We start from the raw sequence: 288,358 nt of genomic DNA on the forward strand, positions 1-288,358 counted from the left end.
GAAAGTCCCTTACCTGTCCTCGAAGGATGTTCGTGGGCGGGGGAGGCGCTTCGCTGCTCCCCCCGTGAAGTTCAGGCCGGGGGGGAGGCTTCCCGCCTCGACCCGGCTGAAATTCAGGCTGGGGAGGAGGCTTCCCACCTCGCCCGGCCGCGAACGCGAAAGATTTTTTTTTTTTTTTTAAACGCCCCCTGATAGGCTAAGTGACGATTAACGTAGCCTATCACAGCTAGATCTGCAAAGTCAGCCATGATAGGCTACGTCAATCATCACGTAGCCTATCACGGGTGACTTAAAAAAAAAAAAGCATGTACGCTAATGGCGGCCCCCATAGGGAGCCACCATTCACGTTCCTTATTTGGTCACTGTAGTCTACGTAAATCTTTACGTAGACTACAGCGACCAAATAAGGAATGGGAATGGCGGCTCCCTATGGGGGCCGCCATTATCCGTACGCACTTTTTTTTTTTTTAAGTCACCCGTGATAGGCTACGTGACGATTGATGTAGCCTATCACAGCTGACTTTGCAGATCTAGCCATGATAGGCTACGTTAATCGTCACGTAGCCTATCAGGGGGCGTTTGTTTTTGTGTTTTTTTATTGCAATGGCGGTGGCGGCAGCCGCTCAAAAGACCGGCTGCCGCTCCCGCCCCGCTCGAACACCCGCTGAACCACTGGCCGGACCCGCCGCCAGGAGAGACATTCGGCAAAGGTAAGTCCCATCCCAGAAGGGGGCGGGGGGGTCCGGAGGATTTCTCCCTGAAACATGTTCGGGGGCCCGAACACGTTGGCGCTTGGCCCCCCGAAGTTTCGGGGAGAAATCCTCCACCATCCCTAGGCAGGGGCGGCGGCCGGTCTCCCGACCGGCTGCCACCACCGCCATTGCAAAAAAAGAAAGTAAAGTAAAAAAAAAACCACACACCCGTGATAGGCTACGTAACGATTTACGTAGCCTATCATGGCTAGATTTCCAAAGTTAGCCGTGATAGGCTACGTAAATCGTCACGTAGCCTATCACGGGTGACTTTGAAAAAAAAAAAGCGCGTACGCAAATGGCGGCGCCCACGGGGCGCCGCCATTTGCGTTCCTTATTTTGGCACGTGTAGTCTATCTAAACATTTACGTAGACTATGGCAAAAATAAGGGAACGCTATTTGCGTTGCCTTATTTTCGCCATAGTCTACCTAAATCTTTACGTAGGCTACCCGGGCCCAAATAAGGAACATTATAGACTACCCGGGCCCATGGGCACCGCCATTTGCGTATGCGCTTTTTTTTTTTTCAAAGTCACCCGTGATAGGCTACATAACGATTTACGTAGCCTATCACGGCTGACTTTGGAAATCTAGCCATGATAGGCTACGTAAATTGTTACGTAGCCTATCACGGGTTTGTGGGGTTTTTTTTTAATTCACTTTGTAATGGCGGTGGCGGCAGCAGCCGGTCAGAAGACCGGCCACCACCCCTGTCCCCGCCAAACCGCCACCGAACCGCCACCGGGACTCGCCGCCGAGAGGGACATTCGAGGGAGGTAAGTCCCATCCCGGGGAGGGCGGGGGGAGCGGAGAATTTCACCACCAATTTCGGGGGCCGAATGCATTGGCATTCAGCCTCCCCGAGATTCGTGGAGAAATTCTCTGCCATCCCTAATTCCCGGGGCTTGAGAACAACAAGACGGAACACTGGCCACAAACTGCAGAAGTCAAGAGGCACAGAAGGTACACAATTCGTACATCCCTAGATCAACATTCAGAAAATGAGTTCATGCTTAGTATATATGAAGGTGATGATGGTGATGATGATGGTGACAACTTCCTACTTCTGGTGGTAAGTTGGAGTCATTGTCTTTTATTCTTGAAATTGACTAGGTGGTGCCTGCAGATAGGCATGGACGAAAGTCACTTACCTGGTCCCACAGCTTGGTTTGCGGTGGGGGGGAGGCGCCCCGTCCCTCTGGCCAAAATTCTGGCCGGGGGGGAGGCACCCCGTCCCTCTGGCCGTGAATCCTCCTGGCCGGCCGGGACGCAAATTGCAGCAGCCGTAGCCACCGCCGTTTGCATCCCTGCAGTCAGCCATGATAGGCTACATAAATCCTTATGTAGCCTATCACAGCTGACTTTGGGGGGAAAAAAAAGTGCATACGCAAATGGCAGCACCCATGGGCGCCGCCATTTGCGTACGCGCTTCCGCCCCCCAAAGTCAGCCGTGATACGCTACATAAGGATTTACGTAGCCTATCACGGTGTTTTTTTAAAAAATCTAGCCATGATAGGCTACGTAAATCTTTACGTAGCCTATCACGTTTGCTTGTGTTTTTTTTCTTTTTTTAACTTGGAAATGGCGGCGGCAGCAGCCGTTTGGAAGACCGGCTGCCGAACCGCCGCCGAACCGCCGCCGGGAGCCGACAGCACCAGGGACATTCGGCAATGGTAAGTCCCATTCCGGGGGGGTGGCGTGGGGGTGGCGGACCGTTTCTCCACCAATTTCGGGGGGCTGAATGCATTGGCATTCGGCCTCCTGGAGATTCGTGGATAAATTCTCCGACATCCGTACCTGCAGACATCTCAGAAACCAGAGAAGTGATGGGCTTGGGATGGAGATGCAGCACCCAGCTGCATACCCTCCTTCTGCGTGGGAGAACCAGTAAAAATTATACAAAATAAGGAACATATTCAAGTTTGGTCATTTGCATAACCCATACAGGTTTCAGAATTTAGGTTTTCTCAATGCAGAACAGATTGCCTGGGAGCAGCATTTTAATTTTTCTAGGGCAGAGTCCACACAGACCTGATATGATGTCACTATATAGCTAGATGAGTGGCAACTATTTAGTGGTCCTCTGCCAATCCCTGTTTAGCTCCATGTTCCTGAATTGTTCAAGGAAAGATGAGAAAGAGAGAGAAAGAGAGAGAGAGTTAACCACTAAGTTCCAGAAATTCAGTTGCTAACAAGGAGAAGAGAGCTAAATGGTGTGCAATTGTAAATAACAGACCACAAGAAAAAGTGAACTCAGCAATATGTTTCCCTAGAAGGTAAGGAGAATTAAATTGCAATAAATCCCTGTAAACTAGCTGTACAAAGCTCTGTATTATAAAGAAAAGAAAAGAAAAGAAAAGAAAAGAAAAGAAAAGAAAAGAAAAGAAAAGAAAAGAAAAGAAAAGAAAAGAACACCTGTGCGATTAATACAATTCAAATTCCAAGAGGGAATAATGCCAAAAAGAGGGGAAGAAAAAATGCAGCCTCAGTAGCAATAGGAATCTCTTGACAGCATTACGCAAAATAAAGGCAAGTAGTTTACTCTGTTAAGACCAAATATTTAGTAAGTTTTAGTTAGGACATCTGTTATTACATCTTATGTAGGTAAGGATGTATGGATTGTGAAAAATCAGTTCTGTCCATGTTTCACAGATTGTTAGGCATCTTTCATTCCATCCTTGGCCCATGGATGGAATCAGATTTTTTTCTGTTTCCAAATTTGTGCAAATTCTAGGGATATCAGGGAATTCCACCAAGGACTCCAGTGAGGCCGGATTCTTTGGAATCAGGCCCCCTGGAGTCCATGACGGAACGGCCTCCCCCGCTGCCACCCCGCGGAATCCCCCCGGGATGGATCTACCTGGTGGCAGATGCAGCGGCGGCTGAAGTGGCAGCTGGTCTCCGGCCATTGCCAGGCTGCTGTGGCTGCAAATGGCGTAGGGGATGGCTAAAGCGGGGACACAAATGACATAGGGGAAGCCATTTGCATCCCTGCTTTACCCATGATAGGCTATGTAAATATATATGTAGCCTATTACGGGCTAGCGTAGGGGTGCAGATGGCATCCCCTACGCAGGATGCCATTTGTGTCCACAGCAGCCCGGCAGCAGCTGAAGGCCGTGCTGTGGATCGGCCTGGCCGGCAGCTCCATTGACTGGCCACAGAGCGGAGCCGGCCTGGCAGGATTCTGGGGGGGAGGAACAGATCCCCTCCCCCCCATCGAGGATTCCGGGTGGAGGGACGGAGCGCCTCCCCCCACCGCGGATGCCCCTCAACGGAGCCAGGTAGGAGTTTCGTACATCCCTAGCAAATTCACATTTGCACAAATGTGCCTTTTCTCAAAATTGCATGTGCAAAAAGCTCAAATTCCCCCAAATGTGCATTCTCACACTAATGGCCTATGGGGGAAATGTACATTTGGGGCTGTTTTTTTTTTTTAATTGCATATTTTTCTATGACAAAATTTGTGCAAAATTCAGGAAAGTTAGAAAACCAGTCTGCAACTCTGTGGAATCTGCCAGACAAGGGAAAAGCTGGTCCACTACGGAATCCTTGAGTCAGATTCATGAACATCTGCATTTTCTCCATCATCCCTATCTGTAGGGCAGAACTGCATGTCTGCAGACCCTGTGAATCTCCTAAACAAGTATACTTCGCATTTATATGCTATGTTCTGGACAGTGAGTGTTCAGGTTTAATTATCATGCATTGACGTTGTTTCCATCTTGGCTACCTTTATCTACTTACTGGTTTCCCCTTCTTCTGGCATGTATAAAATGGCCTCCCAGGATGATGGTTCAGATAGTCTGGTAGAGCTAGCTTGGTTGGTTGGATAGATGGACAGGAAGTTCATTTTCCCTAATGGACCATCTGATCTCAACATCTGCAGGTGATTGCACTGGTTCCTGACTTTCAGTTGGCTGTATGCTGATTTCAGCTGCTTGCTCAGCCAGTCCTTCCTCAGAGATTCTATCTTTGTCATGGTGTTCTTCGTCTCCTAGTTCTCGTAAAGACATTAGGTCCTCATCTGCATCTTCTTCAAAAGTCACGCTGTTGCTGACAGTCACTTTGTCTGTGTGTGGATTAAAGATTCTGTAACCTCTGGAATTTTTCTTGGGCTCCAAGATCACCACAGACGGTGACTGTAACCATGAAATTAAAAGATCCTTGCTCCTTGGGAGGAAAGCTATGGCAAACCTAGACAGCATAGTAAGAAGCAGAAAAATCACCGTACCGACAAAGGTCCGCATAATCAAAGCTATGGTTTTCCCAGTAGCAACGTATGGCTGTGAGAGCTGGACTATAAGGAAGGCTGAGCACCGAAGAATTGATGCTTTCGAACTGTGGTGCTGGAGAAGACTCTTATGAGTCCCCTAGAGTGCAAGGAGATCAAATCAGTCAATCCTAAAGGAAATCAACCCTGAGTGCTCATTGGAAGGATACATTCTGAAGCTGAAGCTCAAATATTTAGGCCACCTAATGCGAAGAGAAAACTCCCTGGAAAAGACCCTGATGCTGGGAAAGATTGAAGATGAAAGGAGAAGGGGATGGCAGAGGATGAGATGGCTAGATAGCATCACTGATGCAATGAAGAATGGACTTGAGCGCACTCTGAGAGAGAGCAGAGGACAGGATGGCCTGGCATGCTGTGGTCCATGGGGTCATGAAGAGTCGGGAATGACTTAACGACTGAACAACAACAACAACAACAACAACAACAACCTTTGGAATGCTCACTGAACCCAACAAGAGTCCCTTCACTGCTCTGTTTTGTAATTTGTTGCATTTCTCATCTGGGATATATTAATCTACCTTGTAGTCAAACACTGTGATGTGACCTACACTGGGTTTTTCTCCATGTCATAGTTCATATGGAGTTTTCTTCACTGTGCTGGAATTAGGGATGTATGAAAGTCACTTACCTTTTCGCAGTGGTGCTTCGCGGTGGGGGGGAGGAGCTTCGCTTCTCCCCCCAAAGGTCAGGCGAGGGGGGGAGGCATCCCGCCTCGCCCGGCTGAAATTCAGGACGGGGGGAGGCGCTACACCTCACCCGGCCGAAATTCAGGCCGGGGAGAAGCGCCCCGTCTCCCCGGCCGTGAAACAAAAAGTTAAAAAAAAAAACTGTGATAGGCTACGAAACGACTAACGTAGCCTATCACGGCTAGATTTCCAAAGTCAGCTGTGATAGGCTATGTTAATCGTTATGTAGCCTATCACGGGTGACTTTGAAAAAAAAAGCGCGTACACAAATGGCAGCGCCCTATGGGCGCCGCCATTTGCGTTCCTTATTTGGTCCCGGTAGTCTACATAAAGATTTACGTAGACTACGGAGAAAATAAGGGCATGCTATTTGCGTTGCCCTTATTTTTGCCATAGTCTAAGTAAATCTTTACGTAGACTAGACGTGCCAAAATAAGGAACGCAAATGGCAGCACCCATGGGCCTCCGCCATTTACGTACGCGCTTTTTTTTCCCCCCCAAAGTCACCTGTGATAGGCTACGTGACAATTAACGTATCCTATCACGGCTGACTTTGGAAATCTAGCCGTGATAGGCTACGTAAATCGTCACGTAGCCTATCATGGGGCTTTTTTTTTTTTTTACTTTTTGTTTCATGGCCGGGGAGACGGGGCGCTTCTCCCCGGCCTGAATTTCAGCCGGGCGAGGCGGGAAGCCTCCCCCCCTTCACCTGAACTTCGGGGGGAAAAGCGAAGTGCCTCTCCCCCACCGCGAAGCCAAGCTGCAAAAAGGTAAGGGACTTTCATACATCCCTAGCTCTATCCCATGGGTTCTTGAGAAGTCCTCAACTATCTAGGGATGTCAGAGAATTCTGCCATGGACTCCAGTGAGGCCAGATTCTTTAGAATCCAGTCCCCCAGAGTCCATGGCGGAATGGACTCCCCACCCCGCCACCCTGCAGAATCCCCCCGGGATGGACCTACCTGGTGGCGGATGCAGCGGCGGTGGCGGCTCCGGCAGCAGCAGCGGTGGACAAAGCAGTGGCAGCAGTGGCTCTGGCTGCTGCAGCCACAAATGGCAGACATCATAGCGGCCAACATTTGCATCCCTACGCTTGCCCATGATAGGCTATGGAAATATTTACATAGCCTATGACGGCTAAAGCAGGGATGCAAATGGCACCTCCCACACAGGATGCCATTTGCGTTCACAGCAGCCCAGAAGCAGGTGGAGGCCCCACTGCAGATCGGCCCAGTTGGAGGCTCCACAGACTGGCCATGGAGCAGAGCTGGCTGGGCAGGATTCTGGGGGAGAGGAACGGATTGCCTCCCCCACCCGAGGACCCCAGCGAAGCCAGGTAAGTGGGGTTTCGTATACCCTACAACTATCTTCCCTGAAAACTCTCATCCATTGTCAGTTTGTAGGTGTGTGTTGACATTACAACTGTGCACATATGACCTCTCAAAATTATCCACCCTTTTTGTAGGCAGAGAAAAGGGGGGGAATTTCACCACATTTCTCCAGGGGGAGGAGAAATTCTGAACAGTTTCTCACAGGTAGGGCTCAGCATTGGCAGGGGTTGTAGTGCACTACCATTTTTTGTATGGGGTCCAGTTTGTTTTTTTGGTTTTTTTTTAATCTTGCCACTGCAAATGGCAACAGAACCAACTATGTTGGCAGGCTGGCCCCCATTTTGCATCCATCACAATGCAGATGTGAGTGTTGTGTGTAGCACCAGGGAAGAGGTGGAGCTAGTTCTGAGCCAAAATTTGTTCTCCACTTTCTTAGATCGTCATCGCTCCCGCCCCCATGAACAAGGTTTCTATCATTCTGCCTCATTCTCAGGGTGCTTTACAATTTATTTTTGAGCTCACCTAATCCTGTAAAGTGGTGATGGTGCTGTTTCTGTGTCTTCTTTCTATTACACATCTCTCCATTACTCTGCAGCCTCCTAGGCTGTCTGCACTTTCTGATCCAATAAAAGCCCCATGGGAGGAATGATTTCATAATGTCTTCCCCTGGGCTTTAATTGAAGTATGGGAAGCCAAGGAGGCTACAGGCTTCCTGAGAGATAATTGTACAATGAAAACCAATATACTTGGGCACCCTGCTCAGCTACCTCCTATGTAAAGTAAACACAAACCCCCCAACTCCATGTAATGAGAATTTACCTGGAATTTTCTTCACCTTTTAATTTAATTAGAAAGCAATTTCTTTTCTATCAAACTGAATGAGAATGGTTGAAAAAAGTGTGGGAGAAATTTTCGGCACAGCATTAGTTGGTATCTGTTGCTTGTCATAGCTACATAATTCTGTACCTACTCCAGCACTTCATCCTTATTTTTCATGAGATACATTTAATTTCATTTATTATATTTCTATTCTGCCCAATAGCTGAAACTGTCGGGGCAGTTTACAAAGATTAAAACCTTAAAAACACATTATGAAAACCATTTACATATAAACAGGCAGCACACACAGACACACACATATAACTAAAACAAATTTAAACTATCAACAATAAGGCAAATCTAGAACCTGATTAAACCCTCATCATTTGCTGCCAAATGCCTGAGAGAAGAGGAAGTTCTTAGCCTGGCAGTGAAATGATAACAATGTTGGTGCTAGGTGGGCCTCGTCAGGGAGATCATTCCATAATTCAGGGGCCACCACTGTAAAGGCTATCTCCCTTGTTGCTGCCTTCTGAGCCTCTATTGGAGGAGGCACCTGGAGGAGGTCTTAGATGATGAACATAGTGTACAGGTAGGTTGATGCCACTGGTTCATGACCATATATCTTGAGTAGTCATCTATGAAAGTCACTATGTACTTGTTGCCTCCTGGTGTGCGTACTTTCATTGGCTATACATGGTACTGCGAACAAGGTGAAGTGGTTTTGAGGCTCTAGTTTAGCTTGATTTGGGGAGAGATAAATTAGGGATGTACGAAAGTCACTTACCTTTTACGAAAGTTGATTTGCGGTGGGGGGAGGTGCTCCGTCCCTCCTCCCGAAATTCTGGCTGGGGGGAGGTGTCCCATCCCACCCCACTGAAATTCTAGCTGGGGGGAGGCGCCCCGTCCCTCCCGCCGCGAATCCTGGCTGGCCAGGTCTGCAAATGGCGGCGGCCGTAGCCGCTGCCGTTTGCGTCCCTGCAGTCAGCCGTGATAGGCTACATAAATGTTTACGTAGCCTATCATGGCTGAGTTAAAAAAACACACGCATGTACGCAAATGGCGGCGCCCATGGGCGCCGCCATTTGCGTTCCTTATTTTGGCACATCTAGTCTACGTAAACATTTACGTAGACTACGGCGAAAATAAGGGGAACGCAAATAGCGTAGATGCTACGCTATTTGCATTCCCCTTATTTTTGCCATAGTCTACCTAAATGTTTACATAGACTAGATGTGCCAAAATAAGGAACGCAAATGGCAGCACCCATGGGCGCCGCCATTTGCGTAAGCGTGGGGGGATTTTGTTTTTTTTTACTCAGCCATGATAGGCTACGTAAACATTTACCTAGCCTATCACGGTATTTTTTTTTTTAATCTAGTCATGATAGGCTATGTAAATCTTTACATAGCCTATCACTTTTTTTTTTTTTAACTTGGAAATGGCAGCGGCGGCCACCGGTCGGAAGACCGGCCACCGCCACCGCCGCCAAACCATCACCGGAGCCGCCACCGCCGCCGCCGCCAGGGAGATTCTCCCAAGGTAAGTCCTGTCCCGGGGGGGCGGGGGGGCAGACCATTTTGCCACCAATTTCAGGGGGCCGAATGCACTGGCATTCGGCTTCCCTGAGATTCGTGGCAAAATTCTCTGACATCCCTAGAGATGCTCCTGTAACTTTGTCTCTGATACAGCAGTCACATCTCATAAGTATCTACATAAATAGAGATGTGTAGCCTATCGCGAGAAGAAATAGGGATGCAAATGGCATAGTGGATGCTATTTATGTCCCTGGTTTTTCACATGATAGGCTATGAAACTATGTAAATAAAGATGCGTAGCCTATCGCAAGAAGAAATGGGGACACAAACGGTGTAGTGGATGCCATTTGCATCCCTGGTTTTTCATGCAATTGGCTAATTAAGTATCTATGTAAATAGAGATGGGGAGCCTATCGCGAGCCAGGGCCTGCAGGAGAAGCCACCACCACCAGGGAAGAGGCGTGCTTGCCGCCACTGGGCCTGCTGCTGCCGCCGCTGCCACCACCACCAGGCCTTCCCTGTGGACTTCTGCCTGGCAGACCGCCAGTCCCTGCAGGACCAGGCCCCCAGGTACCAAGCCAGCTGTGCTGCTCCACCTGCCCCTCCCTGGAGGGGCTACATAAGCTGGCTGGCTGAGGTGGCCTGGGAGAGCCAGGGCCTGCAGGAGAAGCCACCACCACCACCACTGGGGAAGAGGCGTGCTTGCTGCTGCTGGGCCTGCTGCCGCCGCCACCAAGCCTTCCCTGTGGACTCCTGCCTGGCATTTTTAAGGGGATTTTAATTGTTTTGTTTGTTTGTTTTATTTTGTTGGGGGGGATTTTGTTGTGTTTTTAGGGGTGGGTAGCCTGCCTGATAGGCGGGAGCGAGGGGGCATGTGTCCACCTGATGGAGGCAGTGGGGGGAGTGTTGGGGGCCAGAACATACCGAGGCTGGGCGGCAGGCGCTGGCGGAGCGCTAGGGACAGGCCATGCCAGGTAAGGGGAACAAGGGAGAGATGTGTAGTATCTGTCCCCTGCTCCGGGCCTGTCCAGAGCCAAAGGATGGCTGGGGGAGGCGTGACCCCATCTTCTGGCCTTCGTTTGCTGTTCTGCAATGCCAGGTCTGTTACCCAGAAAACCTCCCTCATGAATGACATGATCCTGGATGAGGGTGCAGACTTGGCATGTATTACGGAGACCTGGCTGGCCGAGGCTGCTGCTCCAACCCTTGCAGCCATGTGTCCAGCTGGATTTTCGTATGCACAGCAGCCGAGGGCTGGGGATCGGGGAGGGGGAGTGGCTGTTATCTACCGAGAGTCCTTGGTCTTCACCAGACCCCCTCTCCGGGAGACCAAGGTTGCTGAGTGCATGTACTGGAGGTTGGGCCCGAAGGGCAGTCTGGGGATTCTGCTCGTGTACCGTCCACCCCGCTGCACGACTGACTCCCTGGCCGAGGTGCTTGAGGTGGTCTCTGATGTGCGTGTACAGTCCCCTAACTTACTGGTGTTGGGGGACTTCAACGTACATTCGGAGGCCATCCTCACAGGAGCACCTCGGAACTTCATGGAGACCATGGCCTCCTGGGAGCTGCACCATATTCTAACTGGGCCCACCCATGTAGCAAGCCGGTCATGAACTAGACCTTGTGTTTGTTTCTGGAGAAGCGGGGAGTGATCTGGAAGTCGGGGGTATATCCACCACCCCCTTGTCATGGTCAGATCACTATCTGGTGATGTTGGACTTCTCGGTTCCACAACCCCTCCGCAGGGGTGGAGGACCCATTAAAATGGTCCGCCCCAGGCGTCTTATGGATCCAAATGGATTCCTGAATGTGCTTGGGGATTCTCTGGGGCATGCCAACGGCCACTCAGTCGAGACCCTGGTGGGTGGCTGGAATGCCGCAATCACTGGGGCATTAGATCGGGTGGCTCCGAAACGCCCTCTCCCCCTGAACAGGGCTCGGACTGCACCATGGTTCAATCCGCGATTACGAGCTCTGAAACAGGTGGTGAGACGGCTAGAGCGCCGGTGGCGGAAGTCTCGCTCCAAAGACGATCAGACACGGGCTAGAGCTGTATCTTCAGCCTATCACATGGTGGTGAAGGCAGCAAAAAAGGAATATTATGCTGCCTCCATCGCATCTGCAGAGTGCTGCCCCAGGAGGCTGTTCCAAGTGGTCCGGAGCCTGGTCGGTCCTGTGGCTCCGGAACCACTGGAGCATTCTAAGGCCTCCTGTGAGGCTTTGGCAAGGCACTTTGCAGATAAAATTGATCAGATTAGGTGTGTTACTCTGCACACTGTGGATACAGTTAGTGAGCAAGAGGCGGCCTGTGGCAAACCGGTTTTGTGGGATCGGTTCCAGCTTCTTCCTCCTGATGAAGTGGACAAGGTGCTTTCATTTGTAAGGCCGACCACCTGCTTACTTGATCCTTGCCCATCTTGGCTCATTATGAGCTGCAGACAGAGACTGGGTGAGGGGATCAAGGCGGTGGTGAACACCTCCCTTGAGGAGGGAGTAATGCCATCAGCCCTCAAGGAGGCAGTGATAAGACCGCTCTTAAAGAAGCCCTCCTTGGATCCTCAAGTTCTGAACAACTTTCGCCCAGTCTCAAATCTGCCATTTTTGGGCAAGGTGATTGAGCAGGTGGTGGTGGTGCAGTTGAAGGCACACTTGGAAGAAACTGATTATCTAGACCCATTTCAGTCGGTCTTCAGCCCTGGGCATGGGACAGAAACGGCCTTGGTCGCCTTGGTGGATGATATGAGGAGGGCTCTGGATAGGGGTGAATGCTCCTTCCTTGTTCTCCTCGACCTCTCAGCGGCTTTTGATACCATTGACCATGGTATCCTCCTGGACCGCCTGGAGGGGTTGGGCATTGGAGACACTGTATTGCGGTGGTTCCGGTCCTTCCTCTCTGGCAGGTACCAGAGGGTAGCACTGGGAGAGGAGGTTTCGGACCCGTGGCCACTTACTTGTGGGGTGCCACAGGGTTCCATCCTCTCCCCGATGCTATTTAACATCTATGTGAAGCCACTGGGGGCTATCATCAGGAGGTTTGGGGTGCAGTGTCATCAATATGCAGATGACACACAGCTCTACCTCTCATTCAAATCTTCACCAAGGTTGGCCGTAGAATCCCTGTCCAAATGTCTGGAGACGGTGAGTGGCTGGATGGGGAGGAATAAGCTGAAGCTGAACCCTGACAAGACCGAGGTACTTTTGGTGGGAGACAAGAGGAGGCTGGGGGATGTTGACCTGGTGTTGAATGGGGTACGGCTACCCTTGAAAGACCAGGTCCGCAGCCTAGGGGTCATTTTGGACTCCCAGCTGTCCATGGAGGCTCAGGTGTCAGCTGTGAGCCGGACAGCGCTGTATCAACTCCATCTGATACGGCGGCTGCACCCCTTCCTTCCCGACCATCTGCTCCCATCGGTAATACATGCCCTGGTCTCCTCTCGTTTAGACTACTGTAATGCGCTCTACGTGGGGTTACCCTTGAAGACGGTTCGGAAGCTGCAGCTGGTACAGAACGCGGCGGCTCGCCTGATTAAAGGCAGCCGCCGGCAAGATCACATCACTCCAGTGCTGAAGGAGTTGCACTGGTTACCAGTTGTTTTCTGGGCCAAATTCAAGGTGTTGGTTTTGACCTTTAAAACCCTATATGGTTCCAGCCCAGCCTATCTTAAGGAGCGCCTCCAGCAACACCAGACAGGCCGCTTAACAAGATCAGCCTCAGATGGCCTTCTCTCTGTCCCATCAGCCAGGACAGCTAGACTGGTGGGGACGATGGAGAGGGCCTTCTCTGTGGTGGCCCCCACTCTGTGGAACTCCCTCCCTAGGGAACTCTGTCATGCCCCCTCTTTAATGAGCTTCCGTCGTGCATTAAAAACGTGGTTGTTCAGGCAGGCATTTGGGGTGGGTTAGGGTATTTTTTAAAAAAAAAATATGGTAAAATTTTATTGTTTTAAATTGTTTTATGGTGGGTTGTACATCGCCCAGAGTGGCTGGGTGACCAGTCAGATGGGCGATTAATAAATTTAATAAATAAAATAAAATAAATCGCGAGAAGAAATCGGGACGCAAACGGCGTAGTGGATGCCATTTGCATCCCTGGTTTTTCACGCGATAGGCTACGTATGTATCTACGTAAATAGAGATGGGTAGCCTATCACAAAAAGAAATCGGGACGCAAACGGCATAGCGGATGCCATTTGCGTCCCTGGTTATTCAAACAATAGGCTACGTAAGTATCTACATAAATAGAAACACATAGCCTATCGTGAGAAGAAATGGGAATGCAAATGGCGTAGTGGACTCCATTGGCATCCGGAGAGCACTGTAGGAGCCGGGACAGAGCCGGCAGGTGGCTCTGCAGAGTGGAGCTAGCGAGGGATGTCGGAGAATTTCTCCACGAATCTCCAGGAGGCCAAATGCCAACGCATTCGGCCCCCCGAAATTGGTGGAGAAACAGTCCGCCCCCCCCACCTCCCCAGAATGGGACTTACCTTTGTCGAATGTCCCTGGCACTGGCGGCTCCTGGCGGCGGTGCGGTGGCGGAGCGGCGGCGGGGCGGCGGCTGGTCTTCCGACCGGCCGCCGCCGCCGCCATTTCCAGGTAAAAAAACAAACAAACAAACATGATAGGCTACATAAAGATTTACGTAGCCTATCACGGCTAGATTTTCAAAAAACACCATGATAGGCTACGTAAGGATTTACATAGCCTATCATGGCTGACTGCAGGGACGCAAACGGCAGCGGCTACGGCTGCCGCCATTTGCGTCCCGGCAGGAGACGGGATTCGCAGCTGGAGGGACGGGGCGCCTCCCCCCCGGCCAGAATTTTGTCTGGAGGGATGGGGCGCCTACCCCCCGGCCAGAATTTCGGCGGGGAGGGATGGGGCACCCCCCATCCCACCCAGAATTTCGGGGGGAGGGGCGGAGTGCCTCCCCCCCACCCCGAAGCAAGCTGCGGGACCAGGTAAGGAACTTTTATCCATCCCTAGAGCTAGCCAGCTCAGATTCCGGGGGGGGAGGAATGGATTGCCTCCCCCATGATGCCCCCCCCGGACACGAGCTAAGGGGATCCATACATCCCTAACTAGAGGTCACTTATACTAGAATTATGTCAATTGTTTCCATCAGCTTTGACCCTCAGCTGCCTTGTGACCTCTGCAAAGCTGGGGAACCAAGTCTGATGGTCCACCCCGCAGGCTGATGAATCTGGATGGATTTTTGAGGTCTCTTGGGGATTTTCCTGCAGGCTTAGTGAGCAGTCCTGCCAAGGTCCTGGTCACCACTTGGAATGAGGGGATGAGCTGAGCTATTGACATGATCACTCCCAAATGTCCTCATCCTAGTTGTAGAATTTTGTAAGTTTCTAAGGGATGGCAGAGAATTCCACCTCAGATTTCAGTGAGGCCGAATACACTGGCATTTGGCCCATTGAAACCCATGGCGGAACGAAGCTCCCCGCCCCCCTGCCCCATGAAAGGCGCGCAAAACTGAGGACTTACCTGCTGCCGTTCACGCTGCTTTGCGAACTCCGTGGCGGGATGGCTTGCCACCCCCCACCCCCCCACGGATCACCCCCAGGATGAGACTTAGCTGGGGCGGATCTTCCAGGAAGTGGCGGCGGCTCTGGTGGAGGTGGCTCTGGGGGTGGCTGTGGCGGCTGGTCTTCCGACCGGCTGCCGCCACCGCCATTTGCAGTCTTGTAAAAAAACCCCAACAACAACGATGTGATAGACTACGTAAAGATTTACGTAGCCTATCATGGCTGGGTTTAAAAAAAACAAAAAAAACGCGTACGCAAATGGCGGCGGCTATGGCTGCCACCATTTGCGTTCCATATTTTTGGCCATCTTAGTCTACGTAAATATTTACGTAGACTATGACTATGAAAATAAAGGCGAATGAAAATAGCATAGCGGGCGCTAATTGTGTCCCTTTTTGATTCGTCGTAAATACATAAATTTAATGTATTTAAATATTTTTAAATATTTAAAAATAAATATTTACATAGGCTAAAACAGTGAATCAAAAAGGGACGCAAATAGCACCTGCTACGCTATTTGCATTCCCCTTTATTTTCGCCATCATAGTCTACATAAATATTTACGTAGATTAAGACGGCCAAAAATAAGGAACACAAATGGCGGTGGCTGTAGCCGCTGCCATTTGCGTACGCATTTTTTTGGTTGTTGATTTTTCCCCAGAGCCCTCCGCGGCCAGAAATCCGGCTGTGGACGGCTCTGCCCTGGCTGGGCCTGGCCGGGCCTGGCCAGCTGCTCCACGAAGCTGCCGTGGAGCACAGCTGGCCATGGAGGATTCAACATAATCCGCGGAAAGGTAAGTGACTTTCGTATATCCCTAATTTTGACAGAGTCTGAGGTGGATGGGGCTAGTGTATTATTTAGTCATGTTATGGATACCTTTCACTTGTGCAGCTTGAGAATGTGGACAAACTACTTGGAGAACTGAGGCTTAATTACTACTTGTTCTTTAGTGCCTTGTCCAATCTGGCTTGTGAAATCTGCCACAGTTGGACCTAGGGATGTACAAAAGGCACTTACCTGGTCCCGCAGCTTGCTTCGCGGTGGGGGTGAGGCGCTTCGGTTCTCCCCCCAAAGTTCAGGCCGGGGGGGGAGGCGCCCCGCCTCACCCGGCCGAAATTCAGGCCGGGGAGAAGTGCCCTGTCTCCCCAGCCGTGAAATAAAAAAGTGAAAAAAAAAACACACCCATGATAGGCTATGTAACGATTTATGGAGCCTATCATGGCTAGATTTCCAAAGTCAGCCATGACAGGCTATGTAAATCATTACGTAGCCTATCATGGGTGACTTTGGGGGAAAAAAAAGCACGTACGCAATCGTTGTTTTTTTCCAAAGTCACCTGTGATAGGCTACGTAACGATTTAAGTAGCCCATCACAGCTGACTTTGGAAATCTAGCCGTGATAGTCTACGTCAATCATTACGTAGGATATCATGGGTGTTTGTTTGTTTTTTTACTTTATTTTGTAATGGCGGCAGCGGCAGCTGGTCAGAAGACCGTCCGCCGCCCCCGCCCCCGATGAACCGCCGCCGAACTCCTACCGGGACCCGCCGCCGAGAGGGACATTTGAGGGAGGTAAGTCCCATCCTGGGTGGGGGGTGGGGGGTGGAGAATTTCACCAACAATTTTGGGGGGCCGAATGCGTTGGCATTCGGCCTCCCCAAGATTCATGGAGAAATTCTCCGTTGTCACAACCTGGACCTCCAAGTAGGGATGGCAGAGAATTCCACCACAGATCTTGGGGAGGCCGAATGCCAGTGCATTTGGCCCCCTGAAATCTGTGGTGGAACAGCCTGCCCCCCGCGCCCCCCCTGCAGATCCCCCCGGGATAAGACTTACCTGGGGTGGATCTTCCAGGTGGCGGCGGCGGCTGGTCTTCCAACCGCCTGCCGCTGCCGCCATTTGCAGTTTGTTTGTTTTTTTACACAGACGTGATAGGCTATAAGTTTTTATGTAGCTTAAAACGTCTGGGTCAAAAAAAAAAAGGCGTACGCAAATGGTGGTGGCTATGGCCGCCGCCATTTGGGTCCCTTATTTCGGGCCGTCTTAGTCTACATAAATAATTATGTAGACTAAGACGGCGAAAATAAGGGGAACACAATAGCGTCCACTACGCTATTTGCATTCCCCTTATTTTCGCCATCTTAGTCTACGTAAATATTTACGTAGATTAAGACGTCAAAAATAAGGAACGCAAATGGCGGCAGCCATAGCCGCCGCCATTTGCATACGCGTTTCCCCCCCCCCCCGAGCCCTCTGCGGACGGAAATCCAGCTGCGGACGGCTCTGGCCTGGCTGGGGCTGGCCGGCTGCTCTGTGGAGTTGCCGTGGAGCACATCCGGCTGCAGAGGATGCCGGGGGGGGAGGAACGAAGCACCTCCCCCCTGTCCAAGATTCTGGGGGGAGGGACGGAACGCCTCCCCCCCACCATAAACATAATCTGCGAACAGGTAAGTGATTTTCGTACATCCCTACCTCCAAGGTGGTTAATGTCTCCTTGAGGAATGGTGAGGTTTCCACAGCTTTGAAAGAAGCAGTGATGAGGCCCTTGTTGAAGAAACCAAGTCTAGATTCTATGATTTTGAATAACTACATCACTGTGTCAAATTTGCAAGGTGTTGGAGCATTTGATGGCCTCACAACTCCAAATAGCATTGGATGGTATTGATTATTTAGATCCATTCCAACCTGGTTATGGGGCAAAGACAGCCTCAGTCATCCTGGTTGATGACTTATGTCAGGGAATGAATGGGGGGAGTGCAACCCTGTTGGTTCTTCTGGACCTCTCAGTAGCTTTCATCTGGGTTGTGTGAAACCATGATTAGGAGGCATGATTTTAAAGTGATTCCAATCTTTCCTGGAGGAGAGGTTTCAGAAGGTAGTGCTGGGGGACTTATGGTCCACACCATGGTCATTAGCCTGCAGGATGCCACATGGTTCCATCCTGTCCCCCATGCTTTTTAACATCCAGTCTTTGCTTCACTGGGTGAGGCTGACTCTTGGTACAATAGCACTGGCTGATATCATTAACAGTTCACACAGGGCCAGCCCTAGCATTAGGCAGAGTGAGGCTGAAGGATGGGGAGTAGCTGGGTGGCAGGGTGTTGGAGCACAGACCTGCATGTACCATGATGCCTGCCCCTGCATCCCCTAAACTACAGTCAGGGCCAGAAATATTGGAACAAGGATAATTGTTTTGGCAGCTGGCCTCTGTACATCACCACATTGAAGTTGAAAGGAAACACACCCAGATGGGAGCAAAGTCAGGACTTCCAGCTGTAATCCAAGGGGTTTGACAAAGTGGGGCACTAACCATTCAGGAAGGACAGCCAGTGGCATACACACACACACATCGTTGGGGGCTCATAAGTAATGGAACGAATGGCTGACAAGCAGCTGCATGGCCAGGTGTGGCCTGTTTCCTGGGTGCCCCATGACCAATCAAGCAGATAAAAGGCCTGGAGGTGGTTCTGAGTGTTACATTTGCATTGGGTAGCTGTTCACTGGAACTCCCAACATGAGGTCCAAGGAGGTGTCCATGCGAGTGAAGGAGGCCATCATTAGGCTGAGGAAACAACATAAACCCATCAGAGAGATAGCAAAAACAGTGGGAGTGGCCGATACAACAGTATGGAACATCCTGAAAAAGAAGGAATTAACTGGCAAGCTCAGCAACAGCAAAAGGCCTGGAAGACCACGGAAGACAACAAAAGTGGATGACCGCAGAATTCTGTTCATGGTGAAGAGGAACCCTTTCACAACTTCTAGCCAGGTCAAGAATGCTCTTGAGGAGATAGGCATATCATTGTCAACATCTACAGTCAAGAGACAGCTTTATGAATGTAAATACAGAGGCTTCACAACAAGGTGCAAACTACCGGTAACTCTCAAGAATAGACAGGCCAGAGTAGCCTTTGCCAGCAAACACCTAAAAAAGCCTGCCCAATTCTGGAATAAGATTCTTTGGACTGATGAAACCAAGATTAACTTGTACGAGAATGATGGGAAGAGAAAAGTATGGAGAAGGAAAGGAACAGCTCACGATCGAAAGCATACCACAGCATCCGTCAAACATGGTGGAGGCAGTGTTATGGCATGGGCATGTATGGCTGCCAATGGAACCGGATCACTGATGTTTATTGATGACCTGACTGCTGATAAAAGCAGCAGGATGAATTCTGAAGTGTATAGGGCTATACTTTCTGCTCAGATTCAGCCGAATGCTGCCAAATTGATAGGATGCTGCTTCATATTGCAGATGGATAATGACCCAAAACATACAGCAAAAGCTACCCAAGAGTTTCTCCAGGCAAAGAAGTGGGATGTTCTTCAATGGCCAAGTCAGTCACCTGATCTCAACCCAATAGAGCATGCTTTTCACTTATTGAAGACAAGATTGAAGGCAGAAAGACCCATAAACAAGCAGCAGCTGAAGGCAGCTGCAGTAAAGGCCTGGCAAAGCATCTTGAGGGAGAAAACTCAGCATTGGGTCATGTCGATGGGTTCCAGACTTCAGGTAGTCATTGATTGCAAACAATTTTCATCCAGGTATTAAAGGCAATCCTTAAGTTTGAAATGATGTTGGTTTGTTCCATTACTTATGAGCCCCCGATGATGTGTGTGTGTGTATGCCACTGGCTGTCCTTCCTGAACGGTTAGTGCCCCACTTTTGTCAAACCCCTTGAATTACAGCTGAAAGTCCTAACTTCACTCCCATCTGGGTGTGTTTCCTTTCAACTTCAATGTAGTGGTGTACAGAGGCCAACTGCCAAAACAATTATCCTTGTTCCAATATTTCTAGCCCTGACTGTAATTTGTTGCCCTCAGGTGCAGTGGAGGATGCTATTCCATCACCAGCGTTGAAGTAAAATTCAACTGCTAGGTCATTCAGTTTCTCTGCAGGGAGTATAGGGTGTGCCATCTTGCCCTTTTCCTCAAGTGCAAATTATTTTGAGCCTGCCCTGAACTCACATCATGCCTGGTAGGCTAGGCAGAGTTTGCTAGGTACAGGAATAAAATTGTGGTCATAGAAGCCCTCAGATATAGGATAAAAGCAGTGCTGTGCCAAAAAAATTCTTCCATATGTTTTTCGACCATTCTCATTCAGTTTGATAGAAGAGAAATTGCTCTCAAAAAGAAATTCAATGGTGAAGAAACTTTGGAGAAATTCTCATGGGTTGGGTTTGGGTTTCTTGGGCTTACCTTACTTAGGACGTGGCTGAGGAGTGGGTACAAGTGTCCTGTTTTTCACTGTACGATCATCACTTTTGCAGCCTGTAGCCTCTTCAGCTTCCTACACTTCAATTAAAGCTCAGTTTAAGGCACAATGAAGTAATTCCTCCCATAGTACTTTTGTTCATTTCAGGACATGCAGGCAGCCTAGGAGACCAGCCATGATTGGGTAAGCTCAAAAACTCCACAGAGATAAATTATAAAATATCCTGAGTAAGGCAGAACAATGGAAGCCTCATTCATGGGGGGAGAAAACCTTCAGGAAATTCGAAGACAGGTTTTGGCAGAGTACCCTGGAGCTGGACACAACATTGTCCCCACCTCCATTGGGGTGGATGCAAACTGGAGGCCAGCCTGCCAGGGCAGTTGATGCTGTTGCAGCATGAAACCCCTTACCAAAAAAGAAAGAAGCTGTGCTCCAAGCCCTGCCAATGGGGAGCCCTACCTGGCAGAAACTGTTGAGAATTTCTCCTCCCCCTGGAGAAATTCAGTGAAATTGTCTCCCAAATTCCTCAGCCCACAAGTCAGCTGGAGAATTTCAAGAGGCCATTTGTACACAGCTCTAGCTAGAAGAGGCCATTATTTTATCAATTGTACTGACTGTGTATGTGCTTCTTCTTCCATGTGATCCCATGCCCCCTACCTGCCCCCAGTTCACTGACAATCAAAGTTATGCAATTAAGATACAGGCCTAATGCAAATATATATTTTCTCTGTCTCTGAAGTTAAAAGGGTAGTATGTCTCTTTGGCTCAACTGTGTTTTCTTCCCTACAATAAAGAAGAATTACAATGAGCAGCCTTCGGTATTTCCTGTTCCAGAAAGTGCTCTGAAAGTAATTTGTCTTCTGAGGCTTATGACTAACAACTTAAACATGACAACAATCTCAAGTATATATTTCTATTTTACAGTTTTATAAGGAAACTAAATCTATTCTCCCTAACTTATGCAAAATGAAACTCATGATTATGAGCCATGTGTAAAAGTGAAGCAGGGAGTAATAAACCTGGGTGTGAACCAGGGGAATCTGGAATTATGCATAATATCTGAAGCTTAAAAGCTGCTCATCAGACTACTGCAGAATCCCATGTGACACATTGAGTCTTCAGTTATTTCTAAACTCTACCATACTTTTTTTTTAAGATTGCTCTTTCTGCACTCCCTCCCCCAGCCCATGTGAAAGTACTCTGTGGCTTCTTTATAGTGGTGTCATTTAGAGTGGTGTCCCCCTCCCCCTCTTTCAAACCACACATGATTTGTCATACCAGTCAGGATGCTAGACAAGAACTGCATGGTCTCCCAAGAAGAGAACTGCAACAGGAAACTTCTGATTTCCCCAAGACAGAACTAAGTGCACTGCCCCCTAGTGACTAAACTTATCAAGACACTATCCACACATGGTAGCCCCTCAGGAGCACTTGCATCTTTGTCTAGCTTACTAGCTTTTCAGGCTGTGTATCAAGACTTAAAGCTACTGAGGCCTGAGACAGGGCATGTCTGGGGAGGAGTAATACCTTGGTGAACTTTTTTTTTTCCCCATGCAGAAGGTTCCAGGTTCATTCCCTGATGTCATCACTTAAAAAGATCAAATAGATGAAGGAATAATAATAATGGCAATGACAACAGTTTCAAGAACTGGCCACATCTGTGGACAACCATACTGAATACCAGGCCTGGAAAATGTGTCCTCCAACGCAGGTCTCTGCAGTCAGCAGCTGGTGTTGGGAAGTGGGGGTGAGGGGAACTGGGGGTTCAAGTGAAGTGTAACAGACAGGAAGGCAGAAGGAAACCCCACAGCATTTATTTCAGGCCTTGACAATTCATTTTCAATGTCCTATGAGCCTGAAGGAGACTCTCTGGACATACACAGCTTTGTTATTTTACTAGGTTAGGCCCCAGCACAGGCTATGAGGATCCCTATTCAAATCCTAGAGCTCCCAACACTGGCTTCCTTCATGTCGTGTTATGCTGGCCTTGGCCAAAGGAGTCCTTCTCCTTAGATAAGGACTCAGACCTCCCAGAGCATGAGGACCCAGGGAGGCAGACTGAGCCCCTCAACTCCATCACTGACCAGGAAGATTCCAGTATCCAGGGAGAGACCTCACTAGGACTGTATCAAGAGGATGCCCTGGAAGGTTCACTGCGGTGGGTCCCCAGCTCATCTCTGTAAGAAGAACCCCTTTCTGAGTCAGGGGGCGGGGAGCAGAACCAACTCCCAGCCCCAGAGAGCATAGACACCAGGAAGCACATGCTCAGACAGGCACCTGATGAAGGAACACATGCCTGACAGCCTGAAGTGAGAAGGTTATTGGGAGTAAAGGGTCCTTTTAGAGCAGAAATAAGTACTTGCAGCTAGGGATGTACGAAAGTCACTTATCTTTTTGAAGGGTGACATTCGCGGTGGTGGGGAGGCGCTCCGTCCCTCCCCCCGAAATTCTCTCCGGCCAGCTTCGCTCCACAGAGATTCTGTGGAGCCACCGACCAGGGCCACCCGCAGCTGGACATCCGGCACTGGGCAGCCTGCAGGGATGCAAATGGCAGGGATGCAAATGCCGCCATTTGCGCCCCTGTATTTTGCCATGATAGGCTACGTAAATATTTATGTAGCCTATCACGGAAAACAAAAACAAAAAAACAGCGAACGCAAATGGCGGCCGCCGTAGTCACCGCCATTTGCGTTCCCTTAGTTTTGCCGGGATAGGCTATGTAAATACTTATGTAGCCTATTACGGCTTCCACAGGGATGCAAATGGCATCCCTGCATTATCCGTGATAGGCTACATAAGTATTTACATAGCCTATCACTGCTATATGGAAGAAACGAATGGCGGCCGCAGATGCAGACGCCATTCGCAAGTCAGCGAGGACAGCAGCAGGTAGGTGCTCCACTCCGGGTCCATTTCATGGGGTGGGGGGGCAGGGAGCTTCGTTCCACCATGGATTTTGGGGGGCTGAATGCGCTGGCATTCAGCCTCACCAAGATCATGGTGGAATTCTCTGACATCCCTATGCAGCTGGACCTGGCTCCAGTCCAAGGGGCCAGACTCTATAAACCAGGGATGGGGAACTTGTGGCCCTCCAGGTGTTATTGGATTGCAACTCCCATCATCCCTCACCATTGGCTATTCTGGCTAGGGCTGATGGGAATTACAGTGCAACAGCATCTGGTGTGGGCAGCTTTGGGAGGTCCAGGGGCCATGCTTGCCCTCTGGACCCTCCCATGAGCTGCACTGCCCCCATCCCCACCCCAGTGCTAAAAAACAAAAACAAACTTTTCTTTTAAAAAAAAAGTGTCTGGAGTGGGTACAGAACTCCAAAAGGGTCACAATTAGTTTTTTTGCAAGATAATTCTAACCATCGGGATGCTTTATAGTGGCTATGGAGCACTAAAAGGGTTGTAATTTCTTGCAAACAAGCTAATTTTGACACCTTGGGGGCTCCATAGCCACTCTGGACTCTGCTTTCCCCCCATTTTTTTACACAACTCTGTAGGATGGCAGAGGCTTCAGTGGGGGCAGCAGGGGTGCATGTTGCCTACAGGCCACGGGTTGCCCACCCCTGAAATTGGTCAGGGACTAACATTGGATACAACCCTTTGAATGTAGCTAAGGTTAGGACTCCAGAATGTTGCATCTTCTCTGTGAATTATCTCTCCCACTTCTGAAGTTGCACCCACATTTGTGTGTGTTCACCTTCCTAAAGAAAGCTGTCCAGTGATGCATAGCTTGATTCACCATCATTCTTTAAACCCTCTGAAGTCTCCTGAAATAGCCCTTTCTGTTGAAATATTAAAGAGCACACACCCAAGTAGCTATTCAGAATATGTATAGACAAAGGGTGTTCTACTTCTGCCGACACGGGGAAAATTCAAGGTAAAACTAGCCATTCCGGGCAATAACCCTGACCAAGTGCCATTAGACTAAGCTCTGAAGGGAGCTATTCGGAGCTCATCATTGCATCACATATCTTCTCTGAGCAGGGCAAAAGGAAGAAAAATGAAAAGGAAGAGAGTGTTATATGAGCAATACCTAGGGCATCGCAATACCACCAAATCATTCTGGAGTCTAGATAAGTTTGGACTTAACAGAGAAGAAAGAGAATTAATGTGTGATTTCATGACCATATGAATCATCTGAAAGATCCCCAGCCTCCAAAGTTCACATTTTCATCTTGAACTTTGTGTCTTTGACTCCTTTCAGCATGTATACATCATGGGGCTTACTTTAGCATTACTTTAAAATTTCAGTTTCAAGTATATAAGATACATACCTGTAGGGATGGCGGAGAATTCCACCACGGATTTCAGTGAGGCTGAATGCACTGGCATTCGGCCCCCTGAAACACGTGGCAGAACAGCCTCCTGCCCCCCTCACGGAATCCCCCCCGGGTCGAAGCTTACCTGGGGTGGATGGTCCGGCTGCAGCGGCAGCTGGTCTCTCGGCCGGCTGCTGCGGACTCAAATGGTGGCCACCACGCCATTTGCGTAGCCGCCTTTGCTTTGATAGGCTACATAAATACTTACGTAGCCTATCATGGCAAGCAAAAAAAAAGAACCAAAACAATGTACGCAAATGGCAGTGGCTACGGTGGCCGCCATTTGCATTCCCTTTTTTTCGCTGTTTAGCCTATGTAAATATTTACATAAGCTATTATGGTGAAAAAAAGGGGAACACAAATAGCGTAGTGGGTGCTATCTGTGTTCCTTTTCCCCCCCCGCCGTAATAGCTTACATAAATATTTACGTAGGCTAAAACAGAGGGGGGGGGGAAGGAACGCAAATGGCGCCCACTATGCTATTTGCGTTCCCCTTTTTTTCGCCGTAATAGCTTACATAATTATTCACGTAGGCTAAAACAGCAAAAAAAAGGGAATGCAAATGGCAGCCGCCATAGCCGCTGCCATTTGCGTACGGTTTTTTTTTTTTTCTGGAAGGCTGCCAAGTGGCCGGATGTCCGGCTGTGGGCAACCCCGGCCAGCGTTTCCATGGAATCTTCATGGAGCGGAGCCAGCCGGATTAGGATTTTGGGGGGAGGTGCAGAGCGCCTCCCCCCCCCACGAATCACCCCATCGAAAAGGTACGTGACTTTCGTACATCCCTACATACATGAAACTTTCGACTTAGGAGCTCATTTGGGTCAGGAGTTTTGGAGGTTCATAAAGACTGCATCAAAAAGACAGATGAGCTTTTTGAGGCCCAAAATTCTACTCCAGCTCACCACACAGGGAGGGTCTTTCCTGAATGCCACCTCCATCTTTCCTGCATGCCACCTGCCACTGCCAGGCCTGGCATCAAGGGTAGGCATAGCTGGGCACCTGCCAAGGGCCCTCGCAGGGGCCCGCTGATAAAGGCCCATTGGATTTCTCCTTCTCTTCACCATTGCAACCAGCTTGTTCACCTGCCTCTCATTCTGGCCCAGAGAATAGTGGTGGTGAGGAGGAGCAATAACTGACACTGTCTGTCTGATCACTGGTGGTAGTAGCAATGAGGAGAAAGAGGATGAGGCACAAAAGACATTAGTGACAATGTAGGTGAGAGGGTGGATTCACTGAGGGAGGGGGGGCATTGAGGATGTCTTGCCTGGAGCTTGCCTGCCACTGCTGCTTATACTGCTTCTGCTAATTTCTTAATTAAAAAAAAAAACACCCTCTCCTTCTGTGTCAATATTAGTATAGTCTTAATGCACTTAAAATACCCATATTGAAAACATTTTAGAAAAGAAAACTGTCAAAATACTGCCTCCTTCTAAACTTAACTAACAAATGCAATTTCCTTAATTTGTTCTTTAACAGCAAATGTCACCAAAGCATGCCTGGGGGGTGGGGATGGGATACTTATACACCCTTTCTTTCATAATATTATTGTAATGTGTTAGCTGATGTATTCTTAAATTTACTTTTCATAGCCAACTATCTCTAGGTTTTATTTTCAAACCAAATTGCAAAATAATGAGGTTCTTTTGATGGGCCCATAAATATTGTTTTGGATTTAAATATCAGTATTTATATGTCTGTGCATGTGCAGTGTTAGTTAAAAAAAAACCAACCCACTATACTGTTCTGGGTAATGATATACTCTTCATCTCCAAATTGCTTTGCCTATGACTGAGCTATTACATTGGTAACTGTTGCAGAAATTGGAAGACTTATTTTCTTCATAATTGTGGAATATTAGAGATAGTCTGTTCTTTTTCCAGCTAAAATGGGCAAGTATCTTAACTTTTCAACTATATGAAAGCTGGAGCAAGTATACATTGTGATCCAAATTCCATCTGGTCACATTATTAACCAACACAGCTGTCAATGCCAGGGGGTTGCCCAGGTAAAAATAATATTAAGGATTCCAATGCTGGACTAGTTAGACCTTTGGTCTGGTTCAGCACAGCAATTCTCAAGTTCTTATGGCTCCTTCTTTCAAGTAGGTAACCTCAGAGGCCACAGAACAAGGATTGCCACCATCACCAAGCAGGGCAATGCTGGTGCTGGGAGAAGCTGCAGCATAGGTCCTCCAGTGTGGCCTGTGCCTTCTGGTGTTACCTTTGTAGCATGTGTTCCTTACTTGGGCAAGGTTCTTGAGCAGGTGGTTGCCAATGAACTCCAGTAGGGATGTACGAAAGTTCCGCCACGGATCTCGGGGAGGCCGAATGCCAGTGCATTCGGCCCCTCGAAATTGGTGGCGGAACGGCCCGCTCCCCCGGGATGGGACTTACCTTGGGCGGATCTTCCTGGCGGCGGCGGCGGGGCAGCGGCCAGTCTTCTGACTGGCTGCCGCCACTGTCATTTCCAGGTTAAAAAAAAAAAAAAAGTGATAGGCTACGTAAAGATTTACGTAGCCTATCACGGCTAGGTTTTAAAAAAAACACCATGATAGGCTACGTACAAATGTTTATGTAGCCTATCACGGCTGACTTAAAAAAACAAACAAACGTGCGTACACAAATGGCGGTGGCCATGGCCGCCGCCATTTGTGTTCCTTATTTTGGCACGTCTTAGTCTACATAAACATTTATGTAGACTAAGACAGAGAAAATAAGGAGAACACAAATAGCTAGACGCTACATTATTTGCGTTCCCCTTATTTTCGCCGTCTTAGTCTACGTAAATGTTTACGTAGACTGAGAGGTGCCAAAATAAGGAACGCAAATAGCAGCGGCCATCGCTGCCACCATTTGCGTATGCGCGTGGTTGGTGTTTTTTTTAAGTCAGCTGTGATAGGCTATGTAAACATTTACGTAGCCTATCACGGCTGACTGCAGAGACGCAAACGGCGGCAGCTATGGCCGCCGCCATTTGCGTCCCTGCTAGCCAGAGGCTGGATGTCCGGCTGCTGGCGGAGCCGGCTGGCAGCTCCGCAGAATCGCTGCGGAGCACAGCCGTCCAGCCAGGATTCCGGGGAGGAGGAATGGAGCGCCTCCCCCCCTGTCCAGGATTCTGGGGGGAGGGACGGAGCTCCTCCCCCCAACACCATCTGCATAATCCACGAAAGGTAAGTGATTTTCGTACATCCCTAAACTCCAGACACTCTTGGATGAGACCAATTATTTAATTCCATTTCAGTCAGGATTCAAGCCAGGTTTTGGCATGGAAACAGCCTTGGTCACCCTGTATGATGACTTATGTCAGGAAAGAGCCAGGGGGAGTGTGACCTCGTTGATTCTCCTTGATCTCTCGGCGGCTTTTGATACCGTCAACCATGGTATCCTTCTGGGACAATTGTCTGAGCTGGGAGTAGGAGGCACTGTATTGCAGTGGTTTAGCTCCTACTTGGATGGTTGGATCCAGAAGGTGGTGCTTGGGGAATATTGCTTGGGCCCATGTGTTCTCCAGTATGGGGTTCCACAGGGGTCAGTTCTGTCCCCCATGCTATTTAACATCTACATGTAACCGTCGAGTGTGGTCATCCAGAGTTTTGGGGCACATTGTCATCAGTATGCTGATGACATGCAGCTTTATTTCTCCTTTCCATTGTGATCAGGTGAAGCTGTGGATGTGCTAAATCAGTGCCTGGCTGCAACAATGGACTGGATGAGGGCTAACAAACTGAGACTCGATCTAAACAAGACTGAGATGCTGTTGGTGGGTGGTTCTTCTGACCAGATGGAGGATGCTCAACCTGTTCTGGATGGGGTTGCACTCCCTCTGATGGAGCAGGTTCCTAGCTTGGGGGGTTCTCCTTGAGTCTTCTTTGTCACTTGAGGCTCAGGTGGCCTCAGTGGCACGGAGTGCCTTCTACCAACTTTGGTTGCTGGCCCAGCTACGCCCCTACCTGGGCAGGGATAACCTGGCTTCACTTGTCTATGCTCTGGTAATCTCCAAATTAGATTACTGCAATGCACTCTATGTGGGGCTGCCTTTGAAGACAGTTCAGAAGCTGGAGCTCATGCAAAATGCGGTGGCCAGATTGATAATAGGGACCAGAAGGTCCGAACATATAAGACCAACTCTGTCCTACTTGCACTGGCTACCTATATGTTTCTGAGCCCGATTCAAGGTGCTGGTTTTAATCTATAAAGCCTTACACGGCTTGGGACCACAATACCTGGCGGACCGCCTCTCCCAACACGAACTTACCTGTATACTATGCACAACATCTCTCCTCCAGCTGCCTACACAGAGAGAAGCTCAGAAGACAGCGACAAGGGAGAGGGCCTTTTTGGTGGTGGCCCCCAAATTATGATCTCCCCAATGAGGCCTGCCTGGCACCAACATTGTTATCTTTTTGGCACCAGGTTAAGACCTTTCTCTTCTCCCAGGCATTTGGCAGCATATGATAAGTTTTAATTGATCCTGGAATGTCTCATGGTTATGGTTGTTTGCTTTTGAGATGGTTTGAAGTTGTTTTAGATAGATGTTTCTTTTGTGTGTATTGTCGTTCATGTTTTTTTTATGTAAATGGTTTTATCTCTGTATATTGTGTTTTTAATGTTTTAATCTTTGTAAATTTCCCAGAGAGCTTCGGCTATTGGGCAGTATAGAGATGATGATGATGATGACGATGATGATAAATGTGAAGGAGATGTGCAGGAGCAGGTCCCATTCTTCAAAAGTAGCATGACAACAAGTGTTACTAAAATAACATAGAATCAAAACGTTGGAAGGGTCTTGGAGATCATCTAGTCCAAACCTCACTCAGTGCAGGATCTAGCTGCAACTCCAGTATTCCTAACAGATGGTCATCCAGCCTGTGCTTAAATACTTCCAGGAAGGAGGAGCCCACACCTCACAAGGAGGTCTGTTCCACTGTTGAACAGCTCCTGCAATTAGGAAGTTCTCTCCTGATGTTTAGCAAAAATCTGTTTCCCTACAATTTCCAGCTGTTTCCAACCCTGCCCTCTGGAGTAACAGAAAACAAGTCTCCTATCTCTTCTGCATGACAGCCCTTCAGATATTTGAAAACAGTTGTCGTGTATCCCCTTAATGTGTTCTTCTCCATATTACACATACCCAGCTCTTCTGGTTGTTCCACATAAGACTTGATTTCCAGATTCCTTGCCATCCTGGTTGCCCTCCACTGGCCACAAAATGGTCTTTGCATTGGTTTTACATAGAGATCCAGGGGTCAGCACTACTAAATAGCCATATGCAGCTGAATCCCAATCCATGTTTACTCCAAATTAAGTCCACTGAGTTCAACGAGACTCACCCTCACATGTGTGCATAACCCTTGTCATTTCCATCTTTATTGCATTTGTACCCTGCTGTGTTTCCATTAGAACAGCATGCATAGGGTTTTCCCCCATTTTACCTCCCCTGCCCAATGATGGAAGGAATCTGTTGTGTGGTTTGTTTTCTTGAGTCATCAGAAAACCCTCTTCACTTTTTTGCAGGATGGGTCTGCTTTGGCACATTGTTAAAATAACACTTAATGTTTATATTCCTCCTTTTCTCTAAAGATATATGTGTCTCTAAAGTGTATGTGGTTCTCACACACCATATTATCATCCCCAAAACTCTGTGAAGTAGGTTAGGCTAAGACATAACCACTGTCCTGGAGTCACTCATTGAGCTGCATGGCTGAATGGGGACTTGAACCTGGGTCTTCCAGGTTGTAATCTGACACACTAACCACTATAGCATGCTGGCTCTGGGCCCAAATGAAGCTCTGGCCATCTTTCCCATGTTACTGAACAGTATAGATAACAGCAGCTATAATTGTTCACTATATACTACATATGAATATATTATCCAAGGTTTATCGAAGGATATCTCTGACTCCCAGTTATTAATAAAGGGCTAGCTATTTTTGGCAGGCCCAAACATTACAGCAAGAATTGGAAATTGCTTTCAGACTTAATAAAAATAAAAAAGGAGTTTTACAATACCAATGAAAACTGCTAAAATTAAGAGGGACAGTGAGGTTTATTTTCCCATCTTAGTGGCATGTTTTGAATCAGAAATATCCTGCATCTCCCTGGAAGATTGTAATTATGACTTGGGTTGCTATCAGTTCAGTGACTTTAATAATAGTGTGGGGACTTTAATGTGACAGTGCTGAACTGTATATGCTTTCATGGCATCTCTCGGAAGTCATGCTGGGCTTGGGCTCGAGTGTAAACTGTCTGTCAGGACTCGGAGTTCTCGTAAACACGTTCAGCAGATGTCCAGGTAATCACTTTGCTCCTCATACTTTCTCCAGCTTGCGAAGGAGGCCAAGAGTGTGTTAGTCAAATGTACAGTTCAGGACCGTCCTGGGTCCCTGCACAGGCAAGCAATCTCCATTGTTCTCCATGTTAAGAATGCGGAAAGCTGCTGTCTGTTAAGCATGGAAATGTCAAGGTTCCAGAAGGAGACTCCATATTAAAGAATAGGGATGGCATGGATGCCCAACTGGGTCTGGGACTTCACTGAGCTCCCCCCTGCCCATGCCCTCGGACTGCGCCTGCTGAGCCTCTGGCCTTGCTTGCCCCCACTCGCACCCTCCCGGACATTCCTCTCACTCAACCAGACCAGTCTGTGGGTACCTGCTATTTTGCTGTGCTTATTCTTATGGAAAAAAAGGTCATTAAAATGTACATATTTAAATGTGCACAAATTCGGGCTGGGAAAGGCTGATCTACACAATATTACAGGCATAAATGGCTCATTTATGCCTTTAATATTGAGTATATCAAGCTTTCCCATTACAAATGTGCACATATTTAAATATGCATGTTTTTAATGACCTTTTTTCCATAAAAATAAGCTCAACAAAGTGGTGGCGCTCATGGATGGGACCCAGGGTGAGTGCCGGTGGCTCGGTGACTCATGGGGGCTCAAGTGGGAGTCCGAGGGGTTCAAACGGCAGTAGTACTTCAGTGGGCACCCACCAATACCAAACGGGTGGGTTCGTCCATTCCTGTTAAAGAATATGGCAACTTTCTCCCCTGCTGCTCTTTGCTCTAACCCAAGAGTGCTGATTACTCCTTTAACCCAAGGGACAAATTCAATTTTGGAGAATCTTTTAGAAGGGGAGGGGCATGCAAAAGCTGGGAAACCATGAAATGATCAGCAGTTCAGGGAAAGGGGGTGGGGCCAGAGGAAGAGGATATGGCCCTATGGAGAACCCTGAAGGACCGGATTTGGTCTGCGAACCTAAGCTTCAACACCCCTGCTCAGCCTCTGACCATACTCCTTCCTTTGGGATGTGAGTGTGACTAGTGATTCTTCCCAGCACAAACAGGATGTCCTGAAAAAGGCAAACCATAGGGATGCATGAGAATTTTGTTCATGTTCACAAATCAGGTGAACATGTCCCATTTGCAACCCCAAATGTGAATGCAATCCTGAGGATTGGGGGGGGGGCAGTTTCTCAGGCTTGTGATTGCATTTGAAAGTGCACACTTTATCTATTTTATTACATTTATATCCCACCTTTTTTCCTCTTGCAAGGAACCAAATGTGGCTTACCCAAGGAGAGTCTTTCTCCCCTCCCCCTTTTATCCTCATAACAAGCTTGTGAGGTAGGTAAGGCTGAGAGTCAGTGTTTGGCCCAAAGTCACCCAGTGAGCTTCATAGCCAAGCATGGACTAGAACCCGGGTCTCCCGAGTAGGGATGTTAGAGAATTCCACCACGGACTCCAATGAGGCTGGATTCTAAAGAATCCAGGCCCTGGAGTCCATGGCGGAACAGACCACCCACCTCTGCCACCCATGAATTTGCCCCAGAACGGATCCTACCTTCCATCAGCCGGTCTGGTCTGTCTGCTGCCAACCTGTGGAAGAAAATGGCGTCCAGCATAGCAGCATAGCTCTTCACCATGATAGGCTACGTAAAGATTTACATAGCCTATCACGGCCAAAAGCAGGGATGCAAATAGCGTCTGCTATGCCAGATGCCATTTGTGTCCCACTGGCCGGAAGTCTGCCAGAGGCCAGAGCCAGCCAGCAGCTCCGTGGAGTCGCTGCAGAGCGGAGCCAGCTGGCGAGGATTCTGGGGGGAAGGGACGGATTGCCTCCCCCTGCGTGGACCCCCCATGGACTCCAGGTAAGGGGGTTTCATACATCCCTACTCCTGAGTCCTGGTCCAGCAATCTATCCACTACACCACACTGGCTCTCCTGCTATAGTGACTCTACTCCAGGTAGGGATGTACGAATCCCTTACCTGGCTCTGCAGTGGGGGATCCACGGTGGGGGGGAGGCACTCCATCCCTCCCCCCAAAATCCTCCCTGGCCAGCTCCGTGGAGCTGCCAGCCAGGGCCGTCCGCGGCCGGGGTTTTGGCTGAGGCCGGGCTGCTGCAGATGCAAATGGCAGCCGTCGTAGCGGCCACCATTTGCGTCCTGCTAGGCTGCCAAGATAGGCTATATAAGTATTTATGTAGCCTATCATGGCAAAGAGCAGGGACGCAAACGGCGTAGTAGCCGCCATTTGCGTCCCTGCATTTTGCCATAATAGGCTACATAAATACTTACGTAGCCTATCATGGCAGCCTGGCAGGACTCAAAAGGTAGCCACTACGACGGCCGCCATTTGCGGCCGCAGCAGCCAGCTGAGATACCAGCCGCCGCCGCCGGAGCCGCCACCACTGGAGCATCCGCCCCAGGTAAGCTTCGTCCCGGGGGGATTCTGCAGGGTGGCGGCGGGGGGGAGGCCGTACCATCATGGGTTTCGGGGGGCTGTATGCCAGTGCATTTGGCCTCACTGAAATCGATGGCGGAATTCTCCGCCATTTCTAACTCCAGGGCCATTGTGAGGGAATTTACCAGTGGTTGTACACCAGAGTTAGGGATGTACAAAAGTGACTTACCTGTTCATGGATGTGATTCGCATTTGGGGGTGGCACTCCATCCCCCCTGGAATCCTTGACGGGGAGGGAGGCAAACCAGTCCTCCCCCCCCCGGAATCCTGCCCGGCCGGCTGCGCTCCGCAGCAGCACTGTGGAGCAGCTGGCCATGGCCATCTGCAGCTGGAGTTCCGGCCACAGACAGGCTGCTGTGGACGCAAATGGTGGCCGCTGTAGTGGCCGCCATTTGCATCCAGCCAAGCAGCCATGACAGGCTATGTAAGTATTTACGTAGCCTATCATGGCTACCCCCAAAAAAAAAAACCCAGGGTACGCAAATGGCAGCAGCTATGGCAGCTGCCATTTGCATTCCCTATTTTTCGCCATTCTAGCCAATGTAAATATTTACGTAGGCTAATACGGCGAAAAAAAGGGAAATGAAAATAGCGCCCACTACGCTATTTGCGTTCCCTTTTTTTTTGCCGTAATAGCCTACGTAAATATTTACATTGGCTAGAACGGCGAAATAGGGAACATAAATGGCGGCCGCCATAGCCGCTGCCATTTACATACGCTGGTTTTTGCCGGGGGGGTTAGCCGTGATAGGCTACATAAATACTTACGTAGCCTATCACAGCTGCAAGGTCACCAATGGCGGCCGCAGCAGCCTGGCCACGGCCAGCCAGGAGACCAGCCGCCAGAGCCGCTGCCGCCGCCAGAACCACCACCGCCGAATCCGCTGTATCCGCCCCAGGTAAGTTCCGTCCTGGGGGGATTCTGCAGGGGGGTGGGGGCGGGGGGGCGTTCCGCCATGGATTCCGGGGGGGGCGGATTCTTTGGAATCCGGCCTCACTGGAATCCGTGGCAGAATTCTCTGCCATCCCTAACCAGAGTAGGGAGGCATTCAAGGGGCTGGGGCTCCAAGTAGTTTGGGTGGTGACAGCAGCGGAGCCTGTAGGAGCACTGGTCCTAGCCCTTACGGGAAAGTGCTTTGTGTTGCTGCTGCTAGGGATGGCATGAGCACCCAATCAGGTCTGGAAGTCCATCGGACACATACCCCCCGCCTGCTGCCCCAACCTGAGCCCACCAAGCCCCTTGCTCTGTTTGAGCTCCCCACGCACTCACCGAGCCACCCAAACTCACCACGGCTCCATCCAGCAAGCTCTGTGATTACCGTTTCGTGCAAAAATGATGAGCGCAGACATGCACGCCTTTGATCTTATGCAAAATGGCACAGCGAATGGGCGATGTGCATACGATTACAGGCATAAATGGCCCACTTACTACTGTAATCATGTGTATATAGGCCATTCATGTTACCGTTTTGCGTATATCTGCGATTGCCTTTTTCTTTTCTTTTTGCAAAATGGCAGTTGCCAAGCTCTCTGGACAGCCCCAGGGTGAGTGCAGGGGGCTTGGTGAGAGCGGGGCCTTGGTGCAAATCCAAGGGTGCACAAAAGGGGGAAGGGACTCAGTGGGAACCCAGAGAAGCTTGATGGGAGTGGAGGATGCCTGTCCATCTCTAGGCACTGCTGGTACTGCTCCCATCTCTGATTGTAGCACTCCATTCCCAGAGAAGGAAGCCAAAGAAACATACTTTCAAGCAAATGAAGGGAAAGGCAGAGGTGGCAGTAGGCCTTCCCACCTGAAATACCGTGTCTTTCCAGCCCCTCCTTGACAGAAAGAGCATGCACAGCTCTACTTTCCCACTGCAGATACTAGAGTGTATAGTTCCTGTCCTCAGAAAGAAAGAGCTAGTGCAGGGCCAAAATCCCCCCTCAGTTTCACAAAAATGCCCCGCACAAAGGGGTTGGTGGGTTTTTCCACTGCTTTCAGAGATGGGAGTGCAAATTTCTTTTTAAAAAAATGGGGTGGGTGGGGAGGTTTATTATTTGTTTAATGTTGACATTTATATACCTCCATATTTGTTAAAATGCCATCAGGGTATAAAACAATAACACATTTAAACACTGAAAATAATGGATTATTAATCCATTATTTAGAGTTGGATTTATCACATTTCTAAATAATGCTAAACATTATCTCCAATTGTGTTACCCAAGAAACATTTCTGACAATTCTGCTTTTAGGTAAAATAATTCCTAAATTCTGGTGAATTCTTCTTTTAGGAGAAATAAAAACCCCAATAGCTTAACCTATCTGCAGCAAAAAAAAAAAAAAATCAGCTTCTGTGCTTATCTTCTCCCTGACTTTCATTTGTCCTGCAACTTGAATAGCTCACAGGGATTAGATCCTGCACACATTAACTTTCATTTTACCCTTCTGCTGTTTTGCATGGGATTTGAATATGTCATTTAAGCTTCTTCCAGCCATTACTTTATAGCAGGGGGTCTCCAACCTTTTTGTACCCTTAGGCCCATTTGCAGATTTGAGAAACTGTTGCGGGCACCACCACAAAATGTCTCCCATGGAGAATGTGGATAGTCACATAAAGGCTGCCATGGAGGCCTGGATAGTCAAAAGACAAGGAATTCACTCAAGAAACTGAGTACAAGTACAGGAAGGGCCTGAAGACTAAAGCCAATCTACATACTTGACCCCACAGAAGCATAACAAAATACCCATTTAAGGTTGTAATTTTATGCATGCTTACTTACATGGAACTAAATAGACATTACTTCTGAGTATGCCTATGTAGGATTGTTCTGTTCATCCTATTCACACACAAGCACACACTTTTTCCCAGCCCCAAAGGACAAGAAAATGCCCTCCCAGTCCCAAAAGGAAAGAAAAAGTTTTCCCTCCCTTGACCCCAACCTCAGCCACTCCATTCCTCACCTACCTCCTCCTCTGCCATCACAGCCCCCAGCTGGGAAAGTGGTGTGTGTGTGTGTGTGTGTGTGAGAGAGAGAGGGGGGGGACAAGAGAAGGGGGTGGGAAGGGAGAAAAAAAGAGCAAGGCAAGCAACAGATTCTGGGAAGCCAGATTCCGGCCGAACATCAGGAAAAACAATGGAACCAATTCCCTAGGGAGGTAGTTGGTTTTCCCACACTGGAGGTGTTCAAGATGAGGCTGCACAGCCATCTGTCAGGGATGCTCTGACTTGGATTCCTGCATTGAGCAGGGGGTTGGACTCGATGGCCTTGTAGGCCCCTTCCAACCCTACTATTCTATGGTTCTATGATCGGGAGGAGGAAGAAAGAGCAAGAGAGTGGTAAGGAGGAAAATTCCAGGCTAGGGACTGGGATGGAAGGGGAAGGAGCAAGAGAGAGTGAGGCTACAGGCCAGGAATGGGGAGAAACAGGGAGGTAAAGAGGTGCAGGGAGAGAAATAGTGAGGCTGGAGAGAGGGCAAAATAGCAAGGCAAATGTCATGATGTACTTCCAGTCCAAGGGACATTTTCAGTCACAGTTTCAAGATGTGTGGTAGTGTTCCATATGTTGTAGCTTTCCAAAGTGGTTTGAAACTGTGAAGGAAAGGGGAGAAACCTAAAAGATAGCCTCCAAACCACATAATAAACTTATAAGTACTTAAAAAAAAGACTTGAAAATGGGATAGAGTAGACTTTCAATATGTCATGTATGAAATGAATGAAGACCGAATTAGGACCCATCTGCCCAGCCCTAGCCACAAGTAGATCACCACTTATAGGACTTGCACCTCCTCAAATGGCCGTAGCTCACAGACTGAAAATACACATGCTTTGCATGCAGAAGTAGGGATGTATGGACTGTGAACAATCCTTCTGTTCCATCGTCCGCTCACAGGTGGATGTGAGTTATTCTTTATTTTTTATGCAGAAAAATACACAGATAATTATGTAAGAGGTTTCATGACGATTTACATAATTTACCTTAGCATGTAACGTTTAGCGCACTGTCCCCCATTCCATTCAACTTCTCTTCAGCAGAAACTTGTGTATTTTCCTATGAAGAAATATGTGTAAAATATGGGAAAGTTAAATATATATATCCAAAAGTCCACGGACTCTGGGTGGCCTGAGGGGGTTGCTCTGCAGTGGATTCTGCATGGCGGATTCTTAGAAATCCAAGCTCATTTTAGTCCATCTCAAATTTCTCCAGCATCCCTATGCAGAAGGTTCCAGGTTCAATCTCTGCTGGCATCCTAGTCCTACACTCTAACTACTATTTATTATTTATTATTAAATTTATTAATTGCCAATCTGGCTGGTCACCCAACCACTCTGGGCAATGTACAGTGTATAATAAAACAGTTTAAAACAATAAAATTCTACAATAAAAATGTTTTCTAAAATACTCTAACCCACCCCAAGTGCCTGCCTGAACAACCACATTTTTAATGCACGACAGAAGCTCATTAAAGAGGGGGCATGGCGGAGTTCCCTAGGGAGGGAGTTCCACAGAGTGGGGGCCACCACAGAAAAGGCCCTCTCCTTGTCCCCACCAGTCTAGTTGTCCTGGCTAGATTACTACACTACACTGGGTTGTGTGTGCATGCATGTATCTGTGTGTGCCCATCCCAATTGGTACTTTCTTAGGGGTTAGGATGTTCTGTAAGCCAAGAATGAACGAGATATTTACAGCCCAAATGAAAACCACCTTGACAAATGTACACAATCAAGAAAGTGCAAGACTATGAAATTCCCCTTTTCCTTTAAAGCAAATCCTTTCATTCAAAATGCAAATGGGAATAGAAATGCCCATCGCTTTTCCTGGAAGAATTAGAAGTAGAGGCATGAATAGCTCCTTCAAGCATAATCACGAAATGGGCAGCCAGTACAGCACTTGCTATTTTAAGGCCAGAATTGTTGTCTTCTGTCTGAAAGACGAAAAGAACCAGAAAATATTCTGGCTGCCCTCCAAGAGAAAACCGTCACTGCTAAAGGTAGCCCGTGATCATCAATGTACCACTATATTGTTCTGCACATTCTATGTAGAAAAATGAAACGGATGAAGTTCTTTTGTTCTTCCAATCCTCCTCCAAGTAAGTCAGAATTCCTGGTTTAGAATCTCTGGCTACAAAAATAAACCTACATGCCAGTATCCCTTTTAAAATATTTACTGTAGTTGGTAGATTTAGCTGGGGCACTGGATTTTCTTTGCAAGAAAGTAAAATAGGCCCAGGTGTATGAGTCACTCAGGAAATTGTACAAAGCAGTCATTTTCTTCTCTGCTACCATCCCCAAGATAATTTAGAGAGGCAGTTCAGGTGCTGCAAAATCCTTCACATGGAGCAGCCTCATGGATACTGCATGAAAGAAGTAACATCTAAGGTTGCAAAGATTTCAACTGACCCCAGCTCCTGTGGCTTTAATAATGGCTTGCTCTGGTGACATCAGCAGGTGATAATGCTCATCTTCATACCATGAAAACCTTCACTTACTGATTTCTGAGAGTCCACATCTGCAGTACAGTTGACCTCCCACAAGCCCTGACTCTGAGGAAGGACCCCCTCAGAGCCAGGTATTTGGGTCTTGTATTGTAACTAGGGATGTCAGAGAATTCTGCCATGGATCTCAATGAGGCCGAATGCCAGGGCATTCGTTCCCCCGAAATCCATGGCGGAATGAAGCCCCCCCAACCCCGCACCCCAAAAAGGCACGCGAAATGGGACACCTACCTGCTGCCATTCACGCTGCTTTGCGATTGGTGGCCATGGCCGCCATTCGCTTCTTCACTATAGCCATGATAGGCTACGTAAATACCTACGTAGCCTATCATGGCTAACACAGGGATGCCATTTGCGTCCCTGAGGAAGTCGTGATAGGTTGCGTAAGTATTTACGTAGCCTATCACAGCAAAAAAAAAAGGAAATGCAAATGGTGGCTATGGCAGCCGCTATTTGTGTTCCCTTTTTTGGGGGGCCGTGATAGCCTAAGTAGATATTTATGGAGGCTGTTATGGCAAAAGAGAGGGGCACAAATGGCATAGTGGCTGCAATTTGCACCCATCTCTTTTGCCGTAATAGGCTACTTAAATATTTACGTAGCCTATCACAGCCAAAAAAAAAAAGGGAACACAAATGGCGGCCGCTGTAGCCGCCATTTGCGTTCGCTGTTTTGTTTTGTTTTTTGCCGTGATAGGCTACATAAATATTTATGTAGCCTATCATGGCAAAATACTGTGACACAAATGGCGGCGGCTACGGAAGCCACCATTTCCATCCCTGTAGGCTAGGGATGGCAGAGAATTTCTCCACGAATCTCCAGGAGGCCGAATGCCAACACATTCGGCCCCCCGAAATCGGTGGGGAAATTCTCCGCCACCCACCCCCCCGGGGATGGGACTTACCTCAGTCGAATGTCCCTCTCGGCGGCGGGTCCCGGCGGTGTTTCGGTGGCGTTTCGGCAGGGGCGGCAGCCAGTCTTCCGACTGGCTGCCGCTGCCGCCATTTCCCAGTAAAATAAAATAATAAAAAAGTGATAGGCTACGTAACAATTTACGTAGCCTATCACAACTAGATTTTCAAAGTCAGCCGTGATAGGCTACGTAAATCGTTACGTAGCCTATCACTGTTGACTTTGAAAAAAAAAGCGTGTAAACAAATGGCGGCGCCCATGGGCGCCGCCATTTGCCTTCCATATTTGGGCATGGGTAGTCTACATAAAGATTTATGTAGACTATGGCAAAAATAAGGGCAACGCTATTTGGGTTGCCCTTATTTTCGCCGTAATCTACGTAAATCTTTACGTAGACTACCCCTGCCCAAACAAGGAATGCAAATGGCGGCACCCATGGGCGCCGCCATTTGCATACGTGCTTTTTTTTTTCAAAGTCAGCAGTGATAGGCTACATAATGATTTACATAGCCTATCCTGGCTGACTTTGAAAATCTAGCCGTGATAGGCTACGTAAATCGTTCCATAGCCTATCACGTGTTTTTTTTTCCCATAACTTTTTTATTTCGCAGCCGAGGAGATGGGGCGCTTCCCCCCAGCCAGAATTTCGGTGGCGAGGGATGGGGTGCCCCCCCGGCCTGAATTTCAGCTGGGAGGGGCGGGGCGCCTCTCCCCCGCCAAGAATTTCGGGGGGAGAACCAAAGCGCCTCCCCCCCACCACGAAGCAAGCTGTGGGACCAGGTAAGGGACCTTCGTCCATCTATACTGCAGGCTGCCCAGCAGCCGGATGTCCGGCTGAGAGCGGCCCTGGCCGGTGGCTCTGCGGAATCGCAGCAGAGTGGAGCCGGCCGGAGAGAATTTCAAGTGGAGGGACAGAGCGCCTCCCCCCCACCGCAAATGTCACCCTTCAAAAAGGTAAGTGACTTTCGTACATCCCTACTTGTAACAATATGAGGGAACTACCGGGTTCAGCCTGAATGGGTTGTGCTTCCTCGGAGGAACCAGGAAGTAGTTAAGGGCAACATCAGCTGCTTCAGGCCTGGGCAGAGAGAAGCCACAGCCTAAGATAACTCTGTAGAAAAGCCTCTTATTTAAATAAAACTTAGGTTTGCTGGGAAGGCGGAATGAGTTTGTGTCTGTGGGATGCAGTCCACCAACTTTGAAACAGGGCTGGCTCTCTAAGGGTGCAGTCCTATGAGATCCACCCTAGGTATGCATAAGCCTTAAAACTTGAAAGCTTACATGTATCCAGTGTAAAGTGGGAGGCACACATTGTGCCTCTCACTCTGCATTTAAGCTAGATGGGCATATTTGCCCATCTAGCGGAGGCTTCGGGGAAGGGGAGGGAAGGAGGCTAGGGATACCTCAAAGGCCCATGTTCCCAGTCTCCTCTCCCCCCCTTTTTGTTTGCGAGCTCATAGCAGCAGCTGCTGCAGTTCTCTCTGCACTGGCTGTGAGGGGGAGGAGGCAGAGAGCATGGTTTCCTGGCTTTGAGCCTGGAACCCTGTCTCTGAGCTCAGATCCAGGAAACCAAACTATCCTGTCTAAGGGACATAGGATTGTTCCCTAAAGAGCTGAGCCAGCTGCTTTTTCCAGCACAAGCAGATCTTCAGAAAGACCACCTGCCCTTTGGCTTGTTCTGAGAGTGAGCCAAAGGACAAGCGGTAGTGGAGGGGAGGTAGGGGGTTATGGGCAATGTGGTGGGGGGAGGGGCTGATGGGCAGCACAGCATTGGCAATGGATAGTGATGTGGTGATGGCATGTTTGTGCTCTCCCACCTCAGGCAGCAGGAGAGCTTGTGCTGGCCAAGGAGCGCATCCATCCATGGGACGTCCCATTTTCACGATCAAAAAAGCCACTTGGTTGTCACTTAAACTGTGTGAATAAGCACCGTTACATGGAAGCAACTTCCATGATCAAAGAGACTGACTTCTGAGTAAATATGCAGAAGATTAGAATGTAAATTGCATTAAAAGGTGGTGTTATAGGACATTGCAGCCTCTGCTTCCAGAGGAGGAGAGGGCTCCTAGGCTTTTAATTGCTGTGAGGAAGAGTGAATTTTGGTAGGGGGGTGCTTCTCATCACAAAGGGGTGAGCAAAGCTGCCAAAAAAAAAAATATTTCTCTTGCATAACCTTTAAAGAAAGAGTTGTCCTAACTTCCTTTACATTTGGTTGTCCTAACCCAGTTGAGCCTCGATAAAGCCTTTTTTCTAACAGCATCATTATATGTATGTTTACGACTGGGGAAGGCAATGGCAAACCACCCCACTATAGTCTGCTATGAAAACGTCAGCATGAGCGGCATCCCTCTGGGGGTCAGTAACGACCCGGCACTTGCACCGGAGGAACCTTTCTTTCTTCTTACTCAGAAGTAAGTCCCACAGTCTTCAGTAGGGGTTACGCGCAGGCAGTTGTGCATAGGATAATTAAATTCTTCCTTCCCGCCTGCCCTCCCTGTGCTTCCAGAGTCTTTCCAAAATGTTAATTCTGTAATGTCTGGATATGGAAATGTGCCATGTAAGAGTTTGACATTGCTGCAGCCGTTTCACCAACTTGCAGAGCAGTTATGCTAATATGTTATTACTTTTGCATGCAAGTAGTTGAAATGAGTGCATAGGAGTGCAACCACTTAAACCATATATCCCCATTTCCAGTCCCCCCCCCCCTATTGTGGAATTTTCTTTCTTTCTCTTTTTTAATACTAGGCAAATAATCTAGTTTTCCTCTCTTTATGGAACTCAATTTTACTTGCATATCTTCATTTCCACTTGTCTGTTCAGCAGTAGTGATGGTTATGTGATAGTATAATTTCTTTTGCAAAGCCAAAGCAATTTGAAGAAACTGCCATGAAGTGCAATCCCAAAAGGCAATGCAAAAATGGCAGCTGCAGAATCACAGTCTGAAGAATCATAACATCCAGCTCTGTTTGAAGACATCCTCTATTTGAAGGGCTCTCCTGTCCAATCCTAGTTTAAAGATAAAGAACCTTGAAGACCGTTGGCTAGCAACAGTTAGCACCTGAAAAACAAACTGAACAGGTAGGCACTCAGTTCACCTGGTCATGATCTTCCACATTATGATGTGATGGACTGCATTTCCATTTCCATTTTCAATTATAATTATTTCTAAATTTCCATCCATACATATAAATTAGCAAACAAAAATTTCATGCAAATCCCTGTACTCTTTCTGGGTGATGCACCTCTTTTTTGGTGGTTCATAAGCGGCCACTCTGAGGAATTGGGGAGTCCATGAACAATTTCATACACAGCCCAAACAGCAAATTTCACAGCAAAAACTGAACCCAATGGAAATTTTGTGTACCACTGTGAAGATTTGAGGCCTACGGAGGCAAAGGGAGGGGGGAGGTCAGGCTTAGAGGTGTGGAGTTTTCTGTTGGGAGGGTGTAACCCTGAGAAGAGTAGTTTCATTTCTCCAGTTAAGTGTCAGTTTCATTTCTCCACTTAAATTTCATTTCTTCAGGTTTGAGGCAGTGCTTTCAGTAAAGAGTGGGGAGGGTATATAGAGAGAGCCAGTAAGAGTGGAGACAGCCAGAGCCTTAAGTGAGAGCACAGTCTGAAGAGTGAGCAGGAAGAAGCAGGCAAGAAAACTCTAAGGACAGCTAGGGTAAAGGTAGGGATGTACAAAATGTACTTACCTTTCTGTGGATTATGTTTATGTTTATGGTGGGGGGGAGTCGTTCCATCCCTTCCCCCCGGAATCCTCGATGGCCGGCTGTGCTGCACGACAGCTCCGCAGAGCAGCCGGCTAGGCCCAGGCCCAAGCCGTCCGCAGCCGGATTTCCGGCCACGGAGGGCTCTGGGTAAAACAAAAACAAAAAATTGCATACGCAAATGGTGGTGGCTACAGCCGCCGCCATTTGCGTTCCTTATTTTTGGCCATCTTAGTCTACGTAAATATTTACGTAGACTAAGACACCAAAAATAAGGAACGCAAATGGTGGCGGCTGTAGCCGCCGCCATTTGCGTACGCGTTTTTTTTTCCCAGCCATGATAGGCTACGTAAATCTTTACGTAGCCTATCACGCCTTGAGAAAAAAACCAAAACCCACAAGTCTGCAGATGGTGGTGGCAGCAGCCGGTTGGAAGACCAGCCGCCGCAGCCGCCGCAGCCACAGCCGCCACCAGAGCTGCCGCCACCAGAGCTGCCGCCACCTGGAAGATCCGCCATTTGCGTTCCCGCTTTAGCCGTGATAGGCTACGTAAATATTTATGTAGCCTATCACGGGCTACCATAGGGACGCAAATGGCGTCCCCTACTCAGGATGCCATTTGTGTCCACAGCAGCCTGGCAGTGGCTGGAGGACCCACTGCGGGTGGGCCCGGCTGGCGGCTCCCTGGCCTGGCCACAGAGCGGAGCCGGCCGATCAGGATTCCAGGGGGGAGGAACGGATCACCTCCCCCCCGTCGAGGATTTCAGGGTGAGGGACGGACAGAGCGCCTCCCCCCCACCACATCCCCACCCTGGACGAAACCAGGTAGGTGTTTTGTACATCCCTATGTATCACTCACCTCTATTGTGTAAATACCTTTAGTTTATTTGCTAGCTTCAAATCTACCATAAACTGTTGTGGTTAAACCTTGTGTCTAGAGTGTCAATCACCCCATGTCTACAGACTAAACCCCATGTTACTGGGAAGGGAAAATTTAAAAGCAGGAAGGTGGGACTCTTAAGGAGGCAAGTGATCCTTAAGGAGTTGCTCTGGGGGTCCAGGTCTTAAGGGGAACATTGACAACCCCCTATAATTTACTTAGGATGCAATCCTATGCATGTTAAGACAGAAAAAAAAAACTTCAACTCCCAGCATTCCCCAGCCAGCAGTTCCTTTATTTATTTTGTACACCTCTGTCATGTCTCCCCTTACTCGCCTTTTCTCCAAGCTAAACAATCCCAGCTGTTTTAACTTCCCTCAGGGGAGTTGCTCCAGCCACTTGATTATTTTAGTTGCCCGTTTCTGCACTTTTTCCAACTCTACAATATCATTTTTCAGGTGCAGTAACCAGACCTTTTGTGGTGCATTCCAAGTGTGGTTGCATCATAAATTTGTATAAGGGCAGTATTATACTGGCAGTTTTATTTTCAATTCCTTTTTCTAATGATGCCCTACATGGAATTGGCCCTCTTCACTGCAGCCACACACTGAGTCAACATTTTCATTGAGGTGTCCACCACAACCCCATGATCTCTTTCTTGGTCACTTACCACCAGATCAGATCATATCAGCATATATGTGAAGATTTTTCACCCCAAGTTGCACCACTTTACGCTTGCTTAACTTGAACTGCATTTGCCTTTTTAATGCTTAGTCTCCCAGTTTGGAGAGATCATTTTTGGAGTTCTTTGCAATTAGGGATGTACGAAAGTGACTTACCTTTCTGCGGATTATGCTGATGCTGGGGGGGGAGGCATTCCGTCCCTCCCCCCAGAATCCTGGCCGGGGGGGAGGCACTCCATTCCTCCCCCCCAAGAATCCAGGTCGGCCGGCTCCGCTCCGCAGGGATTTTGCGGAGCTGCCGTCCAGCTCCGCCAGCAGCTGGACATATGGGACATCCTGGCCATAGCCGCCGGCATTTGCGTCCCTGCAGTCAGCCATGATAGGCTACGTAAATGTTTACGTAGCCTATCACAGCTGATTTAAAAAAACAAAAACAAACGCGCGTACGCAAATAGCGGCGGCCATGGCCGCCGCCATTTGCATTCTTTATTTTGGCACGTCTTAGTCTATGTAAACATTTATGTAGACTAAGACAGCGAAAATAAGGGAACACAAATAGCGCAGATGCTACGCTATTTGCGTTCCCGTTATTTTCGCCTTCTTAGTCTACGTAAATGTTTACGTAGACTAAGACATGCCAAAATACGGAATGCAAATGGCGGTGGCCATGGCTGCCGCCATTTGCGTACGCGCGTGTGTTTTTTTTAAAGTCCGCCGTGATAGGCTATGTAAACATTTACGTAGCCTATCACGGTGTTTTTTTAAAATCTAGCCGTGATAGGCTACGTAAATCTTTACGTAGCCTATCACTTTTTTTGTTTTTTGTGTTTTTTTTTACTGGAAATGGCGGCGGCGGCAGCCGGTTGGAAGACCGGCTGCCACAGCCGCCGCCACCAAACCACCGCCAGAGCCGCTGCCGCCACCGCAGCCGCCACTGGAGCTGCCGCTGCCAGGAAGATCTGCCCAAGGTAAGTCCCGTCCTGGGGGGTGGGGGGGTGGCGGGCTGTTCCGCTACCAATTTCGGGGGGCCAAATGAGCTGACATTCGGCCTCCCCGAGATCCGTGGCAGAATTCTCTGCCATCCGTATTTGCAATCCTTTTTTGTTTTAACCATCCTAGAAAACATAGGAACATACTTTTTTTTATGAGTACCCTGTTGACTGTTTTCTTCCAAGATATTTAATAGTAAGATAAATAATATAAAACCAGATTCAAAGCATTCTGTCAACTTCTCAAGGAAACAAAAGGGATAGTATTTAATGCCTCTTGGGAGATACAACAAAGTTAACCAAAGGCTTTGGACTGTTTTTTCCTAATTACTTGGAGATTTCACTTGAGGCATATGATGTTGAACTTCTGCCATAGCTTTCTAGTGCAATTTTAACCCCCAGTTTGAAATATGAAAACCCAGAAACAACAAAATCCATTTTAAAGACTTATGCATGAGAGAAGCCTTTCAGAACTGTTAGGTTCAGCTAGATTATTTATTTATTTATTTATTTTGCTGTGCAACAAAGTAAATCCCAGATTTCAGGAACCGTAGAAACTGCTGAAGAGTATTCTCCACTGTTTACCATCCAGAAAAGCTGAACATATGAGGTGTGTTTTTGTGTAGGAATGGGGCAGAAATGTGTTTGGTTTGCATTTTTATGCAGTCTTACCAATTTGCATGACCCTAACTGGAACACAGTTAAATGTCAATAGTTGCACTGAAATTTGTAATAAAGTTCACACATCAAAAAAGTGTACAAATTATGTATAGTATAGAAAATGTGTACAAAAATGTGTAAATTACAGAGAAGTGCACAACTCCTGGTAGAAGAGAGGGACAAGTCCTCTCAAGAAGGCCTCACAAAACAGGCAAACACTCACATGCATGTATACTCTCTCTCACGCACGCATGCACGCACGCACGTACGCACACACACATCACGTCTCAAGCACTAACCCTTTGAAAAGAGGGCCACCACTGGCAAGAAAGGCTTCCTAGAGACAACTATAAAACTTGTGTTTGGGAGGCAGAGGAAACTCCATATCCCATGCTCCCTCAGAGAAACAGGACCATAATTCTTTGGCCTCTCCTATTTCTAGCAAGACCCTCCTGTCCTTAGTAATCCTTCTGTGCCTTCTCAAAGGTAACTACCCTACTTGCAAAGGAGGATGGGGGACTGGCTTCAGTGTGGGCAAACCTCATTGCAAGTGGGACGTGAAGGTCAAGGGATCTGGGCCTGATTTGCATTAAGAAGACACTTTTCAGGTGGTAGAGTTTCATCTTCCAAACTCCCCCAATCAGATCTTTGTCCTCAGCATCAGTATTGATGTGCATTCTGCTGTTTTCATGATTTGGAGGGGGCATGATGGTGCAGAACATGTTGCAGCCTCCTTCCCACTGACAGCAGTGGGAACTGAGAGCATAATTCTTCAGCCAAAGTTCAGCAAGTGGGAGGCCTGAGCTATGGGAATGGTTGAAAATCTCATAATTAGTCATTGGTGCAGGCTATAGTATTTCTGGGATGAAATCCTCTCAAGGAATGAACGTGAGCAATGTCAAATTGAGACTGCTGAGGACACTACATTATTTACTGTTGCATGCAAGAAAAGGAAACATCCATAGCAGAGACATTTTGGAATGTTGATGAAAATGGCAGAAGATATTTCATTGTGGTGCCAACTTGTTTTTCCCTGGGACTCTTTGATGTTTTCACAACCCATCTGCCTGAGGTGATGTTGTAGTGAAAGAAGAGACCATTCTGTACTGCTGTGTACTACTGCTGTTTTGGGCTTTTGCACAGGGCTGGCTCCACAGGGAGGTTAAGCTGAGTATTTGTCAGGACAGTGATGGCTTCAGAATTGGGGGAGCCTTTGGGCAAGATGCCCGCAAATGGCCCCCTACCTGAGTGGGTCCACCTTCCTCTGGCTTCTATCTCCACTGCCCATTCACATGCTTTCTCCCTCTGGACCCAAGTTGCACAACTGCCCAGAGGGAGGGCACAAGGCAAATGAAGGATGCTGCTCTGTCTTCTCATGCTAGCACTGGCTTACCTACTTGGAGAGGGCAGGGGAACAAGCAGTGACAGCAAGGAGGAGCACCAGCAAGGCCAGGAGGCTCCAAGGGTTGGCAGTGGGCTCCCTGCAGGAGGTGTAGGTCTCATCAGGTGCCCAACAGTGCCTACCTCTGATGCCAGTTCTGTGTCAGGACCCCAAACTGTGCCATCCTTTGCACTTTGTATGGAAGACTCATGGAAGTCAGAGGCAGTGAGAGAGAATTCTCCATTTGTATGCTTTGCTTATTCTGAGACTTGTGGACCCCTTGCGAGTGCTTTCCTAGAGGGCATCAGAAGCCCTATGTTTTCACCTAGGAAGGCTATGATGTAACAGATGGAAATTTACATCCCCCCCCCCTGAATTTCTCAGGAATTAGGTGCTACTCTTAGGGATGCCCATGGTTCTCCATTCATCCATGGGTATATGAGAGAAGGTATCTGCTTTCCTTCTCCTGTGAATTGGACTGGTGGCACAGGAATAGAGCTCCAGGGATTTAGCCAGGGTCAATAACAAAGGCAAGGTCAGTAGGCAGCCCAAAGGCTGGATAAGATCTAGGTTAATTATAGAAATATAAGGCAGGATTGTAGGAGCTGGTACACAATTGGTGTTCCAGCAGTCTGTGTCTAGAACTGAAGGCATTTAAGCCTGAGCCTTCAGAGCCCCACCTAGAGCACAGCTGCAGGCCATCAGTGCCATCTGAGGAATGGTCTACTCACAAGTTTACCTTTACTCATGAGGAGTCCTTATTCCTCGGGTGGACACTTCTGTGTCTGGTAGTGAGTCAAGCCTTCAGCTTTAGGCATCTGTGCACTGTGGGGCTAGGTGGCCGCTCGGCATCTTCCTCTGGGTCCAAGAGGGGGCTAAGTGTGTTCCGAGGGGAAGATATGATAACCATCTCCTCTGAGGGACCAAGATCCTCCTGATCTGTTTCAAGTTCCCTCAGCACAAGCAGCTCCTCTGAGATGTTTGGCTTGGGGACCCCAGATAATCCTACAAAGAGGAGTGCTCCAAAGGAAGCATAACATTTGGAGCCTTATCAAACCACGTGGGGTTATGCCTCAGGAGTAGGGCTGATCCAAATGTCCCCCCCCACTTGTGTAGAGCCTCTGTCCCCCACAACTATGGGGGATTTGGGTGGGGTGGGGTGGAACAAAAGTCAAATGACAGTGCTGTGCTGAAAATTTCAGCTCTTCCATTTTTGGCATTTTGTGTGGGGGGTGATGAAAACTCTGGAGAAAGAGGCTGGGAGGGGAGAGAATTTCAGAGAATTTTGGAGAGCGGGGCAGGATTTTCACATACCTCTTTTTAAGTGTAGGCAATTCTTGAGGGGTCTTCTTTCTACTTGTTTTTTTTTTTAACTCAGGACTCTTCTCCAGCCCTGCAGTTCTTCCTGAACTCCCAAGAAACCATGTGACTTCGCCCTCTCCAATAGGCATTCAGGAAAAACTCCCTGCTTCAGAAGAGGCCTGGGTTCCTGTCAGGGATGTACGAAAGTTCCGCCATGGATCTCGGGGAGGCTGAATGCCAGTGCATTCAGCCCCCTGAAATCGGTGGCAGAACAGCCGGCCCCCCCACGCCCCCCAGGATGGGACTTAGCCTGGGCAGATCTTCCTGGCGGTGGCGGCTCCGGCGGCAGATGCGGCAGCTAGTCTTCTGACCAGCTGCCACCGCCACCATTTCCAGGTTAAAAAAAAAAAAAGTGATAGGCTATGTAAAGATTTACGTAGCCTATCACGGCTAGATTTTAAAAAAAAACACTGTGATAGGCTGCGTAAATGTTTACATAGCGTATCACGGCTGACTTAAAAAAAAAACGCACGTTTTTCTACACTATTTGCGTTCCCCTTATTTTCGCCATCTTAGTCTACGTAAATGTTTATGTAGACCAAGACGTGCCAAAATAAGGAACGCAAATGGCGGCGCCCATGGCCGCCGCCAGTTGCGTATGCATGATTTTTTTTTTTTAATCAGCCGTGATAGGCTACGTAAACATTTATGTATCCTATCACGGCTGACTGCAGGGTCCCTGCTAGCCATTTGCGTCCCTGCTAGCCAGCGGCCAGATGTACGGCTGCTGGCGAAGCCGGCCGGCGGCTCCGCAGAATCGCTGTGGAGCACAGCCAGCCTACCAGGATTCCGGGGGGGGGAGGAATGGAGCGCCTCCCCCCCGGCGAGGATTCCTCCCCCCCCACCATCAGCATAATCCCCCAAAGGTAAGTGATTTTCGTACATCCCTAGTTCCTGCAAGTGCATGGTTGGTGGGTGTTTGTTTGTTTTTAATAAAAATAATAGAAAGAAGACCCCTGAAGAATCGCCTACACTTAAAGAACAACAACAGCATGTGGAAACCCTGTCCCCCTCCCCAAGAAGAAAATTCTCCCAAATTCTCCCCCTCCCTGCAAAAGAGGCAGAAAAACAATGCCTCTTTCACAGGGAGAAAAAAAGTCCCCCCAAATAGGTGGCAGGGTTCGGCACAGCACTACTTTCAAGTAAGGATGGGGAAGAAATTCACTTGGCTCACATTTTAATACCTAATTTCACATTTTCAAACAGATAGGTGAACCAGGGCTCAGTTATCCTTCGACATTCACATTTCTGTGAATTTGCAATGGAGTTCTCCAAAATGTGCCTACAAAAATGCACATATTAAATTCATATGCAGTTTGGTGTGCATTTCTACTACATGGATTTTATGCATTTTTTCCTAATATAAACATTTTTGCAAGTAGTTTTTCCTAATATAACATATTGTTCAGCATTATTTTTGTGTACATACGGATTTTTGTGTGCATGTTTCACTAACATACACATTTTTGGAGTGGAGAGCTCCATTGCAGAGAATGGAGAAAAGTGTTAATTTTGAATGATAACTATGATTAAGCTCACAGATTGGTCTGAAGATGCAAAATCAAGTGTTTCTCCCCAATGCCTACCTCTGAAAAGAGGTGGGATGGCAGGTCATCCCACCTCACCCCACCGTGAGTACTGAATGGGTCTAAGTATTTCTTTATTTTTTTTACAACATTTATATACTGCTCCACATCCAAACATATTCTGGAGCAGTGAACAATACAAGATAAAAAGAATAAAAACACCGTATTAAAACATATAAAGAATAAAACATATTAAAAATGTTTTGTTTTGTTTTTAAAAAAACAGAATACAGTAAAAACTGTGGCTAGTCAATCAAAGAAGGCTTCTTGAAACAAAGATGTTTTCAACAGGTGCCAAAAACACAATGTTGGTGCCTGCAAGACCTCCAGAGTAGGGATGGACAAAAGGGACTTACCTGATCCCACAGCTTGCTTCGCGGTGGGAGGGAGGCCCTTCGGTTCTCCCCCCGAAGTTCAGGCAAGGGGGGGAGGCGCCCCACCTCGCCTGGCCAAAATTCAGGCCGGGGGGGAGGCGCCCCATCCCTCGCTGCCAAAATTCAGGCCGGGGAGGAGCGCCCCGTCTACCCGGCCACGAAAAAAAAAAGTAAAGTAAAAAACAAGCAAACACACACCTGTGATAGGCTACGTAATGATTTATGTAGCCTATCACGGCTAGATTTCCAAAGTCAGCCATGATAGGCTATGTAAATCGTCACGTAGCCTATCACGGTTGACTTTGAAAAAAAAAAAAAGCACGTATGCAAATAGCGGCGCCCATGGGGAGCCACCATTTGCGTTCCTTAGTTTGGCACGTCTAGTCTACGTAAAGATTTACGTAGATTACAGCGAAAATAAGGGAACGCTATTTGCATTGCCCTTATTTTCTCTGTAGTCTACGTAAATCTTTACGTAGACTAGATGTGCCAAACTAAGGAACGCAAATGGCGGCGCCCCATGGGCGCCGCCATTTGCGTACGTGCTTCTTTTTTTTTTCAAAGTCACCCGTGATAGGCTACGTGACGATTTACCTAGCCTATCATGGCTGACTTTGGAAATCTAGCCATGATAGGCTACATAAATCGTTACGTAGCCTATCACGGGTGTGTGTTGTTGTTTTTTTACTTTACTTTTTTATTTTGCAATGGCGGCGGCGGCAGCCAGTCAGAAGACCGTCTGCCGCCGCCGCCGCCCCCGCCGAAATGCCGCCGAAACGCCGCCGGGACCCGCCGCCGAGAGGGACATTCGCATGAGGTAAGTCCCATCCCGGGGGGGGCGGGGGGCTGGCAGAGAATTTCACCACCAATTTCGGGGGGCAGAATGCATTGGCATTCAGCCTCCCTGAGATTCGTGGAGAAATTCTCCACCATCCCTACTCCAGAAGCAAAGAGTTCCACAGAAAAGGAGCCACCACACTCAAGGCTGTACTCCACATGGATTCCAATTAGGCTATAGGTCCATACAGAACCAACAGGAGTATCCCACCTGATGATCTCAGTGACAGGGCAGGTTTATAAAGGAGGAGGCGCCTTCCCAAGTATCCTAGTCCTAGGTTGTTTAGGGTTTTATATATTGGTAGCAAATGCCAATGCTTCCAAAATGCATGAATTTCTGGGTGGCTTAGTTACAGGAAAGAACAAACATGCTCTTGTCACCTGCCTGCCATTTTGTGGGTCTTTTTAAATTAGAGCACTGGGAAAATGAGAGACATGTATACATTTAGATCACATTTTTTAAAATGTAATGCAGGGAGTGGGGAGAAAAGCTTACCAAAGACTGTAAGTTAGTTGTAGTTAGAGATCTTCTGAGGAGATCTAACTATACCAACAAAGTGTTGCCAAGTAGGAGAAACATGTTCCAGAGGGATACATGTTGAAAGTTCTGGCAAGCCTTCAAACCTCTTAAATACATACTTGTTTACCCAGGGCTTTCCCTGACTTGTACTGGATTGTGACACTACTCCATTTTATGATCATTTATTTTGTTGTAATGCTTTTAAGTATTTATTGGTATTGTTCTTACACAGTTTTTATATTGGTTTTATAGTGCACGTGCACGCGTGTGTGTGTGTTGAACCTCTTAGAGATTTTAGGATATTAGGTGGCATAAAAGGAGTATAAATAAAAATGAATAAAATAGATAGTTGGACTATAAGGAAGAGAGCAGCATTTCTGATTTTGACCCCCACCCCCATTCCCATTACAGGATGTCAGGAGAGTTCCAACAGGAGTAGGCTGAGCACTTTGCAATATGGAACGTTCAGCCTCTTACAGTAAAAAATAAAATCGTTTTTAAAGTTTTAAAGTGTTTTCAAAACAGCGCACGAATACAAAGAGAGAGGCACCAGCAAATAGGTGCTCACTGACACGTAAACATAACTTCAGTCAACAAAACCTTCACAGTTGCAACAGAACCACCAGCTGTGGGAAAATTTGCATTTTTCCAGCAACAGAAAATGGTTTCATTTGAATGCTGAGGGGGGAAAAAATGTGATTTGCCTGCAGCTGAAACACTAGCTAGAGGGGAGGGGGAGAATTTAGCCTACCAAACAGTGGGGCAAGAATGTGGGAAGGAAGGGCAATGGATTTTTATTGATCATTTCAGGAAAAAAAATGCATTCAGAGGCCTTAAATATAATGACCTTTATTCAAAACTAATAGCAATTGGTATCTGTTCTTCTGCCTGTATTTATTGAGGGTTTGACCCCCTTGGCCCTGGCTTCCTCAGGATGAAAAGGGAGGTGGGTTTTTTTAAGTACCACCATTCAGCTAAATTACATTATCCTAACAGGTAATTGCGCAGATTTTAGTCAGTTATCCTTCCCTCATGTCAAAAAGTTATGGAGCTTTGTCATAGTCTACCAATCCTGGATAGCAAGTAATTTTACCACAAGCAAAAGGCAGATTATGTGGAGTGGAGAAGTGCCTCCCGTCCCAACTTAAAGAGACCTGTTGACATTTCCCATTACTGCAGCTTCCATTCCATCCACAAGCTTTTTCTACTTCTGAGTTGGTAATGAGTACATCACACATTCCTCTTCATGGATCACTGCCTTGTTGTGGCGAAGGGGCCTGTGTAACTCAGTGAAGCCATAAGCTATGCCGTGCAGGGCCACCCAAAATGGACAGGTCATGGTGGAGAGTTCTGTCAAAATGTGGTCCACTGGAGAAGGAAATGGCAACCCACTCCAGTATTCTTGCCAAGAAAACCCCATGGAATGTGTCACAAAGCTAAAAGATATGATGCCAGAAGATGAGCCCCTCAGGTCGGAAGGTGTCCAATATACTACTGGGGAAGAGCGGAGGGTATTTCCAAGTAGCGCCAGAAAAAGTGAAGCGGCTGGGCAAAAGCCGAAAGGACACTCAGCTGTGGATGTGTCTGGTAGTGAAAAGAAAGTCTGATGCTGTAAAGAATAATATTGTTTAGGAACCTGGAATGTAAGAAGGATGAATCAAGGTCAGCTGGAGGTGGTCAAACATGATGGCAAGATTGAACATCAACATCTTGGGAATCAGCAAACAAAAATGGACAGGCGTGGGCGAATTGAATTCAGGTGACCATCATATCTACTACTGTGGGCAAGAATCCCTGAGAAGAAATGGAGTAGCACTCATAGTCAACAAAAGGGTGGGAAAAAGAGTACTGGGATACAATCCCAAAAACGATAGAATGATCTCAGTACAAATCCAAGGCAAACCATTCAACATCACAGTAATTCAAGTCTATGCCCCAACCACTGAGGCCGAAGAAGCTGAGGTTGATCGGTTCTATGAAGACCTACAACACCTTCTAGAACTAACACCCAAAAAAGATGTCCTCTTCATCATAGGGGATTGGAATGCTAAAGTAGGAAGTCAAGAAATCACCAGGATAACAGGCAAGCATGGCCTTGGTGTACAAAATGAAGCAGGACAAAGGCTAAGAGAGTTTTGTAGGGATGTACGAAAGGGACTTACCTGGTCCCGCAGCTTGCTTCGCGGTGGCGGGGAGGCGCTTCGGTTCTCCCCCCAAAGGTCAGGCCAGGGGGGGAGGCACCCTGCCTCGCCCAGCCGAAATTCAGGCCGGGGGGGAGGTGCCCCGCCTCGCCTGGCCGAAATTCAGGCCAGGGAGAAGCGCCCCGTCTCCCCGGCCGCAAAATACAAAAGTGAAAAAAACAACAACACACACCCATGATAGGCTACATAACGATTAACATAGCCTATCACGGCTAGATTTCCAAAGTCACCCGTGATAGGCTATGTAAATCATTACGTAGCCTATCACAGGTGAGTTTGGAAAAAAAAAAAGCGCGTACGCAAATGGCGGCACCCATGGGCACCGCCATTTGCGTTCCTTATTTGGTCCCGGTAGTCTACGTAAAGATTTATGTGGACTACGGCGAAAATAAGGGCAACGCTATTTGCGTTGCCCTTATTTTCGCTGTAGTCTACTTAAATCTTTACATAAACTACTGGGATTTACGTAGCCTATCACGGCTGACTTTGGAAATCTAGCCGTGATAGGCTACGTTAATCGTTATGTAGCCTATCACGGGTGTGTGGGGTTTTTTTTACTTTATTTTGTAATGGCAGTGGCAGCAGACGGTCGGAAGACTGGCCGCCGCCCCCGCCCCCGACGAAATGCCCCTGAACTCCTGCCGGGACCCGCCACCAAGAGGGACATTCGAGGGAGGTAAGTCCCATCCTGGGGCGGGGGTGGGGGGGTGGCAGAGAATTTCACCAACTATTTCGGGGGGCCGAATGTGTTGGCAGATGGAGATTTGTGGAGAAATTCTCCGCCATCCCTAGAGTTTTGCCAAGAGAACACGCTGATCATAGCAAACACACTTTTCCAAAAGCGCAAGAGGCGACTCTACACATGGACATCACCAGATGGTCAATATCAAAATCAGATTGATTATGTACTTTGCAGCCAAAGATGGAGAAGCCCTATACAGACAGTAAAAACAAGACCTGGAGCTGACTGTGGCTCGGATTATGAGCTTCTTCTTGCAAAAGTTCGGCTTAAAGTGAAGAATGTTGGGAAAACAACTAAACCATTCAGGTTAGGGATGAATGAAAGGCACTTACCTTTCACGGATTATGTTTATGGTTGGGGGGGAGGCGTTCTGTCCCTCCCCCTGGAATCCTCACCGGGGGGGAGGTGCTCCGTTCCTCCCCCCCCCCCGGAATCCTGGCCGGCCGGCTGTGCTCCGCAGGGATTCTGTGGAGCCGCCGTCCAGCTCCGCCAGCAGCCGGATATCCAGCCACTGGCTAGCAGGGATGCAAATGGCGGCAGCTGTAGCCGCCACCGTTTGCGTCCCTGCAGTCAGCCGTGATAGGCTACGTAAATGTTTACGTAGCCTATCACGGCTGACTTAAAAACAACAACAACAACGCGCGTACGCAAATGACGGCAGCCACGGCCGCCGCCATTTAGGGGTGCACGAAAGCCACTTACCTGGTCTCACAGCTTGCTTCGCGGTGGGGGGGAGGCGCTTCACTGCTCCCCCCGAAGTTCAGGCCGGGGGGGGAAGCTTCCCTCCTCGCCCGGCCGAAATTCAGGCTGGGGGGTAGGCGCCTCGCCTCGCCCGGCTGCAAAATAAAAAGTAAAAAAAAAACGCCCCCGTGATAGGCTACGTGACGATTAACGTAGCCTATCACGGCTAGATCTGCAAAGTCAGCCGTGATAGGCTACGTTAATTGTCACGTAGCCTATCTTGGGTAACTTAAAAAAAAAAAAAGCGCGTACGCAAATGGCGGCCCCCATAGGGAGCCGCCATTCGCGTTCCTTATTTGGTCTCTGTAGTCTACGTAAATCTTTACGTAGACTACGGCGAAAATAAGGGCAATGCAAATAGCATTGCCCTTATTTTCGCCATAGTCTACATAATCTTTACGTAGACTACAGCGACCAAATAAGGAACGCGAATGGCGGCTCCCTATGGTGGCCGCCATCAGCCGTACGTGATTTTTTTTTTTTAAGTCACCCGTGATAGGCTACGTGACGATTAACGTATATAGCAGAGTATATAGCAGAGAATAGCATGGAGGGACAAGAAGACCTTCTAAAATGAACAATGCAAAGAAATTGAGGAAAACAATAGAATGGGAAAGACTAGAGATCTTTTCAAGAATATCGAAGATATCAAGGGAACGTTTTGTGCAAACATGGGTATGATAAAGGTAGGGATGTACGAAAGGCACTTACCTTTTGCAGATTATGTTTATGGTTGGGGGGGAGGCGCTCCGTTCCTCCCCCCCCCCGGAATCCTGGCCAGCCGGCTGTGCTCCGCAGAGATTCTGCAGATCCGCCAGCCGGCTCTGCCAGCAGCCGGACATCTGGCTGCTGTGTAGCAGGGATGCAAATGGCGGCGGCCAAATTCTTAAAGAGATGGGAGTATCAGACCACCTTACCTGTCTCCTGAGAAACCTGTACAAGGCTCAAGAAGCAACAGTAAGAACCAGACATGGAACAACCGATTGGTTCAAAATTGGGAAAGGAGCAGGACAAGGCTGCATATTGTCACCCTGCTTATTTAACTTATATGCAGAGTACATCATGAGAAATGCCGGGTTGGATGAATCACAGGTCGGAATTAAGATTGCTGGGAGAATTATCAACAACCTCAGATACGCAGATGATACCACCCTAATGGCAGAAAGCGAAGAGGATCTCAAGAGCCTCTTGTTCAGGGTGAAAGAGGAGAGTGCAAAAGCTGGTTTGAAACTCTACATTAAAAAAAAAAACTAAGATCATGGCATCTGGCCCCAACACTTCCTGGCATATAGAAGTGGAAGAAATGGAAGCAGTGACAGATGTTATTTTCTTGGGCTCCAAGATCACTGCAGACTGTGACTGTAGCCATGAAATTAAAAGATGCTTGCTCCTTGGGAGCAAAGCTATGGCACACCTAGACAGCATAGTAAGAAGCAGAGACATCACCTTGCCGACAAACGTTCGTATAATCAAAGCTATGGTTTTCCCAGTAGCAATGTATGGCTGTGAGAGCTGGACTATACGGAAGGCTGAGCGCCGAAGAATTGATGCTTTCGAACTGTGGTGCTGGAAAAGACTCTTACAAGTCCCTTGGACTACAAGGAGGTCAAATCAGTCAATCCTAAAGGAAATCAACCCTGACTGCTCATTGGAAGGACAGATACTGAAGCTGAAGCTCAATTATTTTGGCCACCTAATGTGAAGAGAAAAGTCCCTGGAAAAGACCCTGATGGTGGGAAAGATTGAAGGCAAAAGGAGAAGGGGACGGCAGAGGATGAGATGGCTAGATAGCATCACCAATTCAATGAATATGAACTTGAGCACACTCCAGGAGAGAGCGGAGGACAAGAACGCCTGGCGTGCTATGGTCCATGGGGTCATGAAGAGTCGGACACGACTTAACGACTGAACAACAACAACATCACACATTGCCCCAGTAACTGCCAGTTTGGACCTCAGGGCTGCCAGTTTCTGACCATTGCCTATAATAAACCTATATCTTAGCTTGGCATTAAACAGTGACTAATCTATTTATTTTGAATTCTGTAGCATAAAGAAAAGGAAAAATAACAACAACAACAACAACCCACACCATCTTGCCCTGCTAGTGCTGGTGGAAGGCTTTCTTTGTCTAGCTTTTTGATCACACACATTTTGACTGGATAAAATGAAAGTTCAGAGCCTGTTCAGCCCTTTAAAACCTTAATTTGCCATGACATTTCATAAGGAATAATCTACATATCTAAAGGCAGTGAATGATACAAGTTCTTTGTACCTCAGGATAAAAAAGGAATTATTTCTTGTCTGTTGTATATTACCATTATAAGGTGCTATTTTGTGAACACTGGATGTAGCAGTATGTCATAAACCCTGTGGATTTTCTTGAATATGTATGATTGTCTTGGTGAAAAGTAAGGCTATATCATTAGAATAATGACATTCAGATTTAATTAGCTAGTAAAGCTGTCTTTAATTAACTTGAAACTAGTTGTACAAGGGCTGATATTTATTAGGAATAACTGTTTATTTTTAAGGCTATGATTATTAAGGTCCATAAATTAAGACAGGAGGCTTAATAAAGTAGTTTTAAGCATTTGGGATTCTGAATTCTTCTAATACATTGCAATGATTTTTCCTCACTTCAGCTAGTAGGATGTTCAGGAACACACACTCAGCTATTCTGTAAATCCAAAAGTCACCTTTATATACCTTTCTTCTGAATTTTAAGTAGACACCTTGCTGTACTCATCAAGTAACCACAAGCGACCATTTTATGTTTCATGAACATAAGATTGTGCAGTCTCCATAAGGCACACACTGAGCGACCATCTGCTTGTTTACTTTAGCTTTCTAAATGAGAGGCCAAACTCTAAAAACTGATATTTTGCTTCTAAATGTTTGATGGCACACACTGTTGATTGCCAATATGGTGTTCATTTGAGGGTGTTAAAAAAGAAACGTTATTTGCAAATGAACTGCATGGGGCTTTAAAATGAAATGCTTCTAGTCCTCAAAGACTATATTTGTGTGTTTTTTTGTTAGTTTTTTAAAAAAGAAAAAAGACAGAAAGAAAAGAAGAACGATTGGCTTAATAATATCCTATCTAAATCTTTTTAATTGCCTGCAAACTTGGTGAAATATTCCTCATTCAAACACAGAAATTTAATGACAAAGAAAACAATGAAATGTCTAAGAGCAACTTTTCAACATCATAATTCACACTTTACCTCAAGGCAAGCCCCAGGTTGGTTTGCTGCATAAGAGAAAGGAGAAGATGGCACATGCACCCACCTCCATTCCACATACAGAAGATGAGTTGACTGGCCATTGAATTTTACTTCAGCACTGGCAATGGGACAGTGACCTCCATCTAGGGATGGTGTGGGTGCCAGCTCAGCCTTGGAGCCCGATGGACTCCCCCCACGCACTTGCATCTCCGTGTCATGCCCGCTGAGTATGTGTGCCACGTGGAGACATGTCTGCCACATGGCCTGTCCTGTACCCCTTAAACTAGCCTGCTGCCTTCAGGTGTGGTAGGGATGGAGGGACGCCCCCCCTGCCATCTGGGTCCTCTAGGCACCCACTGAGCTGCTGCCCCCACTTGCACCCCGCCATACTCACCAAGCCACCCATACCTTACAGCTACTATGTGTGGAATATTAAATTTACCGAAGACAGAGGTGAGTGCTCCATTCCGCCATGGATTCCGGAATAGGGATGGCGGAGAATTTCTCCCCGAATCTTCGGGAGGCCGAGCGCTGATGCATTCGGCCCCCCGAAGTTGGTTGGGAAATTCTCCGCCAGCCCCCCGCCCCCCCAGGACAGGACTTACCTTCGGCGAATCTCCCTCTCGGCGGCAGGTCCTGGCGGCAGTTCGGCGGCATTTCGTTGTGGGCAGGGGCGGCGGCCGGTCTCCCGACTGGCTGCCGCCGCCATTGCAAAAAAAAAAACCTAAAGTAAAAAAAAAAACCCACCCGTGATAGGCTACGTAACGATTTATGTAGCCTATGATGGCTAGATTTTCAAAGTCAGCCATGAGAGGCTACGTAAATCATCACGTAGCCTATCACGGGTGACTTTGACAAAAAAAAGTGCGTACGCAAATGGCGGCGGCCATGGGGCACTGCCATTTGTGTTCCTTATTTTGGCATGTCTAGTCTACATAAAGATTTACGTAGACTACGGCGAAAATAAGGGCACGCTATTTGCGTTGCCCTTATTTTCGCCGTAGTCTACGTAAATCTTTACATAGACTAGACGTGCCAAAATAAGGAATGCAAATGGCAGCCCCCCATTTGTGTACGCGCTTTTTTTTTTTCCAAAGTCACCCGTGATAGGCTATGTGACGATTTACGTAGCCTATCACGGCTGACTTTGGAAATCTAGCCGTGATAGTCTACGTAAATCATCACGTAACCTATCACGGGGTCTTTTTTTTTTTTTACTTTTTGTTTCGCAGCCAGGGAGACGGGGCGCTTCTCCCCGGCCTGAATTTTGGCCGGGCGAGGCGGGGCTCATCCCCCCCGGCCTGAATTTCGGCCGGGCGAGGCGGGATGCCTCCCCCCCTCACCTGAACTTCGGGGGGAGAAGCGAAGCGCCTCCCCCCCACCGCGAAGCCAAGCTGCGAAAAGGTAAGTGACTTTCGTACATCCCTACTCCGGAAGCCGGATTCTTTGGAATCTGGCCTCATTGGGGTCTGTGGCAGATTTCTGTAACATCCCTATGCACAGGTGTATGATACAGATGACACAAAATTGGGTGGGATAGCTAGTACTTTGGAAGACAGAAACAAAATTGAAAATGATCTTGAGAGACTGGAGTGCTGGGCAGAAAACAGAATGAAATTTAATTGGGATAAATGCCAAGTTCTGCACCTAGGATAAAGAAACCAAATGCACAGTTACAAGATGGGCAATACTTGGCTCAACAATACTACAAGAGAGAAGGATCTTGGAATTGTGGTAGATCACAAGCTGAATATGAACCAACAATGTGATGTGGCTGCAAAAAAAGGCAAATGCTATTTGGGACTGCATTAATAGAAGCATAGATTCCAAATCCTGTGAAGTACTAGTTCCCCTCTACTCAGCACTGGTTAGGCCTCATCTGGAGTACTGTGTCCAGTTCTGGGCACCACACTTTACGGAGGATGCATACAAACTAGAGATGGTACAGAGGAGGGCAACAAAGATGATCAGGGGATTGGAAACAAAGCCCTATGAGGAGAGACTGGAAGAACTGGGCATATTCAGCCTTGAGAAGAGAAGACTGAGGGGAGATATGATAGCACTCTTCAAGTACTTGAAAAGATGTCATAGAGAGGAAGGCCAGGATCTCTTTCCAGAGTGCAGGACACAGAATAATGAGCTCAAGTAACAGGAAGACAGATTCCAGCTGAACATCAGGAAAAACTTCCTGACTAGACCAGTACAACAATGGAACCAATTACCTAAGGAGGTAGTGGGCTGTCCCACACTGGAAGCATTCAAGATGAAGCTGGACAGCCATCTGTCAGGGATGCCTTGATGTAGATTCCTACATTGAGCAGGGGGTTGGACTCGATGGTCTTATAGGCCCCTTCCAACCCTACTATTCTATGATTCTATGGTTTTATACTGTTCCCATGTCTCAGAAGGAATATCATCCGTACACAGCCCCAGAGTGCTGCAAAAATCAGCCCTCCAACCACAAGGCTTGTGAACCGCCCAGAGAGCTTCAGCTATTGGGCGGTATAGAAATGAAATAAATAAATAAATAAATAAATAAGGCTGTTTGCAAAGTGAAACACTAGGGATTAACTTGTGTTTGCATGCATAAACTGTGGCATGTTGCTATAGATTAATATATTTTCCCCCCACAATAAACTAGATAATTGATCAGGCATGATGCTAAAGGCTTGTCACAGTTTTGATTCTCTTTGCTTGAGGTAATTTAATGAAATTGTCCATTTCCTGGAAAAAGTCCCTCTGAGCTGTTTCCAAGAATCCAATGGCCTGGTAACCTGTTTAGCAACTATTATAATGTTGTCAAGTGACCAGACGGAAAAAAAATAATACAAGAAGAAAACTTGGCCAGCCAGGTATTTACCTCTGGGTCACTTGCCAGATTTTTTTCCCCTTATACATGTCAGAAAGTGGGACTCCTTGACAGAATGTTTTTGAGAAAAGCTGGATAGGGATATAAGATAGATAGATAGATAGATAGATAGATAGATAGATAGATAGATAGATAGATAGATAGGCAGATAGGCAGATAGGCAGATAGGCAGATAGGCAGATAGGCAGATAGGTAGATTCAACAGCATCATTTTCACTTAATGTGTGTGGTTTACAGAGTTCACTGTGGAGCCAGGTCATTGAGCTCAGCTCTGTTGGGAATATTGCAACTTCATCTGCAAGTTACTGGAAGGAGGCTTTTAGTTAGATCATGGGGATTTTGACCACAGCTAGCCTTAAGATCTCTAGCCTACAATGTGGGTTCCTGTGATTTCTTCTTTTGCTGCCCCCCCCCCCCATTGCTGGGAGCATTTGTATTTGCTCTCTCACTTCTGCCTCTATAACAGAACATTTGTGATTAAAACCATCTTACCTTTTCTTCACCAAAGAAGGGTGCGGTCTCCTTTTATAGTCTTGTGCACATGTGCGACTGGTAAACACTCATTCTGTTTTGCTTTTGCTTGTTTGTTTTTTCTCTGCTGATTGCCTTTCTCAGAAGAGGCATTGTTACCAAATAATCCCATCAAATTCCATGAGCATCATTTTGTACACAGACATGTTTTCATGATCCCACTGACTGATTTTGCTAAGGGAGGGGAGGAGGGCTGGGTGGCAAAGCAACACATCTACTTGGCGGTGGCACGTGTGGGGGTTGCTCTCACACCTACTTCCTTGCACAGCTCCTTTGGACCACACAAGAAGGCTGTCAAGTGTGCAAATCTCTGTATCTGTCATCACCAGACACAACAGCAAAAAGGACACTTTTGTTACTCTGCCCCTCACTGGACTCAGCCCACTGCCCCCACGCAATTACTAAAATAATTTAAATTGAAAGTTGGTGACCTTACATTGCTAAGTTGCAGGAACCCTGCTCAGACATTACATTTGTCTGAACGCGGACTGGCTGAATCTGTGCTGGCAGCAGGGACACTCCTGAAAGCTCTGCCCCAAGCATCTCCAGACATACGGTCTCCTCTGCAGCCCATTATGTGTTTAGCACAGAGGGCAGGGGTGCACCTGCAAGCCCCATGCCCCAGTAGCTCTGGGCACATAATCTCCTCTACAGACCTTTGCATATTTTGTGCAGAGGGCAGGGATGCACCTGCAGGGTCTGCCCCCAGCATCTCTGGGCACATGACCTCCTCTACAGACCTTTGTGTATTTAGTGCAGAGGACAAGGGTGCACTTGCAAGCTCTTCCCCCACACAATCTGGGGGGATACAGGCTCCTGTACAGACCTTTGCATATTCACAGCAAATGCCTGAATAGGGCCAGGCTCTCTCCTGAATCAACGATTAATGGTACATGGCCTTTTCTCATCACAATATCCCCATCTTGCCCAGCCCTAGATATACAGCTCTCCTCCACTTGACATGTTGCTATGGTAATCTTCCTCTTGCACTCCAGGCCCTTGTTGTTACTGCAAAGGTCAACCACTGCCTTGGCAGCGCAAACCTATACAAATCTGCTCCAAAGCCAGCCCTGTTGACTTAAATGGGATTTACTCCCAGGTAAGTGGGTATAGGATAACAGCCTTAGCCTGCCTGGTTATTTCGCCAAGCACAGGGGAGTATGAGGGATGATGCTTGCAGCTGCCTGGTAAGTAACTGAAAACCTCCAAGCCGTTCACCATGTCATCTTAGAATAACAAGTTCAGTGCCTAGGCTGGAGCTGGGATGGTGACTGATAGGCTATAGCAAATAACTGCAGGAGCTGCTATGTCTGGCAGCTGGTAGCTTAGTGTCCTCTGCAGGACTGGTGCCAAGGACAAATGTCCTCTTTCATCCTGTGGGCAGGCAGCTTCAGATGTTGAAGGGGGAAAAAATTGGAAGCAAGCTCTTCCACCTGTGAACTGTCCATCACTTAGCTCTTGAGGCTCTAAACTTATGGTGTGTGTAAGCCTTTAAGGCCCTATTTGTCTTAGACAGATTGCAGTGAAAGAGCTCCTGTCAATGTCTCTCTCTCTCTGCCACCCCCCCTCCTTCTCCCTCTTCTGCTGGCAGATCTAAAGATTTACAAAAGGCACGGCAGGGACTACTGTGTGAAGCCCCACTGCTTCTTCGCACATCCATCCATCCTCAGGGTCTTTGTTCTTCATTAGCTCTCCTAGGAACTAATGAGTGACGGCCCGTGGACAGCACTAGGATGAACCATAAAACATCATTGCTATTAAATAATGGGCTCTGAGTACAGTCCATGAAAAGACGGTGACTCTACTATGGGGTCTGTGCAGTGGTGGGGATGGGGGAGAAGTGGAACTCTTACTACACCTCATTCCAATGATGAATGGAAATACCAAACCATTTCTCCAAGACAGTTGAGCATTTGGAGCTCACAAAAGCTTGTCTGGGTAAGGTGCATCAATAAAACCTGCCGTTACGAAGGATGACTGCAGAACCTTTCTGTATGGGTATTCATGATGCTTAAAATATATTCCTGAATATACACAACTGCTTACCAATAGAGATAGATATAAAATAGCATGCCATGCTCTGCGGCTCTTTTCCTTAACAAAGTGCAAATGGCTGCCAGAGTTCGGCTTCATAACTTCACTAATGTAAATGGGGAAGGGGGGGGGGAAGTCTCATGAAGGGTTTGGTTCTAGTTTGACAAATGCTCCCCTCTGCCTCTGAACCACAGTAATTTTTATCGAGAGATATGCCAAAGTACCTGTAAATAATCTGGGCATCTGGCAACGTGTAGCTTCCATTAGTTCCCCAGTAGAACTGTGGCTGATTGTCTGTGCTTCTTTCCACTCTGATAAATTTTGGCCAGCAAAATGTGATAGCAAATTCCTCGAATAGAGTTTTGGGTAGGTTTTTTTAGCTCAATATAGTGTCCTATTGTGAGATGTAGGATAACGCACATTAACACAGCAGAGACATGCACAATTGAATCCTGTACTGGTTCAAATAATCTCTTTATGTGATCAAACTGAATATTCATTAGTATTGAGTATTACCTTGAAAGTCATGGATCATAAACAAATTGCTTGGGATATCTTTGTCAACTGTCATTGAGGTTTTGAATGAAATGCCCTGCAGGTCAGGTGGTGATTTCCTATTCCTCATACCACTGGGCTTGCTGGTTGGAGGAGAAGACAGTTTAAGTAGGGATGGACGAGAATTTTGTTTAAGTTCATTTTTAGAAGAATTTATGAAAATTCACAAATCTCTTCACATTTGGGTCAGAAAGAATTTGAGATTTAAAAAAAAAAAATGAATGTGGGCGAAACTGAAACTGACATCCATCCAGGCCCAGGACTTTGAATGCTGAGCGCTTAAAAAGCTGGGTTTAAATCCCTGTGTATTAAACCAGGTTTCTGATGCTGAATTAAAGCTGCCACCTCTTTTTCTTTTCTTTTCTTTTCTTTTCTTTTCTGAAAGACTCCTCATCTTTAACTGCTACATGGCACACAAGTACTTCATGACCCTTCATGAGATCTAAAAAACAAAACACTGAATGTAGAAGGCAAAACTGACAGATCCACCCATCTAGGACACTAGGACCATAGCTCAGAGAACAAGCCTTCAGTTCCTTGGAATCATGTGATCCAAGACAGCTAATCACATCTCACTGCTTGCTATAAAAACCTCCCATATTTGCTGCACATCCTTGGTCTGGGCAGCTGCTTGTGGAGAGGCTACCAGGTTGTCTGTCCTTTCCTCCCTGTTCTGAGTGCACCAGATATTTGCCAGCACATGGGCCTGTGTGCCCGACAGTGTTTTTGCCATTTATTATTTACTGGTAAAATGTCCATCATTATGAGAGTGGAGGGGAGGGCCTCTCATGTCATAAAGATCTGAAGGCATGCAGTATGCACTCAGAGTGCCATGGGCTGACTCACTGAGTAGGGTGCAGGCCCCCAAAAGGAGGAGACACCATGCTGGATCCCAACATAGAATCTGGCAACCATGGAGGACTCTCAGCTGAGTCTAGAGAGAAACAATCTGGGACAGGGATGGGGCTGCATCTCCACTCTCCAGACAACAGTTGCCAGCCAGACCTTCCAAAGCCCTGGGAACTTCCAGGAGGTTGCCATTTTAAAAATGGCGACTCCCTGGAAGAAGACCAATCGAACTGCTTCCAGGCCTCAGGAGATGGCAGTGGTGGCAGAGAAGGAAGTGGCAGTGGCGGCACAGCAGTGGAGAAGGCAGAGAAGGTGGTGGTGAGGAGAATGCAGCGACAGCTCAGGTAAGGACCTGAAGGCTCGGGGGGGGGCAGAGCTCCAAAGTGCACCAAGTGCTTCGGTGAGCCCCCAACCCACTCCTCTGCTTTGCCTCAGAAGGGACACAAAGTGACCCAAAGCAGCCCTCTTCGACTTGGAGTTCAGGCCTTGGGCCAAAGTTGTGTACAGCCCTAGTTTATAAGAGTTTTGCCTCACTCTGATCATTATTTAACTCTGATCCTGCATTTCCACACACACACACACACACACACACCAAGCTGCTCAAGGCAGCTAACATAAGTATCCAGATTAACAAAATCTTAATTAAAATATAGCATAAAAACCAATACATTAAAATCACAGTTAAAATCATAACAATAAAAGAAATCAATAGCACCAACCAATTAACCTCCACCCCCCCTTCAGCAATGTAACAGTTTATATACCTAAGGCCTAACTGAATAAGAACTTGCTTGCATGGTAGCAGAAGGACTATATTAATTCAGAGTAGTTTTAATGTTGCATTACACCTATTATACAACACATTTGATTGTTGTGTGTGCTTTTAAATTGTTGTCTGCATTTTGTGAGCCATACTGAGAACTGCTTGTTAACTTTCAAAACAAAGTTAATGAGATTTTTTTCATTTTTTTTAACAGAAAAAAAGAAGCTTTGCTCTGCTTCAAGTGGTGTCTCAGCTATTCTCAACACCGTGGCAGTATTTCCTTTGTAATTTGGACATAATGCCTTATGGGAAGTATGTCATAATGCTGTTCACAGGGGCATTCTTGGGGAAGGGGAGAAGCTGGAGCCGCACCATTAGCCATCCCCCCCACCCAGAATTCCCCTGGGGGGATGCCACTACACCAGGCTGCAGCTAGGTATGCTGCTTGCCTGGGTCGGGTAAGTGCTGGGGGTTCAGCAAGCACTGTGCAGGGTGGCCACAGGGTAGTTCATTCATCCCTAGCTGTAGCATCATTCCCGTGATGTATTGTGTCCCATACAAAGGAAAACTGGTAGGCTGGTAAGCTGCTAAGGATGGCCAGGCCAGCGCATGAAGCCAGGGGTGGGCAATTTCAGATATTTTGCCATACAGCTTCCATCAGCTGTAGCCAGCATAGCCAAGGGTGAGAGATGATGGGAGTTATAGGCCAAAACATCTGGAAGGCTACAAATTGCCCACCCCAGCCTTAAGCGCTGGCAAAACATTTTCTTTCTTGAAAAACAAACAACAAAACCCACCTTGTCTTTAAGTGTAAGCCCACCCTCTGAAATTCCTTAGAATTAATCTGCTCTCCTGAAAGTTGCTGAATATCCCCCCTTCCAAACTTTCCAAGGGAACTAATAGTCTCACAAAAGTGGTGGTGGGGATATTCAGTTCAGCCTTAGCTGGAATTCTGAACTTACCCCTCTCCATGTCTGACTGGTTGTTACCATCCTGTTGATCTCATATGCACCCCCCCCCAAAAAAAAACATCAACACCCCAACTTCAGGGCTCCCACTTGTGGTCTGGATTGGACACTCTGACCCTCTTTGGTGATCCATCAATGAGGACCAGGCTGTTCAGTGTAAGGGGCTGGAGCCTGGAGGGCAGTTTTGCATACATAGCAACAGTGTTTCCAAGTGTGGTGATTTCATCTTTCTCTATGATTTTCACCCCATCGAAAAGGTAAGTGACTTTCGTACATCCCTACTGGGCTCCCCATGTATAGTTTGTCAATCGTCAGATAAATAATGCTGGTCTGCTGTCATAAGGATGTTGAGGTCAAAGAAGGGTGAAGGTCAAGGTGCTTCACTTTTGGTTCTGCACTCATTTGAAGCCCTTTGACCTCAACATCCTTATGACAATAATGCTGGTCTGCTGTCATAAAGATGTTGAGGTCAAAGAAGGGTTTCGATGAGTGCAGAACAAAAAGTGAATCACCTTTCATGAACATGTCTAGCTGTGTCCCCCCAAAACCTTTCCAGTATTGCTTCCAAAGTGGATGAAAACACCATCCCATTGAGAGTGAATACTATGCTGCTGATCATATGTTTCCTTCACTCTTGACTGGTTTTGTTTATTCTCAGTGATGTTATTTGATTGGATATATATTGATTGAAAACCTTGCTATTCTGCCTTTTTGCCTCCATATGAGGCACTCAGGGCCTCCAAACAATTAAAAAGAACAGAAAGCAATAAAAATATATGAACTAACTAGATGAAAGGAATGAAAATAGAAGATAATATAAATCTGATAATAATAACAGCAGATAATATAAATCAAGTAATAATGAGGGAACAGGAAAATGTGTCAGAAACAATATTAAAACATTGAAAAGGCAAAGGACCTGCTCGAACAAAGAGTTTTTCAGTATGAAACATTTTTGTGAACCACCCAGAGAGCTTCGGCTATTGGGCAGTATAGAAATAAAATAAACAAACAAACAAACATTGGGGTGGGAGCCAAATGAATCTCCTAGGCAGGCCATTCCAAACCTTAACATGGCAATATAGTCACAGTTTAGCATTACCTAGCATCATAATATAGTCATAGTCAATACATGATCCCCAATTGGCTACAATGCATCATGTGAATATTCCCATGATGAAGGTGCAGAAAGAAATGTCACTGAAACAAACAAACAGATTTGTATGATTGGGCCAAATCAAAGCTATGTCGGATGGGAAGAACTACATCAGTAAAGATGACTATATTTTATTTTATTTTAAAAATTGTTAACAAAGATACTACAGGAAAAGCTTAATCTAATCCAAGCTATCATAAACAACTTTATATGGAATAACAAAATCCAGGGTTAAAAGTAAGTAGAGACAGATAACATGACCTAGGCATTCCAAACATCACAAAATATTGCCATGACTAGAATATGTCAGTGGTGGAAGGCAAAGGATTATAATCTCTGTTTGAATGTGGAATAACTTGGAATATCAATAACTTTAAAAATAATTGGTCTTGGTTGACAGAACATAGTGTGAAGTCAAAACTTAAGACCATTCTCATATGGATTATCATGGTAAAAATCTGGGTTAAATATAGAAAGGGATTTAGCACCATCACTGTCTTCTGTTGTATAGATTCTTTATCTTTGTTACTAGATACATTAGTTATTTTCGTGAAGGAAAGGGAAAGAGCTACCCTGCATAGATACTATGATTTGCATATAGGTGACAGATTTATGCCGTAGAGCATCATAAGGAAAAAAAATATAAGATCATTTTCCTAATTGGTTTCAGTGTTTGTACAAAGTAAGAACTTGGTGTTGAAAATATATGGAGCTAGGGTAGTGACAAGGAATTCAATGAGTTTGAAAATAAAATTTTGCTATATTTGTAAACATAGAGGGTCTTTTATCAAATCTTTATGGTATTTTGATAGCTATTGCACCATTCACGTAAGAAATATTGGTGGCAAAGAAAGAAAGGCTAACAATGCAATCCTGTACATATCTGTTCAGAAGTAAGCCTCAATGAGTTCAATTAAACTTGTTCCAATGTAAGTATGTCTATGATTGCAGGTTTCTGAACAAATATACTTGTTATACTATGAAGGACAAGAAATAAATCATCAAATATAGAATCAAGAGAGCAATCCTATGCCCCCCAGGCAGTGTCTGGTGGACATAGGATTCTTCAGTTTCCTGGCTACAAGGTCAGAGACAGGGCTCTCACTTCATCACCAGGAATCACGCTGCCTGCCCCATCTCCCTTGTAGCCAGAGCAGAGAGCTACCTCTTCGCGCTCAGTAAACAGAATGTGGAGGTGGAGGAAAGGGGATGTTCCTGGGGGTAGGGAGGGGAGAAGACCAAGGCAGCTGGCTTATCCCTTTTCCTGTCACTGCCCCAACCTCCCCCACCCCAAGCCTCCGCTACACAGGTGAAATTGCCCATCTAGCTTAAATGTAGTGCGGGGGGCGCAAGGCGCCTCCCACTTTGTGTAGGATAGTCGTAAGCCTCTGAGTTCAGGGGCTTATGAGAAGGGATGGATGAGCCCATCTCCATCCAGGATCCAGAAGCTTGATGGACTGCCCCCCCCCCTTGCAGGTCACCCAGCACGAGCCTGCTCTGTGAACTTCCTTGCTCACCCTGCCTGCCCGTGAGCTGCGTGAGCTGCCCCTCTTTATCACACCAGCCGTCAAAGGCTGGCATGGGGAAGGAGGGCCTCAGCACAGCCATCCTCCAGCCTCTTGCCCTGGCCCTCTCTAGAGGAGGCCAGGGCGAGAGTGCTGGGGTGCTGCCATCGCCCTTCTTCCTCATGCTGGCTGTCAACGCCTCTTGCCCTGGCTCCAGCAGGTGGGGGAGAGGGGAGAAGAGGATAGGTGCTTCCTTCTTCCCTCTGTCCCCACCTGCTGCACCAGTGGTGACTAGGGACAAGCTGGTCATTTTCCGTAAGGCCAGGAAAATTTACAGAAAACGACCAGCCTTTCCCATGCCACTGCCACTGTAGCAAGGATGGGGGAAGGAGGAGAGGTGCTGCCTTCTTCCCCACTCCTTGATGAGGGAGCGGGCACCTGAGCTGTTGCCCAACTCAGTACGCCATGAGTCAGGCAAGAGCGCAGGTCCACAAACTGGTGTCTGGGGGGCAGAACTAGCAACTTCTCACCAGGCTTCAAGCCCCAACCGGATGCTCGCGACATCCCTACTTATGAGTACCCAGGGTGCAACCCATAGGATTGCACCCTAAGAGGAAAATGGAAAATGATACTGCAATGGTGTGGAATAATGGGATAAATGTATAGTGTATTGTAATTTTGAAAGTTCCCAGGAAAACCACATGTATAAGAGTTACTGTAAATGATGTATTAATTTCTGTTCATAACATTTGTTTTGTATTTATGTGAATGATGCTTGATATCCAACCAGTCTTTAAAACTGACTTAAATATTTGCAATGATATTACATACCTAGCAGGTTCCTTTTTTTCTTTTTTAATGGTACGAGTTCCAATCAGTGTTTCAGATGGTATGTTAAGTGCGCTGATTTTTTACATATTAGATGGAGGTGTCTTGTATTTCTTTAATAGATTTATATTCTGCCTCTCCAAAGTCCAATATGATCCATTGTGAACTAGCTAAATTATGCAATAGTATTTGAAGACATTTTAAGGTTATTAAAGAAATAACATGAGGTGCTCTTGAATGCATGCCACATGTAGTACTGTTGAACAATCCAAATTTGCTTTGTTTTGATCTATCCTGGGTCCAGCCTCTGAGCCAACAAGCTTTTTGTACCCTTTGCTTTGATCCTTGCAACCCTCAGAGTTCAGGCAGCAGCTGTTCATTCTTTCTGCCACACATTAGCTCTGAGAATAACCTGGGGTCCTATTGGCTTTACTCTCATTCCTCATAACTCTTTTCTAGCATGATCCTCTGCTCCACCTGGCACCTGTCTCATATTCCAGGGCCCGAATCCCCCACTTTCCTTATATTGCTGTAAGCCACCTTGGGAGGGCTTCTGCCCTGAAAGTTGGCCCAGAAATATTTTATATTTATAAAATAAAATAAGTACATTCACAATTGAACCACCTTATTGCTGAACTTTTCCCATGGAGATCCAGTTGCCTTGCATACCCAGAGAGAAAAGCTTTACCACCCCTGGTAAAGCACCCATTGATTCCCAATCTAGGTTCTATATGTGCAGGAACACAAATCAACCTGTGAGGTGATGCAGGCACTCTGTGAGTTGATATCTTCAAGTCCAAGAACTGAGCCTAGAGTATTGGTAAGTGGCTACCAAAACAACCTGAGCTGAAATAGGGATGTTGGAGAAATCTGTCTGGGAGGTGGAGTTTGACATGTTTTCCTAGGCTCGCCCCCCACCGCCAGCCTTCGTTTTGATTCCTGTTGCAGTATGTGACATGATCTGCATCAAGTCAGGCTAGTTCACTGATTTTCTGGGAATCATGGACGGTTTCAATATTTTTGGATGGTTCTGCAGTTTGTGCGAATTTCTGAGCAATCTGGGCTGAATTTGCACAAAATATGCAAATTACAACTGAATTTGCATAATTTGTGCAAATTGGAGATCCTGCCCAAAATAAATGCATGCAAAGGTCCCTGGAGTTTGGGGAACAGCTCACAGTCCAGCTCTCAGAGGCAAAGTAAGTTGTATCCTCCAGGGAATTCCGTCAAGGCAAAAAAAGAATCCAGATTTCCCATCCCCAAACTGAAAGCACAATTTCTGAATCTTATTGGAAACTCCAAAGAGAATGCCCACTGGCAAGGCTCTCCATCTAAATCTATTATTTAACAAAATTATGGGAGCTCCAGGGTCCCAAAGAATGGCTAAGTCTCTGTTAGGTCTTCCCATCATCATCCATCAAAAAGCCCTTTCTTTTGGATGCTTACAGTTAACATGGTGCAGCCCCTTATCTATAATCTGGTTTAATGCTTCTGTCCCATTTTGAATAAATAACCAAAGCTGAGAAACCCAGGGGTAGTCTGTACCTGCTGCATTTTTATAACTTTCTGCAACCAAAATATCCTTTGGGTTCTCCTTCCTCTGAAGCCAGGCAATTATGCTCTATTGCTTTGACTTTCCTCCTAAATCTGTCAATTTCTGCACCTGTAGCCCTGCTCTTTTTCTTTTTTCTTTTTGTGCTGCTCCACATCACCAAATTTCTGCAGCAAATTCAGCAGTGTGGTGGTCGTCTGGGGGCAGTGTGAGCCACATGAACTGTCGCCCACCACTAAGACAGAGCTTCAGCCTAACTACTGGGAACAACTGGCCAGTTTTCACTTCCAATATGTTGCCCTGGTGCATGCGCCTGTATGTCTGAACATAGAGCATAGAAAGAACGGGCACACAGCATTTCATAATTCACTTCCTGTTCTTACAAGGCAATGATTTGAGGTAGCTGTGATTTATAGTTTGGAATGCTGGTCAATGAGAGAAAATCAGCTATGATTGAAGAGTGGAGGCTTCTATGAATAAAGGCTGATTAGTTAATCAGCCAGTGCTATATGTAGATAGCCTCCTTGGGACTATTGAATGAGATGGCTAGGAGGTTGTAAAAGGAACAGGTGGTACTTTGGCCTGTCAATAAAATAGGAGAAAAAAGATGGTGAGAAAGCCATAATTCTTTGAGCTATATACAGGATAGCTAAGAAAAACTGATTCATATCATCTATCTTCTGGCTTACTTGTACAAAGCCCTGCACATGAAAATGTTCCACTCATCTGAGACGTATTACAGAGGATAAGCAATGTGCTCGAAGAGGTGTGGAGAAAATGAATACCGAGACATTTTTCTCACTCTCTCATAATACTAGAACCCGAAGGGGTCATCCGATGAATCTGATTGGTGTTAGAGTCAGGACAGATAAAAAGAAGTACTTCTTCACACAGCACGTAGTTAAACTATGGAATTCACTACCACAAGATGTAGGGCTTCATCACACAGAGCTTTTATCCTGCAATTGGGATTGCTCCTTCACGGAAGTTTGTGGGCTCTTTACATGACGCCATGACCCTACCGTGACCCTCCTGCACTAAATGCCGATTGTTCCATTTTTAAATAGATCACAGAGAATGAGCTATCAATTTACCCCATTGTGTTCCGCTTCAGTTTCCTCCATGAGAAGAGTTAAAGTGGCAAGAAGAGGAGCGAGATCAATCATAGAATCATAGAAATCATAGAATCATAGAGTTGGAAGAGGCCTACAAAATGAGTCCATCCCCCTGCTCAGTGTAGGAAGCCTGATTCCCTGGTGGTCTCCCGTCCAAGTACTAACCAGGGCTGACCCTGCTTAGCTTCCTCACCACAGAAGTCACTTTGGCTCTGAAACATAATCAAAGACTCAGATATGGGGAGAAAGCGAGGGGGGGGGAAGCACATGTAAAGGGAGTCAGTGGTCATTCTGCATTTAAAACAGAAGCAGAAAGCCCCGTTTTAAATGTAGAATTTTAGGGTGCCTATAGTGATAGCCACTGTGCCATTCCTCCCTAGGTTTCACCTTCTCCAGCTTCAGCCTGATGAAACTGAGAAGAAAACCCCCCCAGGATGTCTCCTCCCTCTGGGTAGTTGTCCTCACTGACACACAAGCTTCAGCCCCTTTTTCTCTCTTGGTTAAAGAGACACCCAATACGACTAATTGGTTCCCTCTGTCCAATACAGAAGTAACAAGGAAATATGTTTTCTAATGGTAGCTCAATAAGATAAACCAACATGTAGGATTTTGTAGTTAAAAACGTGTTGTTTGTTATTAAAATGTGTTTAATACAAGAAGAGTTATATTATTAGTAGTAATCAACCTATGCTTGGTCCTAACATACCTACCTACTCTACCCCTTCTAAATCTTAATCCCCAAACCCCACTCACTAGATGTAGCTTCCACAATCCTGAAGGCCCTATCTGACTTCTGTCAGTTCATTCCTTTTATAACCTCAGACTGCACACACACACACACACACACACACACACACGCACACCTCCCACCTTTCACCCACTCCCTAACACTCTATTAATCCTATCTTACCTAGGTCACATTTAGTAATGCAAATACAAACATTAATAGAACAGCATATGTTATAGGTATAGCCACCAATTTGGATGGCTTTAAAAGGGGATTACACAAATTCATGGAGGATAAGGCTGTCAATGGCTACTAGTCCTGGTGGCTATATGCTACCCCCCAGTATCAGAGGACACAAGTTGTTGGGGAACATGAATTGGGGGGGGAGGGGTGCTCTTGCACTCATGTCCTACTTGCGGGATTCCCACAGGCAGCTGATTGGGCACTATATGAATAGAACGCTGGACTATTCCAAGGGATCCATGCTGGATCAGACCAAGGGATCCAGAACATAAGAAAAGCATGGCTTTTCTTATGTTATTAACATCATGTAATGTTCTTAACATTATGTTCTTAAGATCATGTCAGAAAGCTTATGCAAGTGAGCTGTGTCCATGTGATTAGGAACCCTGGGAAAGCAGGAATCCGGTAACAAAACTCTTTCAGAAATTATGTTAACTACACCTAAGATTCTGGAGGTGACGGACTCGAACTTTGGGGGAGCTGGGGGTGGCGATGGCTGACAGGAAGCTCTGGTGTGGGCTGGTCCATGAAGTCACAAAGAGTCGGAAGTGACTGACTGAATAAACAACAAACATATAACAGGCAGGAACTATAAGAGCACATGTGATCCCTCACCCCCTCTATGTGCATTCATCATAATGTGTCAAGAGAAGCTGTCAGAGATAAACTCTAAATGCAGTAAAATCACACCTACAGGTGCGATCCTATGCTAAGTGTGGCTGCTTAATTCCCACTGACTTCAAGATAGGGATGTATGGACTGTGTAAAATCTGGTCCGTCTGTGTTTCACAGATTTTCAGGTGCCTTTTGTTCCATCGTCCGCCCACAGATGGATGCAAAAAATCTTTCCGTCATGTGGAAAATACACAAATAATTACATAATTATTTACATAATTTACCTCAGTACATAACATTTAGCATATATTCCCCCATTCCATTCAACATTTCCTCAGCAGTAACTTACTTATTTTCCTACGAATTTATACGCATAAAATTCGGGAAAGTTAAAGAATCATTTGGAAGTCCACGGACTCCATGTGGCCTGAAGGGGTTGCTCCACAGTGGATTCTTAGAAATCCGAGCTCATTTTAGTCTGTCCCAAATTCCTCCAGCATCCCTACTTCAAGAAGTTTAACTGCACAGGATGGCTGCTAAAGTTTGAACTGTAGGCAACAGTGCTAATCTATTAAAAGCATATATATCTATTTGATTCTTTTCTTAAAAAGAACCACACACACAACACTTTAATTTACTGGTGTTGATTCCATAGCTGTTTTTGCACTGACACTGAGTGTTTTATTTCCTTTCTGATGTTTGTATTGTGTGTGTGTGTGTGTGTGAGAGAGAGAGAGAGAGAGAGAGAGAGGGAGAGAGAGAGAGAGAGAGAGAGAGAGAGAGACACTTTGTATTAGTTCTATCAGCTGTAGGAACAAAGTGAAGGGGGAGGGATATTGGATGTCCTTGCTGATTTAATCTGCTGATTTAATCTGATCAGTTAGGGTGGGTTTTTTTAAATACAAAATCGAGTTTGCCAAAATAAAGTTTTAAATGAGCATCAAGGGTCCTTTACTGCACTTGTGTGATGACTAAACACAGATGGGAATTTAGTGTGGAGTATCTAAAACTAGAAAACCTGCTTCTGATAGGGATGTACGAAACTCACTTACCTTTACACGGAATATTTCGCTGTGGGGAAGGTTCTCCATCCCTCCCCCCAGAATCCTCGACGGGGGAGAGGTGATCCAGTCCTCCCCCCAGGAATCCTCGACGGCTGGCTCCAGGCCATCCACAGCCAGATTTCCGGCCACGGACGGGCTGCTGAGGACGCATGGCAGCCACCATTTGCATCCAGCCAGGCAGCCATGATAGGCTATGTAAGTATTTACATAGCCTATCATGGCTGGGCAAAAAAAAAAAAAAACAGCGTACGCAAATGGCAGCAGCTACGGTGGCCGCCATTTGCGTTCCCTATTTTTCACCGTTTTATCCTACATAAATATTTATGTAGGCAATTGTGTCAAAAAAATTATGGGAGGGCAGGAGGCTGTTCTGCCATGGATTACGGATTCTTTAGAATCTGACCTCACTGGAATCCGTGGCGGAATTCTCTGCCATCCCTACTTCTGCATAGGGATGGGGGAGAATTTCTCCCCAAAACTTCGGGGGGCCGAGTGCCAACGCATTCGATCCTCCAAAGGTTGTTCGGGGAGAAATTCTCCGCCCCCCGCCCCCCCCGGGATGGGACTTACCTTTCACGAATGTCCCTCCCGGCGGCGGGTCCCGGCGGCGGTTCAGCAGGTCTTCGTCAGGGGCGGGGGCGGCAGCCGGTCTTTCGACCGGCTGCCGCCACCGCCATTACAAGTAAAAAAAAAAAAAAACCCTGTGATAGGCTACGTAATGATTAACGTAGCCTATCACGGCTAGATTTGCAAAGTCAGCTGTGATAGGCTACGTTAATCGTCACGTAGCCTATCACGGGTGACTTAAAAAAAAAAAAAGCAGGTATAGCTAATGGCGGCCCCCATAGGGAGCCGCCATTCGCGGTCCTTATTTGGTCCCTGTAGTCTACATAAATCTTTACATAGACTACAGTGACCAAATAAGGAACGCGAATGGCAGCTCCCTATGGGGGCTGCCATTTGCGTACGTGCTTTTTTTTTTTTCAAAGTCACCCGTGATAGGCTACGTGACGATTAACGTAGCCTATCATGGCTGACTTTGCAGATCTAGCCGTGATAGGCTACGTGAATCGTTACGTAGCCTATCACAGGGGCGTTTTTGTTTTGCTTTTCCTTTTGAAGTTCACGGCCGGGGAGACGGGGCGCTATTCCCCGGCCTGAATTTCGGCTGGGCGAGGCGGGAAGCCTCCCCCCCGGCCTGAATTTCAGCCGGGCGAGGCAGGAAGCCTCCCCCCCCGGCCTGAACTTCAGGGGGAGCAGCAAAGCGCCTCCCCCCCACCGCGAAGCAAGCTGTGAGACCAGGTAAGTGACTTTCATGCATCCCTAATTTTGGAAGTAGGTTTCTTCCATGCCATGTAAATCCTAGATCGTGCTCACTCTCAGGTATTCCTAGGGATGTCAGAGAATTCCACCATGGATCTCAGTGAGTCTGAATGCCAATGCATTTGGCCCCCCGAAATCCGTGGTGGAACGAAGCCCCCCTCCCCACCATCCTGCGAAAGGCTTGTGAAATGGAGCACTTACCTGGTGCTGTGTGTGCTGCTTTGCGAATGGTGGCCGTGTCTGCGGCCGCCATTTACTTCCCCATTTAGGCCATGATAGGCTCCGTAAATACTTACGTAGCCTATTGCAGCTAACACAGGGACACCATTTGTGTCCCTGCGGAGGCCATGATAGGCTACATAAATATTTACGTTGCCTATCACGGCAAAAGAAGGGAACATAGTGGCCGCCATTTGCGCCCCTGTCTTTCGTCATGATAGGCTACATAAATATTTACATAGCCTATCATGGCCAAAAACATGAATGCAAATGGCGGCTGCCATAGCCGCTGCCATTTATGTCAGCATGCTCCACACACCTGTGAATGCACCTGGCCGGCGGCTCCGTGGAGTTGCCGCAGAGCAGAGCTGTCCGGGTTAGGATTTGGGGGGGAGGTGCAGAGCGCCTCCCCCTCACCGTGAATCACCCCTGCAAAAAGGTAAGTGACTTTCATACATCCCTAGGTATTCCTTTGTGAAGGGGAAAGGGTTGCTGGGGGTGCGTCGGTGGGTGACAATGATCTGCAGGAACATTAGGCAGGTTTGCAGCATCTCTTCTTGGTAAAAAAAGTCTGAATGAGCAATCATTTGGGTTTCAGATTAGCTCTTACTTCTGCCAAAACCCACCTTATCTATGAAGCTTTGGACTTAGCCTTTATTTATTAAAGTATTTCTAGCCTGGCCTATATTGATAGATCTCATGGTGGGATCCAATCAATAAAACAATTCAATAAAAACCATAAAACATAATCAATAAAACATAAATTGTAAAACAGTCTACAGTATATCACAAACTTTATTGGCATAAAATCAGCATTAATAACCCTAGCAAACAAATCTGAACTTGAGTGGCAGTCGGGGGTGGGGGTCCTAAATGGGATATCATAGCCTTCACCCCTTAGATACCTACCTAAGTAAGTTTTACCTGCATTCATGCATATTATTTCCTCTATATCTGAAGTTCAGGGAGACTGTTTAGCTTAGAGAAAAGACAAGTGAGAAGAGACAGGATAGAGGTGTATACAGTTATTCATGGTGTGGAGAAAATGAATAGGGAGACAATTTTTTCCCTCTCTCAAAATACTAGAACCTGGGGTCATCCCAGGAACCTGATTGGTGGGAGATTCAGGACAGATAAAAGGAAGGACTTCTTCACCCAGTGCATAGCTAAACAATGAAATGTACTACTACGGAATGTAGAAATGGCCACCAATATGGATGGTTTTAAAAGGGGATTGGACAAATTCAAGGAGGAGATGGCTCCTCCATGGCTACTAGTCCCGATGGCTATATGCTACCTCCAGTATCAGAGGCAGTATGCCTTTGTACACCAGTTGCTGGGGAACATGAGTGGGAGGATGCTATTGCACTCATGTCCAGCTTGTGGATTTCCCATCAACAGCTGGTCGGCCACTGTGTGAACAGAATGCTAGACTAGATGGACCCTTGGTCTGATCCAGCATGGCTCTTCTTATGTTATTAAGTTCTTATATGGCCAAAAGAGCACCATCCATGTTCCAGAAGTATTAGCAGGCTTGGGGCTAGGGATGTATGAATCCCACTCACTCGTCCATTCTGGGGCATCTGCGGTGGGGTGGAGACACTCCGTCCCTCCCCCCAGAATCCTCCCCGGCCAGCTCTGCTCCATGGCGACTCCACGGAGCCGCTGGCCAGGTCCGGCCGCAGCTGGAATTCCGGCTATGGCTGGGCTGCTGAGGCCGCAAATAGTGGCCACTACGCCAGCCACCATTTCTGTGGCTGCCAAGCCGTGATAGGCTATGTAAGTATTTACATAGCCTATCACAGCAAAAGGAAGCCACGCAAATGGTGGCCACTATGACAGCCGCCATTTGCAGCTGCAGCAACCCAGCAGTAGCCGGGAGACCAGCCGGAGCCGCTGCCCCGCATCCGCCTCCGCATCCGCCGCTGTATCCGCTGCCGCATCTGCCGCCGCATCTGCCGCCAGGTAAGCTCTGTTCCAGGGGGATTCTGCTGGGTGGGGGAGGGAGGCCGTTCTATCACTGATTCCGCGGGGCCAGATTCTAAAGAATCTGGCCTCACTGGAGTCCGTGGAGGAATTCTCTGACATCCCTACTAGGGACAAACATGAGGTTTCCAGAAGTATAAAAAAATATTTAGGGAACACCCACCCCTCCCAGACCAATGAGAAATTAGAAGACTCAGTGGCTAAGAATACTGACTAAGGGAGCAATCCTATGGTCCCTGGGCAAGCATCCCAGAGACCATAGGATTGTTTGGATTATCCCTTCTGAGATCAGAGTCAGTACTCCAACCTCCGAGTCAGAGATCCAACCCTCCTCTCCCCCCCACCCCAGCCAGTGTGAAAAGATCCATGCTGGTTGCTCTCCAAGGTCAGAAAACCAGCCTTGGAGGAGGAGGACAGGGGGCATTCTGGTGAGAAGGGAGGGAAGGAGGCTGGAGAGGGCAGGATATGAGTTATTCTAAGCCTCTTTGAGCCTCCTTCCCTCCCCCTCTGAGGGCTAAAATGCCCATGTAGTGAAATCTGCAGGGCAGGAGGACAGGGAGGTAAAGATCACTTCTACTGCTCCTCCCACCCTGCATTGGATGACTGGACGCCTCCTGACTGATCACTGAGAGCACAACTAAGAGGCAGAGATCGTGGCTAAGAAATTAGGATTCTGAACAGGAAAAATTTATACTGCAACATTTTCTTGTAGGCCCCATTTTTTATTTCCCTATTGCTTCAGTCTTCCCCTCCATGTCTCCCCGCTCTTTGTTATCTTCATCTCAAATTTGTTATTGCAAAATTTGCCCCAGTCTGTTCAGGACACGAATCTGTCTTTGGTTTATATTACTTTGTAATATGCCATATACATAAATGGTGCTACATTAAAGGGGAGGAGGAGGGGGAGGGGGAGGAGGAGAGGAATACATTATCTACAACAACAACAACAACAACAGAAATAGAGAGGCCTTGTGATTAAAACAAAAAAACCACAATGATGAACAGAAGGGAATCATAGGATGGAATAAATATTGGAGGGGTATGAGTAGCTAGTGATTAGAAAGTAAAGCATTCTGATCATATTTGATCAACTCTCTGCCCATTGATCCTAGACAATCAACCCTTGGTCCTGAGAGGCAGCCTGTGAAGGAGATGCCAACTCAAGCAATAGCATCATACAACTGACTGTTCTTATTGTTTATAGTGATGCATTATTTAACTAGCCTGAAGTCTGCAATTAAAAACAAAGTTGCAGAGAGAAAACAAATAGCACTAGGTTCAGTAGGTTGCATATCCATCAAGTAAGTAAGTTTAGACTTGGTGAGGTGTCCAAAGGGTTTAGCACATAATACGGTCATCCTGGGACTGTGCCACTTCAGATCGCAGGTGAGGTGATCACGTTAGAATACTTTTGTAAGCCGCCTTGTGTTTTTGTGAGCCACCTTGTATCCCAGTACTGGGGAAAGGTGGGGTATTAATAATAATAATAATAATAATAATAATAATAATAATAATAATTCCATGTACCAAAAGATTCTTGTAGATGGAAAGCATAACAGCAACTTGGCAAGGATCTCTAGCTTAGAATGTTCCCTTGTGGTAGTTTTTACCTTTTCATTGATGAATAAGGTTTGACATAATGAAATGCTCTAGCATGCAACCTCTTTCCTGAATTGTACAGTCCCCGGAGCAGTGTATTATGTGCTTTTTCTGGAAATTGCAATTGGCTTTCAATTGGGGGTTGAAGGGGTTCATGGGGAGGGGGTTCTTGGGGGCAAAAGGGCCCCCAGACCTCTCACAGTTGCCCATCCCTGCGACAGAGATGGTATTGCTACAGTTATCCATGTTTTAGTAACCTTCTGATTACTGTAATGCTTTGTAGAGGGGACTACCCTTGGAAATGGTTTAAAAACTCAGCTGATCCAAAATAAGATGGCAAGATAGTTGATTGGGACTGACTGATTCAATCATAACACCACTGCTTTTTCATTTGCAGAATTTTGGTAGGTGGCTACCAGAGAAAGGGGCTTTTTAGTGGTGGCACACTGATTATAGAATGCTCTCCCCAGAGGGGCTCACCTGAAGCCTATGTTGTGGTCCTTTCAGCATCAGGTGAAGACCAACTTATTATCTCGTGCATGTTGTGAGCATTTAAAGGTTTGTTATTGGATTGTTATTAAAATATTTTATAATCACTTGTGTTTAATTTTCTGTATGAGTATTTTTTTATTGTCACTGACTTTATTTTATTTATTTAGCTCTGGGGTACCCATCATGGTGCCCATGGGTGCCAATGTGCCCATGGACACCAGGCTCCCTGCCCCTCCTGATTTTTATATTATTAAGATCTTAAAAAATTCAAAGGTGTTTTTTTTTTTTAAGTAAGATGCTGGGAAAACAAAGTGCTGCCCCCTAATGCCATCTTCATTTAGGTTCAAGAGAGTAGCTTTCTGTTTTATTGTTCAGACCTCTATGCTCTGCTTTGTATTTCAGTTCTTGGGCAAGTACTTGTAGCCTCACCAGTTTGACTTCTGGGAAATGAGAGTACAGTGACCAGCCATGCCCACTGTTCCAGGTATTTTATAAATTGGCAAGGTGCCCCATGGCAGTCATTTTGTGAAAGTGCCCACAACACTCTCACAAAATTCCAAATATGCCCACTGAACCAAAAGGGTTAGGGATCCCTAATTAAAGTTGTACTGTCCTGAAGGTTTTAATTTTCCTGACATTTAGGTTCTGTAAACCCAGAGGACTATGTTGACTAGGTTGAGTAAAAGTGTTGGAAATAAATAAATAAACAGACACACACACGCACGCGTGCACACACACACACACACACAGTCTGTCTGTCTATCTATATCTATCTTCAAGCTATTTAAATGAAACAGGTTTTCGCCTTTGAGCATTTGAATTGGCTCTGAGTTAGGAGTCGAAATGAAATACTTATTAAACACTGTGTAGAAAACTCTCTCTTTCTCTTACACACACACCAATTCTTGTAAATGATAGTGTAGCAATCTTGGCACTAAATTATCTTCTGTTGTCTCTGTGTTTGCCCAATACAGTTTTTTGCTGGCAAGATAAGCAAACAAAGCTTAATCATTTTCCATGTGGTGAGAAAAGCCCACACAATTATCTAGACAATGATCATAATGAAACACCCATTGAAAAGAGGCTCAGGATTTTATGACTTCTCAATGTCCTTCGTCAGTCCAAAAATGAACAAAAAATAAATTTGTTCAGCATAAAAGGGGGGGGGGGAATCATACAAACCTTGGTCAAACTTGCATTCAGTTTACCCAATGGGATGCGAGGAAATTAGGAGTTTTTTGTTCAAAGCCAGTCTTTGAGCATTCGAAAACATGTGCAGGGAGGAAGGGAAGAGCAAAAGTAAGGGACATTACCTAATTGCTGGTGCTGAGGCTCTCACTAAGGGGACCCACTGGTTAACTGGAGAAATCTGAAGTTGATTAAGAGGATACATTTAGTGAAGGAATAATATTTACGTCCTTTTCCAGTTTCATGTTAATAGGCCTTTCTCAAGACTGAGTCAAGTCATCTTAGGGATGTACGAATGTTCCGCCACGGATCTTGGGGAGGCTGAATGCCAGTGCATTCAGCCCCCCGAAATCGGTGGCGGAATGGCCCCTCGCCCCCCAAGGACGTGACTTACCTTAGGCGGATCTTCCTGGTGGCGGCGGTTCCGGCGGCAGCAGCTGCGGTGGCCGGTCTTCTGACCAGCCGCCACCGCCACCATTTCCAGGTAAAAAAACAAACAAATAAGACGTGATAGGCTACGTAAAGATTTACGTAGTCTATCACGGCTAGATTTTTTAAAAACACCGTGATAGGCTACGTAAATGTTTACGTAGCCTATCACGGCTGATTAAAAAAAAAAAAAAGCACGCGCGTACGCAAATGGCAGCGGCCATGGCTGCCCCCATTTGCGTTCCTTATTTTGGCAAGTCTTAGTCTACGTAAACATTTACATAGACTAAGACGGCGAAAATAAGGGGAATGCAAATAGCGTAGACTGCCATTTGCGTACGTGCTTTTTTTTTTTTTTAATCAGCCGTGATAGGCTACATAAACATTTACATAGCCTATCACGGCTGACTGCAGGGATGCAAATGGTGATGGCTACAGCTCCCGCCATTTGCGTCCCTTCTAGCCAGCGGCCGGATGTCCGGCTGCTGGAGGAGCCGGCCGGCGGCTCCGCAGAATTGCTGCGGAGTGGAGCCAGCCGGCCAGGATCCCGGGGGGGAGGAACAGAGCGCCTCCCCCCCGGCCAGAATTCCAGGGGGAGGGACGGAACGCTTCCCCCCCAGCATCAGCATAATCCGCAGAAAGGTAAGTACCTTTTGTACATCCCTAAGTCATCTCAAGCAACCAACAAAGAAGGTTGTCTCTAAGTCTTCATTATTAGGAATGCTATATAAATCAGGCTTATAAATAGTAACTCGCCTGACATGTAGGGATAATTTTCAGATGACTAGGAGAGGAAGCTTTACAAAAAATAGTAATTTATTTTTATTTCCGCCTTAATTAAAGTAGGGATGGCGGAGAATTTCTCCCCGAAACTTCGGGGGGCCAAGCGCCAACGTGTTCGGCCCCCCGAACAAGTTTCGGGGAGAAATTCTCCGCCCCCCCCCGCACCCCACACACACCCCCCCGGGACGGGACTTACCTTCCCTGAATGTCCCTCCCGGCGGCGGGTCCGGCTGGCGGTTCGTCGCGTGTTCGAGCGGGGCGGGAGCGGCAGCCGGTCTTTCGACCGGCTGCCGCCCCTGCCATTGCAATAAAAGAAAGAAAAAAAAAAAAACGTCCCCCGATAGGCTACGTGACGATTCACGTAGCCTATCATGGCTAGATTTGCAAAGTCAGCCATGATAGGCTACGTGAATCGTCACGTAGCCTATCACGGGTGACTTAAAAAAAAAAAAAAAAAGTGTGTACGGATAATGGCGGCCCCCATAGGGAGCCGCCATTCACCTTCCTTATTTGGTCGCTGTAGTCTACGTAAATGTTTACATATACTACGGCGAAAATAAGGGCAACGCAAATAGCGTTGCCCTTATTTTCGCCCTAGTCTACGTAAACATTTAGGTAGACTACAGCAACTAAATAAGGAACACGAATGGCGGCTCCCTATGGGGGCCGCCATTCGCGTACGCGCTTTTTTTTTTTTAAAGTCACCCGTGATAGGCTACGTGACGATTCACATAGCCTATCACGGCTGACTTTGCAGATCTAGCCGTGATAGGCTACGTGAATCGTCACGTAGCCTATCAGGGGGCTTTTTTTTTTTTTACTTCCACGTTCGCGGCCGGGCGAGGCGAGGCGCCTCCTCCCCAGCCTGAATTTCGGCCGGGCGAGGCGGGAAGCCTCCTCCCCGGCCTGAACTTCGCGGGGGGAGCAGCGAAGCGCTCCCCCCCACCGCGAACAAGCTGTGAGAAAAGGTAAGTGACTTTCGTCCACCCCTAAATTAAAGTCACCATGATTCCCACGTACACATATGTTCAGTGGGGAAATGTGCACATTCCTTTTTCCCTCAGATGGACTCTGACTCTGGAAATGAGCCCAGCTGAGAGAGAAGTGCCTGGATTTATCATGAAGTAAGCCATGGAAGAGAAGTGTTCAGTTCCTCTGACCTGTGAACTCCTTGTGTTCTTTAGATGAGATCCTCTTGCCCCATCCAGCCACAACAGGTGGGTCAACAAAGGTGATTGGCAGTTAGAAGTTCCACAGGGAACGTGATTGGCCAGGAGATCTGAAAAAGATTTCAAAAACGTAGAGTCAGTTAGTGACTGGTGAGAAGAGTTGGTGGTTGTTGGCTGAAGGGAGAGATCTCAGAGCTAGAGAAAAAGGAAGCCTTCCAGCCTGAGGGGATCCCACTGGAAGATCTGAATACTGAAGCTGATAGCAGAAGGGTGCGGTGCTGTGGGATTATGGTGAAGCTTGAAGCAGGCAGCAAAGCCCAGCACCAGAGGGTTTCAGGCAGAGGTTAGGCGAGAAGGTATTACTTCATCATGTTGTCCCAGAAACAGAATAATGTTTCTAGAGCTGGAGGGAAAGGAAGATTGATGTACAACATCTGTTCCCGGTTATAAGGATGGATGAAAGTCCCTTACCTGGTCCTGCAGCTTGCTTTGCGGTGGGGGGGGAGGTGCTTCGGTTCTCCCCCCAAAGTCCTTGGCGGGGGGAGGTGCCCTGCCCCTCCCAGCTGAAATTCAGGCCGGGGGGGAGGCACCCCATCCCTCGCCGCCAAAATTCAGGCCAAGAGGGAGCGCCCCGTCTCCCCGGTCGCGAAATAAAAAAAGTAAATTGAAAAAAAAAAACCTGATAGGCTACGTAATGATTTACGTAGCCTATCACGGCTAGATTTCCAAAGTCAGCCATGATAGGCTACGTTAATCGTTACGTAGCCTATCACGGGTGACTTTGGAGAAAAAAAAAAGCATGTATGCAAATGGCGGCACCCATGGGCACCACCATTTGCGTTCCTTATTTGGGCACGGGTAGTCTACGTAAAGATTTACGTAGACTACCGTGAAAATAAGGGCAACGCTATTTAATAGGCAAAAATAAGGGCAACGCCGCCATTTGCGTACGCTTTTTTTTTTTTCAAAGTCAGCCGTGATAGGCTACGTAACGATTTACGTAGCCTATCATGGCTGACTTTTGAAATCTAGCCGTGATAGGCTACATTCATCGTTACGTAGCCTATCATGGGTTGTGTGGTGTTTTTTTTACTTTATTTTGTAATGGCGGCGGCAGCCGGTTGGAACACCGGCCGCCGCCCCCACCCCCGCTGAAATGCCGCCGAACTCCCGCCGGGACCCGCCGCCAAGTGGGACATTCGAGGGAGGTAAGTCCCATCCCGGGGGGGCGGGGGGGTGGAGAATTTCACCAACAATTTCCGGGGACCGAATGCGTTGGCATTTGGTCTCCCCGAGATTCGTGGAGAAATTCTCCGCCATCCCTAGATAGGCTACGTAAAGATTTACGTAGCCTATCACGGCTGACTTTGACAATCTAGTCGTGATAGGCTACGTAAATCATTACGTAGCCCATCACGTTTTTTGTTTTGTTTTTTAACTTTATGGGGAAATGGTGGCGGCAGCCGGTTGGAAGACTGGCCGCTGCCCCCGCCCCGCCGAAATGCCACCGAAACACCGCCAGGACCCGCCACCAAGAGGGACATTCGACAGAGGTAAGTTCCATCCCGGGGGGGGGGGCGGAGAATTTCCCCAACAACTCCGGAGATTCATGGAGAAATTCTCCGCCATCCCTACCTGGTTATAAGAGATTGGCTGGGATGGAATTCCACTGACCTACCCCTTTCCAGAAATGGTCATTTTCACTGGTTTCTGGTTGTCCCCAGAAGCACTTAAATCTCCATTCTGCGAGCGGTAGGTGCTGCTTGTGGAATGGAATTGGTTGGGCACAACAGAATCAGCGGGGAAGTAAGGACACTGCCTTGTGTTCCAGTCCCTGTTTTGGTCTGAGGGGTACAAACTGGGTAAGCCTGCATCAAAATGTGAACCCAATGAAATCAGAGATGTGTGACACTGTTTAAGCCTGACAGGATTTCACAGTGTTTCCATTCCATTCCAATAAGCAGTGGTGGGGTGTAGAGGATTTTTTGTTTTTCCCAATTCTGGGAATGTTCACATTTGGGGTTGCGAACAGGGTTTATTTGACTGTTTTGTGTGCACAAATGAAATTCTCATACTTCTCTAGACAACCCCCAGGTTGTTCACACATATAAGAGCATAATTGCTGGTCAGAAATGTTTATCTTAGCAGGACCAGGCTGAAAAACCATTTTCTCCACATATTAATCACTTCTGACATAAAAATAATTGTATAGTGATAGAAACGACTATATATATATATATATATATATATATACACACACACACACACACACACACATATTTGTACTACAAATTTAAACACACGAGTGTGTGTGTATTAGTAATGCAAATCAGATATTATGTACTCTCACTCTAACTGCCATTTTTCTGTCCTATTTCCACTCGTCAGATTCACCTCAGGACAGCATCAGAACATCCCTTTCATAACTGGGTGGCAGCAGCATGGCTAAATGAATGATATGGGCCTTTGAATGCAGCAGTTTCAAATATCTAAAAAACCAGTCTCAGCCCACCCACCACCTTTTGGCTATCATGACTATTTAATGGTGACCTCAATTTCAGGGGTTCTCGATACACTGTATTACACTAAGACCAAAGTAGCCACAATAACATATTATGAATGAAAACATAAAATGAAATTTCTTCCTTCCTTTGCATCTTTCCAAAGGAGTTGGGGCTGTTTCTTATGACCCAAAATGGTCTGGAGTGTAGGCCCATCCATTTGTTACCTCTCAGGCATGGGATACACTTCTCTTATCAAATTCTATGTTATATCTAGACAGAGGAAATTATGTGGATGAATGACTCAGGGGATGACACTGGGGAATTTAGGGGAATGGCCGTAGCTCTGTGGTACAGCACATTCCTTGCATGCAAACAGATCCATGTTCAGTCCTTGGCTTTTTCCAAGCAGGGCCCAGAAAGAATCCTCTGAAAGCCCAGAGAGCCACTGACAGTCAGTGTAGATAATACAGAGTTAGATGGACCAATAATCTGATTCAATATAAGGCAACTTCCTGTTTCCTCTCGTATGGACATCGTCCAGCTCCCAAGGAGGGTGATAGAGGGGAACCATGACATTCACCCCATTTACATGGTTCTTCTTACATGAGTAAATGAAGGGCACACACACATACACACACGAATTGTCTCCACCCCACCCCCTGACCCTTCTAAACTCTTTTGGCTTTCCTCAAAATTTCTCTGAAGATTTCTCTGAGCACAAGCCTCCAAATTGCTTCAAGTTTCACTTTTAGGTGACGTCTGGTGACAGCCTAGGGAAATGCAGACACACCCCCCCCAATAAACTTCATTGGTCTCCTATGCCTATTCCTAAAATTCCTCAGATGCTTTGCCAAATTCACTTAAAATTTCAACTCTAGTTGTGTATGCATTGGCAGCAGAAACAGCCCCAGGGAAATGATTGCCACACCACTATAGTAATGTGTTTAGGACTTGCATTAAAATAGCTGTGTGGCAAATGCACACTGGTGAGCTAACAGTTGTCAAATGTCACTATCTTTATGGTGTTTCATTAGAGAATCAAGGGCTCAAAAGTCCTTGAATAGTCCTGTATTCTATCAGTCACATAGACCAGCCTTCCCCAACTTGGCACACTCCAGATGTGTTGGACTATAAATCCCATCAGTCCTTAGCTGTGGTGGCTAAGGGTGATGGGAATTGTAGTCCAATACATCTGGAGGGCTCTAGGTTCATAAAGGCTGACCCAAGACAAACCTATTTTTGGTTTAATCTTTTATTGAAGACTACTGATATTTATTATGTCTATAAGAAGTAGAATTTGGGGTTCCCCTCCCCCTGTGTCATAATACTGTATAGGTTTGGGCTGTTTGGAAGATTTAAAGCCTCAGACTGTTTGAGACCAGGCTATCTGTGTCCACATTAACCAGCCTGAGCCTTAAGATTAGCATCTGAGGCTCTGTTCCATGGTCAACAGGTGATTGCTATCACGTCAAGGACAATGCCTTTTCTGTGGTGGCCCCACATGTCTGGCGTGCCCTCCCAAAGGAAATGTGTATGGTCCCTTCATTGTTGGCTTTTAAACTTAAAGGCTATTTTATTTCAGCCCACACTTGGGTATGGAACTGTGTTCTAGCAGATATTTATTTGCCACTATTTTAAAAGTTATTCTAATGCTGTTTTCTGCTACTTTGTTGTTGTCTTAAGCATTTCTAGTTTTCTTTTGTGTAAGTACGCCACCTTGTGAGGTTGGATACCCCTGGAAAGCATAAGAGAAATCTAACTGATAGTGATAATAGTTGAAAGAAGAAGAAACGTATTGGACAAAGCACCACCTTAAAGATTTCCTTTATATCTAGGTTCATGAGAAAGTGTGTGAGATTCCCCCTTCTCTTACTGTGCCATTCATCAGCGCACACCAATGGCTCAGAGCAATTTTGTTCTCTCCTCATGTCCCAAGGGTCTCAGTATAGATTTTCACTTCTGCCAGCTGGATGGAGCTTTGGAACACTGCATATACCTGACACTCTGTCTTGATGAGCTGCTCTTTATTGGCTATGCAAATACTCATATGCTCATTCTTATGCCAGTGATGTGGAGGAGAGTGTTGTCCTACACAATGACCCTTTCAGTAAGAGTAGAGCAGACAGATACTTAGTCCCATAGATACATGAGCTTTGCTTTGCCCATGAGTAGCATTTCTCCATCAAGTGTTCTCTTCAAGAATAGATTTCTCATGAAATGCGAAGTCCAGTTCTACAAGATACCTAAGACACACTCTGGGGATAGTAACAGCAAATAGGATGGGGCTAACCTGTCCCAAGATTGGGACAAGGGCCCAGTTCTAAATTGAGGGTCAGTTCAGATGTTTAGTGTGGTGGAAGAGCAGCGCACGCACCCCTCCCCTCTACTATGTACCTAAAGTAATGTACAATATGGGAGCTTTGTAACATTCACATAGATGCCCTAACAGACCCTCTAGGTCATTAGAAGCCCTCCAGCTGACTGTGATACCTATCACTTCTGACAGCTGCTACAGCCATTGGCAGTTAGTGGACTTCAAGCCCTCTCAGTACTGCCAGCAACTCTCCCATTCTCTTACACACCATCCAACATTGACCAGTTGATCTCGAAACAGCAGAGGGGAACAAGAATGTCCCTTTGTTTGGCTGCAACTTCTTTGTTCCTTCCAGCTGCCACTAGAATAAGACAAGTGTAGCAAGAGGAAACAGGCTAGTGGTTAGGCTGAGGTGCTCTCAGTAGTAGAAGGGAGCACGCTACCTGTGGCAGTAGCAGCTATCAGAACCACAAGCTCCTGCTGCCCCTGGAGTCTTCATGGAGAGCTCCTTTGTTGAACTAGGCCTTTGTCTAATATGGAGGCATGGCAAGAGGAAAAGTGTTCATTCTGCAACATTTGAATGATGGTGTATCTTGTTTGTATTTATCATGGGCACATGGAACAAAAAGCTGATGTATGTGAAGGCTTCCTGACACTTATAGGCACATTTTTGGATAGGACATATGTGTCATATATGCCATTTTTCCATTCTTCATGCTGGATATGGTTGCCCCTGTTCCATAACTGTCTATAAAGGAGCTTATAAAAGTGCAGGAGCCATGTTGGGATGTGAAAGCTGGCAACCTGACTGGGGAACAATTGGAATGACATTGAACATGGCTGGCAGTCATGCTGTAGGCCAAGGGTAGGCAACTTTGGGGGATCCAGGGGCCACTTTTCACCCCTTAGAGCCTCCTGTAAGCTCAACTCCTGCTGCCGTGGGCAGCACTTCTGCCAAAATTCAGCAGCATGGTGGAAAAACAGTCAGCAGCTTGTCACTGAGTTTCAGCAGCAAACCACTATGTGGGCTTGAAAAGGACAAATTCAGCTTGTTTTCTACCTGCATTGCTCCTTTTTATGCCTCCATAATGGTTAGCCACCAAACTGGCAGAAAACCACAGGGGGTGTTTTGCTGCCACCACTGCAAATTTTAGTGATCTGGTGACATGGTCGCAACAGTTGACAGGGGGTTGCACACATCCTGTCAGCCACATGTTGCCCATACTTACGGTAGGTCCTATAATTTAGGAATGGGTGAACAAGCTGTGTTCACAATTGCTAGGATTCTCCAAACATCATCTTGTCACTGCTTGCCCTGTGCAAATGGGAAAATTGCATAAATTGAGCAGCAATCGAATGTGAGGTTTCTGCAAATTTCCCCAAACTTGTGCAACTTTCCTCCATAGACTAAAGTGGGGGTGATTCAGTCTACATGGAAATTTGTGCAAATTCGGAAAACTGCAAAATAATTGAACTGGAAATGTAGTGCAAATTGAATACAAGCACATGTCCAGCAGTTTGTGAACATTTTTGGTGTAAACGTACTTGCAACCTAGGGATGTACGAAAGTCACTTACCTTTTCTGTTCATGTGGGGGAGGTGCTCCGGCCCTCCCACCAGAATCCTTGATGGGGGGGAGGCGATCCGGTCCTCCCCCCTGGAATCCTTGACAGCCGGCTCTGCTCCGCGGCAGCTCCGCGGAGCAGCTGGCCAAGGCCATCCACAGCTGGATTTCTGGCCACTGACTGGCTGGTGTGGATGCAAATGGCGGCCGCTGTAGCGGCTGCCATTTGTGTCCAGCCAGGCAGCCATGCGTCCAGCCAGGCAGTCTTTACGTAGCCTATCATGGCTGGGCAAAAAAACAACAATGGCGTACGCAAATGGCAGCGGCTACGGCGGCTGCCATTTGCGTTCCTTATTTTTCACCATTTTAGTCTACATAAATATTTACGTAAACTATTACAGCAAAATAAAGGGGAACGCAAATAGCATAGTGGGCGCTATTTGCGATCCTTTTTTATTCACCGTTTTAGCCTACATAAATATTTATGTAGGCCAGAACGGCAAAAAATAAAGGAACACAAATAGCACCCACTACGCTATTTGCATTCCCCTTTTTTTCACCGTTTTATCTTATGTAAATATTTATGTAAGATAAATCGGCGAAAAATAGGGAACACAAATGGCGGCCTCTGTAGCCGCCGCCATTTGCGTATGCTGGGGGGGCGGTTAGCCATGATAGGCTATGTAAATTCTTACGTAGCCTATCACGGCTGCAAGCCAAGGATGGGAATGGCAGCAGCAGCAGCCCGGGTGCGGCCGGCCAGGAGACCAGCTGCCGGAGCCGCTGCTGCTGAATCCGCCGCATCCGCCCCAGGTAAGTGCCGTCCCAAGGGGATTCCGCAGGGAGCAGGGGGCAGGAGGCCGTTCCGCCATGGATTTGGGGGGCCAGATTTTAAAGAATCTGGCCTCACTGGAATCCGTGGCAGAATTCTCTGCCATCCCTATTGCAATCATGTTCGGGGATTCGAACATGGCATGCTTACATGTTCTGTGAGAAATAAACAAAATTCTCATACATCCCTATTATACTCCCACCTTCGGTTAGGAATTAAGAATATCCTTGCTACTATCCCTACTGGAGAGGGATGCTTGCGGAGAAACAAGAGAGGCACAGGGACAGGACTGAGTAATGATCAGCAGTTGTTGCAACAGCCTCTGTACCTAGATGCCAGTAGGTATTTATGAGCCAGTGATTAAGAGAGCATTCTGCCTCCTAAGAGTACTTACCCAGCCTCCTTCTGCCTGCTGCGGAACAAGTGCAGTGACTGGGATGATCCTTACTTTTCTCCCGTGGAAAGTTGCAGTGGAACCTGTTGTGCGGTGTTGGTTGGTTCTTGTGTATATGGGCCATTCATGGTGCCATTTTGCAGAAGTCTAGATGTGTGCATATTTTGTGATCACCATTTTTTTCTCAAAAAGGTGATAGTGTCACTCATGGACAGATCCCTGCTGAGTGCGGGTGGCTTGGCAAGTGAGCCTGGGGGGGGTGTTCAGGGGTGTGCAAGTGGGGGCAGGGGCTTGATGGCACCCGAAGAACCTGGATGGTGATGTCAGGGTTGGAACTGAGCCACAGAGCCCCAAAGCAGCTCTGATTCTGAGGAAGAGCTACAACCCTTGGGAGAGGAGCCCGCTCATCTCTCAGAGGCACAGCTGCAGGGAGAGACCCCCCCCTGCTCACATTTCTGAGAGAGATAGTGACCCTGGCACGAAAGAGAGGGAGATCGGTTGTTGCTAGACACAAGGCGCTGGTGCAGAGAGAGAAACGAGGTGGAGGGCGCCGAGAGGAGGCAGTCAGCCCGCTTGGCGCTACAGCAACTGCAGCGCCCCAATCCCCCATGGGTAACGCGGGGAGCCTCCCCTCCTAGCTCAAACGTTTCAGAGCTTTCCTGCCCTTCTACTCCAAATGGGGACCAACTGCGTACATGGAGCTTACATTACCCTGCTAAGATACCCTTTGCAGTCCTTGCTTAGTCGCTGGCAATAAGCATCTGAAAGAGTCATTAAGTTGTAGAGGAATAAAGCCTTGGAAAGAATCCTTTTTGTCTGCGTCTTGTTTTGGCTACTGGAGGGGACTTTAAGAGGCAGCTAGGGTGCTCCTGACAGATGGGGGTATAGCCCGTCCACCCCATGTGTATTTGAGTTTTTGTGCATGCACAATATCAAGGTGGATCTTGGGAAATGTAGTTCAGAATCATATAGTGTGGCATGATGTCATGCAACTCCATGTTATGCCCCTTTTTGTGTTTTCACATGGCCTGCCTGTGTGATGATGATGTCATGTGATGTTTACTTACCATCGCTGTCATGAAGATGGACCCCACAGAGGAGTTCTCGTGGAGTCACAAGAACCTAAGTAGACTTCTTTAAGTACATTTTCAGTTGAGGGCAGGGGTTAGGTGGCACATCAACTGAAAATTTCTGGAGGATAATCTGTGTACTACTTTACTGTGCTTACCTTGCAATCAATTCTGAACTTATTAGCAAATTTGTAATGTATCGGTGCAGGCTTGCTAAAAAGAAAAAAAAGTGAACATTATGAATGGACAGGTTTTGACCAATGAGCTGACTAATTATGAAATCTGTGGCATCAACTAAGCTTAACTGTTTTTAATTCTATAGCATGCAAAGTATGGTAACAATGATATTTGCTTTTTTCATGCAACATTGAATCAATAATTCAATGTGCTCCAGCCTTCTGGAATTTGCAGATATGCGAGCAGAAGCTCACAGGGAAAGTTTAGCACTGCAGGTGTTTTCAGCATGGCTATTGCTGCTGAGTTATATTTGGAGAGAAACAATGTTTCTTTGACAACTGGTTTCTCCTCTTCAAAATGCTGCTGTTCAATTTGCAAATGTGATGGCTCTAAAACTATAAATGCAATGTAAGAGGTGTGATACCTTCTTCAGTACCCTGATACATTTATCGTCTTTTCTTTTCTTTTCTTGCTATGTCATTGAGTAAAAGGGTCACTTACATGGAAGGTGCTATATAAAAAAGAACATAAGAAGCGCTTTATGGACAAAAGAAGTGCTTCAAGACCCATCTAGTCCAGCATTATGTGTACAAGAGAAGCCAATCAGATGTCTCAGCAAATTCAGAAGCTGGATATGAAAATGGTAACAAGTTTCTACTGCATTTCACAATCATCAGAGATATACTGCCTCTGTATATGGAGATTTAGCTGTCATGGGGAATACCCATTGAAAGTCCCACTCTCCATGAATTTCTCCAATCTGCTTATTTATTTATTTATTTATTTATAGCATTTTTTAGCCCACACTTTATCCACAAAGGCTGTGAGAACAAGTTGATCAGATCTCTAGTAAGACAGTCCCTGCTGTCAGTCTTATAATCTAAACTAATGATACATAAGGAAAAGTGGATCAGGAGGGAGGAGGAAAAAAAAAAAAACAGCTCAGCCACCAGGTCTTAAAGTTACAGTTCTTATATACAGTTCATTTAAATAGATAGATAGATAGATAGATAGATAGATAGATAGATAGATAGATAGATAGATAGACAGACAGCCATCATCACATCTTCGATAGCAGTGGCTGCAGCAGGAGCAGCGGGCGGCAGCAAAGACAACAACAGCAGTGGTGAAGACGACAGCAGCGGCAGCAAAGATGACAGCAGCAGGGGTGATGGCGGTGCAGCAGTGGAGAAGCTGGCTCTGGTAAGGACCTGGAGGCACCAGGGGGGCTGGGCCAGGGGCCGAAGTTCCGGGTTGCTTCGTGCCCCCTGTGCTTTGCCTTGGAAAGGAAACAAAGTGACCCAAAGTGACCCTCTTTGACTCGGGGTTCAGGCCTTGGGCCAAAGTGGTGCACAGCCCTAGTTTTTATTATGTGGAGTGCTTTTATATGCATGCATTGAAACTGATATATTCAAATTTATGCCACTACATTTTCTTTTTCTCTTTTTCTTTTGTTTTGATGAAATTTTACAATAAAAATCAATTAAAAAAACCATGTAATTCTTTCAGAAGACCACTTTACTTTTTGAAACTTGGCAGGGCATGCTTTACCTTGTGCCACAAATAGCTGTGTGAACTGTCCCCGTGTTTATATGATGACGCATTACTGATAATGTGGGTTAGACGTGAATAGTTATAACCCCATGGGCTGTGCATTGGCTATACCAGCTTATCATTGCAATAGGCAATATGAAGGGTTGAACCAAAACTACTCAATGGTTTTCAGCAACATTTTCACGTGTGCCAAATATGCCTCCTCTTTTCATGATTTTTTCAGCATAGCCACCAAAAAATGTATTAATTTACATTGCCCTCTTTTTCTCAGTTGTCTTCATTTTCCTCAATGACATAATTCAACACATAGTCCAATCTGTTTAGCTGTCATAATGTCCTCCCATTCATACATGATTCCTGATTGGCTGAGATTGCCTATGTGACTAAAGGAAGGAAGAAGAAAGCAGCAGCAGTTGTGGAAGCAATGGCACTGAGCAGAACAAGAACAGCAGCAACAACAGATGAATATTCTAGGGATTTCAGAGAATTCCGCCACGGACTCCAGGGAGGCCAGATTCTTTAGAATCCGGCCCCCTGGAATCCATGGTGGAATGGCCTCCCCCCCGCCACCCCAAGGAATCCCCCCAGGATGGAGCGTACCTGGCGGCGGATGTGGCGGATGCGGCGGCAGATGCGGCAGCAGCTCCGGCTGGTCTCCCGGCTGCTGCCGGGCTGCTGTGGCCACAAATGGCGGCCGTCGTAGTGGCCACCATTTGCGTGGCTGCCTTTCTTCATGATAGGTTATGTAAATACTTATGTAGCCTATCACGGTAAACAGCAGGGGTGCAAATGGCTGCCGCTACACCATTTGCACCCCTGCTCTTTGCCTTAATGGTCTACGTATTTACGTAGCCTATCACGGCTTGGCAGCCACGCAAATGGCGGCCAGCATAGCAGCCTCCATTTGCGGCCGCAGTAGCCCAGCAGCGGCCGGAATTCCGGCTTTGGCCGGCCCTGGCTGGTGGCTCCTCAGAGTCACCATGGAGTGGAGCCAGACATGGAGGATTCCGGGGGGAGGAACGGAGCGCCTTCCCTCCACCGCGGATGCCCCGGAACTAGGGATGGATGAAATTGGCCTTACCTGGCTCCGCTGGGTTCCGCTGGAGGGGGGAGGCGCTCCGTCCCTCCCCCCGGAATCCTGGCCGGTCGGCTTCGCTCCGCGGGGATTCCGCAGAGCTGCCGGCCAGCTCTGCCAGCAGCCGGACATCCGGCCGCTGGCTAGCAGGGATGCAAATGGCGGCGGCCATAGCTGCCGCCGTTTGCGTCCCTGTAGTCAGCCATGATAGGCTACATAAATCTTTACGTAGCCTATCACGTCTGACTTTAAAACAAAAACAAAAACATGTGTATGCAAATGGCGGCGCCTATGGCCACCGCCATTTGCATTCCTTATTTTGGCCCGTCTTAGTCTATGTAAATATTTACGTAGACTAAGACGGCAAAAATAAGGGGAACACAAATAGCATAGCGGATGCTATTTGTGTTCCCCCTTATTTTTGCCATCTTAGTCTACATAAATATTTATGTAGACTAAGACAGGCCAAAAAAAGGAACGTAAATGGCGACAGCCGTAGCCACCACCATTTGCGTACGCGTGTTTTTTTTTAAAGTCAGATGTGATAGGCTACGTAAAGATTTACATAGCCTATCATGTTTTTTTTTTTAACCTAGCCATGATAGGCTACGTAAATCTTTACGTAGCCTATCACATTTTTTTTGTTTTTTTTAACACTGGAAATGGCGGTGGCGGCAGCTGGTTGGAAGACCGGCCGCCACTGCTGCCAGAGCCGCCGCCGAAGCCTCCGCTGCCCGGAAGATCCGCCCCAGGTAAGTTTTGTCCCGGGGGGGATCTACGGGGGGTGGGGGGGCAGGCCATTCTGCCACAGAGTTCAGGGGGCCGAATGCACTGGCATTCGGCCTCACCGAGATCCATGGCAGAATTCTCTGCTTTCCCTACCCGGAACGGAGCCAGGTAACTGTTTTGTACATCCCTAGAATATTCTCAATATTAAAGCATTTTGGGGAAAATATATCTTCCACCACCACCTGCCATTGCTATTTTGATCCAAAAATTGAAATAGGAGAAAATTTGTGCAGTGAATCTGGATTATTCATGCCTTTCTTCATAGTGAGATGCTATCTTTTCCTTGGCTCTAATATATTCCTTAGAAATGCAGTGAAATAGAGCTAGCAAAGACTATTTAATTTCAAAAGCTTCAGCTCAGTAAACCATACCAAATATTGAAATATACTTATGTAGATGAAGGGATATTTTAAATAGACTGGAGTTTAATCGGGTCATTCAATCTTTAACCGGGGTGTCATCCCTGCTTGATATGTGTTCTCCTCACTGAAGACACAAAGATGTTTAAACGAGACCTCTGCTATCCTTTTGAGATAGCCATGTGGCCAAAATGAGTAAAACTGAGATGTATGCTGAACATAATTATTCAGAAGAATGATAGAAATGTCTAATACGCTACATGATTTATCTTGTGCTTTGTTCCTAGGAAGGTATTTAGGGCTCATAGCTGGATTACTCTAGTTTAATCAAGTGGTAAAATGAAAGTTAATGGAAACTTTTCTGCAGAAAATTGCAAGGCATTATTTGACATGTTTCTGTCCTGAGGTACCCTCACCCTAATATAAAATAATGATGTCAGGGTGCATAATGATGTTACATTGGTATGGATAAACAGGCAATCTACTATCAGGAGACCCATGTAAGGATGTATGAGAAGTTTGTTTCATTTCATTTATGATCAGAATTTACCTGTTTGCACCTCCTGAACCTGAATGTGAACCTGAGTGCAATTCACAGTCAAAGCTCATACATTCCTGAGTGTGTGATGTTGTTTGAATACCTTATAAAGATTTGCATGGAAAATTCATACTTTTAAAACAGTGTACACAAACATGCTCTAATAAACAGGAGAAGATAGCGTATCTTCTTGCAGCTTATATCCCAGCAGCTCACACTATATACCAGGGATGGGCAACTGGGAGGTCCAAGGGCCATTTTTGCACCCCTGGTTGCATACCACCCCACCGGCAGGTGCCGAAAATTGGAGAGAAAATAAAAATAAATGAATAACCAATTGGCATCCAGAGCTGCTATGGAATGCTAAAAGGGTCAACGTTAGCATGTTTGCAAGCTAATTTTTATCCTTTTGGGATTCTGTAGAAACTATGGATACCATTTTCTTTGCCAAAAAAATTTTTTTTACACATTTTTTATGGATACCCCCAAATTTCAGGGGTCAGTGGGGGACTCCATTGGAGGCTGTGGGGACTGCATGCAGCCCATGGGCCACATGTCACGCCCCTGCTCTACACTTTGCTTTATGATAGCCTGGCAACCTTGGGCCAGTCACTACCTTTAGCCTAACCTACCTCACAGGAGTTGTGAGGATTAAAAAGTGGGAAACTGTACAACCCCCCTGAGTTCCTTGGAGGATTATCAGGAATTCATTCCTCTCCGATGCTTCATTCAGAAAGGCCATGCTTTCTTTGCAATAATAATTGCCTATATTAGAGCTCTGCACAAATGGCTTCTCAAAATTATCCAGCCTGTTTGTGGGCAGAGAAATGTGCACGGGGGGGGGGGGCAATTTCATGGAATTTCTCCTAGGTGAGTCGTTTCTCACAACACTTCCTCATGGATAGGGCTCACTGTTGGCAGGGGTTGTAGCACAGGTTCTTTCTTTTTTTCCTAAGGGTTTTCGGTTCATTGCACTGCTTCTGTAAGTGGCAAAGGCATCAAATGTGTTGAGGCTTTCACTTTTTTGAGGCAGCATTTTGAATGTCTTTGGGTGGCATTTCTGAGCTTACCTAATCATTGCGAGGTGGCTGAGGGTGCTGTGTGTAGGGATGTATGAAAGTCACTTACCTTTTGCGGATTATGTTGATGGGGGGGAGGAATTCTGTCCCTCCCCCTGGAATCCTGGATGGGGGGGAGGTGATCCGTTCCTCCCCCCCGGAATCCTCCATGGCCGTCTATGCTCCTAGGCAGCTCTGCGGAGCAGCCGGCCAGGCCCGCCCAGGCCAGAGTCATCTGCAGCTGGATTTCCGGCCACGAAGGGCTCTGGGGAAAAAACAAAACAAAACCGCATACGCAAATGGCGGCATGGCCACCGCCATTTGCGTTCCTTATTTTTGCTGTCTTAATCTACGTAAATATTTACGTAGACTAAGACGGCAAAAATAAGGGGAACAAAAATTGCGTAGTGGATGCTATTTGTGTTCCCCTTATTTTTGCCGTCTTAGTCTACATAATTATTTACGTAGACTAAGACAGCAAAAATAAGGAACGCAAATGGCAGCGCCTGTAGCTGCCGCCATTTGCGTACGCCTTTTTTTTTTTTTTTTACCCAGTCGTTTTAGGCTACATAAAAACTTATGTAGCCTAAAACATCTGGGTAAAAAAAAAACTGCATATGGTGGCAGCGGCAGCTGGTCGGAAGACCAGCCGCCGCCGCCGCCTGGAAGATCCGCCCAAGGTATGTCTCATCCTGGGGGGGATCCGCGGGGGGGTGGCAGGCCATTCCGCCACAGATTTCGGGGGGTCGAATGCACTGGCATTCGGCCTCACCGAGATCTGTGGCGGAATTCTCTGCCATCCCTAGCTGTGTGTGTTTTCTGTGTTACACATCTTTGCCTTGCTCTGTAGTCTCCCAGGCTACCTGCACTTTCTGAACTGAAAACGTCCCATGGGAGGAATTGCCTCATGATGTCTTCCTCACAATGGCTTCAACTGCAGTGAAGGAAACTGAGGAGGCTACCGGCTAGGGAGCCTCTTCCGACCGGCTGCCGCCACCACCATTTGCAGTGTGGTTTTGTTTTTTACAAACACGTGATAGGCTACGTAAGTTTTTACATAGCCTAAAACGTCTGGGTAAAAAAAAAAAAAGGCGTATGCAAATGGCGGCGGTTACGGCCACCGCCATTTCCATTCCTTATTTTGGGCCATCTTAGTCTATGTAAATAATTACGTAGACTAAGATGGCGAAAATAAGGGGAATGCAAATAGCGTCTGCTACGCTATTTGCGTTCCCCTTATTTTCACCGTATTAGTCTACGTAAATATTCACGAAGATTAAGACATCAAAAATAAGGAACACAAATGGCGGCAGCCATAGCCGCCACCATTTGCGTAAGCAATTTTGTTTTGTTTTTCCCCCAGAGGATTCCGGGGGGGAGGGACGGAACGCCTCCCCCCCCTACCATAAACATAATCTGTGAACAGGTAAGTGATTTTCGTGCATCCCTACTACTGGCTGCCACAGAGATTACTGTACAATGACAGAAAGGGCACATGCACACATTCCTTAGTCACCTCGTCAGTAAGGTAAACCCAAGAACCCCAAACCCAACCCATGAGAATTTCTCTGAAATTTCTTCTCCCTTGAATTTCTTTTCTAAAACTATTTCTTTTTTATCAAATCGAATGAGAATGGTAAAAAAAAAAGTGAGAAATTTTCTGCACAACACTACCCTACATGGGCATGAAGGGTAATCACAGAATCATAGAATATTAGAATAGTAGGGTTGGAAGGGGCCTACAAGGCCATCAAGTCCAACCCCCTGTTCAATGCAGGAATCCAAGTCAGAGTATCCCTGACAGATGGCTGTCCAGCCTCGTTTTGAATGCCTCCAGTGTGGGACACCCCACTGCCTCCCTAGTGAATTGGTTCTATTGTCGTATTGCTCTAACAGTCAGGACGTTTTTCCAGATGTTCAGCCAGAATCTGGCTTCCTGTAACTTCAGCCCATTATTCCATGTCCTGCACTCTGGGATGATCGAGAAGAGATCCTGGCCTTCCTCTCTGTGACAACCTTTCAAGTACTTGAAGAGCGCTATCATATCTCCCCTCAGTCTTCTCTTCTCAAGGCTAAACATGCCCAGTTCTTTCAGTCTCTCTTCATAGGGCTTTGTTTCCAGTCCCCTGATCATCTTTGTTGCCCTCCTCTGAACCCTCTCGAGTTTGTCTGCATCCTTCTTAAAATGTGGTGACCAGAACTGGACATAGTACTCCAGATGAGGCCTAACCAGTGCTGAGTAGAGAGGAACTACTACTTCCCAGGATTTGGAAGCTATCCTTCTATTAATGCCGCCCAAAATAGCATTAGCCTTTTTTTGCAGCCATATCACATTGTTGGCTCATATGCAGCTTGTGATCGACAACAATTCCAAGATCCTTCTCGCTTGTGGTGTTGTTGGGCCACGTATCCCCCATCTTGTAACTGTGCATTTGGTTTCTTTTTCCTAGGTACAGAACTTGGCATTTATCCCTATTAAATGTCATTCTGTGGTTTTCTGCCCAGTGCTCCAGTCTATCAAGATCACTTTGAATTTTTTTTCTGTCTTCCAAGGTATTAGCTATCCTGCCCAATTTTGTGCCATCTGCAAATCTGATCAGCATTCCCTGCACCTCCTCCTCCAAGTCATCAATAAAATGTTGAAGAGAATAGGCTCAGGACTGAGCCCTGCGGTCCCCCACTTGTTACCTCTCCCCAGTTTGAGAAGATCCCATTGCTAAGCACTCTTTGAGTATGATTCTGTAGCCAACTGTGGATCCACTGGATCGTTGTTTCATCTAGCTCACTTTCAGGTAGTTTCCTCATCAGGATATCATGGGGCACTTTGTGGAAAGCTTTGCTGAAGTTGAGGTATATTATGTCTACAGCTTTCCCACAGTCCACAAGGGAGGTTACTTGTTCAAAAAATGAGATCAGATTAGTCTGGCAGGATTTGTTCTTGACAATTCCATGTTGGCTTCGAGTAATCATGGCATTGTTTTCAAGGTGCTTCCAGATGGATTGCTTTATCATCTGCTCCAGAATTTTCCCAGGGATTGATATCAGACTGACTGGTCTGTAGTTCCCAGGTTCCTCCTTTTTATGCTTTTGGAAGATAGGGACAACATTAGCCCTCCTCCAGTCATCTGGCACTTCACCCGTCCTTAGGGATGTCAGAGAATTCCGCCACGGATCTCGGGGAGGCCGAATGCCAGCGCATTTGGCCCCCCAAAATCGGTGGTGGAACGGTCTGCCCCCCCGCCCCCCCGGAACGAGACTTACCTGGGGCGGATCTTCCTGGCGGCGGCGGCTCTGGCGGTGGCTCCGGCGGCGGTTCGGCGGCGGCGGCTCTGGCGGTGGCTCCGGCGGCGGTTCGGCGGCGGTGGCTACAGCGGCCGGTCTTCCGACCGGCTGCCGCCGCCACCATTTCCAGTTTAAAAAAAAAAAGACGTGATAGGCTATGTAAAGATTTATGTAGCCTATCACAGCTAGGTTTAAAAAAAATGCAATAGGCTACGTAAATCTTTACGTAGCCTATCATCTGACTTTAAAAAAAAAAACGCACATACACAAATGGCGGCGGCCACGGCCGCCGCCATTTGTCTTCCTTATTTTGGCACGTCTTAGTCTACGTCAAGATTTACATATACTAAGATGGCGAAAATAAGGGGAACATAAATAGTGTAGCGTCCGCTACGCTATTTGCGTTCCCCTTATATTCGCCGTCTTAGTCTACGTAAATGTTTACATAGACTAAGATGTGCCAAAATAAGGAACGCAAATGGTGGCGGCCGTGGCCGCCGCCATTTGCGTAGGCGCGTTGTTCTTTTTGTTTTTTAAGTCAGACATGATAGGCTACGTAAACATGTATGTAGCCTATCACGGCTGACTGCAGGGATGCAAATGGCGGCTGATACGGCCGCTGCCATTTGAGTCCCTGCTAGCCAGCGGCTGGATGTCCAGCTGCTGGCGGAGCCAGCCAGCGGCTGTGCAGAATTCCTGCGGAGCACAGCCAGCCGGCAAGAATTCTGGGGGGGAGGAATGGAGTGCCTCCCCCCCCATCAACATAATCTGCAAAAGGTAAGTGACTTTCGTACATCCCTACCTGTCCTCCATGTTTTCTCAAAGAGAGTAGACAGTGGTTCCGAGAGTTCTTCTGCTAGTTCCTTTATTACTCTAGGATGCAGTTCATCTCGCCCTGGAGATTTGAACTCATTCAAAGTAATTAGGTGTTCCTTGACCGTATGCCTATCGATGTCAAGCTGCAATCCTGCCCCTTCAGCCTGTATTTGGCCTTTGCCGGGGGGGGGGGTCATAGACCCTCTTTTGGGAAAAGACTGAGCCAAAGTAGGAATTAAGCACCTCTGCCTTTTCTTTGTCATCTGTTATCGTTTTGCCATCCTTATTTAATAGCTGAACCACCATTTCTTTCCCTTGTCTTTTACTGTGCATGTAGCTGAAGAAAGCCTTTTTGTTGCTTTTAGCATCCCTCGTTAACCTCAGCTCGTTCTCAGCTTTAGCCTTCCTGACGCCATCCCAGCAATTCTGTGCTACCTGCCTGTACTCTTCCTTTGTCGCTTGGCCTTCTTTCCACTTCCTATATGTGTCCTTTTTTGTTTTCAGGTAACCCCTAAACTTTTTTGTGAAGCCACATTGGCTTCTTCTGTTGTCTTCCACCTTTCCTTCTTGTTGGAATTGTTTGTAATTATGCCTTGAGAATTTCCTTTTTTAAAAGCTCCCACCCATCTTGGACTCCTTTTCTTGTTAGTAGGGATGTACAAATTGTGTACCTTCCATGCCGCTTGATTTCCACAGTTTACAGCCAGTGCTCCATACCGTCGTTCGCAAGCCCCTGGAATTCTCCTCTTTTTTTTCTGCTCCAAGAATTACGAAGATAAATCCATACCGACAGCCGTAATTCTGCATAACTTCTGTAAGAAAGGCTATTTTTCATAGATATTTACGTATTTTTCCCCTGCCCTGAGACGTGCAGTAATTACTTTCAGCCAAAACACTTCTTCCTCCTTGGGGCTTCCCAAAACAAGGCTGCCCTAGGTGTGCCTGAGTGATGCACTCTTTGTTTAAAGCAACACTGTTTTAAAGAAAGAAAAAACCTTTGAAAATGACCATGCTGGTCTGGAGCCCTGCATGAGGTATTATTCCCCCTCCTAGGCTTTCTATTTCCACATCGAGCCTTGTTGGTGACATGGTGAGGCTAAAATGGAGAGGAGAACCAACTCTGTGCATGTCTACTCAGAAGTAAGTCTTACTGAGTTCAGTGCAACTTACTCCTACGCATGTCAGCACCCCACTTGCCCCCAACTCAGCTTTGTATTTCCACATCCAGCCCATTAGCAAACCTGTAAGTTATCTCACTGGGTGACTTTGGGCTGGACTCTAACCACTACATCATACTTCTGTTATATGAAACTCATGAAGAAAAAGAGACAGTATAATGGAAAGTTCTTTCTGAAGCAGTCACACTTGTACAAATGCAGCATGAAGGGAAAGCTCAGCAACCTTCTCTTTGTTTGAATAAAAAGCACACTCTGCACATGCTCAGGGAATGGACAAAATGAGGAATAAACATACCAGGGAATATGAAGAACTATATTCTTCTAGTTTGTGTGTGTGTGTGTGTGTGTGTGTGTGTGTGTAATCTCCCTCCATCCAGCTGTTCCCTGGAAACCCCCCCCCCACTCATCCAAGGGTCTTCTGAGATAACTAACAGGAGGTTTGCTAATGAGCTGGATGTGGAAATATGAAGCTGAGCTGGGGGAAGTGGGGTGCTGACATGTGTAGGAGTAAGTTGCATTGAACTCAGTAAGACTTGCTTCTGAGTAGACATGCACAGAGTTGGTTCTCCTCTCTGCTCAGCTTTGTATTTCCACATCCAGCTCATTATCAAACCTCCTGTTAGTTATCTCAGAAGACCCTTGGGTGAATGGGGGGGGGGTTTCCAGGGAACAGCTGGATGGAGGGAGATTACACACACACACACACACACAAAGAATATAGTTCTTCATATTCCCTGGTATGTTTATTCCTCATTTTGTCCATTCCCTGAGCATGTGCAGAGTGTGTTTTTTATTCAAACAAAGAGAAGTTTGCTGAGCTTTCCCTTCATGCTGCATTTGTACAAGTGAAGTTTGACCGCTTCAGAAAGAACTTTCCATTATACCACAAAACAACCCCCTGTTTTAGCCTACGTAAATATTTATGTAAGCTATTATGGCAGGGGAAAAAAGGAACGCAAATAGCACCCACTACGCTATTTGCGGTCACCTTTTTTTTCGCCGTAATAGCTTACGTAAATATTTACATAGGCTAAAACAGTGAAAAAAAGGGAACGCAAATGGCGGCGGCCATAGCCGCCGCCATTTGCGTACACGGGGGGGGGGGGGTTGGCTTGCTGTGATAGGCTACGTAAATATTTACATAGCCTATCACGGCAAAGGGCAGATGGAAATGGTGGCTGCGGCCGAAAGACCAGCCACCGGAGCTGCCGCCGGAGCCACTGGAACATCCGCACCAGGTAAGCTTCGCCCCAGGGGGAATCCGTGGGCAGGGGGGTGGCAAGCCGTTCCACCACGGATTTTGGGGGGCCAAATGCCAGTGCATTCGGTCTCACTGAAATCTGTGGAGGAATTCTCTGCCATCCCTATACTTGTAGAAAGGTTCAACAGAATGTGCAGCCTTTGTATCAAGAAGTTCAGTCTAGACATTCATTTATTTATTTTTGCTGTAGCAGGCACATTAGTACCCAGGCAATTTGGCCTTCTTTGACATCATTTGAACTCCTCTTTGCAACAATACACGTCAGTTCAAGAGACCTATTATCAGCATTATACCAATTAACTGTACTGGTAATATTTCTGCACAGCTTCTCTACAGAAAGGTCTGGGAAGCAGAAAGCAGATTTAGGATGGATTTTGAAGAATGTACTTGAGAGGATACCTGGAATTCTACCTCTATGTTCTCTACATATGTCAATAACAAAGCAATTCTAATTCTGAGAAGAGTTAGGATGCAGCAGAGGCACCCCTCCACCAGACAGGTGGGCGGGCTTTCATTTGCACTGGAGGCCCCCATAATGCCCATGGAAAGCTTCATGGTCATAAATCTACAAGTGAGGTTCTCATCAGTGATAGGCCTCAAGATGGGGCATTATGGGACAGAGGTGGCTTTGGATCCACTGACTCCAAAGCCTCTACATACCCTCGAGAGAACCCCCAACTGGGCCTCTCCACTACAACCTAGAGCTGGCATAGCTAATTTCTCCCTCATTGCTTTCAATGGGGGGGATTCTGGGAGGAAAGAGGATCTGCCAGACAAACACACAAACAAAAACTTGATAAATTTCCATCCCCATTTGCCTCCCTAGCTGCCATGAGCCATCAGGGCTTTCTAAGTGGTGGAAGATACAACACTTCATTCCCTTCACCCACTTAGCAGTGCACTATCACAGAGGCTCAGTTTAAAGTTGTTAGTCATTGATATATTATATTTCACATTTTCCCAGTGAAGCTGCTACTCATTTAAAAAGCATTCCAGTCTTGTTTGCTGGAAGTAGCATGACCAAATTAGATCATCTTTTCAATGTTTGATGGCAATCCTCTATAATTGAAATGTTCTGATCCAATATCTGTGGAGAAAGTGCAAAAATTCAATTGTTTTGGTACCAAATATTATGCTTATTTGCCTTAGGAAACATGATTAGGTCAAGGGGGAGTCCTCTAACTTTTTAATTACTTTTTTACTTTATTTATTTTTTAAAATTATTTTTCCTGTAACACAGACTTCCATACCAATGGGACTCTGCTTTTAACCCCTAGTGAGTGGAGAAGCAGGCACAGGCTAGTCTAGAACAATCACAAAGCCAGACACAAAAAGGGTAAAGAGGCTATGGAAGGACAAGACTCTCCAATGGTGGTGACCTGTAAGGTCTGTGCAATGTTTGTTCTCTTGCCTGAGAACAACATGGCCTACACCTGCAACAAGTGCAAGTTGATCACGCTGCTGGAAGAAAAAGTAAGAGGACTGGACTGGCAACTGGCGACCTTTCGGGGAATAAGAGAACCCAAAGAGTTCTTAGACAGAATGGTGGAATTACAGCAGCAAAGTGAAGACCAGAAGCTTGAAGAGCAACATCAAGCTGAGGCAGAAGTGGGAAATGCTGAGGTGAGGAAAAAGGCAGTAGAGGATACTCCTTGGAAAAAGGTGACAGGAGAAGAAGAACTAGACACCACTCTACACCAGTGGAAGCAGTGGAGGTGTGGAACCTCCAGGTACCTGAGGATGAGAATGGAGGACAGCCTGCAGAGGAAGAACTACAGGGGAACCTACATGAGAGTGAGCAAGAGGCTGAAGATAAGTCAGGCAGTGGCAATGAAACCCAGGCCTACAACAACAAGAAGAGAAGAGTAGTAGTAGTGGGAGACTCCTTGCTGCATGGGATCAAGACCCAAGTATGTTGCGAAGACCCGTGGACTCACCAGGTATGTTGTCTCCCGGGAGGATGGATTAGAGACATGACTGAAATAGGGATGTCAGAGAATTCCACCGCGGATCTTGGTGAGGCCGAACTCCATGGCGGAATAGCCTGCCCCCCACCCCCCCGCGGATCCCTCTCGGGACGAGACTCACCTGGGGCGGATCTTCCAGGTGGCAGGGGCTCCAGCAGTGGCTCCGGCGGCAGCTTCAGCGGCAGCGGCAGACGGCCTTCCGACCGGCTGCCACCACTGCCATTTCCATTCTGGTGAAAAAAGAAAAAAGAAAGAAAAAAAAAGACATGATAGGCTACGTAAAGATTAAAGAAGACTACGTAGCCTATCATGACTAGGTTTAAAAAAAACCAAAATGACGTGATAGGCTACGTAAATCTTTACGTAGCCTATCATGGCTGGGTGGGTTAAAAAAAAAAAACCTGCGTGCGCCAATGGTGGCGGCTACAGCCGCCATTTGCGTTCCCTATTTTTGCCCGCTTAATCTATGTAAATATTTACGTAGACTATGATGGCAAAAATCAAGGGGAATGCAAATAGTGTAGCGGGCGCTACTTGCGTCCCTTTTTGATTCCCCATTTTAGCCTATGTAAATATTTACGTAGGCTAAAATGGGGAATCATAAAGGGACGCAAATAGCACCCGCTACACTATTTGCGTTCCCCTTGATTTTCGCCGTCATAGCCTACGTAAATATTTACGTAGATTAAGAGGGCAAAAATAAGGAACACAAATGGCAGCAGCCGTAGCCGCCGCCATTTGCGTATGTGGTTTGTTGTTGTTTTTACCCAGAGCCCTCTGCGGCTGGAAATCCGGCTGCGGACAGCTCTAGCCTGGCCGGGCCTGGCCGGCTGCTCCACGGAACTGCCGCGGAGCACAGCCGGCCTCTGAGGATTCCGGGGGGGAGGAATGGAGCGCCTCCTCCCCCCAGCGAGGATTCCGGGGGGAGGGATGGAACGCCCCCCCCATCAACATAATCCTTGAACAGGTAAGTGACTTTCGTACATCCCTAGACTGAAAGGTTACCTGCACTCATAAAGCCCACTGACAGGTATCCCTTTCTTCTCATCCATGTGGGAAGAAATGATACTGCCAAGCGGAGCTACGAAGAAATCATGTCAGACTTTGAAGCTTTGGGAAGGAAATTCAAGAACTTTGGGGTCCAGATAGTTTTCTCATCCATCCATCCAGTAGTTAGAAGAGGGATAGAAAGGGAAAGAAAAATAATCTGGGTGAATGACTGGCTACAAAGGTGGTGCCAGTGCAAGAGATTTGGATTCTGGGACCACGGGCTATACTTCCTGGAAGATGGGCTGTTGGCAAGGGATGGGTTGCACCTCACAAAGGCTGGGAAGAATGTCTTTGGCCACAGCATGAAGAACTTCATCAGGAGGGCTTTAAACTGAATCCTATGGGGAAGGGAGATGTAAAGTTGGGGGTAACAATGGATGAAGGCTCATGTACCGCAACGGAGAGAGCAGGTCTAATAGCGCCCAGTAATAGTCTTCAGACCCATGTAGGAAGAAAGCCAGAGTATGAAGCACATGGTCTTCAGTGTCTATATACTAATGCCCAGAGTATCGGAAACAAACAGAACGAGCTTGAACTCTTAATACAAGAGGGAAATTATGACTTGATAAGTATAACTGAGACTTCATGGGATGACTCTCATGACTGGAATACAGCAATTGAAGGATATAACTTGTTCAAAAACAATAGGAGGAACAGAAAGGGAGGTGGGGTAGCACTGTATGTGAAAAATACATATCTCTGCACAGAAATACAGGAGGATGAGCTTGGTTGCCTCATCGAGAGCATCTGGATCAAAATAAATGGAGCAAAGAATAAAAGGAACCTGGTGGTCAGAGTCTACTACTGGCCACCCAATCAAGGAGAAGACAAGGATGAAACTTTTGAAAAGCATGATGTAGTAGTAATGGGGGACTTCAATTTCCCCGATATTTGTTGGGAGACAAATTCTGCAAAACATGGCCCCTCCAGGAAATTCCTGACTTGTGTGGCAGATAACTTCCTCCTACAGAAAGTAGAGGAAGGAACTAGAGGATCGGCTGTCCTTGACTTGATCCTAACCAGCAGAGATGACTTAGTGGATAAAGTAGCAGTTACAGGAACTCTGGGGGAAAGCGACTATGTTGTACTTGAGTTCTTGGTTCTAAGGGAAGCAAAAGTAGGGATGACGGGTTTGTGGGTGGCCCCGGCCAGCGGCTCTGCGGAATCTCCACAGAGCAGAGCTGGCTGGAGAAGGATTTTGCCACCGCAAATCGTCTCGTCGAAAAGGTAAGTGACTTTCGTACATTCATATGGCATTATCACATCAATCTTAAAAAACCCATTAATATCCAAATCTGGATTTTCTTTCAGAGAGCAAAAGCCTTAGGGTGATTCTGAGCTGCAAATTCAGAATAATAGTCTTTGGATGAGATATAATGTGGTTCAGCCTTTAGGTAAGAAGAGCAATAAGAATGTTTGGAGTCTCGATTTATTAACAATATAAAATGGTAAGAAGCAGGGTGTGCTAGATCTTTTCCTGATTTAAGAATGACCACAGTTCTCATCTTATCCCTGGAAGGTGGAGCTTTGCCCTAGTTGAAGATTAGACTAAACAAATTAGTTAAATGCTTTAAAAGCACCTTATTTTATTTTATTTTTTGGTAGAACTCAGCTGCAAAATCATCAGATTCTTTCTGCACCAGCTCTGAGGGGGCAGGGGAGAGGGCAGATCTCCTCCTCCTCCTCCTCCTGAGGTCGGAGTGCTTTCTCTGACCTCAAAGTGGGGGATCCCCACTCTCCTATGTCCCCTCAGACAATTCTAGGGATCATAGGATTGCTCCTTAAGTGTTGGAAAAATGCGAAACTGAGCGGAATTTGACAGATTCAACCATCTCTAAAGAAGAATTTTATTATCTAATGTTTATAATCTAATGTATTTCTTTACAATTAAATAACTTGCTTGTATACTGTTTCTCAAATTCAGATGTTTAACTGAGAATATTGCATCAGATTGTAGGGATGTACAAAAGTCACTTACCTTTAGGGATGGCAGAGAATTCCACCACGGATTCCAATGAGGCCAGATTCTTTAGAATCCAGCCCCCCGGAATCCATGGCGGAATGGCCTCCTGCCCCCCCCTGCCCCCCCGCGGAATCCCCCCGGGATGGCACTTACCTGGGGAGGATGCGGCAGATTCTGTGGCAGCGATTCTGGTGGCGGTGGTTCCGTGCAAGGTGCTGTCCTTGCAGCCATGATAGGCTACATAAGAATTTACATAGACTATCGCAGCTGGGCAAAAAAACCCAAAAAACCCAGTGTACGCAAATGGCAGTGGCTACGGCTGCTGCCATTTGCATTCCCTATTTTTCGCCGATTTATCTTACATAAATATTTATGTAAGATAAAACGGTGAAAAAAAGGAGAATGCAAATAGCGTAGTGGACGCTATTTGCATTCCTTTATTTTGCAACCTTCTAGCCTACGTAAATATTTACGTAGGCTAAAACGTCAGGAAAAAAAGGAACGCAAATGGCCCCCACTATGCTATTTGCGTTCCCTTTTTTCCCGCCATAATAGCTTACGTAAATATTTACATAGGCTAAAACTGCAAAAAAAAAAAGGGAACGCAAATGGCGGCCACTGTAGCCGCCGCCATTTGCGTACACAGGTTTGTTTTTTCCGGAAGGAAGGCTGCCCAGTGGGGGGATTTTCAGCTGCAGGAGGCCCTGGCCAGAGGCTCCACAAAATCTCTGCGGAGCAGAGCCGTCCAGAGAAGAATTTTGGGGGGAGGTGTGGAGAGAAAAATAAAGGCACGTTCACTACGCTAGTTGCGTTCCCCTTTTTTTCACCGTTTTATCTTACGTAAATATTTACATAAGATAAATTGGCGAAAAATAGGGAATACAAATGGCAGCAACCATAGCCACCACCATTTGCGTATGCTGGGTTTTTTGTTTTTTTTTTGCTCAGCCATGATAGGATACGTAAATTCTTATGTAGCCTATCACGGCTGCAAGGACGGAAATGGCGGTGGCAGCAGACCGACCACGGCTGGCCAGGAGACCAGCCGCTGGAGACGCTGCTTCCACAGCCACCACCATCGGCGGAACCACCACCGCCCAATCCGCTGCATCTGCCCCAGGTAAGTGCCATCCTGGGGGGATTCTGCCGGGGGGCAGGGGGGCAGGAGGCCGTTCTGCCACAGATTCCAGGGGGCCGGATTCTAAAGAATCCAGCCTCACTGGAATCTGTGGCGGAATTCTCTGCCATCCCGATCAGATTGTCACTCCTCCTCACAGGCCATCATTCAGCATTAAGCAGCCAGATCAAGAGGTGAGCCAAGTTTTGTTGTTTATTCGTTCAGTCACTTCCGACTCTTCGTGACTTCATGGACCAGCCCATGCCAGAGCTTCCTGTTGGCCGTCACCACCCCCAGCTCCCCCAAGGTTGAGTCCGTCACCTCCAGAATATCATCCAACCATCTTGCCCTTGGTTGCCCCCTCTTCCTTTTGCCTTCCACTTTCCCTAGCATCAGCGTCTTCTCCAGGGTATCCTGTCTTCTCATTATGTGGCCAAAGTAGGGATGTCAGAGAATTCCGCCATGGACTCCAGTGAGGCTGGATTCTTTAGAACGGCCTCCCGACACCATCACCCCATGCAACCCACCCCCGGACGGAGCGTACATAGCGGTGGCGGCGGCAGCTCCAGCTGGTCTCCCGGCCGCTGCTGGGCTGCTGCGGCCGCATATGCTGGCCACTACACCAGCCGCCATTTGCGTTCCTGCTCTTTGCCGTGATAGGCTACGTAAGTATTCACATAGCGTATCACAAAGAAAGGCAGCCCGGCCATGGCCGGAATTCCAGCTGCGGCCAGCCCCGGCCAATGGCTCCGCGGAGTCACCGCAGAGCAGAGCTGGCCGGGGAGGATTCCAGGGGGAGGGACGGAGCGCCTCCCCCCCACCTCGGATGCCCCGGAATGGAGCAAGGTAAGTGTTTCGTACATCCCTAGGCCAAAGTACTTCAGTTTTGCCTTTAATATCATTCCCTCAAGTGAGCAGTCTGGCTTTATTTCCTGGAGTATGGACTAGTAACTATGCGGACCTTTGTTGTCAGTGTATCAGCCAAGTAACATATGACAAATACATACATACATACATACATAAATCTAAAGCATCTGGAAGTCTGCTGTAGAATATAGGGTGTGTGTGTGTGTGTCTGTATTTTATGAAATGTTAATTTTTATCTTGTCCTATGCTTTACATAAACCTGAATGTGTGTTTTTCAAGAGAAGCTAATCAGTATCAATCAGGACTGGTAGACATGCAAGCGGAAATCAGGTTTTCAACTGAATAGGGATAATTTGCAGCATGTGATACACAAAATAAATGTTTAAACATAAGTTTCCTGTATCTAAAATATTTGATTTTCAATGTTTCTGTAACTTGCCTTAAAGATAGCAGCAATGTCTTTCAGGTTTCAGCTACAAAAGAGCTGCAAGAAACGGAGTCAGTTTATGCCCTATTCTGATCAGATTTTTATTATAAAGTTTCTAGAGGCTATTCTACATGCTGCAATCATTCATTCATTTTATACTATCTTTATGTTACCCCAAAGACTTCTAAACATTGGAATTTGGTGAGACTGCTGATAATTCTCTGCTACAGATTGCTGCCTGTCCCATCTAGGGATGTTAGAGAATTCCACCACGGATCCCAGGGGGGCCAAATTCCAGTGAAAGTCCCCCAGAATCCATGGCAGAACAGAGCCCCTTGCCCCTCCACCCCACAAAAGCCCCAAGAAATGGAGCCTACCTGGCTGCGGCTATGGCTACGGCTCTGGCGGCGGCGGAGCCCCCTGCGGAGCCCAGGTAAGGGGACTTGTACATCCCTACCATGTTGTTATAGGCAGTGAGCTTTTATCATTTCAGTATCGTAGTATCCATCCTTTAGCAACCAAAAGGGCATGAAAAATCCATTTACACTGACCATGGGTTACATTCCAAGAAGGAGGTAAGTAATTTAAAAGAACATTTACATCAGTAAATATTAAAGAGCTTTCCAATACAAAATGTATCTGTATAATCACTTCCTCCCAAAAGGAGGCTGCCATTGGGCATTTCCCAAACATATGAATAAAAGAAGCATTAACTGCATAACACCTCCAACAATTAGCCAAATTTGACAAGCCTTTACTAAAAAGACATTGTGGAATCCAATAGACCCAAAACAAGAGCTTTTGCTGAATAAGGCGTAACTGAAGATCCACTGAAATTTCTGATACAGATGCCAAAATGGCAGTCCATTCATTAAGCAAAATAGGACATTCCAATTAGGGCTGTGCACCGCTTTGGCCCAAGGCCTGAACCCCAAGTCAAGGGGGGCCACTTCAGGCCACTTTGTGCCCCTTCTGAGGTGAAACAGAGGGGCACAAAGAGGCCCAGAGTGGCCTGGGGGCTTACCGAAGCACACTGCTCTTCAGAGCTTTGGCTCGTCGCTCCGCACCCCCAGCCCAGCCCCCCCTGGTGCCACCAGGTCCTTACCTGAGCCATCTTCCCAACTGCCACTGCCACCTTCTCCTTGCCACCGTGACACCGCTGCCTTCTCTGCTGCTGTGCTGCTGCCTTTTCTGCTGCCTCGCTGCTGCCATGCCATTTTCACCATCTTCACCGTAGCCATCATCACCACCACCTACCACTGCTGTCACTGTCTTCACCACTGCCCGCTGCCGCCGCCATCTCCTGAGGCCTGGACATGTGGCGACTGGTCTTCTTGCAGGGAGTTGCCATTTTTAAAATGGCAACCTCCTGGAAGTTCCAGGAAGTTGCCATTTTAAAAATGATGACTCGCTGCAAGAAGAGTTGCTGCATGCCCAGGCCTCAGGAGATGGCGTCAGCAGGTGGCAGTGGCGTGTCACTCCCGCTTTCGCTGCTGCCACTGCCACTGCCTTCACCTTCACTGCCACCTCAGTGAGGGGGGATCAGAGGGTACCTGCACAGCCCTAGTTACAATTCCCTGTTCCATTCTTGCTGTAAGCCTCTTCTGTCATATTTATTCATTTATAATAAATGTTTATAAGCATGAATTGTAGGTTGATACATCTGATCATCTTCAATAAGTATTTCCAATATAGGGGTGTACAAAACCCCACTTACCTGGCTCCACCGGGTTCCGCTGGGGGGGGAGGCACTCTGTCCCTCCCACCGGAATACTGGCCGGCCGGCTCCGCTCTGCGGGGATTCCGCAGAGACACCGGCCAGCTCCACCAGCAGCCGGACATCCGGCCACTGGCTAGCAGGGACGCAAATGGTGGCTGCTGTAGCTGCTGCTGTTTGCGTCCCTGTATTCAGCCATGATAGGCTATGTAAAGACTTACGTAGCCTAGCACATCTGGGTTAAAAAAACAAAAAAACAAAATGCATATGCAAATGGCGGCAGCTACGGCCGCCGCCATTTGCGTTCCTTATTTTTGGCCGTCTTAGTCTATGGAAATATTTACGTAGACTAAGACGGCCAAAAATAAGGAACGCAAATGGCGGCAGCCATAGCAGCCGCCATTTGCGTAGGCATTTATTTTTTTTTAACCCAGATGTGATAGGGTTTAAACCCAGCAGCGGCTTTGGCGGTGGCGGCGGCTGGTCTTCCGAATGGCTGCCGTCGCCACCGCCATTGCAGTCTGTCTTTTTCCCCCCTCCCAATTCATGATAGGCTATGTAAAGACTTACGTAGCCTATCACGAATTGGGGGGGGGAAACAGACTGCAAATGGTGGCGGCAGCCATTCGGAAGACCAGCCGCCGATGCCACTGGAGTTGCTGCTGGAGCCGCCGCCATCCAGAACATCCGCCCCAGGTAAGTCTCGTCCCAGGGGGGATTCGCAGGGGGCATGGGAGGGTGGCAGGCTGTTCCGCACAGAGTTCGGGAGGCCGAATGCACTGGCATTCAGCCTCACTGAGATCCATGGCGGAATTCTCTGACAATTTTACTCCAAGACAGTAAAAGCAGCAGAACCGAATCTAGGTACCAACAAATGTAGCAATTGCAAATACTGCCATTCTGCTGAAACTGGAAACGTATATGACCACAATCAGAAACATATATGAGAACAGCACTACAGAACAGGCTAAGGCAGAACTCTTTCCCCTTGACAGCTGGGCTTTGATGTGAGGGGAATATTTTGGAGCTCTGTGCAATTGGCCTCTTGAAATTGTTCATCCTAACTGTGGAGAGAAATTGGGGTAGGGACCATTTTACCAGGAGGAAGAGAAATTCTCCAACTGCTTGTCAGAGGTGGGGCTCACCATTATCTGTGGCAGTAGAACCAGTGCTGCTGCTGCTTCATCTTCGTCTTTGTCTTCAGTGACTTCTTTTTCTGCCAATACAAGTGGCAGCAACACCTACTAGGGATGTATGAAAGTCACTTACCTTTTGATGAAATGTGATTCAAGGTGGGGGGGAGGCGCCCCGTCCCTCCCCCCTGAAATTCTGGCTGGGGGAAGGCGCCTCATCCCTCCCACCGCGAATCCTGGCCAGCCGGGTCTGCAAATGGTGGCAGCCATAGCCACCGCTGTTTGCGTCCTTGCAGTCAGCTGTGATAGGCTACATAAATGTTTATGTAGCCTATCACGGCTGAGTAAAAAACAAACAAACAGCGCGTACGCAAATGGCGGCGCCCATGGGTGCCGCCATTTGCGTTCCTTATTTTGGCACGTCTAGTCTGCGTAAACATTTATGTAGACTATGGCGAAAATAAGGGGAACGCAAATAGCGTAGACGCTACGCTATTTGCGTTCTCCTTATTTTCGCCATAGTCTACGTAAATGTTTACGTAGACTAGACGTGCCAAAATAAGGAACGCAAATGGTGGCGCCCATGGGTGCCACCATTTGCGTACGCGCGGTTTTTTGTTTTTGTTTTTACTCAGCCGTGATAAGCTACGTAAATATTTACGTAGCCTATCATGGTATTTTTTAAAAATCTAGCTGTGATAGGCTACGTAAATCTTTATGTAGCCTATCACATTTTTTTTTTTTTACTGGAAATGGTGGCGGCGGCAGCCGGTCGGAAGACCAGCCGCCGCAGCCGCCACCGCTGTACCGCCGCCGGAGCTGCTGCCACCAGGGAGATTTGCCCAAGGTAAGTCCCATCCCGGGGGGGGCAGACCGTTTCGCCACCAATTTCGGGGGGCTGAATGCACTGGCATTCAGCCTCCCTGAGATTCTTGGCGAAATTCTCTGACATCCTTAACACCAACTATGTTGGCAGTCTGGCTACCATTTTCCATCCTCTGCCAAAGGGGTGGGCAGAAAGTAGTAGTAGATCTCGAGATGTTTTAGACTTCAACTCCCATTCCAGTTGGAGCCAATGTCACCCTTGCAGCATTCCACGGGACGCTGTCTCAAACATCTCTTTAAAAGTTTGAAAACCCTTTTCATCTCTCCCCTGGAATGAAAAGGGGAGGTGGGAGCAGCATCTGGATGATGTTTTGGAAGAATACCTCTCTCTGTGTAGTAGCAGGGGACCTGGACTCCATGGCTAGTCTGCCAGAGCTTAATCATTGCTGAAAGTTGTTTTGAATAGGGATGGAAGAGAATTCCGCCGTGGATCTTGGTGAGGCCGAATGCCAGTGCATTCAGCCCCCCGAAATCTGTGTCGGAATGGCCTGCCACCCCCCCGCGGATCCCCCCCGGGACGAGACTTACCTGGGGCGGATCTTCTGGGCGGCAGCGGCGGCGGTGGCTGTGGCAGCGGTGGCGGCTGCCGCGGCTGGTCTTCCAACCAGCTGCCGCCACCGCCATTTCCAGTCTTGTCGTTGTTGTTTTTTACAAGACATGATAGGCTACATAAAGATTTACGTAGCCTATCATGGCTGGGTGGGTTTAAAAAAAAAAGACATGATAGGCTACGTAAATCTTTACATAGACTATCATGGCTGGGTGGATTAAAAAAAACAACAACAACCCGCGTACGCAAATGGCAGCTACAGCCGCCGCCATTTGCGTTCCTTCTGTTTGGCCATCTTAGTCTACATAAATATTTACATAGAGTATGACAGTGAAAATAATAGGGATGGCGGAGAATTTCTCCCCGAAACTTCGGGGGGCCGAGCGCCAACGTGTTTGGCCCCCCAAACAAGTTTCGGGGAGAAATTCTCCACCCCCCTGCCCCCCGCACCCCCCCGGGACGGGACTTACCTTTGCCGAATGTCCCTCCCGGCGGTGGGTCCAGCCGGCGGTTCGGCGGGTATTCGTGCGGGGCGGGAGCAGCAGCCGGTCTTTCGACCGGCTGCCGCCGCCGCCATTGCAATAAAAGAAAAAAAAAACGCCCCCATGATAGGCTACGTGATGATTAACATAGCCTATCACGGCTAGATCTGCAAAGTCAGCCATGATAGGCTACGTTAATCATCACGTAGCCTATCACGAGTGACTTTAAAAAAAAAAAAAGCGTGTACGCAAATGGCGGCCCCCATAGGGAGCCGCCATTCACGTTCCTTATTTGGTCGCTGTAGTCTATGTAAATCTTTAAGTAGACTACGGCGAAAATAAGGGCAACGCTGTGTTGCCCTTATTTTCGCCGTAGTCTACGTAAAGATTTACATAGACTACAGCGACCAAATAAGGAACGCGAATGGCGGCTCCCTATGGGGGCCGCCATTTGCGTACGCGTTTTTTTTTTTTTTTAAGTCACCCATGATAGGCTACGTGACGATTAACGTAGCCTATCACGGCTGACTTTGCAGATGGAGTTCGCGGAAAATGGAGTTCGCGGCCGGGCGAGGCGAGGCGCCTCCTCCCCGGCCTGAATTTCAGCCGGGCGAGGCGGGAAGCCTCCCCCCCGGCCTGAATTTCACGGCAGGAGCAGCGAAGCGCCTCCCCCCCACCGCGAACAAGCTTCGAGGACAGGTAAGTGACTTTCATCCACCCCTAGAAAATAAAGGGGAATGCAAATAGCGTAGCGGGCGCTATTTGCATCCCTTTTTGATTCGCTGTTTTAGCCTACGTAAATATTTACTTAGGCTAAAACAGGGAATCAAAAAGGGACGCAAATAGTGCCCGCTACGCTATTTGTGTTCCCCTTTATTTTCGCCGTCATACTCTATGTAAATATTTACATAGATTAAGACGGCCAAAAAGAAGGAACGCAAATGGCGGCTGCCATAGCCGCCACCATTTGCATACGTGGGTTTTGTGTGTTTTTTACCCACAGCCCTCCGCAGCCGGAAATCCAGCTGGGGACGGCTCTGGCCTGGCTGGGCCTGGCCAGCTGCTCTGTGGAGCTGCCGCAGAGCACAGCCGGCCATTCGAGGATTCCGGGGGGGAGGAACGGAGCGCCTTCCTCCCCGTCGAGGATTCTGGGGGGAGGGACGGAATGCCTCCCCCCCCACCATAAACATAATCTGCGAACAGGGAAGTCACTTTTGTACATCTCTAGTTTTGAACCTCCTATCTAATTAGGAGAAATTAAGGCTGATGTGCTCCATTGTAGTCTATGGATTAAGAAACACCAACAATATTTGAGGAATGGATGAAGAAATATCAACAATATTTGAGGACCTGCAAGATCTGTTTGAAATGAAGGATGGCTACATCAAGGCAAAAAAAAAAGTATCTCTGCCTACCCCCCCCCCCGCCCTTGGCAAAGGCACCGAGAAGCAAAAATACAGAGGAGTTACTTGCTCTGATAAAAACTTTGTCCTTGCAATTTGCTGAACAGGCTAAGAGGGTGGATACAATTAAAAATTCCATCACTGCCTTGCAAGGGCCTGTGGATTTAATCAACACTTCTTGGCAAAAAATGGAGGCAAAGGTTAACGAGCTGCAAGATCGGGTGGTAGGGAATTAGGGATGGTGGAGAAATCTGCCACAGACTCCAATGAGTCCAGATTCTTTGGAAACCAGCCCCCTGGAGTCCGTGGCGGAATGGACTAATCCCCCCGCCATCCCCCGCCATCCCCCCTGGGACGAAGCCTACCTGGCAGTGGCTGGTCCAGGTCGCCATCTTCATCCGCTGCCGGTCTGCAGACGCAAATGGTGTTCGGTGTAGGGGATGCCATTTGCGCCCCTGCCGTTGGCCATGATTGGCTACATAAATATATACGCAGCCTATCACGGCAAAGAGCAGGGATGCAAATGGCATCCGCTACGCCATCTGTGTCCCTGCCATTGGCTATGATAGGCTACGTAAATATTTACGTAGCCAATCATGGCCAACGGCAGGGATGCAAATGGCGTCCCCTACACCGGACGCCAGTTGCATTCGCAGACCGGCTGCGTCCGGAAGTCTGACAGTGGCCAGAGCCAGCCGGCGGCTCTGCGGACTCCCTGCAGAGCAGAGCCAGCCGGAGAGGATTCTGGGGGGAGGGAGGGATCACCTCCCCCCCCCAGCAGATGCCCAGGAACGGAACCAGGTAAGTGATCCACCCACCCCTACAGGGAATGAGACTACATCACAAGCTTTTTTCAACAATTTCTCTGTCAGAATTTCTCAACTGGAGGCTTTTGCGCGCAGGGCAAATGAATGTATCATTGGTATTAAAGGTTTACCTACTGATGTAAATTTGTCTACTTTTGTAGATAAGCTCCTGCATGAGATACTCCCTGTGCCATCTGGTTATTCATTTGATATTGAGCAGGCACTCCATGTGTCAAATGCCGAAGGGACTGGTTATACAATTATAGTCCATGTTGCAAGAATCTCCACAAAAAAAATATATCCTGCTTTTGGCAAGAGAGGGCGTAAATCTTTTTTGGAAACAAGATAAAGTTATGCTGTTTCGGGATTACACCAAAGAAGTTGCTGAGAAAAGAAGGCAATTCGGCACAGCGAAAAATATGGCAAAACAAATGAACTTACAATATCACTTAAAATATCCTGCTACATTTTGCATTTTTTCTGAAGGCCAGATGAAGAAGTTTCTAAATCATGAAATGGCGGAGGCGTGGCTAAATGGAAAATTGCATGAGATTTCTTTCCCAGCCCTATGAACTGGAATCTACAAACATTGTTTTGTTAACTGACTGTTTAGTCTGTAAGATTCAGGCTAGGCCAGAGATAATTTCTCATATTTATATCCGTCCTTTTTTTTTCTGTCTTTTTTTCTTTTTCTTTTCTTTCTCTCTTTTCTTTAAATCCTTTCTTTTTAAAATGGATATCATACACTATACTTAAATTTACTGTTTGAGGGTGTATAGAAATGTGCACACTCATTTATATATCTAGTACAAAATACATTAGTGATTGTTGTAAGTTTTTCTCCTTTTTAATCTCCTTCCTTTTTTATTACTATTATTAGCATTATTATGAGATTGGTTAGTAAGATTTTTGGCTGGTTAAATTGTTAAACTTTACTATTATATGTTAGCTGAAGGGCAACATATGGTTACTGGAAATGAATTTTAGGCCTGCCTGCTTCCTTGCTACAAGACTGATGATATGATATTGAAATATAAAGCTGATTATTTATGCTGTATTGAATTGTAATATTGCCAATGTTATAGGTATAATTTTAAGTAGAATGGGATTTGAAGTTTTTGTGTAATGGAGTTTAAATTTAATCCTTTTAAATAACTTTTTTTTCATGCTTTCTTCTTCCATCTCCTTCTTCTGTTTTCTTTTTTCCCTTTCATTATTTCTGTGTCCTCCTAAGAATACTGTATGGTTGGGAAATTGTAGTTATTGATTAGGTTGTTGGTACTGTTTATTTCATTTATAAAGATAAAAAATAGAATAAAAAGTATTTTTTTAAAAAAGAGAAGACTTCAACTCCCAGCATTCCTGACCAGAAGCCCCTGCCAGCATGGCAAATGAAGTTCATCTGGAGGTCCACCTTCTGCCCACCCCTGCTCTACAATGCTCTGGACCATGAATAATTGTGTGTGTGTGTGTGTGTGTGTGTGTGGCAGGGGTGGGGTGGGGATGAGAGTTGCACAAAACATGATGGAAAATAGTTGGAGGAAATGCTACAAAGTGAGTTCTTTTTTTCTAGGAGGGTGAGAAAAAGAGAATCTCAGCCATTTTCTCACAAAATTGTCTTTTGAGAAATCTCAGCTCAGCTATCATTTTAATACAAAAGAGCCCTATTCAGGCATTTGACAATTGTAAGCATGGCAAACCAGCCTTTTCCCCCATACCCCTGACTTCCATGTGTTGACTGAGGGCTTCTTCACACGAAGCTTTTATCGTGCTATTGAGATTAATTACTCACAGAACTGTGTGGATCCTTTAGATAATGTTGTTAACCTCCAAGGCATCTCCCACACAAAATGACTTTGATTCCATGAGCTATCAGATTACAGCATTTGAGTTCCCTCATGAAAAGAGGAAAACCCGCGATAAGAGGAGCTAGACCACAACGCCATCTAGCAGCTGTATAATAAAACATATGGAAGACTCAGATTAGGGGGGAAACAAGGGGGGAAAGCAGGGGAAGCATGTGCAAAGGAAGTAGGTCATGATCCTGCATTTAAAACAGAAGCAGGAAGCCCCGATTTAAATGCAGGATTTTAGGCTGGTGTAGTGATGCTCTGGAAAGGACTGAAGTGAAACTATGTATCCACATTTACTGAAAGTGGTTATGGCTTCACTTCAGACCTTCCCTGTCCAGACAGTATGTTTGCTAGTGATGTACAAACCCCTCACTTTCCAGTCCAGGGGGGGTCATAGAGGGGCCATCTGTGCCGCTCAGGGCCCCTCGAAATTCTTGGGAGCTGCTCCGCATCCAGGGAAGTTGGCTGAGCGGCTCTCTGGCTCCCTATACAAGGCGATATGCTAATGACAGCTGCCATTAGCTTATTGCTGGGACAAATACAGACACAAATGTAGGGATGTACGAAAGTTACTTACCTTTTCGAAGGGTGACATTTGCGGTATGGGGGAGGCACTCCATCCCTCCCCACAAAATTCTGTCTGGCCAGCTCCGCTCCATGGAGATTCCACGGAGCCGCCAGCCGGGGCCGCCCGCAGCCAGACATCCGGCTGCTGGGCAGCCTGCAGGGACGCAAATGGCGGCTGCCATAGCCGCCATTTGCGTCCCTGTATTTTACCATGATAGGCTACGTAAATATTTACGTAGCCTATCATGGCAAAACAAAAAACCAGCAGACGCAAATGGAGGCAGCTACGGTAGCAGCCATTTGCGTTCCCTTTCTTTTCGCTGTAATAGCCTATATAAATATTTACGTAGGCTAAAACGGCAAAAGAAAAGGGAACGCAAATGGCGGCTGCCATAGCAGCCGCCATTTGTGTCTGTTGCTGTTGTTGTTTTTTGCTGTGATAGGCTACGTAAATACTTACGTAGCCTATCACGGCCTCCACAGTGACGCAAATGGCGTCCCTGTGTTAGCAATGATAAGCTACGTAATTATTTATGTACACTATCACGGCTATAATGAAGAAGCGAATGGCGGCCGCAGATGCGGCCACCATCCGCAAGTCAGCGTGGACGGTAGCAGGTAAGTGCTTCGTTTTGCGTACCTTTCGTGGGGTGGGGGGGCAGGGGGCTTCATTCCACCACGGATTTTGGGGGGCTGAATGCACTGGCATTTGGCCTCACCAAGATCCATGGCGGAATTCTCTGACATCCCTACACAAATGTAGTATTGTATGTCACTTGCGGCTATAAAGCACTGATTTTGACCTAAATATGGCCGTAAATGGCTGCAATTAGGTCAAAGTCAGGGCTTTACGTCCGCAAGTGGTATCCAATATGCTATTTACGTCTGCATTTATTCCTACAATACACTAGCCTCAGGTTGAGCAGAGTCCATGGTAGGGATGGCGGAGAATTTCTCCACGAATCTCCGGGAGGCCGAATGCCAACGCATTCAGCCCCCCAAAATTGGTGGTGAAATTCTCCCCCCCTCCGCCCCCCCCGGGATGGGACTTACCTCCTTCGAATGTCCCTTTCGGCGGCGGGTCCCGGCAGCGCTTCGGCGGCGTTTCGGCGGGGGCGGGGGCGGCGGCCAGCCTTCTGACCGGCTGCTGCCACCGCCATTACAATGTAAAGTAAAAAAAAAAAACATGATAGGCTACGTAACGATTTACGTAGCCTATCACAGCTAGATTTTCAAAGTCAGCCATGATAGGCTACGTAAATCTTTACGTAGCCTATCATGGCTGACTTTGACAAAAAAAAAATGCGTACGCAAATGGCAGCGCCCATGGGTGCCGCCATTTGAGTTCCTTATTTGGGCAGGGGTAGTCTATGTAAAGATTTACGTAGACTACGGCGAAAATAAGGGCAACACTATTTGTGTTGCCCTGTTTTCACCGTAGTCTACGTAAATCTTTACGTAGAATACCACTGCCCAAACAAGGAAAGCAAATGGCGGCGCCCATGGGCGCCGCCATTTACAAACGCGCTTTTTTTTTTTCCAAAGTCACCTGTGATAGGCTACATAAAGATTTACGTAGCCTATCACGTCTGACTTTAAAAATCTAGCCATGATAGGCTATGTAAATCGTTACGTAGCCTATCACTTTTTTTTTTCCCGATTTACTTTTTTTATTTCGCAGCCGCCAAGAACTTCGGGGGGAGAACCGAAACGCCTCCCCCCCACCGCGAAGCAAGCTGCGGGACCAGGTAAGGGACTTTCGTTCATCCCTAGTCCATGGGCTCTGGGATTATTTTTTTACTTTCCCAAAATTGACGCATATACATTCGTGGGAAAATACATACATTTCAGCTGAGGAAAGATTGAATGGAGTGGGGGAGAATATACTAAATGTTACGTACTAAGGTAAGTTATATAAATACTTACGTAAATACTTAAGTAATTATTCACGTATTTTTCCACATGATCGAAAAAAAAATTGCATCCATCTCTGAGCAGACAACAGAAAAAAGGCACCTGACAATCCACGAAACACAGATGGAATGGAGTTTGCACAGTCCATACATCCCTACTTGCCACCCAGCCGTCACCAGGAAAAGATTCAGCAATGGGAGATGTGTTCCAGCCCTCCACCCTCCAAGGTCTCCTCCTGAAAAACTGGCCACAATGCCCCATCTCTGCCAATCCACAAATGGGGGGAGGCCTTTCTGGCCCAGCCCCAATTTCTGTTCAGAGAGGCCTCCAGTTATAGGACATCTAGCTGCAGAGTATCTAGAAAGTGACATGCCATCTATTTTTAGTTATGCTCCTGTAGTGTAAAGACAACAGCTATGGAGCTCTTAGCCTTGGCGCTCAATATCTTGACACACAATGCCAAAGAGCAGTTTCTTTACTGGGCTGAACCTGTGTCTGGGGATACAGGGAATTTTCTTTGTTAAGAATCAAATGCTCTCACATTATACAGTATATCCAAAATAAAGCCAACTATTGACCCTGTGTGCTTTCTCTTTAGCACTCTCTTAATATGGAGCTGCCTGTGTTTCAATCTGGTATTATGAATGTAATTCCCTGTTCTAACCATGAATAAAGCAGACACAATGCACCATTCACATCTTTCAAATGTTGCATCAGATACACTGTCCCTTGCTGTTATCTGTTATTAAAATCTTGGTAGTTTATAGCATTGGTTTCCCCCCCCCTTTTGAAAAATAGAGCTTCTGCCCTTTCTTTTGGCATAAAAAGCATCCATCCTGGTCCAGTGTGTTCCCTCCCCTTCAAACTCCTTGTGCAACTTCTGTGATGCTTTGAAGCTATGCCAAGTGTGTCCTCTTTCAACCCTCTTTCACTGACAGTACTTCGATGCAAGGTTGTTGTCATTTACAAAGCTTTTGCCATTCAGGTGGGGGGGTGGGGAGAATTAGCAGCCTGATGCTTCAAGCTTTTAATGTAACCCCTTTGGTGATAAGAGCAAGAGAGCAAATTGACATTGCCTCACTGGAGTCTCTGAGGCTCCTATAAAATAAATGCTTTGGGGATCACCTAATACTAGTGCTGAATTTCTCCTACATTTTTTCAACCATTCTCATTCATTTTGATAAAAAAAGAAAGAAATTGCTTTAGAAATGAAGTTCAAAGGAGAATAAATTTCAGAGAACTTCTCATGGGTTGGGTTTGGGGTTCTTGTGCTTACTGTACTTATGAGGTAGCCATGGAGATTAATTTACTTATAGGGTGGCCATGGAATGTACAGACATTCACTGTACAATAGTCTCTGTGGCAGCCTGTAGCCTCCTCAGTTTACCACCATTCAATTAAAGCCATCATGAGGAAGAGATCATGAGGCAATTTCTCCCATGGGGCTTTTTCAGTTCAGAAAGTGCAGGTGGCCTGGGAGGCTGCAGAGCAATGGGAAGATGTGTAATAGAGTCAGAACACACACACAGCACCCTCGGCCACCTCGCAGGGATTAGGTAAGCTCAAAAACCAAAAGCAATTCAAAATTCTGCCTCAGAAAAGTGGAAGTCTCAACATAGTTGATGCTGTTGCCACTTGCAGGAGCAATGCAACAAACCAAAACCCTTGGGGGGGGGGGAGAAAGAACCTGTGCTACAATTCCTGCTGATAGTGAGCCCTATCTGTGAGAAACTGTTGGAGAATTTCTCCTCCCTTAGGAGAATTTCAGTGAAAGTGTCCCCCCAATTTCTCTGCCCACAAATAGGCTGGATAATTTTGAGAGTCCATTTGTGCACAGCTCTTCCTAATACTGGTTAGATTTCTAGTGGGACTCTAGCTCTTTTCAGTCATCTATCCCTCAAATAATTAGAATCACATGAGCAGGAGAGCAGTGATGTGCGCATTGGGTCCACCCCCTCCATCACATCCCTGACACCTTCTTCGTATTGCATGGCGAAGGACTGACGAGTCAACTCTATGTATGGACTGGAGGTGCCTGTGCAATATAGAACACCCCAGAATCAGAGTTTTTAAATCACATGGGGAACCTCAAATAGAGCAGGCTCTCCAGTTCAGACGTTCTCTGCCCAACCTATGGAAGGGATGGGGCCAGGCAACTGGAAGGTAACAGAGGAAGCAAGTGTGGACCCATTCTGTCCTCTCAGGTGATGAGAGTCTATGTCTGCATAGAGCTTCTGCAATACATAAATCAGTAAGATTTCCCTGAAGCTACTTCCCCACACTCAAGGATTCCAGTGTTTCTCAGGGAGTGTTCATTTGGACTCATTAGCAATTCTACACCACTCTTCCTTGGAAAACTCCGATTAACATATGGGGCTCGCAACACTGCTTCTGTTCTAGGCAATGGCCTCATATGCACTGACTGAGCTTTAAAAATTCTAGAGTGGATAATTCCAAGGTCTTCTTTGGGCCCTTGTTTATTTTATTATTTATTTAGAGGATTTTTACCCCACTCTTCAGCCAAAAAGGCTCCTGGAGTGGCTTACAAAGGTTAATATTAAGATCATCCCTGCCCTCAGGCTTACAATTTAAGGGCATAATCCTATGGGGATAGATGGCTGTCTCCAAACTTGGAGGTGGCTGGCTATCCAAAGCAGGACAGGCAGAGCACAGAGGGGATCCTCTCCTATCCACTCCGGCCACCCTGCATTTGCAGATAGATAGCCGATTTTGGTTGTCTAGCCAGGGTGCATTGGAGTGTGTGTTCGGGGGAGGCCGGACAGTGCATAGGAAGCATCATAAGGGCACTTCTGTGGTCCCCTCTCCTCCCCATCCCCAGGAACACCCCCTTTTCACCATCCCCACACTCCTCTTATGAGCACAGAGCTGAGGACGAACCACACTGCCTATGAAGCAGTAGGGGAGGGGGCAGGGAGTGAGGTTTGTGGGGACCAACAAATCCTATGGCTATCTAGACACTGTCTAGCAGCCATAGGACTGTATCCTAAAAGATACAACACAAAAGGAAAAAAAGGATTTGGAAGGAGGAGGGGAAAGAAAGCAATACATTGCTGGCTGACGTATTGGGCTACACTGGTCTCCCCCTTGCCGTAATGCTCTTTCTGGGAGAGAGAAAGTGGCCCTTGGTTCTCTGGCAGTTGGATGATTCTTTCTAGTGGGAGGGGTGGAGCAAGCTCCCTGCAGCTCTTCCCTTTCTGGCTGATGTACTGGGCCAGGTTGGTTTCCCCCTTGCCATAATGTTCTTCCTGGGAGACAGGAGGAGCAGCCTCCCAGGGGCCCTTGGTTATCTGGCTGATGGATGAGGCCAAAGTCTGCAGTCCCAGGGAACTGTCAGTTGGACCTGTGTGTTCTTTCTAGAAGGGAGAGTGTTCTTTTTGACTCTGTGTGACGGGGGGTGAATACTATGCTATGGCAATTCAAGTGTGAGCCTGCAATCCCTGATTAGGGGCACTTGATTCAACTCTCAGTATTCTTGGGATACATGATAATGTGTACAGTACTGGTAGGTTATATGTGGTGAGTGGAGCTCACCATTTCATAGAGAGGCAGCGATATGTGAGGGGTGTTTCACATATGGCTGGGATGTTTAGGTTATAATGGATTGGATCTGGAATCTTCCTTCTGTGAGAGGAAAGGCTCTGCCCTCTCTAGTCCCACCACCCGATTTTGGGGGATCCACCTCCCCTGCATACACCACAGCTCACAGCAAGGTCTCCTGACTCTCTGTGAAGTATTTTCAGGGGGCTGGAGGGGCTACCATGGGAAGCAGGCAGGTGAATCTCACTTCCACTAGTGGAGTTGATCCAGCATCAGTTTGGATCCAACCTACTGGTTTAAAACAAACAAACAAACCACACACACACATTTTATTTAGTATGTTTCTATCCCACCCATCCTCTAGGGAAATCATGGTGGCATTAACAGTTCTCCCTCCCACCCCCAATCCATTTTATACTCACAACAAATCTATGAGGTACTGTAGGTTAGGCTGATAGAGAGTGACTCGCCCATCAATATGCCCTAGAATTCTCTGCAGTGTGTCCAGGTTTGGTGGCAAATAGATAGCACTTTCTCAGAAGACAGCAATAGTAAGGGTGCCCTGAAGATGGCAAGTTTACAAAAAAGAGAGAAAGACCTGGGTTCCAGTATTTAAACTGAAAATATAAAGGAGCAAATTTGCTGGTGATTTTCCACAGGAAACATGAAAGCCAAGGGAGGCTAATTGGCTCTTTCAATTTAATAGTACAGAAAATAATGAGAATTTTCCTTAGTCTCAAATCGCAGCTAACAGAAGATAAAAATCAACTCCAGCCTACTTACCAAATGTGGCAGCAGTCAGTCAACGGTACTGATTGCTGGAAGCACACCAAATAAGTGTGTTTACAGGAGAGAAGTCAAACCTGAGAAGTTGTCTAAGTAAATTAATTGCTAGCTTCCCTACCCATACCTAGTACAAACCCAGCATGATTAACTCTGCATTCAGCAGACAGAAAGTTGTGCCAAACAATTTTTCATGAAATGTATCTGCCTTGACTTTTACAATACAGAGGGTGAGAATTTCCAAGTTTAAAGAGCTGCTGTAAGTTTGGTTGGAAAGTACTGGAGATGTCATCTGTCGTAAGTGTCTCCCAATCTAGGGGTAGTATCCAATATTAGTCATATGTAGAGTAGACCCATTGAAATGAATGAGACTTAAGTTAGTTGTGATTAACTTAAGTCTCATTCATTTCAATGGGTCTACTTTATGAAAGACTAACATTGGATACTACCTAGGCTGCAGAGGAAAACAAACACACACACATACCCTGATAATTCATTATTATTTATATAGCAGCATCAATACACATGTTCCAAGTGCTGGTGGGCTAGCAAATTAAACTTACCTAATTAATAGCTAAAGCCTTTAAGCACTGTGCATGAAACAGTATGCCTCCGAATACCAATTGCTGGGGAACGTGGGGGGGGGGTGATATTGAACTCATCTCTTGCTTGTGGACTTCCCATAGCATCTGGTTAGCCAATCTCATAAGAGAATGTTGGACTAGATAGGCTTTTGGTCTGACTGAGCACAGCTCTTCTTATATTATGTTCTTATGAACCTATCTGTATATTGAGATCTTCCTCAGAGGCCCTTTTATGAGTCCCCTTTGGTATGGCCCTTTTAGTGCTGGATAGAGCGTTTTCAGTGGTGGTCCCCATATTTTGAATGGCCCTCCCAGGCAGCCCTACTGGCACTGATGTTGTTTCCTTTTTGGCACCAGGTGAAGGTCTTTTTATTTTATTTTTAATTTATCAGGCTTTTTAGATGCTGCATAGATTCTGTCTCCACATATGGTTTTAAATCTTCTCTGGCTCTAGTTTTAGTATTTGGTTTTATTATTCTGTGGTTTTATAGTTATTTAGGTAATTGGTGATGTTATTATTATGTTAACCTTTTGATCTGAAAGCTGTTCTGAGAACTCTTTGAGGTTGAAAAGTGGGATACAAGTCCATGAAATGAAATAAAATGGATACCCATTTGAATGGATGGCTAAAGTATGCTTGTAGTTGCCTGTTGGTTTTGGTACATTCCCAGGGTACATGATTCAATGGAGGTAAGTTTAAGATTTAAGACAGAATTCTGTGGAAGATGAGAGAATTTAAATTAAATAAACACTCCTTGGCACAAAATAATAGGGCCCCCTTCTCTTACACCCCATGCTGTATTTCTATGATTCCTGTTCTGAATCACAACAATGGTCCTGAATGCAAAACTTTGTTTCCCAAAACATATGGGCTGGATTCATAAACTTACTTTCTTTTCCTTGCATTGTCATATTTAATACCAACTGTGTTGGCTCTAAAGAAGAACTCCAGGAACCAAATAGAAAGTCTGCATCTAGAATGATGGTTCTATTTATGTGGGATAGATGGTTTGGCACAAATTGCTAGAAGCTGAAATGAATGTAGACTCATTACGGAGAGAGAGGGATATTCCTGCAGAATTGCCTGTCTTTTGAATCCAATCCAGGGCTCATTACTGAAACTTCTACAATATCTGAGATCATCTAAAGCAATTTCTTCCATACTTCATCCTGGCATTTGGGGATAACCATTAAAAAACAAATTCCCTTTATTGAAGATTTTTTCCCCCTTTGTTGTACAAGTGGTATAGATGTAGGGTAACTAGAGAGCTAGGTAACCAGAGTGAAGAGGAAAGGTACTGTTCAAATGCTACAATGCTGGAAGACGCAAAGCTAAAACTAAGTAATCTATGTTAATTTTATTTAGTATTACAATGGACTTCCTCAAGTAGTCATTTGGAATAATTTACCAAAGTGGTTCTTGGTGCAAAATCTAAGAAGATAACTTTGTCTGTTGGTGAATTCTTCCCAAGACACATGTAAACTATGGAAAGCAACCCGTCAAAGCATAGTGTAGTTTGGCCTACATATGACACATTTCCAAGAAATCATTTAAAGACTGTATTTTGAAGGTTCGTGGTTCACATTTTAATTTTGACATTTGAATTTTGACAGAAGAGGGGTGGGAACTTGGCCAGAAACCTACCCTATAACCTGACCCATCCCTCAAGGGAATAACATCTTCTGGGCTGAGCTGGTTTTCTGGCCAGAGGGAGAGATGAGTTTCCAAGCATCCTTTTTTCCTGAGGTCTTTCCCAGGCCTAGATGAGCACAGGCACAGAGAGGAGACAGCACACGCATACAGTTGGCACTGCCTCCCTTCCCAGCCGATCATGGGACTCAGTCATTTTGTCTATGTGGTCATCAGTCCATAAGGAAGTGTGGAGAGCTGCCAATCCAGGAGAAGGTATGAGCTCTTTTGTTTTGTATCTGTTCACTGAGATCAGAAGCAGTGCCAAAACAGCATTTCCTAGGAACCGGTCGCAGATGTCCCTATCCTGAATACATCTCTTGAGATGTACAACTGTCCAGTTGTGAACACAAAAGTGCAAAAAGGGAGAGGAGGTATCATCTTCCTTATCTCCCAATTGCAAAGGATTTGGGGTGTTGAAAAAGTGGCTGAATAAGAGAAAAAAAATAGCTCTCCCTTCACACTAATAAACTTCTCTTGGTCTCCCATTCATTCCTCACAGCTGAAAAAGAAGGGAGAGGCAGAGAGAGAGGGGGGGGGACAAAAACTGAGGGATCCATTTTAGTTTTTGCTTGCATGCAGAGGCAACGTGAGAAGCACATGTCTGCTATGCCTAGCACGGCTACTTGTTAATCACCAAAAAAGTGGACACACATCACCAAAATAGAGGAGAAAAGAGGATACCTGTTTGCATAACATGTGCATACGTGCAAATTTAGAAATAATTATTATAATTTAAATAGAATTACAGTACATCTCATCATACAGTGGATTGTGACTAGGTAACCTGCATGCCTTGCCAAGTCTGCTATCCAGGTGCTGTTGATGGGCAACTTCAAGGTCCAGCTCTACTTTCTGATGGTTCTTTATCTTGAAACCTGACTTGGGCTGGATGTAGAGGACACCTTTAAAATAGAGGATGATCCTCTGACAGCCCTTCAAATAGAGGATTGTCCTCTGTAAAAGAGGACACATGGCCACCCTAGTAGAATCATGGAGTTGGAAGGGACCATTTAGGCCCTTGAGTCCAAAGCCCTGCCCAGTGCAGGAATCCAGTTTCAAACATCCCTTACAGGTGGCTGTCCAATCTCTGCTTGAATACTCCCAGTGATGGAGAGCCCACCACCTCCCCAGGCAGTTGGTTCCATTGTCTGACTGCTCTGAGTGTTAGGACGTTTTTCATGATGATCAACTGAAGTCTGCCTTCCTGTAAGCCTGTTATTTTTTGTCCTGCAGTCCTGGATGATAAAGAATATGTTGCGGCCCTCTTCTGTGTGACAAACCTTTAGGTACTTGAAAAGGCCTATCATATACCCCTCAGTTAGGGTTGTCCATCACAGGGAAATCCAGCCCTTTTGGGGGCTGACAGATCCCTGTGATGGACCCAGCTCAGCTTGCATGAGCATGCTGAGCCCCTATAGAGTTCCCAAAGCTCAGGAACTTTACCAAGGTTTTTTTTGCTGCAAATGGTGTTGACAAGAGTCCTGCTGCTGCCACCTGCCACCATTGGTGCTGCTGCCTCTGTGTGCAAACCCCTCACACTCTCCTTGCCAAGGAGAACGTGAGGGATTTGCCCATGATGGCAGTGCCAGGAAGCCCTGGTGGCAGCACTGCCGCTAATATGCACAAAAGGATCCTTCTCCCCTCTCCCAGGATTGGGGGAAAAGGAACCATTTGCACATATTAGTGGCCCCATTTTGTGCAAATGGCTTCTTCTCCCCCTTCTGGGAGGGGGAGAAGGGGCCATTTGTGCAAAATAGGGCCACTAATATGGGAACTCCTGCTGCCATCACCTGCCAATCCTTTGTGTTATCCTTGTAAGGAGAGGATGAGGGGTTGACAGGCAGTGGGGGCAGGAGTCCTGCATGACCCTCCAACCGCTCATGCTCTCCTTGCAAGGGTGGGTAGTTGGCAGGGGCAGGAGTCCCATGCCATCTCCTATTCCCTCACGCCCTCCTTGCAAGGAGAGCATGAGGGGTTGGCGGGCGGCATGGGAATCCTGCCCCCACCGCCTGTCAACCCCTCACAGGATCCTTGTAAGGGGACACCTGCCACTGAATGCCAACTTCTCACATGCTCGCCTTCCTTCAGCAAGGTCAGCAGGTGGTGGAAGTCCGTGAGCTGGCCCAACTCACATTGGTAGAGTCAGGTCAGTTCATGGATGAGTTAGCCAGAGTCTGGAGGGCTGAGCTAGCAAAAACTCGGCAAGTTCTACCCCCAAACTGGATTCCTCCAACAAGCATACCCTTCTCTTCTCAAGGCTAAAGATACCCAGTTCCTTCAGCCTGTCCTGTCTTTCTCCTTTTCCCGTAAATATGATATCATCAGGATGTGAGGGAGGGAAGTTCTGGATCTGTATTCTTTCTTCTCCTGGATATTCAGCAGCAGCAAAATTGTATGAGGATTTTCCATTTGGCTATGTCTGTCCTGAGACTGACTACATATGCTCTAAAATGGAATAACAGGAAGTGTGTTTTTGTTCAGTCGTTAAGTCATGTCTGACTCTTCATGACCCAATGGACCATAGCACGCCAGGCCTTCCTGTCCCCTGCTCTCTCCCGGAGTGTGCTCAAGTTCATATTCATTGCATCGGTGATGCTATCTAGCCATCTCATCCTCTGCTGTCCCCTTCTCCTTTTGCCTTCAATCTTTCCCAGCATCAGGGTCTTTTCCAGGGACTTTTCTCTTCACATTAGGTGGCCAAAATATTTGAGCTTCAGCTTCAGTATCTGTCCTTCCAATGAACAGTCAGGGATGATTTCCTTTAGGATGGACTGATTAGACCTCCTTGCAGTCCAGGGGACTCGTAAGAGTCTTCTCCAGCACCACAGTTCAAAGGCATCAATTCTTCAGCGCTCAGCCTTCCTTATACTCCAGCTCTCACAGCCATACATTACTACTGGGAAAACCATAGCTTTGATTATACGAACCTTTCTCGGCAAGGTGATGTCTCTGCTTCTTACTATGCTGTCTAGGTTTGCCATAGCTTTCCTCCCAAGGAGCAAGCGTCTTTTAATTTCATGGCTACAGTCACCATCTGCGGTGATCTTGGAGCCCAAGAAAATAACATCTGTCACTGCTTCCATTTCTTCCACTTCTATATGCCAGGAAATGATGGGGCCAGATGCCATGATCTTAGGTTTTTTTTTAATGTTGAGTTTCAAACCAGCTTTTGCACCCTCAACAAGAGGCTCATTAGATCTGCTTCACTTTCTGCCATTAGGGTGGTATCATCTGCGTATCTGAGGTTGTTGATAATTCTGCCGGCAATCTTAATTCCGACCTGTGATTCATCCAACCCAGCATTTCTCATGATGTACTCTGCGTATAAATTAAATAAGCAGGGCGACAATATACAGCCTTGTCATACTCCTTTCCCAATTTTGAACCAATCGGTTGTTCCATGTCCGGTTCTTACTGTTGCTTCTTGACCCTTGTACAGGTTTCTCAGGAGACAGGTAAGGTAGTCTGGTACTCCAATCTCTTTAAGAATTTGGCACAGTTTGTTGTGATTCACACAATCAAGGGCTTTAGTGTAGTCAATGAAGCAGAAATAGACGTTTTTCTGGAATTCTCTTGTTTTCTCCATGATCCAGCGAATGTTGGCGATTTGATCTCTAGTTCCTCTACCTCTTCGAAACCCCACTTGTACTTCCAGTAGTTCTCGGTTCACATGCTGCTGAGCTTGTAGGATTTTGAGCATCACCTTGCTGGCATGTGAAATGAGTGCAATTATGCTGTAGTCTGACCACTCTTTGGCATTGCCCTTCTTTGGAATTGGAATGTAAACTGACCTTTTCGAGTCTTGTGGCCACTGTTGAGTGTTCCAAATTTGTTGGCATACTGAGTGCAGCACTTTAACAGCATCATCTTTTAGGATTTTAAATAGCTCAGCTGGAATAATGTCATCCCCGCTAGCTTTGTTGTTAGAAATGCTTCCTAAGGCCCACTTGACTTCACTGTCTAGGATGTCCAGCTCAACTTCAGTGACAGCACTATCATGGCTATCTGGGATAGGGATGTACGAAAGTTCCGCAATGGATCTCGGGGAGGCCGAATGCCAGCACATTCGGCACCCTGAAATCGGTGGTGGAACGGCCCCCACACACACCCCGCACCCCCCGGGATGGGACTTACCTTAGGCAGATCTTCCTGGCGGCGGTGGCTCAAGTGGCGGTTAACTGCCGGCGGCAGCAGCCAGTCTTCTAACCGGCTGCCACCACAGCCATTTCCAGGTAAAACAAACAAACAAACAAAAAATGTGATAGGCTACGTAAACATTTACGTAGCCTATCACAGCTAGATTTTAAAAAAAAAACACCTTGATAGGCTACGTAAATGTTTACGTAGCCTATCACGGCTGATTAAAAAAAAAAAAAAAATGCACGTACGCAAATGACAGAGCCCATGGGCGCCGCCATTTGCGTTCCTTATTTTGACATGTCTTAGTCTACGTTAACATTTACATAGACTAAGACGGCGAAAATAAGGGGAATGCAAATAGTGTAGCATCTGTGCTATTTGCGTTGCCCTTATTTTCACCGTCTTAGTCTACGTAAATGTTTACGTAGACTACACGAGCTAAATAAGGAGAAAATAAGGGCAGCGTTATTTGCGTTGCCCTTATTTTCACCATAGTCTACGTAAATCTTTACGTAGACTACCCGGGCCCAAATAAGGAACGCAAATGGTGGTGCCCGTGGGCACCGCCATTTGCGTACGTGCTTTTTTTTCGTTTTCAAAGTCACCCGTGATAGGCTACGTAACGATTAACGTAGCCTATCACGGCTGACTTTGGAAATCTAGCCGTGATAGGCTACGTTAATCATTACGTAGCCTATCACGGGTGTGTGTGTGTGTGTGTGTGTGTGTTTTCATTCACTTTTTTATTTCGTGGCCGGGGAGACGGGGCGCTTCTCCCCGGCCTGAATTTCGGCAGGGCGAGGAGGGACGCCTCCCCTCCCGACCTGAATTTCGGCTGGGCGAGGCGGGGCACCTCCCCCCCGGCCTGATCTTCGGGGGGAGAACCAAACGCCTCCCCCCCACCGCAAAGCAAGCTGCGAGACCAGGTAAGTGACTTTCGTACATCACTAGTCAGCTCCAAGTCTTGATTTACTGACTGTATGGAGCTTCTGCATCTTGCAAAGGACATAATCAATCTGATTTTGATTTTGACCATCTGGTGATGTCCATGTGTAGAGTCATCTCTTGTGCTATTGGAAAAGAGTGTTTGCTATGATCAGCGTGTTCTCTTGGCAAAACTCTATTAGCCTTTGTCTTGCTTCATTTTGTACACCAAGGCCATGCTTGCTTGTGATCCCGGTGATTTCTTGACTTCCTTCTTTAGCATTCCATTCCCCTATGATAAAGAGGACATCTTTTTTTGGAGTTAGTTCTAGAAGGTGTTGTAGGTCTTCATAGAACTGATCAACCTCAGCTTCTTCGGCATCAATGGTTGGGGCATAGACTTGAATTACTGTGATGTTGAATGGTTTGCCTTGGATTCGTACTGAGATCATTCTATCATTTTTAAGATTGTACCCCAGTACGGCTTTTCCCATCCTTTTGTTGACTATGAGTGCTACTCCATTTCTTCTAATGGATTCTTGCCCACCGTAGTAGATATAATGGTCACTTGAATTAAATTTGCCCATGCCTGTTCATTTTAGTTCACTGATTCCTAAGATGTTGATGTTCAATCTTGCCATCTCATGTTTGACCACCTCCAGCTTACCTTGATTCATTGATCTTACATTCCATGTTCCTAAACAATATTGTTCTTTACAGCACTGGACTTTCTTTTTACCACCAGACACATCCACACCTGAGTGTCCTTTCGGCTTTGGCCCAGCCACTTCACTCTTTCTGGCGCTACTCGGAAATTCCCTCTGCTCTTCCCCAGTAGTATATTGGACACCTTCCAACCTGAGGGGCTCATCTTCTGGCGTCATATCTTTTAGCCTTTGATACGTTCCATGGGGTTTTCTTGGCAAGAATACTGGAGTGGGTTGCCATTTCCTTCTTCAGTGGACCACATTTTGTCAGAACTCTCCACCATGACCTGTCTGTCTTGGGTGGCCCTGCATGGCATAGTTTATGGCTTCACTGAGCTATGCAAGCCCCTTCACCACAACAAGGCAGTGATCCATGAAGAGTAACAGGAAGTGTACTGACACTTAAAAAAAACACCCTATAAATGCAAACTGAGCTATAAAGTCAAAGTCAGCCTTGGGTCTGACTAGCTATTAAGAATGCGAAGTCAAAGTCTGGAAAGGGATGGGGAATATTTGAGAGAGAACTATTTATGATTTAGAAATCAAACCTGAATATCTAGGACCTTGTACTGCAGCAAGAATTTAACCAGGCCCTGCATACTCCATGGTCCTCATCAGTGGAAAATATTAATCAGTGGCAGTGCATTTGGTTTTATATGTATGAAATACAAGATAATCAAGATAAGTGGTGACAGTATTTCTATGAACGCTTCCAACATGCTTGTTAGGTCATGCATGTTAGGCATATAAACCAAACTCAGCATTCTCTGTTGTGAATGTTTTGTGAACTGAGATGCTGGATAACAATTTACTCATTGATCTAATGGCTCATATAACTCTGACTTCAGAAAATGTGTGTGTTTTTCAACCAATTGGCCAGTGAAAACATGCTCATATTTCCTTCTTTTCAAATGTTATAAATCTAGCAAGCCATAACAAAAAAATACAATCAATCAACTTTCTGCATGTAGCCATGTGTAAGGTAAGGTTTGTGATGTCATGTTTGGCAGCATGGCTGTGAGAAGAGGTTGAGCAGACCCTAGTGTTTGGGCTTTTCAGCCAGCAAGCGAAAGATTGTGATGAAACTGTGACCTCCAGATATAGTTGGAGTATCCAGTGAAAATTAAAACTGCAAAGAACTGAGCAAATGTTGAGGGCATGTTTAAAATAATGGGTTTAGTCATTCATGATCATAAAGGCATTATGAAAGCAAAATTGAGACATAAAAGGCAATCAGAAGTGAGACTCAGAGATTGTAGTTATTCATAAAGAAAAAGAAAGAAAAAGTGCTAGTCTCTCTGGGCTTATATTCCTCAATAAGAAAAAAGAGCGTGAAAGCATGCCACAATGAAAGATGCACTACTCTGAAGAGAATAGAGTAAGATAATTGAAACAAGATCATTTGAGGTGGTGTCAAATGGAAGAACAAGAGGGCACACACTTTAGCCAAGGAATGTTGTTCACTTTCCCTGTAAGGTCCACTTTGCAAGTCAAGCTGTTCATAAATAAAACAGCACTGTTTTAAAACAACAGGATACATGTTATAAGACTAGAAAGTGCTTTTAGAGAATAAAAAACATCCTTTAAATAGCCCCAGTGGTTTTCAACTCCATTTTGATAGAATCCTGATGTTCCTTGGAAATCAGGAACTCATCAATAAGTAGAACAGCAGTGGTTGTCAAGCCTCCCTATCCCTAGATGACCCCCTTGCTTACCAAGGCCTCACTTAGCAGAATTAGCAAAAGGGCCCCCAAATGGTCGGGCTGGCTTACCACATTTTGAAGAAGGTGCAGTAATATACATTAGTACAAAGAACTATTAGGTCCAGAATGTAATATAACTAGGGATGGATGGACCATCCTGTGCCCACCCTGCACAGCTCTTGCTGAACCCCCAGCACTTACCCAATCCAGGCGAGTGGTGTGGGGTGAGCTGCTGAGCAGTTTGTGAGGTGCTCGACAGCAGCGCACAGGTGTCCACTCCCACAAGGGTGCCATTTGACACTCAAATGGCTGCTCATTCTTTTCCGTAAGTATCCCAGCTACACAAATGGGGGCCTTAAAGGGGCAGCGTTGACAATGTTACAAGCATTTATGCACTGGGGTCCATGGACTGGCATTTGGGGGGCTGAGACAGTGATTTATCTCTGGGTTTCGAGCCTCAACCAGGTGCCCGCACTATCCCCAGATACAACCAGTTTGTATGGCAGTGCAGGAGAGTGCTGGGTATGTTAGCACATAGCTCAGTTTTAGAATGAACCAAACAGACCCCATCTTGGCCAGAGAACTGTAAACTTGGTGTCTTTCACCTCCGACCTTGGCAAGGTGGGGAAAACACAGACAGAGGATGATCCCAAGCAGCTATTTCATAGGGGTGCATGAAAGCCACTTACCTGGTCTCACAGCTTGCTTCGCGGTGGGGGGGAGGCGCTTCGCTGCTCCCCCCGAAGTTCAGGCCGGGGGGGGAGGCTTCCCACCTCGCCCGGCCGAAATTCAGGCCAGGGGGGAGGCTTCCCGCCTCGCCCGGCCGAAATTCAGGCTGGGGAGGAGGCGCCTTGCCTCGCCCGGCCGCGAAATAAAAAGTAAAAAAAAAACGCCCCCGTGATAGGCTGCGTGACAATTAACGTAGCCTATCATGGCTAGATCTGCAAAGTCAGCTGTGATAGGCTATGTTAATCATCACGTAGCCTATCACGGGTGACTTAAAAAAAAAAGCGCGTACGCAAATGGCGGCCCCCTTGGGAGCCGCCATTTGCGTTCCTTATTTGGTCGCCGTAGTCTACGTAATCTTTACGTAGACTACAGCGACCAAATAGGGAACGTGAATGGCAGCTCCCTATGGGGGCCGCCATTTGCGTACGTGCTTTTTTTTTTAAGTCACCCGTGACAGGCTACGTGATGATTAACATAGCCTATCACAGCTGACTTTGCAGATCTAGCCATGATAGGCTACGTTAATCGTCACGTAGCCTATCACGGGGGCGTTTTTTTTTTTTTTTACTTTTATTGGAATGGCGGCGGCGGCAGCCGGTCGAAAGACCGGTTGCCGCCTCTGCCCCTGTCGAAGACCTGACGAACTGCTGCCGGGACCCGCCGCCGGGAGGGACATTCGGGAAAGATAAGTCCCATCCTGGGGGGTTGCGGGGGGCGGGTGTGTGTGGAGAATTTCTCCCCAAAACTACTTCGGGGGGCCGAACACATTGGCACTCGGCCCCCCGAAGTTTCGGGGAGAAATTCTCCCCCATCCCTACTATTTCATGTACATAAAGTTAGATCAGACATTATTCAATTTAGCAAAGTATGAATGTCTCACATGTAGAGTGAGTTCTCGCCTAAATATTGCAAAGAATTTGCAAAGTGTCATGAATATGTTTCCTCAACATGCATCACTGAGAAAGCCATTTTCATAAAGTACTCTTCTTTGTTATACAGATGGCTCTGGGAAGTAGAGCAATCAAGTTCTTTGTTTTAGGGCAAGCACAACCATTCACAACACTAGGGGCTATTTTTTTTTTTTTTACAAACTTTTGTAAGCTTTGTGCTTCAGTCCAGCTGGACATCATGTCACAGCCTTTGTTTAAAATGTATAGAACCCCTCCATTTTGGGTGGTCAGTGTGCTTTTCCTCTCTTAGGCAAGGTGCCATAATGCTGCTGAAATCACTCAAAATCTCTCTTCCCATAGGAAAGGCTCCAGGCTGAAATCACTAGGTGGCTACTTCTCTGCTGAAATCACTGCTGATGGATTCATAGTGCTGAAATTACTAGGTGGGCCATTAGTACCAAGACTTGGTTTGATGGGCAAACCCCATCTGCTCTCACCACAGGCACACTTGGGTGCTTGGGTCTCTCAAGGAACCGCTAGCCAAATTCCAGGCCAATCTTCCCCCAAGAAAGCAAATTACTAGGAATGGCAGAGAATTCCAACACGGATCTCGGGGAGGCTGAATGCCAGGGCATTCGGCCCCCCGAAATCTGTGGTGGAACAGCCTGCTCCCCCACCCCCCCCCGCGGATCCCCCCGGGATGAGACTTACCTGGGGTGGATCTTCCGGGTGGTGGTGGCTCCGGCGGCGGTGGTGGCGGCAGCTGGTCTTCCGACCGGCTGCCGCCACTGCCATTTGCAGGTTGTTGGTTTTTTTTTTACACACATGTGATAGGCTACGTAAGTTTTTACATAGCCTAAAATGACTGGGTAAAAAAAACAAGGTGTACGCAAATGGCGGCAGCTATGGCCGCTGCCATTTGCATTCCTTATTTTGGGCCATCTTAACCTACGTAAATAATTATGTCGACTAAGACGGAGAAAATAAGGGGAACACAAATAGCGTCCACTATGCTATTTGCGTTCCCCTTATTTTCGCCATCTTAGTCTACGTAAATATTTACATAGATTAAGACGTCAAAAATAAGGAACGCAAATGGTGGCGGCCATAGCCACCACCATTTGCGTACGCGTCCCCCCCCCCCAGAGCCCTCCGCAGCTGGAAATCCGGCTGCAGACGGCTCTGGCCTGGCTGGGCCTGGCTGGCTGCTCCACGGAGCTGCCGCGGAACACAGCCAGCCACGGAGAATTCCGGAGGGGAGGAACGGAGCGCCTCCTCCCCCGTCCAGGATTCCGGGGGAGGGACGGAACGCCTTCCCCCCCACCATAAACATAATCCACGAACAGGTAAGTGATTTTTGTACATCCCTACAAATTATACACATTCAAGGAACTTTAGGCACTAGTAATCAATCCTGATTTGAATGATGACATTTGTTAGATATCCATCCATGTTCTGTAAACATGTGAGCATTACAATCATAGCAGAATTGACTTACGAGCCACCAAATTCTGAGTCTCACCATGTAGTGGGTTGGTTGGTGAGCAGAAAATATTTTTTTCCTTAATTGATTTTCTGCAGTAAGAGAAAAGATGGAACATGCTCTGGGAAAACACAGGAGGGTTACGAGGGGAAGACAGCATCACCTAGACCCACTGCAAAACTCTATGAATGAGGCAAGCCAATTGCACCATAAAAGTCTCACCTGGAAGCATACTATGTTTTCTTCTGTTCACTAACAGCCCACCACCAGCAACAGTTGGGGTATTCATTACATTTATATCCCATCTTTCGTCTAGCACAGAAGTCAACATGGCATACATGAGGTGCCCAGATAGTCTCCCCTCCAGCCTCTGCTCAGATTGAAACCTTCTTAGCTTCAGCAAGGTGGCTCTATCATGTGCCATCTTCAGACCACATCCCCTCATAAGAGTACAGTAAGCAGTGTTGGTCTAGCTCAGAAATTGCAACATCAGAATGTGTATTTTTCTTCTCTCTAGAAATTGGATTGCAAATTTATTTTTTTCTGGTTCAGTACTGTGCTCTTGATAGCAACAATGGCTAGGAGAAAAATTCAGCAGATGAAGATTTTCCAGTCATGCAGGTGCAAAACATCTGATGATGGCCCTACCTCCAGAATGCATGTAGTTTGATTGAGAAACCAGCAAGCTTGCCAGGCTGCCATCCGTGGAGGCTGCTGCATATACCAGAACTGCTGAAGAAGCAAAGAAGCAGAAGACAATAAAGATATGGATGTTTCAGCCTGTCCTTCCCTGCCCATTTCTCTGGCTCCCCACCCCCTGCCCTCAGCAGCTGTGGGTCAAAACTAGTGCTTTTACAATAGGCATAGGAGGACAAGGAGATCAAGGGAGGAGAACCCTCGCCTGCATAGTCTCCTGCTTCTTTGGCACTTTTGAAAGTTAGGGATATAGGAAGCTGCAATATTGTATATTCCAGGCTTCCAAGGCCAACACTCCCATGCGGTGGGGTGAATCCCCAGCCTCAGGCAGTAGAGTGGGAGGAGCCGTGAATTGACCCAGCACCAGAAGGGGCCCCTGTGAGTGCCACCAGGCAGATGGGTGCCCAGGCAGATGAATGCCATAATGTGGAGGCCACGGAGCTAGTGCACGCCATCTCCTTATATTTTATTTGTTTGTTTGTTTGTTTGTTTGATAGTGGACTTCATAGAGTTCCTAAGTGCATAGAGACCTGTTGTGTAGTTTAACTTAACCAGCAGTTTTATGGTTAAGAAAGCAGGCCTTTAACACAGGCTGGTAATTCACAGCCTGCCTTGAAGCTGTTTATGCCAGCTAAATTGTGTCATCCTGAAGGAAGAGATAAGGGTGAATTGCCTTGATTCTCACGAAAGGCTGGGAGACTCCCCCACCTGAAAGGCAATAAGATTCCCAAGCTAAATGTTTTGAGAACCTTTTGGGTAAGAGAGAAGCCCCCCTTTTCTTGTGTGTGTGTTAGCCTATTGGTTTGAGAGAGGAGGGGGAGAAGTGTTGCTCATGAGCTAGAAGGAGGCATTTAGCAGAGAAGTTTATAAGATCCAGCTTGCTGGCTGCCCTATGGTCTCCCTCTAAGGAGGGACATGCATGCCACTGGCCTAAATAAATGTATGGCCCTAAGGAATGGCCTTTCATCTATCCTGCGGACCCCGATAGACACCCAGCTGGAAAGAGGTGTGAACTTCCTTTGCATGTATATATACTGCATCCATTTTCTATCAATAAACTGTCATCTTTTTCATAAATGGCTTGTTGCATCTTGGTAATCAAAAGAATCTGATTGATGACTGGGAACTGACAGAATCAGAACCCAGATCCAACACACACCAGCATTACTACTATGTCTGTGTTCAGATTGCTTTAGTTTATTGCATTAATTTTCCCAGAACAAATCTGTGCATTTTAAAATTCCTGACAGTAATCAGTAAATCTGTCAAGTAGCATTTCACTGAAGTCCATCCGTATGTGTGTGTCTCTGTGTGTATCATTTTGGGGTTGTTTCTCTTGCCATAGATACCCTATTGCCAATGTTCAAAGGCCCTTTTCGAGCAAATGTATGCCTCATAGAGTGTGGGCAAGTTTGTACACTTGTCTAGAGGAGTACATTTGGTAACAATATACTATGCTCTCAGTTCAAGTAGGACAACATTGAAGCTCAAATGGCATAGCATGTTCCTGCTTCAGTTGAGTTGAACCTTAACATGTCTCTAAATCCTTTGCAATGGATTGGAGATCCATGGCAAGTTTTTGAGGTCATCAGAATTCTTCATGCTGGACATTGGGCAAGCACCATCAACAACAACAACAAAAACAACAACAACAACAATATAACAAGGGAATGGAGAGGGAGGGGGAAGATATTTCTGGGTATGATGGACACCCCAAATTACAGCTTGTAACACTATTAAGATGGACTGGGGGTGATATTTTGCAAAAAGTGAACCAGACCCAATTCCAGATACACATACTGCCACAGCTGACAAGATTAGTCTTTGCCTGGTGAAAAGTGTTCTAAGGTTACAAGGCATGCTGGAGCGAAAGAACTGCTCTCCCTTTGAAAATATAAAAGTCAACAGTTATTTGAACCTCCCTCTGACTTTAATCAGGGGTCATTCAGTTCTGCAGAGAGGAGAACTGAAGAAAATGCAGTAGTCATATTATCAAAGTAAGAGATGGGGAACTAGGTATAGATTCAATTCAAGCTAAATTGGCAGGAATATCTAATGGATAGAGGATGTATATTCATCCTTTAGATGAAGTCCCATCATTGTAGATGGTGGCAGTAGCATTGGTCCAAATATTGATTGGAACTCAATGGAACCATTCCACATGTAGTATGGCTTGAATCCAGCAGGTGCCTCTTCTAATGGAAGAGGAGAAGGTGATATTTATTGCTTCCCTTATACTCCTGCAGCCCCCTGTGCCACCTTCCACGCTGTTCTGGAGGGTCCCCCTAGTCTCTGGTACAGATTTGAGGGAGTGCAGAAGGCTGAAAGGGGAAACTGTAAAAAAAAACACACAACTATTCCCCCCCGTCCCTTCTGTTAACAACAGTGTTTGTTGGATCCAAAGCCGCTTCAAGAGCAAAATGACTCCATTATATTCCACCCAACTTCCCTTACTTTCATGGGACTATCAACCATAAACATGAGGTTGAATTTCAGCAATTTCCAGGGAAGGGGGTTGTGTTTAAAACAGGGTATCCAGAGGTGGTTGCTTTTGTTTCTCATTGTCATACTCCCACTCCCCCTTCTCTCCTCCTCTTCTCTACAGACAAACCAACAAATAGGGATGGCGGAGAATTTCTCCCCGAAACTTCGGGGGGCCGAGCGCCAACATGTTCGGCCCCCCGAACAAGTTTCGGGGAGAAATCCTCCGCACCCCCCCGCACCCCGCACCCCCCCCGGGATGGGACTTACCTTCGCCAAATGTCCCTCCCGGCGGCGGGTCCGGCCGGCGGTTCGGCGGGTGTTCGAGCGGGGCGGGAGCGGCAGCTGGTCTTTCGACCGGCTGCCGCCGCCGCCATTCCAAGAAAAGAAAAAAAAAACAAAACGCCCCCGTGATAGGCTACGTGACGATTAACGTAGCCTATCACGGCTAGATTTGCAAAGTCAGCCATGATAGTCTACGTAAATCATCACGTAGACTATCACGGGTGACTTTAAAAAAAAGAAAAGCGCGTACGGATAATGGCGGCCCCCATAGGGAGCCGCCATTCCCGTTCCTTATTTGGTCGCTGTAGTCTACGTAAAGATTTACGTAGACTACGGCGAAAATAAGGCCAAAGCTATTTGCGTTGCCCTTATTTTCACCATAGTCTACGTAAACATTTACGTAGACTACAGCAACCAAATAAGGAACGCGAATGGCGGCTCCCTATGGGGGCCGCCATTAGCGTACACACTTTTTTTTTTTAAGTCACCCGTGATAGGCTATGTGACGATTAACGTAGCCTATCATGGCTGACTTTGCAGATCTAGCCATGATAGGCCACGTTAATCGTCACGTAGCCTATCACGGGGGCGTTTTTTTTTAAAAAAAAAAACAATGGAGTTCGCGGCCGGGCGAGGCGGGAAGCCTCCTCCCCGGCCTGAATTTCGGCTGGGGCAAGGCGGGAAGCCTCCCCCCCTGGCCTGAACTTTGCAGGGGGAGCAGCGAAGCGCATCCCCCCCACCGCGAACAAGCTTCGACGAAAGGTAAGTGCCTTTCGTCCACCCCTACCAACAAACCAAAAACCCCTTTGACAAAAAGCTTTGTTCACATTCTGTTCCACATTAGGCTGCAAGAAGAAGACAAAGACGGAGAAGAAGAGGGAGAGGAAGAAGAAACACACAGGCACTTCATCTTTAACTGTATGTTCATCCCCATGAAAATTCTTAACCTCCTCAAAGAAGAGTGATGTAATCTTCAAGGGTATTTTCACCCCACCCCACAAAACTGAGAAAAAGTCTGGGATTAATATTTTGACTCAGTATTTAGTAGAAGGTCTGAATGGCAGACTCTTGACTGTTATTGAAGCTGATCAGTGGGGCCTACAACAAAACAAGAATGCTCTTGTTCAGGGTTCCATCCAGACAGCCATGCCATCTAAAGGATATTCTATTCCATTCCCCCTCCTGTTGGTTTTTCATTTCCCCCCACAGTTAGCATTTTGTTGGCTACTGAACATGCTCAGTTCTCATTGGCCTTTTTTGAAGAAGTTCCTTTTAACTTTTTTTCTAAAAAAAAAGTTTTTTTTTACTTTTGCAAACTTTGGGGTTCCCCCAAGCCTGATGATATTTCCCCTTTGTGTGTGGGTGGTGCCATTTTGTCCACATAAAGATCCACACCTGGAGAACAAGTTCACTGTTAGTATACAGTATTAGCATTTCCAGTTATGACGTTTTTGAATGTCAAGTACTTTTTGAATCAAGATTAACATTCTCTCCCTCATAATTTTTATAGTGGTTTTAAACCACATGTAATTGAAACAGTTGGCAGGTGGAACTCAAGGGACTCATCCTGCAATATTTCTAAGTATGAGCTGCTTCTTTCTCATGGCCTCTTCCTGCCTTGGAGTAAAACAGCCTCCTGCCTGATGCAAGCTTGCACAGTCACTTATCTCATTAAAAGGTATAGTTATGGTCTCCCCACCTCTGAGGAGTGTGATCCTCCAGGGACAGTGCTATAGCATATAATTTCCATTGGAGGGCAGAGCTCTCCGGTGCATTTGTATTTTTCATTTTATATTAGTGCTGTACCAAAAATTTCTCTCACATTTTTTGACCATTCTCATTCAATCTGATAGAAAAGAAACTGCTTTTGAAAAGAAATTCAAAGTAGGAGAAATTTTGGAGAAATTCTCATGGGTTGGGCCTGGGATTCTTGGGCTTACCTTCCTTTGAGGTGGCTGAGGAGTGTGCATGGGTGTCCTCTCTGTCATTGTACAGTAATATCTGTGGTAGCCTGTAGCCTCCTCAGCTTCCTGTACTTCAGTTAAAGCCATCATGAGGAAGACATCATGAGGCAATTCCTCCCATGTGGCTTTTTCAGTTCAGAAAGTGCAGGTGGCCTGGGAGGCTACAGAGCAATGGACAGGTGTGTAATAGAGAGAGAAAACACACAGCACCCGCAGCCACCTTGCAGTGATTAGGGAAGCCCCAAAATACCACCAAAAGAATTCAAAATTCTGCTCCCCAAAACTGGAAGCCTCAACACAGCGGATCCTGTTGCCACCTATAGAAGCAGTGCAATAAACCAAAACCCCTTTGGAAAAAAGAATCTGTGCTACAACCCCTGCTAATAGTGAGCCCTGTCTGTGAGAAACTGTTGGAGAATTTCTCCTCCCCTAGGAGAAACTCAGTGAAATCCACCCACCCATTTCTCTGCCCACAAATAGGCTGGAGAATTTTGAGAGGCCAGTTGTGCACAGCACTATTTTATATACAAATATAGAAGCAGAATATAAGTGGAGGCAAAGAGGGAAGGTAGCAAATCCCCAAAGATCAACTTCTGCAGCCCCCAAATCCCCACATATGCAGCCTCCTCTCAACATCTGTAGAATCCATCCCCAGTTCTAGAAACCCTCTGCTCCCTAAAGTTCTGCCACTCTTGGTCCATTACAAGCGCAAACTGCATTGGCTGCTTCATGCCACCCTCCTTTCACCTGCATGGGTGTCACCTTCTCCAAACTCTGATGGATAACTCATTCAACAAGCTGAAGCATGATTCCCAGCTATCAGGAGATAATCTCTTGTCTTTACCACCCACTGACGAAACATTAACCAATTATCATTCCATATAACACTGAACTCTGGGAGTGAGTGCTGACAGAAACAGAGCCAAGAACATTTCCACTGAGAAACAAGGAGTGATCTGCATCCTGTTTGCAGGAGTACAGAAATGTATTTTTTTAAAAAAGCTCAGATAGAGCAATTCTGTGGAACCAATCTTCCCCCACAACCCCATGCTCACAAGAGGAGCACAGAGCAGGCAAAATGCGGCATTCCCAAGGGGCGTTTCAAGGTGGGGAGGGTGGAAATCGGCTGTCTAGCTGAAAATGCAGGGCAGGAGAAGCATGGAGGGAAGGATCCCCTCCGTGCTTCTCCTGCCCTGCATTGGATAGGTGGTTGCCTCAAAGTTCAGACACAGCTGCCTATCTGCATAGGATTGCTCCCTAAGGGAGAAAAACAGCCCAATCAGGATTGGGCATATCACAGAATGTTGATGTTGGTTGAAAAAGGAAAATGGAAATGCCCAGCTTGAACTCATTTCATATTATAATATCTTGGAGGAAGACAGGAATATGAACAGGAACATTCCTTACTGCAACATTTTGTTGCAGGTCACACTTTTTCTGGTCTATTAGCAAGCAATTGGCTTTACAAAAAGTGCTCTGTCAATAGCTGTAAAACCATTATCTCTTTGTTATTCACGATGGGGAACAATATTGCATTTCCACATTAAACTTGGCAAAATTGATCAAGGTACCTTACTGTATAGTTGAGACACACATCGACTGTCCTTTAGAACTTGAAAAGAAATCTCCTCAGTACTTCATCCTTGCTGTGTTGGCATAATCTTCAAAGGAACAGAGAGACAAGCTTGCTGCAATTAAATCGGATCTGCATTGTGTGTTGTGTTTTCCAACTAGTTACCTGTTCACAAGCATAAATCTCTGAGAACAGCGAGTACGTATGAACTTCTTCCACACACGTGCACGCACATGCACACACACTCATATTACACTTCACACCTTTTTTTCACAAGTCATCTACCATAAAGTCAAATGTCCATCTCTTCGCCATGCTGAACTCTGCAGCAGAATGGGACTAAGCTGCTTGTTAAGATCCCTCCTTGTGTTCTAGATCAGTCTTCCCCAACTTGGTGCCCCCCTGTTGTTTTGGACTACAACCCCCAGGATTCCTGACCATTTCATGTGACTGATAAGAGTTAAACACCAAAACAGCTGCAGGATAACAAGTTGGGGAAGGCTGTTCTAGACCATATTTTTAAATTAGCTTTTGGAACTGACCAAACCAATTTTGCCGACTTTGGGGGCAGCATCCAACTGTGTCATTCCATTAGCGCAAGTGACATTGCACTAGTGGAAACCAGGTTCTGAACTATATGCAAGAGAAGAATCCAAACAAAGTTATGCTTGCACAGGTGAGGTTGTGCATTATGCTTGTGCAAGCGGTTGCACACAATTCTTGTGCAAGCTTTCCCATAATGGGAAACCGTTTCTGCAATGGAAAATTCAGCAGAGCTCCCCTAGCCCTATTTGAATTTCAGAATGACACCATTGGATATTGCCCATTGGCTCCCATTCCATGCACCAGGGTCTGCTTAGACTTGCAAAATGTCAAGCCAAATTTTGAGGTTCTTGCTTAGGCAAAACATTATGAAGCAAAGAAAAAAAAAATGATGAAGCAAAGCATTTCTTTAAGGCTGCAATCCTTAGAGAGAGAGAGAGAGAGAGGGATCCACCCCAGGTGCATAGCAGTGGCAAAGTGTTGGAGCAACCTGCTCTGCACCCCTATGCTAGGTGCTGTGGAGGGTGCTGTCCTGTCACCAGCATTGAAGTTACATTCAACTGTCCACTCTGCTTCTTTATGTGAAGTGATGGGTGGGTATCTTGCCTTTTCCTCAGGCATCTAGGTGTCTTGGGCTGGCCTTGAGTAAGTCCCATTAAAATCAGTGGGACTTACTTCTGAGGAAGCACGTATAAGACTGAACTGCTTGAGAGGCATCTGGCAAGGGAGTTATGTATATCGGAAATGCTCTGTGCAGTAGATTATTAGTCATGTTCTGGTCACACTCTTAGTTCACTGGGGTAGCCGGTCAAGACGAAAAGAGGCAGCCTGGCTCCCCTGAGCAAACTGAGGGCAGCACCTCCAGCAGGCCACAGAGGGAGACCTTTGCTTACCACCACCTCCTTCCACTTTCTCAGTGTCTTCCTTCTGCCCCAACTCATCTTTTTGACAAGCTTTGACTGGTAAACTCATTTTCTGGTGTAAAAGAAATTGTATTTTTAAAGCTTTGGTGTTCAGATTCCAACCGCTTTATGACAAAGACAGATTATGGGCAGGTAGCCTCTTTTTTTCTCTCCCCCCCCCCATTGCTTCAGTGACGTTGGTTTCCCCAGCTATAAAATCTGTCATAAAATGAATTCTCTTGCAAGAGATAAAAATAGAAGTTTTTCATGCCGACTCTGCAACCCTGTTATGCTTTTCCATACTGAAGAATGTGAGGTGTTTATTCCCAGTTCTAAATGATGTCTGGAGAGAGTGTGAGAGTGAGAAAATGTTGTTCTCTGTGGTGAATGGAAACAACTTGTCCACAGGAGCATTGTATAAATATTTGAAAGAGGCTCTTTCATTTCAGCTCTTACTTAAACCAGGGCAATTGGTTGTGTGAACAGGTTTATTGTATACTAGGCTACACAATGCCCATGAATTGTTTGTTGTTGTTGTTGTTTGTTTGTTTCTCTTGCACACAGCCACTGACATTATCCCTAGCTTTGCAGCAAACCTATACATGTGACTGATCAAAGTGTGATGATCGTATCAGTGTTGTCAAAAATTCAATCTTGTTTTAAGAAATGGTCATTATACCATCCCAGGGACTTCCTGGGCCTTGCCTGTGGTTGTGTGAATATCCATTGCCACCAGTTGAAGACTGAGCTGGAGGATGCAATTGAACTCGTCTTCTACTTGTGGGTTTCCCACAGGCAGAATGCTGGACCAGATGCATCCTTGGTCTGATCCAGCATGGCTCTTCTTGTGTTCTTATGAATGTTCTTTACATCCAGGATATTTTTAAAATGGTGGCTGGAAACAAACATGGAAGCCCCCCTTAAAAGGTGGAACAGCACATGTTTTGTACATACAATCTTCCAGGCTCAATCCCTGGCATATCTTGTTGTTGTTGTTGTTGTTTTAAAGAACCTTAGGTAATAGTGTTTGGAATGGCAGTTGCCCAAGAACTGAAGAAATACTGCCTGTTGGAGGATACAATACTGGGCTACACCTAACAATCTGCCTTCCATAACAGCCTGCCTACTTATTAAGATCATCTATGGAAGCCATCTTGTCAGTTCCAAACCCACATTTGGTTTGGATGAGAGAGAGGGCCTCCTCTGTTGCCACACCAGGACTTTGGAACTGCCTAACTCAGGGTGATTGTCTTCCCCCCTGCTTGTTGGCCTTCTGCCACAGCGTTAAGTAGGGATGGCCGTGAATTTCTCCACGAATCTCGGGGAGGCTGAATGCCAACGCATTCGGCGCCCCGAAATTGTTGGTGAAATTCTCCGCCACCCCCCCGCCACCCCCCCCCCGGGATGGGACTTACCTCCCTCGAATGTCCCTCTCGGCAGCGGGTCCCAGCGGCGTTTCGGCGGCGTTTCGGCGGGGGCAGGGCCGGCTGCCGGTCTTCTGACCGGCTGCCACCGCCGTCGCCATTACAAGGTGAATGAAAAATAAAAACACACCCGTGATAGGCTACGTAATGATTAATGTAGCCTATCATGGCTAGATTTCCAAAGTCAGCCGTGATAGGCTACGTAATAGCGTTGCCCTTATTTTCGCCGTAGTCTACATAAATCTTTACGTAGACTACCCGGGCCCAAATAAGGAACGCAAATGGCGGCGCCCATGGGAGCCGCCATTTGCGTACGCGCTTTTTTTTTCCAAAGTCACCCATGATAGGCTACGTAACGATTAACGTAGCCTATCACGGCTGACTTTGGAAATCTAGCTGTGATAGGCTACATTAATCGTTACGTAGCCTATCACAGGTGTGTTTTTTTTTCATTCACTTTTTATTTCATGGCCGGGGAGACGGGGCGCTTCTCCCCGGCCTGAATTTCAGCTGGGCGAGGCGGGGCGCCTCCCCCCCCGGCCTGAACTTCGGGGGGAGAACCGAAACGCCTCTCTCCCACCGCGAAGCAAGCTGCGGGACCAGGTAAGTGACTTTCGTACATCACTAGTGTTAAGTCCTTCCTATTTAGGAAGGCCTTAACCACTAGAGCAGGAGTGCACAACTTGTGGCCTGGGGGACACATGAAATGCCACAAGGCCTTTTCTGTGGATCCCCAAGGATGCCCTAAACACCACCGCCAAATCCCCCACCCATCAGAAATTATTCTGAGCATGTGGAGATAGCAGCTCAGATTCAGATTGGGAACAGCCAGAAGTGGGAGAGGTTTCCTCCCTAGTGAGCTCAGATATGGATAGGCGTTCTTCTCAAGAACTTGGCTTGCAGATGGCTTGACTTGAAGCCCCCCCCCTTTCCTCCCCTGTGAGAACCCAGGTCTCAGAGGAGGAGGACAGTGCGGAGTGTGACCTGAGGGATGCTAGAGTCCTGCACAGAGTAAAGCAGGAAAAGTTAGAGGAGGAGCTCAGACGTTCCACCTGGTTGGCTATGCATGATAGCTTACCTAGGGGGCACAACTGTAAGTGAGGAGCATTCCCCCCTAAGTTATTCTGGCTGATAAGTTCTTGTTCAAACTGCCAACGTCTCTGTTTCCCACTTAGGTCCTCTATTGATATTCGTAATATGTGGAGTAGCTGTTTTCCTTTGTAGTCTGAGAGTCTCCATGGATTTGCATTTGTAAGGAACTTGGTAGCTAACTAATAAAGTAGTGAGCCTGAAGCCTGGTATCATGGAATGTGTTGATTGCGAATGGAGAGAACCAAGGGACCTGACACCACCACCTGTATTCTCTGCTCCTTCCCCCAGAGCTTGTCATACAGATAGTTCTTTTTATGTTGCTGCTAGCAGCAAGGATAGAGCTATCTGTATCAGGACTGCTGGGGAGGGGTTGCAGAGAAGGCTCTCCACTCCCTTCCCCAAAGATCCTCATATACATCACTGGAATATGTCTGTGTGCATGCTTGAATGCAGGCATATGTGTAGGGATGATGGAGAATTCCTCCACAGACTCCAATGAGGCTGGATTTTAAGGAATCTGGCCCCCTGGAGTCCATGGCGGAATGGACCACTCACCTCCACCACCCCGCAAAGTTCGTGCCAGCTGGATCCTACCAGCTGCTGGCTGGGTCTGGGTCCATCCGCTCACTCCGCTGCTGTCCGCTGCCGGTCTGTGGACACAAATGGCATCCGGCGTAGTGTAGCTATGTAAATCTTTACATAGCCTATCACAGCAAAGAGCAGGGATGCAAATAGCATCTGCTATGCCATTTGCGTTCCCGTTCTTTGCTGTGATAGGCTAAGTTAATCTTTACATAGCCTATTGCACGAAGGGACAGGGACGCAAATGGCATCTGCTACGCCAGGCACCATTTGCGTCTGCAGACCAGCACCGGATGGAAGTCTGGCAGTGGACGGACCTGGCTGGCAGCTCTGCAGACTCACTGCAGAGCGGAGCCAGCCAGGGAGGTTTCCAGGAGGAGGAATGGATCACCTCCCCCCCCCCCGTGGACCCCCCAGTGGACTCGGTGAGTGGGGTTCGTAAACCCCTACATATGTGTATGCACATGTGTGGGCCCCAGCCCCTGAGCTAACATCACAGATGGTCCTTGGGTCCGAAAAGGTTGTGCACCCATGCTCTAGAGGCTTGCCTACCATATTTATATGCAACCTTTCCTTTCTTTTACTCTAGTTTTTCACTTTTTTATGGTGTTCTATGATGTTTTTATGGGGGTTGCTTTTAAACAGTTTTATTGCTGGCTTTTATTTTTGTTTGCTCCTTTTTCTATAATTACTGTCTTTCATTGTATTTATTGTTTTTGTAAGTTGCCTTGCACTATATGAGAAAATGAAGGGAATCCATATTTTAAACAAACAAACACATTAATACACGCACCTATATATGCAGCAGGTTTATACGTATTCATATAATAACTATTTTTAATGCTCCATGCACATAGGCATCACACAGCATTTTAAATAGCTGCTCTTTGGAGAAATCAGAAGTTTTAAAAGTATTTACTTAATATGATGACAATTATCCTGGTGATAACAATAAGGCAGGGCATATGGCTTTAGGTCAAAAACTGCCATCATTAGACAATCGTTTGCTGTATTAATGTTTCCCCCCCTCCACTGAAATCAGGCTATGATCCTATGCACATTTATTTTGGAGTATGTTCCACTGACTCCAGTAGGATTTGCTTCTGTGTAAACATGCACAGAGTTGCTTCTAGTCAAGTTATTCATTCGTTATTGGAGACGGTTTTCGATTTTTCTATTATTATTATTATTATTATTATTATTATTATTATTATTATTATTATTATTATTTTGGTGTGGTAGTTGCTGCTTCACAGTTGCTCCAAGATAGTAAAACAGCATGTAAATACTTTTGCTCAGTGCTCAAATGATGGGAGTGAGTGAGGGGCTGGAAGTCCCCCCCCACCATTTGAGGCAAATGATGGGGGTGAGTGAGGGGCTGGGAGTCCCCCCCACACTGTTTGAGGCAATCCCCTTAGCTACTGTTTTTAGAAAGCTATGGGGAAACGTGATTTGGTTAAAATTGCTTCTGGATTTCATTAAGGGCCCGCCACCTTTCCCTCCATCATTTGAGTACAGTTTCTGCCCATGTGGATTGAAGTTACATCAAGGTTAGCAACCACATAGTTGGCACCCAGCCCCATGGGATGTGTATCTAGTGTGTGGTTACTGACCACAAAGTAACAGCAAACCATTGTTGAGTTGCAAGGATCACACCAGTCAGTGCAGGTCCAAAAGAGGTCTAAAAGGAGAGAAAATGATTCTTTGAATCAGAATAGTTTGCATGCTTGACCAGGCAGAAGCTGACCCACTGAGTAAAGTAAATTGCAAAGCTTTACCTACCAATTTTTGCATTGATCTTCCACGGGAGGCAGGGATAAAATTGGCACCTGAGAAATTCAGTAGAAGAATGCTGAGAAGGGAGACACTTATATCAGAGTTTTCTCAGAGTAGAAACTACAGAAAGTTAAAGATACAACAGGTTTTTCCCAACAGGAGCCGGCATTCCCAAGAGCTTGAAGAATCAAGATCTGTATATGCGTTCAGCAACAAAACATTATCAACACACAGTAAAGGCAATAATATCCAATTTAAATTCTAAGAGGCTAATCTTAACATGAATATGTAGACACACAATCTTAACTCTCTTCCCTGATGGGAAGTATGAAAACAAAATCAATGATATTAAAACATCAGAATTATTCTCTGAAATGTTTGTGTGTTGTGTCAGCATTAAGTGCAGTGTGTGATTTCAATTTTGTAGTGCTCTTGTTGCAGGGCTACTCATTCCCAGCACTAGCAGATAATTTGAGGTAGCAGATAATGTCACCATTACTGCCATTATGAGTCTATTTAACATTTATTTTGTGCCACCCAGCAACTGTATGCTGTATGGAATGCACAGAGCAGAGCAGAGCAGAGCCTCACCCATGATTTCTCTACAATAGATTCCTGTACACTCAATGGGAAAATCTGTCCATCTCGATTTCATTCAAGTTCTCATCCCCCCCCCCATGCTAAGTGTGTTCTCTCCTGATTCCGCATTGTATTGAAATTGTGTTTTCAGTCTGCATGGAAATTTGCATGCATTTTTGTGTGCATTCTTTAAAAAATATGTGTTTTGGCATGACTTTCCCCAAATGTACACATTTTTGCGCTCTTTTGCTAATGTATGCATTTCCCCACACACACACTGAATAAAGCATTTTTTGTGCAAATGTTTGCAAATATAGGCAGTCTTCTGCATATTTATTGAAAAGTACAATTTGGGGAACCCTTTTTTGTGAACTGCATTGCAAACGTCAGAAACGTATGGATTTCAGCAGTAAACTGTGTTTCAATTCATGTTTAGATTCAGGAAATGTACATTGAGTAAGTCTGCAGTGCAATGTCAACCAAACCAATTTCTCACTAATTCCTATTTTATCCCTCTTCAGATGTCCATAGTGCATACAGTGAATATGTATTCATTATAAGATCTCGAAAACTGCATATGTGGAGGGTTGTCCCTATGCATTCAGGGATAGTTCCCAAACATGTGGAAAGAGCTGTTCACATATATAGCTGTACAGTCTTTTCAGACCAGAGTATCGGTCAGGGGTGTAGTTTGCCACCATGATGCTGCTAGGGATGTTAGACAAATCCACAACAAAACCAAATAAGTTTGGATTTTCATTAGCCTGCAGATTCAACAGTGGACTGGCTTTCCTCCCTGTTGGGCGGATTCCACCAATCTGTGGACCATTTTTCTAACTTTTCCAAATTTTGTGCAAATTTCATTAAAAAAACACAATTAAACGCAAAAAAAGAGCCAACAACGTGCATTTCTCCCACTAGTCAAAGCGTGAAAATGTATGGGGGGGTAATTGCACATTTTTACACATGCGAATTTGCATGGTTTGAGAAACAAAAAAATCTGACTCCATCAATGTGTGGATAATGGAACGACTAGGGATAGCGGAGAATTTCTCCCCGAAACATCGGGGGGCCAAGCGCCAACGTGTTCGGCCCCCCGAACAAGTTTCGGGGAGAAAGTCTCCGTACCCCCCCGCCCCCCGCACACACACCCGGGACGGGACTTACCTTTGGCGAATGTCCCTCCCAGCAGCGGGTCCAGCCGGCGGTTCATCAGGTCTTTGTCGGGGGCGGGAGCGGCAGCCGGTCTTTCAACCGGCTGCCGCCGCCGCCGTTCCAATAAAAGAAAAAAAAAACCCGCCCCCGTGATAGGCTACGTGACGATTAACGTAGACTATCACGGCTAGATTTGCAAAGTCAGCCATGATAGGCTACGTTAATCGTCACGTAGCCTATCACGGGTGACTTAAAAAAAAAAAAAGCACGTACGGATAATGGCAGCCCCCATAGGGAGCCGCCATTCCTGTTCCTTATTTGGTCGCTGTAGTCTACGTAAAGATTACATAGACTATGGCGAAAATAAGGGCTACCCTTATTTTCGCCGTAGTCTACATAAATCTTTACGTAGACTACAGCGACCAAATAAGGAACGCGAATGGCGGCTCCCTATGGGGGCCGCCATTTGCGTACGTGCTTTTTTTTTTTTAAGTCACCCATGATAGGCTACGTGACGATTTATGTAGCCTATCACGTCTGACTTTGCAGATCTAGCCGTGATAGGCTACGTTAATCGACACGTAGCCTATCACGGGGGCGTTGTTGTTGTTTTTTTTAACTTTTAATTTCGCGCCGGGCGAGGCGAGGCGCCTCCTCCCCGGCCTGAATTTCGGCCGGGCGAGGCGGGAAGCCTCCCCCCCGGCCTGAATTTCGGCCGGGCGAGGCGGGAAGCCTCCCCCCCCCGGCCTGAACTTCGCGGGGGGAGCAGCAAAGCGCCTCCCCCCCACCGTGAAAATCTGCGAGACCAGGTAAGTGACTTTTGTGCACCCCTAGGAATGACAGAAGCCTGACAATCTGTGAAACACAGACAAGATTGATTTTATACAATGTGTACATCCCTAGTTCCTGCACTTCTACTCTGTGGTACATCTAATGTGCTGAAAAGTGTCCTGATGACTTGCAGCTTATTGTTTGAACAGATCTCACTGTGTCGGAGTTAAAATGATGTGGCATTTCACTTTATTCACTACATTTCTATACTGCCCAATAGACAAAGCTCTCTGGGTGGTTTACAAAGATTAAAACCCCAAAATACAATACAATAACATAATATAAAACCAGTTATATACAAAAATATAGTGATTTTAAACAATCAACAATAAACCCCAAGACCCTTTAAAAGCTTATCATATGCTGTCAAATGCCTGGAGTAGAGGAAAGACTTAACGTGGCAGCAAAAAAGGTGCCAATGTTGGTGTCAGGTGGGCCTCGGTAGGGAGAGTGTTCCATAATTGGGGGTCGACCACTGAGAAGGCCCTCTCCCTTCTTGTTGTTGTTGTTCAGTCGTTCAGTTGTGTCCGACTCTTCGTGAGCCCATGGACCATAGCACGCCAGGCCTTCCTGTCCTCTACTCTCTCCCGAAGCGTGCTCAAGTTCATATTCATTGCATCGGTGATGCTATCTAGCCATCTCATCCTCTGCCGTCCCCTTCTCCCTTTGCCTTCAGTCTTTCCCAGCATCAGGGTCTTTTCCAGTGAGTTTTCTCTTTGCATTAGGTGGCCAAAATATTTGAGCTTCAGCTTCGGTATCTGTCCTTCCAATGAGCATTCAGGGTTGATTTCCTTTAGGATTGACTGATCTGACCTCCCTGGAGTCCAGGGGACTCATAAGAGTCTTCTCCAGCACCACAGTTCAAAGGCATCAGTTCTTCAGCGCTCAGCCTTCCTTATAGTCCAGCTCTCACAGCCATACATTACTACTGGGAAAAACATAGCTTTGTTAATGCGGATCTTGTCAGCAAGGTGATGTCTCTGCTTCTTACTATGCTGTCTAGGTTTGCCATAGCTTTCCCTCCCAAGGAGCAAGCGACTTTTAATTTCATGGCTACAGTCACCATCTGCGGTGATCTTGGAGCCCAAGAAAATAACATCTGTCACTGCTTCCATTTCTTCCCCTTCTATATGCCAGGAAGTGATGGGCCCAGATGCCATGATCTTAGTTTTTTTTTTAATGTTGAGTTCCAAGAGGCTCTTTAGATCCGCTTTGCTTTCTGCCATTAGGGTGGTATCATCTGCGTATCTGAGGTTGTTGATAATTCTCCCAGCAATCTTAATTCTGACCTGTGATCCATCCAACCTGGCATTTCTCATGATGTACTCTGCATATAAGTTAAATAAACAGGGCGACAATATGCAGCCTTGTCGTACTCCTTTCCCAATTTTGAACCACTCGGTTGTTCTATGTCTGGTTCTCACTGTTGCTTCTTGACCCTTGTACAGGTTTCTCAGGAGACAGGTGAGGTGGTCTGGTGCTCCCATTACTTTATGGATTTGCCACAGTTTGTTGTGATCCACACTATCAAAGGCTTTAGCATAGTCAATGAAGCAGAAATAGACGTTTTTCTGGAATTCTCTTGCTTTCTCCATGATCCAGCGAATGTTGGTGATTTCATTTCTAGTTCCTCTGCCTATTCGGAACCCAGCTTGTACTTCCAATAGTTCGTGGTTCACATACTGCTGAACCCTGGCTTGTAGGATTTTGAGCATAACCTTGCTGCCATGTGAAATGAGCGCAATTCTACGGTAGTTTGAACACTCTTTGGCGTTGCCCTTCTTTGGAATTGGAATGTAAACTGACCTTTTCCAGTCTTGCGGCCACTGTTGAGTGTTCCAAGTTTGCTGGCATGTTGAGTGTGGCACTTTAACAGCATCATCTTTTAGGATTTTAGATAGCTCAGCTGGAATACTGTCATCTCTACTAGATTTGTTGTTAGTCATGCTTCCTAAGGCCCACTTGACTTCACTCTCGAGGATGTCCAGCTCAAGTTCAGTCACTGCACTATCATGGTTATCAGGGACATTAAGTTCTTTCCTGTCTAGTTCTTCTGTGTATTCTTTCCACCTCTTCTTAATGTCATCTGCTTCTGTTAGGTCCCTGCCTTCTTTGTCCTTTATCATACCCGTCTTTGCACAAAAAGTTCCCTTGGGATCTCCAATTTTCTTGAAGAGATCTCAAGTATTTCCCATTCTATAGTTTTTCTCAGTTTCTTTGCATTGTTCATTTAAGAAGGACTTCTTGTCTCTCCTTGCTATTTTCTGGAACTCTGCATTCAGTGGGATATATCTTCCCCTTCCTCCCTTCCTTTTTGCTTCCCTTCTTTCCTCAGCTACTTCTAAAGCCTCATCAGACAGCCACTTTGCTTTCTTGCATTTCTTTTTCTTTGGGATGGATTGAGTTGCTGCCTCATGAACAATGTTAAAGGGATGTCGGAGAATTTCTCCACGAATCTCCGGGAGGCTGAATGCCAATGCATTTGGCCCCCCGAAATTGGTGGAGAAACAGTCCCCCCCCAGGATGGGACTTACCTTGGTTGAATGTCCCTGGCAGCGGCGGGTCCCGGCGGCGGTTTGGCGGCGGTTTGGTGGCACAGCCGGTCTTCCGACCAGATGCCGCCGCCGCCACCATTTCCAAGTGTTAAAAAAAACACACAACAACAAACGTGATAGGCTACGTAAAGATTTAATTAGCCTATCACGGCTAGATTTTCAAAAAACACCGTGATACGCTACGTAAATCCTTACATAGCCTATCACGGCTGACTTTGGGGGGGGGGGGAAGCGCGTACGCGAGTGTAAAAAAAGCGCATACACAAATTTGCATACTGGCTTCCCCCCCCCCCCCAAAGTCAGCCGTGATAGGCTACACCGCAATTTGCTACCCGGCAGGAGCAGAGGATTCACGGCCGGAGGGACGGGGCGCCTCCCCCCCGCCAAGAATTTCGGGGGGAGGAACTGAGCGCCTTCCCCCCACCGCGAAGCAAGCTGCGGGACCAGGTAAGGGACTTTTGTCCATCCCTAGTTACGGACCTCTGTCCATAGTTCCTCAGGCACTCTGTCTATCAGGTCTAATCCCTTAAATCTATTCCTCACCTCCACTGTATATTCATAAGGGATATGATTTAGGTCATACCTGAATAGTTTAGTGGTTTTCGCTAGGGATGTACAAAAGTCCCTTACCGGAACCCGAAAGTTGATTCGCGGTGGGGGGGAGGCGCTCCATCCCTCCCCCCCAAATTCTGGCCGGGGGGAGGCGCCCCATCCCTCCCGCTGCAAATCCTGTCCTGCCAGGATGCAAAGGGCAGCGGCCATAGCCGCCGCCGTTTGTGTCCCTGCAGTCAGCCGTAATAGGCTACATAAATGTTTACGTCTAGGGATGGATGAAAGTCCCTCACCTGTCCTCGAAGTTTGCTTTGCGGTGGGGGGGGAGGTGCTTCGCTTCTCCCCCCGAAGTTCATGCGATGGGGGGGAGGCCCCCCATCCCTCACTGGCGAAATTCAGGCCAGGTAGAAGCGCCCCATATACCCGGCCGTGAAGAAAAAAAAAAAAAAAGCCACCCCCGTGGTAGGCTACGTAACGATTAACGTAGCCTATCACGGCTAGATTTCCAAAGTCAGCCGTGATAGGCCACGTTAATCGTTACGTAGCCTATCATGGGTTTTTTTTGTTTTTTTTTTACTGCACTTGTAATGGCGGCGGCGGCGGCAGCCGGTCGAAAGACCGGCTGCCGCCCCCGCCACTGACGAAGACCCGGTGAACCGCCGCCGGGACCCGCCGCCGGGACCCGCCGCCGGGAGGGACATTTGTGAAAGGTAAGTCCCATCCCGGGGGGGCGGGGGGGCGGAGAATTTCACAGCCGATTTCAGGGGGCCGAATGCGTTGGCATTCGCCCCCCCAAAGTTTCGGGGAGAAATTCTCCCCCATCCCTAAGCCTATCACGGCTGAGTGAGAAAAAAAAACCCGCGCATACGCAAATGGCAGCGCCCATGGGTACCGCCATTTGCGTACGCGCGGTGTTGTTTTTTTTCCACTCAGCCGTGATAGTCTACTTAAACATTTACGTAGCCTATCACGTTTTTTAACTTCGAAATGCCGGCGGTGGCAGCCAGTTTGAAGATTGGCCGCCACAGCCCCCACTGCCGAACCGCCACCGAACCGCTGCCGGAGCCGCCGCCGCCAAGGACATTCGCAAAAGGTAAGTCCTGTCCCGGTGGGGGTGGGGGGGCAGACCATTTCTCTCCCAATTTCGGGGAACCGAATGCGCTGGCATTCGGCCTCCCTGAGATTCGTGGAGAAATTCTCTGACATCCCTAGTTTTCGCTATGTTCTTCAATTTAAGCTGAAATTTTGCTCATGATCTGAGCCACAGTCAGGTCCAGGTCTTGTTTTTACTGACTGTATAGAGCTTCTCCATATTTGGCTGCGAAGTGCATAATCAATCTGATTTCGATATTGACCATCTAGTGATGTCCATGCATAGCGTCGCCTCTTGTGCTGTTGGAAAAGAGTGTTTGCTATGATCAGCATGTTCTCTTGGCAAAACTCTATTAGCCTTTGTCCTGCTTCATTTTGTACACCAAGGCCATGCTTGCCTGCTATCCCGGTGATTTCTTGACTTCCTACTTTAGCATTCCAATCCCCTATGATGAAAAGGACATCTTTTTTTGGTGTTGGTTCTAGAACTAATCCCCCTTTGGAGGAGGCAGTTGGAGGAGGGCCCCAGATGATGATCATAGTGTTTAGACAGGTTCATATCAGGAGAGGCTCTCCATCAGCATAACTGCAGTGTTATATCCACATGGTGGTCCTTTATTTTTTTTAGGGATGGACGAAAGTCCCTTACCTGTTCTCGAAGCTTGCTTCGCGGTGGGGGGAAGGCGCTTCGGTTCTCCCCCCGAAGTTCAGGTGAGGTGGGGGAGGTGCCCCGCCTCGCCCAGCCGAAATTCAGGCTGGGGGGGAGGCGCCCCATCCCTCACCGGTGAAATTCAGGCAGGGTAGGAGCTCCCCACACACACACACACACACACACACACACAGCCGTGATAGGCTACATAACGATTTACGTAGCCTATCACGGCTAGATTTCCAAAGTCAGCCGTGATAGTCTACGTAAATCGTCATGTAACCTATCACGGGTGAATTTGAAAAAAAAAAAGTGCGTACACAAATGGCGGCTCCCATGGGGACCGCCATTTGCATTCCTTATTTTGACACATCTAGTCTACGTAAAGATTTACTTAGACTACGGCAAAAATAAGGGCAATGCAAATAGCGTTCCCTTATTTTCGCCGTAGTCTACGTAAATGTTTATGTAAATGTTTATGTAGACTAGACATGCCAAAATAAGAAACGCAAATGGCGGCGCCCATGGGCCGCCGACATTGGCATATGCGTTTTTTTTTCAAAGTCACCCGTGATAGGCTACGTGACGATTTACGTAACCTAACACGGCTGACTTTGGAAATCTAGCCATGATAGGTTACGTAAATCGTTACGTAGCTTATCACGGGTGTTTTTTGTTTTTTTTTTACTTTACTTTTTTTTTTTTGCAATGGCGGCGGCAGCCAGTCGGGAGACCGGCCGCCGCCCCCGCCCCCGACGAAACACCGCCGAACCACCGCCGGGACCTGCCACTGAGAGGGACATTCAGCCACAGTAAGTCCCATCCTGGGGGGGGCGGGGGGCCGGTGGAGAATTTCCCCAACACTTTTGGGGGGCCGAATGCGTTGGCATTTGGCCTCCCGGAGATTCGTGGAGAAATTCTCCGCCATCCCTAATTTTTATTTTATTTTATTTATTTTATTTTGGACAGTCCAAAGAAACAGGGGAGGGAATAAAATATTAGTACAGAAACCTCTGTGTGTGGCATATGCCAGCTCCAGACATCAAAACATCTAGCACTTTCCCCTCATGAACATTCCTTTTGAAATGAGGTCAATAGGAAGAAATTCAACTAGGGATATAGGAGAAATTCATTCAGTTCCATCTCATTTTGCAAACCAATACGCAAATAGGGATGGCGGAGAATTTCTCCACGAATCTTGGGGAGGCCGAATGCCAATGCATTCGGCCCCCTGAAATTGGCAGTGAAATTCTCCGCCACCCCCCGCCCCCCTCCCGGGATGGGACTTACCTCCCTCGAATGTCCCTCTCGGCAGCGGGTCCCGGCGGCGGTTCAGCGGCGGTTCGGCGGGGGCGGGGGCGGCGGCCGGTCTTCCGACCGGCTGCTGCCGCCGCCATTACAAAGTGAATTTAAAAAAAAAACCACACATCCATGATAGGCTACGTAAAGTTTTACGTAGCCTATCACAGCTAGATTTCCAAAGTCAGCCGTGATAGGCTATGTAAATCGTTACGTAGCCTATCACGGCTGACTTTGGGGGAAAAAAAAGCGCGTACGCAAATGGCGGCGCCCATGGGCGCTGCCATTTGCTTTCCTTATTTGGGCCCAGGTAGTCTACGTAAAGATTTACGTAGACTACAGCGATTTGCGTTGCCCTTATTTTTGCCATAGTATACGTAAATCTTTACGTAGACTACCCGGGCCCAAATAAGGAATGTAAATGGCGGCGCCCATGGGAGCTACCTTTTGCGTACGTGCTTTTTTTTTTTTTTCCCAAAGTCACCCGTGATAGGCTACATAACGATTTACGTAGCCTATCATGGCTGACTTTGGAAATCTAGCCATGATAGGCTACGTAAATCGTTACGTAGCCTTTCACGGGTGTGTGCTTTTTTTAAAAAAAAATCACTTTTTTATTTCGCGGCCAGGGAGACGGGGCGCTTCTCCCCAGCCTGAATTTTGGCCATGCGAGGCAGGGCACCTCCCCCCCAGGCCTGAATTTCGGCCGGGCACGGCGGGGCGCCTCCCTTCCCGGCCTGAACTTTGGGGGGAGAACCGAAGCGCCTCCCCCTACTGCGAAGCAAGCTGCGGGACCAGGTAAGTGACTTTCGTACATCCCTATAAAACAAGAACTCAGCCATCCTTCAAAGTTTGTACTTCTCCAATTTTTGCAATTTAGTTTTTCAATTAAAAATCCATCTGTTATATAAATTAACAGATGTTAATTCCAAACTTCGGAGGCAGCCGACTATCCAATGCAGGGTGGATGGAGCATGGAGGGGATCTTCTCCTCCGTGCTACGGCCACCCTGCATTTGCACCCTGCATTGCACACTTTTGGCTGTCTAACTGGGGTGCCTGGGGGGGGGGAGGCTGGATGGCACATAGGAAGCATGGTACCAGTGCTTCAGTAGTCCCCACCCCACCCACAGAAACACCCCCTTTTCAGCTGCTCTGCACTGCTTTTAGGAATGTGGAGCCAGGGATGAACTGCACCTCCTACAATGGGGTGGGTGAGGGGGCAGGAGTCAGATTTCTGGGAACCGAGCTCAAAGAGATGGTTCTGAGCTCAGTTTCCATAAATGGAAAAATCCTATGGTGATCTAGACGCTGTCTAGTGACCATAGGATTGCACCCTAATGCCATAATATGCATTATATGAGGAAAACAGCTTGCAAAAATGTGTGCATCCGGTAAAATTGAATACTAAAATGCATTTGTTAGGAGAAATGTGCACAAAACTATGCATGCATTTTCAGGCATTTTTTTTTAAGGATCTATGTTCAGGATGAACCAAACTCAAGATTGGGGTGCAAAAAATGATAAACTGAGATAAACTGATATTGAATGATTTGTCCTTCTCTAAATTGAACCCACCTTCACTAGCTCTCTCACTGCTTCCTTTGAAGTGCCTCCACTGAAAGGTAGTGTGTTCAAATTGGCGTGCATTCTACTCCTAGATATGTTTATTGTTCACACGTCTCCCTGCTTTACATGGAACTTACTCCCAAGTAAGTGTACATTGGATTGCAGCCCTGATCTTCATTATCAGGACCCATTGTGTTTAAATGAAAACCACACAGCACAACTTCTGAGCCACCAAATCTAATGCAAAGAGATGTATCCATCTTCTGTCTTTGCAGTTTGCTCGGCACTCCAGTGCAGAGCAATACATAGGCCATGTGTACATGGCTGAAGGACTCTGTATGGCTAAAAGGTTGTGTAGGCCTGGTTTAGACACTAGACTAGAAGAAACTCTACTGCCAGTATAATAGAGTTGGGAAAGGAGGAATGTCAGAGGCATGTAGGCAATGACAAAGTTAGATTCTCATAACCACTATTGATGCCAGATCTGCATGAAGTCTGGACGCATCGGATTGCAGATTATAAGAATTAGTTTAGGCTGAAATTCCATTTGCTTCAGTTTGGGAGTTGATAAACATGGTAGTAATCCTGCTAGTGTGTGAGGACATTGAGCAGGAATGTATCTTTGATGTGCCCTGAGTGACATTCATCCATTCTCTTTCTCTCTCAATTATAGATTAATTGACACTAACATAAATGTTCTCAGCAGAATGCAAAGCATTGCTGAGTGCACAAAGGCATTCACAATTGCCTTTCTGAAACATCACGCCTTTGTGTAGAAAATGCCATTTTAATGTAGCATAAAAATACAATTTTAATCTTTAAGCAGGTGTGACTGCAATGGGCGGAAAAAGGTAGTTACTTTTCCCCCATTTTGCTGTCAACACTTCGTATTATTATTTTGTTCTACTGTAGACATTATTTGCCTTGTAACATTAGAGCTAATTCATGTGACTGCGTAGGATGCAGGGTGTTTTTTTTAAAAAATGCATATGTAATAGTGTTACATTTTGCATTAGCAAGGGGAAAAACCTTGTCCACTGTGCAGCTGTTTTAGTTCTGTAGTGAAATGCTTCGTAGGGTATGCCATGAACAGATGGTCAAGTGGATGGCGAGCATAGCTGTTGGACCTTGACAATGATGCATTCCTTCAGAGGAAGGAAGTTTCTTCCTTGGTTATCTGTTCAAAGCAAGTGCGGTATTCTTCCCAGTCTGTCCTTGTGGAAATCTGACAGCTAACTGTCTTGAGACAGTGTGGTGTTGTTAATAGAGCGTTGGACTTGGTATAGTAGGGGAAATGGTGTTCACATCCCCATTCAGTTTGAGCCCCTTGAACAACGCATTCCCTCTCAGCCTCATTACCTCACAGGGCTTTTGTGAGGAGAAAACAGAACAAACATAGGTATGCTGTCCTAAGGTCCCAGGAGGAGGAAGAGTTGGAAAAAAATGTTAATATTAATAACCTGTGCGGTCTTAGTCTACAACAAAATATTATTTTATTTATTTATTTATTTTATTGCATTTATATCCCGCCTTTTTTCCTCTTGCAAAGGAACCCAAGACGGCTTACATTATCCCCCTCCTCTCCATTTTATCCTTACAACTACAACCCTTTGAGGTAGGTTGGGCTGAGAGTCTGTGACTAGCCCAAAGTCACCCAGTGAGCTTCCATGGCTGAGTGGGGACTAGAACCCGGATCTCCCGGCTCCCAGTCCAACACTCTAGCCACTATACCACACTGGCTCTCTTATTGTGCTGTGTGGAGTCCTCCAGAATTCTAGCCAGCCATGCCCTCTTCCAAGATATTCCATTCCATTCCTCCTTCCACTGGTTTTCTATTTCTCCTCTTAACAGTCACTGAGCACGCTTAGGCCTCGTTGGGCTATTCTGGGGCATTTCCCCCTTTAATTTGTTTTTCTAAACCATGTATGTGTGTGTACATCTGCTGATATTTTTCCTCTTGTGTGTGTGTGTGTGTGGTGCCATTTGGCTATAGAAGAATCTATTCTCAGAGAATTAGTTTGCTATTATGTAGCATACATAAAGACACAGATGCATATTAATTTGTGGTGGTTGAGTGCAGGAGGCAGACCCTATGTATAACACACAAGCACACAAACAGAGGGAGGCAAGCAGAAGGAGGAAGTCCTTTTGCCTTCTCCCTGCACCCACACGCACACATACACAGACAGGAAATTCTGGAAGCATAATGTTGCAGTGGGCAGTGTTGCTGTTCAGTGCCTTCCTTCAGAATACTCTGTTCCATTTCCTATCCTAAATTTGCATATGTTTACTAAATGTCCTCCATAGACTAAAGCAGGGATGATTCAGTCTAGAGGGAATTGGTGCAAATTACAAAACTTGTGTAAATTTAGGAAATGTGCATCAATTTAAGAAATTAGCACAAACAGAACACAAGCACATGTTTGACAAACATTTTTGATGGACATGCGGCTGTGCTTGCGATTGCGTTCAAAGTTGCAAATGTGTGCTCGCATGTTCTGTGAGCAAAACCAAAATTCTCATACATCCCTATTCCAAGCCTTCTAATAATAATAATTCCAAGCCTCCTGTGTGAGAGGGGTGTGTTTTGGCTACAGAAGCAACTACACTCATGCCTGATCATTGGAAATTGGGGAAACAAGTGGGCCCCTGCAGCAAAATGTTTCACTGTGGAGTGCTACTGTTCAGCGTTCCAGACATTCCATTCTATCCCCTCCACCCGAATTTTTCATTCTCACTGCCATGCCCAGTGATCATGCTCAGTCTGGGCTGATTTTGAGGTATGTTCCCCCCCCCCACACACACACTTTTTTTTTTTAATTCAAAATAAAGTTACCAAAACAAAGGCAAGAAAAAGAAGAAGAGGAAGAGGAAGAGGAGGAGGAGGAAGAAAAAGAAGAGGAGGAGGAAGAGGAGGAGGAAGAAGGAGAAGGAGAAGACCAAGAAATATAAAAATAAATTGAGATCACTAAAGAAATAAAGGAATTCACTAATTATAATTCTTAGTCTATAACTAGGGAAGTCGTGAGTGCCTACCTTGATCCGTGAGGCTGTTTTCCTAGGAATAAATATGCATACATTTTGGGAAAGTAAATACAAAAAACAAACCCAAACATCTGAAAGTCCACAGACTCTGTGTGGCCTGAAGGGGCCACTCCGCAGCAGATTCCACAGGTCGGATTCTTAGAAATCCAAGCTCATTTTAGTCTGTCTCAAATTTCTCCAGGAGCTGGCCCCTACCTGTGTCCCAAGTTTCATTTGGATATCTCTGTGTTCAATGGAGTTATCATGATACAAATTGCTCAGCTTTCAAATAAACATGCCATGGAATGGCACACTCTCAAGTTAAACGAAAGGCTTCAGCCAATTAATTCTGTATTATATCAGTTCACTTAATTAACAGGACAGTCTACCCTACGTGCAGTCATAATTAGGCTGCAATCCTATGCACGCTTAGGCCCAATCTACATAGGGAATTCACTGCAGCGCTCCGGCTCCTCACACACAGGAGTGATACACGATGTTACCCCCAATTTGTATCAATCCTAGATTTTCATGCCATAAAATCCACATTTTCACAAAGTCCTTTTTGTGACAGATTTTCCCTTTACTGTGACTTCCTTCTGTTTTGGGACTCGAGCGTGTGGTAAACTTGCAGTACTACTCTGGAGGCAGGAAGTGTGGCTTCAGCGTGCTGGGCAGCTAGGGCATGGGAAGTTGTGTCAGCAAAGGGTGGACCCACCAAGAATGTGTTAACTCCTCTCATGAGGAGAGAAGTTAACCCATTCCTGTCAGCTCCACCCTCCACTGACCAAGATCAGGGTTTCGTTTTGTTTTTAAATAGTATTTGCTAATGCGTACCTGCAGATCTGTGAAGCTGTGAATAGAACACGCATCTCATACGGCTCTGCTCAGCATGGGTAACCTTGGTAAAACAGCAGCAGCTTTGAGGAGAGAAGCCCCATCAGCCCGTGAACTGAGAAGGGAATGCAATGCTGCTTCTCTTCCCTCTGCCCTTGAAAAAAATTAAAGTTTGGAATGCCTTTTCAAGCCTTCCCAATTCTCTCCATTGTCCTTTTTATTTCCTTGCCTCAAGGAACAACTAGCTGAAAATGTGGGGTATACATGTCTACTCAGAAGTAACTCACATTGCCTTCAATTGCACTTACTCCTGTGAAAGGCAGCATGGGAGAGGAGTGGGGAATTGATTTTGGGATGGCTTAAAACAAAACAAACAAACAAAAACCCTCCACTCATTCGCACAATCACACCTGCACATAGGCTTAGTGCATGTAAAAGGAGGAGGAGGAGGAAACTTGATGTCATAAGACCCGCCTACATATAGCCAAATTAATGTGCTTTAAAAGTATACCAAGTCTCACTGCATTAATTGGCTATGTGTGCCATGGGAGGTGTAAATGCAAATTCAAGAAAATACATTTTTGAACTGGATCAGTGTCAGAAGACATCTCTGTATAGATTGTGCCCCACTTGGGAGTGAGTTCCATTGATCTCAGTGGGACTTACTTCTGAGTAAACATGATAGGAACTGTGCTGAAAATCTCCTATTCTAGTGCCCCATATGATTACTTGAGACAGAAGATAAACAAATTCAGCAGAAATTCCAATGCTGCATTTGTGAGGACATGTAACTGCTACAGTGTGCACCAGTTCATGATTCCATGGACAGTTGCTAGGGGTGAGGAATGCATTGAATTCAGAGAAAAAGGCAACCTATGAGAAAGACAGTGGATCTTTGAGAGAGAGAGAGAGAGAGAGAGATGGAGCTGCTTAATTTTGTTCAAGAATATTTGTGATAGCAATGGGGTTTCTCTAACTTGATTAGGGCTGTGAATGGATTCAGAAGAGATAGAAGGAAGTACTTCTTTGCTCAATGCATAGTTAAACTATGACATCTGCTACCACAAGATGTAATGATCGCCATCAATGTAGATGGCTTTAAAAGGCAAAATCCATGGATGACAAGCCTATCAGTGGCTACTAGTCATGATGGCAATATATGACCTCCGGTATTGGAGGCAGTATGCCTCTGCATACCAGCTGGTGGGTAACACATCTGTGTGGGGATGCTAGTGCACTCTTGTCCTGTTTGCAGGCTTCCACACACAGCTGGTAGCCACTGTGTAAACAGAATGGTGGATTTAGGCCTTTGGTTTGATTTAACATTAGTCTTCTGATGTTCTAAAAACAACAGCAACACCAGTCTGGCTATGTGGGGGGGGGGGGTTGGGGTGTGTGTGGGGGTGCTTTTATGTCAGTTGCCAGTAAAGCAAGAGAAATGACTGCCATTTCCTTTCTCCCCCAGTCTTCTTTTGTTGTTGTTTTAGTTGTACACTTATGTAGAGGTTTTGTGCTCAGATCTTCCCCCAAACCCTCCGTAAATCATTCAGCTCCACTCCACTCCCAAGCCTGCTAAAAACACCATCACCTACCTCCACTCCTGGGCCCATTTTAGGCTTGACCGACCTCCATGCCTCATCCAGATCAGGCCTGCACCGTTTGTGACCCATTAAGCTGAATGCAGCCCAGCACATATGGCGGCTCACTGGGGCTTGATAAATCTGTTTACTTGGGGTGGGGGTTACATGCCAGGAATAGCAAAAACAGGACAGCCCATGACAGTTCACCCTGCATGGCTGGTAGGCTGCATTTGTCCTGGTGGGTCACAAGTTTTACAGGCCTGATTGGGCTAAAAAGATTTGGAAAAGATTAGCAACATTTCTCAGAGGGGTTGGGTATGGTTCATGATAAGAGAGCCAGTGTGGTGCAGTGGCTAGAGTGTTGGACTGGGACTCGGGAGATCTGGGTTCTAGTCCCCACTTGGCCATGGAAGCTCACTGGTTGACTTTGGGCCAGTCACAGACTCTCAGCCCAACCTGCCTCACAGCATTGCTGTTATGAGGATAAAATGGAGAGGAGGAGGATTATGTACGCTACCTCAAGGTGGATAAAAAATGGGATATAAATGTAATAAATAAAAATTATGCCTCTACCTTGGACTATAACTGAGGTAGTTTATTGATTGCTGGTGTGTGTAGACGGTGCTAGCTGGTTTTAATTCTTAATTTTCAATCGTTTATTGTTGTTTTATTGTCTTTTATGGTTTTAATTCCATACACTGCCTGGGGAGGTTCCCCACAAAAGGTGGCCTATAAATCTTCCAAATAAATGAGCAAACATTATGACTGGAGCATTTCAAATGTTTGAATGTACCATATTGACACTTCCAAGGGGATGACCATTCCATATGTCCTTTGTCAGCACTGGGATCAGGTTCATGGACCCCAATGGTACCCTTTGCATTCAGTGTCCTTGCCAAGGCAAGCTAAGAATTGTTAGGCTTCATTGGGAGGAGGATATGACAGTTAAACTCCAATAAATCCAGTATGTATGTATTTGTAAGGTAGTTATGCTCTCAATGGCTGCTCCTCAGCTCTCGAACTGCCTTTCCTCAGTGTTCTGACAAAGCTGGACCCTCCATATATTTCCCAAAGTGCCACAAGGCCTTTGTGTTTTGTGACTTCAGTGGGTGGAGGACAGGCATAGAGTGCTTTTAATGGCACATATATTTTAATATAGTGCATGTTCAAGGTCCTCTTTGTTACTTATTATTTTTAAATGTCATCACCTGCCATGAATCTTGGGGGATAACACATACACACTTGTAAAATAAAATTTTCAAATAACAGTTCCTCATTTTAAACACAAAGGAATTGACTTGGATGTAAGCAGTTCCACATCTGTGCTAAAGCAGGACAACCTCCTGCATATGTGTGTATATATATATATATATATATATCCATTGAAATCAGGGGTAGAGCTTCCATCAGCTTAAATCTAAGCAGGGTTGTGATATGCAGTGGCTGCCAAGAGGGCTGCTATCCCACCCCACCCCGACAGTCCATAGGAATGCAGAACAAAACAGTCTCCATTTATATGCTCTCTCCTTTCTATCTCATCAATATGAGCATTCCATTTCTGGTGCTGCACAGAGGACAAACTCAAAGGAGGAAAATGTTTTAACTCTCTAAGTCAAACTGCCATCCATCACACTGAAGGCCCCTGATGGCAGAGAAAGAACACGATGGACCTTCTTACACACCAGAGTGCACCCAAGCCATCTATATCTCATTGATAGTACATTCATTTTTGCCGCACACGCTGGAAATAGATAGCTTTGTCTTCCTAAACTTTTTAGTAGTGTCCTTTTTATATTCATGACAGAGCCTTCAATACTCTCTCTAGTCACAGTCACTGCATCTCAGACAGGGCTTATTTTTTTTGCTGGGGCTCAGCCCCAGAACCTGTTCAGACAGAACCTAACTTACACAGAATCTACACATGAGAAAATGAGATAGAAAACAGATGGGTGGTAATGGACTATAGCACTTCAGGCAATAATTGGGGGGGGGGATTTTGAATTCTTCCACACATAAAAATCCCTGCAGATAGAGAAGTAGCACAGTAGACAATTCTCACTTTCTGGCTAGTTTTCTTCAAGCAAAAAGTTTTTTTTTCTTTCAGTGGGGGAGCATTTAAAAATGGGATCTCAACCCACCTCTAGTCCACTGTGTGCTGCTTGCCTATCTTGTAGTCTTCCTCAAGAACTACAAGAACCAGAGTTCTGTAGTTCTTGCTGGCATTTCCTTTGTGGGTGTAAGAAGGAGGAAATAAAGAGACGAGCCCCAAGTATTTGGTATGAAATCTGGGCCACATTTATTAAAATGCTCAGATCTGTGAATGGGAAACTAAGCGAGCACCTTCTCAAAGCCAGCATAGCCTGGCGTTGTATTGGGTGTGACATTCGCTGCCCGTAGAGTGGCATCTTTGTTCGCCACCCCTCAGGATTCCCCAGTTTTGGGTTGGGAGGCCTTCCCCTCTCACCTCCCCTCGAACCGCAAAACTCATAGTGGATGAGTGGAGTTGGCCTCAAAGGGAATACTTATCTCCCAACTGGGGCTGCAAAACCCTTAGCTGGGAGCCTCAGGCCTTACCAGTAATCTGAAACGGTGCCTCCGAATACGCACCAACTCTATAACCCACCAAGGTGCCCACACCACACATAACTGCCACAGGAGGGTGGCAAGCCTCTGCTTAACTGTTCTCCCCTGACCTGCGCTGAAGCCATTCAAGCAATTCACTTCTCAGATCGGCCAAAAACAATTGCCCTTGTCAGACAAGTGGAGCCCATCCTGCCTATATAGCTCCCTCCACGTGTAAGAAATGTGTAGACACGAGGTTGTGTAGACACCAGGTTGTGTAACTATCCCATCACCCTGACTGAATAAGGCATTACCTATTTCCCTATTCACCTTCCTGCAGGTCCTGTCCAGGACCCGAGGATCCAAACCATTTTGCCACAATGTTTGGGCAATAGAAAATACCAAAGAATGGAAACTCCCAGCCAATGATGCCAGATAACTTGAATGTCTGCCAAAGCCAGCAAAATGAGGGCCTTGCCCTTCAGCAAGCCCAAATCATTCGCCCCAAGGTGTAATGCCACAACCTGTGGGGGAACACTAATTAAACCTTGCTGGAATAATGTGGGCAGGAGAGGCCCCAAACACATGCCATGTCTGCCCAACTACTGAATGTTGGTATACTGGCTGAGTCCGAGCTGGGATCCACAGCTTGACTGGGAAGCCCTCCGTCCAGCTCAGAAGACCATGCTGTGTCCACAAATAAGCACACATGCTGTCCCCTGAACATTCCAGCAATCTAGGAAACAAAAGTGAGCATGTGAGAACAACAGCATAATAACTAGTGCCCAGATAGCAGTCCCACATAGGCTCTATAGGCCTTGGAGGGCCACCTACCCACCAACTGTACCTTGTCCATCAGGAAACCAGCAGATGAAGCAGCCCCAATGTGGAAAGAAGGCGAATGAAAAATGAAATACACCTAAACCCAGACCCTTCAAGGCCAGCTTCGTCACGGACAGTCTAGAATTGGTGTTTGGTCAGTGGGGCAGAGTCACTATGACAGAGCAAAGGGCCATGCACTTCCCCTTGAACTTTGAGGAATGCCCTGAGAGCCTCCAGCAGGCATAACTCTTCCAGAGTGGCAAGGAAAAGAGACACCTGCACTCCTCTCCCATATTGATTGGTCTTAGACCTCCATAAACGGATGTGCATAACCAGTCATGAAAACTGAATGTCCCTAAATTGTAGGGATGTTGGAGAAATTGTAGGGATGTTGGAGAAATCCAGTTCCGGAAACCGGAACTGGATCTGAAACCAATGCTGGCTCTTGCACTTGGTCACTGGCCAGAGAAAGATCCATCAGCTCTTCTACTACCTGCACTGGAATTGAGCTAGGAGATGCCTCCAGAGCATCCAACCTGGCTGAGATGGAAAGTGACAGATTCCTCTGAGTCTGCTTTCTGGTTAAACTTGACCCCATACTCCCAATGTTCTGTTGAAGAGGAGTAACTGGAGTGGAAATTCCCTTATCCTTTTCTGCTGCCTCCAACCTGGAGAGAAGCATAGCCATGGTAGGGCTATCATCCTCAGAGGAGGATGAATCAGTCCTATGCAAATGCCATTTGGCAGGAGGGGGCGAGAGGGGTTTTCCCCTCCACCCACAATTCCTTTCCTAGGTGGCATCCTGGCTGAAGAAAATTAAATTCCACCTCCCACCAGCACAGGCTAGGTACCACAGCAGCGTGTGTGTGTCTACAGTAGGGATGTCAGAGAATTCCGCCACAGACCCCAATGAGGGTCCATGGAAGAGCGGAGCACTCACCTCTGTGCCCCTCTGAAATCCATCCAGACTGGCTCCTCCGCGTGGTGATCCTGCGGAGCCAGCCACCGGCTCCGCAGCGCTGGCAATACGGCCGGCCGCCATTGCCGTGCCTTATCGCTGTGCTAAGTCCGGACACAAATGGCATCCACTCTGCCATTTCAATCCCTGTTTTCTCATGATAGGCTATGCAAATATCTACGTAAATATAATTTGCGTAGCCTATTGTTTGAAAACAGGGATGCAAATGGCGTAGTGGACGCCATTTGCCTCCGGACTTAGCACAGCGATATGGCACGGCAATGGCAGCCAGCCGTATCGCCAGCACTGTGGAGTTGGTGTCTGGCTCCACAAGATCACCATGGAGCAGAGCCAGCCTGGACGGATTCTGTGGGGAGGGATGGATCACCTCCCCCCCGTGGACCCTCCCACCCAGAACAGGGTAAATGATCCGCCCATCCCTAGTCTAGAAGCAGCCCTGGGAATGCCACTGATGTCCTCCACCCTCTGCCCAGCCAAAATTGGCATGTGTGTGTGTTAACGGCACTACCAGCTGTATGAGTGAAGGGTGTGTGTGAGGCCCTATAGGCCCACCCAACAAACTTTGGGCCTACAGTCTCAGTAAAACTGATAAGGTGCTCACGCTATGCCACAGTGCTCCAAACCAGCACCAAGCAAGAAGAGAGCTGCCCAACTCCAAAAGGGTGGGGGGCAAAGCTGCCCAGCTCGCTCCCCACAATCACATCCTCACCACTGAAGATGTAAAGGGCAGGGCGGGGGTGAGGCCCTAGAGGCCCACCTGACAAACCTTGGGCCTACAGGCCCAGTAGATGGAGAAGGTGCACACTCCACAATGCAACAAGCTGTGCACGTGTGCTGGAAGGCTGTGCCTCCCGAGATCAGGGAACACCGCCTCTGTCACTCACACACTGCCGAAACCTGCCACTGCTGCCACTCCAAACAGGCTCCTCCGAGCCCCCCACAGCCATGGTGCCCACGCTGATCAAGAGGAACTCCAAAGGGGGGGAGGGCAAAGCCGCCTGGCTCCCTAACTCAGTCACCTTCTTGCCGGCTACAGGAGCGCGTGTCTCACTACAGGCTCCATGTGACCCCAGGACTCCTGTTGTGCAACCCCCATGCCCATCTGGGCCACAGTTGGAGATGGCTGAAGCCTCAAGTGACCCCCAAACAGCCAGCATCACTGCCTCTGTAGGCCTTAAAACTAGCTTCTTCATACGTCATCCTTCTAGGTGCTTCTTGCATTCCCCTCCCCGCCCCCAAAAGTCAGTCATAACCTGGAGTTGCTAAAGTAAATATATTTCTTGAGCTTCTTTATTCTAATTGCATAACAACATAGCAATCCAGGATAGTGTTTTTCTTACTACTTTTTCATATTTTGAGAGCCGTTTGGGGCCCAAATGACTATTCCAGCTCAACACTCTCTCTTCTCTTTTCCTCTGGACAAATGAATACACAGAACACCTCCTTTACCTTTTCCATTATTCAGTAGCCAATATAGTTAGAGAGGGAGGGGAAGAAGAAGAAGAAAACTATGGCACAGTCCTGCTGCTTCTCCGGGTGATTGGAATGTTTATTTTAGTAGCATCCTCACTGCCAGGCAAAGAATCATTCATTCATCAGCTCTTTGTCATGCTGTAGTATAACAAAATGGGGGTGACTCATCCAGTACAGAAACTCTCAAACTGTTCCTCTGAATCAAGAGGGAGGATACATTTAATGTAGACCCCACTAAGGGATCTGCATATGCTGCTGCCCTTGAAATGATAGCTGCATGCTTAACTAAATGTCACCTACATAGGGAGACTGAAAAGAGGAGGCAAATTTTGTACATTCAAGTCTCTTTGTGTAGATACAGTTTCCACCTGAAATGTTAATAGAGCACAGAGAGAAAGAGAGAGAGAGAGATGCATCCAAGCCAAGGGTGATAAACTTGCCCAACAACCAAAATAAGGAGTGAAGGGGAAAGCATTTTTAAGTTAGCAAAAATGCAAGAACATTAACTGAACCTGCCCTCCCATTTTGCTCTCTCTCTCCCTGTGTGTGTGTTTTCCCTTTCTTGCCTCAGGGAAAAAATTCAATTTGCTGTTACGCTAATTGGCAAGAGGAACAGACAATGAAAAACAGTACAGTTTTCCTTAAAAAAATACAAATAAAAATAAAACTTGAAAAGCATAATCTTGTGTGAGGTTTGCACTCGGTGTGATTCAGCCAGATGTTTCCATTTGTTGATTTCATTATGTTTAATTATATGGCTTTTGGAAGAGGTATGCAAAACAGGAATGAGGCTGCCTGGTCTAAACACCTGGGGAAAAAATGATGATCTGAGACCTGGCTTTTCAATTTTTTTTAACAGAATATTATTTTATTTTGAATTAAAGTTAAAAAATAGAGGTAATTCCAACAAAAAAGAAAGATGTGTCTTTTTCAAGGCCTTAAGAAAAGTTGATAGCACTTACAACTAGGGCTGTGCACCACTTTGGCCTGAGACCCAAACCCCAAATCAAAGCAGGCCGCTTCAGGTCAATTTGTGCCCCTTCCAAGGTGAAGCGGAGGGGGCACGAAGCAACCCAGAGAGGATCAGGGACTCATTAAAGTACTCGGTGTGCTTCAGAGCTTTAGCCCCTGGCCCAGCCCCCCCCCCCCGCGCACCTCCAGGTCCTTAGTTGAACCACCTTCTCCTTGCCGCTGCCTTCTCCGCCACTGCACCGCCACCACTTTCTCTGTCACTGCCACCAGCACCGCTGCACCACTGCTGCCACCACCACTGTCTTCACCGCCGCCGCCACTGCTGCTGTCTTTGCCACCGCCCACCGCTGCTCCCACCACCATCTCCTCAGGCCTGGACATGCAGCAACTCGTCTTCTTCCAGGGAGTTGCCATTTTTAAAATGGCAACCTCCTAGAAGTTCCAGGAAGTTGCCATTTTAAAAATGGTGACTCCTTGCAAGAAGAGTTGCCGCACATCCAGGCCTCAGGAGCTGGCAGTGGGCGGCGGTGGGCAGTAGGCGGTGCATTGCTCCCGCTTTTGCCGCTGCCACCACATTCACTGCTGCCATCGCCAGCTCCTGAGGCTTGGACATGTGGCAATTCTTCTTGCACGGAGTCACCATTTAAAAAATAATGACTCCCTGGAAGAAGATGAGTCACCACATGTCCAGGCCTCAGGAGATGGCAGTGGCACTGAAGACAGCAGAGGAGGAGGAGGCCCAGGTAAGGAGCTGGGAGCGGGTGCACAGGGGCATTGAGGGGGAACCTAAGCTTTGGGTTTGGGACCAAGGTGCATCAGGGACCCCCCGAATCTGCCTGAGCTGGATCAGGCCCGCCTCAGAAGCCACAAAGCAGCTTCCGAGTCAAATCGGGGGGTCCCTCCCCAACCCTACTTGCAACCCCACTGGCCTCTTAAAGTGATCATACACCTATATGTAGATGCCAGTAAGGCAAGGTTTTCTTATTGCTTGCCATTTTCAGCTTGCTACAGATTGCTGAGAGTAAACATTGATATACATAAACATATGGATCTCCTTTCCTTTTTTAAATTAAAAGCTCAGCATACACATACACACATACACACACTCACACACACTGAATATTGCCTTGTAAGTTAAATATAGGAACCAGTTGGGCTACCAGTTCAGTTGGCCTCTAATTTACTTTCTATTCTGATGAGAAAGGAGTTTCCAAGGTCACAAGGGGGGGAGCCTTTTCTACCTCTGTGCCTAAGATCTCCCCCCCCCCCAATTCATTTCTTTTCCAATTTAGTTTTTAAAGCTGAGGCTTCTAGACAGATATTAAACATGGCACCATCTGTATGCAAAGCTGTTTTTGCTGATTCCCATATCCACATCCAACATCAGTTTTGTTGATTCCAACAACCCTATTCTGATTATCAGTAGCAGGGAAGGACTGTTGTTTTTATGCTTTGCTCATGAGCTTCCCAGCTGGCCACAGTTACAAACATAACACTGGACTATATGGACCTTTGCTCTGACCCAGGCTGGCTGTTCTTAAGCTTGCATGTGGAAGACTTGGCTCAGTATTTTGCTCAACCATGTAACTCACCAGGTTGCCATGAAGCTCAGTTGGGCAGTGTTTGAGCAAGCCACTCTTTTTTTATTGGTTTTATTGGTGAAAATATTTTATTCCTTTATTTTCATCTGAAATCCAGGAGGCAGCTAACACAAATAATTAAAATCCCATATGATTGGATGATAAGTAAGACATAACAATATGATTGGATGAAAAATAATACATAATCAGATCAGCAGCAACTCATCAAAATGGGTGGGGGGTGGTATTAAGAGCAACAAATAAATATAAATGAGAACCTGGTCAGTCACAAAACCCCAAACACTCACCCAAACAGAGCTGCCTCAATCAAAACCACAACAGGGGGCACCACTGCTAAGAAGGCTTTCTCTGTCTGTGGAGGCTGGTGGCTTTGATGTCAGTGGGGCTGTAAATCCGCTCTGGATTTCAGTCAGAAACAAGCAGAACTCTAAAGGAGCTATCCAAGGTGCTGGACCCAATAGGTTCAGCACCTTGGGTAGCCCCTTTAGAGGTCTGGCTGACTCTGACTGAAACCCAGAGCGGGTTCACAGTCCCATTGACATCAGAGCCATCAGCCTCCACTGCTCTCTATGTAGCTACCCCTTGTTACTTTAGATGGAGAGAAGATATGGAAGGCGCTCTAAGAAAGATTTTAATATGCAGGTAGGCTTGTATGGATACTGAAGCTGAAGCTCAAATATTTTGGCCACCTAATGCGAAGAGAAAACTCCCTGGAAAAGACTCTGATGCTGGGAAAGATAGAAGGTAAAAGGAGAAGGGGACGGCAGAAGATGAGATGGCTAGATAGCATCACCCATGCAATGGATATGAACTTCAGCAAACTCTGGGAGAGAGCGGAGGACAGGAAGGACTGGCGTGCTATGGTCCATGGGGTCACGAAGAGTCGGACACAATTTAATGACTGAACAACAACAGGCTTGTATGGGAGAAGGCAATCTTTCAAGTATCCCAGCTTCAGACTGGGGAAGTCAAGGTTCCCGAACCTGGTACCATCCAAATGTAGGGCCGTACGAGAAATTCATTTCAGTTCATTCAGTCCAGAAAGTACCCAGTTCACACTTCCCAGACTCAAACATAGACTCAAATGCAATCTGCGGCTAAAGTCCATACATTTCCAAGCTTGCAGTGTAATTGGCAAACCAAAGAAAAGTGTGTTTGAAAATGGGTACCTTTGAAAAATATGCATGAAACAGTGGGTGTTAAAAAAAAACACTCCAAAACACTTTAGTCAATGGGAGAAAGATGCATACTTTTCTGAAATGAGCACAACTGATTCATAAATTTGGAAAAAAAAATATGTATGAACTCATATGAACAACAACAACAAAAGTCTGAATGAGCTTCGAAGTGGAATTTAGGGAACCTCAACGAGTTAAATTTTTGCTGATGCACACAGCCCTCTCCAGTTGTGTTGGACTACAACATCCATTATCCACAACCAGCATGTCATCCTGACTGGGTATTATGGAAATTATAGTCCAAAATAGCTGGGGGTCACCAGGCTGAGAAAGACCGGTGCATGTCATTAAAGGCCAATACCAATCCTTTTTTACAAGGCCAGTTCACATGATCCTTTTCTCCAGGATCATTTTCGCATGATTTGAAGAGATGCTTTACAGTCCTTCCTTCAATTCTGAAATGTGTGAAACATCCTGAGAAATTTTGACATCTGAGAAATCTTTGTCACCACAGATCCTAGACTCTTGACTTTTTGTCTTCTCAGGTTGTTAGACAACAGTTCTTGCTTCTGGATGAAAGAAAGGATGCCAGGCAGGCAGCAGTGGATCCAACACTATTTTATTAGTCGTTTTGCAAAACGGGTGCAGAGCAGTCTGGACCCTGAGCTAAACATGCACAAATCTTTTACACCCCCCCTTTACAATTTTCTGTTAGCCACAAGACATGTCAACTGACTGAGCCGTTAGCTGACTCATTAGAGCATGACTGTGTCAACATGTTTATTTCTGATTATGCTTATGCGACTGTCTCGACAATCTCTCATGACTTCCCTTTTTCTAACAATTCCCTCCTTTATGTCTTTACTCATGTCTTAAAGCGGAGTTTCTTTGTCTGTGCAGTAAAGCAAAAGCATTTGTTTTGACAGGGCAGTTTCAATTAACTGCTGGGATTTATAAACAAGAGGTGATTGTGGCTCCTGGATGGCTTCTTCGCCTGTGTCCCTGGCAGCTTCCGGGGGGGGGGGGGTGCCAGGGAGCAGAGGACTGTTGCCCGTGTCCTTCTGTTCTTTCTGGGTGACAGGAGGAGGCAGGGGTCGTCTAAATGGCTTTAATCGACTGCAATGTGTCTATTTGCTAGTACCTACAAGTTTTACACATGAATGGCTGGAGTTAAGGCTAACAATGGTTGTTAGCCTTAACCCAAGTAAGCTTTACCCCTTGCTGGAGCTTGGTTAGGGTCTTCTTGAGACTCCAATTAGTTCTTTCAACCTGTCTACTCGCCTGGGGTCTCTAGGGGCAATGTAAGTGCCACTCTATCCCCAGTTTTTTTTTTTCAAGTTTTTGCTTGAAAGTTTCTGTATGGGAATGCTTCTACCCACCCTGTCATTTGACACACTATTACAAGCAAGTATCTGTAACCCCTACATGGTGGCATTTCAGCAAAATCAATCTGCACCCTCTGGAAGGGATAATACGCCCATGGTCACCCTCCCCTTGGTGGAGGGGGTGCCCTGGGGGAATTAATTTTCTGGCAAACCTCACATGTTGCTGCTAATCGATGGGCACATACAGTTAGGCCAGGAGAGACAAACAGCCTCTTGCAATAGTCAATCATAGCTGATGCCCCAGGATGTCCAAGAGAGTGATGCACTTGTTCTAAGATAGCTCCCTGCAGGGTCTGCGGTAGGAGCAGTCTCCCATCTGTCATCTGGATCCATCCGTCACCGCGGGGACTTACTCTGTGTTCTTGTGCCATCTGTAACTCGGAAGGGGAGTATGTGGGGGGCTCCTCTCTTCTGGGTAAGACGAGAAATGTCTCTTGATTCCTTCTTTGGCTGCCCTCTATGCGGCCTCATTTGCCCTTAAGCAACTCGGCCAGCCTCTTGCCACGACATCAAGGACCTTGGAGTAATATCCCACCGGCCTCCAGGAGGGGCCCTTTCACTTGCAAAGTACTCCCGAGGCTACGCCTTTATTCTCATACACATAGAGTCTAAATGGTTGACTGGGATTTGGTATGGCTAGGGCAGGTGGCGACACAAGGGCAGCTTTGAGACTGAGGAAAGACTTATTAATCTCTTTAGTCCATTTCTATTTATCTAATTTATCTTTTTGCAGCGCCTCTTATAGCGGTCGCGCCATCTCCCCATCCATGTATACAAGAGGGTGGGCAGCTGGCTGGGTTTGAGGCACATGGAGATCCACCCAGGAGGAGATTTTACATCCCACAGAGTTGCGTCAGGGCAGGGCCCCTAGAGGTCTTCATCACCAATGCCCTCAAAGGCGTAGTTGCCATGGAAGTCGTTGGCCCCAATGTCAGCAGAAGAGCTGGAATGGCTGATGGCATGCAGACTGACGGAGCCCAGTTTGCTCGAGACCTTTGCAATAGACTCCCTGCTTGCATCAGGAGAATCCAAAAGAGGGGGAGCCTTTACTGTTTGCTGGCTGCCTGGCTGCTGCAGGGCTCCATTGACTCGCCTGCGGAACATCTTGCGGATGGTGCCTCCTGATTTCTTCACCATCAGTTCATCCACCATAGACTGCAGGCAGATGCTCAGCATTATGGCCTGCGGGCTGGTGATTGTGACCCACTGTAGGTGGTCTTTATTCATCAGGTACTTAAAGGCAAGTTCCAGCTTCACCTCTGACTTGCCAGTGGCAGGGCCTGATGTCCTGTTGTGCACGGGGACTGAGGAAGTGACCCGCCAGCAGCGCATCCGGGTCACCTTGAAACTCCCCTCCTTGATCTGGTCATTGGGCAGCTTGACCTGGAAGTTCAGCTCACTATTTCCAGCCCCCACAATGATGTGGCAGCCCTTTTCGGGGAAGTCTGTGATGCAGGGGTCAAATTTGAGATAGAATTGAGATACTTTAGGGTCTGTGCCAAGCGGATGAACTCCTTCTTGGAGACCTTATCCTGTAGGGACTTCAGCTGACAGTGTTGCCAACTTGGCACGATAGGCCCCTCCGACCCTGGCCCAAACTAGGGGATTGACTCTGTTTTCTATTAAGCACCAGTCTTCATTTGCCTCTGAGGTGGGTTCCTCTGTGACCTTCAAAAAGGCCATTTGACAGTTACTGCTCTGTTGCTTGGGGAGCCGTACTTCCATTCTTCCATCAGGAGTGAAAGTAATCTCAATTTGGAGCTTAGTCAATAAGTCCCTTACTAACAATGCCACCGGACAGGAGGGGGTACAGACAAACGCGTGTTCTAGGTGTGTTTTCCCAACCTTGGTGAGCAAGGGACAAGAAAAGGGCACTCGGGTTGCCCTTCCCTCGACCCCCATTATGGTGGTGGATCCCCCACTTTCCGTTGGTGGTTGGCTAAGGGGGAGGATGGACAGGGTGGCCCCTGTATCTACAAGGGCATTGTAGGAGCAGCCCCCAACTTTAATTTTGACCATGGGGTCCCATCTTGCCTCAGAGACAGCTAAGAGGGGACTGGGCCCCGGTCTGTCCTAGTCTCTTTCTTGTTCATGCAAAATCTTTTCTCCCCCCCCCCCCGCACCCTCCTCTCTCTCTTTTTGCTTCAAGGCTTTACAGTCACGCTTCCAGTGCCTAATTTTCTTACAGAAGGCACACTGGTCTCTTCTCAGGGAGGACCCCTTCCTCCCTCCTTTTCCTCTCTTTTTAGCTCCTCCTTTGTCGGGTCTGAGAACCGCAGCAAGGAGCTTTTCTTGCCTTTTGTCTTTCATAAACTTTCTGAGCTACCTCTACTAAAACACCTAGGTCATTCGCCAATCCTCCCTCAACCTTCTGCAACTTCTTTCTGATGTCTTGGCAACTATTTCCCATGAACTGAGTCGTGAGAATCCTTAAATTATTTGGGTCATTCAAGTCAATATCAGTATACTTGGCGAAGGCTTCCCTTAGCCTTTGGAGGAACACAGCTGGAGGTTCGTTTTTATCTTGTTTTAAAGTCAGGACTTTTTGCAGATTGGGGCCCTCTGAGCAGCTTGCTTCATGCCCGCTAAAATGAACCGAAAATACTCAGCATGTAGCTGTCTCTGTGTCGCCATGGCCACCCCCCAATCGGGCCATCCTGTGGGCAGAGCCGCTGCCATCTCATCCTCAGTTGCCTGGGGGTGTTCCTCTCTAAGCCTGGCCCGTGCCCCCACAAGGATGGTTGATTTTTGACTAAGGAAACAGGTGTTTAACAACATCTGTGTATCATCCCATGTGGGGTTGTGTGTGAGCCTCACATTCACCATCAGGGATAGGAGGAGTGGGCCAGGATCCTCCTCAAAAGGAGGGTTAAATTGTTTCCAATTGTACAAGTCAGGCGTCGTGAATGGGACATAGACAAACTTCATCCCTTGAGGATGTTAGGCGGTAGGGTCAGGGACCTCACTGATGGGGAAGGCTAATTTTACCGGTGGCTGGGGATCTTTTTGCAAATTGTAGCTAGGCCCCCCTTTTGTCTCACCGCCCTTTTTGGGGGCCCTTTCCTGTGACGAGGATCCCCATGTGTCCTCTAGTATTTCCAACTTTTTTCAAGGGAATCCAGATGATCTTGCAAAGTGTCCTGGAACTCAACTAGAGGGACGGGGTCCTCTGCCACCACTTCGCGAGAGGTGTCCTCCTCGGGGGCATTTGGCTGCCGAGTGGGCTCCTCAGGAGATGGTGGTGCATGTAATGGGAGCGGTCGTCTGGTGAAGGCCGTCCCATAGGGCGGAGGAAGCAGTGGGTCCTCCGGTGCTGTGGCCATGACCCTAGGTGGCCCCTTCTTTGTTGGTTTCTTATTGACCACCACAGGAAGGGCTAGAGACATGCATTTGACAACCCATGGAGCGGGCTTGCCGCCAAGGGGTACGCGGGTCGCCCATGAATCGATATAGGAGAACTGGTCTCAACTTCCCCTTTGTGTTACTATTATACACACAGCAGATACCAGGGTTGGGTCAAAAGACCCCTCGGGTGGCCATTTGGGTTCTAATACCGGCCATTCCTGGGCACAAAGAAGGACAAGGCGATCCTTTGTCATCTTAGTTCCATAATCTTGCTTAAAACGTAACCAGTTGCGCAAACAACACTCCAAGGGCATATGGGACTCTCCTGTAGGCCTGGATTGGGACCCGGCAATGACGGTGGGGATTTCAACCAACAATTCTCGCGCTTCGCCCTCCTCTGACCCAGCCCATCGCCGGGGTAGGGAAATGCAGATCGGGGCTCCTCACTTGCTTCGCCGGTAGGCGTCTCACACAATCACAAACGTATCACCGTCCCGCATTTATCCCCTAATGTAAGCTGTTTCACTTACCCCAATGTCTCTTCTGTCCTGCCCGCAGCTGCGTCCAGCTGCTTATTGAGCCACTGCCGGTGCCTAAAAGGCGTGATCACATCTCCCTCTCCCTCTGGCGTTGGTCCCCAAGCTCCTTCACCACCGCCGACGTGAGGAGAAGGCAGTGTAAAACAACTGCCTGTGGCCACTCCTCCTCCGCAGCCCCTCAGCTCAGCGTGAAGGGGATGCGCCCCGAAGCAGGATCCAAGTCACGGCACCAAATTGTTAGACAAAAGTTCTTGCTTCTGGTTGAAAAAAAGGATGCCAGGCAGGCAGCAGTGGATCCAACACTATTTTATTAGTCGTTTTGCAAAATGGGTGCAGAGCAGTCTGGACCCTGAGCTAAACATGCACAAATCTTTTAAACCCCCCCTTTACAATTTTCTGTTAGCCACAAGACATGTCAACTGACTGAGCTGTTAGCTGACTCATTAGAGCATGACTGTGTCAACATGTTTATTTCTGATTATGCTTATGCGACTGTCTTGACAATCTCTCATGACTTCCCTTTTTCTAACAAGGTCCATGGCTCCTGCATGTCTAAGCCTTTGTTCCTTTTATCCCCTCCTTCCCAATGTCCTGCTTTCTGCCTCTCTAGTCTCTCAGACAATGGCAACCAGAGACCTTTAGAATAAGAGTAGCTCAGCCAATGGCAGCTCGAGGCACTTCTACATTTCTCACCCTTATGTTACATTAAAGCAGCTCAGCCAATCACTTCCAAAGAGTCCTTCACCGCAACCAAATCCTTTAGCCCATTACAGACAGTATAGATAAGTCACAAAGTGTTGGAAGTTATGAAGTCAAAGGAGAAACATGATTAAACAACATTTTTAAACACATTTTAGTGAGTGTTGTGCTGGCTGGCTGCCATTTTCTAAATGGCATCTGACAAATATTAAATGGCCATTGTACAGTGCAGCCTTACATAAGCAAACAGAAAAAAAAAAAGGTTCCTTGATTGGTTCATTATGTCATTCATTTTCTTGATGAAGATTTCCTCTCTCTCTCAAATTGCAGCTCTTCATCATTGCTCTTTGACAAAAGATAGTCTTCTGATTACTCTTTTTGCTGTTGTCACCTAGCATCGTGAATAAAACTATGTGTATTTTCAGGTAGATGCAAGTTCAAATACTGATGAATGAAACTGTCATGAAGAGATAAATCAAGGCTTTTGTGTCCAGTAGCAATTTTGTGGCTATGTATTAATATGTTATTACCTCGGTCATACCACATAGAAAAGGAAAATCAAACACATTTGTATACAAATTAACACGCAATGTACTTTTCAAAAGCACTATTTGGTTTTCAATTTACTTTTTTTTCTGATTCATACTCGGGGCCACAGTAAATACAGTTTAGAAAGGAAAACCATTATTGATGGTATAACATAGACATTTGCAAAATATCTGCTATTTGCTTAAGGTTGGAATATTTCCCAATGCTATATCCTTAGGTGCTGCTGTAGATACACTTCAATTCAATTTAGCACTTTAAACATTAGCATATATGTAGTAATAATAAGCAAGGATGACATACTTGATCTGATTCTTACGTCATAACCAGAAGATTATTAGAAAGATGACTGCAATGGAACTTGCTTCTGAGTAGAAACGTACGGGATTGCATTGTCAGTGGTGTATGGTCAGTGAATGTACCTGTTTTTCCCTCAGGTTAGTTCATTATTCATTTTTCCATAATAATATGTCATGCATACCTTCTCCTGTAAAAATTGCATTATGAAGGTAATAGCCCTAGGGCTTATGTGTGCCTGTTGATCTCATAGTACTTTCAATATGACCTGAGGTTTTGCTTGCCATATTAGTTTCATTCATAGATGTACATCTGAAATTTGTAGATTATCTTAATGAAATTGACCTGTGGATCTCAGGTATGTGTTGGTGGGTGGCTTGCCACATTAATAATTGTTGTAACCATGTCCTTATTTTTATTAACAATCATATTGTTCTGTGCCCTGATTCCTGTAGTCATCTTAGAATATAGGTGATTATTTGGTAAAGGTCACCCACTGTAGCTGGTAAATGTTAGACACATTCATCATTTTTAGATTCAATAAAGGCTTCCAGATATCTACTTATTAGTTAATAGAGAACCAATATTTCTGTCCCTTTTGTTTTGCTGGAATCTATCTAACCATCTGCGAAAGCCACAGATATAATTTATTCTTTGTCACTGTAAACCTTGAAAATACTTTATCTTATTTAAAGCTCAGCAGGAATTGCAAATTTCATAGAATAATAGAATAGTGGGGTTGGAAGGGGCCTACAAGACCATCGAGTCCAATTCCACATCCTTCTTCCTGGGAAAGGAGAGAGGAAGACACTGTAAATAGATTGTTCATGCCATTTAGATTTCTCTAGGGGTTCTCAGTCCTAACAGAAGAATTTTCCTAAAATGAAAGTAAGCTGGTGAAATTAAAGATACTTGTGGAATCCTATCCAAAATGATGCAATCTGTACCTCTTCAACTAATGTGTGGATCAGATTTTAGCTTTCTAAGGTTGAAACACAGTTCTTGACAGTTTAGCAGTCCTATATGTGTAGGGGTAGAGGTAGGCCCCACAGAGTTCAGTGGGACTTACTTCCAGGTAAGTGTGTACAGGATTGCAACTGGGCAGAGCAGGAAATGGCTGTGGCAGAGGAACTGCTTTGCTAGGGCAGCAGGGGAGGTGACTTTTCCCTTTCTTCCTCCCTTTTTGCCTCCAGTTTGTCTTTTTTCTTCCCTCCTTCCTGGTCCCAAAGGGAAGGTTACAGGCCTAGGTCTGCAACCCTACTGTTTTTCATAGGGTGAAGACAAACACAACAGTTTTAAGAGCAGCAGAGGTGATTTGAAAATACAGTCTAGTACTGTGCTAAATATTTCTCCCACATTCTTTTTTTTGGCCATTCTCATTCAATTTGATAGAAAAGAAATTACTTCCAAAAAGAAATTAAAGGGAGAAGAAATTTTGGAGCAATTCTCATGGGTTGGGTCTGGGGTTCTTGTGCTTACTTTGCTTATGAGGTGGCTGAGGAGCTCAATTTATTTATGAGGTGTACAATAATCTCAGTGGCAGCCTGTAGCCTCCTCAGCTTCCCACACTTCACTTAAAGCCATCATGAGGAAGACATCACAAGGTAATTCTTACCATTTGGATTTTACAGTTCAGGAATGGCAGGTGGGCTGGGAACTTGCAGAGCAATGGAAAGATGGGTAATAGAGAAAACATACACACAGCACCCTATGCCACCTCAAAATGTTTAGGTAAGCTCAAAACCCAAAATAAATCCAAAATTCTGCCTCAGAAAAGTAGAAGCCTCAACATAGTTGATGCTGTTGCCACTTGCAGGAGCAGTGCAACAAACCAAAACCCTTAGGGGAAAAGAAGAAGAAAGAAGCTGTGCTACAACCCCTGTCAATAGGGAGGCTTATCTGTGAGAACCTGTTGGAGAATTTCTTCTCCACTAGAAATTCAGTGAAATTGTCCCCCCAATTTTTCTACCCACAAATAGGCTGGAGAATTTTGAGAGGCGATTTGTGCACAGTTCTAGTTCACTCACAGTCCTCAAAACACACATGCATTTTTTTCTGTCCTTAAAAATGTGTTCTATAGGTTTGGGGTATTTTAGGGGAAAGCTGGCTGTGATGGCACCTGTTGGCCAGCACCCAAAATATCATCAGCATACTTCTCTCTCCTCCCAGAGCAGTTTTGCATACCTCATTTAAAATTTGTGCTCCCTCCCTTCAAAGTGAAGAATGCATGGACATCTGCATTCTCTTTTTGAAAAGCTTAACAACCAGCAGACTGAGGCATGAGGAACGAGACAATACTGAAGGCTGATCCAACATTCAGTTTTCGTATATGTATATGTATATGGCAAGTTGCAAAGCTGGATTCACACAGGAAGAGAATAACCCACTGTGACTGTTAGGTAGAAATGTTTATCATCGTTATTTATTTATTTATTTATTTATTTAATTTGTGCCCCACCTTTCTACCAAAATTGGCACCCAAGGTGGCTTATAGTTACTAATAAAACTTGATAAAAACCATGATAAGCAATTACATTAAAACACAATTAAAAACACAAGGCCAGAGTAAAACCAGCATCCCACCACCCTACTTTACATCATAGCACCAAATCAAGACACCTTACCTTAAACCAATGTAATAATCCCATTATTGCATGTGATAAGCTAATACTCAAGCATTTCAGATTCCTGGGCTGGCTAATTAATATTTCTGTAGCTTGATTTAGTTAATCCATAAGATCTGAATTTAGTTCATATAATACCAGTCTATGCAGAGTTGCCCTGAAAATTGCTGGTCAGACAATCATTGTGAGCCCAACTATATGTAATGCTAGAACATATCTCTTTAGGGGCATCTCTACACCAGCCTAAAATCCTGCATTTAAAACGGGGCTTTCTGCGTCCGTTTTAAATGTAGGATCACAACGGACTCCCTTTACATGGGCTTCCTTTCCCCCCACCCCCTTCCACCTCTTTGTCCCTGTATCTGTGTCTTCCATTATCTTTCATCGATCATCTCGCTCCTTTTCTTGCTGCTTTTCCTCTTTTCATGGAGGAAACTCAAGCGGAACACAACGGGGTAATTTGATAGCTCATTATCTGCGATCTATTTAAAAACGGAACAAAGGGCATTTAGTGCAGGAGGGTCACGGCAGGGTCGTGGCATCATGCGAAGAGCCCGCAAACTTCTGTGAAGGTCTGAAGGAGCCATCCCAATTGCAGGATAAAAGCTCAGTGTGAAGGAGCCCTAAGTTTTGTAACTCCTTTTTAGAAATGGAAAGAGAAGCCACAGGGGACCCAACTGGATTTGGGACTCAGGGGCATGGAGAGGGGGGATTTAACCCTCATCTTTCCCCTCTGCTGTGGTCCTGAAGAAAATGCTCCCCCCCCACCCCAAATCTGTTATTTGCATCAAGATGAAGCTTCCTATTAGCTCCAAGGGTTGTGTTCTTTGTTGTTGTTGTTGCTGATGATGTGGATGTTGTTGTTGTTGTATGTTCATCCTAATTTTATACTTTGTAAATTACTCTGAAGTGCCTCGTGTGTGAACTTAACACTCACACATTCTTTCAAATGTGGCCCATCGTGCAAACTAATTGCAACATATGTTGCCTTTACATCAGACTTCTCTAGTGGCACTTCAAATAATTAAACATAGCAGGGGGTATGTGGAGAAAAGAGGCATACAGCCTAATCTTATTTATGCTTACTCAAAAGAAAGAAGAGTCCTCCTGAGTTCAATGGGACTTACTCTCAAGTTGCTTAAGTTTGCAGCCTTAGCCTGCAATCCTATACACATTTATCTGGCAGTAAGTCCCATTGAAGTCTATGTGGCTTACTTACAAGTAGACATTAGAGCATTGTGCTGCATAATTCACTTTAAAGTTATTTTGCTTTAAAGCACCATTACAGAGAGTCTAAATGTTATTTTTGTATATATAGACTGAGAAACTGCTGTGCTCTAAGGAGAATGGGGCTGTTCTCTGCTTTTGCTGCCTCTCTGATTTCTTTTTGTATCTTGAAATTCATTGTTAAAAGCATCTGGGAAAGGAGTTGAAAATGAAATGAGCAAGAATTATAATGTATAAATCTATGGCAGACTTGCACAATTCATGCCCTACCAAGCCGAATGCAGCCCACAGCCATGGATTATGGATTGCCAGGTGCTTGACAAACACTGTGTTTTCCCATTCCCCGACAAGTAGTAAAAACAAGAGGTTTATCAACTCACTGGGGGGTGCCACATATGGAGGGTAGACTCCAAATGGCTTTGAGGTCTGCAAGTTGAACAGACCTGATTTACAGTGACTTCATATTTAGAATACCATATGCTGGTCCAGTTGCCCTAACTCAAAAAAGGTACCGTGAAGCTGAATAAAACACCAAGAAGGTAAATGATCAGACAGGGGAGCATCTTTATGAAGTAGGGATGTATAAGAAATTCATTTCAGTATGTTTTTGACCAGAATGTATTCAGTTCACACTTTCCAGACCCAAATGCAGACCCAAACACAACCTGCAGTCAAAGTCCGTATGTTTCTGAGCTTGCAATGTGATTCAAGGAGGGGGGGGGGGGGTTGGACAATGCACATATTTGAAAACTGTGCGTGAAAGAATGCATATTTCTGAAAATCACACATGAACATGCCTTAGTCAATGGGAGAAAATGCATACATTAAAAAATGCACAATTTATGTGGATATTTGGAGAAAAAAATGCACCCGGGAATCTGCATGTGAGAGGAAACAAACCAAAGCTCACAATCTGATATGTTTACAAGTCTGAACTAGCTTCAAGGTGGAATTCAGAGAACCTCAACAAGCTCAAGTTTTACTGATTCACACATCCCTATTCTTAAGTGTCTGGGGCTTTGTGGAAAATAATATACTGTATATAACTGGAGAAATTGACCTACTGATTTCAACAGGGAGAGAGTTAATCGTACTTAGAAATCACATTGAAATCATTGTCTTTTATCCCAAGGTGCTTTTGAGCAAGCAGAACGTATTTCTCATGCAACAAAGATCCTCCAATTTTCACCAAAACCCTCTATCCCCTCAACCCTCTGTGCAACATTCCATACTGGATCAGAGGGTCCCCTGACCCTCAGGAGTAAGGATAGGTATGAAATTTGTTGGTTTCGTATTGTAATGTGAGATTATCCAATTCACCCCTCCCAGACCCAAGTGTAAGTTGGGGTCAGAAATCCTATACTTCCAGTTTTCTGACACAGTTTGTAAAATGTCCAGCAGCAACATGCATAAATTTGAAAAATGTGCAAGGAAAAATGTGAATACTTCCAAAATGCATGCAGTTATATTTCCATCAATGGATCCATGCATACAAAAATGTATATATTTGGAAAATGCACATGAAATCCACATTTTTTTTCAGAATTGTACAAAATATATACGACTTTCTCTGTGTGTGTGGGGGGGGAGGGAGCTCACATGGAACCAGGATGGAACAAGCCTAGCAGTGGAAAACTCAGGACCTGAATGAGGTTGAGACTGACAGATTCATCCATCCCACTCAGGCATAGCTCTTTGGGAGGCACGGGGGGCTGCATGGGGTAAACAGAAATGGCGGGGGGTCCACTTGCATAAGCAGAAGTCCTTTCCACTCATGCAAAAGCACCTCTGGATACAAACACATGAAACTGAAAAGCACTTAACTTTGCTTGGAACACTTCCTTTCTAAAAGTAATGGCCAGAAGCATGCAGAGTTTGGCCCAGATCCAGAGAAATTTAGTGGCACTCAGTAACTAAACTTCCCATAGCTTTTAAGTGGTCTTATGAATGACTAGCTTCCAGCTTATTGGGACCAGCATGTTGAACAGCATTCATCTGGAAAGCCATCCTTATCTGGGCTTTTCTTTTATTTTTATTTATGTCCTTTAACGGTATCCTAAATCTTCTCTACAATATGTTTTTGTTTGTTTCTTGGTTTTTATTTTCCCTCAGACGATGTCTATTTGTGCACAACAGGCAGAAGCAATTCGAATAATTTACCATTTGTTGTTCAGGTAGATGACTGGAAGAAAATAGAGCTCTACAGCTCTGTACAGAATGAGAAATATATGGTAGCAGTCTCTGCAGGATCAGTTAGAAATGTATTCAGGGCCAAGCTAATCAAGTCATCAGTGCAGATGGGTTTTTCTCCCCCCCCCATGCCATGGTGGGGGGTGGAGGTGGAATTTTGGGATGAATAAGGGAGTGGGGAAAACTTAAATTTCTACACCTCCCAGAGCACAATGGTCCTGATCCATATCAAGGTCGTTCACACTTACACTGAAGTAAATAAATCTGATCACTCATAGCTGTGCTGTGAGTGATTTGACGAACATTTTGTTTGGCCCTCAGAAGTGTGAATGATGAAAGTATGTGTCCAATATTAGTCTAATGTAAATCACATTTAGTTCAATGGGTCTACTCTAAGTAGGACTAACATTGGATACAATCTGTGTGCGTGCGCGTGCATGCGTCTAGGAGGGAAATCCACCTTCAAGGTAATGACTGGATGAGTTCCCACTTTCAAAAACCTAAGTTTAAAGAGAGAAAAGAGCTTTTACCATGCTGACATTTTCAGAAAATCAAGCTTCCTTCTAGCAATCATGAGCTTTTCAGAAGCCTAGTGTGACCCTGTCACTCTGTGTTGAGTCTTTAATTGCATTATTAGTTGAAGGACTTTGGAATGTTCTTTCCTTCACTGCCAATTACAATGTGCTGGCTGCTGTCTTCATTATGTGTCCCCCAATTCTTGCCTTGTGTAACAAGCAGCCCCCCATGCAAAGGAAGCTTCAAATAAGTTGGCTCTTTGGCTGATAATTGCAACCACACAGTGAAATGCATGACAAGTGTGGTCATATGACTGTATCCTGTGAGCTCCCCATAGCTACATGCAGTGAGAGAAACAATAATGATTATTTATATAATAAAGACCATTTGACACAAACAATGGACAATGATTTTCAAGTGAGCAAAATCATCACCAATATCCATTAAAATGTGGATGAAGATTGGCCTTCAGATGTTGTTAAATAATGTCATGATGTCATTTGCTGCCTCCACTCACATTTCTTTGGGGACATTAATATTTATTTCGATTCATCACATTTGTAATCTGCCATTCCTGTAAGGAGCTGACTCTGGTATGTATGGAATAATCCCAAATGTCCTCACAACAACCCTGAGAGGTATGCTAGGCTGAGAGATTGTGACTTGCCCAAGGATAATGAGCATCATAACTAAGTTGGTATTTGAACAATTGTTCTCCCTAGCTCAGATCCAATACTCCTTCTTGGTCAGTATAATTGAGAACTTTAGCTAGTCTTATTGAAAACCCTTTGACATCTCATTCTCAACATTCTCAAATATTTCATTTAAAGAGTAGCCCTCCAAAGTTCTTCACATTTATTTTAAGCATGACTTGGGTAGCAAGCCATAATTCTTTCCATTACACTTCACTGGCTTCCCAATGCTAATTATGGAAGAGCGCTGGTGGTTACTAATAACTAGGGATGATGTACAGACTGTGTAAAATCCGCTCCGTCTGTGTTTTGTGGACAGGCACCTTTTGTTCTGTCATCCGCTCCGAGATGGATACGAATATTTTTTTTGTCATACGGAAAAATACATAATTATGTAAGTACTTAAATGATTTACCTTAGTATGTAACATTAGCTTATTCTCCTTCATTCTGTTCAATGTTTCCTCAGCAGAAACTAGGGATGGCGGAGAATTTCTCCCCGAAACTTCGGGGGGCCGAGCGCCAACGTGTTCGGCCCCCCGAACAAGTTTCGGGGAGAAATCCTCCGCCCCCCCCGCCCCCCCCCGGGACGGGACTTACCTTCCCTGAATGTCCCTCCCGGCGGCGGGTCCGGCTGGCGGTTCGTCCGGTGTTCGAGCGGGGCGGGAGCGGCAGCCAGTCTTTCAACCGGCTGCCGCCCCCGCCATTGCAATGAAAGAAAAAAAAAAAACACGTCCCCTGATAGGCTACGTGACGATTCACGTAGCCTATCATGGCTAGATTTGCAAAGTCAGCCGTGATAGGCTACGTGAATCGTCACGTAGCCTATCACGGGTGACTTTAAAAAAAAAAAAAAAGTGTGTACGGATAATGGCGGCCCCCATAGGGAGCCGCCATTCGCGTACGCGCTTTTTTTTTTTTTTTTAAAGTCACCCGTGATAGGCTACGTGACGATTCACGTAGCCTATCATGGCTGACTTTCCAGATCTAGCCGTGATAGGCTATGTGAATCGTCACGTAGCCTATCAGGGGACGTTTGTTTTTTTTTGTTGTTACTTTCGTGTTCGCGGCCGGGCGAGGCGGGAAGCCTCCTCCCCGGCCTGAATTTCGGCCGGGCGAGGCGGGAAGCCTCCCCCCCCCGGCCTGAATTTCGGCCGGGCGAGGCGGGAAGCCTCCCCCCCCCGGCCTGAACTTCGCGGGGGGAGCAGCGAAGCGCTCCCCCCCACCGCGAAAAAGCTGCGAGAAAAGGTAAGTGACTTTCGTTCACCCCTAGCAGAAACCTATGTATTTTCCTATGAATTTATATGCATAATTTTTGGGAAAGTAAAAAAAAAATCATCCGAAAGCCCACGGATTTTGTGAGGCCTGAGGGGAGAGCTCCACAGCAGATTCTGCAGGTTGGATTCTTAGAAATGTTTGATTTTCTGACTTGGACTGATGCTCTGACTTGGATTCCTGCATTGAGCAGGGGGTTGGACTCGATGGCCTTGTAGGCCCCTTCCAACCCTACTATTCTATGATTCTATGAAATCCGAGCTCATTTTAGTCCATCTCGAATTTCTCCAGCATCCCTACTAATAACTATACTTTCCCTAGCATTTTAAACACATTTGACTTGCGCAAGAAGATCACCAAAACAGTAGTTTCATACACTCACACACACACACACACACACACACCATTGTGTTCTTGCTACTGAGATCATCCCCCCCCCCCAACACCATTGTACTGTATCTTTATGCATCTCCATTAGGTTGTGCACACAGTTCTTTTCAGGACAGGAGTTCCGGAAGAGGTGAACTCAAATGGTGCATTTGAATGTAGCTGGGAGTAATTTAGATAAATGATGCTGTTCGGAGTGATCTGTTAAGACCGGAACAACTGTCTTCTTCACAGTATCATCCAGCTGTGATACAGCCCTCTGGCCAGGGCAAGAATTAAGCATGTTTAATTGATGTGATTATAAATTCAGAGGACTCATTTCTGCAGTGGCTGCTGCGTTCATGGCAGTAATCACGTGCTAAGAACATATGTTATGTGACAGCGTAGAACAGCCATCCATCTGTATTATAATGTGCTAAGAGATTTGGTGGTGGTGGTGATCAAGCCTCTGGTAGTGACTGGCCAAGATGCCCTAATTTCAGAGAAAGGCCAGACAGGCAGATGAATCTTCAAATGCCATTAGCTAAGCTGCTCTGCTCCTAAGGGATTCTGTCTACCTTTGGTTGAACTTCATAGGTCCTAGGTAAAGGCAAAAGGAGCAAAGAAGGGAGGGACTGAAACAGCCTAGACCTTGGAAAACAGGAGCCAAATGCCTGAGAAGGATAACAGAATTAAAGGTTTTAGGAAATAAGGGTTGGGATTTGGGTCAGGGACTGCACTGGATAAATTAGGGCAAATAAATAATGCAAATAAATCAATAAGCAAACAAAGAAGCAAAAAATCCCTTTTGGGTTAACATGATGTGTTAAGGGCTTTCCATGTTCACTTAAGCTCCATAATGCTGGGCAATTACAGCTGTTAAGGGCCATGCCCTTAACACAGGTGTTACGTAGGCAACATGCCTATGGTATGGTATCCTATGCTGTGGTTAGTTCCAGCTTCCATCAGCTGTTGATGGGCAACTTAAAGGCCCCTGCTCTCCCTTCTTATGATTCTTTGACTTTAAAGCAGACTTTGATTGGACACTTTCAAACAGAGGACTGTCCCCTACCAGCTGTCCAAAAGAGAGGACAGTCCTCTGCAAAGTAGGCACTGGCCACCCAAGTTTAGAAGTCCAGCAAATATGCTGGGATTTTAGACTTCTTCCCTTCCCCCTCTGAAACAATTTTATGGGGGAAAGTGGCTTCCACAGCACTTCTGCAGGTACCCCAACTGTTTCCTTTTAGTGAAAGACTTCTATTTCAGTGGTGACATCACTCCACATCAATGCATCAATGCCAAAGAGCTGTGTGGTGAGGTACTGCCACATACACTGGGACTTCTGAGAATTATTCTTGCTTAAAACCTTCCAGGCATCCCCAAAAACCTGTTCTGAAGTCCCAGGACCATCCAAAATAGACTCTGGTAGAACTTGGAGAGAAACTCCAATCATCTGCTGAACTCCTAGGTCATTTATGTGATCTTTGGATCCTAGTCTTGGTATTCATGGTTGTCCAACAGTTAAACAAGCATTGTTTTGCATTTCATTTGCTTATCACATTTTTCACATTTCTGTTGTTGTTGTTATTTTATCATGCAACATCCCCATTCTGTTCAGTCAGTTCAATCCAGTTACCTGCATGCTTCAAATACCTAGGAATGGACCCAGATATTTTCCATTTTTGGATCAAAATACCAACAGAATAGAAACATTTGCCAGAAATTTCTTGTTCATTGTTTTCACTGGGTGTTGCTGCTTCAGCACCATTTTTTTCCTTGCTTGCAATAATCAGGGATCACATAATGAATGAGATGATGCCGTAACTAATCAGACCGACTTGGCTACATGATGAGGGCACTCAATGAGACCAAATGAAGCTATTTGCAAGTGAGGACAGTGCTTCTTGGATCTGTACATGACTAACATGAGTGATCCCAATGAATCAGGAATCATACAATGAATGGGCTGATGTCACATTGTTACACAGCCAATCAGATCTGGCTACATGGTGATGTCACTGATGTCAAGGGAAGTCAGTTGAGAATGAAAGCAAGTTAGGCAATGTAAATGAATTGCAAAGTGTCTCAAAGAGCATTGGGAACTACCACCATTCCCAAATGGCAGGTGTTTCTTGGCATTGTCAAAAATAGGCATGGAAAACATGAAAAGTTCTGGCTCAGCACTCATCCTTCCCCAGAAAGCTAAATTCTTTGGAGAAAGCTGCAATAGAGTAGACAAAACAGTTTAGTTTATAGTTTAGATGTGCATGCCTCCACTGCTGCCGATTTTCTGCACAGCTTACAAGTTTTTATACATTACCATGGGGAAGAGAAATCATGAGAAATCGAAACTTCATTGCCACTACACTTTATGGTCACGCTGCAGATCCTAAGCAACAAGAACATAAGAGGCTCTTCAGATTGTGTTTTGTCAGTCTGCATTAATGTAGTGCAGTATGTACCTTACACAGATTCTGATCAGGGTGATCCCCCTTCCCTTTTAATTTGTTTTGGGAAGTTATATATATACTTGTTGTTGTTGTTCAGTCGTTCAGTCGTGTCCGACTCTTCGTGACCCCATGGACCATAGCACGCCAGGCCTTCCTGTCCTGCGCTCTCTCCCGGAGCGTGCTCAAGTTCATATTCATTGCATCCGTGATGCTATCTAGCCATCTCATCCTCTGCCGTCCCCTTCTCCTTTTGCCTTCAGTCTTTCCCAGCATCAGGGTCTTTTCCAGGGAGTTTTCTCTTCGCATTAGGTGGCCAAAATATTGGAGCTTCAGCTTCAGTATCTGTCCTTCCAATGAGCACTCAGGGTTGATTTCCTTTAGGATGGACTGATTTGACCTCCTTGCAGTCCAGGGGACTCGTAAGAGTCTTCTCCAGCACCACAGTTCGAAAGCATCAATTCTTCGGCGCTCAGCCTTCCTTATAGTCCAGCTCTCACAGCCATACATTACTACTGGGAAAACCATAGCTTTGATTAGACGGACCTTTGTCGGCAAGGTGATGTCTCTGCTTCTGACTATGCTGTCTAGGTTGGCCATAGCTTTCCTCCCAAGGAGCAAGCGTCTTTTAATTTCATGGCTACAGTCACCATCTGCGGTGATCTTGGAGCCCAAGAAAGTAAAATCTGTCACTGCTTCCATTTCTTCCCCTTCTATATGCCAGGAAGTGATGGGCCCAGATGCCATGATCTTAGTTTTTTTAATGTTGAGTTTCAAACCAGCTTTTGCACTCTCCTCTTTCACCCTCAACAAGAGGCTCTTGAGATCCTCTTCGCTTTCTGCCATTAGGGTGGTATCATCTGCATATCAGAGGTTGTTGATAATTCTCCCAGCAATCTTAATTCCGACCTCTGATTCATCCAACCCGGCATTTCTCATGATGTACTCTGCATATAAGTTAAATAAGCAGGGTGACAATATGCAGCCTTGTCGTACTCCTTTCCCAATTTTGAACCAATCGGTTGTTCCATGTCTGGTTCTTACTGTTGCTTCTTGACCCTCGTACAGGTTTCTCAGGAGACAGGTAAGGTGGTCTGGTACTCCCATCTCTTTCAGAATTTGCCACAGTTTGTTGTGATCCACACAATCAAAGGCTTTAGCGTAGTCAATGAAGCAGAAATAGACGTTTTTCTGGAATTCTCTTGCTTTCTCCATGATGCAGAGAATGTTGGCGATTTGATCTCTAGTTCCTCTGCCTCTTCGAAACCCAGCTTGTACTTCCGGTAGTTCTCGGTTCGCATACTGCTGAAGCCTAGCTTGTAGGATTTTGAGCATCACCTTGCTGGCATGTGAAATGAGCGCAATTGTGCGGTAGTTTGAACACTCTTTGGCGTTGCCCTTCTTTGGAATTGGAATGTAAACTGACCTTTTCCAGTCTTGTGGCCACTGTTGAGTGTTCCAGATTTGTTGACATATTGAATGCAGCACTTTAACAGCATCATCTTTTAGGATTTTAAACAGCTCAGCTGGAATACTGTCATCTCCGCTAGCTTTGTTGTTACTAATGCTTCCTAAGGCCCACTTGACTTCACTCTCTAGGATGTCCGGCTCAAGTTCAGTGACCGCACTATCATGGCTATCAGGGACATTCAGATCTTTCCTGTATAGTTCTTCTGTGTATTCTTGCCACCTCTTCTTAATCTCATCTGCTTCTGTTAGGTCCCTGCCTTCTTTGTCCTTTATCATGCCCGTCTTTGCACAAAACGTTCCCTTGAGATCTCCAATTTTCTTGAAGAGATCTCTAGTCTTTCCCATTCTGTTGTTTTCCTCGATTTCTTTGCATTGTTCATTTAAGAAGGCCTTCTTGTCTCTCCTTGCTATTCTCTGGAACTCTGCGTTCAGTTGGGTATATCTTCCCCTTTCTCCCTTGCTTTTCGCTTCCCTTCTTTCCTCAGCTACTTGTAAAGCCTCATCAGACAGCCACTTGGCTTTCTTGCATTTCTTTTTCTTTGGGATGGATTTCGTTGCTGCCTCCTGAACAATGTTACGGACCTCCGTCCATAGTTCCTCAGGCACTCTGTCTATCAGGTCTAATCCCTTAAATCTATTCCTCACCTCCACTGTATATTCATCAGGGATATGATTTAGGTCATACCTGAACGGTTTAGTGGTTTTCCCGACGTTCTTCAATTTAAGACGAAATTTTGCAAGAAGGAGCTCATGATCTGAGCCACAGTCAGCTCCAGGTCTTGTTTTTACTGACTGTATGGAGCTTCTCCATCTTTGGCTGCAAAGGACATAATCAATCTGATTTCGATATTGACCATCTGGTGACGTCCATGTGTAGAGTCGCCTCTTGTGCTGTTGGAAAAGAGTGTTTGCTATGATCAGCATGTTCTCTTGGCAAAACTCTATTAGCTTTTGTCCTGCTTCATTTTGTACACCAAGGCCATGCCTGCCTGTTATCCCGGTGATTTCTTGATTTCCTACTTTAGCATTCCAATCCCCTATGATGAAGAGGACATCTTTTTCTGGTGTTAGTTCTAGAAGGTGTTGTAGGTCTTCATAGAACCGATCAACCTCAGCTTCTTCGGCCTCAGTGGTTGGGGCATAGACTTGAATTACTGTGATGTTGAATGGTTTGCCTTGGATTCGTACTGAGATCATTCTATCATTTTTAAGATTGTACCCCAGTACTGCTTTTCCCACCCTTTTGTTGACTATGAGTGCTACTCCATTTCTTCTAAGGGATTCTTGCCCACAATAGTAGATATGATGGTCACCTGAATTAAATTCGCCCATGCCTGTCCATTTTAGTTCGCTGATTCCCAAGATGTCGATGTTCAATCTTGCCATCTCATGTTTGACCACCTCCAGCTTACCTTGATTCATTGATCTGACATTCCATGTTCCTAAACAATATTGTTCTTTACAGCATCGGATTTTCTTTTCACCACCAGACACATCCACAGCTGAGTGTCCTTTCGGCTTTGGCCCAGCCACTTCACTCTTTCTGGCGCTACTTGGAAATACCCTCTGCTCTTCCCCAGTAGCATATTGGACACCTTCCGACCTGAGGGGCTCATCTTCCGGCGTCATATCTTTTAGCCTTGTGATACGTTCCATGAGGTTTTCTTGGCAAGAATACTGGAGTGGGTTGCCATTTCCTTCTCCAGTGGACCACATTTTGTCAGAACTCTCTGCCATGACCTGTCCGTCTTGGGTGGCCCTGCACGGCATAGCTTATGGCTTCACTGAGTTACGCAAGCCCCTTCGCCACAACAAGGCAGTGATCCATGAAGGGGAATATATATACTATAGTGCAGAAAAACCTTGGGCTCATCAGAATTTCTTTGTGGAGAGAGGGAAAAGGGAAGAAACACTGTATTGCTGGTGCTTTAATGTTGTCACACCTTTATGCTGCTGTTGGTGTAAGCCATCATGGCTGCTGCTTAGTTCCAAGGACACTTGCAAAGTACAATCCCTTTGACTCTTAAGACAGGGGATAGTATCCAATGTTAGTCCTATGTAGAACAGACCCATTGAAATGAATGGGACTCAAGTCAATTGTGACTAACTTAACTCTCATTTATTTTAGTGGCTCTACTCTATGTAAGGCTAACTACCTATGGTTTTACAAACCTCTGGATCTTGGGCCTCTATGTTGTAGAGAGTCCATCCAAGCCCCTGCCAATCATCTGCTATAGGGGATGAGTGCATGGAGATTTCTCTGTGCATCAGTCCATGGGAGTCTGTAGACAGGACTATGAACATCTTCCTCCCAACTGAAATCCTAGGGACATAGGAGGCTGCCTAATACCAGGTCAGACTATTTGTTGTTCTAGGGCAATATTGGCTATTGTGCCTGGCAAGGCTGTCCAGCATCTCAAGGCAAGAGGTCTTTCACCTTTTCTGCTCCCTGACCCTTTCCACTGGAGATGCCCACTGAGCTATGGCCCCTACTCTTATCACCAAGAAAGACCCTTCTCAAGGCAGGAGAAATCAAAACATCAGCAGAATGAAGTGGAGCTATTTTAGCATTTGGAAGAAGCTGCCAGAGCAGGTATGGACTTGGACTCCATTGCTGTCATATTTTATGCCCATCTGTTCAATGGGTAGTTGAAGGGTGACTTTAAAGCCTACTAGATGGATCTTTTTATTGCTGCTATTATTTTCATGATTGTTACTGTGTAATTTTTACATGATTTTATTAATGACTGTATGGATTTTTAATTACACTCATGAGCTGCCTTCGGCTTATAGTAAAAGAGGATGCAAATATTTTACTAGATAGGCAGGCAGGCAGGCAGCACAGTTTTAGCAGGAATGATACCTGTCTCTCTTAAGCAATGTCACCTCAACTCTTGTTCTAGACAATAGGGCCTACCTGGCTGCTGTAGCATTGGCCTGAAGGACATGGCTGAGGAGCTCCTCAGAGCCAATTCCAAGTTTGAAGTCTCCCTGGAAAGCTAGCCTTCAGTGCCCCTCCCCATTGGAGCTTCTTGCCACCCATGCTCTTATACCTGGTGGCAGTGGCTAGGTTTAGGAAGCCCCCCACCATGCTAAATTTCCCCCAATGCCCTGGAACAGCTGCCCATGGCTGTTGGGTACTGACGCAGGCCCAGGACCTCCTTTCTCCAGTTGCTGTTTGCTGAATTCCCATTAAAGGTCTATTGATCTATAAATCTGTGTTAGTTTTATACTGATGTAACTGTCATGAGGTCCCACAAGGGTTCATGGGAATTGTAGTGTGTTGTTGTTGTTGTTGTTTTGTAGTTGTGTAGAATTCTCTGCTAGAAATCCCTAATGCCTCTTCCCTTAAACATGCAGAGAGAGAAAGAGAGAGAGAGAGAATTCCCCAGGTTCCCTTGGGAGTGAGAATGAGCATTAAAGCAGTTTAAGCATGTGGTATAGATATGAGAGAGAACTGCTAGCCCAGGGGTGTTGAACCTCAGGCCCATGGGCCAAATCTAGCCCACTTTCAGCTCCAGTCCAGCCCTCGACGGTTTCCCAGGTGGTCATGCCCCTTCCCTTGGCGTCATCTCCTTTCCCCAACTGCCAATCATGGGGTAGCGCCCAGCTTTTGCATATTTTTTCCCATTCTAAAAGGTTGACATGCCTCTCCGAAGGCTTTGCTACTGGCAGTAAGAGCTTTCAGCTACAACATGCCGGGTGGTGTGTCTGAGGGGGACGGGCATATTTTTGCTGGTTGGGCCCCATCCATTTTGTCTTCAGCTCTGCCACCATTGGAATAGTGCCCCTGGGAGTAAGAACTAGTGTTGTGCTGAAAATTTCTCCCACTTTTTTTTTTTTTTTTTACCAGTCTCATTCAATTTGATAGAAGATACATTGCTTTCAGAAAGAAATTCAAAAGAGGAAAGATTTTGGAGCAATTCTCATGGATTGGGTTTGGGGTTCTTGGATTTCCCTTACTTATGAGGTGGCTGAGGAGTGTGTGTGAGTGTCCTGTCTGTCATTCAACAACCCTGTGGCAGCCTGCAGCCTCCTCGGCTTCCAGCACTTCAGTTAAAGCCACTATGAGGAAGACATCATGAGGCAATTCCTCCCATGGGGCTTTTTCAGTTCAGGAAGTGCAGGTGTCCTGGAGGCTGCAGAGCAATGGAAAGATGTATAATAGAGAGAGAAAATATACATATCACCCTTGGCCACCTCACTGTGATTAGGTACGCTTCAAAACAAAAAGAAATCCAAAATTCTGCCTCAGAAAAGTGGAATCCTCAACATAGTTGATGCTGTCACCACTTGCAGGAGCAGTGCAATAAACCAAAAACACTTGGGGAAAAAGAAAGTACCTATGTCACAACCCCTGCCAATAGTGAGACCTATCTGTGAAAAACTGTTGGAGAATTTTTCTTCCCTAAATATGGTGAAATTGATGCCCAATTTCTCTGCCCACAAATAGGCTGGGAAAGTTAGAGAAGCCATCTGTGCACAGCTCTAGTAAGAGCTTTAAGCTGAAATATGCTGTGTGTGTGTGTGTATTTTGGGGAGGTGTTTTTGGTGTTTTAGCCAGCTGTTTTGTCTTCAGCTCTGCCACCACTGGAATGCTGCCCCTGAGAACGGAATTTGAGCCTCCGGCAGAAAGAGATACTTGTCGTCCGGACCCAGTGGTTCACTCTCAAAATCCTGGCATTCATGAATCATGGCTATGTTTTGTGACATAACAAGGGCTCCTTCCCAGAGAGGTTATAAGAGATTGTCCTTAATAATTAGTTCAGTGCAAACACCTGATCAGCTGTATCAAATTAGGTAGTCCCGCCACCCATTTTGGGCCGACACATTGTAGCAGACATTTTCTTTCATAGCTCTCATTGGACTTTGCCAGCAGCAGGAAGAGATAGTAAGAAGCTGCCAAGAGAGCTGTGAGCTGCAGATACATGTCAATGGAACAAAATGAATGTTTCCTTGCAAAGTGATTTCTAAGGCAATGCATAAATGTCCTTATAGGCGATGCGCTCCTGTTTCTGCCCAACACAGCATTTTGTGAATCTCTAGTGAGTCGCTACTTATGCTGCATATGAACGGTGAATTGGATTGAAGAACACTATTTTTATTCTGCAGAACTCAGCATTTTGATATTGTTGCTTGGTGGCCAGTACTGATGTCCTTTTGCTGCATGAAATTTATGCATCTTTTATTTTTAAACCAGGGCTGGGGGGCGGGGGGGGGGGTGTCTTGGCTTTTTTTGAAACAAGATAAGGAGGGATGCATTGTGAGAAGCCTTGAGATATTTAAAGCCAAGCTGGACTTGCCTTTCTCCCACCAAAGGACCAGGTAACATCAACTGTCTTACATGTGAGAGAGGCTGGCAAAGACAGAATGTATATTCTTGAATCTGGTTTAGGGTGGCCACTTATGACTCACCCCCAAAGAGGAGAAAATTAGCATAACAAAATGTGCATATACTAATTTATGTGTCAAGGTTCCCCTTATGACCTGGACCCCCTGAGCAGCCCCATAAGGATCTCTTGCCTCCTTAGGAGTCCCACCTTCTTTTAAACTTCCCCTTCCCAGTAACATGGGGTTTAGGCTGTAGATGTGGGGTGACTGACAATCTAGACACAGGGTTTAACCACAACAGTTTACTAGTATATTTAAAGCAAACACATTACATCTAAAGGTATTTACACAATAGAGCTGAGTGATACAAAATGCATTAAGAGAAAATAAAAGTTGCAAAATGCAAGTTCCTTTACCCTAGCTGTCATTAGAGTTTTCTAGGTTGCTTCTTCCTGCTCACTCTTTAGACTCTGCTCTCACTTCAGGCTCTGGCTGTCTCTCTGCTCTCACTGGCTCTCTCACTCGCTTTATATACCCTCCTCCCCCAAACCCCAAGTACTGCTTTAAACCTGAAATAACTAAACTTACCAGGGGTAGGGATGTCAGAGAATTCCGCCATGGATCAGGGTGAGGCCGAATGCCAGTGAATTTGGCCCCCCGAACTCTGTGGCAGAACGGCCTGCCCCCCTGCCCCCCCGCGGATCCCCCCCAGGACGAGACTCACCTGGGACGGATCTTCCGGGCGGCGGCTGTGGCGGCCGGTCTTCCGACCGGCTGCCGCCGCTGCCATTTCCACTGTTGTAAAAGAAGAAGAAAAAAGAAAGAAAAAGAAAGACGTGATAGGCTACATAAAGATTTACGTAGCCTATCATGACTAGTTTTTTTAAAAAAACAAAGACGATGTGATAGGCTATGTAAACCTTTACATAGCCTATCATGGCTGGGTGGTTTAAAAACAAACAAACAACCGTGTACGCAAATGGCGGCGGCTACGGCCGCTGCCATTTGCATTCCTTATTTTTGCCCTCTTAATCTACGTAAATATTTACGTAGACTATGACAGTGAAAATCAACGGGACGCAAATAATGCCCGCTACGCTATTTGTGTTCCCCTTGATTTTCGCCGTCATAGTCTATGTAAATATTTACGTAGATTAAGAGGACAAAAATAAGGAACGCAAATGGCGGCAGCCATAGCTGCCGCCATTTGTGTATGCATTTTTTTTATTTATTTTTTTACCCAGAGCCCTCCACGGCCGGAAATCCGGCTGCGGACGGCTCTGGCCTGGCCGGGCCTGGCTGGCTGCTCCGCAGAGCTGCCGTGGAGCACATCCGGCCTCGGAGAATTCCGGGGGGGAGGAATGGAGCACCTCCCCACCTGGCGAGGATTCCAGGGGGAGGGACGGAACGCCCCCCCCATCAACATAATCCACGAACAGGTAAGTGACTTTCGTACATCCCTAACAGGGGGATTGAAAAAGAAACTTAACTGGAAAAATGAAACATCTCCTCTCAGAGTTACCCACTCCCAACAAAAAAACTCCAGATCTCTAAGCCTGACCCTTTTTCCTCTTGCCTCTGTAGGCCTCAAGCCTTCACAATGTGTATTGATGCAAATGTAGAAATAATTACTATAATTTAAATAGAAATACAGTACATCTCCCAAGACTGTGACCCAGGTGACCTGTGTGCCTTGCTCAGTCTGCGGTCCATGTGCTGTTGTTAGGCAAGTTCAAGGTCCCAATCTGATGGGTTGTCTTTTAATACCAAACTTAGACTGGACAGCCCTTCAAACAGAGGATGCCTACAAAGCATAGTCCTCTGTAAAAGAAGACATATGGCTACTGTAGCTGATCCACTGAGAAAAGCTTCTTCTGCTTCCCTCATGCCCCTGCTTCCCAGAGGACCTAAGTACAGGGGCAAATTTGCACATACCTAGAATGAAATGTTTTCCAGCTGGAAGAGGTGTGATGAAACTATTCTGAAGGTTTCACATTATACAAATGTAAAATTAAATGAGTGATACCACCTATTGGTATGATCACTTTGATAGCACAATTGTCCTGCCACACTTCTGTTCCTGAAGTATCCTTTATAGCTTTTCTTATCTCTTTCCTTTTTTATTCCTTTTCTGATGATATGAGTTATAGGATGGATTCCAAATATTTATGCCTGCTTTTCAATTTGGAGAAATAAGTGTTTGCATGACAGAGCATTGTTATGGCTGTTTCCTGCTAGCTGTTTATGACTTATTTCATCTCAACAGTGTTGATATGCCTACTAATGAATGTTTCTAAGGTAATTCAAAGTCATTTATTTCTTTATTTCTTTATTTCCTACATTTGTTTTATTCAGAACCAATTAGATAGCAGAAAAAAATAATAACAGGACAGTTCTGCTTCAGGGAAAGTTACTATAAAACCACAGTAATGACTGATAACTGACTCTGGCAGTAGATTGCAGGCATCTTTCATGACTACCATGATAGCTTAGCAAGGGAGGGGGTTACTGGTCTGCTTCCTGGACTTCAGCAGTTTGGATATGTGAGAAATCGTCAACTCCATTAGATTTTTTTGAAAATGATTTTTTTTCCCAATCTGCGTCATCCAAAAATAGACACAGACCAGCCACATTTTGCATTCAGAAATCTGTCCTTGAGACGCATTTTGAAGAATAGAAATAAATGTGCCCAATGAAATGCCCACATTCGAAAAATGCACAATGAAAAATGCATAGATTTTGAAAATGCACACAAATGTGCATTTGGATGGATGCACTCAAAAATGCACAGAATTTGAAAAATGCATGCACAAAATGTGCAGTTTTTGAAGAAAACACACACACAAATATATCTGTATGGTTTTATTCCTGTTTTTTTTAAAAAAAAAAAAATCACATGGAACCAGCACAGAACACGCTTGGAGGTGGGAAATGGAGGAAGTCCATACAACTGCTAGATCTGTCCACCACCATCACAGTAGCTGGCTAAAGGGTGCACTGCAGCTGTATCTCATGTGGCCAAACGGCCAATAGATTCCCACCTGCTTTCATAAAGCTACTGACTCCATCTTGAGCTGCTGTTTCCCTGCCAGTTACTCAACATGAATGCCAAGTTGATTCCAGATTGACAGTGGCATGCCTTCACAGTTAATGTTTATATGGTTTTGAGGGATTGGTACTCTGCAAAAATCATCATCATCATCATCATCATGTCATCCTGTGCTAGAGTAATCCAGATTGTGTGGCAAGAAGCAGATTATGCTTCCCCCCCCCCCTTTAGCCAAGTGTGCTTGTTTTGCAGAATTCCTTCTCCGAATTTTACTATTTTGCAAAAAGTACTAAGGCTTTGCTAGTCATGGGAAGAAGTGCGGGGTTATGCAGTGCACCACACTTCCCCGCACAATGGAAAACTCATTCAGTCACCCCTCTGAGATTTTGGGAAGCATTTCTTACACACTTTTGAGCCTATCTTTGCAGCAGCAATAAGGGCTGGAAACACTCCTTTACAAATGAAAGCTGAGGCCCAAGCTAGACACAACATTCATTGAGGTCTAGCTCTCCCCACACCTCACATATCTAAAATGAAAAGCAGTGTCTGGAAGCTGCAAGCTTGAGCAAAGGAATGTTGAGGAAAATAAGCTACTTAATTCTTGCCCCCACCCACCACCACTCCTCCCCCCCCCCTTTTTGGTACAAGATCATACCCAATCTGTTTTTCTCCTTTTGGGAGCGGGGTGGGTGGGGGGATACAGGTCTCAAAAAATAATACCTGAATAAATGTTCCTGTCATTCCAATAGTCTTTGTCATCTCATTGTTCCTCTGGATGCTCCTTCTTGGTTCTGATGTCATTTAATTTGATTGGCTGTGACAATCCACATGATTAAAAAGAATAAAAATAAGTATCCATGACATGAGCATGTTAGATGTAAACAGTAGTGTGAGCAAATGAGACTGAAAACCATGGGGAGAATGAGCATCAAAGCAATGCAAATGTGTTTGCAGTGAGTCCCAAAAATTTCCTTAAAAAGAAGACACTTCTCAGCATTCACCAAATGGACAGGAAGTGAGGCAAGTGTGGATTGGGATGTGTGAGTGTGTCTTTTATTCCCAATGATAATAAAACAAAACAAGAGGAGGGGTATCAACAAACAATAACCCTGATGGCAAGAAATAAGAAAAACAAGACTAAACACATATCCAATCACAATAACTATCCACAACAGGACTGATTCTGTTCCCCCCCCCTTTTTTTTTAAAGGTGTGTTGACACTTCTGATTCAAATATACATGTTAATATAAGCAGACTTATATTATGTGTCTAAACAAGCACCCAGATGAAATTGATGGCTGCAACATATATGTTCAAGTGCAGAAAGAGCAGAGAGCTCTTCAGTCCACTGAATAAACAGGTGGTGGGTGTTTATCCTTCCAGGCTTGGAGTATAAGTTTCTTGCAACTGTTACAGCTCTCAGAGTCCAGTTTTGCTGTTCATCCCCACATCACAGGAATATAATTTAAAATAGGGATGGGGGAGAATTTCTCCCCGAAACTTCGGGGGGCTGAGCGCCAATGCATTCGGTCCTCCAAAGGTTGTTGGGGAGAACTTCTCCGCCCCCCCGCCCCCCACCTCCCCCCCCGGGATGGGACTTCCCTTTCACAAATGTCCCTCCCGGCGGCGGGTCCTGGCGGCGGTTTGGCAGGTCTTCGCCAGGGGCGGGGGCGGCAGCCGGTCTTTTGACCGGCTGCCGCCGCCGCCATTACAAGCAAATTAAAAAAAAAAAAACGCCTCTGTGATAGGCTACGTAACGATTAACATAGCCTATCATGGCTAGATTTGCAAAGTCAGCCATGATAGGCTACGTTAATCGTCACGTAGCCTATCACGGGTGACTTAAAAAAAAAAAAAAAAAGAAGCGCATACGGCTAATGGCGGCCCCCATAGGGAGCCGCCATTCATGTTCCTTATTTGGTCCCTGTAGTCTACGTAAAGATTTACGTAGACTACGGCGAAAATAAGGACAACGCAAATAGCGTGCCCTTATTTTCGCCGTAGTCTACGTAAATCTTTACGTAGACTACAGGGACCAAATAAGGAACGTGAATGGTGGCTCCCTATGGGGGCCGCCATTTGCATACATGCTTTTTTTTTTTCAAAGTCACCTGTGATAGGCTACGTGACGATTTACGTAGCCTATCACGGCTGACTTTGCAGATCTAGCCGTGATAGGCTACGTTAATCGTTACGTAGCCTATCACAGGGGCTTTTTTTTTTCTTTTGAAGTTCGCGGCCGGGGAGATGGGGTGCTTCTCCCCAGCCTGAATTTCGGCCGGGCGAGGCAGGAAGCCTCCCCCCCAGCCTGAATTTCAGCCGGGCGAGGAGGGAAGCCTCCCCCCCCGGCCTGAACTTAAGGGGGAGCAGCAAAGCGCCTCCCCCCCACCGCGAAGCAAGCTGCAAGACCAGGTAAGTAACTTTCGTGCACCCCTAATTTAAAAGTGCACAAGCATCTGCAATTATCACAGTTTTTTTCTAGAACAGAATGTATGTGGGCAGTAGGGACGGATGGACTTACTTCTGTCCAGGGCTGTCAGTCACTCGCCGAGTCTCCACAGCTGCCCATGCCTACTTGCCACGCCATGTGAGCCCATTGACCACTCAGAGAGTGACCGACAAGTGCCCGGTCATTTCCTGAGCTGCCATTTTGGCAACAATGTCAGCTTGGGCATTTTCAGGAAGGGAATGTTGCATAGATAGGGCATAAAGGGCAATCTATGCAACATTACAGGTGTGAATGGGCTATTACAGGCATGACGGGTCCGGTGAGTTCAATCCGCAAATGGAGGTCCAGGGGGCTGTGGGTAGGGATGGGCGAAAGTCCCTTACCTGTCCTCGAAGCTTGCTTCGCAGTGGGGGGGAGGTGCTTTGGTTCTCCCCCAGAAGTTCAGGCGAGGGGGGGAGGCGCCCCGCCTCGCCCGGCCAAAATTCAGGCCGGGGGGGAGGCGCCCCATCTACCTGGCCGCGAAAAAAAAGTAAAACAAAACAAAACAAACACACACACCTGTGATAGGCTATGTAACGATTTAGGTAGCCTATCACGGCTAGATTTCCAAAGTCAGCCGTGATAGGCTACGTAAATCGTCACATAGCCTATCACGGGTGACTTTGAAAAAAAAAAGCGCATACGCAAATGGCAGCTCCCATGGGGACCGCCATTTGCGTTCCTTATTTTGGCATGTCTAGTCTACATAAAGATTTACGTAGACTACGGCGAAAATAAGGGCAACGCAAATAGCGTGCCCTTATTTTCGCCATACTCTACGTAAATCTTTACATAGACTAGACGTGCCAAAATAAGGAATGCAAATGGTGGCGCCCATGGGCGCCGCCATTTGCGTACGTGCTTTTGTTTTTTTTTCCAAAGTCACCCGTGATAGGCTACGTGACGATTTACGTAGCCTATCACGGCTGACTTTGGAAATCTAGCCGTGATAGGCTACGTAAATCGTTACGTAGCCTATCACGGGTGTGTGTGTGTTTTTACCGCACTTTTTTTTTTTGCAATGGCAGTGGTGGAAGCCGGTCGGGAGACCGGCCGCCGCCCACGCCCACGCCGAAATGCCGCTGAAACACCACCAGGACCCGCCGCCGAAACACCGCCGGGACCCGCTGCCGAGAGGGACATTTGGCCACAGTAAGTCCCATCCTGGGGGGGGGAGGGGGGCCAGCGGAGAATTTCCCCAACACTTTCGGGGGGCCGAATGCCTCGGCGCTCAGCCTCCTGAAGATTCGGGGAGAAATTCTCCACCATCCCTAGCTGTGGGAGGGGGAGTCCATTGGACTCTACCCCTATATTGGGCACCCACAGCATCCCTTGTGGGAAGTAACTTTTAACCAAATACGAAGCCATCACCACAGAGCATGTCCACATCATATGCCTCAGTGATGCATTATCTGCATTACTAGGGATTTTGAACCACCTACCTGGCTCCGCGCTGGGCAATCCACGGTCGGGGGGAGGCACTCCGTTCCTCCCCACAGAATCCTGCCCAGCTGGCTCCGCTCTGTGGCCAAGCCATGGAGCCGCCGGCTGGCTCCGGCCGCCCGCAGCTGGACATCTGGCCGCTGGGCAGCCCTGCAGGGACGCAAATGGCGGCTGTCGTAGCTGCTGCCATTTGTGTCCCTGTATTGAGCTGTGATAGGCTATGTAAATATTTACATAGCCTATCACGGCAGGGGGAAAAACCCCAGCATACGCAAATGGCAGTAGCCGCCGCCATTTGCGTATGCTGGGTTTTTCCCCCCCTGCCATGATAGGCTATGTAAATACTTACGTAGCCTATCACGGCCTCTGCAGGGACGCAAATGGCGTCCCTGCATTAGCCGTGATAGACTACGTAAGTATTTACATAGCCTATCATGGCTATGAAGAGGAGGAAGCGAATGGTGGCCCCAGGACGGCCGCCATTCGCAAAGCAGCATGGATCGGAGCAGGTAAGTGCTCTGTTTCGTGTGCCTTTCATGGGGTGGGGGTGGCGGGGACTTCGTCCCATGCGCCTTTCGTGTGGTGGGGTGCGGTGGCTTTGTTCCGTGATGGATTTTGGGGGGCCAAATGCACTGGCATTCAGCCTCACCGAGATCAATCGCAGAATTCTCTGACATCCCTATGCATTGCATCACCAGCATCTAGCAGAGGTAGCCAGCATATTCATAACCAGCTTCTGTGATGTACAATATACATGAAAATAGGGATGAGAGAATCCCTTGATGTCCGTTTCAGGGAGGAGGCTCTGCTGCAATAAAATTTGAGTTTCTTGGAACTCGACGGACTTCCCCAGAGCCCCAGCACATCCTCTAGATTTTGTTAGGGATGGCGGAGAATTTCTCCCTGAAACTTCGGGGGGCTGAGCGCCAACGTGTTCGGCCCCCCAAACAAGTTTCGGGGAGAAATCCTCCAACCCCCCCCGCCTCCCACACCCCCCCGGGACGGGACTTACCTTCGCCGAATGTCCCTCCCGGCGGCGGGTCTGGCCGACGGTTCAGCGGGTGTTCAAGCGGGGCGGGAGTGTCAGCCGGTCTTTCGACCGGCTGCCGCCGCCGCCATTGCAATAAAAAAAAAAAATGCCCCCTGATAGGCTACATGACGATTAACGTAGCCTATCACGGCTAGATTTGCAAAGTCAGCCATGATAGGCTACGTAAATCGTCACGTAGCCTATCACGGGTGACTTTAAAAAAAAAAAAAGCGCGTACGGATAATGGCAGCCCCCATAGGGAGCCGCCATTCCTGTTCCTTATTTGGTCGCTGTAGTCTACGTAAAGATTTACGTAGACTATGGCAAAAATAAGGGCAACGCTATTTGCGTTGCCCTTATTTTCGCCGTAGTCTATGTAAATCTTTACGTAGACTACAGCGACCAAATAAGGAACGCGAATGGCGGCTCCCTATGGGGGCTGCCATTAGCATACGCGCTTTTTTTTTTTTTTTGAAGTCACCCGTGATAGGCTACATGACGATTGACGTAGCCTATCACGGCTGACTTTGCAAATCTAGCCATGATAGGCTACGTTAATCGTCACGTAGCCTATCAGGGGTTTTTTTTTTTTTTTAAACTTTCGCGTTTGCGGCCGGGTGAGGCGGGAAGCCTCTTCCCCGGCCTGAATTTCGCGGGGGGAGCAGCGAAGTGCCTCCCCCCCACCACGAACAAGCTTCGGCAAAAGGTAAGGGACTTTTGTCCACCCCTAGATTTTGTGTAGTGTTTCTCCAGCTTAAAAAATACAAGATATGCTAATTGTCGTTGCAGTTAGTGTAACTTGGGCAAATTCCAGCCAGAATTTCCATATTTTACACCATTTACTTCTATGTAAATGGCAGCCATAAAGTGCTTACTCATATGTAAATTGTGGCCACAAAGCACATATAGCTGCAATGTACATAGAAGTAAGTTCTTTACGGTCACAAGTGGCGTAAAATATGGAAATTATGGCTGTAATTTGCCCAAGATATGCTAACTGCAGCCACGGTTAGCGTATGTTGTATTTTTTAAAGCTGGAAGAGCACCCTGCAGGAAGTCTTTTTTTTTTTAATATAGTTTTATTTATTTTATCTTTATAAATGAAATAAACAATAACAAAATTACCAACAACCTGATAAATACTACAATTTCCCCACAATACAATATTCTGATAAGGACACCACAATAACAAAAAGAGAAGGAACAAGAGGGGGAAAAAAGGTAAAGGGAGAAGGAAAGGAAGTGAAGAAAAAAGAAGATTCTTTCCCCTTCCCTCTCCCTCCCCCTCTCCCTCCCCTTTAAAGACTTCAGTTTAAACTCCAATACCCCCCAGCCTCCGATGCCATTCTATTTACAAACTATATCTATAACCTTAACAATCTTACAGTTTAATAAAGAACCTTACATTTCAATATCATATCACCAATCTTATATCAAAGAAACAGGTCTACAATTCATTCCCAGAAGCCTATATTATTAATAATAATAATAATAATAATAATAATAATAATAATAATAAATATAGTGTTATATAATAATAAAACTTAATATAAACCTTCAACGCTCAGTAATATATTTTATACTAGATATATAAGTACACAATATACCCTGAAACAAAAAATTTAAATACAGCATACCATATTTATTTTGAAATAAAAAATATAAAGAAAAGCAAGAAAAAATGAAAGATGAAAGAGAATAAATGAATATATGTATAATCATTTATCTTCTGAGATAGCCTGGATCATGTAGACTAAACACAAACAGTTAAAAAAGCTTGTTTAAAGATTCCAGTTCATGGGGTTGTAACAGAATTCTCACACATTTTTACGTTCAGCAATGCCTCCGCCATTTCATGATTTAGAAACTTCTTCATCTGACCTTCAGATACAATACAAAGTGTAGCAGGATATTTTAGGTAATATTATAAGTTCATTTGTTTTGCCATATTTTTTTGCTTTGATAAATTCAATTGCCTTCTTTTATTCGCCACCTCTTTGATGTAGTCTGGAAATAACACAGCTTTATCTTGTTTCCAGAAATGCCCTAACCCCAGCGCCAGCTTGTCTGGCTGAAAGGGGGGGGCATTGTGGCAGGTGGGGTGAGAAGACGCAGGGGCCCCTCATTGGTGCATCCCAGTGGCACCACCATGCAAGGAGGGGCAGGCTGAGTTGCCTTAAAAACTCAGCCCCCCGCCCAATCTCAGCTCTCTGGCTCAACGCAGCTAGAGAGATCCTCCTGGAAGCAACAAGGGACACCTGCCTGCTGGAGACCAGCTTCATCGCTCCCAGCCGCCCGGATTCAGCGTGCAGCCAGCGCGCCCAATCTGTTGGCTTCCTGCTGGCTTCTGCTGAGCCCGCGCTCCTTGCTGCAGTAGGTGCAGCTCCTCTACCCACTGGCGCTTGCCGCAGCTCCGGGATCGCCAGCACTCACGGCGGAGGCGCACGTGCTCGGGTGCGGCTCCTCCTTCACGCTGGCACTTAACGTGCCTTTGGGGACGCCAGTGCTTGTGGCAGTGGCTTGCTCACGCGGGCATGGCTCCTGTTGCCACCGGCACCTGGCACTGGTGCTTGGGGGCACCGGTGCTTGCGGCGGAGACACGCGTGCCTCCCTCCTCCCTGCTGGGCGGCAATCTCGGCTCCTCTTCTGCCTGCACCTGCCATGGCTCCGGGGCTCCAGGCACTTGAGGCGGAGGCGCGCACGTGCTCAGGCATGGCTCCTGAGGCCGCAGGCTCTTGCTGCGCCTCTGGGGGCGCTGGTGCTTGCAGAGGCAGCATGCACACCCCCGCCCTGTTCCTCGCCCCTCGGATCGTTGACGGCTGCGGCAGGCGGCCCTGCTGTTCGTGGTAGCGGCAGCGCTCGCTGCTGCTGGGCAGTGATCCCAGCAGGCGATGCGGTGCCTTCCTCTTTCGCCGTTTGCTGGCGGCCAGCTGCTCCCCGGAGCTTATCTGCCCAGGGAGTGTGTGCTCGCCCTGCCTTGGCCTTGAATCTCTGGCCCACAGATCTTGAGGGCTGGAGGTGCTGCCTCCATTGCCCCGGGGGCCCACCAGGGTAGCCCTCACGGGAACCTCCCGCAGTGGGTTCTGACCCCTGCCACGTTTACTTCTCTGCGGCTGACCTGTGTAGTGGTTTGAGTGTTGGACTGGGACCAGGGATTCTGGTCCTTGCTTCTTCATTTTCTACTGCCATGCCAAACTCATCTGGTGGTGAGCGCTAGGGGTGCACGAAAGTCACTTACCTGGTCTCGCAGCTTTTCGCGGTGGGGGGGATGCGCTTCGCTGCTCTCCCCCTGAAGTTCAGGCCGGGGGGGGGAGGCTTCCCGCCTCGCCCGGCTGAAATTCAGGCCAGGGAGGAGGCGCCTCGCCTCGCCCGGCCGCGAAATAAAAAGTTAAAAAAAACCCATGCCCCCGTGATAGGCTACGTGATGATTAACGTAGCCTATCATGGCTAGATCTGCAAAGTCAGCTGTGATAGGCTACGTAAATCGTCACGTAGCCTATCACGGGGGACTTAAAAAAAAAAAAAGCGCGTACGCAAATGGCGGCCCCCATAGGGAGCTGCCATTCGCATTCCTTATTTGGTCACTGTAGTCTACGTAAATCTTTACGTAGACTATGGCGAAAATAAGGGCAACGCTGCCGGGAGGGACATTCGGGAAAGGTAAGTCCCGCCCCGGGTGGGGGCGCGGGGGGTGGGGGGGTGCAGAGAATTTCTCCCAGAAACTTTTTCGGGGGGCCGAACACGTTGGTGCTCGGCCCTCTGAAGTTTTGGGGAGAAATTCTCCGCCAACCCTAGTGAGCGCCAACCCTTAACTCACCTCTGCTACATCATGCCCCCCAAGAAGGGCCAGGGTGGAAAGAAAGGAAAGGGTAGGGCTCCAGCTCCCCTCCTGGAGGCCGCTACCAAGGCCCCATTCCGAGTCTGAGGAGGAAGCAGACCCAATACTGGCATCAATCCTTGCTCGCCTGGAAGCTGCCAAGCATTCTTCGGGGATCCCTCCCCCTCCCCCAGCCAGGCCTAGGAAAACCACCGCAGTCCAACCCAAACAAACATGGCAGCAGACCCAAAACTCGCTACTACTTTCTATTTCAGCTCGTCTGGACGTCGTTGAAGCTTCCACCTCCTCTTCTCCAGCTGTTCTTGATAGCACACCGCTCCCAGAGGAGCTTCTCCCTCCTGCGGCCTCCTCTTCCCCGAGGACACAAGCAACAACATCCGCTTTTCTGGCCGGGGATCAGAACACAGCCACACTGGGTTCAGGTGAGACTGCTTTAGCACCTCAATTTGCCTGGCCTGGCCTGGGGCATGTCAACCCCTGGGGTTGGATGCCTTGGTTTACCCCTCAGAGCTGGCCATTCTCCCCTCTCCCACTGCCTCCAGTCACTCCAGCCCCTGTAGCTGGTACTCCTTATCTGTGGGAGACGCCTCCCTTACACCCACGCCGCCACTCCAGTCCCAGCCACTTAACATCGCTTGTGCCAGCGTTTGGCAGGGACCTGCCGGATCTGTTCAGGACCCCTTGTCCCCCCTGCCACCCCCCCTACCAGCACCACAGATGCCCTTGGCTGATCCATGCGCTAACCTTGGAAGGGGAGCCATGCCCACGGGTGCTACTTCTCCTATTGGCTTCCACCTGACCATTCCCACCAGGGAAAAGATTTTGCGGGGAGAATTTATAGATGTCTTCTCCCTGCTCTTTTGGGAGCCCGAGGCCAATGACAAGGATAAGAACCGTAACAGGGAACCTGATTGGAGTAAGGGTCGTAAGGTGCCATGCACCTGGGCAAACTGGTTACCAGGTTTCTTAATTTACACGGGCATCCTCCAATAGAGATTCCCCAAGAGGCGTTGGGTCCTCACCAAGTGTCTGGACATAATATACACTGGGCGTACACTGAATATGTGTAATATAAGCCCTGAATAGGGCTTACACTGAATATGAAGGGAGCACATGGCTGGCTTATGATGAGGCCTTCCGCCGAAGGGCCTCCATTGATCCTTCCATGCACTGGGATCTGAAGGACCAGGACCTTTGGCTCCAATTTATGACCCCTTCCAGGCCAGGCTTCGGCAACAGATCTGAAAGTGGCCATATTCTTGCCAAGCTGTCACCTGCATTGGCCTCCAGGCCTATTGCGGGTCCAGGGGTTCAACACCGCTGGGTGTGCTGGGAGTTCAGCTCCAAGGGTTCCTGCTCCCAAAACCCGTGCTGCTTCCATCATGAATGCTCCCTGTGCAGTGGTCAGCACTCCTGCGCCTCCTGCCCAAGGGCCAGAGGTTGGAGGGGTCCCCCAAAGGAAGGCCATGGCGGAAGAAAACAGGGCAGTGGGGCAGAAAACAGGGCATCCCCCTCCCAAAGGGCCCCAGCCCAGTTAAGATCCTTCCATTCCTCCAACTTTTAGGACGTTACCCGAACCAGAGGGATGCGATCTACTTGGAAAGCGGCTTCACACTGGGTTTTAGGATCCCCTTCAAGGGTCCGCGTAGGCCGTGTTTGACTGGTAATCACCGGTCTGTCCTCATCATGCAGCGCTTGGTTCAAGATAAAATCAGCAAGGAAGTTCTTGCGGGATGAGTCATCGGCCCCTTTTCCACGCCCCCAATACCCAACCTTCGGATTTCCCCTTTGGGAATAGTCCCCAAGAAATCTCCCGGAGAGTTCAGGTTAATTCACGACCTCTCCTTCCCCAAGGGCTGGTCTGTTAATGTTGAGATCCTGGATTATCTATGTTCTGTGCGTTACACCTCCTTTGATAAGGTGATACGGGACCTTGGCCATGGGGCATTGATGGGCAAGTGTGATATCAAATCCGCCTTCCGCATTTTGCCTATCAATCCCGTGGACTTTGATTTGTTGGGATTCTGCTTCCAGGACAAATTTTACATCGACCGCGCCCTCCCCATGGGATGCTCCATCTCTTGCGCCATGTTTGAGACATTCAGTACCTTTTTGGAATGGGCTGTAAGGGATAGGACGGGCTCCGAAAATGTAATTCGTTATTTAGATGACTTCCTGTTTGCTGGACCTGGGGGTGGCAGTCAATGCTCTGACTTGATCAGTGCATTCGTATCCCTTTCCTCGGACTTAGGCGACCCTTTGGCGCATGAGAAGACAGAGGGCCCATCTGTTACTTTGACATTCTTAGGGATCGAACTCGATACCCCCACAGAGTGTTCTCTCCTCCCTCACGATAAACTGCGGGTCCTTAGGGGTAAGCTCCAGACCATCCTGCAACTCCGTAAAGTTTCCCTCAGAGTGCTGCAATAAGTAGTGTGGCATCTGAACTTCGCTTGTAGGGTGGCGGCCCCTGGCCGCACCTTCCTGCGACGGTTCTGCTGGGCAATGTGAGGTCTTCAACTCCCACATCATCGCACCAGAGTCACTTCCGCGATGCGCATGGACCTGCAGATATGGCTTAAATTCCTGAGGGAATTTAATGGTGTCTCCTTCTGGAGGCGTGAGTTGCTTCTTCGAGCCGACCTGCAGATTCATTCGGACGCTGCCAGCACCTTCGGTTTCGGTCTCATATGGCAGGACCGATGGTGCCTTGGCCAATGGCCAGAAAGCTGGGCTGCTGCCGGTATTTGTCAGGACCTCACCTTCCTGGAATTCTTCCCCATTTATGTGGCAGTACACATTTGGGCGGATTTGATGGCCAATTCCGTCACCCTCTTTTGGTTCAACAACTAGGGATGGCGGAGAATTTCTCCATGAATCTCCGGGAGGCCGAATGCCAACGCATTCGGCCCCCCGAAATTGGTGGTGAAATTCTCTGCCAGCCCCCCACCCCCCCACACAGGATGGGACTTACCTCGTGCGAATGTCCCTCTCGGCGATGGGTCCCGGCGGCGTTTCGGCGGCGTTTCGGCGGGAGTGGCGGCGGCTGGTCTTCTGACCGGCTGCCGCCGCCACCATTGTAAAATAAAAAAGGAAAGTAAAAAAAAACAAAACACACACCCGTGATAGGCTACGTAACGATTTGCGTAGCCTATCACGGCTAGATTTCCAAAGTCAGCCATGATAGGCTATGTAAATCGTCACGTAGCCTATCATGGGTAGGGATGGTGGAGAATTTCTCCCTGAATCTTCGGGAGGCCGAGCACTGACGCATTCGGCCCCCCGAAGTTGGTTGGGAAATTCTCCGCCGCCCCCCCCCCCGGGACGGAACTTACCTTCAGCGAATGTCCCTCTCGGCGGCAGGTCCCAGCGGCAGTTCGGCGGCAGTTCATCGCGGGCAGGGGCGGCAGCTGGTCTCCCGACCGGCTACCGCCGCCACCATTGCAAAAAAAAAACTAAAGTAAAAAAAACAAAAAACACCCGTGATAGGCTTAGGGATGGGGGAGAATTTCTCCCTGAAACTTCGGGGGGCTGAGCGCCAACACATTCGGTCCTCCGAAGGTTGTTCGGGAGAACTTCTCCGCCCCCTCACCCCCCGCCCTCCCCCCGGGATGGGACTTACCTTTCACGAATGTCCCTCCCGGCAGCGGGTCCGGGCGGCGGTTCAGCAGGTCTTCGTCAGGGGCGGGGTTGCCCCTATTTTCAGTCAGCGTTGCCCCTATTTTCGCCGTAGTCTACGTAAATCTTTACGTAGACTACAGGGACCAAATAAGGAACGCGAATGGCGGCTCCCTATGGGGGCCGCCATTTGCGTACGCGCTTTTTTTTTTTTTCAAAGTCACCCGTGATAGGCTACGTGACGATTAACGTAGCCTATCATGGCTGACTTTGCAGATCTAGCCGTGATAGGCTACGTTAATCGTTACGTAGCCTATCACAGGGGCGTTTTTTCTTTTTCTTTTGAAGTTCGTGGCCAGGGAGACGGGGTGCTTCTCCCCGACCTGAATTTTGGCCGGGCGAGGCGGGAAGCCTCCCCCCTGGCCTGAATTTCGGCCGGGCGAGGTGGGAAGCCTCCCCCCCCAGCCTGAACTTCGGGGGGAGCAGCGAAGCACCTCCCCGCCACCGCGAAGCAAGCTGCGAGACCAGGTAAGTGACTTTCGTGCACCCCTAGATAGGCTACGTAACCATTTACGTAGCCTATCACAGCTAGATTTCCAAAGTCAGCCGTGATAGGCTACGTAAATCGTCATGTAGCCTATCACGGGTGACTTTGAGGGGGAAAAAAAGCACATACGCAAATGGCGGCGCCCATGGGGCACTGCCATTTGCGTTCCTTATTTTGACACATCTAGTCTATGTAAAGATTTACGTAGACTACAGCGAAAATAAGGGCACGCTAATAAAAGGGACTAATAAAATAGTGTTGGATCCACTGCTGCCTGCCTGGCATCCTTTCTTTCAACCAGAAGCAAGAACTTTTGTCTAACAATTTGGTGCCGTGACTCGGATCCTGCTTCGGGGCGCGTCCCCTTCGCGCTGAGCCGAGGGGCCGCGGAGGAGGAGTGGCCACAGGTGATTGTTTTACACTGCCTTCTCCTCACGTCGGCAGCGGCGAAGGTGCTTGGGGACCAACGCCAGAGGGAGGGGGAGATGTGATCACTCCTTTTAGGCACCGGCAGTGGCTCAATAATCGTTACGTTACGTATCACGGGTGTGTGTTGTTGTTTTTTTACTTTACTTTTTTTTTCGCGGCTGGGTAGACGGGGCGCTCCTCCCCGGCCTGAATTTCAACAGTGAGGGATGGGGCACCTCCCCCCCAGCCTGAATTTTGGCCAGGCGAGGTGGGGCACCTCCCCCCCCTCACCTGAACTTCGGGGGGAGAACCGAAGAGCCTCCCCCCCACTGCGAAGCAAGCTGCAGAACCAGGTAAGTCCCTTTCGTCCATCCCTAGCGACAACATGGCCGTTGTGCACGTCATTCATACATTGTCCTCTAGAAACCAGAGGGTCATGGTTTTAGTTAGAGCATTTACCCTCCAATGCCTACGCCACAACATCTGGTTCCGCTCCCGCCACGTACCGGGTCTGGGGCTCCCTATGGGGGCCGCCATTAGCCGTACGTGCTTTTTTTTTTTTTAAGTCACCCGTGATAGGCTACGTGACGATTTACGTAGCCTATCACGGCAGACTTTGCAAATCTAGCCGTGATAGGCTACATTAATCGTCACATAGCCTATCATGGGGGCGTTGTTTCTTTTTTAGTTTTCTTGGAATGGCGGCGGCGGCAGCCGGTCAAAAGACCGGCTGCCGCCCCTGCCCCTGTCGAAGCCCTGCCGAACCGCCGCTGCGACCCACCACTGGGAGCGACATTCGGGAAAGGTAAGTCCCATCCCGGGGGGGTGTGGGGGGCGAGGCGGGTGCGGAGAATTTCTCCCCGAAACTACTTCGGGGGGCCAAATACGTTGGCACTCGGCCCCCCAAAGTTTCGGCGAGAAATTCTCTGACACCCCTAATTACAGGGAGGCTTGCCGCTTTTGCCTTCTGGGCCAAAGTGCGAGGGGTTGAGGACTCCACCTCGGATTTCCGAGTTAGGAGGGCAGTTCAAGGCTGGGCTCGGATGTCACCTGCCTCGCCAGATTCCAGGCGCCCCTTGTCTCCGGTTATTCTTCTAGGGCTCCAGGGATTGTGGCCCTCCACTCCACAAAGTGGTTCACCACTGACAAAGTCCCAATTCTGGGCAGTCACTAAGTCTTCCCTTTCCCCAATGTTTTATTCCTTAGATGGGATTCGACCTACGCCGGAACGGGTGCTCATTTGTGGGCATAGTATGGTGTTTTGGACTGCTCGCAGAGCTTCTTCGTCGGCCTTTGGATCCCGGCTGCAGTTTCTCCAAAAGGTGGTGATACAGTGGCTTGGCCGGCGGGGTGTGCGATGGGACTCACTCCTTCCCACCCTGTTTCATCGAGGTTTGGTCAGTTTCCCTCCACAGGTCCTGGTGCTGCACCTGGGAGGGAACGACCTGGGCTGCAAGCCGGGAAAGGGCTTGGTTGAACAAGTGTTGGTCGATCTGCAGACGACCCAACATCGTTGGCCGGGGGTGACCATATTATGGTCCTCGATGCTCCTGAGAATCAAGTGGAGGGTGCAGAGTAATGCTGCCATGGAACGGGCTTGGCAGAAGGTGAACAGAGAACTGGCATGGGGGCTGTCAGAACATGGTGATGGGTGCATCACCCACCAGGGAATTTTGTTGACAAGGAGGGAGCTTTACAGGCAGGACCGTGTCCACCTGTTGGACGTACGGTATGACATATTTTTGTCCGATCTGCAAAGGGGCCTGTGGGAAGTTCTTCTGTGCAGGTGGGGGGAGTTTCACAAGCAAAAGGCTTGTGACACTTGTGGCGGCTAGGACGGGCAAAAGCAGAAAGGGATTAGGGATGGTGTGCATGCAGAGGCACCTTATGGTGACAGGTGATGCCTGAGGCCCCCTGAATGGATTGTGCGGCTCAGCTGGGGGATAAGGGTTGCCTGGGAGACCAACCCTCCTCACTCACCGAGGTGTTGTGCGGCACCGGGTTGGGGGTGACACCGGAAGATCTACCTCCCCCAGAAGGGGCAGTCCGGAGGGATGGCGAGAGCACCACCACCCCTCAGGCTGGGTGTGTTTTCACCCAAGAAGTGTCAGCTAGCTGCTGACACAGTTAGATGCCCGTCCTAGTTACCCATTTGCACGTATTTTCCAATAAATGTGACCCAATTTTCAACCCACGCTTGTTGTCTGCGTCTTCTTTAACCCATCTCCGCTCTCAAATGCCCTAACCCCAGCACCAGCTTGTCTGGCTGAAAGGGGGAGGCCATTGCGGTGGGTGGGGTGAGAAGATGTAGGGGCCCCTCATTGGTGCATCCCAGTGGCATCACCATGCAAGGAGGGGCAGGCTGAGTTGCCTTAATCTCAGCTCTCTAACTCAACGCAGCTCCCTCCCACCCTCCCCTAAGTAGTATGGGTTTCTTGCCAGTTGCCCCTTTGGGAGCCATGTAGGAATTTGTTTGGCTCACAGTTCGATTGGCCTATTACTGTGAGTCTTTTTTGCCTATGTCACACTGTTATTTGGGCTGAGTGTGTCCTGTAAGTGAATACGGTCTATATCATCAGTCACATTCCAGTTGGCGGATAGGATGGGCCAAACCTGAAAGACAGTAGGGATGGTGTGCATGCAGAGGCACCTTATGGTGACAGGTGATGCCTGAGCCCCCCCCCCCCCGAACAGGTTGTGAGGCTCAGCGAGGGGATAAGCATTTCCTGGGAGACCAACCCTCCTCACTCACCCAGGTGTTGTGTGGCACCGGGTTGGGGGTGACACCGGAAGGTCTACCTCCCCCAGAAGGAGCAGTCCAGAGGGATTGCGAGATCACCGCCACCCCTCAGGCTGGGTGTTTTTTTGCCCAAGAAGTGCCGGCGAGCCGCTGACACAGATGCCTGTCCTGGTTACCCCTTTGCAGGTTTTTTTCAATAAATGTGGCCCAATTTTCAACCCAAGCTTGTTGTCTGTGTCTTCTTTAACCCATCTCCGCTTGCAAAGGCTTCCACCCTCTCTTGCCAAATGCAGGATATAATTCTTTGTGGAGACTTTTTCAAATTGGACTATGATCGTATAGTCAGTCCCTTTAGCATTTGGCAAACAATATGCCACTCAGTATCAAGTAAATAATCAGATGGGATAGGGAGTATCTCACGCAAAATTTATCCACAAAAATAGGCAATTTTACATCATTAGACAGATTTTTAATCCCAATAATTTGAACATTGGATCTCCTCGTGAAGGCCTCCAGTTGAGAAATTCTGTCAGAGGCATTTTTAAAACAAATTTGTGTCGTAGTTTCATTTTCTGCCACTCGGTCTTCTAGCTAGGGATGTCGGAGAATTTCTCCATGAATCTCCGGGAGGCCGAATGCCAATGCATTCGGCTCCCCAAAATTGGTGGAGAAACGGTCCACCCCCCCGCCACCCCCCCGGGATGGGACTTACCTTGTGCGAATGTCCCTGGTGGCGGCGGCTCCCGGCAGTGGTTTGGCAGCGGTGCGGCAGCTGTGTGGCGGCGGTGCGGCAGAGGCAGCAGCCGGTCTTCCGACCGGCTGCTGCCGCCGCCGCCGCCATTTCCAAGTAAAAAAAAACAGCAACAACAAATGTGATAGGCTACGTAAATATTTACGTAGCCTATCATGGCTAGATTTTCAAAAAACACCGTGATAGACTACGTAAATGTTTACGTAGCCTATCACAGCTGACTTCGGGGAAAAAAAAAGCACGTACGCAAATGGCGGCGCCCATGGGCGCAGCCATTTGCATTCCTTATTTGGGCATGTGTAGTCTACATAAACATTTACGTAGACTACACGTGCCCAAATAAGGAACGCAAATGGCGGCGCCCATGGCCGCCACCATTTGAGTACGCGCTTTTTTTCCCCCAAAGTCAGCTGTGATAGGCTACGTAAACATTTACGTAGCCTATCACGGCTGACTGCAGGGACGCAAAAGGCGGTGGCTATGGCCGCCGCCATTTTCGTCGCACCAGGAGAAGAGGTTTCGCGGCCTCCCCCCCACCCAGAATTTCAGGGGGAGGGACTGAGTGCCTCCCCCCCACCGCGAAGCAAGCTGCGGGACCAGATAAGGGACTTTCATCCATCCCTACTTCTAGATCATTAATTTTCGTCTCCATCTTTTGCCATGAAGCATTACTTAAATCCACAGCTCCTTGCAAGATGATGATGGAATTTTGGATTAAAACCAACCTTTTGGCTTGCTCCGTAATTTGTGAAGATAAATTATTTATCAGAGTAAATAATTCCCCTATATCTTCTGTTCTTGAAACTTTTGACACAGGGGCTGTGGGGGGAGTTGATGCCAGCTCCTTTCTTCTCTTTGGTGCAGTCATGTTTCTCGCAAACAGATCTTGCAGGTCCTCAGATGTTCTCAAATATCGTTAACATTTCTTAAATCATCCCTCCAAAGTTGTTGATATTTCTTAAAGCATATATTATTATGGAACACGTCAGCCCTGTTTTCTCCTATGCAATATGAGTCTCAGTACAGCTTTTTGTGTTGGTAAAGCTCTGGAGAGATAATACTGGAATCCAGTCCCCCCCCCATCTTGAGGGGGGTACATTTCTCCAAGATGTTATCCAGATTTTGCCTTGCCCCCCTTTTAATTCCAGGAGGGAATGAAAAGTTTTTTCAACCTTTTAAAAAGCTGTTTGAGAAAGCTCCCACAGAGAGCCCATGGGATGCTACCAGAGCGACATTGGTTCCAACCGGAAGTTGGAACCGGGAGTCTCACCCTGCAGGAAGTCTTAAGCACCTGGAGGTGAGTGGTGTAGGTCCACTGCGGACCCAGCAGCTCAGATTCTTGGGAATTCAACCTCATTGGAGCCCACAGCAGATTTCACCAGCATTCCTACATCAAACATCATTTTTGTTGAATCAGCCTCAATTTTAAATCTACAGAAATAGTATAAGCTAAGGCAACTTTCCATTGAGGCATGTGATTTTGTGCCAGGCTTAGTTTAAGGAGGGGGCATAGCTCAGTGGTAGAGCACCTGCTTTGCACGCCAAAGGTCTGAGGTTCAATCCCTGGCTTCTCCAGGTAGGGCTAGGAAAGCAACCCTGGAGAGCCGCTGCCAGTCAGTATTGACAATACCGGGCTCGATGGACGAATGGTCTGACTCAGTGTAAGGCAACTTCCTGTGTTAGTTCTGAGTTTGAATTTGAAAAGCTTTTCCTCCTGGGGGAATTTATTTTAAGTAGTCACTCAACTGATTTGGAAGTTTAGTCGTGTATGTATGTATATAATAGCCCAATTCTATATTGCTCAAAAGCCACTCTCTGGGAGGTTCACAAAAATTAAAACCATAACATTCAACTTGATAAAACACAATATGAAGTCACTGAACATTTTAAACAGAAAACAACCAAGTAAGAACCAGACTAAAAGCCAGCATTAGATATCCTCTTCACTGGCTCCCACAGGATGATGACTATACAACCATCTATAGTGGTTGGATAACTCACAAGGAATATATATATATATTCCGTGTAATTTATATATATATATATATATATATATATATATATACACACACACATACACACACACACCCCTACTTTGTGGTTTTAATGTTTGTGAGCTGCCTAGAGAGCTTTGGCTATTGGGAGGCACAGAAATAAATAAACAAACAAACAGATAAATAATCTGCACCATCTGCGACATGAATTAGTTTGGTGAAATAAATAATATTTTACAATATTGTATTTTTGTACTACCAATCCACCTTTCCTTTCCCACCAGAAGAGTAGGGGCACCTGGGTATTCTGTGTACTCCAGAGGTAGCTAGTGTGATCTGTGATGTGAGTCCATGAAAACCTTTCTTTCCTATTCAGAGCTGAGATCTTCCCAGTGAGCCACCTGGGACTAATTGCACTCAGGCCATAGAGTACCAGCCCGTTTGATTGGTCAGCATTATGACACCTCTGGATAGGCCAGACCTTCCTTCCTTCCTTCCTTCCTTCCTTCCTTCCTTCCTTCCCTCCTTCCTTCCTTTCTCCCCCCTCCCCTGCTTTTTTTAAGGAGCGGATTGACCTCCTTCCTTTACCTAATCATCATCTCAAGGCATTCTGTTTGCTGATATTTCAGGATTCCAGATCCCAGTTTAGGTCACTGGACATGCAGTGGAGAATGCACTTGAGGTAGATAGATCAGTCTATTTCCAGTCTGTGTCAGTCACATGTGCCCATATATGAGTCTGATCTGTCCTGTTTCTCCTGCAGTTTTTAGGAGAGCAATCCTATGGCTGCTAGACAGTTTCTAGACAGCCATAGGATTTTTCAGTTTCTGGGAACCAAGCTCAGAGCCAGGGCTGTGAGCTCGGTTCCCAGAAACCACACTCCCCACCCCTCCCCCACTGCCTTGTGGGAAACGCAGTTTTCCCCATCTCTGCACCTGTAACTGCAGCATGGAGTAGGCAAAAAGGGGGCGTTTCTGGAAGCAAGGCGGGGAGGAGACCACATTATGACACTTCCCATGTGCTGTCCAGCCTCCCCCTGCCCCGCCATTCTGACATCCCCAGCTAGACAGCCAAAATCAGCTCCTCCTCTTACCCTGCATTGGATTGTCAGACGCCTCCAAGTTCAGAGGCAGCCAGCTATCCTGACAGGATTGCACCCTAAAAGAACATACAACATTTTGCATTATTTTAAACATTTCTTATACAAAATATGCATTTTGATATGCATCTTACCCTAAAATATGTATTTTTAGATGCATTTTGGAATGCTTTCTTGAGCCAAGAACTGTAATGGAAAATATGGAGACTTGGGGAAATCAAAGGATAGCTGTATAGTAATCAAAGAGAATCAGCTCAGTTCTGATGAAATCTGACCTAATGCAATCCACGAACGTATCAATGGTGCACCCTGAAAACATAGATCCAGGCATGGTCAACCCAATCCTGGCCCCAAAAGTAATTTCCCCTGGCATGCTAATGTTTTAGATGCAATGTGGTGCTTTGTTTCATGTTATTTTTCATGAAGAAGCATTCAAACGTGTGACGAACCACCAGGGTTGTCAAGGGGCATAGTTTCAGGAGAGATGTATCACGCACTGTTTTCTGAATGAATAGTTCTATCTTTAGAAGAGACTGTTGATACCTGTGGCATCTCAGACAGCTACAAGCTTATCTCCTCTGCTTGGCAGAACATGCTGTAAGCATGAAGCTTGTTAGCAAAGGAGAATCCCTTTGAAGTCGCAAGAGCCTTTTTGAAGTGTCAGCACAATGGATCATTTCCATAAGTCTAATACACTTAGTTTTCCCCAGAGAAGGGGAAAAATTACAGCGTAAAATCTGATCTGAGGATCAAATACAGGTGTCATGACTATGTACTTATGTGTTATGGCAGAAAGCGAAGATTGAGTTCAAAGACATTATGGAGAAATGCAAGAACTTCCTAGTGCATACCAAGAATTTAGAATCAATACTTTCCATGTTTCACAGTAAAAGTAAGCACAGAGTTATCAACATAACATAGTTATGTTCATAAAGATGTATCAACTATAAAGGTTAAAAAATATATATTTACAATATATATATACCGCTCCATATCAAAGATTTCGGAGCAGTGAGCAACAATATAAAAGAATAAAACCCCATAATTAAAATCATTAACACATTTTAAAAGAACAGATTCTGAACTTAATTACCTGCAGCTGGTCACTCAGGGAAGGCCTCTCGAAATAACAATGTCTTCAGGAGGCTCCACAAGCAACATAACGTTGGTGCCTGCCTGACCTCCAAAGGAAGGGAGTTCCACAGGAAGGGGGCCATAACACTGAGGGCTCTTTTCCTGGTGCAATCCAGCTGGACCATGGGTCCATGTGCAACCACCAGGAGCAAGCCCTCCAATGACCTCAGTGACCAGGAATGTTGGTAAGGGAGAAGGCGCTGTCTCAGGTATCCTGGTGCCAAGTTGTTTAGGGCTTTGTACAGTAGTACCAATACCTTAAACCTAGCCTGGTAGTGAATAGGCAGCCAATGCAGTTCCCTCAGCAAAGGAGTGACATGCTGAAAAGGGGCAGCTCCCGACAACAGCTGAGCTGCTGCATTCTGCAGTAGCTCCAGCTTCTGGACCAACCTCAAGGGCAGCCCCACATGGAGTGCATTGAGTAATCCAGTCTTGAGGTTACTAATGCCTGTACCACTGTGGCCAAGTTATCCCTGTCCAGGAGAGACCATAGCTGGTAAAGCAGTCAAAGCTGGTAAAGGGCACTCTGAGCTGCTGAAGCCACTTGGGCCTCCAGTGACAGTAGTGGATCTAGGAGTACCCCCAGACCATGAACCTGATCTTTCAGATGGAGTGCAACCCCATCCAGAACAGGCAATGAACCTATCTCCCAGTCCCATAACCACTCACCCACAGGGCTTCCATCTTGCCAGGATCCAGCCTCAGTTTATTGGCCCACATCCAGCCCTTTACTTAGTTTAGGCACTGATCCAGGACTTGCACAGCATCTCCTGATTCAGATGTCACAGGGAGCTAGAGCTGCACGTCATCAGCATACTGATGGCACTTAGCTCCAAATCCCCTGATGACTACTCCCAGAAGCTTCATATAGATGTTAAACAACACTGGGGACAAGATGGTACCATGCGGCACCCCATAGCTCAATTGCCAGGGGGCCGCTGAATAGTCACCCAATGTTACTCTCTGAAATCAGCCCTGTAGGTAGGACTGGAGCTGCTGTAAGTGCCTCCTATACCCATCCCATGGAGTCAGTCCAGGAGGATACCATGGTCAATGGTATCAAAAGCCAATGAGAGGTCAAGCAGAATTAACAGGGTTGCCCTCCCCCCATACCTCTCTCAATAAAGGTTATCCATCAAGGTGACCAAGGCTGATTCAGTCCCATAATCAGATTGAAAATCAGACTGGAATGGGTCTAGATATTCAGTATCCTCCAAGAGTTCCTGCAGTTGCTCCGCCACGACCCTCTCAAGTACCTTCCCTAAACAAGGGATATTTGCGACTGGGCGGTAGTTGTCTAATGCAGTTGGGTCCATATTGTATGGCAAAGGCCTGTTTCACATTCAGGTGTGATTTACATGCACTTGATTACTGTTCCCTTGATGCCTATCAGATGAATACATGAGCTAAATATTCCATTTGAGTTTATGTATGGCAAAATTAAAGTCCTGGGATCAAAGAATCATAGAGTTGGAAGAGAACTTGGAGATCATCTATTCCAGGGATAGGCAACCTTCTGGCCCTGTGAACACATTTGGAACATTGAGAAACTTTCCTGGTCACAACCGTAAAAGGAAAGTTCTTACAGATTTTATGAAAGATGCTCAGGTTTGTGCTTTGCTGAGTTGCAGAGGGAAGTTCCACAGTTGTGGGCTGACACTGAGAAGCTGCTGTTTTGCTAAATGAGATATTCTTGATCAACCTTAGGCTGGATACATACCAGTGGTCTCTTACCACTGCCATGGCATTAACGTTGATCAGTTAATGATAAAAAACAATGGTGGCTGCAGTTCATTAGACACGTTTTCCTGTTTCCTCATTTCTTATTGTTTCTCTAATCACCCAGTCCCTGGTTTTGCTGGTGGGCCAATTTGACAAGAGAGGAGGGTTATGGCACAAGGACAAATGGTTCTGTCTTTGCCTGGTCACCAGAGCACCTCCAGGTTCAACACCCATGCTGTAGTGGTACTCATCTACAATCCAATTATACCTCAGGGGTTACCAGAGGTGAACTCAATGGAGCGGCAACTCAACGCCCCAACTCAATGGAGCGGCATAACTAACTAGAGCAAATTTCAAATAGCCTCTTGTGTGTACGTGTGATTGGCATTATACAAGGCATTATCCTTTACCTGCCTACAACAGTCATCTCCAAATGGGCATATCTCTTGCATCCCTGCTGGCATTGCTGATTTTGTCTTTTCCAGGGGACACCTTGGAAACTAGTAAAGGCAGTTTGACCAACAATCATGAGGGAACCCCTCCAAAAAAACACCCTTTTTAAAATTGTACCATGGGAGGGCCCTTATAGGCCCCTTCCAGCCCTACTATTCCATGATTCTATGTGTGATAGCTGCTGTATAATCCCACTTCCAAGCCTCTGAAAAGTGTTTCTTTCCATACCGTTTTAAATACTGATGGAACATTGACTAGGAGCTATCCCTCCAAGTAATAGGCTCCACTAAGTATATACTGCGTGACCCTCCTGATGTTTGAAATAATACAAGGATTTAATGACTCTAATCTCTCTTGTCTAATTATGAGAAAAGTACCCCCCCTCCATTTCTGCCTGGTCTGTTTTTCAGAGGAAGCACTTGGACAAGGAAATAGTGTAGATTTATCATTCTGTACTCAGCAGGAAAAGAAAACTTCAAAAAGACAGATGCATGGACAAACATGATTGACCTAATAAAGGGTGTGGGGTTTTTTTTTACAACAATCAAGCATTTGCAGTTGGGCTGTATTTTAGGAAATTAGCCATTGAATAATTAGATAGCCTTACAGATCTGCAAAAGTTACTGGCCTGCAAGGGATTTGTACCAGGGATGGATGGATCATTCAAATTCCACTCCATGTCAGTTCTGCATGTGTTCATTCACGAGTCTCTTCCGTTGCATTCCTACATCAATCTGAAAATTGTTTTTATTTTTAAAATGTGCAAACGTTCACATTTGATTACATATATGCACATTTTTGTATGCATTTTATCCTAAACTATGATTTTTCATACACATTTTTGTACATTTGAGCTGAGAACTGTACTGCATAATTCAGAGAAGTATGTAATCCAAAGGATAATTATGTGCTGATCTGTGTATTATTCTGGGTCATTCAGGTCAGTTTGCTTAAAAATGGAGACCAAATGAAATCCATTAGCATCCCTAATTTGCACTAGCCTACCTGTCCACATACAATTAACATTATCCATTTAGGACATAGTGACATCATGAAAACTTTGTGTGTGTTTGTAGCAGGATTAATCTCTTTCACAACTTTCCCTTTTTCGGCCTGGTTTCCTATAAGCAATTCTTACTCACCATAGGTGACCAAGGGAATGGCTATTTACAAGCCTGAGTTCTGAATAGAAACCATGGACCAGAGTTTTAAAATCATTAAGAAAGTGCTCAGCAGACATATAGATATAGGAATGCATGAGAATTTTGTTTCTGTTTGGTGAAACAGAAGCCATCCTTTGGCATTAGGTGAGGAAAAATCCATAGCAGAGCCTCTAAAATTTCCTCAGTAGGGGTGGATATTTTTTCCTCCCCCCCCCCCATTTTACCTTCCTGTTTGGCTGGGGTTGCATAGTTGTCCTCTCTCATCAGGGCCATATAGGGAGAATGGGAGCCTTTTGGAACTTCTGGATCAAAGACCTCTCTCAATCTGCCCTGATATGTCCCCTTTCCCCTTATTGTGGAGAAGCACTAATGGCAGAGGTTTGGCCAATGGATGCCTCCATCAGTGGACATTCTCCTCTGCCCACGGAAAGAACAAGTCCTACAATCTTCCATGTACTTGGAACAGCCTCACAGGACCATAGGATTGCACTCTAAACAAATTCTTACACAGAGAAAGGCTTTTAAGCAATAGAGGAAAGATATAGTTGGAGATGCATATTTCTACAAATCAGTTCCATATATAAGAACCATACAGTGTATTTTCATTAATCTTATCAACCCCAATTTACCTAAATATGTGGCCCAGTAACTTCCAAGATGTTCCTTCTGTCCCTTGGCTTACTAAATACTGAAATGGAACTTAATTTTCTTTTTTGCTAATCCATTCTTAGTTAAGGTTTTACATCAGGTGTGCCATGTGATTTACTTTAGTTAATTGACAGTTGTTGTTGTTGTTGTTGTTGTTTTTAACATTGTTGACTACCATGCGTAGCACATTGGGCAAGATACTTTCTATATCACTGGGAAAAAAGCATCTCTGAGCTTAATCATGGATTTTAATTGCCAGCCTTAATTTGAAAATAATTGTTCACAGCAATTAAGTAAATGCCCCAATTTCATTAACAGACTTCCTAATTAGAACCTACAACATAAAACCGCCAATGTTTGCTTCATTAGCTTTGATTTACTGTATCTAATATCTTTTTTTAAAAAAACCCATCCTATTAGTTTTATCATGCACTAGTGCATTTCAGTTAATAATTGGTACTGAATTTGTGATGTGTCCTGGGGAAGTTTTAATAATCAGAAGATGATATGTGAATTTTACAAGTTGTTCCTTATACACTGTGAGTCCAAAGACTAGAGAATGATGCACTTACTATGATTTGAACAGTGAGGGCATCTGGCTTAAATGCAAGAGCAGAACTTCATCTTACAAAGAACATAGTGCTGCGTTAAAAATGGCAACCCTGTGTCACTGCAAGGTTCTCGTGTTCCTGTCAGTAATGTCTAGCACACTTTATCCCACCTTTTCACATCATTGTAACATGCATTTCCCAGCCCTTTTCCATGGCAGCCAATGCTACTAAACAGGAGTGAGGAAATAACAACTGCACATGGCCTGAGAATAAATAACATTAGAACATTAAAAACTGAGCTAAAAGTTGAGGACGTGCATATGGCAACTTGACATAGGGCTGCCATATTTGATAAGTTAAAGCAGTTGTTACAAAGAAGGAGACTGGACTCCATTGGTTCTCCCATTTTCTGAGGCAACCATGTTTTGTTTTTTTCAGAACGGAATTCGTCCCCACTAAACCCAGAATATAACGTATCTTCTAGGCATATGCAAATCAGCAAAGCTGGAGCTCATTGAGGTTCTCTGAATTCCAGATCAAAGTTCATTCTGACTCATGTCTGTATCAGATTATGAACCTTGGGTGTTGTTGTTGTTTTCCTTTTCCTATGAAAATTCAAGCATATTTTCATGAGTATTTTCCCCAAATGTACACTTCAACTGCACACATTTTTAATGTGTTCTTCCAGTGACTAAAACAGATCTGTGCACATTTTTCAAAAGTTTGCATGTTTCAGTTGGTGTATGTATGTGTGTGTGCGCTTGCATGTGTGTGTGTTTTGTGATATGAATCACATCACGATCTCGTAAATGTATGTATGTCAATTGTAGGGATGTACGAAAGTCACTTACCTTTTTGCAGGGGTGCTTCGCGGTGGGGGGGAGGTGCTTCGCTTCTCCCCCCGAAGTTCAGGCAAGGGGGGGGAGCCATCCCACCACGCCCAGCCGAAATTCAGGCCTGGGGGGGAGGCTTCCCGTCTCGCCCGGACGAAATTCAGTCCGGGGAGAAGCGCCCTGTCTCCCCAGCTGCGAAAGTGTAAAAAAAAAAAAAACGTGATAGGCTATGTAACGATTAACGTAGCCTATCACGGCTAGATTTCCAAAGTCAGCTGTCATAGGCTACATAAATCATTACGTAGCCTATCACGGGTGACTTTGAAAAAACAAATGCGCGTACGCAAATGGCGGCGGCCTATGGGCGCCGCCATTTGCGTTCCTTATTACGCCGTAGTCTACGTAAATCTTTACGTAGACTACTGGGACCAAATAAGGAATGCACATGGCGGTGCCCCATGGGGGCCGCCATTTGCGTATGCGCTTTTTTTTTTCAAAGTCACCCATGATAGGCTATGTAATGATTAACATAGCCTATCATGGCTGACTTTGGAGATCTAGCTGTGATAGGCTACGTTAATCGTTACATAACCTATATTGGGGTTGTTGTTGTTTTTTACTTCAGCTGTAATGGCGGCGGTGGCAGCCGGTCGAAAAACCGGCTGCCGCCCCCGCCCTCGCCGAAAGCCCACCGAACCGCTGCCAGGACCCGCTGCCGGAAGGGACATTCGGCTATGGTAAGTCCCATCCCGGGGGGGTGGGGGGGCGGAGAATTTCACTGCCGATTTTGGGGGGCCAAATGCATTGGCGCTCGGCCCCCCGAAGATTTGGGGAGAAATTCTCAGCCATCCCTCGTCAATTGCAGATTATATTTGGGTCTGCAAGGTAGGGACTGGGTAAATTTTAGTCACAATAACTACTATCTTCCCATGGTTTAACATCTGGTCTGGTGATGACAATATTTTGACAATCTCACTGGTACTCATCACCAAACAAGTTTTGTTGTTGTTGTTGTTAGTGGTTTCCCTTTATAATAATCTCCCTAGTACTCTGTGAAAGATCCAGAAGCTTGCCCTTTTAAGAGGGCAGTTAATATTTCTCTGATTCATTTTGGTTTAGAATCTGGCTCTTGGTTTTACCATATTCCCCTGTTGTTCTATTACTGTTTTATTATTATTTGAATTTATTTGAATTGTTTAATGATATCCTGTTTGGGGAATCTACTCAGTTGAACAGTGTCCTGAATTACTGAAATAAATATAATATATTGGGGGAGTGGGGGTAGGAGAAAGTGACAGAGACAAAGAGAAAGAGAGTCTCTCCAGAAATTACGGATGGCTAACCAGATATACTGGTGATGATTCAGATTAACTGTACTCCCACTGTAGCAAATATGCATTGTAGGGATGAACGAAAGTCCCTTACCTGATCCCGCAGCTTGCTTCGCGGTGGGGGGGAGGTGCTCCGTTCCTCCCCCCGAAATTCTGGGTGGGGGGGAGGCGCCCGATCCCTCCAGCCGAAATTCTGGCCGGGGGGGAGGCGCCCCGTCCCTCCGGCTGCAAACCTCGTCTCCTGCCAGGACGCAAATGGTGGCGGCCATAGCCGCCGCCTTTTGCGTCCCTGCAGTCAGCCATGATAGGCTACATAAATCTTTACGTAGCCTATCACGTAGCCCATGGGCGCCGCCATTTGTGTACGTGCTTTTTTTTTTCCCCCCAAAGTCAGCCATGATAGGCTATGTAAGGATTTAGGTAGCCTATCATGGTGTTTTTTGAAAATCTAGCCATGAGAAATATAAATATAAATCTAGCCATGATAAAGATAAATCTTTACGTAGCCTATCACGTTTGTTGTTGTTTTCATTTTTTTTTACTGGGAAATGGTGGCGGCGGCAGCCGGTCGGAAGACCGGCTGCCGCCGCTGCCGCCAAACCACCACTGGGAGCCGCCAGCACCAGGGACATTCGACAAAGGTAAGTCCCATCCCAGGGGTAGCGGGGACGTTGGCGGACCGTTTCTCCACCAATTTCGGGGGCCCGAATGCGTTGGCATTCGGCCTCCCGGAGATTCATGGAGAAATTCTCCGACATCCCTAATTTCATTGTACTTTGTAGAATTGATAGAAATTTACTGTAATTTGTAGATGTGACTAGTTCCATGCATGTGTATTATGAGATAACTCTTGGAATTGAAGGAAGGCTGCCACAAGTGGGTCAGCCAAGTACTGGAAGCAGCAAGCTGTTTGGTTGAGCAGAGATACCTTTGTTTAGGTGTTACTAGTTTCAACGGCAGGCCTGGTTACATTGAGAATAATGGGAATGGCAGTGAGACCAGGACTGAAACTAAGGATGTGGTCATTCACTTTATGGGAGTTATAAAAGACTAAAGTTTGATTTGTTTGGGAGAGACATCCTTGGAGAATGAGAAATTCACCATACATTCTTAGGCTGGCTTTGCCCACCATGCCTTCCATTTAAGAACATATGCAACTTTGATATTGACTGTTCGATTGAAAGGAACCTAGGTTTTATTATGCTAACAACATGCTTGCTGTTATTTTCATTATACTCTTAATGATAGTAACTTGCATGTATTTAGGGATGTTTGTAATCTGCCTCATCTTTGCTAAAGCTTATCATTCTCTTAGACTGAGCAATAAAGATATGTTATTTAATTCAGGGTGGATGGGCACTCTCCCCCCATCTGGGTTCTCTGGCTGCATGCCCAGCCCCTGCCCCCACTTGCATGCCCCTGGACCCATGTTCGAGCCCCAATTGTAAATCCCAATGTTCAAAATAAGACAAGATTAAGTAAATGTAGGGATGGACAAAAGTCACTTACCTGATCCCGACGCTTGCTTCACGGTGGGGGGGTGGCGCTCCATCCCTCCCCCCGAAATTCTGGCTGGGGGGAAGGCGCCCCGTCCCTCTGGCCGCGAATCCTCTAGTCCTGCTGGGACTCAAATGGCGGCAGCCATAGCCGCCGCCGTTTGCATCCCTGCAGTCAGCCGTGATAGGCTATGTAAATGTTTACGTAGCCTATCATGGCTGACTTAAAAAAAAAAAAAAGTGCGTACGCAAATGGCGGGGCCCATGGGTGCTGCCATTTGCATTCCTTATTTTGGCACGTGTAGTCTATGTAAACAGTTACATAGACTACGGCGAAAATAAGGGCAACGCTATTTGCGTTAGCTTATTTTTGCCGTAGTCTACGTAAAAGTTTACGTAGACTACATGTGCCAAAATAAGGAATGCAAATGGTGGTGCCCATGGGCGCCGCCATTTGCGTACGCGCTTTTTTTTTTTTCAAAGTCAGCCGTGATAGGCTACGTAAACATTTACGTAGCCTATCATGGTGTTTTTTTAAAATCTAGCCATGATAGGCTATGTAAATCTTTACGTAGCCTATCACGTTTGCTTGTTTTTTGTTGTTTTTTTACTTGGAAATGGCGGTGGCGGCAGCCGGTTGGAAGACTGGCCGCCGCCGCCACCGAACCGCCGCCGAACCGCTGCCGGAGCCGCCGCCACCAGGGATATTCGACCAAGGTAAGGTGCAGTGTGTGCACTGAAGAGATTGAGAAACCAGGCAGCATATGTTCCTGGCCAAGCCAAAACACCACTACCATGCTCCTATAAGCTGCAACAAATTGTGTAAGCTGGGAGACCCAACCTGATTGAGAGGAAAAGAAGATATTATAATGGCTGTCTTCCAAAACACCGAGACCTGTGTAGCTGGCTGGAAAATGCTGTATGTGATGTTACAATTACAAACTAAGACTGTTTTCCTAAGACCCCAGCAGAAAAAAAGCTGCCCTGAGTCATTTGTTGCCCCTGACAAAGCAAGAATTTGGCTGCCATTTACTTAGGGATGTCAGAGAATTTCTCCACGAATCTCGGGGAGGCCGAATGCCAGCGCATTTGGCCCCCCGAAATTGGTGGAGAAACGGTCGGCCCCCCTGCCCCCACCGGGACGGGACTTACCTTGGTCGAATGTCCCTGGTGGCAGCAGCTCCAGTGGCGGTTCGGCAGTGGTTCGGCGGCAGCGGCGGCTGGTCTTCCAACCGGCTGCCGCCACCGCCATTTCCAAGTAAAAAAACAACAAAAAACAAGCAAACATGATAGGCTACGTAAAGATTTACGTAGCCTATCATGGCTAGATTTTAAAAAAACACCATGATAGGCTATGTAAATGTTTACGTAGCCTATCACGGCTGACTTTGAAAAAAAAAAAGCGCGTACGCAAATGGCGGCGCCCATGGGTGCCGCCATTTGCATTCCTTATTTTGGCACATGTAGTCTACGTAAACTTTTACGCAGACTACGGCGAAAATAAGCTAACGCAAATAGCGTCGCCCTTATTTTCGCCGTAATCTATGTAACTGTTTACGTAGACTACACGTGCCAAAATAAGGAACGCAAGTGGTGGCACCCATGGGCGCCGCCATTTGCGTACACGCTTTTTTTTTTTTTTAAGTCAGCCATGATAGGCTACGTAAACATATACGTAGCCTATCACGGCTGACTGCAGGGACGCAAACGGCGTCCCAGCAGGACTAGAGGATTTGCAGCCAGAGGGACGGGGCGCCTCCCCCCCAGCCAGAATTTTGGCGGGGAGGGACAGGGTGCCTTCCCCTTGGCCAGAATTTCGGGGGGAGGGATGGAGCACCTCCCCCCCACCGCGAAGCAAGCGTCAGGATCAGGTAAGTGACTTTTGTCCATCCCTACATTTACTTCATCTTGTCTTGTTTTGAACATTGGGATTTACAAATACAAACAAACTGTGAACTTTACTTTAAAGTCCTGCAAATCACCCAGCCACGTCCCAGAAAAGATTGATGGCTGCATAATGAATGCAAGTATAAAGAGGCCCCCCATCCCTACAATGTACTGAGTTCTGGCACTTTGTTTTGTGTGCCAGGTTAAGGGAAAAGAAGAAGGGAGTGTGTGTCATGTTGTGAATCCCTGGTTAGCCTGTCTAGTGATTGATAGCCCCAAGCGCCCCCCCCACACACACACACACTTAAGCCTCAGTTTCCTTAGTCCTTGTTTGAAAAGCGTTTAAAAGTATAATTGTTGTTCTGTTATTGTTAAAAGCCGTGCAGTTCAAAACTGTCTTGTAGCTTTAAGTATACTTTTGTGGAGGGGAGGGGATCATAGCGAATTATCTCTCCTTTTCTCCTTGCAAAAGAGATAATTTTGTTGTTCTTAATGTGTTTGAAATAGCTTAAATGTAGATTTCCAAGTAGACCCATGGAAAGCTCAAAAGCACTAGCAATGTGTTTGCAAGCTCCCTAGAGTGAAGAAGTGTTATGAGAATGAAAATAATGTTAAGGCCTAATTTCAGTAATGCAGTGAGCCTTCTAATTTATAGCTAAGATTTGATCTAAAAAGAGTTTAGGCCTATTCAAGTTTTAGAATGTCAGAGTCTGTGTGAGCTTATCTCTATCAGTATTCTCAGAGCAGAACCAGGGGGAGTCACCCAACTCCCTGTCCGCTGCTGGTTTAGCCTTGGCAGGGAGGCTAGAAGATGTCCATGAGAACCTGACAGAGGCAGAGTGAGATTTGCAGAAGAGTAACCCAGGTTAAATCATCATGGCTAGAGAGCTGAGTGGTGCCACTTTGTTTAGACAGAAGCCTTGCTGAAAGGCTAAAAGCCCTTGTCTGTCAAGGGATCTGGAAGGGGTGTACAGTCACACCTTCCCCCTTAAGCTGATGCAGAGGTGGGGAGCCTTTGCTGGAAACATCTCATCTTCATTGCCCAAAGCCTCCTCTGTTCAGATCCATCATGGTTTGGACTTTTAAGAGGCTCTGACACTGAGGGTAGTTCCCAGTATGGTTTAAAGTTAGTGCCACCTGGGACAGAGCCTTCAGAGTTAAAAACAGAGAAGGATCAGGACAGAGACAAAGACAAAGACAGAGGTAAGGACAAATAAAGTGTAAAGAAAGAAGGAGAAAGTGGCAGACAGACAGAGAAGGGGGAAAAGGCAAAGAGAGGGAGAAGGAGAAGGAAAAAGGAAAAGAGAAAGATAAACAGGTGAAGGGAAAAGAAGAGGACAAAGAGAAAGAAAAAGAGGGGGTACCTGGGGGTGGAGTAGCCACAATAATGTACAAGGTGAATGTTTTTAGAAAGGCAATAGAAATGGTATTGAACAACACCACTGAGGCACTAGAAGCCATTGAGATAGAGATAACACAGTGTAAAGGCCCACTACGCTATTTGCATTCCCCTTTCTTTTCTTCGTCTTAGTCTACGTAAATATTGACGTAGACTAAAATGAAGAAAAATAAGGAACGCAAATGGCGGCGGCCGTAGCCACCACCGTTTGCATTTGCGGTTTGTTTGTTTTTTTACCCAGAGCCCTCTGCAGTCGGAAATTCAGCTGCAGATGGCCCTGGCCTGGGCCTGGCCAGCTGCTCTGCAGAGCTGCAGCGGAGCACAGCCGGCCGTTGAGGATTCCGGGGGAAGGGACGGAATGCCTCCCCCCCAAGAACAGAATCCACGGAAAGGTAAGTGACTTTCGTACATCCCTAAGCCTATCAGGGCAAAAGGCAGGGGCACAAATGGAGGCTGCTACGCCATTTGCGCCCCTGCTCTTTGCCATAATAGGCTACGTAAGTATTTATGTAGCATAGGGATGTACAAAAGTCATTTACCTGTTCGTGGATTATGTTGATGGTGGGGGGGGCATTCCGTCCTTCCCCCTGGAATCCTCGCCAGGGGGGAGGTGCTCCGTTCCTCCCCCCCGGAATCCTCTGAGGCCGGCTGTGCTCCGCGGCAGCTCCGCAGAGAAGCCGGCCAGGCCCGGCCACGCCAGAGCCATCCGCAGCCAGATTTCCGGCCGCGGAGGGCTCTGGGGGAAAAAAAAAAAACCATGTACGCAAATGGTGGCGGCTACGGCCACTGCCATTTGCATTCCTTATTTTTGCCTTCTTAATCTACGTAAATATTTACGTAGACTATGACAGCAAAAATCAAGGGGAATGCAAATAGCGTAGCGGGCGCTATTTGTGTCCCTTTTTGATTCCCCGTTTTAGCCTACGTAAATATTTATAAATATTCTCTGACATCCCTACCTATCATGGCAAAAGGCAGCCACGCAAATGGCAAGTATTTACGTAGGCTAAAACGGGGAATCAAAAAGGGACGCAAATAGCGCCCGCTACGCTATTTGCGTTCCCCTTGATTTTTGCCGTCATAGTCTACGTAAACATTTACATAGATTAAGAGGGCAAAAATAAGGAACGCAAATGGCGGTGACCATAGCCACCACCATTTGCGTACACAGTTTTTTTTTTTTTTTAACCCACCCAGCCATGATAGGCTACGTAAAGATTTTAGCCTATCACATATTGTTTTTTTTTATTTTAAACCTAGTCATGATAGGCTATGTAAATCTTTACGTAGACTATCACATCTTTCTTTCTTTCTTTCTTTCTTTCTTTCTTTCTTTCTTTTTCTTTCTTTCTTTCTTTTTTTTACCAGAGTGGAAATGGCAGAGGTGGCAGCCAGTTGGAAGACCGGCCGCCGTCACCGCCACCACTGCCGCCACCGGAGCCACTACCGCCCGGGAGATCCGCCCCAGGTAAGTCTCATCCCGGGGCAGATCCGCGGGGGGTTGGGGGGTGGCAGGCCGTTCTGCCACAGAGTTCAGGGGGTCGAATGCACTGGCATTCGGCCTCACCGAGATCCGTGGCGGAATTCTCTGACATCCCTATCTATCATGGCAAAAGGCAGCCACGCAAATGGCATAGCAGCTGCCATTTGCATGGCTGCCTTTTGCCATGATAGGCTATGTAAATACTTACGTAGCCTATCACGGCTTACTGCAAGGATGCAAATGGCGACCGCTATGTCGGCCACCATTTGTGGCCGCAGCAGCATGGCAGAGGCAGGAACTCCAGCTGGGGCCAGCCCCAGCTGGCAGCTCCGCGGAACCGCCGCTGAGTGGAGCTGGCTGGGGAGGATTCCAGGGAGAGGGATGGAGCACCTCCCCCCCACCGCAGATGCACTGGAGGGTTTCGTACATCCCTAGTTGGAAGATGCCCAACTACTCACACATTACACATGTTCCCTTTCCAGAAGCATGGAAAGGGAACAGTGCACTACACATGCATGCTTTGTCCTTACTTCTGGGTGATATGCAAAGTGGCCACCATTCTGGTGTCAGCATCTGACACCAGTTTTTCCCTCTAATTTTTAAATCATTAAAAAAATAAAATGAGGCCAGTGCTGAAAAGGGAAGAATCTATCTAGGCAGCTGCAGTGGTTGCCATCCCCCCCCCCCATGGCCCGACTGTGGGACCTGCTGCCAGCATAGTAATGCTACATCAGAGGCCAGAGACATTTGAGGGAAAGAAGATGACAGCCACTGCAGAGCTACTTGGCCCAGCTCTTACAATGTTGCTCAGATGTGCTGGCACTCCTATCACATGTACTTCTGCTTTACATTTTTGTTGAAATTACCCTGACACCTCGGCTCAAGAATCCATTTTGTTCTGGAAGAACCACAGGTATGGAAATCTGTCCTGGATAGTTGCAGTGGGACTAGAATACTTGTGAACTGTACATGGTTCCTCCATTTATTAGATTAAAGGGACTTGCTCTCATGGTAATGGAAACATGCAAATGCTTACCTGACTGCAAAGTCACCTCTAAGCCAGCTAACCCAGAAAAGTACCTTCAAATAGGCATTCCAGAGTCTTGGCAGAAAATATGGTCCAATCCTGAAGTGTTCCCACTTAACAGAGAGGTCAAAGGGTTTAGATATCTGATAGTTTTGAATATGGGTAATTAATTATTATCCACTGTGCATCAATTACTGTGAATAGCCAGCAAGGATTTATTCAGTCAAGTAGCAAGGAACCTCCCTGAACTTTCTTTCCATAGCCCAGTATAAAACTATTGTTCCCTTTATTCTTACCCATCCTGAGTCCAGCCTCAGAACTAGGGATGTTGGAGAAATTCTCCAGAGACCCCAATGAGGCCAGATTCTATTGAATCTGCCCCCCTGAAGTCCATGGAGGATTGGATCGCCTACTCCGCCTCCCTCGCCAAGTCCTCACCGGCGGATTCTGCCTGCTGCTGGCTCTGAAGCCCCAGCAATATGGCCTCCATTGCCTTATCACTGGCTGGACTGACAAACTGCGGACGCAAATGGCATCTGGCATAGCGGACACCATTTGCGTCCCTGCTTTTTGACATGATAGGCTATGTAAATCTTTACGTAGCCTATTGTGCGAAGGAACAGGGACTCTAATATGCCATTTGCATCCCTGTTCCTTCACACGATAGGCTACATAAAGATTTACATAGCCTATCATGTCAAAGAGCAAGGACACAAATGGTGTAGTAGATGACATTTGCGTCTGCAGTTTGTCAGTCCAGCCAGCGATACGGCAATGGCGGCCGTATTGCTGGGGCTTTGGAGCTGGCTGGTGGCTCCACGGAATCACCATGTAGCGGAGCCAGCCGGCGAGGATTCCGGGGGGGGGAGGAACGGATCGCCTCCCCCCCCCGGTGGACCCCCCATGGACAGCAAGGTAAGGGATTCGTACATCCCTACTCAGAGCTCTTTAATCCTTTGTACCATTTGTTTTGAAGCCTATAATTGTAGGGCTGAACAAAGGAGCGATGTTCAAGATTGCTAGGATTCCCCGCAAAATCTAGGGATGTATAAAACACCTACCTGGCTCCACGCTGGGCAATCTGTGGTGGGGGGGATGCACTCCGTCCCTCCCCCCAGAATCCTGAACAGGGGGGAGGCGATCCGGTCCTCCCCCCCGGAATCCTGCCCGGCTGGCTCCACTCCGCGGCCAAGCCGCGGAGCTGCCAGCCGGACATCCGGCTGTTGCCCTTATTTGTGTTGCCCTTATTTTTGCCGTAGTCTACGTAAATGTTTACGTAGACTACACCTGCCCAAATAAGGAATGCAAATGGCGGCGCCCATGGGTGCCACCATTTGCGTACGTGCTTTTTTTCCCCCCCAAAGTCAGCCGTGATAGGCTACGTAAGGATTTACGTAGCCTATCACGGTGTTTTTTGAAAATCTAGCCATGATAGGCTACGTAAATCTTTACGTAGCCTATCACGTTTCTTGTAGTTGTTATTTTTTTTACTGGGAAATGGTGGCCGCGGCAGCCAGTCCGAAGACCAGCTGCCACCACCGCCGCCGCCGAACCGCTGCCGAACTGCCGCCGAGAGTCGCCAGTGCCAGGGACATTCGCGCAAGGTAAGTCCCATCCCGGGAAGGGGGCGGGGGGGCGGACCGTTTCTCCACCAATTTCGGGGGGCCGAATGCATTGGCATTCGGCCTCCCAGAGATTCGTGGAGAAATTCATGTTGGCGCTCGGCCCCCCGAAGTTTCGGGGAGAAATTCTCCGCCATCCCTACCTGTCTTGCCATTGACATAGCATCACCTACACCTCCTTATTTGTGACATATGTCCCTGTGTGTGTATCTGTGTGATGTGTGCTCTGATCAACATCTGTAAAAATAAAGTCTATGGGTTGGATCCAGATTCATGCACGATCAACCACACTGTCAGAAGTGGACTTTCCCACCCCCTCCTTCCCATGGCAACATCTCCAGCCCTCCTGGAAATGCTAAACAGAGACCCAGAAGAGCCAGCTGAGTGAAATGAGTTCTAGTGGGGCAGGGGGATCCAAAAATTGGATGGAGAGACCTAACATGAGCAGAGCCCTTCCTCTTGTAGAAGGTCCCTTCCTCTTGAGGTAGGCAGATCTGGTGGAAATTAGTTCAAATAACCATTACAGTTTAGGGATGGCGGAGAATTTCTCCCCGAAACTTCGGGGGGCCGAGCGCCAACGTGTTCGGCCCCCCGAACAAGTTTCGGGGAGAAATCCTCCGCCCCCCCTGCCCCCCGCCCCCCCCCCCCGGGATGGGACTTACCTTCCCTGAATGTCCCTCCCGGCGGCGGGTCCGGCTGGCGGTTCGTCCGGTGTTCGAGCGGGGCGGGAGCGGCAGCCGGTCTTTTGACCGGCTGCCGCCCCCGCCATTGCAATGAAAGAAAAAAAAAAAAACGTCCCCTGATAGGCTACGTGACAATTCATGTAGCCTATCACGGCAAGATTTGCAAAGTCAGCCATGATAGGCTACGTGAATCGTCACGTAGCCTATCACGGGTGACTTAAAAAAAAAAAGAAAAAAGTGTGTACGGATAATGGCGGCCCCCATAGGGAGCCGCCATTCCCCTTCCTTATTTGGTCGCTGTAGTCTACGTCAATGTTTACATAGACTACAGCGAAAATAAGGGCAACGCTATTTGCATTGTCCTTATTTTCGCCGTAGTCTACGTAAACATTGACGTAGACTACAGCAACTAAATAAGGAACGCGAATGGCGGCTCCCTATGGGGGCCGCCATTCGCGTACACGCTTTTTTTTTTTTTTTTAAGTCACCCGTGATAGGCTACGTGACGATTCACGTAGCCTATCACGGCTGACTTTCCAGATCTAGCCGTGATAGGCTACGTGAATCGTCACGTAGCCTATCAGGGGACTTTTTTTTTTTTTTTTTACTTTCGTGTTCGCCGCCGGGCGAGGCGGGAAGCCTCCTCCCCGGCCTGAATTTCGGCCGGGCGAGGCGGGAAGCCTCCCCCCCCGGCCTGAATTTCGGCCGGGCGAGGCGGGAAGCCTCCCCCCCCGGCCTGAACTTCGCGGGGGGAGCAGCGAAGCGCTCCCCCCCACCGCGAAAAAGCTGCGAGAAAAGGTAAGTGACTTTCGTTCACCCCTATTACAGTTCAAAAGGAAAGATTGGGACTAGAGCTGTGTGCAAATGGCCTCTTAACATTCTCACCCTTTGTGTAGGCAGAGAAATGGGAGGGGAGAATGTCATCAAATTTCTTTAGGGGAAGAAATTCTCTGCATTTTGCTTTTCTTGAATGATGTCTGGAGCATCTTATCCTACCTCAATGATACAGAAAGGAATCATGCTCTAAGACAGGGTGTGTGTGTGTGTGTGTGTGTGAGAGAGAGAGAGAGAGAGAGAGAGAGAGAGAGAGAGAGAAAATAAGTGCCTCCATAGCCCTATGGAACACCAAAAGGACCAGAATGGGCCCTTGGAGTCAACTGATTTCAGATTTAGTGATACTATTTCATAATCAGAAGACACGATATTGTACCCTTGTCAGATTCAGCCCCATCTCTCAAAACAGTAAGACATTTTTCACATGTAAAGCTTTGAGCCTCCCTTGTGTTGTTTATGTTAGCATCTGATTCTTGCTTCCTTGCTTATGCAGAAGAGAAAGGGAGGAGGAGAAGCATTTGCAATGCGGAGGAGCCTTTCTGTCCTATGTAGCTTTTACGTTTACATTACAAAGTCTGACTGAAGCAAGAGCTGCTGTAAGCTTTGCATATATCTGACAATGCTCGCAGCATCTACTTAAAACAGGGCCAAAAGGAGCTTTTTTAACATGACTTTAGGATGCTTGTTCAATTGCTGAACTGTTCTTATAATTACACACACACACACACACTAATTTCTTGAAGTTAAATATATTTCTTATCATTTAAACCAATTGTTTGCAACTGAGAAAATAAATCATCACATGACACCACTTGATGTTCCTACAGACATGTAATGCACAGAAGCAACAAGTCAGTGGGACTTTGTCCTCCAGACACACACACACACACACACACACACGCATGCACGCACACACACACTTAATAGTCAGAATTGCTTTGGGCTGCTGTCTTTTCAAATTTCTTGGAGATCCATTGTGTCCAACAGCTCCATGACAAGCAGAAATGTTACATAGGTGCCTCCTTCTTCCCTCCACCCCCAGCTGCTACAGTGGTGGCAGCAAGGGACAAGCTCTCACCTAGGGATGGCGGAGAATTCTGCCATGGATTTCAGTGAGGCTGAATGCACTGGCATTCAGCCCCCCGAAACCTGTGGCGGAATGGCCTTCCACGGAATTCCCCCGGAACGAAACATACCTGGGGCTCCGGCAGTGGCAGCGGTGGCGGCTGGTCTTTCAGCCAGTTGCCACTGCCGCCATTTGCGTCCTGCCAGGCTGCCATGATAGGCTACGTAAGTATTTACGTAGCCTATCATGGTAAAGGCAGCCACGCAAATGGCAGCCACTATGCCATTTGTGTGGCTGCCTTTACTGTGATGTGTAAATACTTACATAGCCTATCACGGAAAGAGCAGCGGCACAAACGGCGTAAAGGGCACCGTTTACGTCCCTGCTCTTTGCCGTGATAGGCTACGTAAATACTTATGTAGCCTATCACGGCAGCCTGGCAGGATGCAAATGGCGGTCGCTATGGCGGCCGCCATTTGCGTCCACAGCAGCCGGCCATGGCCAGAACTCCAGCTGTGGACAGCCCTGGCCAGCGGCTCCGCTGAGCTGGCCAGGGCAGATTCCGGGGGGAGGGACGGAGTGCCTCCCCCCCACGAATCACACCTGCAAAAAGGTAAGTGACTTTCATACATCCCTACTCTCACTGGGCTTTGAGCCCTAACAGGATGCTTGCGCCATACACATACACACACACACACAGGGATAGAGAAAGAGAGGGATGGTGGGCAGGGAATCAGCAGAAACAGGAAGAGTTTCTGCTCCTCCAATGAGAGCCACCATCTTTCAGAGCTAGGGATGTACGAAAGTCACTTACCTTTCTGCAGATTATGTTGATGGGGTGGGGAGGTGTTCCGTCCCTCCCCCCGGAATCCTCGACGAGGGGGGAGGCAATCCATTCCTCCCCCCAGGAATCCTCCACAGCCAGCTGTGCTCCGCGGCAGCTCTGCGGAGCAGCCAGCCAGGCCCAGCCAGGCCAGAGCAATCCACAGCTGGATTTCCAGCTGCGGAGGGCTCTGGGAAAAAAACAAAACAAAACCGCGTATGCAAATGGTGGCGGCTATGGCTGCCACCATTTGCGTTCCTTATTTGTGGCCATCTTAATCTACGTAAATATTTACATAGACTATGACGGCAAAAATAAAGGGGAACACACATAGCGTGGCGGGCGCTATTTGTAGGGTTGGCGGAGAATTTCTCCCCGAAACTTCGGGGGGCCGAGCACCAACGTGTTCGGCCCCCCGAACACGTTTCCGGGAGAAATCCTCCGCACCCCCCCGCCTCCCATACCCCCCCCCGGAACGGGACTTTCCTTCACCTAATGTCCCTCCCGGCGGCGGGTCCGGCCAGCGGTTCGGTGGGTGTTCGAGCGGGGCGGGAGCGGCAGCCAGTCTTTCAACCGGCTGCCGCCACCGCCATTGCAATGAAAGAAAAAAAAAACAACGCCCCCTGATAGGCTACGTAATGATTCACGTAGCCTATCATGGCTAGATTTGCAAAGTCAGCCGTGATAGGCTACGTCAATCGTCACGTAGCCTATCACGGGAGACTTAAAAAAAAAAAAAGTGTGTACGGATAATGGCGGCCCCCATAGGGAGCCGCCATTCCCGTTCCTTATTTGGTCGCTGTAGTCTACGTAAATCTTTACGTAGACTACAGCGACTAAATAAGGAACGCGAATGGCGGCTCCCTATGGGGGTCGCCATTAGCGTACGCAGTTTTTTTTTTTTTAAGTCACCCGTGATAGGCTACGTGATGATTGACGTAGCCTATCACGGCTGACTTTGCAGATCTAGCCGTGATAGGCTACGTGAATCGTCACGTAGCCTATCAGGGGGCGTTGTTGTTTTTTTTTTAACTTTCGTGTTCGCGGCCGGGCAAGGTGGGAAGCCTCCTCCCCGGCCTGAATTTTGGCCTGGCGAGGCGGGAAGCCTCCCCCCCGGCCTGAATTTCGGCCGGGGCAAGGCGGGAAGCCTCCCCCGCTGGCCTGAACTTCGCGGGGGGACCAGCGAAGTGCCTCCCCCCCACCGCGAACGTCCTTCGAGGACAGGTAAGTGACTTTCATCCACCCCTAGCTATTTGCATCCCTTTTTGATTCACCGTTTTAGACTACATAAATATTTACGTAGGCTAAAACGGAGAATCAAAAAGGGATGGAAATAGCGCCCGCTATGCTATTTGCATTCCCCTTTATTTTTGCCGTCATAGTCTATGTAAATATTTACATAGATTAAGACGGCAAAAATAAGGAACGCAAATGGCGGCGGCTGTAGCAGCCGCCATTTGCGTACGTGGTTTTTTGTTTGTTTTTTTTACCCAGAGCCCTCCGCGGCTGGAAATCTGGCTGCGGACAGCTCTGGCCTGGCCGGGCCTGGCTGGCTGCTCTGCAGAGCTGCCGTGGAGCACAGCTGGCCACGGAGGATTCCAGGGGGGGGGGAGGAATGGAGCACCTCCCCCCCGGTGAGGATTCTCATGCATTTTTACGTTAAGCCATGCCTCCGCCATTTCATGGTTTAGAAACCTCTTCATCTGACCTTCAGACACAATACAAGTATAGCAGGATATTTTAAGTAATATTGTAAGTTCATTTGTTTTGCCATATTCTTTGCTTTGATAAATTGCCTTCTTTTAGGCTGGATCTACACTTACCACCTTTTTTTGCTTCTAATGAGGTTTCACTGCCCACCTTTCACACTATGCAATGGCCGCCTCGAATTGGAACTGGAATTTCCCACTTCCATGCTCCTGCTTTGAATACCCTAATATCCTGGTATTTCCCCTTAATGTGCTCTGATTTTCTGCCTTCACTACCGTATCCGGTCGTAGTCCCCTCCCCTGCCTGTCCATATACGGCGGTGTTTGTACTTCCCTCCTGTCCAATCACAGCTCTCTGATGGCTCCATGTCTTCTTCCAGCTACTGATTGCTAGGGGTGTACGAAACCCCACTTACCTGGCTCCGCTGTGTTCTGCTGGGGGGGGGTGCTCTGTCCCTCTCCCTGGAATCCTCGACAGAGGGGAGGCAATTTGGTCCTCCCCCCCCGGAATCCTCGAAAGCTGGCTGTGCTCCGCGGCAGCTCCATGGAGCAGCCGGCCAGGCACAGGCCAGGGCCGTCCGCAGCCGGATTTCCGGCCGCAGAGGGCTCTGGGTAAGGGGTGATAAAAAAGGCGTATGCAAATGGTGGCGGTTACGGCTGCCACCATTCGCGTTCCTTATTTTTCTTCATCTTAGTCTACATAAATATTTACATAGACTAAGACAAAGAAAAATAAGGAACGCAAAGGGCGGCGGCCGTAGCCACCGCCATTTGCGTATGCTATTTTTTTTTTTTAACCGAGACGGTTTAGGCTACATAAAAACGTACGTAGCCTATCACGTCTTTGTAAAAAAAAAAAAACCCTGACAAGACTGCAAATGGCGGCAGTGGCAGGCAGTCAGAAGACCACCTGCCACAGCCTCCAAAGCTGCCAAAGCCACCGCCGGAGCCACCGCCGCCCGGAACATCCGCCCCAGGGAAGTCTCGTCCCGGGGGGATCCACGGGGGGGCAGGGGGGTGGCATGCCTTTCTGCCACAGATTTCGGGGAGCCAAATGCACTGGCATTCGGCCTCACCAAGATCCGTGATGGAATTCTCTGACATCCCTACTGATCGCATAGCTTCCTCAGCAGCCCCCGTTTCTTCAGCAACAAGCAAAGGGCTGGATGTGCATGCTCTTGTCTGATCTTGGAAGCTAAGCTGGGTCAGCCCAGGGCAGTAGTTGGATGGGCGACCGCCTGAGAATCAGGGTTCCTGCACTGAGCAGGGGGTTGTTCTATCCCTTCAAATGAGACTAAGTTTTTCCCCCTCCTAACCCCCGCTCCACATTTTTTTAAAAATTAAGGCGTTATCCTCGAAGAATTGGGGCTTCTCCATGATTTGTTTTTTTTTCTAATTCAGGCATGATCTTCAAAGATTCGAAGTTGTGACGCCAACCCCACTTAGCATCCGAGATCAGACAAGGGCGTGCAGGAAAATAGCAGGAAAACAGCACAGCGCTCGAGTGTGAAGTGACCTCGTGCATTCGATGAATCACTGCAACAGGGAAAATGGGTGAGTGTGAATGATCACATTTTAATGTGAGAGTGTTTAACTCGACAGGACACCAAATTCATTGCGATGGCGGGTGCAATGTAGATCGGCCTTTATTCACCACCTCTTTGATGTATTCTGGAAATAACATAGCTTTATCTTGTTTCCAGGAAAGGCTTCTGTCTAGGGATGTACGAAAGTCACTTACCTTTTCACAGGGGTGCTTCGCAGTGGGGGGGAGGCGCTTCGGTTCTCCCCCCGAAGTTCAGGCGAGGGGGGGAGGTGTCCCACCTTGCCCAGCTGAAGTTCAGGCCAGGGGGGGAGGCTTCCCGCCTCACCCAGCCAAAATTCAGGCCGGGGAGAAGCGCCCCGTCTCCCCGGCCGCGAAACAAAGTGTAAAAAAAAAACAAAAACCCCCGTGATAGGCTACGTAACGATTAACGTAGCCTATCATGGCTAGATTTCCAAAGTCAGCCATGATAGGCTACATAAATCATTACGTAGCCTATCACGGGTGACTTTGAAAAAAAAAAGGCACATGCGCAAATGGCGGCACCCTATGGGTGCCGCCATTTGCGCACGTGCCTTTTTTTTTTCAAAGTCACCCGTGATAGGCTACGTAATGATTTATGTAGCCTATCATGGCTGACTTTGGAAATCTAGCCATGATAGGCTACGTTAATCGTTACGTAGCCTATCACGGGGGTTTGGGGTTTTTTGTACACATTGTAATGGTGGTGGCGGCAGCTGGTCAGAAGACCGGCTGCCGCCCCCGACGAAAGGCCAACGAACCCCGACGAAAGGCCGACAAACGGAAGACCGGACCTGCCACTGGGAGGGACATTCGCCAAAGGTAAGTCCCATCCCGGGGGGGCAGGAGGGCAGAGAATTTCACCGCCGATTTTGGGGGGGTGAATGCATTGGCGCTTAGCCCCCCAAAGATTCGGGGAGAAATTCTCCGCCATCCCTACTTCCGTCCTCTCTTGCTAAACTCCCTCGCAGTGTAGTGTAGTGGCGAGAGTGACAGACTGGGAGCCGGGAGATCCGTGTTCTAGTCCCCACTTGGCCATGGAAGCTCACTGGGTGACTTTGGGCCAGTCACAGACTTTCAACCCAACCTACCTCACAGGGTTGTTGTTGTGAGGATAAAATGGAGGAGGATTGTATAAGCTGCCTTGGGTTCCTTGCAAGAGGACTAAAGGCGGGATATAAATGCAATAATTAAGAAATAAATAAATAAATAAACAAATAAGCAAACAAACAAACAAATGCAGGATATAATTCTTTGTGGAGACTTTTGCAAATTGAGATATGATCATGTAATCACTGCCTTTAGCATCTGGGACACGAAATGCCTGCTCAATATCAAGGAAATAATCAGATGGGATAGGGAGTATCTCATGCAAAAGTTTATCCACAAAAACAGGCAAATTGACCTCATTAGGCAGATCTTTAATCCCAATAATACATATACTGGATCTCTTTGTGAGGGCCTCCAGTTGGGAGATTCTAACAGAGATATTTTTAAAACAAATTTATGTCGTAGTTTCATTTCCTGACACTCGGTCTTTGAGCTCATTAATTTTTGTCTCAATTTTTTGCTGTGACGCATTAATTAAATCTATAGCTCCTTGCAGGACGGTGATGGAATTTTGGATTAAATCCAACCTTTTGACTTGTTCTGTAAATTGCGAAGATAAAGTCTTTATCAGCATAAATAATTCCCCTATATAAGTCCCCTACGCCATTTGCGTCCCCTACACCATCCCCTAAATAAGTCCTCTACGCCATTTGCATTCCCGTTTTCTCCGTGATAGGCTATGTAAATATTTACGTAGCCTATGACAGCTAAAGCGGGAATGAAAATGGCGTAGGGGATGCCATTTGCATTCCTGTTTTAGCCATCATAGGCTACGTAAATATTAACGTAGCCTATCATGGAGAAAAAGGGAAGGCAAATGGCATAGGGGACGCCATTTGCGTCCCAACTTTAGCCGTGATAGGCTACATAAATATTTATGTAGCCCTATCATGGGCTACCTACTCAGGACGCCATTTGCGTCTGCAGCAGCCCGGCAACAGCTGGAGGCCCTGCTGTGGGTTGGCCTGGCCGGTGGCTCCGTGGCCTGGCTGGGCAGGATTCTGGGGGGGAGGAATGGATCGCCTCCCCCCCATCGAGGATTTCGGGTTGAGGGACGGAGTGCCTCCCCCCACCGTGGATGTCCCTGGACGAAACCAGGTAAGTGTTTCATACATCCCCATCATTAATACTACGACAGCATTTAAAAGCAAGAGTCTAAATGAAGCCAAGAAACTCCAACAGCTACACATGAATTTCATGATCCCATCAAGAGTGGTCCCATCAGGATGCTTGAACAGAGGTCCAGAGCCCCACTCAGCAGAATGAGGAGGAAGGTCCCCAAGTACAGCAGGGTTGACTTACCACATTTTGAACTAAGTACAATTATATGCATTTCCATCTAAAGAGAGTAAGGCCATTAAATTCAGGGTCTAAAATTACCTGACTGAACTGTATGAGCTCAAAGACTAGATCAACACTAGAAACAGTTAAGGATAGGTTACAATAGGACCTTCCATAGAAACTTGCCAGACTCCTTCAGATTAATGTACAACAATTAGACTTGGTTTGATTTTTAGGGGTGAGGTTAAAGCTGACTGCCAGTCTCCTACAGTGTAGCTTAACCATAGTGTTTATCCAAAAAGCACCAAGTTGCCATTGAAAACTGCAAACCATGTTGAATTCCTTTTCTTCTCCCCAATAATGTGTAGCAATGGAAATGCATGATGCACAGACGTATCATCATCACATTTTTCATTTCCTCACCCCTGCTGCACATCGTTGGGTGCTGTGAGGGAGGGAGGATGCACAACTCAATGGAAATGTTCCATCACATGTTTCCATTATTATGTATACAGGGGAGAGGAGGGGAAACTCAACACAGGGTTGCTATTTCATATAATATCTAGTTCCAATAGTTTAGTAAAAACTGTTGTCACCTTATAGGATATCACTAAATATTTTGTAAATAACCATTACAAAAGAAAAGAGAGAGAGAGAGAGAGATGCAGTTATCATAAAAGTTGTTGCACTGCTTGTGATGAGTGGGAGGAGCATAGACTTCTGTTGAGCTTAGACTTCTATAGGAATTCCTCTGTACATGCATACCACACAGGGAATGATCATGCCCATGACAGTTTATATAAATATGGTGAGCAAATAAGCATGGAAGTGGAGAAGGATAAACCTGACAGGTTTGCAGAAATTGTTGTTACCATCATGGATTTCAGGATTCTAAGCAATTTGTAAATACATTTGCTGTGTTTTAACATATGCATGATAAATCTGTTTTATCTAATAAGCTCAGTTAGGATGACTTTTCATAGCTTAAATATCATTTTTTAAAAAACCTTTCCTTTTTGAAATATATACAGTTGCATTTGTTTCTGATCCTGAAATATGTTCGATGATAAAATAAAAGTATTATATTATCGGCTTCAGAATGTATTCATGCTTATAATTATTAGAATAAATTCTATAGCGTTTTTAGAATAACTGTTGTGACCTTGAGCCCTCAGGATCAGACAGAGTTTAATAGATCTAGTGGGTGACAGTAAAAAATTAGCCCTCCAATGCATTCCCAGCCTCTCTATAGTCCATGTCACTAGGGATGTATGAGGGACTCATTTCAGTTTGCTTTTCAGCAGAATTTACCCATTTGGGGTTTTCAGCAGGATTTACCCAAATAAGCACTTTATCACTATTTGCAGTCCTGGAGTGCAAGGAAAACTCTGGAGTTGGGTACTTCTCAGGAAATGTTGAGTCACTTGATGACACAACCTTGGGGCCAGGGTGCCATCTGGGCTGGTGGCCACACAGACGGTCCTTCAGGAGGTATTAACTCCTTGTAATTCCAGTCTGAGCAATAGCTTGTAGTAAGATCCCACCCCTCATCTTCTCCAGAAGAGGTCTCATAATAACATAAGAAGAGCCCTGCTGTTTCAGACCAAAGGTCCATCTAGTCCAGCATTCTGTTCACACAGCGGCCAACCAGCTGCCCATACATGCATAGGGTCTGACACTTCCTCAGAATCTGAGGCTGATTTTAGTATGTGATGGGAGAACACCTATATGCCTTTTTATATTTTCACTTGTGGCTTTGCTTGCTTCCTACAGGAAAAATACTGGCAACATATAGGTACATGCATTCCCTTTCCCATCAAGGCTAATAGTAGTTTCATGGGCAATCTAGCACAGCATCCAACACTGCCCATGCACCTCTGCTGATTACATTGTGCCAGCGGGACCTAGGGATGGCCAGTACTCCCCACACCTACCTTGTGCTTTGCCTGCTGAACCCCTTCTACTTACCAGACGTAGTAAGCAGTGTCAGTTGAGCCAGTGGAGCCATCAGGGGTGGGGGAGGTGTCTCAGCAGTGGTGCAGGGCATCCGTTTGTTTGACTGCCAACCTGATCTCCATGTGAGCCCCATTTTAGCACAAGAGGACTCTGTATTTTTGTAGATGTACTGCAGCTAACAATGGTGGCTGTGAAGGGCCATTTCATCCATATCAAAGGCCTTTAATATGGCTGCACTGACCCTTTTTGGCCACCTTTGTGTACAACAGTAGATCTACGAAAAACACAAAGGTGCCATTTTGTGCTAAAATGGGGCTCACATGGAGACTGGGTGGCTGCTGTAAGTTCCAGCCTCTCACGGGGTGGTGGTGGGCTCCAGGTTCAGGGGCACAGATGGAGAAGGATTCAGGAGGTTCCCAGACCCAGTTGGGTACCCACACCATCCTTAGCAGGACCTACCACGGGCACAGCAGGAAGCTAGTGCTTCCTAGAGCAACCCTGGAAAGGCAGCCAAACTCTCATTTCCACAAAGGAACAGGTCAGGAGAACTCCCTTCTACTCCCACTTCTTTAGCACCCCTGTACCAATCACAATTGAACTCCCTATTGTTGCTTTAAAGTTTTCATTTTAAAATAGCCCACAACCTACAGGAGATCAGATTATAGATCTCCCATGTCATATCTGTTTGGCCTTGAGACTGGACAGCCTTTCAGAATACCAATTTCACCTCAATTAATAGTTGAAAATGGGGAATATACCTATTTAATTTTCCAACCATGGACAGGAACATTTTAATGAATTTGACAATTGAATAGTATATATGAAAGGACTAAAATTAATACAGGATATTCAGTTAATCTCAAATTAAATGCATAAAGTCTTGTGCTAATGTTAAAATTCAATTAAATCAACACTAATAGGAACTTCCCTTCCCTATTCAATTTTGAGACCTAGAAAAGGTTTGGACTTTCCCCAATCTAATGATGACTTCAGGTTAGGGATGTTCAAAAAATCTGCCATGGAACCAAATGAGTTTGGATTTTTATGAATCCAACCTGCGGTTTCTGCAGCAGACTGGTTTTCTGTGGACTTGTGGACTGTTTTTCTAACCTTCAGGAATCTCACGCAAATTTCATCATAGAAAAAATATGCAAAACATTTTAAAAAATGGCTGAAAATGTGAATTTCCCCCATAGGCGAGAGCATGAAAATGACTATTTGGGAGGGGGGATATGCACATTTTGTGAGAATTTATGCATGTTTGCACATGCGAATTTGCAGAAATTTGCATCTGCACAAATGAAAATTTGTGCAAATTCAGGAACTAAAAAAATCCAATTCCGTCGACGGGTGAGCAATGGAACAAAAGTCACCTGACAACCCATGAAACACATATACAGTAGAAGAGATTATACACAATACATCCCTGCTTGGGGCTATGGGAAATTTACACGACTGTCCTTTCAGGCTGCATCCTTAAAGCCCATCAGCTGGCTTCCAGTGGGCTGTAGAAAGGTGTGCCACTGTTGCTTTTTTGGTGAGTTTGCACTTGTGGAGTCCACAAGAGCCCCTGATACATCAGTGGAATGCTCAGCAGGCATAGATGAACCATTGGTGGTGTTCTGCTGGTGGTGTGGGGCGAGAGGTGTTCTGGGGGCATGTTGGGTCAGATTGGAGGAGGCCTTGGATTGACAAGATCCAAAGCACCTATGTTCCTCTGATATACCCCATCAAGGGAGCAGTGGAGGCTAGTGGCTCGTACTTCAGCGGGGCTGTGTTTTAGTCAGAACCACTCAGAATGCTAAAGCAGCTATCCAAAATGCTGAACCCATTTGGGGGATAGGGTTCAGTTATTTCCTTTAGAGTTCTGAGTGGTTCTGACTGAAACCCAAGCCCCACAGAAAGAGAAGTGACCATCCTCTACTATAAGGGGGGAAACTAAGCCATTTCTGGGGATGGCATAGTGAATTCCTATGGATTGGTCTCAGTGGGAGGGAATCTACCACCACCACTACCACCACCTTCCCACCTGGCTAGTATAAGCCAGCAGATTTCCATCCCATCCTCAACCCTGCCCTATAGAACTATTGTTTGTCATTTTTGCCGGCATGATAATCATTACTCCAAAATCATATATGCTGTTTTCTTAGTTTATATTAAGTTTCAGTAATTAGTCACACTTTGCTGTGTGGGATGGAAAACTAAATATTTGCTGCTTACTGCTCTTAATAAGAATAATACTGATCAATAATTATTTAATAATGTAGGTTATACATGTAAATGTATCCTGATTCCAAAATACTGTTTTGAGATATATAGACAGCATGCAGAATAGAGATGTGAAATTTCCAGAAACTTTGAGGCCATGGGAGAAAAATGATTCCCCCCCCCCCCAGGATGGGGGCGAGGTTCAGAAAAAAAAGGAAAGTTTTAGGAACATGAAACATATTATGTATAACTTGGTTTGCCCATAAAATTGTCATTTTTAAAAAACAACAACACACATTTAAAAGTAAACTCAATTAATAAATTTGTAATTATTGTCCGAATAAACCATACTTTTAAATGTAATACCAAACCTGATAATTTTATGAGCAAACCATGTCATACATAATATATTTTATGTTCCTCTTTTGTGTCTGACCAGAGGGACTTTCAGCAAGTAGTCCCTGAAACATCTGACTCATCCTACCAGGCTACTGGGTTTCTTTTGGGTAGAGAGGGTTAATATTGGCAGCAGGGTTTAAAGGTTTTATAGCTGAGGCAGCATTCTGTAATGGTGAGGTCTAATGGGGAACTTAAAAAACAAAAACAAAACAGCAAACAAAAAAACCTGTGGCAGTGAGTGTCATAGACCCAGGCCTCAAAAGTGCATGTGGTTGTTTTTAAAAGAAATATAGGTGGGATAATCCGCATGTTGTTCCTGTGCATAGGATGGCAGTAGCCAGGTCACATGCAGTTCTATCATATAGGGGTTTTAGAACTATATTCATAGACTGTTACAATTGTTACCAGAACAAACCCAGAAACACAGGGATCTAAAAAACAAACTGTCCAGAATGCACATTTTATTCACGTATATAAATGGTGACTCTACATGTAGTTTTTAGAAATCACTTTCGGGGAGTAAAGGCCAGGTAGCAATATATATATGCACACTTTGTATTAAACATTTTATTCAGCAATCTAAAATAAAATAAATCATAATCCAAAATTGTTCAATTTTCAGAAAACAAAATAAAACAAGTCCTTGGGAAAAAAAACAGGTGAATATTGTTCCCCCCGCCCCTGAATTTTAACATTCCCCCCAACCCCAGGCCTTCACATATTTAATGGAGCATTATTAAGACAAGGTGAAACTGCATCTTTATAAATGTATCAGAACCATTTCCATTTCTGTATTTCAATAGGCTTCGGGAGACCCTTTGCTTCCAAATGTATTAAGTATGGCAATATTTTCCCCTTTTCATGCTATAAAGTGTGTTGGTTGCTGCACATGTGAATAAGTGTGAGAAAATGCAGGAGATTGATTAATATATTTTCTGGGGTCCAAAAAGCATGGATGCCTCCCAAAAGCAGGGGAAAGCAGCACCATTCCTCTATGCAGTTCCTAGGGGAAGGGGCATTTGGAATGTCTCTTGCAGTGAAACATTGCCCCTTTAGAAAAAGGGTGAGGAACCTCAGGCTTGTGAGCCAATCTGAACCTCCGGACTCTCCCCAAACCACACCCCCTCACCAACCCCTATCCAGGTTATTGATATTGGGTTGTATCCAACAGTGTCATTTCACAAGCAGTTCCATCAGTGGAATGGGGAGGAGGTAATTCCCCCTTGTATGCCCTCAAAATCTGCAGCAAAGGGCTAGGAAACCCTTTGGAACAGGTTTTCAGGTGGTTCAGCGGGTTGCAAGAAGGAAGAGAAAGGGACAAAGGGAGAAAATCCTGTAATGCTTTTAGCTAGCAGACTTCTGCTAGAAGACTTCTGTTAGCATGACATGGGATTCAATGCATTGTATTTTTTCTGTCCTGTTGTGTCCCCCAACTACAGAGCCAATGAATGGGATCTTGCACAAATTGGGGTTGGATAATGCCTGGATGGAACTACCTTTTTGGAAGGGGTTGTATACTGAACAAATGTAAGAGTCACATTCATAACCTGCCCCTTCCCAGTTTTGTTCTAGCCACACCCATTGCTGGAGTGGAGATCCCCAACAGGTTTCAACCAAGGTCATGTGCCTTGCCTTAACAAGGCAAGGACAAACCTAGGGATGGCAGAGAATTCCGCCACGGATTCCAGTGAGGCTGGATTCTTTAGAATATTTATGTAGGCTAGAACGGCAAAAAATAAAGTAACGCAAATAGTGTCCACTACGCTATTTGCGTTCCCCTTTTTTTCCCACTGTTTTATCTTACGTAAATATTTACGTAAGATAAATCAGCGAAAAATAGATAATGCAATTGGCGGCCACTGTAGCCGCCACCATTTGTGTACACTGCATTGTGGGGGGGGGTTGGTTTTTTTTTTGAGGTTAGGTTAAATTCTTACGTAGCCTATCACGGCTGTCTGGCTGGATGCAAATGGCGGCCACTATGGCGGCCGCCATTTGTGTCTGCGCCAGGCCGTCCACAGCTGGAAATCTGGCTGCGGACGGCCCTGGCCGGCTGCTCCGTGGCCTGGCCATGGAGTGGATCCCGCCATTGAGGATTCCGGGGGGGAGGAGTGGATCGCCTCCCCCCTGTCGAGGATTCCAGGGTGAGGGACAGAGTGCCTTCCCCCCACATCGCGAAAGATTCCGCGAAAAGTTAAGTGACTTTCGTACATCCCTAGACAAACCCCTGATTTAGATGGTACCTCTTCCACCTATACTAGAAAAAAGCTGTTCAGAAGAAGGTGGATGGACAGTTGATAGGTTTCAAAAGGAATGTGGCAGTATTATGAAACAATGCCTTCTTATTTCCACTTCTGAAAATTATTATTATTATTATCATTATTATTTAAATGAGGGGAAAGTACAGGTTTTTAATTTTATTTTTCCAGTTTCATTTTGCAAAATATCCTGTGGGGAATAAACCCAACATATTTCTCCCCCCCGCCCCCAGTGTATTCCTGTCATGGTACTTAGCTTAGCTCATAGCCTTCAAAGTTTGACCTTTTCTGAGCTCTCAGTGTGTGGCTGTGCCTTTGCCTCTGTGAGTGCTATTCTTTGTAACAGGAAAGGAGTTTCTTTGTACAAGTCCATCTGCCCCATGCTGAGTTCTGTTCCATCAGGAGGCTTGTCGAAATCTTTATGCCTTCCCCATAGATCTCTCCAACTAATTATTTTAGCTTAAATGTTTATCTGTCTGCTTCTAGCCTTTTGTGCATTTCTCTTTTCTTTTCTGCCTTTTCCTCCAAACATGTTGAAAAGTCAGTTCACACTGCGTCACTGTAGTAGGTCTGTGATTGCAGCAAAGATTCAATATGGATACAGAATACCATCTTAGCCTTCTCTCAGTGACCCTTACAGAACCAAAAATTACTGCTTTTATCTTTCCCTCAGGCAGAGACAGTTGCTTTCCAGTTCTCTCCCCACCCCCTCAGATTTTACACCCATAAGGAAACTTGACTAATATGTAGGTGCTTTGAGGTGGACCACTCAGGAAGGGAGTAGGCTGCAGTGAATATAATGTTCAAGACTATACATGGAAGGCACACTCAAAATGCTGAATGTTTGGGTGACAATTTAGTCAAGGTGAACAACAGAAAAAATACTAAAAAAAAGTCAAATAGACATTGTGGCAGTGTTCAGTGGGAAGCATAGATTTTTTTAATGCTTAGTTCATTTCATAAATAAGGGGTGGGGAGAAGAAAACCTCCTTTGGGGATGTGAGTAGAAAATTACATGGTATTTAAATGTACATTCATATGCAATAGATCAGAATGTAATCAGCTTTCACAAAGTTCTCACCTGATTTGCTTGAAGTTTCAATTCAGCCATGGGAAGATATGCTATGATTAATGCTTCTTATGGCACACACCATTTGTCATCTGTGTTATACAAAGACATTTTCCATCATCATCATCATCGACTCCATAGCTGTAAAATATTTTCTTTTTAAAAAATAATAATAATCATAAACAAATCTTCTACATAGCTTCAAAATAGAACTGTGATGTGATTTCAGAATAGAGATGGGTGAACGAGTGATGTTCAAGCTTGCCAAAATTCTCCAAACATCAGCTTGCTGCTCATCTCTCCTCAATTTGCTCTTGCATTTGTGATCATTGTTCATTTTGCGCAAACGGGAAAATTGCACTAAGCAAACAGCTGTCAGTTGTGAAAGTTGTGCAAACACTTCCCAGGTTTGTGCAAATTTCCCCCATAGGCTAAAGCATGGATGATTTAAGATGTTTGCATTTTGAGAAAGTTGTGCATTTAGGGGAAGCTGGGCATTTTGAGAAAGTTGCACATTTTTCAAGTAGACATTTTGCAAATGTGAAGGTACGTTCAGGGAACGGTAACATTTTTTGAGGAAATGCACTCCTGTTTGCATTGAGGATTGTGAATTGGGAGTTTTCAAGTAGTTTGCAAACTGGAACAAAATTCTCATGCATCCCTATTTTAGACGATTCCCTTGGAATCACTGAACTACAGCTCCTACACATCAGATCTATGTGCCAAAAAGCATAAGGATAGTTCACACATTCATGATTGTGTAACACTTACAGACGATTTCTATACAGGCTTAGCTACTTGTTCAGTGGTGCTTACTCCCAAATACGCACATGCACAATTGCAGTCTTAGTTACTCATAAATGAACACAGGACTTTTCTCAGCTGAATATAGATATAGATATAGTCAAATCAGTCAATCCTAAAGGAAATCAACCCTGGCTGCTCATTGGAAGGACAGATACTGAAGCTGAAGCTCCAATATTTTGGCCACCTAATGCAAAGAGAAAACTCCCTGGAAAAGACCCTGATGCTGGGAAAGACTGAAGGCAAAAGGAGAAGGGGACGGCAGAGGATGAGATGGCTAGATAGCATCACTGATGCAATGGATATGAACTTGAGCACTCTCCGGGAGAGAGCGCAGGACAGGAAGGCCTGGCGTGCTATGGTCCATGGGGTCACGAAGAGTCGGACACGACTGAACGACTGAACAACAACAAATAGATATGGAATCAAAAAACTGCAGGCAGAACTCCTACCACTTTCCTGCCTCTCCCATCACTGCAGCCCCTTCTCCTCCTGAAACGCTGCTCCCGAATCCCTCTGAAATGGAATGTGAAGTAAGAGCTATAGCAGGAATGGGGTCCATAAATGTGGAAGTGACTTCTGGTTGTGCAAGGGTCCTTTGGACACCATCTGTTTGCTTGGATCGAAACAAAGTTAGCCATACTTTAGTTCCATTGGAACCATGAGCCTTAAGTTAGTTACCACTAACTCGACTCATTGATTTCATCGAGATTAAGGGAGCAATCCTATCAGGATAGGCAGCCATCTCCGAACTCAGAGGCAACGAAGAAAAGAAAGGGGGACGCAAATAGCACCCAGTACGCTATTTGTGTTCCCCTTTCTTTTCTTCGTCTTAGTCTACATAAATATTTACGTAGACTAAGATGAAGAAAAAAAAGGAACGCAAATGGCACTGGCCATAGCCGCCGCCATTTGTGTACACGTTTTGTTTTTGTTTTTTTACCCAGAGCCCTCCAGGGCTGGAAATCTAGCTGCAGACGGCCCTGGCCTGGGCCTGGCTGGCTGCTCCACGGAGCCACCACAGAGCACAGCCGGCCATCGAGGATTCCGGGGGGGAGGACTGGATCGCCTCCCCCCCATCGAGGATTCCGGGGAGAGGGACGGAATGCCTCCCCCCCCATGAACAGAATCCATGGAAAGGTAAGTGACTTTCGTACATCCCTATCTCTAAGTTATTGATTTTTCAATAATTAAGCCGTAATAAATCAAGTGTGAATCAGCCTTTAGGATATAATGCAGGAAGGGAACTCCCATTTTTGCTTTGTCTGTGATCTTGTGCACATATCATTCATTTATGTACAAATCACATCGTTCATTTAATTTATTGTTCTCTTATTTTGCACATGTATTTAATTTGTTGATTTGGGGTAAGATCCACACTCAGTTAGTTGAGCTTAGAGTCCACAGAAATCAATGAGACACGCAAGACATGACTTCAATTAAATCCCATTAATTTCAAAGGGAACAAATTTCAACTAGCTTTGTCTGGATCCAACCCATAGAGTGAAAACGTGTCTGGCTGTATTATATTAAACTGAGCCAGTCTTCTCTATTCTTCTCTACCATGTACGCTTGTATTCTTGAAGGCTCTTGATAACTGTAACATATACTTGTTAATATAAATGTATGTGCTGGAATTTGTAAAATGTGATCCAGGTAAGTTAGGATTAATAGAATGTTAGGGAGTGAGTGAAAGGTGGGAGGGGCTTGTGAGTGAGAGTATCCTGAGGTTTAAAGATAGGTGAACTGACAGTTAAATGGTCAGATAGGGATTAGGGATTGAAGGGGGTAGAGTGGGGTTTGGGGAATAGGATTTAGAAGGGGTAGAATAGGTAGGTAAGTAGGTAGGTAGGTTAGGACCAAGAACAGATTTATTAATCATAGTATATTTAACTATTTTTGTGTTTAATAAATTGTATTTGTTTTATTACACACATGTTGGTTTGTTTTATTATGCTACCAGGTTAAAAAACACACCCCCCCCATTTCCTTGTTTACTTCTCCTATATTGGGTAGAAGAAAACAATTCATCATATTGGATGTCTCCTTGAGCCAGAGTAAAAGGGCTGAAGCTCTGTGTGCCAGTGAGGACAACTGACCAAAGTGGGGGCAAGCAAATGTCCTGAGTGGGTTTTCCGTTTCAACAGGAGGAAGCTGGAAAAGCCCTGGAGCAGGACTGTCACAATCTCTCTCTCTCTCTCTCTCTCTCTCTCTCTCTGTGTGTGTGTGTGTGTGTGTGTGTGTGCGTGTGAATGTCCTCATTTGAACATCTGACCAACATTTGGTTTTTTTGTGTGTGGCGGGTCCTCAATTTCAAATGCAGTTTTTGCCACGTGATATGGCAGGGCGCTATTCAAGAAAATCATGTAAAACCCCTCTAGGTTTACAGAACTAGTTTCATGGTTCTTTGGATCACGGACCCGCTCTCTATAAATAGTTTTTCAAGTGTGGGGTCACACTTCAGCATAACCCAGGGGATGCTGTGCAAATGAAGAGGTGGGTCTATGCAGTTAGGGTCAGACTTAGTTCTCAATCGCTAGCAGGAAGCAGCTACAATTGCCACACTTATAGCATTCTTGAGGATACTGACTTTTGACATAATGTCTGGATTCATGTCACTTATGTGCACATGGGGGTGTGTGCACATATTTTTGGTTACTTCCATGGTAAAGGTGGATGATTATTACTTTTATTTCTCTGTGTTGGTGAAATCTAAGATCTTAATGATGTCTCAAAATACACAGACAAACAAGACATTACAGCAGGGAAGAAAATATCTTCTGTTGATGTGCTCCCCCCCCCCCGCTTTTGGTTAGATATAAAACATTTTGTACTTTTCAGCTGTGATGCAGGTGACAGATCCTTTTCAAAGGTTTTCTCATTTCCTTTGTGTTCTTTGATGGAAATGCAGCCATTTTCTCAGCCTTATCTGTGTGAGCAGAGGGGCCAGTGTGTAATCTATAACATTTGTGGCTATGGCTCTAAGAATGCTGTTCTGAAGTAGGATCTTGAGATCTAGCTAGAAGTAAGGGGTTTTTTTTGGGGGGGTGGGTCTGTCCTGTATATTATTAGGAGATAAACTAGAGTAATTTATAGAAATGAAAAGTCTGCTTTATGCTTTGCAATGTAGGAACACTACTGATCTTTCATAAAGAACATGCCATGCGGGATGTTTTCAGGTCATCTGTCTCCATTTTTTATGCCAAACTTAAATTTATTTGACATATGTTTTTGCATATGAAAAGATGGAGGTTTTACAAACAAATTCTCAACAAAATTTGACACACTGCATCTATCATTCTGTTGTACAGCATCAGGATTTCTATTACAACCATGTATTTATTTGTCTGAATAACTGGAACATTTCCTTATTATAGTCAAACAGACAACAAAACAGACACAACAAACAGACACCCATGAAAATAGATGATGAAATATATTGGGTATTTTTTTCTTGTTTCTTATTTTTTGTAATTCTATTGAGTCACTTCAAGGGCCTTAGCCAAGAAGGGGGATATAAATGTATTAAGGGAGCAATCCTCTGGCTACTAGTCAGCAGCTAGATGGACAGAGGATATCTTGTTTTCCGGGAACTGACTTCGGAGCCCGTGCTCTGAGGTCAGTTGCCAGAGAACCAACGTTTCCTCCCCTTCTGCGTTGCCTCACAGGCAGCACAGAGAAGCCCCATGCCCCACTCTCGCAAGAGGAGCACGGAGCAGCCAAAAAAGGGCATTCTGGGGAGGGGGGGTGTTCTGGGGTGGGGAGGGCAGAAACGCCTGTACGACACATCCTATGTTTGTATGGCAGCCTCCTCCCCCGCTCCGCCATCCCACGGCTAGACAGCCGAAAACAGCTGTCTGGCCGAAAATGCAGGGCAGAAGGAGCGCGGAGGGAATGATCCCCTCTGTGCTTCTCCTGCCCAGCATTGGATAAGCAGTCACCTCCGAGTTCGGAGGCGGCTGCCTACCTGCATAGGATTGCGCTCTTACTTACTTACTTACTTACTTTCAATATTTATGTATCACCCAATAGCAAAACTTCTCAGATGATTTTAAGTCAAAATTAAAACCATAAAACACAAAATAGAATATGAAAATGCAACCAGCAACAGGATAAAAGCAGTAGAAGAGAATAACAACTGGACAAAATATTTTTAAATTTACTAAAGTATTTAAGTTTGAAAAGTCTGGGAGAATAAAAAGTCTTCACCTGGTGCTGAAAATATCATTACGTAAGTACTAAGTAAGTCTCCCTGGGAAGGGTGTTCCACTACTAGGAGATGTTTCTCTCCTTCTCTCAAAATACTAGAACCTGGGGTCATCCCATGAAGCTGATCGGTGGGAGATTCAGGAAAGATAAAAGAAAGCACTTCTTCACACAGCACAGATGGAATTCACTACCACAGAATGTAGTGATGGCCACCAACTTGGATGGCTTTAAAGGGAGGTTAGATAAATTCATGGAAAAGACTATCAGTGGCTACTAGGCTTGATGGCTATGTGCTACCAGTGGCAGTATGCCTATGTACCCCAGTTGCTGGGGAACATGGGCAGGAGGGTGCTGTTGCGTTCATGCCCTGCCTGTGGGTTCCTGGCCAACAGCTGATAGGCCACTGTGTGAACAGGATGCTGGGCTAGATGGGCCCCTGGTCTGATCCAGCAGGGCTTTTCTTCTATTCTTCTGTTCTTATGTACTGGGGTGTCAATACTACAAAGGCCATCATTTCTTTACATTCTCAATGTAAGCCATTGACCTTTCCCCATAGAATACAATCGTGTATTGGGAGAACGAAGCTCCCCTTATGTGTATACACCTGGGATTCAGAAGCTTTCTCAGAACAAGGGCCAAATTCAATTCTGAGGAAGCTTTCAGGGGCTGCATTCTGCAGGTGGGGTGAGGGGTTGGGCCAAAGACAAATGGATCAGGGCTAAGGGTAAAAGGGATGGGACCCAAATATCAAAAATGCTAGCATATTTTAGCTTAAAACTCTTAATGCTAGCAACTGAGCCTAGAGACTTACAAATTTCAACCCATCCCAATACAGTTTGGGACCACAATACATGAGAGCACGCTTCTAATGAAATGAACCTACCCATACGCTATGTTCAGCATTGAAGGTACTCCCCTGAGTTCATCCTCAGAGGGAAGCTCAGAAGGCAGCAATGAGGGAGAGGACCTTCTTGGTGGTGGCCCCCCATCTGTGGAACGAGGTCCCCGATGAGGTCTGCCTGGCATGAACCTTGTTATCTTTTCAGCACCAGGTGAAGACCTATCTCTTTTCCCAGGCATTTTGCAGCACATGCTGAGTTTTCATTGGTCCTGCATGTGACCTTAGTTATGACTGACTGTTCAAAGTTGTTTTTAGCTATATGTTGTTGATGTCTATTGTCTGTGTGCTTTTATGTAAATGACTTTTAATCTTTTTATATTGTATCTTACTATTTTAACATCCGTAAACTGCCCAGAGAGCTTTGGTTGTGCGGCAGAATAGAAATGTAATAAATAAATAAAAAAATAAATAACCTTTTAGAATGGGGAGAAACTGTGCAGAAGCCAGACAACCACCACTGTTGAGTGATCAGTGTGGGGAGATGAACATGGCCTCTGAGGACCCCCGGAGAACAGGATTTGGCCCTGGACCTGAGGTTCTGTACCCCTGGGATGTACCCTTCTTGTGCATAGCCCCACTGTTGTATTCTCTGCTTGATCATGCTCAGTTGTGACAAAGCATGCAGAAAATAGAATTTTGAAGGAAATTCATTGTCAGATTGCTTTAAATCTTGGGAGAAGAACTGTTTTGGGATTGGGAGACAGACTGCCCCCAGCCCCACCCAACAGCTGGGATGACCTCAGGGGGTATAACCCCACCCTTCACATTACACCCCCCCATTTTCTTCTTCATGGTGAGAGTTAGGACTCACCCATGTGTGGGGGGGCTGGTGGGGAGCACCTGCTAGTCCCTCCAGAGAGCTGAATCCCAGCCCCCACAGACTTTCATCCCCACTGCTACCTCCAAGGTAGTATTCAGGATGAGAAGTGGTGGGGATTGCCCGCATGGGGGGGGAGAGTTCCCACTCATCTCTGAAAGTGAGGAAGTCCCAACCCCCATTGCTAGGCATCCCTGCTGCCATCTCTGATCTGACATTGGAGATAATATTAGGGGTTCTGCTGCTGGCATGTGTCAGCAGGGGAATCCCTGCTGTTATCTCCAAACTCAGGCCAGAGGTGTCATTGGGGATGCCCTCTGATGGCGTTTCCTCCAGGGATGGGGCTTGGAACCTAAGCCCCACTGCCTGGAGGAATGCCCAGAGGCAGTACAAGCCAGATTAGGCCTGTGGGCTGAACGTTCTACACCCCTGCTTTAAATGGTTGTTGAATCTCTCTCTCCCTCCTCCCCCAGGTTTTAAAAAATAGGACAGTGATGGTGAGAGAGAATAATTTTGCTATGAGTTTCTACTTGATGTTGGATTTGATTCTGCATCAGTTTCCTGTAATTTAAAGAAACACACACACACACACACACACACACGGAAATTCATGTTAATTTTCAATTTACCATATGTTCAATTTAACATATTAAACAAATATGTATTTGTTTAAACAAATATTCCCTAAAATTCACATTTTTGAATACAACTCTCCCTTATAGACACATTTTTGTATGAAATTTTTGAGCTGAGAATGCGTCACAAAATTTGGAGAAATGTGCAGTAGGAAGAATAGCTGTGTTCCAATTCGCATCTGAGATTTTGATTAAAAATGTGGACCAAGTGAAATTTTCCGCCATGCCTAGGTTTTACTGTATGAGCAGACCATACCCTAGTCACACATCACAAAGAAATGCATTTGCACAGTCCAATGTGTCGGACTCATTGCAATCTGTCACACTGCAGATTGAGGTTAAACAAGAAAGGTCATTCTCTGCCAGTGTGAAAGAAACACATCAATTTAAAAATTTGGTAGACTTAACAGAGCAAAGGAGAGGGGGGGGGGAGGTTCTATTCTGACAACAGAGCTGCCTATTTTCACAATTTAGTTCCTGCAGGTTCATAGTGAATGTCATGTGTCAGGCAGTGCATTAAGATAACCAAGTACTGCGATTGCTCTCTGCAAGTAACCTATCAAACATAATTTAGCTTTTGTAAATGGTGCACTCTGACAATGCATTGCAAGTAGCCTAGGCTCAATAGAAAAAGGGCAGAGTTAGTATCAAAGAAAGAAAGAAATACACACACACACACACACACGCATGCATGCACAGGCATGCACACACCCATGACAGGATGAAACCTCAGGCATTTATTGAAATAAGGCTGTGAAACAAAACATTTATTCTGAGCTAAAATTTATCCAAATGTTGTATAAAACTTATAAATACATATGTGTTCAATAATACAAAATTGCTTAAGAATATAAGTGGTGAAAGATGAAAGATGAAAAGTTTACCTCTAAAGGATACTTAATAGTTACTTTATAACTGAGGCCTACCCTTGGCAGCATGTCAACTGACAGTAAACTTGTTACTGTTGTTCCCAAGAGAGCTGTTAGAATCATTGCAGGTTTACTATTGGACTAGATGTTTATATTCTGGACTGGTCTTGATAGGAGAATCAAAAAGTCAATTTGTGATAAACCAGCTAATGAACATACTATTTACTCTCATTGGCTCATAAATATAGGCCAACGGATTGGCACCATGGTGAGTCAAAACATCATTTGTCAGAGATAAGGGTGGATTAATCTGTTAAGTTTTGTTTCTCTCCAGCCCTGTTCAGGCAGTCACCTGAATGCATGAGGGATTAAAGCAGGTAGAGTGATGGGGCTGTGCATGTCTCTGGGTGCACTGCCCCTCCCCCCCCCGTTCTGACCTTGTCATGTTGAATTGGCAAGGTCTGAAAGGGAGTTCTATAAACATTTGCTTGAATGCGAGTAGACTTCTGTGTGATTGGGAGCCCTGCTAAGGCAGGGTCTGCTTGTGCTTTCTGAAAAGCCACCTAGAGGACTAAGCCTGGACTTCCTCCCTTGGGGCTTTCCAGTACTTCTGGCTATTGAGTGCCTCAAAGCTGAGGGGGGAGGACCCAGGAGGAGGAGGATATTGTGTCCTTTTAACAACAACAACACCTCATTCAGCTTTCAGGCTCTCAGTAAGCGGCAAACCCCATGTCACATTTCCCTTGGGCCCCCTCTTTCCTGATGCACTCACACACAAAAATAGAAAGGCTTCAGTCTCAGGCCTTTAATTCATTATCAACAGGTTCATTACAGATGCAAATCCTTGAAGACTCTCAGGCAACAAAGGAATGCCTCCAGGGGATTCAGATGGGAACACTGACGTTGCCTACAGTTTGAAGTAAGGCTTGCTGGCTAGACTAACTTAGGGAGGGATGTCCTGCCCTTCCAGTCATGCTTCCCTACATCACCTCTCACGCATCACTGGGTTGACCATCTGAGCTCCGCCCCTGACATTTCCCGTTTAGCTTTGCACCGCAATCTAGCATCTCTTAGGTCACAGCCCCCACTCTCCTCCTCCTCGTCGTCCTCCTCCTGGCTTCTCACAGAGGGGGGCAAGGGGGGGGGCTTCAGTCCCAGCCATCTGGTAGTTAGTAACCTGAGAAGCAGCACGCCTACCCATATCGAACTGGCCTGGGAAAATGCATCCCACGGTTCTGGCTGTGCGGTGCCTCTTCTGAATCTGAGCTGCTAACTATCCCCCTGAGCTCAGAATCAGTCCTGACACCCCAAGGGAAGAAGTCCTGGTTAAGTCCTCTTGGAGGCTTTTCAGAAAGCACAAGCAGCCAAGGAAGCTGCAAAGTACATGAGAATGGGAACTAAGTTGAAAAAGAAAGAGCCAGGGACGGCCTTAGCAAATTATTCAGGTGGTGGAGTGGGAAAAGCAGCAAATTGTGCCACACACACCCCTCCTGCCGGGGGGGGGGGCACTCCTGCTTCCAATGGGCACTCTTGAGAGTTCCACCAGCTGCTCTCCCACCTTGCTGCAGCAAGATAATGGTTGATAGGGCTCTCTGGAGGAGAGCCCCTTCTTGTGCCCCTTCTTGCCCAAAGCCTCATGACAGCTCTCCAGGTGAGCTCTCATAATATTTTGGGCAAGCTCCCCACAGCCTGGAAGGAAGGTGGTGGCAGCCTGGGCCTTGAAAGAGCATGCACACACACACACACACACACACCCCTTAACCACCACATTATAGTAAGGTGAGCCCTTAAGAACCGCATACTAATAATTTCTCCAAAATTCTCACCCCTCCGTTCAATTTTTGGATGTGATTTATTTTCGCCCCTCTCCCCCTGTGAATGGTCCAAAATAAATACATCAAAAATTGGGGACAGCACTAGTAATTCCATTTGTTTGTTTGTTTGTTTATTTATTTATTTATGGCACTGAACACTTCTACTTTCTTTTTATGCATGTGACCACACTTTCTGGAATATAAAGAAATTATTAAATCTTAATTACAGTTACACATGTACATCCTCCAAATATCCATGACCTGATGTTGAACTTAAGGTTTGATTATTAAGGAAGCTGAATGAGAGAACCAGTAAAATACAAAAGTATTAAAAGACTGTAGGAATTAGCTCAAACTCATCATTATATATGTGCTCAATTATAAAAGCTGGGCAGAAGGAATAAAGAATTGATGTTGAACGTATTAGTGGGGAGCATTTATATCGTAACAGAATGAAATGAATTGCTTTAATTATAGATTGTGTGTTTAATGAAAGGGAAAAAAGTGAGGATGAGGATGATGATATAACAACAACAACAAAACAGTAGTTCTGGGTGCAATAGCTAGAGGCTTGTTCCCAGTGCAATTAATGGTGAAGGCTCAAGGAACTTTATTGCAGACTACCCAAGGCAAAGCCTTTGGGGCTTTAAAAAGACAAATAGGAGGTACATGGGAAAGCTTTGGAGACACTGAAGAGAGTAATATTTCTTCCTATGTCATAACAAAAGAACTTGAGGCCACCCAGGAAGTTGATTTGGGTTTGATCCAGGAATGGCCAAAGAAAGTGTTGTTTCAAACTTACGTTATGGGATTCACTTTCCCACGATATAGTGAGTTAGTAGCTGAAACAGCTTTAAAATAGGGATGTCAGAGAAATCTGCCGGGGGGGGCGGAGTTCGCTGAGCTTTCATCAGCCCAGCCCCCCAGATTTCAGCTTGCTTTCCCATGAGGTGGCTCAACTTGATCTGCATCCATTCAGGCCAGTCCGGCTGTACTTTGTGTATTTTGCACAAATACTGGCTGAAATTTGCACAAATTATGCAAATTGCAGGTGCGATTTGTGCAGATTGCTACCTACACAATTAAATTACACAAATTCCTGGAAGATCGTCTTAACGATGGAGATTACTCTTGAAAACTTCATGTACAGATCTCTGACTCCCCCTTCTGGAGAGGGGAATACCCTGTATCCTATGGCCCCTCAGACAACATCTAGGGGCCATAGGTTTGTTCCCTTAGTGCCCTTTGTGGTTTATAACTGTTGTTTTAAGAGAAGGGAATGCTTGCTGCAGATCTACCTATTCAACTGCCTTTCAGACTGAAAGCCTCCAGTTCCACTTGTAGCATCTGAAAGTTAGGGTGCATGCAAACCTATGAAAGCTCATATTAAACTATCTGAACAACTAAAACAGCCTATATGTGTGCTACACTTAACCCTTGAATTTGTAAACAGAAGGCTAATATGGTTATACTATAAATTAGGGCTGTGCACGGACCCCCTGATCTGCTTCAGATGCCGCTTCAGATCATCCAAAGTGACCCTGACCTGCCTCAGACCAATTTGGACCCCCTCCAATCCTACTTGGATCCAAATCCAAAGCAAGATTCAGATATCCAGATCATGCCATTTTGGTGTTTTCCCCTTGACTTGCATGGGAAAACACAAATGGTAATAACTTTTCCTATTTTTAGGATACAGGCATGAAAACTGGAGACCTCCCCACCCCCCTGGGGAGGAGACCACCTGCAGAATTTGAGACACTTTGGTCCAGTGTTTTTTGTGCTAGGCGGAGTTAAAATCTGAGGTTTTTCAAAGAAACTCTCCAAGCCAAGAACCGTAACTTCTCCCTGTTTCCACAGATGTGTGTGAAACCTGGGCCCCTCCCAGCACCCCTCGACGGCATCGCACCCACCAGAGTTCAGGCACTTTGGGCCACCAGCTTGTGTGCTAAGTGCAGGTGAAATTTGAGTTTTTTCAAAAAAATTCCCAAAGCAAAGAGCCATAACTTCTCCCCACCTCTCCCCCTGTGTCAACACCCCAAAGATGCCTCATATTGTGCTGAATTGCTTTGCCACACAGAGGACTTCCATTGGAATAAGAAGGTAGTTAATATAAATACTGTGTGTCTCAGGCTTTTTCAACACTGCCTTGAAATTTGGATGTATAGTGTTGGTGGAACTACCAACTAGCACACACACACACATGGACACAGACACACAAGAGCTAAAGAAAAGCAGAACTACTTAAGCAAATGATGGGTGTCTTTAATCTATTGTTTTATATTTCATGTTCTTCTTTAGAATGTAGGATAACTTCAAGAAATACAAGGTGATTAGATAACAGCCAAATCAAACCCTTACAACAAACCAACAAACCCCTTCTTTAATTTCTGTGAGGATCAACTAGGGATGGTGGAGAATTTCTCCCCGAATCTTTGGAGGGCCGAGAGCCAACGCATTCGGCCCCCCGAAATCAGTGGTGAAATTCTCCACCCCCCGCCCCCCCCTGGGATGGGACTTACCTTTGGTGAATGTCCCTCCCGGTGGCAGGTCCCGGCGGCGGTTCGTTGGCCTTTCGTCGGGGGCAGGGGCGGCAGCCGGTCTTCCGACCGGCTGCCACCGCCGCCATTACAAAGTGTAAAAAAAAAACCAACCCTGTGATAGGCTACGTAACAATTAACGTAGCCTATCACGGCTAGATTTCCAAAGTCAGCCGTGATAGGCTACGTAACAATTAACGTAGCCTACCACGGCTAGATTTCCAAAGTCAGCCGTGATAGGCTACGTAAATCTAGGGATGGACGAAACTCCCTTACCTGTCCTCGAAGCTTGCTTCGTGGTGGGGGGGAGGTGCTTTGCTTCTCCCCCCGAAGTTCATGCGAGGGGGGGGAGGCGCCCCGCCTCGCCCGGCTGAAATTCAGGCCGGGCGGGAGGCACCCCATCCCTCGCCGGCGAAATTCAGGCCGGGTAGAAGTGCCCCATCTATCCGGCCGCGAAAACAAAAAAATAAAAAAAACCACCCGTGATATGCTACGTAACAATTTACGTAGCCTATCATGGCTAGATTTCCAAAGTCAGCCGTGATAGGCTACATAAATCGTCACGTAGCCTATCATGGGTGACTTTGAAAAAAAAAGAAAAAAAAGCACGTACGCAAATGGCGGCCCCCATAGGGAGCCGCCATTTGCGTTCCTTATTTGGTCCCTGTAGTCTACATAAAGATTTACGTAGACTACAGCGAAAATAAGGGCAACGCTATTTGCCCTTATTGAAAATAAGGGCAACGCCACAAAGCACCCCTGCGAAAAGGCAAGTGACTTTCGTACATCCCTAGGATCAACACAGAAAAGACACAGATGGTTCACTTCAGCACGGGGCGGGGGGGACAAATGCTACACACAATGGCTGCTATAATATGCCTTTCTTTAAGGATTTAGAAAAAAAGAAAGAAAGAAAGAAAGAAAGAAAGAAAGAAAGAAAATAAAAGCTTGAATATGACTTGGGGGGGCATGCCCAGAAGTGAATGTTTGTTTTTAAAAATCAGACTGGGTTTGTAAAAATCTAAAAGAGACAGAGTTGACTGACAAAAACAAGGAAATAGAATGGAGAAAGCAGAAGTAAGGGTTGACATTACACAACAAACACAGCCTTTTCCAGAGTCCAAAATTGAGATAAACAAACAAATACAGGAATGATGGGGAGGGGGAGCATAGCATCAACTTGCAAGGAAAAGTTATGTTAGTTTGAAAAAATATGGAAAGGACAGATGAATCTAATCAAATACAAATAACAAATGAGTTGGTGGTACAAAGATATAGGAGAAAGCGGCTGAACGAGGTGCTGCAAAAGACACCCTCCCAATGGGGATGGATGATCAAGGAGCGAGGGAAGGGAACACTCCCAGTACAACCAAGCTTTTTCCTTTTAATTTAAATTCTGAGGAAAGCCTAAAGGCAATCAAAATTGAATTGAAGGAACAACTCCTAGGAATGTGTGCGCCGCGCGTGCACACTCATGAATAATCATCTACCCACACCAGCCCTCTCTCCCAAAGACACACAGCGAGTGCAATGACTGAACGCAGCCTTTCGCTGAAGTATATATACTCCCTTCCTCCACCACTCTGATTGGAGACTGCTAAAGTCAGTTCTGGCTGAGGGTTCCTATTTGCCAAAGCATGCTCCCTCCTCATCCTGCACTCCCATCCCCCTCCCTCCCCCCCTCCTCCTCCTTCTTATGCCCTTTCACATGAGTGTTGAGAATGTATTGGCCCCAGGCCTGTAACCAAGTCACCTGTAGTTCTAGAGGGGCCTAGGGATCCATAATGCTTTGCTTAGGTTCATTATTAGTGCAATTCCCTTCGTAGTGGGCCTCTGAGCATATGAGATGAGTCAAAGGTCGATAGTCAAAGGCTGGCTCAGCCCAACCTACCTCACAGGGTTGTTGTTGTGAGGATAAAGCAGAGAGGAGGGGGATAATGTAAGCTGCCTTAGGTTCCTTGAAAGAGGAAAAAGGCGGGATATAAATGCAATAAATAAATAAATAAATAAATAAATAAATAAATAAATAACAAAATAGTAGCTGCCTCAGCACATTCCATGCTAATGAAGGCTAGTATCTTATCAGGGCCTAGTATGTGCCTGGGAAGTGAGGCTATGTTTATGCCAAGGTGCAGGTGTCTGTGCTGAGCAAGCTCCAATTATTTTCCTTCTGAACAAGAACTGTTAGTCTACGCTGGAAATGAACGCTAATTAACGCTTGCTGTTGTCATTCTGCCTCATTGCTAACATTTATGGTATAAAACCCATTTTATCCCATGGCTCTGGGTTCAGAGAAGCTGTCTGATCCAACCATTGGGTATGCCTGTGTGCTGTAAGTTACTCAATAAAGTACTCCTTGTAAGTAAACCTGGGTCTGATTTATCACTATCTTGGCATCTTTAAATTAAGAGGTTGAAGCCCATGGTCAAGGCAATACATTTGGCAGAGCGAGCTGGGTGCCAAGAATACTATGTTCAGATTCCCAGGGAAGGAGGATGCGGTTGTTGGTGTGTTAAACCGACTCCCAGACTGCCCACAGTTTGAACTGTGGGGTCCGGTTGCAAAGCAATTGGCAGTCCTGAGCAGACTGGGAGCATGCCCAGAGGCCAAGAAGGACTGCAAGCCAGTGGCTGTGGAAACTGCATTGGAATTTCTGCAGCTGGAAAAGTGGTCAGCTAAGGAGGCGTAGAGTGCAGGAACTGTGGCATGGCTTGTGCTGACAGCATTGCAAACTGTCAGGCAGAAGGAGTCAGAATGGAGATAGAAAACAGCAGAAAAGCTCAAGGATGAGCTGGGGAAAGAGCATCTCACAAACAGGCATCATTGAGTATTTGAGTTTTCTTTCGAACAATGATGAAACACATTGCTGTCTGGAAGTCACAGTCTATTGGCTCAGTTACCTTTGGTTTTGCCACAGATGCCCAACAGATTGTATTTGGGATACAGAGAAGTTGATACATTTTGGAGACAGCCTGTCTAGACTGCTGAGGCATTCAGTAGAGCAGCTATTAGAGCTCTAATATATGAGGCAGAGGAGGAGCTTGGGGGACGGGCTTCACCCCGAGGTGCCTCGGTACTGCTCTGAACCACCTTGTATCATGAGGCTTTTGCTCTGAAACAGCCTGCTTCACCTCGTTATTCGGGCTTCGTAATGAGGTGGTGCACAGCCCTACTGTAAATATATGTTGTTTTACTTGTATGTGAATTCTCTTTAAAACACACTACCAGTTTCTACAACTCAGATAGTATTCAACACTTTAGTCAGTCAGTATTAAATATCTCACAAAAGTTATTTTTATTGCTAAGTATAATAACACGATAATTTTAAGGGATGCTGGCATTCAGCATCAGTCATCTTTAGAATACTTTAATAATTCTCCTCTTTTTCCTTTTTTACCCCTTTTTGATGTGTGAGAAAATGTGCTAGACTATTAATGTATTATCTTGGAGATCTGACATTTTGTGCCTAGTAATTCTTCCGAAATGCCTGTTCTCATGATTCAGTTTCAAAGTCAGTTACAGATAAATCTGTAAAGCCATATATGGTCGATGGGAGTAACTGCTTAACATAGAATTTTAAAAAATAATAATAATTGAGAAACACAATGCTTAGTGTTTGTTGACAAGGACTTCCTCTTATTCTTTTCCTATTTCATCACCTAAGCATTGTTTGATCAAAATAAATAGTCTTGAACTACAGAAGAATAAGTAATGAAATAATTCTATCCAAGATGACTGAAGGCAGCTTCAATTATATCGTTATTGTTATTTACATTTCTATACTGCCCCATAGCCAAAACTCTCTGGGCAGTTTACAGGGATTAAGAACATTAAAAATACAGTATGCAGAGGTTAAAAGCCATTTCCATAAACAAAACAAAACAAAATACGGAGAGACAATATACACAAAGACAACATATATCTAAAACAACTTCAAGCAATCAACCATAACCATAAGACAAATCCAGGATGAATGAAAAATGATCATATGCTGCAAAATGCCTGGGAGAAGAGAAAGGCCTTGACCTGGCACCAACAAAATAACAATGTTGGCACCAGGCAGGCCTCATCAGGGAGATCATTCCAAAATTGGGGGGCTACCACTGAGAAGGCCCTCTCCCTTGTCATTACCTTCCAAGCCTCCCTCAGAGGAGGCACCAGGAGGAGAGCCATAAATGATGCATGTATTGTATGGGTAAGTTCATGCTGGGAGAGGCACTCCATCAGGTATTGCAGTCACAAGCTGTGTAAGGCTTTATAGGTCAAAACCAGCACCTTGAATTTAATTGACTGGCTGATTGGTTAAGGGCACAATCCTATGCATGTTTAGACAGATGTTAATGTTAATGTTCCTGTTTCATCATCTAAGCATTCTTTGGTCAAAATAAATAGACTTGAACTACAGAAGAATAAGTGATCAAATAATTCTTTCCAAGATCAGTAAAGGCAGCTCCGATTACAATATGAACTATCTTCTTGAGTGTGCATATGATTTAATGGAAACCTGACACTCAATAAACCAGGTATTCTTTGTGATTCTTATAGGGCTGTGCATAGGGTTGGCGGAGAATTTCTCCCCGAAACTTCGGGGGGCTGAGCGCCAACGTGTTCGGCCCCCCGAACAAGTTTCGGGGAGAAATTCTCCATACCCCCCTGCCCCCCACACCCCCCCCGGGATGGGACTTACCTTTCCCGAATGTCCCTCCCGGTGGCGGGTCCCAGCGGCGGTTCGTCGGGTCTTCGTCAGGGGCGGGGGCGGCAGCCGATCTTTCGACCGGCTGCCGCCACCGCCATTCCAATAAAACTAAAAAAACCCCACACCCCCGTGATAGGCTACGTGATGATTAACGTAGCCTATCACGGCTAGATTTGCAAAGTCAGCCGTGATAGGCTACATAAATCATCACGTAGCCTATCACGGGTGACTTAAAAAAAAAAAAGCGCGTACGGCTAATGGCGGCCCCCATAGGGAGCCACCATTCACGTTCCTTATTTGGTCACTGTAGTCTATGTAAATCTTTACGTAGACTACGGCAAAAATAAGGGCAACGCGAGAAGCGTTGCCCTTATTTTTGCCGTAGTCTACGTAATCTTTACGTAGACTGCAGCGACCAAATAAGGAACATGAATGGCGGCTCCCTATGGGGGCCGCCATTAGCCGTACGCGCTTTTTTTTCTTTTTTAAAGTCACCCGTGATAGGCTACGTGATGATTTACATAGCCTATCACGGCTGACTTTGCAAATCTAGCCGTGATAGGCTACGTTAATCGTCACGTAGTCTGTCACGGGGGCGTTTTGTTTTTGTTTTTAACTTTTTAGTTCACGGCCGGGTGAGGCGAGACGCCTCCTCCCCGACCTGAATTTTGGCCGGGCGAGGCGGGCAGCCTCCCCCCGGCCTGAATTTCGGCCGGGCGAGGCGGGAAGCCTCCCCCCCCCGGCCTGAACTTCGGGGGGAGAGCAGCGAAGCACCTCCCCCCCACAGCGAAAAGCTGCGAGACCAGGTAAGTGACTTTCGTGCACCCCTAGCTGTGCACTGCTTTGGTACGAAGCCCAAATAATGAGGCAAAGCAGGCTGTTTCAGAGGTTCTCTGGTGTGATACAAAGCAGATAAGCCCAACACAAAGGCACAAGAAAGCGAAGCACCCCCTCCATAAGGTGCCTCATCCACCTCTGAGATTTGTAGCTCTTCTTATGCCTTCTGAGCAGCCGAGGCAGGCTGTCTCCAAAATGTATCAAACTTCTCAAAGATCATGCAGACAGGGAGGAGGAGGAGGAGGAGGAGGAGGAGGAGGAGGAGGAGGAGGAAAGCAGGTGGACATGGGAGGCAGGCTGGAGGTGGGAAGGTGAGTGCAAGAGGAGGAGGAAGTGTGCTTTGGCAAATAGGAACTCTTGGCCAGAACCAACGGCAGCAGTCTCCAATCAGAGAAAGTGGTGGAGGAGGGGGGTATATATACTTTGGCAAAAGGCTGCATTTGTTTACTGCACAAGGTGGTTGGTTGGGAGAGGACTGTGCTGGTCTGGTTAGATCTGGGGCGGGGGTGCACTCATTGCAGCTTATTCTTCTTTCTTCTCCTTTGAGCTCTGTCTTTCTTTCATTGTTACAAACAGTTAGTAGTAATTATTATTAGATACCTCACTTGTTCTTTGCTCTCCCGCTCCCCCCCCCCCGTTCCATTGCTTGTGTTGGTCGGTTTGGAGTCGGGAGAGGGCTGCATGCATTTGTGTTCTAAGTTTGGCAGTTGCTGCAGCTGTCTTGTTCTGTTCCAACTCATTCGTTCTGTATCTATCTCTATCTAACACTGTCTTTCTTTGATTGTTAAAAACAAATAGTAATTATTATTAGCTTGCTTGTTTTTTGCTTGTTCCTTTGCTCCACCCACCACTACCACCATTCCATTGGCATCACTTGGGGACTCTGGAGAGGGCTGTGTTTGTTTTTAAAAGTCTAGTTAGGACTGTCTTTTTAAAAATCTAGGAAAGAAAGAGTCGAGGAGGGAGGAATAATAGAACAAGCTGCAGTCAGGGCAAAACTTACAAAACAAACATTTACCTCTGCACATGTTCCTCCATTCCTCCCTGCCCCCGCTTTCATTATTATTCAACCATTTCATTTTTCCTTCCTTTCGAAATTCTGAAATAAGGAAATATAGCCACCTGCCTGTGCCTTGCCTTATTTTTTGATACACACACCCCACTCGGAAGTGAACTGTCTGTGTCTTTTCTGGCTTGATCCTCCAAAAAACATAAAGAAAGTGGGGTTTTTGTTGTTTGTTTTTCTATTCTTTGCTTGCTCTTGGCTCTTACCATCTCTCCTTCTCCATTATCCTGTACTTCTTGAACTTTACATGTTTTCCTTAAAAGAAAATTAAATATAAAGTAACAAATAAAAAAATCCTTTTTCTTTGCTTAAGTAGTTCTGTATTTGCTTTTCTTTTGCTCGTGGTGTGTGTGTCTGTGTGTGTGTGCACGCGCACATGCTTGTGCTGTGATCAAGCAAGCAATACGTCCACAATTCAATACAGTGGGCAAAGCACCACACACATACTATTTTATATCAGTTAACTACTTATTCCAGTAATACTCCACTGTGTGGCAAAACAAGCCAGCCCAATGAGGCATCTTCTTTGGGGTCTTGGCAGGGGCAGAGGTGGGTGAGGTGCTGCTGTCATTAGCAGCACCGTTAGGCAAGCTGGCTGTCCCCCACTCCGGATAGTGCATCCTGGTGCAGCATGGCAGCAGAGTGCAGAGGCCAGTTGCAGTGCCCGGAGGTCACTGTTCGATAGGGATGGTGGAGAATTCCGCCATGGACCCCAGTGGAGTCTGTGGTGGAACGGCCTCCCACCACCCCATGGAATCCCCCCAGGATGGACTTACCTGGTGGCGGATGCAGTGGTGGCAGCGGCTCCGGTGGCGGATGAAGCAGCGGCAGCAGCAGCGGTGGCTTTGGCCACTGCCAGGCTGCTGTGGCTGCAAATGGCGGCCATTGTAGTGGACCAAAAAATGCATCTGACAGCATGCAAACATTTGAAAAAAAATATCCACAGATGTAGTTTAATCAGGGAGAAGAACATGTACATAATTGATGCATACATTTGGAAAAAGAGACAGAAACATATGCATGGATTTCCACAAGAAAAACAACAACAGTGACAAAGCTTGCAATCTGATACACAGACTTGAGTTAGAACAAGCTTCGAGATGGAAGTTGGAAAACTTTGGTGAGCTCTAGTTTTGCTCATTCTCATATCCCTAGAGGCATGCCGCCCTTCTGATCCTGGAAGTAATATATAGCCATGGATAGAATATACTGTAACCACATATTGGGGATGCAATTCTGTAATTTAACTATGCACTGTGTGGTGAAGTACTTTCTTTTGTCTGTCCTGTATCTCCTACCATTCATCTCAATTGGATGATCCCAAGTCCTAGTACTGTGAGAGAGGGAGAAAACCTTCTGCATCTATTTTCTCCATACCATGAATAAGCATATGCACCTCTGATCATGACTTTTCTTCGTTTCCATCTTTCTAAATTAAATAGCCCCAAACACTGCAAACTTTCCTCTCATGGGAGTTACTCCAGCCCCTTGATCATTTTGATCCTGTACCTTTTCCAACTCTACAATATCCTTTTTAATGTGCAGTTAAAAAGTGTACAGCTATGTACACCAAAGCTGTACATAGTATCCCAAAACCAACGAAGAGTCTCGACACATCTTAAAAACTGACACATTTATTTTGGCGGGGGGGGGGGATGAGGAGATGTAAACTGTGTTGTCAGGCGAAACTGAAATGCTCTGTCAACGACCTTATGACGGCCATTCTTGAACAAAGGAAGTTCAAAGACAGATATCAATGTGAAACTGCTGAAGTACAATTCATCAAGAGATTCAACTCCATCTCCTGTGGTTTGAATAAGGACAAAGGAATTTGTTTTTTTAATCACTCTACACATGTTAATCAGCTCACCATTGCAATGATGTCTGTGTTATCATGCAACAGCATTTTGTGAATGGCAACTGTTAAGGTAATTATCACTGCCTGCATATTCTGCATTTCAGTTCCTCTGAACTTCTCACCCATTCCTAATTTGGATAAACACATCACTGTTGGAATCAGCTTGTTAGACTGTGTTCTAGTATGGTTCCCTTCCCCAACAAGGAGTAAAGGAACACCACACTTTCTTTCAAAATCCATTCCCCTCATTTTTTTAAGCCTCAGACAAAATATAAAACAGGAAAAACAGAGATCAGTGAAGACATGGTTGTATAGACTAATGCGTATAATGTATTATCTGAGTCTTGTGCTTCACCAGTACCTGATCCCAATTAAGACCCTTGATCTGATCGGGGTTTGTTACATTACAGAGCTATTACCTCTGCTTGAAGGATTTTACTCTGTTTGTATTAGAAATAGATATGTTGCCAGGCACATCATAGTAGACCTGACCCTATACTGGGAAATAAGTATATTTAACAATTCACAGTAGCTCTGATGATGTAGCTTTGCCTTTTTTTGTGGGACGGGGGGACTTATAAATAAGACATGTAGTACATCTAAGAACTATAATGGGGGGGGGATCAGACTATCTCAGGATAAGCAGTGTCATCTTACATTGCTGTTTACCCAAGCATTTTATTCTGTTGTAAGCTGATTTTATGGATTTTAATTATAGTTTTATTAGTGTATTCTTGTTATGATGATTAATCATACACCACCCGGAAATCGCCCCCTCCCCAAAAAGGATGAAGGATGGTATAAAAATATTGTGGATGACTAAGAGAGCAATCCTGTCTCCTAGACAGCATCTGGGAGAGATAAGGATTTTTCAGTTTTCCAGCTCCGAACTCATAGACAGTGCAACGAGCTTGTAGCTGGGAAATGGTGCTCCTTTCCCTCTCCCTCTCCCCCTCCCCCTTGTAGCCAGGGAAGAGAGAACAGCAGCAGCTGCCCCTCCATGCCTGTCCATGCTCATGACACAGAGCATGGACAGGGTGAAAAGGGGGCATTCCTGGGGGCAGGGAGGGGCAGAGACAGGGGAAGTGGTTTTACACAGTTTTCTATGTGTTCTCCAGCCCCGTTCCTGCCCCCTCCCTGAAGCTGCACTTAGATGCCCAAAATCAGGTGTCTAAGAAAAACTGCAGGGTGGCCAGAGCACAGAAGGATTCCTGTCCTCCATGCTTCAGCCACCCTGCATTAGATAGGTGGTTGCCTCCAACTTCAGGAGAAGTCAGAGGCGACCGTCTATCTCAATAGGATTGCGCCCTAAGTGAATATCAAATAAAAATCATTCTTTCTCACAGTAGGGCTGTAGCTATCAGTAGAGTGGCTGCAAGGGCCAACCCCTTACCAAAACATTTTGGCTTGCTCTAGCGCTTTTCCTTACAGAGATGATAGGAAAACATGCAGACAGGATTACAGAAAATGGCTCAATATGAAATAAACTGGAACCTGTCTGTTTCAGAGTAGAACCAAGCAGTTCTGAACCTTCCTTACCAATGAAATTTAACAGGGATAAATGCCAAGTTCTGAACCTAGGAAAAAGAAACCAAATGCACAGTTAGAAGATGGGGGATACGTGGCTCAACAACACTACAAGCGAGAAGAATCTTGGAATTGTTGTCGATCACAAGCTGAATATGAGCCAACAATGTGGTGTGGCTGCAAAAAAGGCAAATGCTATTTTGGGCTGCATTAATAGAAGCGTAGCTTCCAAATCCCGGGAAGTACTAGTTCCCCTCTACTCAGCACTGGTTAGGCCTCATCTGGAGTACTGTGTCCAGTTCTGGGTGCCGCACTTTAAGAAGGATGCATTGCAGACAAGCTGGAGAGGGTTCAGAGGAGGGCAATGAAGATTATCAGGGAACTGGAAACAAAGCCCTATGAGGACGGACTGAAAGAACTGGGCATGTTTAGCCTTGAGAAGAGAAGACTGAGGGGAGATATCATAGCACTCTTCAAGTACTTGAAAGGGTGTCACTGAGAGGAAGGCCAGGATCTCTTCTCGATCATCCCAGAGTGTAGGACACAGAACAATGGGCTCAAGTTACAGGAAGCCAGATTCCAGCTGAACATCAGGAAAAAATTCCTGACTGTTAGAGCAATACGACAATGGAACCAATTCCCTAGGGAGGTAGTGGGCTCTCCCACACTGGAGGCATTCAAGATGAGGCTGGACAGCCATCTGTCAGGGATGCTCTGTCTTGGATTCCTGCATTGAGCAGAGGGTTGGACTTGATGGTCTTGTAGGCCCCTTCCAACCCCACTATTCTATGATGCTATGAATTTATCAGATTTGCATCCTACCCTTCCAGCAAGGATCTTGAGGTAGAAATTATCTCATTTTATCTTCTCAACCATCTTCCTCAAGGCTACCCAGGGAACTCAATGGCAGAGTAAGTGTCCCTAACACCACAATGTAGTCCCTGTACCACACTAGTTCTGTTCTATTGGTATAGTTACCCCACCTGCATTTCTCTTATCCTATCTAGGGATGTTGGAGGAATTTGTCCGGGGGGTCAAGCCCACAGAGCTTTTGGTGAGTTGCCCCCCACCGCCAGACTCCAGCTTGCTTGTCCTCAAGCTGGCCAGACTCGACCTGCATCAAGTCAGGCCAGCTTGCAAACTTCTGCTGCTGCCATTGCCAGCTGCTCACCACAACTCTCTCTCTTGAGAGAGAGTTGTGCAGAGCAGTCGGCAGGTGATAGTGGCGGCAGGAACGGCAGGCAGTGGGCAATTCCAGCACCAGTCATTGTGCGCCAGTCTCCCTTCTCCCTGCTGGGGCACTGGCAGAGATAAGGGGGACTTTTGCGCACAATGACCAGTGCTGGGATTGCCTGCCTGCCACTGGCCATTGTGAGCAAAAGTCTCCCTTCTCTCTGCCAGTGCCCCAGCAGGGAGAAGGGAGGCTTGCGCACAACAACCAGACAGTCCACGAGTTCCAGGCCAGCGGAGAGCCTACAGCTTGGCTCATGAACACAAGCCGAGCCAGGGGCTCCACTGCGTCCCAAGAGGGCCAGATTTCCCCGCATTGGACAGCCCTAATCTGATCACTTGTTTAGTGTAAATGATAACTGAGCAACTGTCCCATCATTTCATTGTTGGGAGAAGGGAAGCTATTGACTTTAAAGGATACACTATGTCTCTGTCTTGGTTTGCATATTGTAACTCAGCCTCTATAGTAGGCTTCCTCAACCTGTGCCCTCCAGATGTTTTGGATTACAACTCCCAGCACTCCTGACCATCTGCTGACTGGGGCAGATGGGAGTTGTAGTCCAAAATGTCTGGAGGGCATCAGACTGGGGAAAGCTGATACTACAGCCTTGTTCAGTCACCCAGCTTCTGTGAATAATGATAATATGGAAGGCGATAGCAGCAATCATGCCCTTTAGCAACACCTCTGGCCACCACCTATTCATCCAGCACACATTTAACATGTATATAAGGTAGGGATAGCAGAGAATTCCACCACGGATTCCTGCTATTTTCGTTCTTTTTCCCCTGCCTTTTTATCCTACGCAAATATTTACATAGGCTTTTACGGCGAAAAAAAGAAAGAAATGCAAATAGCGCCCACTATGCTATTTGCAGTTCCCTTTTTTTTCCGCCGTAATTGCCTACATAAATATTTACGTAGGCTAGAACAGCAAAAAATAGGGAACACAAATGGCGGCCGCCGTAGCTGCCGCCATTTGCATATGCTGTTTGTTGGGGGGGGGGGTTGTTGTGATAGGCTATGTAAATACTTATGTACCCTATCACAGCAGCCTGGAAGGACACAAATGGCAGAAGTCTGGCTGCAGATGGCCCTAGCCGGCTGCTCTGTGGAGCCGCCGCAGAGCATAGCCAGCAAGGCAGGATACTTGGGGGGAGGACTGGATCACCTCCCCCCCCATCGAGGATTCCAGAAGGAGGGACGGAGCGCCTCCCCCCTCCAGCGGATGCCCTGACCAGAACCAGGTAAGTGATTCATACATCCCTAATATAAGGTATATGTGCATAGGCTCTTTCCATGCAGTATATACAGAACCCAAGAATGGAGTCAATGCACATACAGGTTGTAAATGTTTAGGCTTTATGCAGAACATCAGATACATGAACTTAAGTTTGGCGCCAGAAGAAGAATCCCAACCCCATGTATCCATTGTCCATGGAATTTGGCTGATGAAACAGGTCTATATATACATACCTTTTATGTGCAGTGGCAGGTACACCTATGGCCTTCTACCCCAGCATGT

At 46.5% G+C, this 288,358-nt stretch overlaps 1 protein-coding gene and 1 pseudogene across 5 annotated transcripts; both read right to left on the minus strand.

Moving 5' to 3' along the window:
- Positions 1-42,365: 42,365 nt before the first annotated feature.
- LOC146347384 (uncharacterized) lies at positions 42,366-187,009 on the minus strand. Of its 4 annotated transcripts, XM_084848139.1 has the most exons (9): positions 186,630-187,009; positions 156,068-156,114; positions 149,741-149,830; positions 143,392-143,472; positions 108,937-109,045; positions 105,081-105,221; positions 86,075-86,193; positions 83,828-83,883; positions 42,366-42,695 (listed from the first exon to the last, which is right to left on the minus strand). In XM_084848139.1, exons 4-9 carry the CDS (start codon positions 143,461-143,463, stop codon positions 42,677-42,679), a joined length of 516 nt encoding a protein of 171 aa, XP_084704265.1. In that variant the 5' UTR covers positions 143,464-143,472; positions 149,741-149,830; positions 156,068-156,114; positions 186,630-187,009; the 3' UTR covers positions 42,366-42,676. The 4 variants fall into 4 exon arrangements, with proteins under 4 accessions (XP_084704265.1, XP_084704268.1, XP_084704264.1 ...); XM_084848142.1 differs by lacking the exons at positions 42,366-42,695; positions 105,081-105,221 and adding an exon at positions 65,413-65,952 and having other exon boundaries at positions 143,392-143,475; positions 149,746-149,830; positions 186,630-186,987; XM_084848138.1 differs by lacking the exons at positions 42,366-42,695; positions 156,068-156,114 and adding an exon at positions 65,413-65,952 and having other exon boundaries at positions 143,392-143,475; positions 149,746-149,830; positions 186,630-186,897.
- On the minus strand, positions 182,761-186,077 carry LOC146347385 (sorting nexin-17 pseudogene; annotated as a pseudogene). Its single transcript, XR_014790442.1, has 2 exons — positions 185,858-186,077; positions 182,761-184,342 (listed from the first exon to the last, which is right to left on the minus strand). The product of XR_014790442.1 is annotated as a sorting nexin-17 pseudogene (transcript).
- Positions 187,010-288,358: the final 101,349 nt, after the last annotated feature.

The sequence above is a fragment of the Heloderma suspectum genome, chromosome 4, assembly GCF_057233095.1.
Source record: "Heloderma suspectum isolate Gila_16-S chromosome 4, 16-S_ref, whole genome shotgun sequence".
Lineage (NCBI taxonomy): Eukaryota > Metazoa > Chordata > Lepidosauria > Squamata > Helodermatidae > Heloderma > Heloderma suspectum.

Excerpts from the sequence above, each read along its gene's own strand:
- LOC146347384 (XM_084848139.1), bottom strand. The coding sequence starts at position 143,463 with ATGCAGCAGCCTCCACGGATGGCAGCCTGGCAAGCTTGCTGGTTTCTC. Across the intron at positions 109,046-143,391 it reads AAACTACATGCATTCTGGAG|AATGGAAATGGCAGTGGTGG; the intron begins GTAGGGCCATCA and ends TTTTTTCACCAG. Across the intron at positions 86,194-105,080 it reads GAAATCAAGCGGCATGGAAG|ATCTCCTGGCCAATCACGTT; the intron begins GTACACAATTTG and ends AATCTTTTTCAG.